This window comes from Nymphalis io, chromosome 15, assembly GCF_905147045.1.
Source record: "Nymphalis io chromosome 15, ilAglIoxx1.1, whole genome shotgun sequence".
NCBI classification, from domain to species: Eukaryota; Metazoa; Arthropoda; class Insecta; order Lepidoptera; family Nymphalidae; genus Nymphalis; species Nymphalis io.
This window is the reverse complement of record NC_065902.1, coordinates 8,303,787-8,592,144: the sequence shown is the minus strand read 5'-3', so window position 1 is coordinate 8,592,144 and position 288,358 is coordinate 8,303,787. Positions and strand designations below refer to the sequence as shown.

General features: G+C 31.9%; 7 protein-coding genes and 2 non-coding genes across 18 annotated transcripts in view; 4 read left to right on the top strand and 5 right to left on the bottom strand.

Moving 5' to 3' along the window:
* The window catches only part of LOC126773840 (serine-enriched protein), an 18,220-nt gene extending 7,305 nt beyond the window's left edge, over positions 1-10,915 (top strand). The window contains exons 3-9 of one of the 3 annotated variants that reach the window (XM_050495049.1): positions 1-123; positions 582-620; positions 1,344-1,461; positions 8,920-9,077; positions 9,367-9,498; positions 10,204-10,386; positions 10,722-10,915. The exon at positions 1-123 is cut by the window's left edge and continues 13 nt beyond it. In XM_050495049.1, the coding sequence (XP_050351006.1) occupies positions 1-123; positions 582-620; positions 1,344-1,461; positions 8,920-9,077; positions 9,367-9,498; positions 10,204-10,386; positions 10,722-10,886 (918 nt within the window). In that variant the 3' untranslated portion in view covers positions 10,887-10,915. The remainder of the gene's footprint in view (positions 124-581; positions 621-1,343; positions 1,462-8,919; positions 9,078-9,366; positions 9,499-10,203; positions 10,387-10,721) is intronic. The other 2 variants (XM_050495047.1, XM_050495048.1) reach the window with 2 other exon arrangements.
* A 56,949-nt stretch (positions 10,916-67,864) lies between these two features.
* Positions 67,865-219,541, bottom strand: LOC126773844 (uncharacterized). Of its 2 annotated transcripts, none has more exons than XM_050495055.1 (9): positions 219,281-219,541; positions 124,939-125,049; positions 119,065-119,197; positions 111,301-111,446; positions 93,980-94,071; positions 92,838-92,975; positions 92,150-92,227; positions 70,868-71,055; positions 67,865-70,480 (listed from the first exon to the last, which is right to left on the bottom strand). In XM_050495055.1, the coding sequence occupies exons 2-9, from the start codon at positions 125,012-125,014 to the stop codon at positions 70,267-70,269; spliced, it is 1,065 nt and encodes a 354-aa protein (XP_050351012.1). In that variant the 5' UTR covers positions 125,015-125,049; positions 219,281-219,541; the 3' UTR covers positions 67,865-70,266. The 2 variants fall into 2 exon arrangements, with proteins under 2 accessions (XP_050351012.1, XP_050351013.1); XM_050495056.1 differs by having other exon boundaries at positions 111,301-111,440.
* On the bottom strand, positions 163,752-164,255 carry LOC126773945 (craniofacial development protein 2-like). The gene has a single exon (XM_050495206.1). It carries the CDS (start codon positions 164,253-164,255, stop codon positions 163,752-163,754), a length of 504 nt encoding a protein of 167 aa, XP_050351163.1.
* LOC126773944 (craniofacial development protein 2-like) lies at positions 166,942-167,595 on the bottom strand. Its single transcript, XM_050495205.1, has one exon. The coding sequence runs from the start codon at positions 167,593-167,595 to the stop codon at positions 166,942-166,944; it is 654 nt and encodes a 217-aa protein (XP_050351162.1).
* Positions 199,789-199,860, top strand: Trnae-cuc (transfer RNA glutamic acid (anticodon CUC)). The gene has a single exon. It is a non-coding gene; the product is annotated as a tRNA-Glu (tRNA).
* A 10,232-nt stretch (positions 219,542-229,773) lies between the features above and the next one.
* LOC126773809 (alpha-amylase 1-like) lies at positions 229,774-257,559 on the bottom strand. 7 transcript variants are annotated; one of them, XM_050495001.1, is made up of 10 exons: positions 244,991-245,107; positions 237,714-237,892; positions 235,514-235,665; positions 234,877-235,057; positions 232,528-232,643; positions 231,313-231,549; positions 230,906-231,176; positions 230,370-230,570; positions 230,077-230,238; positions 229,774-229,891 (listed from the first exon to the last, which is right to left on the bottom strand). In XM_050495001.1, the coding sequence occupies exons 2-10, from the start codon at positions 237,882-237,884 to the stop codon at positions 229,880-229,882; spliced, it is 1,503 nt and encodes a 500-aa protein (XP_050350958.1). In that variant the 5' UTR covers positions 237,885-237,892; positions 244,991-245,107; the 3' UTR covers positions 229,774-229,879. The 7 variants fall into 7 exon arrangements, with proteins under 7 accessions (XP_050350958.1, XP_050350957.1, XP_050350959.1 ...); XM_050495000.1 differs by lacking the exon at positions 244,991-245,107 and adding an exon at positions 244,081-244,164; XM_050495002.1 differs by lacking the exon at positions 244,991-245,107 and adding an exon at positions 240,298-240,342.
* On the top strand, positions 251,245-251,406 carry LOC126774070 (U1 spliceosomal RNA). The gene has a single exon (XR_007669787.1). It is a non-coding gene; the product is annotated as a U1 spliceosomal RNA (small nuclear RNA).
* A 5,199-nt stretch (positions 257,560-262,758) lies between the features above and the next one.
* On the bottom strand, positions 262,759-281,907 carry LOC126773791 (F-box/LRR-repeat protein 4). The gene is made up of 13 exons (XM_050494964.1): positions 281,558-281,907; positions 281,239-281,332; positions 280,938-281,130; positions 280,025-280,185; positions 276,199-276,323; positions 271,156-271,308; positions 269,735-269,832; positions 269,285-269,394; positions 267,694-267,849; positions 266,671-266,836; positions 265,684-265,869; positions 264,917-264,986; positions 262,759-264,473 (listed from the first exon to the last, which is right to left on the bottom strand). The coding sequence occupies exons 1-13, from the start codon at positions 281,774-281,776 to the stop codon at positions 264,363-264,365; spliced, it is 1,842 nt and encodes a 613-aa protein (XP_050350921.1). The 5' UTR covers positions 281,777-281,907; the 3' UTR covers positions 262,759-264,362.
* Positions 281,908-282,257: 350 nt separating this feature from the next.
* Positions 282,258-284,929, top strand: LOC126773845 (splicing factor 3B subunit 4). The gene is made up of 6 exons (XM_050495057.1): positions 282,258-282,387; positions 282,520-282,603; positions 283,120-283,217; positions 283,459-283,635; positions 284,052-284,236; positions 284,440-284,929. The coding sequence occupies exons 1-6, from the start codon at positions 282,354-282,356 to the stop codon at positions 284,891-284,893; spliced, it is 1,032 nt and encodes a 343-aa protein (XP_050351014.1). The 5' UTR covers positions 282,258-282,353; the 3' UTR covers positions 284,894-284,929.
* The last annotated feature ends 3,429 nt before the right edge of the window (positions 284,930-288,358 follow it).

The following is a 288,358-nucleotide window of genomic DNA, read 5'->3' as shown; positions in this document are numbered from 1 at the left end:
ATGCTATATCAAGCACCAAGCCCACAAAGAAAGAAGGAACAGGCACCACGGGAAAACAAACTTCGGCTGTTTTTGAAACGATCATCAGAGCCTCTCTTGAATCTTCAGAATGCTGCCCAACAGGTACTCTATTATTCATGTAAACATTAATTCAATGAGATCATTCGATTAGAAATATTATATCAACTAAGCATAACATAACCGTACGACCAACCCAAAATTACGTTATTTGGAAATCATTCATTCAGAATGTCTAATGATTTAAATTGAAATATTATCCAATAAATTCAATCACGCACCAATAATTTGTATGAGCTGTTGATGATTAAATTAGACAATGAAAGGAGACGGGAAACGTGATAATAATGCTTTAATTACAATAAGGCGCTACGTTATATTATTATTATTGACTAGAACTCTTCGAAAAAAATTAATCATAATATTATTTTTTGTAAGCAAAATATCACTACTTGTGTTAGCTGATAGAACGTCAGTGTTACAATTGGATTATTTTGCTTAAATCGTTTTCTTTAAAGAATTAATTTTTTTAACGAATTATATTTTTATCATGTTCACTCCAGAGATCGACTTTCGCGCAGCAATTGGCTCCAATACAAGAGGTAAATCAAAATTGACGGTGTGGTAGGAGATTTCATTGAAATGGGTTAAAATATTTCATGTTGATTCACTTTTTACTAAACACAATTAAATGTAGTTTACAAGTTACTTCAATACTGTGCAGATTGGATTTCTTTAAATTTAATATTGATCATTTTTATAAAGTTAAATTATTGCATGTTATATTTTCGTTTCTTTTCAACCTCAAATATGACGGGACATTTTATTATTTGAATAGTATTGTTATTTTTAAGAGGTTGGTTTGGATTTCTTGATTACGTCAAATCATACTTCATTTCTTATACTTACGCACATGATCAGCACCAATGGCATGTTCTAACTGTGCTTAGTTATTATTTAGGCACAGGATTACTTTTTTAATATATCAATGCTTTTTACAATTATTTAATTCGGAATGGAACATCGTTCAAAGTTTTCGGTGTCGTTTTTTCTGTACTGAGCAATTTTTCCTTTTTTGGCAGTTCATTCTAGTAGAACAATGTAATTGAGATTTTTTTATGACATACATTATGTTATATACGTACAATTGTTTATTTTGAAATAAAAGATTGTACAATTGAAAATAATTATTTGGGACAATACATTTTGTTTTTTTTTATTGTTATTTACAGGACTGTAAAATGAATATTTCCTTTTATGTTACGTCAGTTTAATATACTAAAATATTATACCACTTGGTTACCTGAGGTTTTTTATTCGTGCAGCCTTCGTCACAACAGCATCAGACGTTAATCATTGAAGAATTTGAGCCCGACGTATTTCGTCAGCTGATTGAATATATTCACACTGGTTGCGTCACTTTACAACCAAGAACGCTTCTGGGTGAGTTAAATTTGTTACATTATTTATTTAATCTTTTAAATGTTTACTTAGAATCGGATCCGTCTCTATGTAAACATCAATGTTCAATTGCCAATACAAATAAAACGAATCCATCTTTGTCGTTCATTTCATGTAAATATAGTTTTCTACTTAATCTTACATAGAACTTTGTTGTATAACATAGACTAAAATTTATCGTAATACACTTCAGGATTTCCCATTTCTTTTAAGATAATTATTTATAAAAATAAAATTAAACTGCATGTAGTTGCTATGATAGAAGCAAAACCTTTTTGCAGTTGAATGTCTAATCCTAGCAAAACTAACTTAATTTGACCATGTTTTTTTTTACTTTTATATTGTTTCTCAATAGATACTTTTTTGTATATAATTTAATTTAAAAACAATAATCAAATGTAATAAATTTCAATCACTTCAAAGTTAATCAAATTTGGAGAAGAAATGTAGAAATTGATCTCAAGTCTCAATTTCCGATTTAACGACAAAGGGTGCGATTTTATTGATAGCATTCTAGTTTTATAGCGGGAAGAAAATGAAATTTCTTTCACAACCTTTCAATTAAGGCGTCTTATAAAGTTCTGAGTACCTCAACTTCAGAATCGAAATATGATATAATCAAAGTTTATTAATCCTTAAAAAATTTGTCGTTTGATTTCATGAATGTTGGGTTTTCAGAAATGGGTAATATTATTGGATTATCAATCGATTTTAATAATATTAGTGAGATTTTTCTGATTGGCTTTGTAATAGCTAATTGAACTACATACGTCTTATTATAATATCATCTTTAACATACGAGCAAATGCTCAGTGTAAGAGTAAAATTCGAGCAAGCTTAAGTAAAATTGTTTTAGCACTATAAAATTGTTTATTTCATCGTGGTTAGCATTGGAAAATGCTTACCGTAGTAAGACTGTATAGAAGAGTTTCTTGAAAGCCCAACTGAGTAGGTACCATCGATTTGTCTCATACTCTACACCACACCACCTGTACCACGAAGTCATACCATTTCTAAAACACACAACATCCAGTTTAATTGCCCCCATTGTATGGGTTCCATTCCATTTCACGCGACATGGGTTTTACAGTAGCTGCTTATTTTTATATGTACGTACTTCAATGTGAATAATTAATATTAAATAAATCTTACTCTACTATTTTTTATAATAAAATCTTTTATAAAATAATTTCATCAATATGCTAGTTAGAATAGTATTAGATTATCGGAACATCTAAGTAAGTTAAGACGGCACTTAACTAGATTAAAGGCTCGCTACAAACTAACGCGATCGATTATCGGATAATGTTGCTACGAATTACACTTTGATGTTAGGATGTTGGACTAAATCTTCTTATACATCATATAGATGTACATCGTAGAAATGTATTGACATTACTAGAGATTTATTTTTAATTTTATTTGACAGTAAACAGTCTACGTATGTAATTACATAGTTAGCTATTATTTTAAGCTAATGAGTACTCAAATACGGTAAATAGCTTTACGGTGAAGGAAAACATCGTGAGGAAACCTGCATAATTTCACTGAAGTTCTGCCACATTGTGAATTCTACCAACCCGCATTGGAGCAGCGTGGTGGAATAAGCTCCAAACCTTCTCCTCAAAAAGAGGAGAGGAGGCCTTTAGCCCAGCAGTGGGACATTCACAGGTTGTTACGCAGTACTCAAAAATACAAATTTAGTTGGTGGTACGGCTTTTTGCAAGATGGTCTGGGTAGGTTATCCTACTCGTCATATATTACCGCTATGAAGTTTTATCCATACTTATTGTTGTCGGTCTGAAAGTTGAGTGAGCCATTGTTAGAGTGAAAGAGGTGACATGAGTGAGATTTGATGGTGTATGGACGTTGGAAGGCATGGTTAGTGCTTCGTACAGTATCAATTTCTATAAGTGGTGGTTATCACTTAGCATTAGTTGGCCCATTTGGCAAAAACAGTTTTGCCAAATGTACTTTTTTTACTTAAATTAACTTTATATACGTATAAATAAAAAAACGAGAAAAAAACTTTGAAACATAAGTAAATTTATAAAAAAAGCTTATACTATGTTCGAAAAATATATTTTTCTTTGATATTTTTATTTCACAGACTTAATAATGTTTTAAAACACGGACAAAAAACAGTTTTCCATTTTTCAATAGATACTCTCCATTATATAAGCCTAACTATATGAAAACCATTGTCTATTGCGGCATGAAGCTGTTAAACTAGCACACCCATATTTGCATTTAAAATATGAGGGCCTGGGGAAATAGGGGCAAAGATATATAATGATAATTGAGTTGCTTTAAATCAAACCATATTAATTGCACAATATGCAATTAAAAGCTTACAGTTACATACAATCATAATGGTTAATATAAGCTTAAAGGAATCTCTACCAGAACTCAAATTGGATATGTAAATAGAACAAGGACAAACATTCAAACTACGAAACCTGTCTGTACAAATAATTGTCTTGCGCGAACGTGGAATTCACATCGTTTGATGTAGATGTAAATGCAAACTACATCCAACTATACAATGTCTACATCGTCAATATTTAAATTAAGTTGAAATAAATGCTATTATTATTTAAATAAATTTTATCATTCAACAATTTTTTTTTATAAAAGTTGATTAATAATCTTAAGCGAATTTCGAACATGTAAAATACTTTCAAAGAATGCCAATCTTCTATATATAACCTTCTATAATAACTAACATTTTTGAATTAGGTAGCAGTCTACCTTAACTCTGGGCTGTTTTTTTATAGAATAGGAAGGTGGACGAGCATATGGGCCACCTGATGGTAAGTGGTCACCAAACGCCCTTAGACATTGGCATTGTAAGAAATGTCAACCATCGCTTATAGCCAATGCGCCACCAACCTTGGGAACTAAGATTTTATGTCCCTTGTGCCTGTAATTACACTGGCTCACTCACCCTTCAAACCGGAACACAACAATATCAAGTATTGCTGTTTTGCGGTAGAATATCTGATGAGTGGGTGGTACCTACCCAGACGAGCTTGCACAAAGCCCTACCACCGGTAGGTGGTAGGGCTTTGTCGTCCACCTGCCTATTCTATAAAAAAAAACGCCTATAGACATTGGCATTGTAAGAAATGTTAACCATCGCTTACATCACCAATGCGCCACCAACCTTGGGAACTATGATGCTAGGTCCCTTGTGCCTGTAATTACACTGGCTCACTCACCCTTCAAACCGGAACACAACAGTACCAAGTATTACTGTTTCGCGGTAGAATATCTGATGAGTACCTACCCAAACAGCTCTACCACCAGTTTTTAAATCAAGCAGCTGGCAGTGAAAATATTTTGGCAAAATTGCTTAATGTACTATTTCTCTGAATACACTTGTGCACTATATTCTATAAATAAATAGAAAAAGACAAAACAATTCCTTTTTCTCCATTGTTGGTTAACCGATTTTCCCTTTTCTGTTCATCAAGCTATTGACGAGCTTTAGTTATATCAATAAAACATATGAGTGATATCAATAAAAAAGATTGAAAAAGCTTTCCACAAATTGTTAATAATGATTATAGTCAACCCATGAGCGAACACTTTTAATAGTGTTCGCTCATGGGTTATTATATATTTTCTGCGAAGTTTACTATTGCTTGAAATTATTTCCTATGGCCATTTTTTTCACGAACGCTTCATTTTCATTAAAATTGTACTACTTAGCTATAGCTGAAGTTACTAGTTTATCCGTATATATGTCCGTCAGTCTGTTATCTCCACCAACGGAACAGCTTAAATAAGTATTTATCAGCCTTTAAATGTTAAAGAAATTGAAATTAATCCACTTGGCTGTCGCCTGTGAGATTAGATTTAAAATGTCTTTCCACACTTTCAAGTTTTCTAAGGATTCAAAGCCGTGTACGAAATAAATAAGGTCGAAATGGCGACAGGTTGTATTTCATTATATTAATATAGAAACAGCGCAGTACCACTACATAATATTATCTTCATTATTCAAGATAATATGATAATAAGATACGATACTCAGTAAATATAATGACCGATTTCGGCCTCGCTGGTCATATTACAGTGAAGAAGTATTTATGTGTGCAAATACAGGCGCACTCTCACTTTCATATAATCCGATTGGCCGGCAAAACCGGACCAAAGGCTTTAGAACTTCCCGAGGCACGGAGGCTGCTATTGGGAATTTTCTGACTATCTACAACCATTATTAGAGGAGGCAATAATATAATAAGACATTTATTATTAAATGTCCATTCATTATAATGACTACCCTTGACCATAACCATATACTATTTATTTCATTAACGTGAGATAGTACTTTATTACAATTTCGTGGGTTTATGATAGCGTTATCGGATAACGATAAAATATTTTATTAACTGCATTCAGAATATCTATTTATTATTATTATTACTTGTTGCCACTAGTTGCCTTTTTTTATTGTGGGGAAATCCTCACGGATACCCTCCATATCTGATGATACATGGAGGGTTATGTCGGACTCTTATCGACTAAAACCACCACGGTTCCAGCGATCCACATGTGGGATGTGCCGGTTATGCTCACATATTTCTCGGGGACCCTATACTTTAAGCAATAAACTTTTCATTGCCCGGAGGTTCTCTTCATGGAGGTAAGTAGTTGGCGTTGCGATGCCGTCTGTACCCTGTTCTCCTTCGGCGCATCGGGTCTGCGAGTGCATCTTTCTCCCTTTCCCTCTCCGCCACCTCCTTTTGCTTCATGACAACATCGCAAAAGGTTATCATCGCCTTCCAGGACTTTTCGCTCTCTAGCATGGACTTTACCATAGCTGGTAGCGATAAATCTTCTCCTACAGCTGCAATCAAGTGGCGTCTCGATTCCTCCCATGCAGGGCACACTTGTAAAGTGCCACTAGTTGCCTGTCCTAACTTCACTAACATTCATAAAAATAAAGAACACTGTTTTTAACGCTTAACTGAAATAACTACTTAACCAATATATATAAAACTTATACCAATAGATGTATCGCATTATGGAGAAGGTATATAATAATATTATGAGTAAATGCGCTTGGCACTCCCACCTTTTTTAATTTAGCCGCGACGTGATAAAATACAAACTATTGATCTCAATCATAAGAGTTAAGGATACCTAAGATACTGTTAAATATATTAAAAATTTAATTCAAAATATATTAATTATTGTTTATACTCTGAGCTATCCTATTAATATTAACCATGTCTTATAATAATGACTGCTTTTGTTCGTATTATATGCGATATTGGCATCATATTGATTACTGTTGTTAATTATCGCGCTGTACAATTAAATTTTAACAATTATAAAAGGCATTGCAATACATGCGTTTGGTATCTGTCCAATCCATGAAAGGATTTTGCGGTTGCGCACACTTTTGCTTTATAATATCTCTAGCTAAAATCAACTCAGTCTTTGAAACTCTTTTCGTGACCGAAATTCGTTTAAAAAAATAATTACGTAATAAACAACGCCCTAACTTTAGTTAGAATGTAAAAAAAAGTAAAAACTGGTCCCAAAGATAAATTTCAATATCTTACGAGTCCATCGAAACTTTTACGACGCAATTTCGCTACTTTGATATTATAATATAAAAGTGATATCTTTGCAAGAATTTATAAATAATTAAGTAAAATATTATTCCATATTTAATTTTTAATTATAAATAAGTAATTCTTAATACAAATCGTTACAAAAGTTTTAAAGTAATATTTCATAAGCAGTTTGAATAAGCTTAAATGAAGCTTTTCTTGCTACGTCTTAATATTGCAGTCTTGTATTTTACAAGGATACCTCAATTATGGAAATTCTCTTAGTACGAGTTATTATAATAATTGCGTGTAGTCTGTGGAATTAAATTGTTCACTGAATAAACGCGTGGGATGTATGTTATGTAAATTGTGTGTAATATATGTAGGTAATTCGCTCAATTTAGTCTGTATGTAATACGTCTATATTTCAAATATGTATTACAGCTATATATGTTATATATGTACGTATGTATATCCTAGCTATGTAAGCCATGAAATGATGAATAATTTTGCGTGTCTCATTTATAATTTTCTTTGATAATAATTATTTTGTAAGCGGCCTCGTATTTCTAGCGTTTTATCTAAAGGCTTATGTCTCTGGTTAGACCAATATATGTTGTCAGTGTTACTGTACTTCAGAAAGCACATGAAGCTTAGTTTCTCGCCTGAATAGTATTTGATAGTATTCGATTCTCATCTCATCGGATAATGAGAGCTTGAGAACAGAATGTGTAAATGTGATTGCACACACACTTGGTTTTTTACGAATTATTGCTACCCAAAAAATAATAATTTGTTGATATGATAAATCCATCACAGTTTTGGTAGATAATCTCAAGTTATTGAAGTTGTGTATTCAAGATACTTCTTGTACTCGCTTTTAAAATATACTTGTAAGTTTCTATGTACTATTAATATTTAATCTAATTTTGTATATCGTTTTTGTTATACAAATAAATAACTAAGTATCGCTTTGTTGTGAACAAAGATTTCATGTCATAGTATAATGCATTTATAATGTAACATATCATGTGCAGTATGAAAGGTTTTACTTTATGCAGTCTCGTGCTTTTAATTACTTTAGAGTATAACTTGATTAGTAACAAGCAACAGACAGCCGGTCCTAAGTGCCCTGTACGTATTTTCCAACTTCGTATTTCTCAGTGAGATTTTTATTTAATTTTCATTTTAATTCTGTAAAGCCTTGTCACTGGAAACTTGTTTAAATCGGATTGTAACCAAGTTGCTTATAAAATGAGTTTGAAACGAGTTGTTCATTTAGTTCATATTTGTTCGTAGACATTTTTAACTTAGTCTGATAATAAATTTTAATATTTTGTTATAAATATACAAATAGCTAAAAATTCTACCAACCCGCATTAGAGCAGCGTGGTGGAATAAGCTCCAAACCTTCTCCTCAAAATGAGGAGAGGAGGCCTTTAGCCCAGCAATGGGACATTCACAGGCTGTTACGGTTATACAAATAGCTAAGACATATAATACAATACAAAGAAATATTGAAAATAAAAATCATAGAATGACTTCAGAATATATGAAATTAATTGTAAACCTTATATATATTTCATTTGAGAGCAAGAGTACCATCCGAGTTTTTTGTCGGTACTTCCCGGTAGAATCTGAACTCATTGAGACATCATATTCCATGGACTATTTATCTTTTATTTTACTTCTTAGTCATTTACATGCAAGCTTCACACTCTTCTTGTTATATGATATTCATTCCAACACATTACAATAAATTTCGTAATCACTGTCTTGCTGTTTATTAATTACAGGAGTAATACTTCGTGTATTGCTTTTATTTATATTAAACTCGTATTCAAAATTTTAATACCTTATTGTTATGTTTTAGGTGTAATGAATGCTGCTGATTACTATGGATTAGATGAGCTTAGACGAGCTTGCGCTGGTTTCGTTCAATGTTGCATAACCGTGGATACAGTTTGCGCCTTGCTAGCCTCCGCTGAGAGGTACATTCAATACAAGTGTACCAAATCATTGGTTCAGAAGGTATGGTATAGATAATAAATTAGAACAAAGTAATTTTAGAACAAATTTGCAATATTATATTGATTTAAATTTAGCATTTAAAGTCCTATTAATATGGTGTTTAGATTACATATTTATATGGCACTTAATTTATTATTAAGATATTACGTTATGAGGATACAAAAAGCTAATTATACTATTTATATTTTTATTATATACTATCGTATATAGTAAAAATCTACTGAATAATTCAGAGGTATTTTTTTTTTGTTAAAACTGAAAAACAATTAATATTTAAAATTATTTTTAGGTTTTGGAGTTTGTAGACGAACATGGTAATGATGTTTTGAATTTGGGTTCATTCACTTTACTGCCTCAACATGTTGTCAGGTTAATATTAGCAAGAGATGAGCTCCGAGCAGATGAATTTACTAAATTTCAGGTAATAATGAAAATACATAATATGCAAAACTTCGTTTCGATCTTTATCATGTTAAAGGTAAAAAAGTAATATTCTGTGTATATCCTACTTTTGGGCTAAGGCTGTACATAGTTTTGCCAATGTCGCAGCGCCAATGTTGTAAAAGTATCGCCGTTCGTGACACGACTTAAACGTCCATTTTTTCCAGTTCTAATATGGATTTCAAAGAAACAATATATGTGAAAAATAAAACACGTATTAAAAAAGAATATTATATATAAATACAAATAGATTTTCGAAAGGCCGGTTTCACACTTTGTATAATGGTCTGTGACAGAATGATAAGTTTTTAGCTTATTACCGTATGACTGTCAATATATTTGATTTATTTTTATATATTTGATTTTAAAAATCAACTGTAAATTATATTTGTCTCGTAACACACGAATCACTGGCGAATACATACCACGCGCGACTCAAGACAGCGGATGGATGAGTTCCCGACTTTGTCGAGATGCTCAATGGTCACAGACATCCGCGACAGTAGCGAGTGACATTCTTATTATGTAAGCTTGTAATAAAATATATGAAATGCGACATTGTCGGAACTATGTAATTAGCCTAATATCCTCTTGAATAGAAGGTTTGAAGCTTATTCCGCTACAGTACTCTGATTTTATTCGACACACATATAAGAAATTACACTTAATAATATTTTTGTTGTAGGCGGCGTTGATGTGGAGCAAGAAATGCTGTGATACAAATCAGAATATGTCCTTGAAAGACGTGATCGGAAATTTTCTGGAATATATCCAGTTTCATAAGATTCCAGCGAATGTCTTGATGAGGGAGGTCCATCCTCTTGGTTTAGTACCATATTCCATCATCATGAACGCTTTGGCTTATCAGGTTCGTAGCGTTATAATTATATGTCTTTATTGCATAAATTAGTATAGCTTAATTATTTTCTAGGGCAATACAATTAAAACTGATATGTTAAAGGATTTGGTGAATGTCTAGCTGATCATTCAAATTTTCCTGTTTCAATTCAACCTTCGGGTAAATTAAGCTCTCAATGTGCTTTGTAGAACACCTTCAATTTTTTACGTCTTTTATCTTTTCACAAGAGCTAAGTATTGAAATTGAATTTTGCAAAATATTATTATTATAGGTATATTACATTATTTAAATTACTAGTCCACAAAATAAGGTTAAGTGGAGTGCTGAAAACACTAATGTTGCAGGCAGACCCGGCCAGCGTAGATCCAGGCAAGCTATCACCGGCGCGAATCCGGCGCGCCGGCCGCTCTATGTCAGTGCAGTCCTCGCTTGACCCCTATGGCTCCAACACCACCCTATCCTCGACCGGATCGAGCGATGGACCGTCATCTGACTCTCGGCACAACTAACGCGAGGGGAACGTCCCCCGTCCCGCGCCTGATCCCGTCCCCGGACCCTCCACTGCACCTACCGCACCTATACCAGATAAGCCTCCTGAGAAGCTTGGACTCTTTTCCTCAATAAAGCGTGCTGCGAGTAAAAAATTCGGTGACCGTCGTTCTCCAACTCCTAAGACGCGAGAACCACGATCAAAGTCGGATTCTATAAAACACGCAGCTCTGACGAGACAGATCTCTGAGACGGTGGCAGCGTCGGGAGATCCAACTTTTGAACGTTGTACTCCTAGGAAACGTGATAGTGAAACAGAATTTCCAGTCAGAAAGTCTACTTCCGAAATCTCTGAAAGTTTTCCATTTGTTAGAAGAGCGCTTGCTGAAATCGAAAATGGGCTTAATTATTTTAGGAGATCTATAACTTCAGATGTAACGGAGCCCAAAATAACTGTGCAAAAAGCTGATCAAATAAACACAACAGTAGTAGTTGTCCCAGCAGCTGAAGATGATCGACCACCATCTCCTCCACCACCAATGACTTTAAAAGAAAGGCGCGGCTCTAGAGGATCACCATGTGCTAATCTTCCACCACTTATGATACCATCTATAACACCAGAACCATCTCCAGGGCACTTATCACCGAGCCGTATTTCACCACAACGACCAAAGGAACCAGCTTCTGCACCAGTAATAGGCAATCTGCCGAGGAGATCCCGAACGCGATCTGAAATGCCTCCAGAACCACCACCACGTTCACCTGAGACTCCACGTCCGGCATCTGTGTCTCCCAAACATACTTTTGCCTTCAAAATTGTTTTAAAAAAAGTAGAAAGCACGCCAAATACATCATTCGATCGACCAGAACAATGAGAGTACCTCCTTTAAGCGCGCCGCTGTTCGGTGGTGGAGTACTCGAGGTTGTAAAGCGCTTTTCTCCTTTTCTAGTAAAAGCTAGCATAGATTAGCTAGGCATGGATAAAATATCCAAGAATAAAATATTTCTAATACCTAGGCGACTGTTGAAAACGACTTTCTATTCTTATGAAATTAAGGGGCGGGCCCTTTTGTTTATTGATGTTCTAGTTGAAAAGATAAAATGTGCTAATTGTAATTAATGTCTTTATTTCGTAATTGATATTTCTGAATATAGGATTAATTTAAAGTTTTCTATAATCATTTAATCATGCTCAGTGATTTGAATTTGAAATCATATCATGAAATTCATAATTATGTTAAGCTTGACTAGAATTGAATAATAATAAAGATCGTCTCTGTTATTTTAAATGGTTGGTGTTTATAGGGATAAGTGTTTTCTTTCTATTTTATCTAATGATTAAGAAATTGATTGAAATATATTAAATGTGCCTGTTTCTTACTCTGTTTTCTATTCCCATCACAAGACTTGTCCTAACATTAATCTTCTTAGTCATAAAAAGTAATTTTATACAATCATTATCTAATCATTACCAATGTATTAAGTGTATTTTTGATGTTATACAAGTGTCTGATGTTAAAATATTTTTATAAGCTGTATATAAATGAGTGTTTGAACTTCTAAAGATGTATGATTATAATTACATAAGTGGTCATCTATACTGTACTAAATTTATATAATTAATTAAATTCCTTAACATTATTGTAATATGTTATATGTAAATTTTTTATCCATGTTATCTTTAAAGACTTTTGACATAATATTCTGTGTTAGTGCCATTTAGATAGGAACAAATGTATGTCTGATTTTAAGGAGTTATCATAATTTTATTTATTAATGACATACTTGTAACAAGCAAATGCCTCTGTCCAAATAATGTTTTTACATTTCGTGAATTTCAATCATTAGCACAGTTTTAGTAATTTTTAACGCTGTTCAATGTTTTATGCGTACCATAATTAAACCGCAGGTGGTGTGTAGTGTTTATATGGGATACTAACTTATGGTACTTGCTAGAAACCAGCAGCAGTCGTGAAATAATATATGATACTTGGGACAACTAGCGGCATAGGGCTTTTATTTAACTACCCATTTCAGTATCAGTATCATTACAGGTCTAGCTATTGAATTTTAAACTACTGGTTTGAAATTTTAAGCTAGATTGACCCACTTTTGGTACAATACAATCTCGTAAATTATATTCAGTTTCTGTAGTAGTCAGATTTGTAAATCTAAATTTACTCTTCGTTTCAAACTAAAAAAAGCTTGTATATATCATTTAATTTTTTAAGTTGTTGATTGAACTTAAGGTTGATGCATCGAAATTCACGTTAAAAAATCTATTATATTAAATAATTTATAGTTAGTAGCACTTCTGAATTACCGTCCACCAGAGCCTTTATTACAAAAAAAAACCAAAATACCGAATACATTCTTTTTAAAATCTATTATGTTGATTTTTGTGATAGCTCCTTTCTTCTGGTTTATCACGTCATTCGCTACCCTTGGCGTTTAAGTGGTTATTTTATGATAAAGGAAAGTGTCCACTAATACATTTTCACAAGCATTCAATATAAATAGATTTAATGCCCGTTAAGTGAGACCGTTACATATTAATAATTATAATTACCATTTTAATAATTATAACCTGAACTTATATATTTTGCGCCTTGTTGATCAAGTTGTTATAAGAGTCCACTAAATTGCCCACGAGCACTATCTAAGCAAGTAGATTATAAAATGTGCAATATATGTAATTAAATTAATCGATGTATTGATGTTCTTGAACTGGACTATTTTAAAGTATTCATTGTACCGAATGTTGTTTTTTCTAAATTTATTAAGTAAATAAAACAATGGAAATAATAAGGCTTTTAATATTTTACATATTGTTTTCATAAGTCTTAAAAATATATTTTATTTCAATTATAATTTAGTTTTTCACCATCAACATCCAACATCAAATATGATAATTGAATAATTTTGGAATGTCGGTTTGACAAAATTAAAAGAAATATATATCTTTTAATTTCATCAAAATTTAAGTTTATTTTCATAAATTACTTTCAGCCTTGCTTATAAACATGACTTAGTGGATTGTTAGTTAAACAATGCTGACTTATTTTCGAATGACAAATGAATAATGACAACGAACGAAATCAGTGGTTAACTAAACAGCCGCGAAGTAACGTTTAAAAGTATGGCCGTATATTTTTAAAGAATTGCATAGTTTGAGACTTAAATATATTTCATATAGATGATCATACATATCAATATAAAAATAATGACTATACAAACATAACTATGCAGAATATTAACAGACCAATGGAGATAATATAGTTATAATAATAATATTTCCGATTTTCTTTGGCAAAAAATAACCAACCTTGTCAGAGGAGGTACCTATAGAAAATTTAACTAAGAAAATTTTAACGTTTATTTTAAATTAATTGTTGTCGATAACTTAGTCTGCTTTATTGGTTTATAAGGCTGGAAATACCGAGGTCACGGAGTTCGTTCTTATATTCCCGTAGCTCGGAAAGTATGTCAACCATAATTCTGCGATGGATTCGTCACCAGTTTTATAGGTTTTTTTTTTAATCCAATGGAGACTAAGAGTGTGGAAGGATAGAGAGTGCAAGTGTGTTTGCAACCACATTTGATTACAAAAACATCTCCTAGCTTTGAAATTGAACGCCGTGGCCATAATCTTCAGAACACTATTATAAGCAACGACAATATATATTAATATGAAGTAACGTCTAAAATATACTTCATCATTTTTCCAGTTCGGTTTGATCCTACGCTTCAAGCGAGACGGTTAAAAGCATATTTAATGACATAACATAATATTGATATTTACTACGAAGTGCACTATCATATAAGGTTAACCAGGCAACTATCACTCATAACGCACGTAAAACAATAAATCAATAATGTAACCACGACACAACACAACTTTCAACTCTACGCCATTTTGAATTTTATGCACATTTTCTAATGTATACAATACATTCTCGAGCTTTGCCAATTTTAATATCAAATTGAGTATAATTCCTTTTTTAATTTTGTTGGTAATATCTTGAATGTGATCTCATATTGATTTGAAAAATAATAAATATTATAAAGTGTGTAAAGTATTTTTGCTAATTTTTAATTTATTTTAATGGATATATTATTATGTTAGGAAAATATGGATTTAAATTAAATTAAAATAACCTTGAATTTTGATTCGCCACATTTTATGCCTATTATTTACTCATCTCGGTAAATATAAACGTAAGCCTTACTTATGGGATTGTCGACTTTTGATACTGGCTAGTGTGAAGTAGATCTTCACACTAGCCAGTATCAAAAGTTTTTATTTTTTATTCTGCTTTGAATTCCAAATTTAATTTAATTATATTTATGTTGGTAAGATCGCTTTCGTTCCTGTAATTTTGAACTCGACTAATCGATAAATTCAAATCTATAGTGCCAAATCACTATTCCAAATTTAAATTGAGACTTTTGACTCAATTTAAATTTGGAATATCTGCTTGTACTGAAGTGCACGGTGAAAAATGAAAAAAAAAAAATACACAAGAAATATTTATTTTTATAATACTCGGCAGGTTGATAAAGATATCTCGTATTACATTTTAGAAGTGTAAAATAATTTCATTTTCTTTATATTACACTTGAAGAAAAAACAACAATCGTGTATGTACTAAGGGTAACGAAGAAGACGAGTTGCTCTGACCTCTTTAACCCTTGAACGCCGTCATTATAAGTTAAGATCGACATCAAGCGACCCGACACATCCGACACTATCATATAATAACCGTCACGACTCACATACACTATATAGTGACGAATTAATCGCAACAACCTCAATGAAACATTATCCTATAGTAATGGAGTATAACTTGAGTATTCTTAACTAGTACTCATACTATATTTAGTATGTTTTATTCTATTAAATAAATTGTTTTCTAACTTATTTATTTTTTTGGACAATAAAATAAAAATAAGTTTTCGATCGTGACTTGCATTTGTGAAAAATTTACTAAATATGCCTCAAATACACTCAATCATTTCATTATTAAAATGACGTATATAAATAAACTCAATGTAAAATATTAAATATATTGTCTTAAGTAATATTAAAAAAACTACTACTACTCTTGAGGAGAAGAATTTGAGCTAATTCCACCGCGATGTTAGATTGAAAGTTATAAATAAATTATAAATAGAATTCGCTGAATCGTTTACAATCAATTATTTATTAAAAGAACGTAAATGTTTTATGCATAAACAAATCGTTTTAAAATAATCTCCTAGTATATATGATAAATAGCAGTAAAAAGGAGCTTATAATGGTAAAGTCAGAGAATTGATAATATTAATTAATATTAGAAAAGTAAACAAGCTTTTTGTATAGGTTTAAAAGTAGGTATATAATAATAATAAGTTGACGTTGGATTTAGTATTAAGTTCTTGCTTGGCTCTGCTAAATTGACCCATCCATTATCAAGGCAGTATGGTTGGGCAATATCCGCAAAACGTCACTCTTATAGCAAAAGGGTATCGACAGTGTTCAAACACCAATAATATATAAAGTACTACAGAAATAAAACGGATCCGACCATTAAATTCTGATATCATAGTTAGTTAATAAATAGCTAAGTTATATATTTGTTAAAAAACATTGAAGCTGATAAATAATAATTACTGTGTACATTAGATTATGGATTTATCCGTGATTACGTGATGGACAGGCGGGGATACTTACCACTATACTACCGAGGAAAAGCCGAGATGGCCCTGTGGTAAGAACGCGTGAATCTTAACCGATGATTGTGGGTTCAAACCCGGGCAAGCACCACTGAATTTTCATGTGCTTAATTTGTGATTATAATTGATCTCGTGCTTTACGGTGAAGGAAAACATCGTGAGGAAACCTGCATGTGTCTAATTTCACTGAAATTCTGCCACATGTGAATTCTACCAACCCGCATTGGAGCAGCGTGGTGGAATAAGCTCCAAACCTTCTCCTCAAAAAGAGGAGAGGAGGCCTTTAGCCCAGCAGTGGGACATTCACAGGCTGTTACGGATACGGATACGTGATGGAAGGGCTTAGTGCAATTCCGCCTGGGTAATTACTATCCATCATATATTCTACAGTCAAGTTGCAATACTTAGTATTAGTGCGTTCTGGTTTGAAGGATGAGTGAGCCAGTGTCACTACAGGCAAAAGGGACATAACATCTTACTTCCCTAAGTTGGTGGTGCATTGGCCATCGACAAGAGAATAAATGTTCTTATATTATCATTGTATTGTATACGCGTGGTGGTAACCACTTAACATCAGGCGGCCCTATTCATTCTGCTTACCTAATACTATAATAAAAGCATTTTTATTTAATTTTACCAACAGTTAGACAGAGCATCTACCGTGATCTGAAAACTGAGAGACTGCACGAGATTTGTTCGTCTACCTTCATTTTATTGTCATTATTTCAACTATACTCTTACACAATTCCGCGACCGTTGTTTGAGGCACATTTTTTGTTTGAAATGTTAAAAGTAGTAACGCAGCAATTCAAAATTCTGTTTCTTCATTTTAATCGCTTTGCATACTAAGCGGACGAAGTAATTATTTTTGTCCATTGAGAGAACCTTTGGTTCATGAACACAGTGATTTATTCTCAATTTTAATAAGTATTCAGCTACTGTGGATTTGAATAACCGCTGCTGTGAACATGTTCTTTGATCTAATACTATTATTTAATGTACACATTATGTAACCTCTGTTCTCAAGTAAGTGACTATAATATGTCTCATTGAGAGTAAATGTCTTTAAACCTATTTCGCAATTCTTAGTTAGAAATATACGAAATTCCATCTTTACAGTTGATCTTATATACGCCTAGCTTTTTGTACGTAATAAAATTATTTTGGGATACGTAAATATTTCACAATCTTCACAAACATCACAGGAATGAATAAAGTTTTTATGAAATACCATTTTTATATATCCCTAACCGTCCCGCCATACTTTATTCGGTACTCGTTTGACATATTGCAGAAACGCTGATTTATGACATACCTCTCTGGGTGCGTATTCTTCCTACAGTGTTTATTTTTCCGTTGTCTTACCTTATACCCATATAGTACATAATTATCCTCATAATATGAGTCGGCTCTTGTTTAATGTATAAATGAGTACACAAACACAGTTTTACTCTCTATTCCCTCACTCACGTAATCCGACAGGACGGAAAATTTGACACGATCGGAAAGAGTTGAAGCACAAAACCAACGGCTTTATGTTCTTTCCAAGGCACGGTATTCCTAATTCTACCAACTTCCAAACAACGTGCTGCTACTATTAACTTCATGATAGAAAAAATTGGTTTTTTGACCAGACCGGGAAAATGAGCCCAGGAGATAAGCCATTAGAATAATGAAGCATTTTAATGGTAGAAAAAAACATCTAAATTGACTGTATTAAATCAAACGTGTAATTGGCTATGCAATACCAAAGCATAGCTTTATAGAATATCGTAAACACCTCAAATTTTTAATTATACGAAACTTAAAACTTCAACAGCGAACATTATATTTAGTTAAATTTATATTAATTTTATGTTGAGATGTATCATCATAATGGTTCATGCGTTTGATTTGTGTTTGTAATTATTGTCGTAATCGAAAATAAAGGAAAACATCGAGAGCAAATCTTTATATAACTCTTCTACATGTATATATGTATATCTGTTAAAGCCTTTGCTTTCTTAACAGAGGCTTATTATTCAGCAGTAAGATATTTACAGGCTATTGATATTTTATACAACGAACTATATGAAATAAATACAGTATAGAGAGAAAAATAAGAATTTATTATTTCCAGTGTAAATTTTATCAGAAATTTCTTTAAGATTAATGTGTCTAGCATTTAGATAATCTCAATTGAACTTAAAGAAATGAAATAAACTGTTTCATGTTTCATACTAAGCTATATAAACGACGAAGTTAAAAGGGCTTTCTCGCTGTTTCTTTAAAGAGGTTACGTTAGCTAAGATAAATGATATTATACTTTGTACATGAGTGCTGTATGGAGTAATTGTTACATCTATGCAGTTTTAGCACATGCAAAATCTTTCGACTAATAACGATTTTATTTAAATTTGTATTCAGATTTGGAAGCTCTTTGAAAATATATAAATACTGAATATATACTTAATATAATTACATGATAAAATTAAATGTAATAATAAATAATAATGTCCTCCAGACCGATTTCGGCCACGGCGGCCAATCTCAAGAGAGATTAGTAATAACTACGCAAGAGCACAATAGTGCACAAGTATGTGCGCAACCACAAGTGCACTCTCTATTCTCTAACTCTCATACGACGGTAAACCAACACGACCGGAAAGAGTTCAGGTGCAGGACCAATGGCTTTACGTGCTTTTCGAGGCACGGGAGTGAACACACTTCCAACTTCCAGACTACGGGCTGCTGCTGAGAATTTTCTAACAGAAAAAGCCAATAACTTTTTATTGGCCCGACCTGGGAAATCAACCCAGGACAGGCCGGGTTTGCGGCCTTACATCAATTTTTTTTTTACTTTTAATTATATTAGCAACTTTAATTTTCAAATTTATATTGGCACCTTCGTTCAAATAAAATTAGCATAATGAACTATATTTCTAAGCATAACTCGCGTTAAAGAAAAATTAATTGGATATCGAAGTTCATTTTTCCTCATAAAAAAATAATTCATTCAAAAGTGAAACCAGCTTATTACTCAAGAGATTTCTTGGAAAGTCTGAATGGAAAATATTCTGCACAAACCCATTTCCATTTCTATTTATAGATAAATATTATGAAACTGAATTACTTGGTTTTACGTTTAAATATACTATATCTCTGTGACGTATATACACATACTGTATTAATTTCAAAGATGAATTTATAATAATTGAAAAATAATATTATATAAATATGTACAGTCATTTTTATAATATATAAAATGAAAATTCAAAAAAAAAAAAACAAAATACACATTACAAATTTATAGCAAAAACATGCCGTCTAAAAAATTATCCCGTGGTATTGTACCCAAGACGCTGGCACTATTGCTTCTCTGCATTGCTAGACTCAGCCTTTGGGCTAAATAAGCGCCAGCTCTTGGGGCACCAGAAGTGTGTACCAGTTTCTTAGAGAGAACTTTATTATATATGTTATTTATTAAATACTTTCCTTTAAATATAAATGTATCTCTGGGTCGGATTGTAGATTCTACCGAAACGAACCGGCAAAAAACTCTATGGTTACTTATTTCAAGCAAATAAATTACAAATATATGTTAATTTAATATTTATTATTAAATCAATCATAATGAAAGTGTATAAAATATATAAACCGATGTTTTTTAACATCTAAATAACATTTAATTAAGTTGGTAAGAGTAAAAGTGGTAATTCATTAATGTGTCCAAACAAAATATCTAAAGTTATCAATGTGTTAAGTTAAATTGCATCGCTTCGTAACTTCTTAGAATATATAGTTTTTATATTAAAACTTATATTTAATATTCTTTCAAAGTAAACGAAATTCATGAAAAATAAACATCCCTAACGCATTTCTTTTATAACTCAAACATTGGGAATATGATCAAGCAATAAATCATTTTCAAGCGTCACGAGTTAGAAGTTTCATCAAATAAAACTGATATTGTCAATAAAACTTCCCAATTGGTACCCAGTTTCATTCATGGAGTTGTTTATAGGTTGGATATTGTTTGCACATGGTACGGTACTAAAAGTTATACTTACTGTGATTTGATTAAATCCTTCTCGTTTTTATGACGAAGACAAAGATGGTGCCATAAAATTTTTACACAACAATTGTGTGATTTGGTTGTGATATAAATCGCTTTTATTTCTAACCTAAAGTAATAATCACTCTTGGTTTATTTTAGTTAGTATCGCTCTTAGTACTTCATTTTGGAAACAATTCAGAATTCAGATTCTTTGAAAATTCAGTACCTTGTACAATTCCGTATTTCAACTAAATACCTTTTTTTCTTGTTAGGTAGCTATTGACGTGCTTTATAATGGGGTCAATGAAAAAAATATGGAAATAAGTGTAGAAAAAATATGCTCGAAACATGAAATTTACATTATTTCCTCAAATTTTCAATAATAATTATGGTCTGATCTCCATAACTCTAGTCATAATAAAAATTATACCGCATGCGAATCGTGATAAGTATTTTTATCATAAGCCTGCCGTGATTGATTGGGGTTGACTCCTCAACGATCAACATATTTTGTGTATTAATTTATTTAAATTAAATAGTTGTGTCGTTTATGATATCATATATATTTAAAAAGTGTAAAAATGCGTTAGACTATAATATTTAAATAAATAACAAAATTATATTCTACGAATAAAGCCACCGTTATATAGTTACCGATATAAGAAAGCGATAATAATTTAAAGTGTACAAGATTATTTGTAATCGGACTAATTTCATTCGTGTAAAAATACAACAAAAATATAATTTGATACAAGATTACAGCCTTTTTTATTAAATTAATATTTAAAAACTAAAGATAAGTTCAGTAAACTAAAGTTTACTTAGATTATTTACAACTATTTCATAGTAACAACAATAATAATAATAATGTCCTCCAGACCGATTTCGGCCCCGGCGGCCAATCTCAAGAGAGATTAGCCAATTACGCAGGAGATATTATAGTGCACAAGAGTGTGCGTGCGTGTCCTTACTCTCATAATTTGATGGGACGTCAATCCGATACGACCGGAAAGAGTTCTGGCGCAGGACCAACGGCTTTACGTGCTTTCCGAGGCACGGGAGTGTACACACCTTCAACTTTCTGACTCTGGGCTGCTTTTGAGAATTTTCTGACAGAAAAACCCAATAGCTTTTATATTCCCGACCTGGGAATTTAACCCAGGACCTCCGGGTCTGTAGCCTTACATCAAGCCACTAGACCAGCGAGGCAGTAAAAGGCAGTAACATTATCACGTTTATAACAGTCGTTTTCAACATTACAGAGTTATTCTCCTGAGGGTTATGATACTCTAAATTCATATTATCTTCGTAGAGGGTTAGTAATGCTATAGAATATAGATAATAAAACAATCTGATTACTGGTGGTAGTGCTTTGTGCAAGCTCGCCTGGGTAGGTACCACCCACTCATCAGATATTCTACCGCAAAACAGCAATACTTGATATTGTTGTGTTCCGGTTTGAAGGGATGAGTGAGCCAGTGTAATTACAGGCACAAGGGACATAAAATCTTAGTTCCCAAGGTTGGTGGCGCATTGGCTATGTAAGCGATGGTTGACATTTCTTACAATGCCAATGTCTAAGGGCGTTTGGTGACCACTTACCATCAGGTGGCCCATATGCTCGTCCGCCTTCCTATTCTATAAAAAAAAATGATAGTACAAATAAAGTGCAGTAGAATATAGATTAAAAGAGAAATTACTTTTTAAGAGTTTCTAGGCGGTTCTCCTAAATAGAATGTAAGTTTCGTTTTTAAGTATCTTTACAAAGTATTTTAACAAATTATAGGTTACTGTTAAAAAAGACCGTCAGATGAGAGATTTCTTCTATCTATATACATTCATGGTTTTATATTCAAATTATCTAATTGTAAATACGCTGTGAACTTCAGGTCTGTATAAATATACTAATATACGTCTCCCTTGAAGTAGTACTCGCGTGATTTCCTTGCTAGTTAAAACAGCTATCTGGGTCCCCGTTTGGAGTCCCAAGTTATAAATAAATTTATAAGGGTTATTCTTAATCCCATAAGACTTTGAGATTGAGTCCTCAGACAATATTATACTACTCGTACCTATATTGTTGCACAATATCATATTGATTACAATTATTATTCGAGTCAAGAGCATTTAGCTATTCTAAATATGATGATGATGAATTGGTTAACTTTGTAACTCAAGTAACTTAATCTTAACATATTTTGTTCTCCTTTGCTCTGGTATTTATATATATCTGGTATTGGTAGTTCGATACGTTGGAGAGGTAGATCATGAAATAAAAATATTACTACTGTAGTAAGGCAAAAAATAGTTTTGTTTTTCTTAGTAAACACAACAAAAGCCAGACTTCGATTTATAAACTCATACATCAAAATAAATCATCATCAATCATAGAAAATTGAAATATTCAATTTGTCTTTTTCATTGTGTAAACAAAAATCTCTTAACAAATCGTTTTCCCGATTCGTTAAGAGTCTAAAAGCTGTCCAATCACTCTCTCAATTTGAAATTCATGAGCAAATTCTGTTTAAATTGAGAAAGATTTCCAGTTCAATCTAAAAAAAGTAACCATTACTTTGCATTTTAGACTTGAATGAAGGTATGTTTATGAAATATATTATAGTGGCATGTCAAGAAGAAATATGACTTAAGCATTAACCTGATTCTGAAAGCAAATCCATTATGCATTGAGAAATGATCATTGATCGAAGTGTAACGAGCATTTCTAACGTTTATAAAACTTATTTAACTGAAATATTGCTTTTTTACATTACGATCAAATTCAGATAAGAACTAAGAATAATTCTTAGTAGTCTAGATTGTATACATATAACAATTATTATCCGTATAATGCGATCTACATCAGGAGTCATATCCAAGCAAATTCATCTCTTAAAACTACAAACAAGGGACTACCAGCTCTTGTAGTTCGAATCTTCTACGCAAAACTCTGTTGTATCTCTTTTTAAATGAAATGAGAAAACCGATTATTACTTGACTAAGGCCCATGTCAGTTCTTTCTTTTTAATCAGCTGAAAAAAAATTAAAAATAATAATAATATTACAATACCAATGAAATAAAAATATCGAAGCTGCAAATTTAGCGGATTGATATCTTTTTCAGATAACCTTGACCTGAACTTGAAATAAGTAAATATAATTTTAAATGCTGTAAGTAATATAACATACAAGATAATTTCGTCTAGGTACCAATAATTATATTATATATATATATATATATATATCAATAATTTCTTAGACTTGTACAGTACATCTGATTGTAGATTGACCGCCATGTCAGAATAGTGGATAACGCTCTCGATAAGCAGCTGTATTATGACCAGCTGTTTGTGTTTGATTAAAAAGGGCAAACATATTTTAGTATAATTAGCTTAATAAAATTTTGTGAATTAAAGAATAATTCATAATTGTGATTTTTTTATGTGTGTATCCTTTAAGTGCGTTATTATAGTCAATGTTTCATATTATTATTACAAAAGCTCAATTGTAAGATTGTCCATATTGTCATTTTGAGATCAAGTAAGTCTGAGTAACTGTCTTCTTAGTATATGGGCGGAGATCCCGATGTCCTGGTCTCAAATCCTAAGTCAGGTAGATAAAAAAAAGTTATTGGGTTTTTCTGTCTGGAGTCTGAAAGTTGAAAGGGCGTACAGTAAACACCCATGTTTTAAAAAAAATCCTAATCGTGTCGGTTTGCAAAGAATAGAGGCACTCTCCTATACTCTCTCATACCTGTGTTTGCGCATATACTTGTGCGCTATAATATGACCTGCGCAGTTCTAGTCTCCCTTGAGATTGGCGGCCATTTCTGAAATCGGTCAGGAGGACTCGTATCTGAGTATAAATATTTAATATATGATATGTTTCATTAAATAAAATATTACTTCATGTAAGCTCGTCTGGGTAGGTTCACCACTCAATAATCATTTGTCCTATCATCAAACAGCAATGTCCTGAATGGGTATGGTCCGATTTAAAGATTGATTGTATAAGTGTAATTAAAGGGACGAATAATATAACATCATACATCGCATGGTTGGTTAAGCATTGTAAAGAATGTTTGAGATTTCTTACAGTATTTTAATCATGTAAAATGAAATCATAAGTAGGTATTTCAATCGAGGAATTGAACATCGAGTAAATGAACTTAAATTTGGTTCTTGGTTAATTTAACGAATAAATGAAACTAAACGTTTTATAAAATATTATGTTAACGAAAAGTAACAAAGATTGTTTTTGATATAATTACGCAAAGAGTAAAATTATCCAAAGCTTGTCAACTTTTTCATTTTTTTATATCAAGAGAAATTTGAAAGACCGCACACTTTTGCACCTGTTATTTTTCTTCCTAATTAAATTTCTAACATTACAGCTTTGTCCCTGTGAGACAGCCTTTGTGACGGTACCTTTTGCAAATAACGTTAAAACCCGCCATGTTGATTTTAACCTAGCATAATGAATTACGTGAAGTGAAAGTTATTGCAAATAAATCCTAAATATACTCAAGAGAAACAAAATGGAATTTTGTTTTTAACAAATATTAATTTTAACTAATCGCTTGCTTTTGATACTTAAATTATTTATTTAAAAAAAGTTTTAATATAAAATTAGCAAAGAATTCATTATAAGGATAAGGTGTATTTTAAGATAACGTTTTTTAATCATTAAGAAAATCTCGTGGTGTGATGATCGATGAAATCTCTCTGTAACATAAGGTCGTTTTTAAATATAATTTACTTAATGTTTCCAGACCGACTTCGGCCACGGCGGCCAATCTCAAGAAAGATAAGCCAACTACGCAGGAGATATGATAGTGCACAAGTTTGTGCGCAAACAAAGGTGCACTCTCTAGTCCCTAACTCTCATAATCCGATTGGACAGTTATCCGACACGACTGGAAAGAGTTCAAACGCAGGACCAACGGCTTTACGTGCTTTCCGAAGCACGGGAGTGAACACACTTCCAACTTCCAGACTCCGGGCTGTTACTGAGAATTTTCTGACTGACAAACCCAATAACTTTTTATTGGCCTGACCTGGGAATTGAACCCAGGATCTCTGGGTCTGCGGCCTTACATTAAGCCACTAGACCAACGAGGCATAATTTACTTACTAAAACTCTCAAGCTCACACGCATACTCATAATCACTTACACAGATACAAAAATATTTGGTGATAAATTATATAATTATATTAATTGAAAAATATGACCCGTACAATTTTGAACATCAAAAATGACACAAGACATATAACATCCCATTTGAATAGGTGGAAATAAATTAATAAACAATGTGTCATAGTTTGTGTCATATTCTCTTTTGAATTGATCTTTTATAGATATTATTATGATTAAAATAGAGAACTTTGTTAGTTTAGCTGAATTTATGATATAGTTAGAAGAGAACTTAGTCTATACAACAGCGACATAAAAAAGGGATGCGCTAATTTTAAACCGCCACTTCGTTGGTGAACAGAGCTACAGTAATTAATTGATTATTGGCGTGACTTGTGATTTTTTGAACGTGTTATTGGATTTTTAAGATTAATTGAGTTAGTAGTTCCTATCAATTTATATGATTTGTTGTTCTATTTAAAAAAATACCAATTCGAGGTTTTTATAAAATCAGTTTTCTTTTCGGAATGCTAAATATATATAAAAATAAATGCATAAAATATACTGTTGATACAATTATATCATATTATTTTGGAATATAGGCTTTACCTCAATGTAGATTATCATTTAGTATGATAGCGTGCCATCGATTGCTCCCTTAAGCGTGTTAGCTTTATTCAATAACATTACTCTTATCTTGAAACAATCATATGTTTGTATGTTCACAATCATACATTACCAACCTTCTGGGAATAGTGCAGTCAACATCGCAGAACCGAGTGTTTATTTAATCGACTTGAAGTATTATCATATTGGCTTTTTGTGCAGAGTAGCATTTACGAATGCGAGATCATGGATTTTTTAAATATTTGCTTATATAAATTGATCTTTAAATTTTCAATCCCTGACACTTCAATTTACCCTCGTAACGGTTGCCAATAACCCTTTTTTATAAATAAAGCAGCAGCCTGTTAATGGTCTACCGCTGGGCTCAAGTCTCCTTTACTATTATTATTATTATTATATATTAGCATTGTAAGAATACTAAACAATCATTCACATCATAAATGTAATGTATAACAATCAATTTGTTATGTATTCTTTTTTCATTTCTTTCTCCACAGGGTTATGCGTCCGTGTATACATGCCGTGGTTACATTTCTTCTTGTTTTGACATATTTGCTTCGAGTTAAATAATATAAAAGCCGAGATGGCCCTGTGGTAAGAACGCGTGCATCTTAACCGATGATCGTGGGTTCACCCGGGCAAGCACCACTGAATTTTCATGTGCTTAATTTGTGATTATAATTCATCTCGTGCTTTACGGTGAAGGAAAACATCGTAAGGAAACCTGCATGTGTCTAATTTCACTGAAGTTCTGCCACATGTGAATTCTACCAACCCGCATTGGAGCAGCGTGGTGGAATAAGCTCCAAACCTTCTCCTCAAAAAGAGGAGAGGAGGCCTTTAGCCCAGCAGTGGGTCATTCACAGGCTGTTACGGTTACGGTTACATTTATTATTTCTAATCTAATGTTACATTTATTATTTCTATTTCAGTTTTCTATTTAATATGAATTTGGATTTCGCGATGTATAAATAAAGCGCCTTTTGTCTTTTGATGTTGTAATCCCTGAAGTTGATCGTCAAATGTATCTGAATACTAGATACAGCTTTCGTTGTGACGCGATACTGCAACAATAGCTTGGATATTGTGTCCTTTGTGTCCGTAACAAGACTGGCTCAAAAATACTATCTAGTGAAATGATTTTTAATCAAGGGTTTATAGAAATACCTTTATATTAAGGGTTAATAATAATACTTATTGTTCTGAATGAAGAATTCTTAAAAAAAAAACTAATGATTATGTACTTACTCAGAATATTAATGTTTTGCATTGGATTAAAAATACAAGGGTGAGATTTTTAAACGTTGAACGGCTTAAAAGGTTTCCTATAGACAAATTGAATATATTTTATAAATAATACTAGGTATTTTTTTTAAATATTTTTAAGAACATATATTCATACGGCCGGGGCACATATGGCGGACCACAGTGCTGAGTTTTTGTTAATTAATTAACACCAATTAAATACAATATATTCTAAGATAAACTAAAGGGCTGGTCCTCGACATTAGTAAAGAGAGCGGACAGACACATTAGCATGAGGTGTAGCAGCATTCAGCTTACTCAAGAATAATACTCCTCGTGACACGCCTATTATTATTGACAACTTTTGTACGGTCTCAAGTGTACGTTTCAGAGGTGTGTTACGTACGCTAGAAGATCACCTGTGGACCGTTTTGGTCGAAACCCGTACTGACGATCATTAATTAGACAGTGATCTTCTAGGTAATGGATCAGTTGGTTGTTTAGAATCCGTTCCATCACCTTACAAAGTACTGAAGTGATAGCTATTGGTCGATAATTTGCCGGGTCAGACCGATCCCCTCTTTTGGGAACCGCTTGCACATTAGCTCTTCTCCAAGCCTCCGGCACACATCCCGAAGAGAGAGAAAGTTGGAACAGGCGCGTTAACACAGGAGACAGTATTCCATCAGGACCGCTAGCTTTCCGTATATCAAGTGATTGCAGCTCCGCACGCACATCACGTTGCCTGATTTTGATGTCAGGCATCGTGTAGCCACATGAAGGTATAGTTGGTGGCTGCGCACTACAATCATCGATCACAGAGTTGTCGGCAAAGAGTTTAGCCAGGAGGTCGGCTTTCTCCTGCGGACTGTGAGCTAGCGATCCGTCCGGATTTCTGAGCGGTGGCAGCGAAGGTTGGCAGAAATTGTTTTGCACAGACTTGGTCAGACGCCAGAAGCTACGGGAGCCCCTAGGATGCGAAATAAGGTCATGACCAATCTGTACAATGCGCTGTGCATCCGCTCTCGTGTATGCCTTCCTACAGGACTTGGAATTTTTATTGTAGTTTGCTTTCAGTGAGTCAATGTTAGATGCCCCGCTAATGCAGCCGTTGATCCACGCGCGATATGCCACCTGCTTAGATGATACAGCGTCGGCACATTCACGAGTGAACCAACGGTTACGCGTACCCCTATTGATGAGATCTGAGCTAGGAATGTAGTATTCCATTCCTAACATGATCCCATCAGCAACAGCAGCGGCACAAGCTGTCGGGTCATTCCCACTGAAGCAACGTTCCTTCCAAGGGACTGACGCATAGTAATCGCGCATACCGTCCCAATCTGCCGACTTATAGTGCCAAACGCGACGTTTGCATACCGCTGATGGCGGCAGCTTGGCCTGTGGTGTGGTGGTTTGGTAGATATAAGGCCGTGATCCGAAGAACCAAGTGGAGCTTGAACCACAACCTGATATTCCACCGGGTGAGAAGTCAGCAGAAGATCCAGTAGAGAAGGCGCTTGTCCATCAATGTCTGGGATCCTGGTGGGCTGATCAACCAGTTGGGTCAAGTCGTGTGTGAGAGCAAAAGCATGAGCAGTTCTTACAGCATGGTCAGTTTTGAGGGATTTCAACCATGATTCATGGTGAGCATTAAAATCCCCCAAAAACACCAATTCCGCGTTAGGAAACTGCTCTTGCGCAGCATTTGCCACCCGACTAAGATGGTCAAATAATCGGCTTGTCTCCAAGTCACTATTGTGGGATCTGTAGAGGCACACGTAGACTCGACTCTGACGAACCAGGTCCACACGTACCACCAACATGGAGAAGGAGGGGTCCTCCAAGCAGCGCAATCGGTGACAACAAACATCCGCCCTGACGAACAAGCATACTCCGGCTTTCGCTTTAAAAGATTTTTCTAGCATGTAGCCGGGATAGTTAAGGTAGCTGGTGTCGGCAGGGCGGAGTATTTGCGTCTTCGTGAGAAACAGCATTGCTGGCCGTGCTGTCTCGAGATGGTGGTGGACAGCGTTGAGGTTAGCGTGGAGTCCTCGGATGTTAGAGAACTCGACCTCAAACAGCGTGGGTATGGTGGGGGTGTGCACCGCTGAACGACCGTTATTTCTTAATTGCGCTACAATTTGGAAAAATAAGGAAAAGAGACGTGAAGCGAGCGACAAATTGCCACGATAGGGATGGGCAAAGTATGGAGGCGTGTTTTCCCAAATGGTTGCCAAAAGGGAAAATATACTGATCCGCCGGACGGAAGGGCCCCCGAACCCCCCCGGAAGTGGCCGCCGGGACCCCACCTTCCGGTCACCAACCGGCACGACGGTCCACCCCGAGATTATGCGTGGCCTGGTGGGGCAGCCTCGCGAGCTGGTTAGGCACGCTCGGGCCCCGGTACTATGCCACGGGCGGCCAGCGGAACAGCCGTTTCTTCAGGTCTCCCTGTCCGGCAGGTCAATACAGTTTCCCCCGGCATTGGTTCAACAGCCGTCTCCACTGGACCAACACCCATCGCGGCAATACTCGCTCGGACACTGGCTGTACGCTGGCTGACCTCGAAACGCGGCTGCAAGCCACTTCACGAGTTTTTCACCATGCGTACGGTGGTAACAAGCCAGGCGGATGTTAGCATCCTACCACCAGATGAGCAGATGATCGCTCAGATATCCCTTAGTCGCCTCTTACGACACCCATGGGAATGAGAGGGGCAGTGAAATGTATTCTTTCTCCGTCACTGCACGGATAAAATGCGTGCTATGCGCTGCACTTCCTCATGTATTTTTTTTTTATCTTTTCTAATAATAATTTCATAGTGCACATTATTCTATATACACTATTCTAATAAATTACATTTCGAATGATCTATGTTTGCACTAACCTATGTTTAATAGCCTTCACTTCTTTTGTAATCTTGCATTAAATAGAGGGTTTCGTTGTTTGTGATGTTGCTTATTTTTTAATAGATAGACAGACCTTCAAATCTGCTTAATGGTAAGTGCTTACCACTAGACATTGACATTGGCACAGTAAGAAATACTAATAATACCTTACACCGTCAACGCTTGGGGACTAAAATGTTATGTCTCTTGTGCCTGTAGTTGCTGACTCATGCCACTAAGGAACACAATAATACCAAGTATTGCTGTTTGGTGGTAAAATATGTGATGACCTATTTATACAGGAATACATAAAGCCCTACCACCAAGAAAATTCATTCTTGAATATTGAGGTACAAAGATGAATTGAGGCAATCCAATATTAGTACGGATGTCAAACGAAGCTGTGGACTTTAGGTACAATATTTTTTTTAATAATTTTGACCGTAATAGTAGTTTTGCTTCCCAGCCCTTATGGAGTTCTATCTTTATATTTATTTCATATTCCATAGCTTCAACGCATTCATATAAGTCGTTGCCTCTTCCTGGCTAGCTTTACAGGGCAGCGGATTCTCATGGATTACAATCTCCACACACAATGGTTTCATCATTACCAAAATTTCGTTATTTTTTTACCAAAATTCGTTATTTTTATTCGTTATTAAAAATAACGTTAAGTTCTAGCAATTTCCTATCTCATTAAGTTGATATAATAAGATATATTACAAAAGGCTTACAACATATAAACATAGTATGTAATATGTATACATGTTTATATAATTTACAATATACATACATTTAACATTTTATATTTGAGTTAACTCAGTTTAAAATAAGAGAAATAAGAAAGTCAGAGTTTGAAATAAGTCAATAGACGCATAACTTAAGACGTTACATAGACGGTGATTTCATTTACGTGCAGTCTTAGAGTGAAACATTTATAGTGTTCAAGGATAAATATTTAAAGCTAAACTAGTCGTGTGACAAAAAAATATTTACTTTACTTGTCTTCGGGTTCGGTTTTGTTTTAGAAATAAAGAATAAAAATAATATTGAAACCTTCGTCATAATTGGAATATTAGCATTTTTATTAATTTATTAATATGCACCAATAATATATATATTTTAACACTGCTTAAGCATATTTCTAATTGAAATCGCTCTACATATATATGTATAGAATGCAATCGCCTATGACAAGAAAACACTTCTCATTGTTCTTTTTTCATATATTTTAAAAATATATATTTTAATGCAATCATGATAAATTTACCGTAGAAAACCAATTAGAGTTAATTTACTGGCAAATATTCGGGAGTATAATATATGTATTACTATTTATTATTATAATATAAGCATTACAAATTAAATACAACATCTAAGATGAGCGACGCGTTAGACGCAGGAGCTCCTTAAAATCGAGGCCCAGTATAAGTCGTACTGAAGTTTTAGGATTGTAGGACCCACATAGGCGGGACAAACGTCAGGGCGTCACGATAGTATGTGCAAGCGGAAAAGATACGGTGAGGGTTCCGCTGGTTTTTGTGGGTATTCTGGTGCTTTCAGTCTGTCCCACAGGTGAGTCCCACATACCCCCCTCCCTTCATGCGGGGGAAATGCGAAAATCCATTTATCGAGCGAAAATACAAGTCGTACTAAAGTTTGGGTCTGAAGCATAGACTAGTATTTGTACAAATTAACATAAATTTTATGAATTATAAAGATTTAAGACTAAATATTACAGCAAATTTTAATGTTGATGAGATTATATTCTTTACTTAAGATGTCGTTAAACTTAATTATATACTGTCGAGTTGAATTTAAGCTTTTAATGAAACTTGAGTGTAAGAGCTTAGCGAATTTAAGATTAAAAATAAAAAAGTCGAGATGATATAGAGAGTAAAATACGCAGATCTAAACTAAAGATCACTGGCTTAAATCTCAGCAAGCATAGCTGAATTTTCACTATACTTAACTTGTGTACATATGATAGGCGGTAGAAAAAAACAATCCTTAGTAAAGTTAAACATGAATCCAGATAAGTTTTCCTACAGGTGTATCCATCAACTCAAAATGGAGCGATTTGGTGGAATAAACTCCAAAGCTGCTCTTATTAAAATAAGCCCATAATCCAGCAGAGGGATAGTTATGGGTGGTCACATTAAAATTAATAAAGCGAGTATTTTTCGTCCATAGAATATAAGAAATATTCCTTTGAAGGTAATGAGAAGCGGTTTGACATATTAGAACGACTTTAGAATTTGTGCATTCATTTTATTTATTGCGCTAGCTTAATCATGTCTCAGACTTCCGCAGTCAAATAAGGTGTCACCTTATTCATCTTTTTTAGAATTTGTACACTTATAAAGTCTGATTTAGCATATTTAAATATGCTTCCCCTAATTACTTATATAAACGCTTTTAAGCATGTCCTCGTAGATATAGATATTTTAGTTAATTTATTATTATTGTTTACATAAACCAGCGGCATTTGTTCTCGCAATGTATTGAATTAACTTATTTAAATTTATAAAGTCAAGAACGATTACTAATGTGAAAAAAAGAAGTTCACCGTGTGAGTATGTCATCTCCCAGTGGACAGTAGAGAAAAACAAGAAAAGAACAGTACTAAGAAAACTTGTATTAAATACAACACAAAATCATACCTCTCTCTTTTACTCTTTTCTTTGTCTTTATTATGTTAAAACATATTATATCTTTATTATATAAGGTGTATATAATATTAGTATATAATTTCTCGAATTCCACTAAAACTGTATTTCAAATTTAATTTTAATAAACAACTTTGAACTAATAAACGACTTACAAAGAGATTTCTAATTTGCTTAAATCAATAATGGCGTTAAAAAATCTGCCAGTATTTCGAAGTGCTAAATTCAATTTGTCTTCTCTACAAAAGACAAAGAAAGTCTAAAAATGTAATTTACTCTAGTGGAAGTCAAGCTCAACTTTTGTCAGGAATGTTCCTAGAAAGTATTTTTTGGATATACATTTTGATACACAATTCTTACAATTTTTATATTTTTATACAATTCTTACAATTATATTACAATATATTACAATTATATTAATTTATTTTCAATTTTATTAAAGTTATATAGTATTATTTGTGTTAAAAATACTATAAAGATTCACATGACTTACAGTATTTCATTTCAGTGATGTGATTTCAACGCGTCCTTTCTATCACGCTATCAGTGGATTTGTGAAGGTTGAGGTCTGGATAAGTACCACTCACACATCAGTAATTCATACGCAAATGCTTTGTATTTCTGTGTACCGATTGAATCTGCTTAGTCCTGTAGATGATGTGAAATCTATAAATTCAGCTATAATTGACATAAAGTCTTATAAGTGTTTAAAAGCTACATGAATTACCATAAATACCTAACCTATCATGGGCGATGGTAATAATTTATCTTGACGTGCATCGTGTGACATATGAATACTAAATATAAATTAAAAATAGAACTCTAAGGGCGTTAATTTTCTATCTTTGCATCAAAAAATTACTAGTCTTTCAATGTAGCATACATAGTAGCATTTTATATACAGGTGGAAGATTACACAATATTTATTGCTAAGAAGTTTATTTATTTTTTATAAAAAAAAACTGAACCCGATACCTTATGTAACCATTCGAAATAGTAGCTAGCTATTTATAATAGTAAGTTCGTAAGCGAAAATTCCATTTACTTACTACGCAGGGAATAACAGAGGTAACAATGTTTAACGAATCGAAAGATCGGATGAATTTGTAACCGATATTTGTATAAGACAAAATACCCCTTGTATTGATGTTTCTTATCAATATTGCGGCTACAATCAACTTATACAGCAGCAGCCGATAGCAGTTTATGTCGATTTGATATGAAAATTGATAGAACTGGATTTTTATTTTATTTAGGAAATAAGCACTACAAGGAAATACATATTTTAAAAAGAAACCTTTTAAAACAAAATAAATTCTCCGAGTACATAATTCATTACAATGCTAGCAAATCAACAAAAAGTGTAACATAACATGACTAAATTAATAATTATTTAATAAGTGTAAACAATAATATGAAACACTGATTAGGTTAACTATCAAATAAAACGATGACCACATCATTTAATGTATATAATCATATTTTTATTTGATAGAATTAAAGTAAAAGTAAAGACTAACCCTTAGTAAAATAAAATAAAATTTCATTCATAAAAACTTAGTACTGTTGTGTTCCAGTTTTAAGGGTAAGTGAGCCAGTGTAACAAGTATAAAAATATAACAATAGGCACGAGGGATATAATTCCACGTTTGGTGGCAAATTGACTACGAAAGGAATGTTTAATATTTCTAACAGAGCCAATGCCTTATTTATCGAACACTCCAAATAATTGGTGAAACGACCGGGGCCGAATCAACAGTAATTTAATATATATATGTTGCTCCAATTCCATAAAATAGTTTAATTATTAATTTTTTTTTCATACAATTGTAATATTTAATGCAAAATATATAAAAGGAATTTGGTTTTAATTAATGGTCCTGCAACATGTCTCGTTTTTTTTTAATTTAAAAACAATAGAGTTAAAGAAGAGACTTTGTAAAAGCCATTGTTAAAACGTTGCCTGAGGAACTAGCAAAATAAATTAAATTATTCAATAGAAAATCAATACCATATAATAAAATCAAATGAAAAAAACTACTGTGCATAGAGATTATCGAGATAAAGAACCCAAAGTCTAGATACTTTGCATAGATGAATAGTATTGAGATAGAAGCCTCAAAAACTAAGAAAAAAACCAAGTCCAGTCAAAGTTAAAAATCTTTATTCAATATAGAGGCGTCACATCTGATTATTGGCTGTCAAAAATCTACGAGTGGTTCGGAAATAAGCACATCAGGTTTGAGAAGAAACGGCAAAAGAAATCCGAAGGGATTTTTTTTAAATCTCATATTTATTTCAATTATAGGTATTGTATAAAAATAGATTCATATTTTTTGTTTCAAATGGCTTTTATTATAGCGTTTTAGTTACTTATTTAAATGTATATGTAAAGCTGGGCTTATTATTAAATTTAACTTATCTGAACGTGCTTTTTAAGTGTATTAATTGAGATACACGAACAAATTTTTTATTAGCGTAACTTTAATAAAAAATTTTGTTAATACTTTTTTACTACATTTTTGAATATATCAATCATTCAAATTACATCGAGGTGATATAAGAATTTAAAAGAAAAATATAGATCTGTTGTTTGATCTCGCTTAAAACAAAAAATGATCGCTGATGATGTTTTCGAAAATCCAACTTAAAACTTTCACTTTTTATATGTGTAATAAAATTAAAAATCTACGTCAACAAGTTAGAAATGAAACATTTTATTTTATTTTAATTCATTAGAAATTTCACAGACTGTTACTGGTAACTGATAATTAGAAATGATAAAAAGAATAGAAAGTTTATGTAATATAATTTACAGTAACGTACTGAACGTAATGAACAATTATAATCTTTATTGCTATCGTTCTGTGCAGGAATTCACTTACAAACTGCGGTTACCGACTACAGTTTCAATCAGACTATAGCCACAAGTAAATTTACATAGAGAAATGTTTCAATATTATATTTTGAGCGAAACCAAACACCAACAAACATTAAGAAAACATATTATCACAATGCTGAATATGGATTCAGCATTTTAATCGCATATCAGTTATTAAATTAATAATTCAAATGTTTTTTAAGGATTTGATAGTATTATTTTTTTTTATTTATTATTATAGTATTTTTTAATTTGACTAATATTAATATTAATTAAAGGTGGCCTGAACTCTACTGTATACTAGCCAACCTTAAAATGTCGTGTAAATTTTAAGGTTGGTAATACTAACAAAACGACAACAAAACGACATTCAAAAATTAATAATAAAATCAAATAAATACAAATATAATTAATTAAATAAAATTCTACATTATTTTAAATAACAAATTCCCCATTAAAATAAGAATAGAATATTATACATAAAGTTCAATAGTTAAAAATGAGTTTAATAGGTTCCACGGGGAATTGACAAACGCAAAATGGAAGAAAATACAATGAACAGTAAACCACAGTTTCCTTGTAACCTCTGAGTCAAAATTGAATTTGCAGTAACCACATTTGCTCTTTGTTTTCCTCAAGTTATCCTTGCCTGTCCATAAAATTTCGTTCCGGTCTTCCTATGCGAAAGAACATTTTCCGAAGTGACAACAGCCCACGAAATAATACAATAAATTGCGGGATAAAAAATAAATTAATAGCTGGCTTTTTCTATTCCATAAGTATTGATTTGGTTGTGTTTCATCGAAAATTGAAAACGGTGTTTTTTATTTTTTAAATGTTATAAATCCAACAATGCCTGTTTTTTGGGCATTGGTATTACGTTTATTATTTAATTCTTTGAAATGAGCTTATGTTACTTGAGTTGAATGACCTGGGGTTTGAACTCAGAACCCCGGAATGAAGCTTTATACTACACCAACGAGCCATTAGTTAATTCACAATTGATAACTGTATACTATATAATACGGCAATAAGTGATGGATAGTTACATAATCAATTTTACTCCTACTGACCAACACATCATATTCTATGACATAATTCATTTTAGTTCTTAAACGACTCTTTATCATTCGAGGATGCTCGACTTATGAGTTAGTCAAGGCCTTTCATTGTGCTTGTACTTATTAAACAGTGTAACTAGCGTGCTAAAATGAAATTTTCCACTATTTACGAATGTTTTTATATAAAAACGGATGTAGGTATATTTTTTCGTGATTAATATACTTCTTTACCGTGACCGATGATCACGAATGTTGCAACATGTATTTTTTTCATGAAGGTTTTTTTTTATCCAAATTATACAATCACCGCTAGATGGCACTGCAGATAATCAATTTCTATATCGTTCAATTGGTTTTGTCTTGTTTACTTCTTTTTTAAAATAGCCAAGTGGACTAGGCCACCTGATAGTAAGTGGTCACCACCGCCCATAGACATTGTCGCCATAAGATATATAAACCATTCCATTCATCGACAATGCACCAACAACCCCGGGAACTAAATCTAGTCCGTCTGGGTAGGTACCGCCCACGACTTGCACAAAGCAAACATAGCATCAGGTATTCTTGACAGTTTACAATATTTTTCCAAGCTTACACTGAAAAAATGCAATTTTCTTTTATCCCTTTTAGTGAGTAATGAATGTAATACGTATTGTATATCATAGTCGACATTTTATTATGCTATCACAGTATCATAGTAAACATCTTACGTTAAAACTTACCTTTTATACATAAAACATCAATAGGTATACTTGTATAAGTTTCAAAAATAACATTCAATGTATTCATATTGAATCCTGTTCTTTAAAAAGCATTGCGAGAATTTTCAAGATATTCGAAATTAGAACAAGATGATAAAATAAAATAATTTAAATTTGATGTTTTGTAATAAAACCTAATTGTCAAACAAATGTCTAAGCATTCTATAACTTTCGAATTTTCGGAAGAAGGTAGTCAATAAAATCCTTTGAGATGAATATATAATGGCGTAATAAACTGCTTATTGCCCTCTATTACAGAATACTGTATAAAAGTTAGGACATTTGTTTTAATAAATACAACGTTATCGTATAAGTTCTTATTATAAAAATGTGATGACGATGTTGTTTTGAATATATAACTTAAAATAATTATGTTTTTATCAATGACTTGGCTGGAGGTGCATGACGTCTGTTATTAATTCTTTAGTTCGTCGGTTTGGCGAGCTATTCATGTTCTGTGCTGTTGAAAATGTGATAATAACACTCTACTAAGTCTTCTATTTATTGGATAAGTGTCAACCGTCTAATATAACACGATGCTATTTTTGCTATGCTCATGCTAAGTTTGTCAACTGTCAACTGGTTTTACACCAGCAGTGCTATTCTGTAAGAACTCACTGCATTGCACACATGAAATGTTGACAACCGACTATATATAATATTTTGATGCATGTATTCTTGAAATGTTATAATTACAAAGGTCAATGTCGCATATCACTTTTTTGAAATTTCACGACCGTTGTCTGAAATGAGATTCGAGTTTGTTCTAACAGAACATATATTTCATGTTTTCGATACTACAAGTCAATGAGTATAAAACATAAAATAGAACAAAAAATTAAGTTATTATTTATTCAATTAGGCTATTAAATTCAACTTTGAATTATTATTTTAATAAAAATCAACCAGAATTTGAAATGTAGATTTTATCTAGTACATAAGTATAATAATAATTGTTGGTAATTATACCTGTTTTCATTACATTTGTTATATAACAGAGCTCAATATTACAATAAGTAGAAATCAATCTAAATGTCGATTTTTAAAACATACTTTCGAATGTTTCTTGTTAAATAATATAGGCAAATATTCATGTTATGAAATATCAAATGAAAAAAACAACGGTCGAAAACTTTTACGCATACGTTTCGAAATAAATAATTCACTGTCCACTCCATCGACCGCTTGTAATCAATGGTTTTGAACTACTATAGTATTTTGAGATCAAACAAAACAATAGTGAAGCATTCTATTTTTACTATAGAAAAATATTTTTTAAAAACGTGTATTAATTCTAACTAATAAAAAAAAAACATTTTGAAAGCTTAGTTACCTATGCAATGTAGGCTGCTACTTATAATATAATTTATACTTATATAGGCACGTTTTTTTTGTAATGCCTAATTGAAAAATCTACAAAATCAATAATCATAAGATTTATAATAAGATAAAGGAGTATACAATATTATGATATAAGTTGCTGCGATTCGCAATTTCATCCGTTTCTTTAGAGTATTGACTATTTAACGAGCGTGAATATACATATATTCTTGTTTGTAAACATAAAAAAATTAATTGCTTTTTATTTCCCAGCAATTAATAGATGACTATCAAACCGCTTCGCGTTTAAGGTATCCATTACGGAAAACCAATAAATACACACACACAAACATACATAGCTACGTTCACGTCGATACGCACGAACCTTTTGTCTTTGCTCTTTTGGAAAGGTCACATGTTCCAATTACTACAACGTATTTACTAACAACGTAGTATGAAAATCGATTATTATTTTGTTACGTATTCCATTGTATCCCCTTATCTCTTAATTGTGTATCGATTCAACCCTTTTTTCAATAGCGCAGAACCAGTTATCAGCGGTCAAGGTAAGTAAATTTTAATAGTATAATCTCCGGTTCATTGTAAGCGATTTCATTGAAAAGATAGAAAATTTTAAGGCTAGTATGAAAAGAATGAATAGAATATTGTCAGGAATAGCCAAGCTAGATCCTGTTCAATAGTCTATTGTGTTACAATCTTTGAGTAACTTTGTATGGATCTTATGTACATGTAAGTGTTCATATTTAGTTCTATATAAGTATATAGTAAGGTAAATATCGCACTGCTGGGCTCATGCTCTTTTTATATGATAAAGTTTGGAGGTTATTTAATACATTCACTGTACGATGTTTTTCTTCGCCAAAGAGCACGAGATAAATTATAACCACTTAAAAATACAGCGGTGCTTCCCTGGGTTTGAATCAGCAACCTTTAGTTAAGAATGAGAGGCTTATCTTACTTTGATTAGCAAACAACAACAACTTGTATAAGACACTTTTTCAGATATACATATTTTAATTATAATTTTTTTTCTTGTCTCGGGTATTCTTGTATATTTGTAATCAAGTTTTAGATTATCTATATTTAGTGTTACATGAATTTGCTGTCGCTACTTTTTTTATGTTGAATTACAAGCGGTGTTTACCTAAAATTAGTTGTATGTATTTTTTTAAATGTATTAGGCGTTATATTTAGTAAGTATTGTATAACTGTTGGTAAATCTTAATAAATAAATAAAAGTCCTCGGCACGGATCAGAGAGGCTGCGGGATTGTGTTGATATAACGCATCCGCCTTCCCTCCCGTGCTGTGCTCCACTCGTAGCTCGGCTGAGCTCTCCTCAGGAAGCGAAGGTAATCTCGCCCCCCTCGCATTCCTCGCTAGTACATACGGCAGCGCGAGGCCATCCCAGCTGCCATCCTCCTCAGGGCCGTCTGAAATAGGACACGCGAGGCCCCCACCTCACGCATCCACGGCCCCAGTGCTCTAGCCACATCTTGACTCGTCTAAGTATATTAAGATTTTTAAAGCCACTAGTAACCAACATATAGGAATGACTTTTGGGAGCAACAAATTTTGGGTCGGGTTAATGAAAGTTAGTGCTTTTTTGTCAAGGAATTCGCAGTAACAGCCCTGACTTATGAAGAAAAATGTTTTAGAGGCGCATTGAGGACAAACAGAAAGATACATTTATTTAAATAAGAATATATTTTTGTGCAAAATTTGCTAATTTACGCCCTATATGTTTACATAAAAAACTTAAAAAGCAAAACCTTATCTAAATACAAACTTAAAGACAAATCGTTAGAGCCGTTTAAGAGATACACGAAATAAATTTATATATACATATATATAAGAATTGCTCATTTAATATTATAAGATGTTATCTTCGGCGTATTTGTTACGTGCGTGATAATACATAATATATAATTAATGTTTAGAAGTAGAATAATGCTAACATAATTATTATTTATGAAGGAATAATTGGAATTCAAATTAAGCTCAGCAAAATATCGAGAATTATATTTTTGAATTATTTTTTAACAAATAATTAATATAATATAATAATATCCTGGGACATTTTTCACACACGGCCATCTGATCCCAAACAACTGATATACTATTTTTCTTTTGTAAATACATACTTATATAGATAATTACACCCAGACTCAGGACAAACAGACAGACAAACAGACATGCTCATGCACACAAATATCTGTCCTGTGTGGGAATCGAACCCACAACCTTCGGCCTAAAAGGCAAGAATCCACCAACCACGCCAACCAGCTCAACACAATCGATACTTACAATGTTAATAATAATAATTGATACTTGTGCGAAAAATTATATACAAATAAATTTAAGGTCCGAATAATTCAATATAACTGAAACAAAACAATAATTTACTTGTTTATCGACAAAAGTTACTCAAGCTTATAATTTTAATTATTTTAATCACGTCTGTGGGTCTGAGAAGGTTGGTTCTAATTGTTTTAATAGCAAGATTAGTAAGATTGACCTTAAGCTTGGAAAGCCATTTGTAAATTCACTAAAACTTATGATGCTTGGTCTATGTTTATAAGGAACTTAAAAGCTTATTCATAAATTGTGATTAATTTTCATATAATTATTTAAGATAAACATATAAAATTAACAATTTGTCAATCTTAAGAACTAGCTAACTGTGCACAGGATAAAATAGTGCACAAGTGTGACAGAGAACACGAGTACACTATCCGTTTTCTCGCTTGCTTAATGCGCTTAGTGGACAATCGTATACGATCGGAAAGAGATTAAACTAGACCGACGACGTCACGTGCTTTGATGGAGACTGGAATGTAACAATGCCAACTTTTTTAACCATACGATTACTATGATTTTCTCCACCAAAAAATTCAAGTATTTTTAGTGTCTCGAACTGAATTCTCAGCATCTGCAAACTTAGAATAAGTTTTAAAAAATTAAATAAATAATATTCTCACCAAAAGAAACAATATGAGGTATGTAATAATATCATGCATATGAATCATTCATTATATAAATAAAGCTTATTAATTTCAACAGTTTAAACGATACACCGAAACTATGAAAACAGCTGAAAGCAATGAATATTTCCATATAAAATGATTACCAAGTTTGATGTTGAATTTATATACATTTTCACTAATTCTCGTTTGTTTAGTTTTAAAGTTGGGAGATACCGATTAGGTGTTTGTATTTTTTTTATATGTCAGCAGTCTTGCAACTACTTCTGGTAAGTGGTTACCATTCCGTTTACCCGGAGTGGTTAGTCAATTGAATGACAATTATAGAAACAATAGCATTATACAAATACATACCTTACATCAATGCAATACTAAGCTCCGGAACTAAAATGTTTTCCTTTGAAACACTTCAAACTGAGACACAATTATATTCATTATTTATTAGGTGATCTATGTATAATTTACCTACGTACACAGTATACATAATATATCCATATAATTAAAAGTTAATATAACAATATAAACTTTATAATATTATGCTCACGAAGACGTCTTTAAACTCCTAACTTACATCGCAATATTGAAAGTAAATGCGTTAAGGAAGTAAATAGCCGTGAATTTCAACGCTCAGGTAATTCTATTGTGGTAAATTTTAACGGTTGGCTTCATTTAAGGTCGAAATATAGCATCAGCTTCTTCGTACTCAGTATGAATATTACAACAATTGAACAAAATTTATAGGTACAACATTGGTGTCTTCAAATCCAGAGTAAACAGGTTTCTTCTAGGCAAGCAACTATATCACATCATACACGGTCTTGCCGTGTCAATCAAACGCTGGCCTAGTAAGTGTTAAAAAAAAATGGAGGAACTCCATTTCTTAATCGAACTTAATTTTTTGATAGCTTAGTAAGACAAAGTTGATTAGCAAAATTTGTAAGTGGATTAAAAAATCTACAAACTGAAATCCACCAAAAAAGCCAGGCAAAAGGTATGAAGCGCGATGAAACAGTACATAACATTCAAAATAGCTTAATTACTTAATTAAGCTTAACACGCCGTTGACGGATATATAATGTTTCTTATAGCATTTACATTTGCCTCAACACCATTTCCAAATACACGAACAATCCATAAATGTCTCACTAATAAGCTACATCTTCCTACAGGAGAAGATATGGACTTCGACTACAAGTTAATGCATATGTAGGTAATAGAAAACACACGACGAAAATACAGGCGTTTGCCCTCATTTGAACTTTCGATAGCGGATTAGATGTAGTCAGTGACTATTCTAGTCAGGAAGAATTTTATGGACATAGAAACATAAACGTGTGAAGAATAAGAGGTTCTAACTCTATAACTATTTTATTTCTCATTTTCAACTTGATATTTACGTCACGTGCTCTCCTGAAACCCAACGTTACATTTAGTTTTATGACCTCATTTAATATCGCACTAAATATTCAGAACTAGTATATTTAATTCTCTATATTTTTTTTTAAAGATATAACACTTCTTCTTATTGCCTCCACATATACCAGGACGGCTGGTATATATGGAGGTAATACGGTTATAATTTTTCGTGTTATACTTTTTACCTCAGAACTCATTTATGAACAGATTTGGAGTTTTTTTTTTATTTGGGGAACACTTCCCGTTTGATTCCATTTAAGAAAAAATACTACTTGTATTTACTGGTGGTAGGACTTTGTGCAAGCTTGTCTGAGTAGGTACCACCCACTCATCAGATATTTTACCGCAAAATAGTTGTGCTTGGTATTGTTGTGTTCCGGTTTGAAGGGTGAGTGAGGCAGTGTAATTGCAGGCACAAGGGAGATAACATCTTAGTTCCCAAGGTTGGTGGCACATTGGCGATGTAAGCCATGGTTAACATTTCTTACATTGCCAATGTCTATGGGCGATGGTGACCACTTACCGTCAGGTGGCCCTTTTGCTGACGAGCAAGTTCAAACACCTAGCTATAATATTAAAAAAAGCTAAAAAGGTATGATTTTTTCAATGGACTCAAATTTTATTTAAAGTTGTTTTTTTTTGTTATATAGATAATTATGTTATTCGTTCAGAATATTGGAATTACGATACTATGTAGAAAAAGTTTTTATTATACTTGACATTGTTTTACTTGTTCATGATATTTTGTTAAAAATACATTTTAAATTTTGAATTGTTTAAAACTACTAATTGAAATCCTCAATGTACTACTTATGGATACATAATATATAAATGTTTGTTCATTCGACTATAAACTGTTTTTATTTGCACTATGTGTGATATATTATTAAATAAGCAATTCTTGTACATAAATTTATTATACAAAGAAACGGTTCCATCAATTTTGCTCAAATTTTGTATAATTTAGATAAGGTTTTGATTTCTATGTTTAGGCGTTATAAAGGCGTCTTGCATGAAAAACCGCAAATTTAGCAAATAAAAGAAAGATAATACTAATCAATATTAGAGCCGAGCGAAGCTCCGACAGCTTATGTACTAATAATATTCATACAATAAAGTATTATACTCATGTACGCTATTTAAGCTTTTATTACAGTATTTTATACATATTTTAAGAAACATACATATAGCACACATCTACATTATGATTTTTTATATTATAAACTAAACCAAATTATTGCTCCACTTATATAAATTATATAATAATGATATATTAAAAGTACAATTTAATCAAAATGAAATCGATTAACGACGGCGAGTTCTGAGAACTATAGACCATTTATTTTTAAATCATTAGTAATACTCGAATACCAATCGATACTTATAAATGCATGGAACTTGAATTTTCGATTTTGTTTACTTGAAGCAAATGCAATTTCAGGAAAGTCATTCGTGACCTAACGCAATTAATACGAAATTATCAATCTATTGACTCGTAAACTATATTTAAAAGTCGAGATGTTTATATCGGTACACAGGATAATGATGATGGTCTTCTTTTGACGGATTTAGGCTATAGGCGGCCAATCGCAAGAGAGTTTAGCCAACTCCTTACCTTTTGGTACACAAGTGTTAGTGCAAACTCAGGTACACTCTCTATTTCCTTACTCTCATAATTCGATGGGACGGGAATCCAACACGACCAAAAGAGCTTAAGCGCAGGACCAAAGGCTTTACGTGTTTACCGAGGCACGGGAGTGTACACATTTCTAGCATCCAGATTCCGGGCTGCTACTGAAATTCCTCGACGGAAAAACCCAATAACTTTTTATTGGGACCGACTTGGGTAATCAGAACCTCGGGATCTGCGATCGCTAGACCAACGAGGTAGACTGACTAGGCCACTGATGGTAAGTAGTCACCACCACCAATAGACATTGGCACTGTAATAATAATGAAAAAATCCCGCCAAGCTATTAACAAAAAATGTCTATAATAACATTTACATTTGTCTCAAAACAAACTATTCTTGTTCACATGAAAATCATTAAGCGCTTTGTTTACACACTTGTGGATTAACCACGGTCAATTACTCGACATTCAGTCTGTATTCTCTAACAATAGTAACCGCGTTATTTGTCTATTATTTACTCATGTACAATCAAATGTAGGGTTAACTTTAAGTTTATCATATAAATGGTGTGATTTATAATTCGTTGGTAAAATTCAAAACATAAATCTTTAAAAAAGTAAATAGTTTTGTTATTTTAATTATCACTATTATATAAGCGCAGGTGTTGTTGTATTTGATTAAGTAAAACAGTAACAGTAACAATAAAAGTACCACTGCTGGGCTAAGGCCTTCTCTCCCTTTTTGAGAAGAAGGTTTTGGAGCGTGTTCCACCAATGCGGGTTGATGGAATAGACATGTAGCATAATTTTAGTGAAATTAGACACTTGCACGTTTCCTCACGTCCTCCTTACTAAAATACGATTCATATATTCTTTTGACCTTATTAGTCGCGTCTAATTAAAGCAATAATACTAAATAGCTTTGTCTTTTATTATACTGTCTTTAAGTATTTTACCATAATTATTTATAATTTTGCATCTGCATATAATAACAGATATTTCATAAGAGCATTTAAAGTTACTAGATATTTCAAATGAAATAAAAGACTTATAAAATGAGAAATCCAATAAGGTATAAAATTTATTAATGCATATATCTTAGATCAAAAACAATTTTTTGGGACAATTCTTATTTTAAACATATTGAGTAAAATCACATAATAATTCAATTATTCAAACGCTATAAAATAAAAGTATCTTCAAACATAGAAAGTTATTTCATTTTGATAGCTTAAATACTAGTATAGATATGAAACTGTTTGAATATGTATATTTATATATACATTATTTCCTAATGCCAATATGCTTATTTTATTTTATTTCTTAGACTTTCTTATAGCACATATAGGTTAAAAGCGTGACTAGGCAACCTTATTATTACAGCTATCTCTTCCAAGAAACATTCGTGACTAAAAGTTACCTAAAAACTTTAACAAATAAGGAAGTGCGGCTTATAAAATTAAAAATATAAATTAATTCGAAAAAAAAAATACATAAAATTAATGTTTGTTTGTTCCATACCTATGCTTTCTTTTTTCATTCATACGATTGAGTTGACACATTTTTGTTGTTACTATCAATACATAATACATAAACTTTTAAAATTAAAATTAATAAGCAAAAGCAAAGATCAGTCGCTTGAACATATTTATTTTGTTTACTTAGACAACATGAGTTATAACAATAATATCATAAGGTAAGTATGAATGCGGTTTTAAGTGTAATAGTGTGGAGGTGGAGGGGTTTTGACTGTTCTCAGTTTATATTTGAATTGTGATCTTGTTAGCAGAGGTTTGCTTTATAATAGAAAACTAAAGAAATATAACAATGTATTATATATTGTATGAATTAACACAAATTTTTACTATTCTATTAGTTATCTCATAATATAAGTAAAAATTACCATGGGAATAAGATCATTGTAATTACTTCAGCTGAAAGTAACGAGAGTACTTGTTATTAGATAACGTGAGGACTGAAGAAGCTTTCACGTGTGTTCAGTAATTTTGAATCACGTTTTCGCCAATCCACAACGGAGCACGAAATTAAGCCTTGTAATCTTCTTGTTGACAAGTAAAAAGGGGTTTGGAGTAGTGTGAAATTATTACATTCGATGCTATATTACAAATATGAGAAAATTCGCAACAAAAATGTATATAAATATATATAATAAAAATTGTTATATTGCTTATTCATTAACGACGCAACAGTCTGAGCTGTTTATATTGTTGTTAATGTCTGCCAGCTTTTAAAGGAGTGAATTAATTGTTTTATTACTCGATATATTCACTGGTTGTGAATAAATTGTAATAAGACTATAACATTCAACACTTATATAACGTATTGCTCTTATTATACTGCCCTAAGAAGAAAAGACGCAACTGCCAGTATTTTTTAAATATTATTTTCAGACTTACACAAACTGATTTAGCAGTGCATAAATAAGACTTTTTTTGCAAATAATTTAATATAGCACTAAGGAAAAAATTACATTTTTTTATTTAGTCTAGTTATTTAATCTATTTATTGATTTAATCTAGTACTAAGTTGAAAAGACGTAAATACGTAAATGCGTCTTTTTTACATTCAAAAGAATAACAAGATCATACAATGAAAAGACGCTTCTGCGTACTGACGGAAAATAAAGACACAATTACACTGTCGTGATCATTATGCTAACAATGAAAGACTTTTTTATAGAATAGGAAGGCAGACGAGCATATGGCCTTGTGCGTGTAATTACATTGGCTCACTCACCCTTCAAACCAGAACACAACAATATCAAGTACTGCTGTTTTGCGGTAGAATATCTGATAAGTGGGTGGTACCTACCCAGACGAGCTTGCACAAAGCCCTACCGCCTGTAAAATCAGTCTAACGTATCAGTATCAGTATAAAATTGTACTTTTTTCTTATAAGTATTTTTTAATTTCATTAATACAATATGATAGATAAATGTAGACATACACAAAGAAAATTATTTTATTTTTCTTTTCACTAACTATTTTAATTTTAAATGTATAAATTATATTTTCTCCGAACTTACTTTTTGTAGATGCGTCTTTTTTCCTACGACAGATAGGACTGGCGACAGTATATTTTATTATATGCTTATAAACTATCGGACTTGGCAGACGCGTGCTGCCATACATACATTATTTTATTTGGTGACATACTCTCAGGTCACTTACCGTGTCTAATCGTGTTTTCAAACCATCCAGGAATCCATTGAAATATACACACAAAATTTCATCCAAATCGTTCCAGCCGTTTTGGAGGAGTTATGTGACAAACACACGTGCACAAAGAATTATATATATGTTTATAAATATATAAAAAATTGTAATTACCATAATAACTTTGAGTATCATAACTTCTTCCATAATTACATTGACAAATCTTCTGTTTCTCAACAGTCTCGAAGAAGGCGTTAGTCTTCTAACTGGCGAGTCTGTCTGTCCGTCTGCGAGTAATTTGAGCGTCTGTGATAGGTAAATGGGCTCAAAAGTCATTATTTGATATTGAAAACAATAATATAAATCGAAGTTAGATGAGTTTAGTTAAACGTATCGTTCCCTGGCATTTGTGATATTTGTGACCTGTAAATATATTTCAATCATATTGTTTTAAGACTTAAAATACAATGACAATAAGTGAATGCCGACATGATATTTTACCGAACAAATTATGATTATTACTATTTTTTTTTTATTATTTTACTAACTCATATACATATACATAACTGCTGAATTTCTTATATCGTATATACATATGAATAAGATTAGTTCTACACCTGATAGCTACATTGATTTAATTTAATTATGTATAGTATTATCGTTTCTCAGAACTTACGTGCCGTTGCGAGTAAAGCAGGTAATTTTCCAATAAACTTTAATAATAAATTAGTTTCTTGACTAAAGAACAGTGGATTCAAATGCGTTGATACTTATACAAAGAAACTGTTAACAATAGAACACATGATGTCTATTCAATGAAGGACGTTTATTGTTTTGAAGTGGAACGATCTGAGATTCTTGATAACGGCTATTATTTTCATAATGCCATTTAAAGTAGTACTTTATTATATTTGCTGGGCTACTTCTGATTTAAGCAGTTATATCTACATAATTAAAAACATACATGATTTAAATAAGAGTATACTAACTACTAATTTGCCTAATTGTTTTATTTTTAACTAACTCCTCTTGTAAAAACCCTCGTTTTCGAAGGTGACGGCCTCCTCTAGAGATTTCCAAGATTTCTGTTCTTTGCTATCTCACTCCAATGTTTGCCAGCCGCTTGTATGATATCATCTCCCCACCGAGTATTTGGTCTACCTTCCTGGTGCCCAGTGGCTCGTTCCAATATGTTATCCTGTGAGTCGATCTATTTTCTGTTAATCTAGCTATGTAATTAGCCCAGCGCCACTTAATTTTTCACATTATACAGACCATTAGTAACTTTAATTTTTTAACAATTCGTTTTTATTTTAATAATCTTCCATAAATACTTTTTTGACTTGTTGACGGCGGGAGCGATGGCTGAGCGATACTATTGTCTCCATCTTGAGTATGTGGTACAGGGTCCATTGCGTAGGTGGCGAAAATGATAATGTACACTTCGTATAACCTTACTTTATTTTCTTTTGAACACAATAAACACACTTAAAAGTAAACTAGGTAAACCGACAGTTTCGTTTTGGAGAAGTGACCTGGTCGGCGTCCGTAATCGAAATGTGCCGTTTCAATTCCTCACTTGCCAATACGATTCTGTCCACGTGCCGCCTTTACAATAACAAGTGACGTCAACCCACGTTTACCCCTTCTCTGGTACTATGATACTCAAATGAGCAACCTAATATTAAACGATATCGCTTTTCACGACATATATATTATCGTTAATAAATTAAATATGTATGTTTCTTATTATAATAATAATATTTGAAAACGGAGTATATAGTATACGAGTCACGTACACTCAAAAGAGTAAAGAGCGGCGGAGGAAATGAAAACATGAGAACATTTAACATATGTTTCATACCTAAATTGCAATAAATTGTTTTATGACATGACTATTGAAAATCTACAAGTGCTGTGGTGCAAGTAGTTATCGCTTACCCATTTCTTCATTTATTCTATATTTTGTAATGCTGTATTCCAGTTAAAAGGTTTACTTATTAGAAGTTCCATTTGAGGCGCTGTTACATGGCAAGAAAGCATGTACATTGAATTTAAAAACTTAGATTGGCTGTGTATTGAAACTTTTTTCACATCGAAAATATATATTTTTTTTTCTAAAAATATTTCAATAATATTACATAGGCATTTTTTCTTGAAGTACAAAACAAATAAAATGAGAATAAACATTTTTATATATTCACGACGTTTTGTAGATTACTTTCGTAGTCGCGTAGCTGCTACATGAAGCTACGAAATATTATACTACGATTTAAAAAGTGTTTGTGTGATAAAAACTCAAATTATTTATTTTTTTATTTTAAATTTAGAATAATTTGATGCTTTCAGAATTTATGTGTACTCTACTTTATTAACGTAGGACATTAACGTCGTTACATTTTAAGTATTTCTTCTAAAACGGGAGTCAACGACAGAGAGTGAGAGTGATAGAGAGAGAGTGTCAGAGTAAAAGATAGTTATTCATGATTTCAGAAGTTACAGTATCTTAATAGCTGATAATATGTGTTGAAATGAAAAAAGGAAATAATTAGTTTAAAATTAGAAAGTAAAAACGAATTTCAAACTTATATCAGACTAAACCTTATAAATGCGCTGAAATATATAATAATGATAACAATCTGAAAGGATGTGATCCTTTTAGTCACTCGATGTTTGTGACCTAATTAAGTTTCCTAAGAATCTCTATAAATCCATTACTAGCGATAGTGGTTACTAATTGAGTTTAAACTCTAAGAGACTTTTCTTAATTGTAATTCAAAGAGAAAACGTGTGACGAGGAATTTATCAGTATTTATCTAGTATTTTCACTCAAGGCAACGTTCATTAAATTGTTCGTTTCTTTTTCTTAATTATACTCAATTAACTGTATGTACTGAACAATGAGCTATAGCTGCTTTATTATTATTATCTTGAAGTGTTCTCGTTGGCTTAGTAGTGAGTTGCAAATTTCTAACAACTGAGTTTGAGCCCCTGGTTGATTTGTAAAAAAAGTATTGCGTTTTTCTGTCAAAGCATTGTCACTAGGAAGGAGAAGCCAAGACAGCCAAGAAGAAACTAGAAATTGTTTTAGTTTAGACAATGTTATTCATATCCTTGGAGAATCAATATTTACTACATTTCAAACAATATTTAATTCCAATAACTTAGGGCGTTAAATTGAAAATTAAATAATATTTATTAGAGCTTATATTTATAATTAAGTCCTTTTGAGTTTTTACTTTGATTGAAAAAATATTCAAATAAACTTTTAACAATTTGAGATTTCTCAACGTTGCCAAAAATACGACGACTGATGTTTTCTCTCTGACTATATTGACATGATCTTTAAATTATAGCGTGCATGTTTTTTTTTCATTAAACTATTTCTTGAATATTAAATATTATTAGCCTATAATTACCTTGAAACTTGAAAACCTGTCGTTATATTTAATTGGTATCATGTATTGGATAACCACTAGGCCATCTCGGCTTTTTTTTTCTTTTCAAAAAGTGTTTAGAACGCGTGAATCTTAACCGATGATCGTGGTTCGTCTGATTTCATTGAAATTCTACCACGTGTATTCTACCAACCCACATTGGCCAGCTTTTTCTCCTCAAAAGGGAGAGGAGGCCTTAGCCCACCAGTGGGACATTAACAGGCTGTTACTATGTATTGGATAATCTGAAAGAAAAATCAACTAATGTTTCTCATACATAAAATTTTTATGATTCTTTTAAAACAACGTGTCTAGTTATTCATTTATATGAATTAAAAATTGAAAAATAGAGAGGCGGATATAGATTTATTTAGGAACGTTATACTTAAATTCGTCCTTGAAGATTTTAGTTTAAAACAAACGATCCACATAAGCTCAATTTTTTTCTATTATGCCTGTGAAATGATTTTAATGAATTAATTAAAAAGTAAAAAATAACTTTAGTTATATAGTATTTGAATTAACAAGCACTTATAACCACACTTCGAATCGAAATCCGCTTGAACTGAGCGTGAGAATTGCACTTTGATGTTCTCAACGAATTGAATGCCAAACATCACAAATACTAGCTTAAATATTCTATATCCCCTAGGATACTGAGTGCCAGGTTTTGAGAAATTCAGCGAAATGCTCGGGATTGACTCGCAGAAGTGACGAAAAGTAAATTCGTGATGACGTATGCGGTACTGTGCTCGTAAAATACTTCATTTTGTATACATATTTTATCAGTCTTATTATTTGTTAGGCTCTATGTTCATGATGCACAGCTCCACTGGTGCCTAAGTGATGTTTTATGTATTCATAAAAACTTATATGGCCACAAAGTTGCTGCGCTACAGATTTATGACTTCTTAACACTTTACACTTTTTTTCTTTTTAATCATCATAATTATTATATTGATTTTGTTCACTGTGATCTCCGGTTTACTATTTGATGTGAGAATTTGCGGCTTACGCGCGGTTTTGATATGTATACATGGTGTTGCGGTTCGTAGCTGGTCCTATGTATACAAAGGCTAATATAAAATAAAGCTGCCACCAAACTTTAAACAACATTATAATTTTTAAACAAAATTGATGAAAATGTCATACCTCCTGTAATTTTACACCTTACGGTATTGTTAAAAATATTTTGATGACACTATAATAGGTTTATAAAATAAGTTGACGAGTACTTTTTATATTAATATATACATGTAAGTAGGCCAAAGTTGTAGCACGAGTGATAGCTTTATTAGTATTTCATGAGTTCTGGCAGAGCGAAAAGTTTAAGCAGACGGGCAGTTCATTAGTGAAGTATCGAGTGAGTGCCGACCGAGATTATTCCTTATTCAATGTATATGCAAATGACGTCGCAATGGTGCGATGCGAAATACTAATCCTAAAAAATGCAAAGAATTATTTATATTACAAACATTGTTATCTGAAAAACTTAACTGAGCGTTAATTAAAATAATACAAGCGTAGAAAATATATCCAAGCCAGCGGTATTACAAATGAAAGCAAAAACATATTTGAAATTAAAATTTTGCTTATAATAATATTATACTTGTAATACAAATCAAGACTTTTCGATACTAATATTATATTACTATATAACTTTTTTGGTATATTTATATAAATAGACAAACTTTCTACTTTATTTGTCTAACATTTTTTTTATTCAATCAAACAAAATGTCAATTTTTTTTTAATGAGAATAAATATAAAATGTTAAAAACATGAAACTTTCAGTAATGATTATAAATAGTCGAAGCTTGAATTAATATCCAATAATTATATTCATAAAAATAATAATGCCCCGAGCGTTTGGATGCCAATCAAAATCATTATGAAGAGGCAGTAAATTCTTAAGTGAAACATACTAAAGCTGGGAAAGGTTTATTGCCGTCACTAAAACGAGACCGATCGTAACTGTTCGTATAGCAACGAAGATATTCAATTTTTATTAAAAACAATCCGCTGTCCGCGCAAACAAAGTTCTTACACCTTTATGGGAAATAAAATAAGCTAATTAAATAATTGAAATAGATATTTAAATTAAAAACATTTAAAAAAATATTGAGAGAAATAAATATTAATAACACTTATGTGTAGCGTCTGAGGCGTACACCTTTTTATTGGTGGTGAATCTTTGTGAAAGCTCGTCTGGGTAGGTACCACCCACTTATCAGATATTCTACCGCACAACAGCAGTATTTAGTATCGTTTTATTCCAGTTTGAAGGGTGAGTAAGCCAGTGTAATTACAGGCACATGGGACATAACATCTTAGTTCCCAAGGTTGGTGGGGCATTGGTGATGTAAGCGATGGTTAACATTTCTTACAATGCAAGTGACCACTTACCATCATGTGGCATATATGCTCGTCCACTTTCCTATTCTATAAAAAAAAACCTACAACGCGCATGCGCTACACCACATTCTTACTGTATTGCTTTTTATCGTTGTATCGTATACGTTGGTCTCTTTTGCTCCACACGCGTCGAAATATGTAGCTCTCTTTTTATTCTCTTTTTATTGCTCTACGTCATACCGTTCTCATTTCTCACGTGTCGCGTCTTTAAAATTTTATTTTCAATTCTCTTCCACGTATCGATTATCGAATCACCATCTAAGAAATTTCATTACAATAAATAAATCCACTATATAATGTATGTAACAATAGAATGCTTGTATTATTTTGATTCTCAATTACTTGTAACGACTAAACTTAATCAAAAAATATTTTATTCAATAAGACTTACAAACAATTGAATCGGAATTTTAGTGTTGACGGGTTCGGAACGTTGATTGTGCAGAGAAATACCAACATGAATCTAGTTAGTTACTCTTTTCTTTTATATACTTTAATAGTATGTTAATTAAAAACAATTGTATTATTTTGTATATAATATGTAAATCAGCGAATATTAAGTCCACGCTGTTTTAGCATCTATAACATATTTTATTGAGTAATTCGCCTTATTTGACGGACACACATTTGCATTTGTAGCATCAGTAATATAAATAAAATAAAAACCTAATTCTGCTTTGTATATATAATTCTATTAAGTTTCTTTAAAAAAAAAAGCCGAGATGGCCTAGTGGTTAGAACGCGTGAATCTTAACCGATGATCGTGGGTTCAAACCCGGGCAAGCACCACTGAATTTTCATGTGCTTAATTTGTGTTTATAATTCATCTCGTGCTTGACGGTGAAGGAAAACATCGTGAGGAAACCTGCATGTGTCTAATTTCATTGAAATTGTCACATGTGTATTCTACCAACCCGCATTGGAGCAGCGTGGTGGAATAAGCTCTAAACCTTCTCCTCAAAAAGGGAGATGAGGCCTTAGCCCAGCAGTGGGACATTAACAGGCTGTTACTGTAAAGTTTCTTTTAGATAAATCATTTGGGTGAGATAGTAATACTAAAATACTACTAAACTTACTAACTATACTACTGTCACAAACGTATGTTTTATGGATTTTTTTTATTTCTTGATAATGTGGCAACTGATCGAATCTGGATGTATGGAATCGGTATAGTAATTTCTGATTTTAATAAGTGAGCTTCAACTATTGGTCAAATTATTTGACTTATTTTTTAATTTATTTAACGTTATATGATAGGATTTCATCAAAATTAATAAAATTGTAACTTAAAACATTTCCCTAAATATGAATTTGGACTAGTAATTTCGCTTATATTACAATATATTACAAAAAAACGTTTAAGCAAAAAAGGCGTGAAGCGTTCGGTGAGATCGAATGGTATAGCTGACGCTTGTTTTTAATTTTATTGATTAAATAGTTTTATCTATATATTAGCACAGAAAGTACAGATAAGTAGATTATCATGATTGTTTCCTAATAAATGTACTTAGTTCGAAGCAAATAGACTTCTTACAAATTGCAACGCCATTAATGTTTTCAATCTACTAAGAGCAGCATTCACTTGCCAAATAGCATAGACTTAACTGATAAAACTAACTTAAATTGCTGCACTATCATTATATAATGCTTAAAACAGCTTTTGTTGTAGAATCTAAATTACTTGTTTCTTTTTACTCTACAAATTTAAAATATTAGTTCTTAATAAATTGAATTTAAAAGAGTATTAGCATCTTATTTTGGCAAAAAATTAAAGCATAGCCAAAATATCATTCCAGAAACATACATTCATAAATTAATTACAGAGCAAATATTGATGGTTTCAACAACGCGCGCTCAATCGCAAGGTGACGGAAACGAACGGTGAAAATTCAGGCGCAAAACAAGTTTTACGTGCTTTTCGAGACAAGGAATGGTAAACATCGCCCAATTTCAAAGGTTAATACTAAAAAAATAATCAACCGGGTACTCTTTTTCCGGGTTCTTACCCAGTAAAACCACTACTATGGTCGTCCTCGGCACGGATCGGAGAGGCTGAGGGATCGTGTTGATATAACGCAGCCCTCGCATGCTGTGCTCCGCTCGTGGCTCGGCGGAGCTCTCCTCAGGGTGTGAAGGGCAGAAACGGTGTCAACGTCATCTTCGCCAAGCACGATTGGCCCTTTCTCATTCCCACTCCGCCGTCTCCTTCTGAACCGTGACGATCCCACAGAAGGAGAACCTTACGGAATAAGCGAGCAACTAGATCAACTAGGCAGTCAGTTTTAAGCTTTATAGAGTAAACACTTTCTTTACTTATGAAGTTTATTTTGCGGATGCTTAATTAAATAATGCTGTCTTCCTTTTTAATAGTATACCGATAAAGACAGAAAGATATAAATCATAAATAAGCAACCGTTTAGCAACGTTTATGAGTTATTTTGTTAAATCCATTGTTAAAGCCTAATGAGGTCGGATGTGCCTAATGGAGATTAAGTTTTAGTCTCAAATAATCCCTGTTGATACGATCTAATGTGCCTGTCTCTCTTTCACAAAAGCTATTTAATGGATCTTCTGTTTCTATGTAATTATTAAATCATAGATTTAGTTTCATTTTCTTCTTTTTTATGTTTTACAATACCGTACTTATATAATAGTAATAAGGTGTTATTTCAGAGTACTAAGCTGGCATTATTAAACTTAAAAATCGTGTTAGATTAATTCATTTATTTGATTTTGAAGGGATATATCCAGTTGAAAGTAGAATATTATACGAATAACAAAATTATATTTGCAATTGTAGTGTTTTATTATAAACAAAAGTTTCTCGATAGAAAAAATGACGAATGAAAAAAATGTCTTCTATTATTTACATTACATTTACAAATAATCTAGTGCAGCCATTAAGCTTATTAACGATTAAAAGCTTTTGTCTTATTAAATTTTCTTTAGGCGAAAAAAAAATTGTTCTGCCATATTTCAAAAATATAATTGTTTCATTTCAATTCAGTGCGATGCTAACAATAACGCAGTGATTTAAGCCTACGCCTGATGGGACGTCTGATTGAATACGAGAGGACTACGAAAAAATCGACATCACATTGTATTCATTATAATATTATAATTAATAGAACTAAACCATATTCTTCAGAATGTATTGTAAAATGTGTGCCCAGAGACAACAACACAAGAAAAAAATATTAAATACCATACAGATAATATATATAAAATTTCGAGACGAAACTTGCAAGTTTGAATTTATTTACAAATGTATATTAACGGTTTATATTGCAACAGCGTGCTGTTTCTTTAATATCATCACTCAATTTACTAGTTTTATTTCTACTCGTATATTCTAGAAAATTCAACCTCCTTTTCGGTAATCATAAATCATATGTCTATTAAAACTATGATATTTACTCAGTACCTTCACCATTTAATCTTAGCTGATTTATGTAGGTTAGACAAACCGATATTCAACTATTCATAACGTTCTTGGTTCTAACATATTATATTTTAATCATTTATGGGATTTCATATTTGGTTAAAGTTGCTTTTATTTTTCGTTTGAGCTGGGTTTTTTTTTCTATTGGAATACAGCTGCTGTTATGAGTACAATATATTGATACAAAGGATCCTAAACTTTGTTTAAAAATGTGGAACTGAATTTTTTTTATATAAAACATGAAAGCTTTATTATATCTATTTTAAAAATAAAATTTTACCTTTATAGTTGACATTTGACCATTTGTATTTGTTACGTACAATAAGGAATTGAGCCTAAGCACCAACCTTCAACAGCAACAACTAGCTTACGTAGACTGGGCCAGTACGTGTCTTCGGTAATCCAATTTAAAGGTCTTCCAAAAGCTACCAGTGTTGAAGGAACTACGGAGTGACATCCACACTTATATATATGATCATAGAACTCACAGAGAACACAATTTACAGATTTTTTTAAGAGCACGTAAAACATCGACCGGTCAATTCTGATATAGATCACAAGAGAATAGTTCAACGCATGTGGCGCTGTAGTCGCGCGTCTAACCAATAGGATCGTTTCTATTAGTTTTCGTCTATTATGTACGAAGAAAGTAGTCAAACTCATTCCCAAAAAAAAAAAAAAAAACTAGATAAATCTTTTTTCTAAATATTGATATTTCTTATAAATAAAAATAAAATTAATAATTAAATTTGTAGTATAAATTCTGATAAGAAATCAATCAGAAGTTTATTACGGTTCGGAACAGTATTCATACTTATAAAAAAAATAGAAATATATTATTTAGTATCGTAAGACTGCCATTGCATAATATGCGTTACTTTGGTATTGTATTTATAGGCAAATTTAAGTTTTTGATTGTGCACAAACCTGTCACTGGTGACGAGTCCCATGATCGTGGTGGCGATTGTTGACAATAAGCCCCAAACGAACCGTATATACGTTGGTGCGTGCCTGCATTTAGCCAATTACGTGACGACGACTAGAAATATCAAGGTTGCAGGGATAGGCAAGCCAGCTTTTGAAACGTGACATTCATTGTGTATGCAAAATTCATCTATACGGTGAATTGTACTATGAATTCGTACCTATGTAGACATTTACATATTCTACTTAATATAAATATTGTTGTACAGAATATAAGGGCTGAAGTGAATACTAGAAAGTATGAATTAAACGGGCTTGACGTATTTAATAAAGGATTTTGTTTTAATAATAAATAAAAATAAGTAAGTAACAGCTTGAAATGTTCAATTGCTTTGCTTCTGCTAGGCTCGTCTTATTTTCTAGCCTAGACGATCAATTTCACCACGCTACCCCAATAATTAATGATGAAGCTTTAATATGAGTAATTATAAATCGTAAAAATTTTACAGATTTATAAAATCAAATTAAAATATGAACACTCAGTGGTGTGTATACATACGGATTTGAACCCGCAATACTCGGTTAAGAAATACGATTCTAACCACTGCCCATAATCGACTCTATAAAATACATATTGCTTAGACGCTGTATATATCATGTCAAATTTTTCTACGGTCAGCCTCTTTACACAACAACTTACTAAAATATATTGAGTTTGAAGAGTAAACAACGGAACATTGACCGATTAAGGCAAGCTAAGCCCAAAAATAAGTATCCAATAACAGAGTCAATATCATTATTTTATAACAAAAAATATGGGACCTTAAGCCATTAACTAATGGTTGTTTTAAAAAATAGTAATAGTTATACGTATTACTTTATTATTATAACGTAATTTTTATAAAAAATTAAATATTAATAGTCATTTCAAATTTAAATAGCCTTACTTATAAACGTTGCTTGATGGCTGATTAGTTTAACAGTGATTCCTCTTTTTCTGTTATTATTTATTTGACATTTGAAAGAAAAACACAAAGCGTTGCTTAAGCAATCATTCGCAAAATAATGTTAATAAGTAAGGACGAAAGTTATTGAAATTATTTTGTATGTAAAAATAGACTGATTATAATTCCCGTTAATATAAAATATTCGAATTGACCCCGCGAAAAAAACATGCAATGTACACGAAGATTATGGTTTCACGTCAAAGTATTACTAAATTTTTATAATTAATTTGGGCTTATAATTCATATATGATATACTTAATGGTAAAGAACAATATCGTAAGAAAACCTGTGCGGCACTGAACGTTGAAATGTTGAAATACAGTTGCATTTAACCTTGACCGGCTCGTTTATCTAGTAACTAGATATCAGGCGAAGATCAAGAGGTCCTGGGTTGGGTTGGGTGAAACCACTGATCAGGCCGATAAAAAATTATTGATTTTTTTCTGTTGAAAAATTCTCAGTAGTAGCCCGGTGTCAGGAAATTGGATGTATGTCCATTTCCGTGCCTCGGAATACACGTAAAGCTGTTACTCCTGATCTGAATTCTTTCGATCGAAATTGGACACTACTGCGCAGTTGCCTAGTCTTCGTTAAGGTTGGCCGCCATGACCGAAATCGGTCAAGAGGACATCACTATTATCATCATTTATTAAACCGTACTCAAGCTTGAAAATTCATGTCTTAAAAAATCGTACAATAGCGTGAACGCGAATATGGATTACTTTTGCGTCTATCGCCGTTCAAAGTCGGTGTTATGCATATTGTTCGCGGGCAATGAATTTAGCTTGAATGCAAATCCATTCACTAAACAACTGAAAAAACTATAGCGTCGTTTGTTATTTTTTATAGACACGTAAATATACTTACATGCAAATATAAATAAAGTCATGACCAAAAAATAAATTACTATTACATCACCAATAGCATCGTTTAAATTAAGCTTAACTAAAGCTATGAATAATGACGAATGTGTGAGTGCAACATGTTCTTTACGAAACTGGAAAATTCTGACGAAAATGCATACAGAGATGCAAGAGTCAGGAACTCGCTTTAAGCATAAACATAGTATGTAAACGTAATACTTAATAAATTTTATTTCTCTACCTGAAAAAGAAATTCCACGTCTTAAAAACATACTTTATAAAAATGTCACGGTCAGATCGAGGCAATAAGAAATATACGTAATACGGTTCGTCAAGTTATTAAGTCTCCAAGCGTTGTACTAACCATTGCATAACATCAGTATTGTAATATTAAAAAATCAAAATAAAACAGATTAAGTATTATTTACATGTATTGAAAAAGTTAGTATTAAATTCGAGCATCTTATAGAATTTTATATTTTATTACTGAATTATTGATAAAATCTTACAAACTAACAGTAGTCTACCGAAGCAAAACGATGCTTTTTTTGTATGGGACGTTTTGACAAATCATAAAAATTTGTTTTAGTGATTGTAATTACCTATTAATTATACAAAAATAGTAGTAAACAAATATGTACAGTTAAGACTCAGTTTATTTCTCATATATAATAATAATTATATATATTGTATATATTAATAATAAACATGCAATTATTATAAATTAACTTTAAAGCATTTATTTTAAAAACACAAACAGACACTTTAATTTTATTAATTTGTATAGATTGTGATTTCGATAAAAAAATATCCGTGTACAGATCGATCTTATCACGAAAAATCGATAAACATCAAAACGATTTTATCGAAATCGTGACGAAGCGAAGCTCATTTGTATATAATGACGTTTACAATAACATTTTTATGCGCTGAAGCGCTGATGCATAGCTTCATATTTGCATATGTACGGAACAAGATCGAATTCTCTTTTCTTGATATAAATCATTCAAGCTATTGACGCGCTGAAAATTGGAAGCTTAAACAGCTCAGCACTAGACGAACGATGTAAAGGACATGTTCGATCCTGACCTATTTGGACTATTTTCGTCAGTATTATCATATTTTGTGATTCCTTAAAAATATAAAATTGATAAGATTTTTAGTAAAAAAATAATAAATTATGTGTATCGCTGCTCTATCTTTTATTCTTCCTTTCTTTTCATATCGCATTGAAATAATATCTCATAAAATCATAAAATCCAGTATCTCATAAAACGTATAATTATAAATAAAATTGGGACACGATACTTCATGGTGACTGTTCTGACCAGCTAACGGGTATCAAAAATATGTAAGTTATATTTGTTAAATTGGTGTTGTGTGAAACAAAACAATCGTATTAAACCCTATCTAGCAATACGAAGGCGTAATGTTATTTCTCAATCCTAAATAAAAATCACTCTCATACTATTTGGACTGATGAATATCCCTTTTAAATTATGTATGTTATAAGTGACCTATAAAAGTGGACACATATTTAAGATTCAAATATTATCGCCAAAGATATATTTCTACTTATCAAAATAAATGAATTTATATAGTAATAAGTTTATCGTTGAATCAAACTTTAAGCTATACTATAAGAAATTAATGGTCCTTCTAGTCGGATAGAAATTGTAAAGAAAACAGCTTGCTACGTCATAAAAATTCATATTCACATTCAACGCCAGAGCCGTCTATTTGACCGAGTGTTTAGCGGATTATGCAATATAATTATATAAAGAAACTACTGCTTTATTAATAATTATAATTTTATTTTATTAATTTTAAATCTACTACTTATTTATTAATGCTATATTAGCAATTATTTTTCATTTACTAGTGGTTCTGATAGCTTAACAATATACCAAGGAGCTAATTATCTGCCAATTGTTTCTAAGTTAGTCTTAGCATTTAAAGTGACATTTGTCATAGCTATACTTATGATTTACTTAACATTTTGTTTTCCAACTTTAATTCCGTTTTCTTTCTAATTAGTCTTTATTATGCTAATATTTCATACTTTTAATGTCCCACTATGACTATGACATTATCTGTCTTGGTGAAACCTGGCTTCATGGTGATATTTTTAATGAGGAACTTTTCGACTCGCGCTACAGCGTATACAGAAGCGATAGAGACTACATTGCGCATGGTAGTAAAATGGGTGGTGTTTTAATTGCTGTAAAATCTCACCTGTTAATAAGATCAACCGCCTCTCTCTCCCTGCTAAATTCTGCAGCTGATGTAGTTGGGGTTTCTATGCCTCTGTCTTTGGAGCCATCCTCTGCATTACTTCATATACACTGTTGTTATGCACCTCATGGTAAAAACCATTATGCAGCTTTGTGTGAATATTTTGAATTGGTTTCCAAAGACCTTCTATCTAATCCTAATGATATAATCTTAATTGTAGGCGATTTTAATGTTTCTACAGCGTCTTGGGTTCATGAAGGATTATTTATAAAATTATCAAACTGCTATGATGATGATATATTTATCAGTACTTTATATAATTTTCTTAATTTTAATAATCTTAAACAATTTAACTGCGTTCCTAATAAGGATGATAGGTATCTCGATTTAATTATTAGCAATAGTGAGTGTCAAATATCTAAAATTTCTCCGTTAGTAGCTGAAGATAATTATCATCCTGCTTTGAATGTAAGGATTAATGTTACCACATCGAATATTCTTCGTAGTGCTAATCGCGTTATACGCTTATTTAGACAAGCGGATTATGAAGCTATTAACAAGGCTTTAGAAAATATTGATTGGTTAGACTTATTAAATGACACTAATATATCTTCTTCAGTTGATATATTTTATCAAACTATTAATACTGTTATCACAGACTTAATCCCGACAAAAACCATTAAATATGATAATAGATATCCATTTTGGTATTCCAAATCGTTAATTAAAGTCATAGCCGAAAAACTTAAGTATCATCGCAAATGGAAGTCATATGGCAGGTTATATGATTACGATACATTCAGTATATTACGTGAGCGTCAAAAGAGAGCACAAGTCACGTGTTACGACGATTATATTGCTGCATCCGAAAGAAAAATTAAAAGTAACAGCAGGTTTTTTTGGAGTTTTGTGAAGTCAAAACAGACAACGAATGGTATTCCCGATACCCTAACTTACGGAAGTAGGACTGTTGGTGGAGGCACTGATATATGCGACACCTTTAATGAATATTTCATTTCGGTTTTCACCACGTCGAATGCTGGAGGTTCAAACATTCATCCAAAAGCTTTGTCTTTTAATAGCTTAAATATAGGATCAATAAGTATTTCACTGCAAGCTGTTAAGAAATACCTCAAAAAGCTTGATGTTAATAAAGGCTATGGGCCAGATGGTTTGCCTCCTATATTTTTAAAGGAATGCTCTGAAACTCTTGCTATGCCCCTTTATTTATTATTTAACAAATCCTTAAACTCGGGTGAAATGCCTGCGTTGTGGAAGCGCTCATACGTTGTTCCCATATTGAAGTCTGGTGACAAACACGTTGTCCAAAATTACAGGCACAATAGCAAAACTCTTTGAAAAAATAATATATGATAGCATCTACCCTATGCTGAGACCTTTGATTATTAAAGAACAGCATGGATTTATTGATAAAAGATCTACGGAAACTAATGTGACAGAATTAATTCACCGCGTCATAACCAGTATGGACAGGGGATACCAGGTAGACGTTGTGTATACCGACTTCTCCAAAGCCTTCGATAAAATTTCACACTTCATTCTCGTTTGTAAATTGGAAGAGGTCGGTATACACGGTGATCTGCTTCGTTGGCTCTCTTCCTATTTATTAAATCGAAGTCAGGCGGTTGCGGTAAGAGGTTACTGCTCCTCATTTGTTCCGATTTCCTCAGGTTTTCCTCAGGGCTCTCACCTCGGACCATTACTATTCAATTTATTTATTAACGATGTCCAGAGCATCATCAAGCACTCGACTACACTTTTGTATGCTGATGATATGAAAATATTTCTCGAAGTTGAATCACAATCTGACTGTTTGTATCTACAAGAAGACTTCAATAGATTATTTCAATATTGCTGTGATAACCAGTTACTTCTTAACATTGATAAATGCAATGTAATATCTTTTTCGAGAAAACGAAAACCGATAGAATTCAGCTATCACTTAAATGGTATAAGTCTAACACGGGTATCCGAGGTGAGAGATTTGGGGATATACCTCGACAGTAAACTCACATTTAATGCACATATCAACCATGCAGTTGCAAAGGTGCTTGGATTTGTACTCAGGATTGGCAAAGAGTTCAGAGGCTTGGAAACTTTAATTATTTTATATAATGCATATGTTCGCTCAATTCTCGAGTATGGGTCCGTGATCTGGAATCCTCAATATAATATCTACACTGACAAGTTAGAGAAAGTTCAAAAAAAAATTGTTAAACACCTTGATTTTAAAGTACAACAAAGTGCTTCCTATTCTTGTTCCTATAATTTATCACCTTTGGCCGACAGACGCATATTGAGAGATCAGGTTTTCTTATTTAAAGTTATAAGGAATCTAGTTGACTCCCCTTACCTTTTATACAACATAAATTTTAAATGTCCCAGACTAAGTTCTCGCCACCAATGTCTATTTGATGTACCTACTACAATAACCAAATTCACACAAAACAGTTTTATATTCCGATCTTGTAGGAACTATAACAAATACTTTTCTAGTGTTGACTTATTTGTAACCTCACTAAATTATTTTAAAAAATTAATTAAAAATGTTTTAGATAATCGTAATTAGAGTTACTTTTAAAGAGGATGTAATTTGATGTATTTTTATTAATTTATTATTGTTAACATTATTTTATTTTAATTAAATGCTTTTCTCTTCAGATTTTATATTAGGTTAGATTAGTTAATTAATATATTTAATTAAATTCATATCATTGTATTCAAATTGCTCTAATTCTGTATTATTTGTAAGTGGAAACTTAATTGGTATCTGTATTATCTTTTTCAATCATATATTTGTGTATTATGTTACTGTTTGTTTCCCAAATAAAAATAAATAAATAAATAAATAAATAAAATATAGCCTTAAAATACCAGCCTGTTAATGTCCCACTGCTGGGCTAAGTCCTCCTTTCCAGTTTTGGTCTGGAACTTATTCCACCACGTTTCCCCAATGCGGGATGGTGGAATACACATATGGCAGAATTTCAGTGAAATTAGACATATGCAGGTTTCTTCACGATGTTTTCTTTCATTTTCGAGCACGAGATTAATTATAAATACAAATTAAGCACATAAATCAGTAGTGCTTGCCCGGGTTTGAACCCACGAACATCGGTTAAGATTCATGCGTTCTAACCACTAGGCCATCTCAGCTATACACTTTTAAAGATGTAATCGTTATTTTTTTAATTTTATTTCGAGTCTAATACGTACCTAGTATTAGCTACTACAGATAAAGAATCATAAACGGCTTTGTAACTTTTAATAATTACCTTGTAGCTTATAATGCGTCAGAGGTAGTCAACTTCTCTACGTCAGTGCTTCGTACACCTTCGTGACTTAAATAATAAAATTTTCACGTTTAGTTTCCAATTTGTTTTATTGGATAGGCTTATATTATTATATGGGCGTAAAACTGGCTTTCAAGTGTAATCTATGGGATTAATAATATAATTTGATGTGACCAGTATAAAAATTCAGATAATTTTAATAAAAATACAAAAAAATTACCAAAAACATGAGCAAAATTCTTATATATATTAACGTTTACGTATTGTTTTTAAAATAAATAAGTAACTATAAGCGTGTTTGGAATATTATTGGTCTATGTGTTTTTAAATAGTATCATTGATATATAAATATATACATATTTATTCAATTAATTTATTTTCTTTTATAAAAAAATATATACAACTACATAAAATCTACCCGAGCACACAGCGTTAAAATTATTCACTTTATTGGTCGTTGTTAGTTTCGTTATGTTATAATAAATATAAATTTCAAATTATTTAATTATAAAAAAAAACATATGCAGTGTCTTTCAAATTAGATACATTTATAGAAAAAAGAAATTTATTATAAAACGCTAAAGAACTTGTCCGTTGAAAAAGTAATTTTTTAATAACACAATATCTGATATGTTTATAGACTGCCCAATGACCTTAGATCTATTGATACTCATGGACAAACAAACTTTGACGGTACGGCTTTTATTTGTATTTCTTATATCACAGGTAAATAAAGGCCAGACAAATGAACCCACTGATAGTAGGTATTCACCACAGCCTATGCTGTTAGAAATACTAATCATCACTTACATCCCCATTGCACTACCAACTTGTAGTTTATTTACATTTGTTTGTAGTGTAATTACACTGGCTCACTCACCCTTCAAACTGGAACATCACAATACCAAGTACTGCTATTTTGCGGTAGAATATCTGATGAGTGGATGATACCTACCCAGACGAGCTTGCACAAAGCTCTACTATAAAAGACAAACAAACTTTGACGGTACGGCTAAAGCGGATATTTTTAAAAGTTGTTTGTCAACTTCATATTGTTTAATTTCATTTATACATGCGACTGTAATTAACACTCAGTCACTCACCCTATTGCTATGTATCGGTTCTGTAGATATAATTATAGCTTAGTTGAAGCTCAGTACTTGTAGTCTTAGAGTAGTATTCCAAATATTAAGTATTTTAGCTCCAGTTATAAAGCCAATCGGAGCATGATTTCTTCACCGTATGAGGTCTTTAGAAGGAACAATGCCCTGCTATTTTTTATCTCCAAAAGTCGACCAAGACAAAATTAAATTTACATGGCAATGTTGATTATTAAGAGGTATTGCAATAACTTAATTAAAATGAGCAATTTTTCGATCGTCAAACTTCAGTGTCCAATTTCGAATTTTAAACAATCCACTTCCTTAGTCACCTAGACCATGTTTATTTGTCTTGACATGCTTGAAAGAATGATATTATGTCGACCAGGATGATTTGGCAAAGTTGAATTTTGAAGTGAAATCTTCATCCAACGGAGATAAAATACGAATAAAACCACTAGAATTTTTTAAAGATTTTATTTTATTGTGATAGTAAATAGACGTTTTAAGAATATAAATAATTATTTTACAATTATATTAGGATTTATGTAATTTACAAACGAGTAATGAGCATTACAATAGTGATCATTAAAGATATGTACAAATTTTAAATAAGACTATATTTTATATACGCATTCTAATATCATGTAAAAGCTACGCTATAATTTAAATACTTTTATTACATTTTTATGTCGTGAAATAAAATAAAACTAAACATCGGTATTATTAATAACCTATTAAAACATAATTAAATAACTAAATGCTTTACTAATAATAATTAATATTCTATGCAATCTAATTAATGAAACACGGACAGTTGAAATATATTCAATAATAATTAATATAATTGATAACAAAGTTAACAATAAAAGAGTTGATGAATTTATATCAAATTGAATAACAATAATTTAGTTATGATAGAAACAGCGAAAGGAAACTAGCAATTTATATTGGCACAAGACGACTATGAAATATTCAATAGACTAATTACAGATGTAATGAGGGATTTAATATTTCACTAACAATAAGATATAAATCGTTGAAGATATTATAAACTCACTATTTGAATAAGGCTATTCGATAAGTCTATGATATACTAAAATATGAATAAATTCTCACATCACACCTACATCTACGATTAGTCGACTGACGAAATGTCACACATCAAATAACACGAAGCAACTCACTCTAATAACCTCTCAGACTGCAGACTTTTGATCAACTGACTGTAAATTTCCGTAAATGAATATAATTCCTCATATCAAACGATTTGTTGTGATTTGTGCCTACAAACTGAACTATTATGATTTGACAGGTTTTGTTTGTTTAGTTTTTAGTCTGAGGGGGGCCTAAGTACACACACGTGGAAATCTTTTTCGTTTGTGATACAATATAGCTTTACAAACGAAACGAAAATATCATTTTACTCGTACTAATAACAATATGAAACAGAATATTTGTTGAAAAACATACATCGCTAATAGCTTTTATTTGTACGTGTGTTTCACATGTAATATGACAAAAATATTTCTCTCTTAATAGATAATTTAAAAAAAATTTAAACCCATTACTCTTACGTTAATATACCTAATTGTATGTAAAATCAGATGACACAAAATAATAATTAATTTAAAGGTGGTGTATAAAATATTATGTAGGTATCGCTAGCAAATCACGCTTATTTTATAAGAAATTTCGTACTGACAGCATAACTATTTTAAGAAAAGCTGATTTATTGTTACGTTTTTTAAAATGAATAAAAATTAAATTAAATTCTTGCTTCAGATACTATCACTGAATAAAACGATGCAGAAAATTAACCAATATATATGAAAGAGCGATTGATTCAGATTAAGATACATGGCCATATGTTAATCTATATATATATATACAGGACTTTTTGAATGACAGATATCTAAATCCGAGAATGGTGAACTATAAATAGTGGAGGGAATAACATAGTCTTAACTTCAAAACTGGTATTGGGGCAAAATGTCCCACCATTACTACTGACCCACTACCCATACCATCTGGTCCCTTAACACCAGTTAAGAATCTTATAAGAATACATAAATTATGTGTAATTTTCAAATATACTTAATTAGTGCCATTTCGCAAATAACTTTCTTTATCTACAATATACGAATTAATTGACTTATTATTAATAGAATAATTACAGTTAAGATACAATTCATAATAATTAGATTTATTATTTATTTAAATAATGAATTCATAAACATCCATTTGACTATTCAATATAGATGAATGAACATACCGATCATTTACAATCGGATGTTATCTTATAGAAGTCATTACTTATTTATCTAAGACATCAGTGTGCAGATAATACAATTCATTGGACCAAAGTTCAACCTTCAAATCTACGCTAATTTTTACTACATAGATATATTTAGTCTTCAAGACAAATGCAGTTACATCTATGTATAGACAATCGAAAACTATTACACGATAATTATGCATTTCCATTGAAATGTTCTAAAACTAAAATACTAGAAAAGACATTGAAGATACTTTATTACATTGCACTACTTATTTTGATACTTACACGAAAATTGCTTATGAAAATACCATTATAGACATTGTTTAAATTATAGATAGTATTATTAAAAGTGGCACAGTAAAAATGTTGACAGATCGTTTATTTATTGTGCAGATCTTAATAGATATAAGTTGCAATAAGAATTATATTACTGATTAATGAATACACTCAATAGAGATAGGGTTATTATGACCTACAGTAAAACCATTAGAATAGATGACGAAACGCCCATCGTCTATGGTCCCTTATCAAGACACACTTTAAATAGCGATACACATCATGCTTACATGTGACTTCAGGAAGTCTTCATAATTCGTTGTCAAGCTAAATTGCGATGTTTTAAAACGGTCTTATAATACAAAATTTTAAAATAATTTAGCACAGCACACACTCAAAGATAAACACGATTTTGTTCATGAAGTTCAGTGCGAAAACGATGCTGAAATCAGTCCTTTCTTTTAAGGACTTTGTGCGGGACTCGGCCAAGGGGGCCTCATTTTTTCCAGCACGTATTTCAGCTGGAAACTTGTGTGGAAATGCTACAGATACTCATCTATTTGATCGTAGTCCTCGTCTGGGGGGGAAGGGCCCGATACTGAAAGGATCGGTAAGCCGAAGTGCTTTACCGTGTCCACACTACCACTGTCATCTGATTTTGCTTCTTCGTTGATAGTTTCTTCTCGCGGTGCCTTGACTTTACAAAGCCTTTCTGATGAATCGCTCATTGTCGTAAGCGGTATGTTATCCGCCGATCTAAAATAAATACGATACATAAAACTTTCATAATTACAAATATCTTTATGATACAAAAATATTCAATAACTTTCTATTACTTGATTGTACTTTATATTTCAGAGTACAATTGCGACCAAATATTAAATATACTAAACAAAAATAAACTAAGTTTTATATAATACTTCCTTGATATCAAAGTTTCCTGACTTGACTTGACTGATATTGTACAAAACAAACTGCAACAACCCAAACATACCCATCAAAGGAGGTTTCTTTACACTCGTAAGTTGCCACAGAAGTCCCAAAGTAATCTAAAATCTTAGAAGTCATAAAAGGAAGATATCGCCGAGATAAAAACTGGCATACATTTTGACGCGAGCAGGTTGATAATAGATTTTATTTTACCTTGCTTTACGGCACAATTTCGATTGCGACCCGTGTCGCCTGAGGAATTCCCCTGGATCAAAGCCTGCGAAGCTAGTGGGCTCGGCGGACACGAAGATAGCGGAGTTGACGCGCGGACGATTACACCGTGCTAATAGGCGCTCCTCACACTCCAGGCTTTGAGTGTGTGTGTGGGACCAGCGCATGTGCTGAAATGGAGGGAAAATTTAATAAATATGCAAGAAATGGATTTTATAACAAATATGGAATGTATACGTGCCCATTTTGTAAAACCATTTTGCATTTACGTGCTTAAGGTAACAATATTTTATTTTTATACATTCGTGAGAAGTACAAAATTATGTAATAATAATGTAAGGCTTAAATTTTGATGTTAAGTATTACAAAAATTCACCGTCGTAAAAATTTATTCCCGTTAGAACTAAATTTATATGGATGGTTTGATATTTATAGCGTAAGAAAATTGGGGGTAAAAATATTGATCTGAGAGTAATTTCATGTTATCATAGCATATATGTTACTAAATTATTCTTAACAAGATTTTTTGCAGTTTCTATTATAAAGTTTAATTTGATGTGCTTATACGCGTAAGCGTAAAACTCATCGCCAAATTGTTTATCGATATTAAATTAAAAGTTGAATTTTGAAATCAACATAACAATATTACTAATATTACTTATGCGGAAGTAACTTTGGCAAAACAATCGCACTGATTACTTGAATTAATAACTGAGGAAGAACTAGTAATAATCAATTCTAAGCAATCGAACGTAAAGTTCTAGTTCCAAAGCGAAGTATTTTTTTTTAAAGAATAGGAGCATATGGGCCACCTGATGGTAAGTGGTCACCAACGCCCATAGACATTGGCATTGCAAGAAATGTTAACCATAATCTAATATTTATTAGGTCTATGTGTATGTAAATAGTATCATGGATATATAAATCTATACATATTTATTCAAATAATTTATTTTCTTTTATAAAAAAATATATACAACTACGTAAAATCTACCTGAGCACACAGTGTTAAAATTATTCACATTATTGGTTATAATTTATTTTTAATTATTTAAAAAACCTATGCAGTGTCTTTCAAATAAAATACATGTATAGAACATACAATTTTATTATAAAACGCTAAATAACTTGTCCGTTTAAAAACTTTAATAACACAATCTCATATTTTTATAGACTGACCAATGACCATAGATCTATTGATACTCGTGGACAAACAAACTTTGACGTTACGGCTTTTATTTGTATTTATTATATCATAGGTAAATAAGACAAATAAACCCACTGATAGTAGGTATTCACCACCGCCTATAGACATTGATGCTGTTAGAAATACTAATCATCACTTACATCACCAATGCGCCACCAACCTTGGGAACTAAGATGCTAGGTCCCTTGTGCCTGTAATTACACTGGCTCACTCACCCTTCAAACCGGAACGCAACAATACCAAGTACTACTGTTTTGCGATAGAATATCTGATGAGTGGGTGGTACCTACCCAGACAAGCTTGCTCAAAGCTCTACCACCAGTAGAAGTATTCGATAAAAGTGGATATTTTTAAAAGTTGTTTGTCAACTTAATATTGCTTAATTGCATTTATCATGCGATTCAGTTACTTCGTATTCCACGATAAACTTAATTATAAATAACGTAGTTTTTTTTTTATTAAAAATATATTTATACAGGACTCGTTTTTATTAATATTATATTATATAATTCGTTCGTTGAGAAGGTTCTGGTTTAAAAGGTAAAATGAACCAACATGTTAGATCCCACGGGTTGAATTGCAATGAAATTGTAAGATGTGCCTTATATTTCTATTAGTCTAATTCTATTAATCGTGGCGAAAGTTGATTGATCATTTGGCAAAAAATATTAAAACTGTAAAAGTAAGATTTGTCTCAACTGTACATTTTCGTATTTGATTGATTTCGTTATTATGAACTAACAGTAAAACTTATGAAATGACGGTACCGAAATTTAAAGCATTTAAACCAGGAAGCATTCGCATTTTAAAGTCAATTAAAAGAAAAAATTAGCATAACTCAAAAAAAAAATTATTAATATCCCAAAACGATTGTAATAAAGTTCATATTCCTGCGTATAATATTACGATGCTTAAACCATGACAGGATTGTCATTGAATAACACGCGATTCGTGAGTTAGTGTGAAGGAAGAAAAACATAAATTGCGTAATGTTACGACCAAAACTGGAAACGAAACAAAAATAAATGTAGAATTTTATTTTTTTATACAAGACATTACTTATGAGTGTATTCATTTCTTTTGAATTATTGTATTGTAATAATAATGTAAGGCTTAATGTATCTGTAAATTTTTTGATATTCAATCGATTCGATCATTGGAGTTCTTTTTCTACATTCCTTATTTAAATTTTTTGAATTCAGCTAAAGATAACTTTAGTAGAAGTAACTTGGTAATTACTCTTTTCCCAAACATATCCTATTACCTGTATAAATTAATCATATACTTTTTATATATTTTATAAAAAAATCGACGACTCACTCTTTTGTCATCTATATGAAACTGTATATTATGCCTTAATTTTTAATATTCTGTCGGTAGTTAGTTAACCAACTTTAAAACAGAAGAAGATTCTTAATTATTATTCTTATTATAATGAAATAAGTAGCAGTCGGAAACTTTGAACGATAAAATCAACAAACAGTTTTCAAGTCATCTCAATCCATAAAGAAGAAAAAGCCTCCTAAATATAAAATTGAAGCATGTGTGAAATTGATATGTTAAACATAAAATTTAGGCATTCATAATAAACATTTGTACTATAAAAATTAAATAACTGCTAGATTAGTTTTTAGTTATAATTTAAATTCAAACCAACTTACTATAAATTGGTGGACCACTGGAGCAATATAAAATTAAGCGGGAAAAACTGGAGTTTTCTACAAATACATTATTTTTTGCCATTCATTACATAATCACGCGTGTGAATTTAACCACTCGTACTTTATAAATATTGCAAGTACGAAGTGATTTATTAGCTCGGGTTTTGTGTAATAAATATAATAAAGCACCACGAAAAAAAAAAACATTGCATGACGTAAAAGCAGTGACGTGTGCTGTGTGCTTTTGTTTATAGCGCGACAAATATGGAACGCCGACGTTGCATTCTGCACAAACTTAACCTATTCATAATTTCATTGTGCACGTTAGTCACGTTCGTGCTGAAGTGATTTCATTTTTTTTCCTCCCCGACGGCCATTTTGATGTCAAGGAATTGACCCTTCACTTCCGTGACATCAAAATGAATCAACTTTAATCCAATACCGCCTTATCCGAGTAAGTTCAACAATGATCGTTGAGAATTCAATAACAGAAATGGTAAACTATTCTAGAAACCGAATGAAACCGTCGAATATATTTTGTTTATCAAATGATTCCATTTACATCTTCATATCAAATTGATATATTTTTGAGAGTTATAAAATTAATAGGATATAGATAAATTAATATAACGATAACTAATCATAATTTCAAACACAGGAAGTCCATTAAAACTTATATTTTGTTTTTGAAAATAGAAACTATTTCGTACCAGTTGAGAGTATATACTTGAAGAAATTCGATGACAATGTAATCATGTAAAGACTGTCAGTTGATTACAACAAGATAAAAAAATGAAGTCTAATATCCAATCCTTCGGTGAACATTGTGAATACAAACCGAAAAGCTGCAAATACAAATTCAAAAGGTATGAAAAAATAACCGAAACACGCTTGAGGCGTTGATAGCAAAACCATGAGCAATTGTAAAAAATCCAATCGTGATGAAAACTGCCTGTGCAAAACCATACAATTTTTGAGCGTGCATGTTGGAATAGCAAATACGTGTAACGTGACGCGACTCGTAATTCGGAACACACTAGTAAGCGTGCTACGGCTTACTTGGTGGTCGCAACCGGCACACCGGCATTGGCAGTGAGAGCAAGCCCGCGTCCTAGCGCGGGCGGGGCTCCGCTAGCTGCCATGGTTTTGGTCGTCTGGCGCTGCATGCAGCAGTGCAAACTGACAGCCACAGTCGCGGGCGCTCCGGCGAGGATATTGGAAGCAACGGTCCAGAAGACAGCACACGTCCTGCGTACCACATCGTTTGAGCATCGAAAAGTCTATTTTAGTTTCCAATTCGTGCTTTCAATTATTCCTCAAGCTAGATTTGAATCTAAAAATGACTTAAATCAAATTTAAAATAATTTAATTTTAGAACACTAATGTGATTTCGAAAGCTTCTAATGAAAACATAACTAGCAAGCGATAATGTTTTATTACATATAAATTTCCATTCATCGTACAAATTATGTACAATATTTTTCTGATGAAATTTCACATATTTTGATAAACTCGTACGTACTCTTATAAAATGCCATATTCCCTAGCAATGTTTATCTTAAATAATTTCCGGAAATAAGATATATCTTCCAATACACCAAAACTTTAAATGATTTATTTTCCAAGTTATTTATTAAAATATTGTTCTTTAAAATAAACTCAGAACTATAAGTAACAAAATTGAAACGGCTCGTTAACTTCTGTGTTTTCTCATCCAAAAAATCAAGTAAAACTAGGAAATCGTTTAAAGTTATTAACGCTTCAATGACAAGACATGGTAGTGTATTTAAAAACTAAGGATATTATATTTTAAATATTTTGAAGTAAGATAAAAGTAATATTATACATTTGTTATACAAATGTACTAATTGTACTAGTTGTTATAATAATGTATACTTTTAGATGCCATCTCGTTTTATGTTTGGACTGATTTGCATTAAAATTTATGTAACGCAAATGAGCGTAACACTAATGGACTATACTTTTTATTCCAATTAAAACAAGACTACGGAAATATTTATTTTTTGGGTTGGAATACCTCGCCTGGAATTTACACAGAACATACCATATTGAAAATATGTAGCAATTAATTATTAGGCAATTATTATTTTTTATTGCTTGCTTCGTTAAGAATTTTTAGTGAAATTTTACTGTGACTAATAAAACACGATACGTTTTTAAAAGCAAATTGCCGTTATAATGAAACGTAATATAATTATTATTGTAAAAAGTTAAAACGCTCATAAATTCATTCGGTACGCTCATAATATGTACAATATTAAAATAACTTTGTTTTGCTTTATTCATTGAAAGCTCACCTGCATATTATTATGTTTTACTTTGTTTTTTTTTTGTTTTCATTAGGTTGAAGTGTGTCTGTTATTAATTATATATGTTAGTTTGTCTAGAGTTCATGTTTGTTAGTTTAAGCAGCAACCAAACAAACTGACAAGGCTTATGGGTGTCAAGTATAAAAATAAACATTAATATTTTGCTGTTAATAAATAAGTAATTTGTTTTTTATTGTATATAATAAAGTGCAGATGTGAATAATGTGATTTATTTTTATGTATAAAAATTTATGTTATATGTAAAAGGCAATAATGTCCTGACTGATTAATTAAACACAGCTTAAACTACAACACATACAAATTTAAATAACGTTTCCGTCGTGTTATAGTGATAGCCCATAGATAGTGTTAATGTCCCACTGCTGGTTAGCCCAGGCCTCCTCTCCCTTCTGAGAATAAGTTTTGGAGCTTATTCCACCACACTGCTGCAATGCGGGTTGGTAGAATACACATGTGGCATAATTTCAATGAAATTAGACACATTCAGGTTCCCTCACAATACTTTCCTTCACCGTCAAGTACGATATGAACTATAAACACAAATTAAGCTCATGAAAATTCAGTGGTGCTTGCCCGGGTTTGAACCCACGATTATCGGTTAGGATTCACGCGTTTAACCACTAGGCCATCTAGTCTTATTCTTCGGCTTCCTTCGTGTTATTAAAAAGAAATTTAATTCATGTTCAACCGTCAAGTACATCTAATAAATCTGTTCAATATCTCAATATTTTTTAAGTAAGGCTTCTTTAAAACACGTGAATTTTATGGAGGAATTCTTAAAATAACAGGAGTTTGTTCCCTAAGTAAGAGTGGGGAGTACGCTTATGGTGAAACTTATTATGTTTAATATATTTTCTTTAATTATTAATTTATTTTACCAAATTACGTTCCTTTTTTTAAATAAAAGTTGAATGTTTGTGTTTATTCATATTCTATTTTTGACCTAACCTACAGTTGTGGTTGGCACTTGCGTGACGGTATTGTATTGAATAATTTAAGCCAAAAAACAAAACAAATACAGAACAACAAACCGTGAGCAACTAAACCGTATTATTAAATATATTATTTATACCGTTTTTCTACTGTATAATATTAAAACGATATATATATATTTATACTGCGTTTCTTGTAAATAGAGATTATTATTGCAATATGCTAGAACACGAAGTTTAAAAGATTTTCGACGTATTAATTCGATCTACTCAACCAATTACCCTTTTGTGTTATTTCTTCATATAAAGAGAAAAATATACTCAAACTTAAACAATACAAAAACTTTTACGCCATTTTTTTCCTGAATATAAGCACTCGTGAGCCGTGATGGGCTAGTGGTTAGAAGACATAAATCTGAATATTGTGAATATTGTAAAGAAACCTGCTTATGAAGGGTTGAAAATTTGCCACGTGTTTCCACCGACTCGCATTTGAGCAGCATGGTGGCATAAATTTCAAACCTTCTCCCCAAAAAAAGGAGGCCTTAGCCCAGCAATGGGACATTCGCAGACAGTTACTTTAAGCACTAAACTTAGCGATAATTTAAAGCTTTTAATATACTTCAAGGATATCAGTAAATAAAAGATTGTAAGATACAACTGGGTTATTTGAATTAAAATTAAATAATTACTTAACGTTACGCGTTTTTAAAAATTCTATTACAGTTTTGAAACTTAACTGTTATCGATTATCGTCAAGTTGCCGAGAATGAAGTCATGAAATTTATATGACTTTTTTATTATCAGTTCGCTTTTAGTTTTACACGCTACACCATTTAGCGTAAAAAAGTTGGTATTTTATTATATTTTTTTTTAGTTTAAACGGTAAGTTATCAAGTTATGATGGAGTTTTTGCCGCTGAGGTCTGTGTCAAAACTAGCCAACTAGCCCATACAGTAAATACTATAACGCACAATTACTAGTATGTGCGCAAACACAAGTCTATTCGCAATTCAATGGAATATCGATCTGACACGATCGAACAAAGGCACAGGATCAACGGGTTTACATGGTTTCCGAGGCACAGGAGTGTAATAAATCACGAGGCAATAGAGTCGACGGATACTATGTACTATCTCATAGCATAATAAACTTCTATGTCAAATTTTATTTGAATTCATCTTTCGACAGTAATTAACAAATAACCCAAGCAGACAAACATTCACATTTTACTAGTTGGACGATATGCATAACAATGTACTGCAATAGTTATAAATTTTATGTATCCCTTCTTTGCATTTTAATTAAATTAGCTACGGAGTAAGAATGAAAATCGGTGATTCTTTCACCTTAATTTATTAGAACGTGAATGCATTATTCATGTTTCATTTAGTTTTATTTATTTTTTAAATACCGATCGTTATTTAAAAATGAAATATACGTTTTAATGATTATGTCAAAAAACCTATCATGACTACTATGTTCTTTTTAAAAGTATTTTCGGTGATTTTTTCACTTGTCTATTAATATAAATAAAATTATGGTAAGATTAATAACATATTCGGTAGTATTATTACAAAGTGATGTATTTATTTTACATACTTATTTAAAAAAATATATTTTATATTACACCTAATTAACAACTAATAACAAAAAACTAAATGTACATAACATTTAGTTTATGACCTTATTATTATTGAATAGAATTATAACTGTTATTTATAGAGCAAATATTCATTTTTAATTATTTATAATTTATCGAAAGATTTTTAAAGAAGTTTTCATAGTAGACTTTAGAATTACTCTTCGTATTATTAACTGTAAATGTACTACAGATAAAAAAATTGTGTTAAAATTAAAAAATTGTCTTGAAATTAAAAAAGGAAAAGTAAAAAATATTTCAGAAATAATAATTAATGAATCAATGTTATAATGAAAGGATTGCGTGATAAATACAATAAAATAAAATAAACATATGACTTGCAGCTAATGTTTGCACGATTGGGTTTTCAGATATCGAATCGAGAACTTAAATACAAAGCTATTTTGTCAGCAATCATATCAAAAGTAAATTGTAAATTAGATTATGCTCATGTAAACGAAATATGTTCGCAAGTGATTTTGTAAATCTTTTCGTTATAATAAAAGAATATAAGCATCAATATTGCATATCAACAAACCTTTTGAACTTACATAGAATGACGTATCAAGTCTCATAGGGTACTAGGTACCCGTACGACTTTTTACGGGTAAAATAAGAATTAAAGTTTTCCTTTTTCTTACTTCAAAGAACAAAAACTTTTATACAGATTTACCTCTTCCATTACAACTATATAAAGTTGAAATTACCAAAAAATCCCTTCTTAATGGACGCTGATGTAATAAAATGCATTTAAAGACATGCATAGACATGAATTGACGTATGGAATTCCATCCGAAAGATGCAGTTTTTATCGCGATTATTTCCTTCAATGAGGAGCATGGATAAATCATCAAAAACACAAATTACATGAAAATTTAATACCACTTGGATTTCATTCCACGATTTTTGGTTAATATTTTATAGTGGTGGATAATGAAGTCAGATGTATTTTTTATCCGTCTCATTCATTTTAATAAAATTACAAGAGTAATTTTTAATAATATTCATGTTTAAAAAGCGGTGCTAATCTTTTGTATTATAATTCAAAAGAAGCATTATTGAATAAGTTGGTTTTTATAAAATATTTTATTTATGTGATATTTATTTTATTGGCATAATTATGTCTAATAAAATATAATATGCGTTAAGTTAATAATATACGCAAAAACCTTAACTGCAAAAGTACTTAATACAAAATGTGTACATATATAACAATGTTAGCGTTTTATAAAAACGTTTTTCACATCTCGAAAGTTAAACAGAAAGTAAAAACTACTTCTCAGTCTCCAGATAACAATACGTCAGTTGTGTTTGTATGAGAGTTCTGTGTACATCTATCTAGATTACGTCGAAATGTACTGTCGAAGACGTATCGTATTTAGTATTGAAATATATTATTTCGTTACTATTTGATGTTTATCCTTTCAACCCTTACTATATAATGTAGTTTTTGTTAAACTGCGTCGAACTAGTGGCGAGTTAATTGATCCAGATTCAAAATAGAAAACTAAAATATTACTTCAACAATCAACCTTTCATAACCATTTTTAAATCAACATGTTACAGGATTAAATTAAATGTAAAGTTACTGGTTCGAATCAGATTCAATCGAGAATTAACAAAAACACACTTACATACAAATTCACACACAATGAAAACAACGAATCGAACTGTGTTGTCTTTAAAAAAGTAAACAACAGGAGGCTATGAGTGTTTAATTATAATATATTTCAGGAAATTGGGTATTGAATTCGAGAATAATTAATTACGAACTTGTAGTACTTCTTTGAAAATCAGTAGCTAAGCTGAAAACGAATTCATTTATTTATTCCGTTATTTGTAGTAGGATTTATCTAAATTTCGCTAGTTGTCTACCGCAACAACAATGATTTACGTTGTGTGTTGCAGTGTGAAAGATGAGTGAACCAGTGTAATTACTAGCACAAAGGAAATTTGAAAATAGAACCCACGGATGGCAGAGCACTGCCAACACGATGTTTGTTCAGCGCTATTACAATATCATACGCATAGTAACTATTATATATGTCAACTTTTTAATAAACTACTGGAATAAGCTGCAAAACTCCTAAATTTTAGTAACCCACCAGTTGAACTTTTACAGTTTTACTTTTAATCCAATAGTTTATTAATAATAATTATTACGACTTAGTTTAAATATCTTAATGTATTTTAGTAAGCTGATTAAAGTAAAAACATTGTGATGCAGTTTTATATATATATATATATATATATATATATATATATATATATATATATAATATATATATTTGTGTGTATGTAAAACAAATTATACTTATCTATATTTATATAATAAAAATCAAATGGCATGAACGGAGAAATTATATTTTCAGGCAGGAAAATGCACTGCTATCCTTAATATATATATTATTATTTTTTATAACAATATCGCTTGTGAATAACCACCCATCAAAAAAAAAAAAGACAGTTTACAGACAGAGGAGAAAAAGTACAGATTCATGCAATAATATCAACACAAACGTTCATGGAAATGTAACAGCTAATATATATATCCCACTGCTTGCTTAAGTTCTGTCTAAGAGAACGGTTTTAGCGTATTCAAATGCTTCACTGCGAGTTGGCGGATAGGCTTGTGGCAAATCCCGATAAATGCAGGCTTTCTCACGATGTTTTCCTTGTATACCGAGTCATATATGAATAAGCGCAGAATAATTACATGAAAGCTTATTGAAATTTGCCGTAATTTTAACTTGTATGTCATCTTCAGTTAAAAACTAAACAGTGTTAGAGAAAACTACACTGTACTGGTTTATTTTTGAACGACTGCGATCCACTGCACAAGGTTCATAATCCCCAAAGGGGTCATGGCCTACACTTTGAAAAGCACTGCTATCAAATATTGACACTAGAAATTTTAAGAATAGAACTAAGCTAATTCTACGCCAGCCAAGCAGAAAATATCGCTCGTATAATATTCATTTTGGAAGCAATTTAGTTTTTGTCAGAACTCCCATGTCACTTTGTGTTATCATCTTAACTCGGTTTTATGAACCAGCTCTGAGTTAAAATATTCCTCAAATTCCCTTGCGTGTTTATGTAACGGAATGAACTATATTTTTTGAATTTACTTAAAATAATCGATTTTGCATAAAATATTCAGAGAATTGGTGCAAGAACGTTTTCATATTATAATTTTTTTGTACTTTCTGTCTCCCTAGGGTTATGTTATGTTCGTTCTTAGCAAACTACAATACATACGTAGCTTAGTGTAAAAATACGTAAATCAGCATATTATTACATAGTATATATTAACAAATCACTGCATAGAATGTTAATTGACAGAATGCATTCCAAGTGTTTATATTTAGCAATGATAGTTAGGACCCCAGAAGCGTCCTAGTCTCAGGCACGACTGAAATTCATTACTTGAAATTCAGTTATGAATTAAACTAACTAACTAAAAAGGTTACAATAATTGCAGCTAATTAACGTTTAATTGTAATAATACTTACTGGTGGTAAGGCTTTGTGCAAGCTCGTCTGGGTAGATAGCCACTCATCAGATATTCTACCGCAAAACAGCAGTAATTAGTATTGTGGTGTTCCGGTTTGAAGGGTGAGTGACCCAGTGTAATTACAGGCACAAGGGAAATAAAATCTTAGATCACAATGTTGATGCTGCATTGACGATGGAAGCAATGGTTAACATTTCTTATAATACCAATGTATATGGGCGTTGGGGACAACTTACCAACAGATAGCACATTTGCTCGTCCATCTATCTAAAATATAAAAAGAAAAACCCGCGTCTCAAGTGTGCTAAATAGCACGAAAAACTAAACTAAAGTGGAATCTTGTAAAAAAACAATAATGTTATTTTCGTTTATATAATATATTGTTATTGTCGTATATAATGTTATTGTCGTATATAACGTTATTGTCGTATATAAGAATTTGATTCTATTATAAAAAGTATCAACTTGAAATTTTATCGATTTTGTGTAGAAAAATTTGTGTGAGTATTTACTATGTACAAGTGCAGGAACAAAAGTAAAACTTTAAGCGGCAATAGGCTATAGCCGTCAAGAAACAAAGTAGTTACTCTTTTAAGTAATCAATTATAAATTAATTATATTTACATATCCTGTATCAACGAATACTAACTCCGATTTCTTTTATTTATAAAATCCTGTACAGAATAAGAAGCAATTATTAAAAAAAGGGTTTTTAAATTCCGTTATTGGTAAATGTGAAAAAATGTAGTCTACGTAAAATATACATATAAATTTATAACTATAAGAGAAAAGGACTTCTTATTTTAAATTCTGTAATGCGCGCAGTTCGGTCAAATTAACTGGTAAAATTGTTGAACAGATTTCCAAATAAAACCCCTTTCTTACTCTTCTTTTTCGTACTCCTCTTAAAGCTAGTATTTATTATATTTTTCTAGTTATATTAATAAATCATAATATAATAAAAGCACCTACACATTTGTACACATACATATATAACTCGTTACTGCAACTGTATGTGCTCTATCTCTTTTACGCAAAAAATAATTTAAAAATTACGAAAACAACAAATAAAATTATCCAATGAAAAAACATAATATAACAGGAATGAAAAAATATTCCATTATAATATACAATTACAAGAGTGCGAAAGCGGTAAATAAACCTGTATAAAAGTACTAAAACGACATGTGTCGTGTCCGTCGCGACATTAACATCAAAAAGTGATTGACCCAAAACCCGAAGATTATCGACAGATAGCATGTTGGAATCCATTTTCAGTTCTAAATATCATGACTGTTCCCTTTGATAAAATATATGAAATTAGTTCCGTAAGTGCGGTACATCTCGTTGAGTCGAAACAGATATTGGAATCCAATACAATACATATGGCTGGACGTTACGGAACAATCTCGGTGTCGATCGGGCCCACGCAATCTAAAAAGCGCTTGAGATCGCTTGTATGTATATAGGTATATTTACATTATTTCCAGGATACGTATAAAATTCGAGGAATGATTTTTGTACCTCTTTTATCTAAAACGAACTTCGTTATTATTTCTATCAGGATGTGTTTGCAAAAGAGATCAATTTACCAGTTAAATTCCAACTTTACCATTGGATTTGCACATAAGACATGTCAGGTTTTTGCGCATCTACCATTCTGAAAGTTAATCTCAAACCATTTTATTATTAACACGGTTTCAATTTCGCTGTAAATTGTTAATTTTATATTTATTAAAAAAAAGTAAAGTTGATCTAAGAATAAAATACTAGATGAATGTTTTTTTTTAAAAGATAAAATTCGTTAATCGTCATTTTAATCAACAATTTACAAGACAGGTTTTCCTATAATAATTGTTTTTGTTCCAGTTTATGTCACGTGACTGTGAACAAAGGATTCCTTATGAATGCAACAGCGAAAACATAAGCAAATCTTAATGACGTATAACGTCCAATTATATTTAACTGACAACAACTGGAATAAATCCAAGGCACGTCAAATTGAATGGAAACGATGCACTTTGTTTATGTCCGGAGGTAATGGTTACATCACAAAAATAGAACGTAATAAGTGATTCATGTAAATACGATTTTGATTATGAAATCATCACTTCTGCTGCGAAAAAGTAATCTTTAACAATTATCTTATTTTCAAAACGCAGTCGTCAATAATATGAAAAGCTGTGAATTTTACAAGGCTTGCTTTTTCTTTATTTTATTTTTTTTAATTGGCCATTATTTATTGATAAGGTAGGCTAAGATTATCACTTAGTCGATTTCACAACGAGATATTTAAAATATTTTGGATATAAAAATATATTATATGTCGCATATGTAATATGTTATACATATACATGTTGCAACGTAAGATTGCAAAAAATGTTAGTCAGGATTTTGATAAATTTTTGATAGCGCGTTTATTATGTTACTCAAATTGATCTTTTATATTGTTAAAAACGGTCCGTAAATATAGTAAACATACATATGTATGTAAAATTACATATATATAATTATAATATAATAGCTAATTTTAACTTAATTTGTTAGTACAATATAGGTGAGTCAAATCTTGCAACCCTGACTGATTGACTTAAGTTATTTTACTCTTGGTTGCTGATAACAATAAATATTTATAAACTAAGTCTTATTCTCATGAATGTTCTTAAGAAAGTTTATTTTTTTTATTTGTTCCGTTTATGCAAAGTTACTATCACAAAAATTAAGGCACTTTTCACTTCATTTGATAATTGTGTTCTAGTAAGGATTAAAAAAATAATTTTTTACATATATAACAGAATATTCGATAAAATTAATACACTTTAGTGCTATGAAATATGTCATTAATTTCACTATATGAAGAGCATATTTTTTTAGGTCAACTGCCGCTCACGCTTGATTAAATTGTTGTAGGGCGGAGAACAATTTTTTATGTCGCAACTTTATAAATAAAACAACGTAACGTGCTTTGTCTTAAATGGTAGTTAGGTTCTTTGATGACTGTTTAAGGAAGATTAAGCTGTTATTACCTTGGGCCTTTTTGTTCTTTATTTAAATAATTTAAGAGAAGAAATAAAACTAAATAAAGTGCTTAGATAAGTTATGAAAAAAATAATATTTTACATAACACTAAGCTTCATCGAAATCGCTTATAAAGTAAAAAGGAACAAACATTCATGTAGCACTGTAGTAAAAACGCCTACTCTCCTAACGCCTATATATTAGCACTTTTTCCGCCACGCTATATTGTGGATTGGTAGGTTTGGATTTGTATTAAATATATAAACATATATATACAGAAAATGTGTCAAATGCTTTATATCTGGCATATTTCAGAGAAGACTTTTGTTTTTATAGAATAGGAAGGTGGACGAGCATATGGGCCACCTGATGGTAAGTGGTCACCAAACGCCCTTAGACATTGGCATTGTAAGAAATGTCAACCATCGCTTATAGCCAATGCGCCACCAACCTTGGGAACTAAGATTTTATGTCCCTTGTGTCTGTAACTACACTGGCTCACTCACCCTTCAAACCGGAACACAACAATATCAAGTATTGCTGTTTTGCGGTAGAATATCTGATGAGTGGGTGGTGCCTACCCAGACGAGCTTGCACAAAGCCCTACCACCAGTAAGACATTAAACACTCAAAGATGCTTTCGTGGATTTGAACCCGCGTTAAAATTAACATACGTAAGATCCATATGATCTATCCACAGACCCATCTCGGCTCATCCGCTTACAACTCGTATTGATAATAAAAAATAATGTACTGTTTATAAATATATTTCTTAAAAGAAATATAATAAGGTCCAAAACCCTCTATTATTTACTGGACAAAATATCGTTGCCACGTTCAAAATTAGGCATTAAAGAAGACTTATATTCAAATATAGTTTCTAATGGAGTACTTAATGGCTCATCAAAATATCCGCTCTCCAAAATGGAACACGCCAAGTAACTGAAATGAAACTGGTGATTAACATATTCAAGTAATAACTTATTAAAATTGTAATGTTAATGGCAAGTAAAAACATTCGCATAACTTGGAAAGGAATTTTTTTTTGAAGCACGAATTAAAAAATACATACATACATACATGTATGTATGTATTTTTAACTTATTAATTTTTTTTTTTAACTTATTAAAATTGTAATGTTAATGGCAAGTAAAAACATTCGCATAACTTGGTAACGAATTTTTTTTTGAAGCACGAATTAAAAAATATTAAATATAAAAAAATATCGTTTTTAAAATCAATATGATCTATGAAAACAAATTAGACGATTGTATTTAAATATTATTTTAACTAATATAATTTAACAGTAAAGATTATGTAAGAACAAATTATAAGCTCACCGAAGTAACATGCGACATGACATGACAAATGGAAAATGCTGCAAGCATTCTTGTCACCATTCCACGCGGTCACGATTTGTACAGTAGCCATTTTTAATTTTTATTTATATATATTTAAGGCTTTAATGTAAATAATTATGTAATAAAAAAAACATAGACTAAAAATAATAGCATTAAATGCGTATAAATAAATTTATAGCGTGAATGCTACACGCATAAAAATAACGAGTCGATTTTCTTTCATTGTTCTCTTCAATTGTTACATACAGAAATTTTGCACCTTAACTCGACCTTGAACTTATACTCGTATCACACCCGAAGGAATTTTGTGGTACTGGTGCCTTTTAGTTGATTATATACTATTTATTCTACACAATGAGACGAGTTACTTGTTCGAATCGGGGCAGTTTTCATGACATAAAAACGTATGTTTATAAATCGTCGAGCTAATTTGTGAATTAAAATATCAGGATGACACTTGCATGGGTCGGTTGACATACTGCTACATGTACAACCACCAAACCGCATTGAAGCACAGTGGTTAGATCAGATCCGAGACTTCTCTCTAAATATTTCTAATTCTTATTTTGATTTTTCATATTCGATAAATACCAATCGTATGAAAAGCAATTACTTAAAAAATCGCACTTCATCTTATTCAAACTTAAAAAATGTTCGCTGACCAATGATTATTATCTAAAACAATAATCGGTAATGAAGAACAAACATGTTCCCGGTAATTAACTGTAATCACTGATTCAATTACTGGACGGTTAATAGTATGTACAATGTCACATGTGGTTCAATGAATCGATGCATAATTAGATTACATTACAAACGCCGCAAGGCGATTAAATTCAATAGAACTGTAATACCTACAGTTACATATCATTAATAATAAATGCTGTTTATAAAGTATTTAAAAATGTTGGTCAACAAAATCAATAGGTATCAAAATTTATTCAAGAAAGCTTATGGCAAGGGCTTTTCTTTTTTTTCCACAACTTTAGTACCTACAATTAAATCAATCTAATTATAGCACAAATTATATCAATCAATTAAATAAATAATGATCCCAAACTAAGCAGAGCTTGTACTATAGATACCAGACAACTGATATACCACATATACTACTTTCATTTTGTATATACATACTTATATAGATAAGTACACCCACACTCAGGACAAATAGACATGTTCATGCACACAAATGTCTGTCCTGGGTGGGAATCGAACCCACAACCTTCGGCGTGTAAGACTACTACGCCAACCGGCCCGTCAAATTAACGTATGTATGATAGGAATATCAACTTTACGATTTATTTTTTATAGCATCTTTTATCAATTTATTCATATTAATTTTAAATTTTTTTAGTTGTAATATACAAATATATCGCGTTTCATAATAAGACTCAAAGAGATAATTCGAAAACCGAAGACGGGCAAACGATATCATATTGTAAATAAGACTATACGATACATACAAAATCAAACGGCTGTTAAAAGAGTTAATGGTCGTGCTTAGAGTGAAATCTTTTAGTGGATTTACGATAGGACAAAAAATACGGCACCGTTAAACGCGAACTAATGGATTTTCAGTTCCACTCGTTAAAATATAAATGTTTACGGCACATATTGCTGATACATTAAGTCTAATATGCAATAATTATGTAATATCAAAAGAAATGTACCATACTAAGGGCTGAAACGCTTGAGCTTTTTCAAACATCACTGGTGGTAGGGCTTTGTGCAAGCTCGTCTGGGTACCACCCACTTATCAGATATGCTAACCCAAAATAGCAGTACTTGGTATTGTTGTGTTCCGGTTAGAAGGGTGAGTGAGCCAGTGTAATTACAGGCACAAGGGACATAAAATCTTAGGTCCCAAGGTTGGTGGCGCATTGGCAATGTAAACGAGGGTTAACATTTCATACAGTGCCAATGTCTAAGAGCGTTGGTGACCACTTACCATCAGGTGGCCCATATGCTCGTTCGCCTTCCTATTCTATAAAATAAAAAAAAAAACATATGTCCCATAAATTAATACAATTGAGTGAGTGACGATATGTGACGGTATACGCAACGTAGCTTGCAGCGGATGCCATTAGAGAGGCCTATGTCCAGCAGTAGACGACAAAAGGATAATGATGAATACAATTGAATAGATTAAAACTGGAAACTTACCAAAAGTAGGTAATCTATACTAATGTTATAAAAGCGAAAGTAATTCTGTCTGTCTGTCAAGCTATTACGAATAAACCACTGAACGGATTTTGATGAAATTTGGTATGAAGTAAGCTGGAATCTCAAGGAAGGACATCGGCTTTTATATCCAATAAGTGGAGGAAGTCTTTTTATTTAAATATATTATGTTACCGGATATTTGTAAGGACCGTTACTATATAATAAATATAGTCGACTTGTAAACTGGCAAAACATTATGAACGGCGCATATTGTTTTAATAACGAGCCAATTTGAGTTAAATATTATAAATCATCGAAGTATTATGCGTTCTTTTGTAAATTGATAGCTACATTCATAATTTTCGACATTAATTAATATACTATTATATACAGTCTGCCTAAAATTTTAATAATCTAGCTACCATTTCAGTTTTATGGTCAGATATTGATATTTATATTTTTATATAAACTGCTTTTCAATTTAAATTTGAAAAAGGATTACAAAAAAAGTAATCGATTTCAAAAAGTTTGTCAAAAAAATATTTACAACAGATTGTGTGATCTATGTCCGGCAATATTTCGTATGAACCAGTTTGTACTCATGTACCGATCGCCATTTTTCGCTTACGATAAAACAGCTCCGTATTCAGCATCCACAGTTATGTTACTTTTATATTTACGCAATCATTCCGATAGGCATCAGTCGTTACGATCAAATTGGTATTGAGTTTTACGTTTGACGGTACAGTGTTTTAGTACGCGATAAGATTATATGATATTATCCGTATCACTCTTACAGATTTTTATGTTTTACGAAAAAAATTATATATATTTTTATTAACTCAAACACTAAGGCGATAATTATAACACAAAATATTGTAATTATACGATTTTAGGTAATATAGGAAAATTTTGTGTTACTTTCGGATATCACAAAACTTCAGTCAGTCGAAAATTAAACCGCTTAAATTCATATAATGTTGTTAAACATAATATATAATTAAAACATTAACAAATAGTTTTTTTTAATATGTCATAGAAATGACAACAAATAACTTATATATTATAGATATTTTTAATGCATTTCATTTTTTTTTTAAATAATACATTGAAGTTTCTCAGACATTGTTATCAGAAATCTTCAAGTTCTAATAACTTTAGAAAGCTCTAAGCTTAGTAAAGTCAGATATCTATGTCTGATTCAACTTAGAATGAAATATTAATTTATACTCAAGTTCACAAACGTATTAGCCAAAGAACAATGTAAAGCCAAGCCAAGTCAAGTAAAGTAGGACACGAAAAAGCGTAACTACAAATGCTAATATTATTACTTAAAATATCTTTAGAATAAAAATGATATGATAATCCAAAAGGGATTGCGTCACCCTAAACTACCAAAATAGCTTATAATTTTCATAAGTAAAATTAACTATTTAAAATCTGCGCTGAGATCTTTAACGGCATATTTTTAATAGCATTTATAAAACACTTATATATAAAAAACTTTTTAACGTTTTGTGTTTAATTAATTTTATAATTTAAATTAAGTTTCAACGCAGCTTTATATTACATATCGTAGGAAGCATTTTCTTTAAGTATTATTAAAAGTTTACAATAAGCAAATATTGCCATTACAGACTGAACAAAAGATGTGTTAGGCGACAAGCTACTATTAGCGGTTAACTAGTTTGCAACAATGACATAGCATAATGAGTAGATTAACATTTGTGTGTGAACTTATAATTAATGAACTTCCCCTGTAGTTTTATCATTAGCAACTTTCTCATTATCAGTAGCTAAAATGATGGATTAGGCTAAAAAAGAGAACAAAAAAACTTCAAGCAAGAAGCGTCGTCATAATCATTAACTACATCAATATATTGAGCACTATTTTTACAGCAATACGCGGTAATTCTTGGATAACTTTCATATTAGAATATGATAAATAAAATATCAAAGCGTCATTTTCACTGGTGGTAGGGCTTTGTGCAAGCTCGTCTGGGTAGGTACCACCCACTCATCAGATATTCTACCGCAAAACAGCAATACTTGGTATTGTTGTGTTCCGGTTTGAAGGGTGAGTGAGCCAGTGTAATTACAGGCACAAGGGACATAAAATCTTAGTTCCCAAGGTTGGTGGCGCATTGGATATGTAAGCGATGGTTGACATTTCTTACAATGCTAATGTCTAAGAGCGTTGGTGACCACTTACCATCAGGTGGCCCATATGCTCGTCCGCCTTCCTATTCTATAAAAAAAAAAAAAAAAATTAGCAAAATAGAAAAAGTGAGCTTAAACCATTTTAAATGAATTCTTAGTATGGTTTATTTTTTCAAAATGTAATAATTGTGTTTTTTTTTTTGAAGAATGCAATAAATTAATTTTTGAATGTTCGTGTTATTGAACTTGATAATAAAATAATCCAATCTCTTGTTTTTTCAAACTAAGACATGCAATAAGCATTATAAAATCCTTTAGCATCTTCATAATATGCAATTTTGAAGCAAATTTTGAAATAAAAATTCAGCTTATTGCTCTGTTTATCGGTAATAAAATTATAGTATAGCCATTAACATGATAGTTCGTAGGAATATATCTGCGAATCATAAATTGAAATTATTATTTAAAATACATTGTATTTCTTTGTTTGTTTTAAAGTAGAATATTAGTAGTTTACTTTTTAATTGAATAAACACGAGATGACTGTTCTATTTTTAAACCAAAATATTTATGGCACCAATTTGAATATTACATATGGCCTATACGAAACCGCAATACCAGAGCCGCATTCTGAATTAATCTGATCAGAAAATAACAAGGCAATATCGAAACACCAATAGGTATTTCGCATCATCAACAAGAAAGGTAAGGTTTTATACACGTTCAATAAAAAAAATAAGAATACAAAGGAGGTTACATATAACCAAATGCAGGATTTTCTCGACCTTTACTGTATAGAAATGGTGCAATGCGGTTGAATAGGAATCACGCTAACCCTGTCTTTGTACTGCAATCTTAAACCTTTGCTTAACCTTGAGGTGTCAAGTTCTAGCAGTCAGCATTATGCGAGCATTTGCGTTATATCCGACATTTGATATTTTTCTCACTAATTGATCACACTACGAAGAAATTCTAAATTCATTAACAGCGTAACTACATCTACTTTCAAAAATGTGCTTATTACTTAAAAATAGTCTTACATCCGAATGATTTCCAATATCCTAATAGGATTTTGCATAATAAAGAAAAAGTTTCGGATAAGATTATACCTTAACAAATATCCACAATTGCCAAATCACTTAAAATAAATTACTGTAATACTAACATTTTAAGATACAAAATAAATATGGATCCAAGTTTATTAAAATTATGTCTAAACGGAAAATAATTGAAGCAAATGAATATTCATAATTACCGAACATGCTGAAGGTGCCGAATGAGCTCCACAAGTGCCGCCAGCTGTTGCAGCAGCTAAAGCGCTGCTTCCTGGCACCTGGGAAGTAATAGCAATATAATTAGATGCACATTTTTTTTTAAATCCTGGCATTTTTTTATCATCCATATCAATTGATAGTTGAATATAATATACAGAATGATTATATCTTTTATAATTGTTGTTATAAAGATGTTACTAAAGATTTGAAGAAATAATATAAAGTAAAAGAGTTTAGTGGAAGTATTGGAATATTCACGATAAAACACTGGGTATGACTCCATGACAGTGATAGTTATTTTAATAATTTAGAAATACATAAGACTACAGTTATAGACATAGATACTTAAGGTTGAGAATTTAAGATAAATGACAATTGGTATTCATACGGTTATTACGGGATTGTTAACTATAAAGGCAGCCAAATATTAGTTTTAGTAGGTTTTACAATGAAGTTAGAATGCGTTACTTGGTGGCTAGCAATTACAGTTAGGTAAAGTAAAAACACACCATCTATGTATCCTATGGCGTTGAATTTGATGGACGCGTATCGACCTGTCAAAATTGTATTGATGATGGAATGCGTAACAGTTAAACTAAATATATTTTTATATAATATATATATATATATATATTGAATAATATTGAAAAGATACAATTAAAAATTTACCTTCAATTGTTCTTGCTTGTAATCCGGTTGATACGGTAGCAACATACGGATTTTTCCCCATCGATTGAAAAACAGAACGATAGCACCTATCCATACAATAAGTACTAATACTACGATGCCAATCTCCACGCCTCGTATCTGTTACAAAATAAAATATATTATAATTTAGAATAAACAATAAACTTTATGATCGAAAAAAAAGCAACTATCAAATTGCCTTTACAGTCAGTATCTTAAAAAGCTTCGACGACATTTACTCGTACATGTTGACATAGATAAAAAATCATGAAATAACCAGATAAAGTGTAATTTTTAACAATTCTTATTTAATAATAATTCGATCATTGCAATAATTTAATATTTTATATAAAATTAATATTTTATATTAAATGATTAGGTCAGCGAAATCTTCAATTTATTTTACGGAACTGCGACTTGAACATTCACTAAAATCATCATTACAACTTATAGCATATTTTAGGATAATTTTCATATTTAGTTGGAACATCCAATCAAGTATTATTTCTCTTTTAAATTGTCGAAGATGCTATAATTGAATAGACGCTTCAATACACAAAATAATCTGTCAATAAAATGGTTTCCCAGTAATTAAATTCATTGACTTTTATACCTCAACAATATTGTACTTCAATGTTATGATCTTGGTTACAAGAAATTTTATTAAAGTAATTTAACTATAATTTTTCTCAAGTAATATTAGATAAATTCATTAAATATTCATTTATATTTTTGACATCAAATCTATTCTATATCAAAGAAAATATATTTGATAGAATGAGTACTTCCGAAAGCTAAAATTTCGACAGTAAAACTAAAATATTCATCCCCTTTTCGCTATTGAAATCAAAGAGAATTTTTTGAGATAGAAATTTTCTCCGAAAATGGAAAAATACTTTTTTCCAGTAAATTTGGCTAACATCAAAGTTATATTAGATATATAAGTTAAATTTCACTATGATGAATTGCCTATGCATTTATTTTTATATCTCCAGTAGTATTCAACAGACGAACAGTATTGTTTTTAAAAAAAAACATTTATTTATACAACACATTTCATCAGACATGACGATGTCATACAAACAATGTTCAAGTGCTTAGGTAAACTCAGCTATTATCATTACCGTTGGAAATGTGGGTGAAGGGTCAGGCGGTGACACTGAGGAGCGGGGTGTTCCCAACCCCCCATCCTGCTGAGGCGACGTCCGCGGAGGCTCTGCACAGACACGATACCAGCATTACTTGATAATGCAATATTCAATACCCATTGTTGTATTAATAGTGTCACACGACATTCAGATAAGGTTCACAATAGTTAGCTTTGTGGCATGACAGCTGACCAAATGTAAAGCGACTTCGACTTATCTGAAACTACCATTCGTATCTGATAGTCAGATTAAATTCAACTAGTTTCGTATACAAATTATATAAATAACTATTGCTATGCAATGGAAATTACTAATATAATAATTTTAGAACGCCTCAAAGCAAATTACGTTTTTGAATACGTAACCAACATAAGCACTTCGCTTATGTTGGTTACGTATTGCCATTAAAATATATTATGATTCTGCTAGAATGCATTTAAATTTTCTAATAAATTTATAAATACGAATATATCTTTAACTCATTGAAATAAAATTTCAATTTCAAATTTAGTCTATGTAAAGTTTTCAGTTTACATAGACTAAAATAAAAAAATAAATGTGTTTTCTTGTTACAAAAACATAAGCTTTATTCATATTTCCGTCACAATTCATATGTTATTGTTGTAAGTGCGTTCACAAATATTATTAATCTAGTAAATTAATTTTAAAAATGTTGCTAGCATAAAATAATAAACATTATATCCTGACGGTTTGTTAGTGAATAAGCTTAACAGATCATGTATTTACATTTGCAAAATACATTTTGTGGTCAAAACCGTTTATTATTTACTACGTGTTACGGAAATGAAAACCCGACTTTGAGACAGTACGAGCGAATACGAATTTCATTACAATTTGCACACCTGAAAACGACATCAGCTTATAATCCATAGGCATTCAAAAGGAAGGTAGTTGTTCCTGTATTTCACAAATGTAGCAAGCAAACTTGTTTACAGATTTATTTTTTATCTTTTATAATCGTCTAATATTTTTTGTTATTATAATTATAATAATAAAGGATTTTACATTTATATATTTAAAAGTACTTAATCATAATGGTGTAGCTTAATGTTGGTTAATTTTTTAATTAAAATTATATTTAAAAAAAAATTAGAGCCAAATATTTTTTTTGAGTCTTAGTTCGTATACAATTTATAATACTTATTCAACAGTAGTAAATTGTTAAGTAGATTCAGTAACAGCCTGTGAGTGGCCCACTGCTGGGCTAAGCCCTCCTCTCCCTATTTGAGGAGAAGGTTTTGAAGCTTATTCCATTGGTTAATGTAGTGTACAATTTAACGTAATTATAATTATATATTTATCTAATGATAAAAATGGGTTTAGATGAGATTTATCCCTGTATTATCAAAAAACAAATATAATAATTCAACGTAATTTAAAGTCATTGTTGTCATTGAAATATGCATTACGATAAAGCTACGTAGTACATAAAGAATATGAAAAAGTACATACTCGTAACTCCATTTACTTCCTTAAATAAAATTAATCAGGATTTTTTTATCACAGATCGTACAATAAAACAATCGGGATGCACGCAGAAATCGGATTCCACTCAAGCTAAAACAGCTTGTAAATGTCGATGCCAATTTTAGATGTCGGTCATAGCACTCGAGGCGTTGTAACACATGTTCGTACGATGCAGTTAAACTTAGATTGTATCCGTGTAAAAACTTTTTATTTTACCCGTATAAAACTCGGAATATCCTTTCGTGTTAAATCCCGCGTCCGTCTCCGTGTCGCAAACAATTCTTGGACAAAATTTTAGAATTCAAAGCGTTTTAGCTTTACATTAGAATATGCTATTTACAACATTACAAGTAAGCAAAGAAACATTATGAAATATATTTTTTACATAAAAAAATAACTAAATTGTAATCGTTAAAGAATATAATTTTCAAATTGAAAAAAATAAAGAAAAAAATTCATTTTCTACTAGTTTTCTACATAAAAGGAATTTCCTCGAAAGCTAAGACTCTTTTCATCCGGGCGTTTTTCTTTTCTAAGAAACCAATTTTCCAAGTCAGATACTCTCAATATTATATCGAAACTTTAACTTCAACAATACACACTTTGAACCTCTTACGAAACGATAAAATAACATATAATAAAATAAAATATGACACAGTTTCTAGAAGTTGTTTGTTAAAAAATAAATGTAAACTAAAATTGTTATTAATTTTGGATTGTATTTCCTTTGGAACCGAAGCCCGCTTATATGATAATATATTAGATTTTTCTGACAACACTTAAAGATTCTTATCTTATACCTGGACTTTCTCTGGTCGTGTCAGATTGTCGTCTCATCAAATTATGCGAGTGACGGATCAGGAATCTCCACCATGATTTGAATTGGATATTGTAAATTAACAATTATCCTTACTAATATTATAAATGCGAAAGTAGGTTTGTTTGTTTGTTGCGTTTTAACGTGTTAATCACTCAATCATTCAATTTTGCAAACACCACATAACAATATAGAATAGTAAACACCTGCCTTGCCAAAGCGCTTGCAGCCGTGGACAAATATAATTTAACTGTAAAAATTACAATGTATTTTGTCGATAAATATGAAATTATGTATTATTATAGTACCTGTATTAGTTTATTTATTTAATAGGAAGCCAACGTTATCGTATAGACAAATTATATATAAAAAGAAAAAATAAAAACATATGTATGCCCAACTTAAAGGCTAACTCAGCACGAATAATCTTACAGACGTTCTTTACTACATTTACTTAATCAAATAAGATTACACAACCAAAAACAAAACATCTATTAAATATTAAAACTATAACTTTACAAAAAAAAAACAAAATAACTCAATAAGAAGGAATTAGTAAACCACGATATGAGCTCTAACATTTTTTTCTTAAATTTTACTTTTAAATGCGGAGTTGTTGATAATATCTAGGATAGCTTTTTTAAATAATATATTATTATAGGCTAAAACGATTTTGTTTAAAGAGGCTGATCTGCCTAGCTTACTTTTAGTATACTAAATCAAAGAAAAATCTAGAAAGGCGAGATAATGCAGTTATGGTATACTTGTAATTTGAACTCAATTCGATTCAGGCAAGTACTAGTACTTTTTTGTACTAAATTTATATTTATAATCATTTCGCATGTCTTACATCACATACAACCTGTATTTGACCTAAGAATTTTTGACATGTAAATGAACAAACTTCAAGGTCTTTTCACGTCACCGGGATTTGGTACTTTACACAAAGGAAATTGGCGCTAAAGCTTATTTACATACAAAAAAAAAATCATATCATTTCCTTGATTGTACATGCCATTTCGCACTGTCAATATGACGTCAATTGTATAACCTTAGTTGTCCCTCCATCCTTTGTCTATCATTACACTGTTTCACTCGCACTTTTAGCCAAACATCACGTAGAAACAATTCCTGCTTGGAGGTGAGATATTTGGCGAGCGTGTCGTACTCAAAGCGACTTGCATTACATGACACTTATAGAAGTCAATAATTTCGTAATACAAAGACAAAGGCCACTACGTAAATCCCATATTGACCTTTTGTTTACTTTTCTTTTTTACTCGTATTTGGTTTTTTTACTTGTGAGTGTGCAATAATAATAATAATTATATGCATTGTCAAATACACTACTTGTCCCCTTACTAATCAATAAAACTTTTTATGCAAAAGCATCGATGTTTACAGAGGTGATTTTAACCACAAAAACTAGACATTGCTTTAAAACTGGGCCATCACAATTATGCCTACATAAAAAGCCATTAGGGAAATGGCAGTTTGGAATAAGACCAGTCTTGTTTTACATGTACACTGCATCCGGAAGATCACACGCGGTAAATGAACTAACTGGAACTGAGCCAACCCGTAAATATTTAGCACCGCGAGTAACTCTGGATCAGCCGTGCATTTCTAATCGATGTTATGAAAATTTGAATGATGGACCGTTTGGTATTATTAAAAACCAGTCATTATTTTTAAAAGCCCATACATTTTTCAGCTGGACAGGTAATAGTTTGGAGGTTCTACCGCGTTGCTAACAATACAGGTTAGTGTATCACCTAGAATAATTTAGAATATATAATTGTCATCTTATAAAATTAATCAGTTAAAATATTTAAATAACCGGTTAGAATAATGCGGAATATTCAATTTAAAAATTTTGGTTGACTTGACATGGTGGGTTAGCTATTCTTCTTGACTTGGAAACGAGCCAAGCTGTTGAACGTGACGTATATTTTAGATGCATTTTTAATCGGGGTTATAAAAGCCGCAATAATATATTTATATTTATCTTTTTAGTTTAGATCATTGTATCTTTTGTTAAACCATTGATGAATATACGTAACTAAATAAATTAAGACAGTCAAATAAACATGTTTCTTTTTACAAATTTTCGAAACACGGAATATACATATATATCGGCGCAATTAATTTTATGTTTATGCTGTTCAACTACATATTGTTTATTGAAATTACATTTTACGCTGTAAAGTTTTAAAATATGATATTAAAATAGATTATTCTCATAATACCTTTAATATTATAATACATTTAATAATAACTGATTGAATATGTATTATTTGTTACTGACATCCTACACTCACATATCAAAGAAAAATATATATGATAATTTAGAGATATACTACAATTAAACAAAGTTCAAAGCATCCAAATCGGCTTACTAGAAATCGGAAAAAATATACAATATGAAAAATTAAACATAATATGCGCCGAACACCACAACTTTCTTTGAAGTCAGCTTAAATGAATCTCCTGTTATTTAAAAGTAATTATTATTATACATAATATGTCTGGTTATTAAAATGAAACTGTTTAAAGTAAGCTACATAATTAGAAGAATGTATAATGTAGACCGTAGTGTAGCAGCGTAGAAAATAAAGTTCCGAATGAATCTCTTTAACAAGTGAGCTTTGAGACGTTTACAACACACTCTGACATTAACGGGAACTATTAATAAAGTCAAGTAAAGGAGGAAATCAGTTCTGCTGAACTCTTTATATATATATATTAACAGTTTAGTTCTAAGACGAAGTTTGAAGCTGAACGCTTCACATATTAAGTACGGTTGCAAATATATTGCAAAATAATTAACCGATTCGATTGTTTCTTTTTTTTGTTTCCGCAAAATCTTTTAAGCATTAACCGATGTGGGAAATGCTTTTATTATTTAAAATTATGTATTTCCCGATTGGTTCCATTGTTATCGAAATCCTGTTCTGATATTGCGATCCATGAACAATTAAGGGAACTTCTCAAATATTAGAGACACACATAGTATAGTGACAGGTATTTTCAAATTATTCTTGTATTATTTTTATTACCATAAGTTATTTCAACCGCAGCATGGCCCGCGTATGTGGGGGTGTTGGGTGATATGTACACTATGTATTTTTCTGACAATGTGTATGAAAATTTCATGATGTCCGGTTCAGTAATTAAAACGTGAAAGCGTAATAAACAAATTAAAGATTATTATTAGTACTTTTTGTATTTTGTATTTTATTATGTTATTGTTATGACCTTTCAACTTTAATTACTATTTACTTTAAGAATAGTAAATATGACATTATTTCTGTTTACTTTTTTTCGCACAATATTTTTTTTTATATGTAATAATATTTATTGATGTGTTGGCATTACCTCTTACGTGCTAAATTAAATTATTATAATAATATATCAATCACAAGCGACGCATAATAATATTATTTGAGCTTTGTCATGTTAAAAGGCATATTTCGCAGAATAATTAAAATATGCAAATAGGTGTTTCGAATGCTGCCTTCATTTGGACGTTCAAGGTCGTCACGTAAAAGCTTATGTTTGCTTGCGTATGTATATATTATTTCCTCTGCCCAAAGGTTGCAGAGAAGAGATCGTTTAAGTGTGTAATTATTATGCAATTTTGTACATTTCGCAATTACGAATAAATTTATATTTAAATTTGAGAAGCATGAAGTGTTTGTTGTTCTTAGTGCATAATATAATTGTCAATTCAATTGTATATGATTATTTTGTTTTATTAATGTAAAATAATTTATGATAGACAATATGACAGATTAAATGCACAGAATAATAATTAGTGTATATATTATAATTATTATAAAATATATGTATAGAAGAGTGTAAGTAACAAGTTTCTTACCGTTTCTACCAGACTTTGTTAAGACTTTAATTATTTAAATAATATAAGCAATAGCAATTTTTAAGAAATTACTAATATTCCTAGTTAACACTTCAATGAAGCGTACATCTTAGGTGATGGAGGATGTGAAGGAGTGTGGACAGCAATAGCCCAAAGGGCCAGGATCAAACCTGAGACTCTCACATCGCTCAGCTGCCCGTAAGCCTGCACTATTGACGTTTAACAATGCGGTGCCTTTTTCTTTTGAATGTCCAATCAATAATGACAGAAAAGGAGGTATCAGTGTTTAACTAATCCGCCGCTAAGCAACGGTTATAATTAAGGCCGTTATTTTCGTAGAACATTTCGAAATGGCTTTTGTATAGTTCAATAAAGTTTATTTCGATTATTGAAACAAAAACATAACTAAATAGTAAATATTGTTTAAGCACTTTTCCGATTCAATTTATAAGAATAATAGTCGAAATTCATTTAAAACATTTCAATTAATTCAATATTAAATCCAAGTAATTACTTAAAAACATTAAAGTAAATGTAAAGTTATATGTTTTCGATTTTAAAGCTTTGTGCATACAATTCAATATTTATTTTTGTATTTTTTACAAACTCGGCAAAGAACCACCTGATAGATCAATATGTTGATCTAATAATTTAAACTTCTTGTGTAATTACAGTTACAATATCAACATTAAAATATGCATTTTCTTGTGAATGGTTGGCATTTTCATTGGTTGTAACTGCTTGCATTACGTCAGAAAAATCATGAGATGCTTAAGTTGCTGATTTTGATGTGTAGCATCTATATATACTTGGAGAAGATAAAGGACATGAGGCTTGTCTACTCTAATACCGTCAATACCACTTTCCATCGCCGCTCTCTACTCCTTCTGCAAGTGTGTGTACATACCGTGAACACATAACAAAAACACATTAATTTTATTAATAAAACTATAGTTTATTTATACAACATCATAATATTTATTTATTAATTTTCTTTAATTACAAATTATTTCATTAAACATAAATTGAATTTTTATCTGCGTCTCATTTCGTTAAAAAAGTTGTTACAAATATTACCTAATAAAATATGTTCTAAAATATATTATTGTTGTTAACAATATCTTATATGGCTTGAAATAACAACAATGACGCACAACGTCATTGTATTATTAAGCTTTCGTCATTGAAAGTGCATTCCCTAGACAATAGTGTTAGATTATATTCTGTAAGTCTATTTAATGTCGATATCCGTATGTATACGTTTTTATTTGTAAATTAAGTATTGTTATATAACAATATATTATGCAGCCATTCATATAGCGTCGTAAAAACTTTTAAAAACCTGTATATTTAAGGTAGTCGATTTCATATTTAATAACTGAACTACATTATATTTAAAAATGTAATGATATAGGAAAAAAAGCCGAGATGGCCTAGTGGTAAGAACGCGTGAATCTTAACCGATGATCGTGGGTTCAAACCCGGGCAAGCACCACTGAATTTTCATGTGCTTAATTTGTGATTATAATTCATCTCGTGCTTTACGGTGAAGGAAAACATCGTGAGGAAACCTGCATGTGTCTAATTTCACTGAAATTCCGCCACATGTGAATTCTACCAACCCGCATTGGAGCAGCGTGGTGGAATAAGCTCTAAACCTTCTCCTCAAAAAGAGGAGAGGAGGCCTTTAGCCCAGCAGTGGGACATTCACAGGCTGTTACGGTTACGGTTACGGATATAGGAAAATACAAATCGTAATACAATATTTAAAACAATCATTAACGCTTAATTATTTTTTATTTAAATTTGATTTCATTTAAATGGCTTTTTAATAATGTTTTCTTAATAAAACATTTAAAGTTACTACAAATTGGTTAAAATATCAGTAGAATTTTGTAATAGAAGCGAATACGTCCCAGGAAGGATTAATTGACTTTGCGGAACAGAAAATTTGCCTCTGTAGTATTATGTATGAGAAATTATAATTCATCTCGTGTTATACGGTGAAGGAAACCATGAGGAAACCTGCATATGTAAATTGCATTGGAGCAGCTTGGTGGAGTAAGCTCTCAAAAATAAGATGAATAAATGCCTTAGCCCAGCAGTGGGATATTTACAAACTGACACTTTTATTTTTGTAACTTTATGTTAAAAAGCAGATATAAATAACAAGAAATGTTTAATATGGAACGAATTTAACAGATAACTCAGAAAATAATTCAATGTTACGAAGCATAATGTAATTTGCATTTATGCAACGTAGGAATTAAATGCAAATGTACTGAAGATTAACTTTTTAACTATCTAATTGTAAATTATTCCAATGGTGCCGAATCTCGAAGTTTGAATTTTGTCAAATAGATTCTGTGTTAAATATTAGGATGTTTGAAAGTGTTTATTAAAATATATAAAATATGCACACAGGTACATACAAACGATCCACCTAGTATATACCTGGATTACCTAAAGCTAGATTGTCGGATAAATATTTTATGGTAGGGATTTATGTAATCCCATTTGAGTAGGTACCACCAGCTTATCACATCTTCTACCTAAACAGCTATACTTAGAAAATTACTACGTTCCGATTTAAAGGATGATGAAGCCAGTAATTACAGGTACAAGAAACATAATTCGTTGATTTCCAAGGTTGGTTGTGGCCTATTGGTGGTGAAACGGATGGTTATATTTCTTATAATACCAATGACTATTATCGGTGGTGACCATTGAACATCAGGTGGATCACTTATCAATCTGCCTACCTAATACAAAAGGCGTTAATGTAATGTACAGTAAAGCAATAAAATTGTAAAAGTTTTGTACTTACGTTACCATTATGTTACCATTCCTAAATGTCATTAAAATCTAATTTAATCATAATATACTTTACGCTACGCTTTATATCATTAGATATAAAGCGTAGCGTAAGTAAGTTACTATTCATGATATTATACTTATAAAGAAAAGATGTAAGCCGCACTTGAGCTGCGTTTTGAAATAAGATCGAAATATTCTGCCTAAGCTGGGAAGCATTTGTCAAGCTGTGAGACATTAACAGGATGTTGTTTAACTTAGATGACGTGGATTGTAAGTATATCAAGAAAATGTACCGCCTTACATTTCTACAACAATAAACTATATTGATTACAACAATTAACTGTATTGGAAAGATTTAAGTGAAAAACTGAAAAGGCGCGCTCTCCTTTTCTCACTCTCACAATCAGGATGAGACTTATTGTCACGGGAATATAATACTTCCAAGTTATTGACGCTAAGATGATACTTAGAATTACATTGATTTAAAAAATTTAAGCCTAAAATCTCTTGGGATCTCCAAGTTTCACCATTTTATAAACAACGTTAATAAAAAGAATATGAACATATTCTTAAGTGACATTTCTATAACTTAAGATTATGCTGACGAAAGCATACCCAGACAATTTTTTTATCATTTATAAGAACGTATATATGTACAAACTAACACCATTTATTACTAGGTTATTACACACAAGTCCATTTGCACGAGTGCTACCCGTTGGGACGCTTGATGTACACGCATATCTTGTCACGCAACAGGTGCACTATATAACAAGGACTTTATATACACGTGTAGGTGTGACCTAATTTTATAGACGGTTTAGACGTAAAATAATGATTTTACTCCACGGAATTAAACTAATATAATTCAAAAGTTCGGATATTTCAAACTCAATCATGGATTAAACGGTTGAATGGGCTTAGAAATTATTTGGAATTTAGTGTCGGTTATTATAAATGCTTTTCCTAAAAATATCTTAGTATTAAAATAGTGAGCAAGACCAATTGTATAAAGCGAGTGAAATTTAACCAAATATCGGGGCTTTATAATAGTATATGTATTTGGTTAAATTAGTGGCATTTAAATTTCATGTAATTTATTTTAAAATTCATGTTTACTTGGTGGTAGGTAGGGTTTTGTGCCCTTCTGGTTAGGTACCACTCACTCATCAAATATTCTACCACCAAACAGCAATATTAAGTATTGTTGTGTTTCGGTTTTAAGAGAAAGTAAGCCATTGTAACTTCAGGCACAAGGGACCACATCTTAATCCTCAAGATTTGTTACGCATTGGCGATATGTGGAATGGGTAATATTTCTTATATCGCAAATGTCTATTGGCGGTAGTGACCACCTGTCAGTGTCAGGTCTCATCATGAAATATTACTAAATATTTTTTTGCTTTACGTTATATAAAACTGTATAGTAATATTTATCTATTTTTAAGCAATTTCTAACATCATTTTTCTAACTTCAATACAATATCAACATTTATATTTCCGAGGTAGCTCTACGTGTGTTATATGAACAGGTATATCGTTAAAGTAACAGGAATGATTAATATGTTGACTGACGTGAAAAGCGTTCCGCAGACAGAGTTTATGACGGTACAAAATAAATAACTTGAAGATAACCGTTTCACACGTAACATACATAAAGCATCAATAACTCAACAACAAATGGCCTTAAAGACGTGAAAGTCATAGGACCAACCCTTTGGACTAGTTTTAACTTTTATTATAAAATAAACATTATATACTTTATAAGGATATTATATTTTAAAAGTCACCTGTATGATATGAAAGTATAATTGTATTCTGTATTACCTCACTCTCATCATCTAAAGTGATGGAAATCAGATCGGGAAGGTCAGGTAAGCAAAGTATGGCTCTGCCAACTGCCAACAAAAAATATCCTTATTACGGGCAGCAATTGAGAATTGATAGAAAAACTAAGAGATTTCATTTGAAAAGTTTTGACATTTCCTTGAACTGAATTTAACTAACGCCAACAAAAGGTAGGGCTTTGAGCAAGCCCGTCGGGGTAGGTACCATCAGCTTTTATCCTAACGCCAAAAAGCAGTACCTAATATGATATGTTCCGGTTGAAGGGTGAGTTAAACAGTACACTACAGACACAAGAGACAAAACTTCTTAGTTTCCAAGTTTGGTAGCGCATTAACGTTGTAAAGAAAGATTAGTATTAGTTGCAAATAGTATCAATATCTATAAGCGATGGTGACCACTCATATTATTTGACCCATTTACCGTATATATACCTACCAACATATAACAAATAAAAAAATATTGTCATTAAATTCTTAGTAGCACAACCGGAGGCTAGAAGCTAACAGAGCTTTCGTAAAATTTTTACTTCTGCGATTGAAATTTCTTCAACCATGTTGGGTTGCTATGTGAGAGAATAAATAAATAAGATGCTTGCGTACAAACTGTGCAATCCGCTAGTCTATGTTTGAAAGTGGATAGTGGCCGGTCAGGATCATCATCAATTTAAGACTGTGCAATTTCATTGACAAAGTATAATATTTGATAGCTCTAAAACAAATTTATCTAACACATTTTGGGATAGTTGACGCCTTTAGACGTCATAATAATTACTTAGCTATTGTATCTAGTGTAACGTCCCTGGAAGTGTTAATAAATAATTTTAATCAAAGTTTAACTGTATTTAGAGAATTTACGTTTGGAGATTTAATTTAATTGGATTTTAGACGAAATCGTCATTTAAATGGTTAATAATACTAATCCGTTTTATATTCTAGATATAGGTAGATTCGAATCCGTTTAAATTAATAATATTACCCCTATCAATTGATGCTGTTGTATAGTAACAAAGACATGATGGTTTTCGATTAATTTAACTATCTTATTTATTAAAGTTTCATCCTCTTATGTATGAACGTAAAGGTAAATTAAATTGTTGACAATACGAATGCGACACGTCGTGTACTATATCGATTTCATTTACCTCTCATAAAAATACAAAAATTCACTTAATATGAGAAATTACAATTATATACAATAAATAGTTAGCAATTGTGTCGGATACAGTAAAATAAATAGATATATATGACAATAGGAACTATAGACTGTAGACCACAATACCGATCATGTCGATTATTTTTCGATTAATAATATTTGTGAACCCCCAACATTAAATTATAATATCAATATAGTATAATAAAATAATTTATTAAAATTGTTATTATATTATAATATTTATTTTGATCGAATTTATATCGAAATACATATATTATTAATTGGTAAATATAAATATATTCAAATGATTTCTCTTACCGTTAAACATTTTAAAACAACAGGAACTGAGACATTTCTTATGAAAGTAAACGAAAGATGCTAATCTCGTTTTTCATAAGATATAAGAGCTTGTTTCATATTCATATTCGTCATATGCAAATTTTTTTTAGATATTTTCTTTTATCAAAAATAATTAAATCAATTATAAACAAAAATTAAGTACATAAAAGCTAGTAGCCGTAGGTCTAAAGGTGCTTGTAGGTCTTTCAATCTATTTTTTCTCTCCACTAGCTATATCGGCTTATAAATCTTAGCTTATAAAGATGACGTTAGCTTAGAAAAGATAAGATTAGCTTTATGCTACAACTAGTATGCATATAATATACATCTTGTTGATATAACTCACTAGACTCACAAAAAGTATTAAAAAAGAACGATCATATTTACCTTTTATTATTTAGATTAAACATTAGTTATGAACTATATTTAAAAGTCTAGTAGACGCACGGGTAGATAAGAAGAAAAGTGTATTTTGGATAAGATTTGCTTAAAATCCGTTCTTAGTACGTCGGGAAAGGAGTAAGACAAATTTCAAGTCAATCGGACTGATAGTTTAGGAGATCTCGTGAATGGTATTTCGCTTTTATATATATAATAAAAGATACATCTACTGTGACATTGTCTTTTCCTCTAGACATGTTTGACATCTATTAATCATATTAATATGCATGTTTGCATATTAATATTATTCATATGTACGTGATACGTGAAATATATGGTTTAATGTACATAATAAAAATATTAATCAAGAAATACAATTATAATTTGCGAAAATAACGATAAGACACCAATGTAATGTTACTAGTCTATTTCTTATCATGTAATATGATTTGGAATACTAACTTCCTGTCTCTGGAACATTCTGGAATTATCCTGAAATCTGATCGCTCATTGGTCATACACTACGTCATCAGTAACCAATGACAACTCGGATTACATCCAAATTATTTAATATGACTTTAAATTGCGTTTCAGATACTGGACAGAGAAGTTAAGCTATATTTTTTGGCGAATTCGCTTCCCCAAAACTCGATAATACTCTATTGATTACTCTCAGTATGTTAAATCGATATGATCGTTTGTCATGAGTATTTTTTTTTAATCTATAATTGGTTGACGGACAGGCAAATGAGCCTTTGCTAAATGGTGGTTGGTCAGTGGTGCTGTACGAAATATAATTATTCCTAAAATCACCAATGCACCACCAACCTTGGGAATTATAAAGTTATGTCCCTTGTGCCTGTAAGTACACTGTCACGCGTACCCTTAAAAGTACCAAGTAGTACTCTTTAGCAGAATAAATGATGAGTGGGTGGTACCTGCCACCAAATAAAAGCCTCTTTTACTTATTATGCAAACTTGAACTTTGAAAATTGTAAAATATTTCTTTCACAATTTAGAATCTGAGCAGCCACTTCATATTCACAAGTTTAATTTATGATTATAATAGTCCTAAGCAGGAGCAGGTATTTGCCCAGCCGTAGGCCATTTACGGACTGTTTGTTTTTCATTTAAAATAATTTGCCAAGTACTTAAAAACAATTTTACTGGTGGTAGGGCTTTGTGCAAGCTCATCTGGGTAGGTACCATCCACTCATTAGCTATTTTAACACAAGGGACTTAACATCTTAGTTCCCAAGGTTAGTAGCGCATTGGCGATGTAATTGATGGTTAACATTTCTTACAATGACAACGTCTATGGGCGTTGGTGACCACATCAGGTGGCCTATAAGCTAGTCCACCTACCTATACTATAATAAAAAAACATTTTTATTGATTGTACTAATATATTCTGTACAAAGTATAAAATGTAATTTTAGCTCGTCAATTAAAAAGAGGATATTTTTATTATACCAAAAATGATAGTAATAAATTCTGGTTTTCAGCGAAAATAGATAAGGCTTAGGTTAGCGTTATTATCGCCTACTTTGCCTAGATTTCAGTTTAGCATATTTTATTATTCATTAGTCTGTTGTAGAATCAGTCATGTGGAAATTAGAGTAGCCGCAATGGGTGCCTGTGATCACAATTTTCTACAGGATAGATTAGTATTAATACAGGGTAGTATAAATTTAGTATACATAAGAAATATAAGTGGTAAGAACGCATGAATCTTAACCGATGAACGTGGGTTCAAACCCGGGCATGCACCACTGAATTTTTATGTGCTTAATTTGTGATTATAATTCATCCCGTGCTTTACGGTGAAGGAAAACATTGTGAGGAAACCTGCATGTGTCTAATTTCACAGAAAATCTGCCACATGTGTATTCCATCAACCCGCATTAGAGCAGCGTGGTGGAATAAACTCCAAACCTTCTCCTCAAAAAGGGAGAGGAAACCTTTAGCCCAGCAATTCACAGGCTGTTACAAAAAAAATATTACCTTCAATTTACAATTTAAAAGGTTCCAAACTATAAATAACTAATTATACATGTGTTTCATCTGAATTAATTCATGCATTACAAATATATGGCTTTACCTATTAGGTGATAATGTAAACAATGCATTGTATTCTTCTTTCGAATGTCAAATCCATGGTGGAAGGGACAAGAAATAAATCAGTGTTTATTTAGTGTGATAATTTTAAACTAAAACTAAGGATTTTTATAGAAAAAAATATTTTTTCATTCTGATGTATTTTAAACATAAAACTGACTGCCTCGTTAGTCTAGTGGCTAGATATAAGGCCGCTGACCCGGAGGTCCTGGGTTCAATTCCCAGGTTGGGTCAATAAAAAGTTATTGGATTTTTCTGTCAGAAAATTATCGGTAGCAGCCCGGGTTCTAGAAGTTGGAAGTATGTACACTCCCGTGCCTCGAAAAGCACGTAAAACCGTTGGTCCTGCGTCTGAACTCTTTACGGTCGTGTCGGATTACCGTCTACCACTATAATATCTCCTGCGCAGTTGGCTAATCCCTCTTGAAATTGGCCGGCGTGGCCGAAATCGGCCTGGAAGACATTATAAGACCCGCTAATAAACAAAATGGATGCTATATGATAAGTTAGTATTTAATGTAAAAGTTCAAAAATGCTTTTTGCTTACTTATTTAATGCGTGTTAATTATTATTACTACATAAACTTCCAACTTCTGTAACTGAGATATTTTATAAAAGTTAGACTTGTTTAAAAATCTGTTTGACAACTCAAGCGTATATAATCGTTTGCAAAGCTTTGAATTTTATATTTAAAGTAGATTATACTTAGATTATTTATGAGAAAAAAATATAACCTTATATTTTTATTCAACTTATATTTTATAAAGTTATCGTTTACCAAAAGAAGTTTAAGTAACGTTTCATATAAAATTAAAAAAAGAGAAATGTGATCACGCTGAACCTAAAGTGCTTGATTTATTTTAAACGATTATATATCATGTTTACTAAACGATTCATAGATAGTGCAAAGTAACGTAAGATACATAATGATCCTCCCACGTAATAAGAATTCGTGTGTTCACTAAATCCCTGAGGATTTTCAAGTCACGTGTCAATGCTAATGTTCTACTTGCATGCTCGTCGCCGTTTTTATTTGACACGCGAAAATAAAAGCTAAAGGGCTTAGAAAGGTCATTGACACGTTTCAGCAGACGAATGTGTTAAGGATCGAACATATCTGTGTGACAAAGCGATGCGGAGGCAAATGTGAAAAGTACAAAATACTATTGCTAATTTGTAACTATTTTAAATTTATCATCACGTTATCTACTACTCTTCTACCTGTAAAATAAAGTATATTTTGTAAACTACATTAGTAAACTTTTAAACACTCTGATGAACTTGAAGTTTCGACGATGACGTCATCGCCTACTTTACGAAAGTCTATTGTTTATCTATAACATAAAACATATACATCTTTATTATATATTATCTATAAAATCTATATAAAATCTATAAAACAATATATAAATTATAATATCTTCTACTTTGCTAATAAATAAAAATTAATGTTTGTATGTTTGTCCATTATGCGTTCCTAACACATTCGTCCGATTATGATGAAATTAATTAAAACGTATTAAACTTAATGAACGTAGTAATATTATAAATTGAAGATATTTGTAATTTAACTAAAGTTAAAACGAAACTATAGTGAACTCACTAAATCGCGTATTATTTTAAATTATTTTGTATATTTTAACTTACTTGTAATTCAAACTTCATTATTTATTTAGTAGTATTAATATATCGCAGTTTCTAAGGTATTGCTTCTAACATATGTATAGTATATTAATACTAATTATAATATTATATTAATCGCTGAAGCTTCGCTTTTCTTAGATTACTTGCACGGATGTATTAATAATGCTTTTAACTTATATATTCATTTGAGTAATTTATATCCGAATTATCAAAATACGTGTTTCATGTGATACCTAAATTTTTATTTATTTCAGACAATAATTTGATTATATATAGCTAACGAGGAAATACATTTAATCAGGCAGAAGAAACAACAATAATTAGATCAACGTTTAAAAAATATTTAAAAATTTTTTTTTTTTTTTATAGAATAGGAAGGCGGACGAGCATATGGGCCACCTGATGGTAAGTGGTCACCAACGCTCTTAGACATTAGCATTGTAAGAAATGTCAACCATCGCTTACATATCCAATGCGCCACCAACCTTGGGAACTAAGATTTTATGTCCCTTGTGCCTGTAATTACACTGGCTCACTCACCCTTCAAACCGGAACACAACAATATCAAGTATTGCTGTTTTGCGGTAGAATATCTGATGAGTGGGTGGTACCTACCCAGACGAGCTTGCACAAAGCCCTACCACCAGTAAAAATATTCCATAACCTAAATAAATATTTATTAACAATCGACACACAAATACCAAAAATTTGTTCAGTTGTTTTGAATTACAATGTACTGAAAGCTCGTATTATATTTTCGGGATCGTAATAAAGTCATTCTTGTAACATAAAATAAGAATATTTCTAACTTACCCAGCGTGCGGAAGACAATAGGCCTGCTTCTATACTTATGGCCACCCCAAAGAGCAGCGACCGTCACCTGATATTGCGTATCTGCCTCCAGGCCACTTAAAATAACTGCGTCTGAATTGCCAGCCACCTCCAACACCACTCTGTAACTAACGGACGATGAGTCAATTTCGTTGTTTTCTATCACCAAGTAGAAAAAAGAAGGGGAAAGAAGATAAACAGAAGCTTAGAAAGAAAGAGTTAGAAGGAGAAGAAAAAAACTGTGATATTGTTGATTTGTCTGAAAAAAATCTTAAAGTTGAGTATTGTTGATAAAACCTGCATGTCTAATCCCTTAAAGACCTATAATCTTAAAACTTTAAGAATTCTGATTAGTTGAAGGTAATATAGGGTCCAAGCTAGTATTCTTCAGATATTATTTTTGATTGCCTATCAAAAATAATTGACCTCATAATTGTAATCGTATAATCGTGATTATGAGGTCAACTAACACCAAGACAAAGTATATATAACAATCATTCAATCCAAATGTTCAATTATATAATATATAATTACTATGTATTTAATTTTTATTATTTATATTTATTTGAATTACTATATATTTTAAATTTTTATAGAATACGTAAGCTTTTTTTTTAAATTCAATATTTCGTTTGTGTAGACTTAGAGGTTTTTTTTCGCTGAAAAATATGGTATGTGGGACTCGCCGGTGCTAAAGGCGCCGGAACACCCACAAAAAAACCAGCGGTACCCACTCGGTACCACGTCGGTCGGTACCCGGTACCGACGGTTGGCCCGCTTAAGCGAACCTTCATTCCTAGGGTGGATCCCGGATCACCGTAAGCTGGAAGAAGATGGTGCGCATATCGTCGGCGCCTCCTCCCCGGTCTTCTTCGACGCAGCGGGTCAGCGGCGGCATTCGCCTCATGCTCTCGCTCCGCGGTCTCCTATTGCGACATGACACTCTTGCAAAAAGAGACCATCTCCATTCAACACCTCTCGCTGCCAAGCATGGCGCTAATCACGCTCGGCAGTGAGAGTTCTCCGCCAACTATCGCCGCCAAGGTATGCCTCTGGGGCCCCCACGCAGCACACTCCGTCAAAGTGTGGAGCGCCGTGTCCAGTGAAACAGCCATATCCGTTAAGCATCTGCATCAGCCTAAACGTGAGTGTGCTACTTCTTCTTGTCCGGAAGCGTCGCAGCTATGCGCACCTTCTCCCCCACCTTAAGCACCACCAGAGCTAGGAGTTCCCTTTATACGGGATCCCTCTATGAATGGAGTGGAATAGCCAACCGTCAGAGCGTCACAGTGGCTTGCGCAAGCAATACCGTGACGCCCCCCGAATAGATGAAGTGGTTACCACTATTTTTTTGGTGGGTATTGCGGTGCGCTCGTTGCCGAGGAGTCCCACATACCCCAAATTCATGTGAGGTAAAAGTAAATACATTATTCCAGTGAAAAAAAATGTAGTAAAAGAAACATCTCCTCGTCAGCCTGCATGTAACAGACAGCTGCAAGTCAGATGAAAATCTACTATATCCAGCAATCCGTATTGAAACGGAGTGGTGAAATAAGCTCCAAGAATTATCCCAAGAGGAGAAATATTTGCAGGCTGTTAATTTTGTTTAAATTATTATTACAAAACAAATAACACACGTAATGAACATCACAGAATCACAAGGGACATAACATCTTAGTTCCCAATGTTGGTGGCGCATTGGTGATGTATGCGATGGGTAACATTTCTTACAGTGCCAATGTCTATGGGCATTGGTGACCACTTACCTACAAGTGGCCCATATGCTCGTCCACCTTCCTATTCTATATAAAAATGAACGCTTATTAGGATTAAAATAAAATATTGAAATTCAAAAGATTCTTTGAATTTGTCTGTAATTTTAATTAGCATCATTGCAAAAAGTAAACTTATTAACCGACCTAAATGTACAATGCAACTATTTACCAACCAACGTACAAAGCAAAAGTGCTTTTTGCTTAGGAAGTTGTTAAATTACATGCCTTTGATTTCTGTCCTTTCATTTGCCAATTCTATTGTGGTATTACTTCAGTAGTTTCCAAGTTTGACACATGCCTTTGTGGAATGTGTTTGATGTGTTGGGTGATGTTTTGGCATCGTTTGTAATACAAAATTACAAAAAAGCCTTTGGTCTTGTGGTTCCAAGATAGTAGGTTAAAGGTGCCTGTTGCAACCATGAGTATTTTCAGGGTTAACTGAGTAATATTTTGTGTTAAGTGCATTAATGTTATTACCAACAAGCGCTTTAAGCATTTCTAGAATAAGTTCATAAAGGCGTTTGTCTAAGCCTGTTTTTTTTTAATTATATTATATAAAACAAATTGTACTGAAAGATAGCCAAGCAAATGTTAATAGTGCCAGCGTTCTGGATATAACACCAAAGTACAATCTTTTGAATGGCGTTTTTTCAACACATTTGATTCAAATTAAAGATAATTTGAATCAAATGTGTTGTAGTGTTTTTTTCATTGTTTCATAATATTTAAGTAAGTTAATTTTAAAGAAATAAATAAGATAAATATTCTCAAGCTGGCCTAATCTCAAAAATGTTTTCAAAAAGTGTTAACAAGTTAACAAGCAATATTACCGATAATCTTTTGATATTAATTAACAAAATCTATACATAAAAAATGAATGTGTCTGTCCATGATTTCAAAATAACTGCCTTTTTTTAAAGTTAATATGGCTATTTGCGAGTTACCGAAACCAAAACAATATTTTATTTTTTCAAGTATTATAAGAAGTATTTCAAGGTACCATTTAGTATTTATTTCACTAATCGGTTGAATCTGTCAAAAGTGAAAAAAAAATTAACTTAAAAAATTTTTAGTGTTATAAGTTGCCGCTATCAGCCCATAGATGGCGGTGTGCCAAATACATAAATTTCTGAATCGCGATGTCAAGATTTTCTGGCTCTAGCCCCCTTGTACCATACATATTAACATTTTGTTTTAGAGTTCCCATTCTTCAATCATCGTTTTGTCTGTTTTTTTCATTAATTTCCTTATTATATTGCTAATATTAAATACTTTGAGGCTTTAAGTTGCAATTATTAAATCGGTAGTCGGTTGTAATTTTGTTCGTGTTGTCAGTTAAAATTTTGTTTTGAATTTTATAGATTATTACTTTTTATTTTTAAGGTTAGGTTTCCTTGGTTGTATGGCTTAATAAAGTTTGCATTAAATTGCTAATTTTTATCCTTATTTACAGTTTCATTTGATTAGAAGGGTAATTATTTTGTTCTATAAAGTTTAAGTACATCTTTTATTTATATCATAAGTCATAAGGTAATAAAAAAAACCTTATAATGTTTGTTTCGCAATGACTATTCAAGGTCAAACGTTCAAGATTATACATTGAAGGAAGTAGGCATTGATTTAGGTAATGGGCAATGCGTGTACCATGTTCACGTGTAGGTCATGCCAAAGATTTCTGCTCCAACGGCCATCGGTCCTACGACACACGTGACCAGCCCACTGCCACTTCAGCCTGATAATTTTGCAAGCTATGTCGGTGACTCCGGTTCTTTTCCGGATAATCTCATTTCTGATCTTATCCTTCAAAGATACACCGAGCATAGCTCGCTCCATAGCACGCTGAGCGACTTTGAATTTGTGGACTAGTCCCGCAGTTAGTGTCCACGTTTCGGCACCGTATGTCATGGCAGGTAAGACGCATTGGTTGAAGACTTTCGTCTTCAAACATTGCGGTATAGACGACTTGAGGACTTCACGAACTTTTTTTTCTTTACTAAAATAGTAATACTTGCACTAATGTTACTTCTTCACTTTATCACAGCTAAAATGTAACATAATTACCATATTTCGGACATTTTTTCCCATTTTATATTTTCAATTATGACGCGGGCGAAGACGCAGGCGAAGCGCTAAACATTAATAAAGGAGATTATTTTATAAATACCACTGGCATCTTGTTGATTTAGCATTACGTGATATTTGTGTACCATAAAAATTCTCAGCTGAAAGTATACATAAAAGAGTTTTCAAATTTGCATTTAGTCTAACAAAAATGTTTAAATTATAATTAAACTTTACAAAAAATTAAAGGTAAAAGGGTAAAATTATAGCACCAGTAGGTCAATAGTCAAACACATCAAGCTATATTACGGGTGAATACGGTTCACTGGTTTGAATGTTGGTAACAGTGTTGTCCTCATCTTATATTATTATTATTTTTTGTAGTATAGGTGGTTTGTAGTATAGGGTGTGTTGTCACCAACGCCCATAGACATTGGCACTGTAAGAAATGTTAATCATCGCTTACATCGCCAATGCTCCACCTTCGGAACTAAAACGTTATGTCCCTTGTGCCTGTAATTACACTGGTTCACTCACCTTTCAAACCGGAATACAATACCAAGTACTGCAGAAAATTTTATTTTTCACCAAGTTAAGTGTCATTAAATCTCCATCTCTCGTCTGATATTAAATCACAAGCATATAATTGATGTACTACTACTTAATAGGAGATAGTTCCAATACAAATGGTGGTACTGTAAACAAATGAAAATATTATCATTCTCCCATATTATACTTGGAATATTATTAACATATTTATTTAAAAAGCGAATAAGCGCATATAGTGTTCGCTCGTAGAATTCCCTTATAAAATTCAAACGATATTTTTATTCACACTTTAAATAAATTATTGTTTTGAGTATATTACTTGAAATATAAAATTGAATACATATTTATGTTTTACAAACAAATTGATATTTTCTGTTTTCATTTCCATTTACTAAAAATTAGCATGTCGGCGACGTGCAACTGATTCAACGATTACTATAAAATTGCGTTTTTTTATGTCAAAAAACAGTCCCTTCATTTATGGAACAACAACTTTTATAAAATAAATAATGAACAGGCTGGAAATAAAATTTTTTTGTTTTTACTTTATAATTTATTAAAATAGATAGTTTCAAGATCTTTCGAATGATAATTTTAATTGACTAACTTAAAAATATTTGAATGTAAATAACAATTACACACAAAAATTACACTTAAAACGATCAAGAACAATATGTGATAATACATTTTAAATTATGATTTTATGGGTAACTGACTCTTAACTAATACTTAACAATAGTTTAGGTACAGAAATAACAGCGATATTTTGATGTAACAAATTATTATTTATAATTAAGTATTTATTATTTCCTTGAAATTTTTTTTTTATAAAATAGGTAGACGTACTGATGGGCACCCAAGGGTAAGTGGTCATCGCCGCTTTCCATCACCAATGCGTTACCAATCGTGGAAACTAAGATGATATGTACCTTGTGCTTGTAGTTACACTGACTAATTCAACCTCCCAACCGGAACACATATTGCTGTTTGGTGATAGATAATGTGATAAAACCCAGTAAAAAAGTTCTTACATGAAAAGTATTTGATAAAATTTTACAAGCCATGATTATTTTCAATGCATTTTTTTATTTTAACTATTTACAATGGGTGGGTGTGATGGTTATCTAGCTTGAAAGGTAGTGAACTTGGTATAGCAATTACGATACAAATTGAATATGTATCAGCTGACTCCGTTCAGATTTAAATATTGAATACCTAATCCGACCCAGATATGGTCTTCAGTCCCTTCTTTATGCAAATTACCTTTATAGCCGTTACTATTTTTCTCACCTTTCTTTCTCTCGAGTCAAATAAAATGAAAAGAGGTTAGAACTTAGCAGGATTTTATAAAATAAACAGTTTTTATACTGTTAGATAAAAAAGATTAACAAAATCATAATATCAAAGTATTAAATTGTAGAAAAAAAATATTTTTACTGGAGAAAACAAAAACAATCATATGTAGAAAATCAATTTCGTTCATATGCTTGCGATTCCACTAATAAATATGTAGGTAAACATTCTAAAACCTAACAATATCAATGGACGCAAGTGAAATGATTTTTATCCTACATCTGGGAATCCCTAGATTACTTATTTGAATTATTAATTTTTTTATGTTATAAGTCATATTACGAATTTAACTTTGTAAAAACTTGGAATGAAGCTGTATATTTACATAAGTAAAAAACCATAAATCATCCATTTTTTTTAATAAAAATGATTTACAAAATTAATTAAGTTGATAAAATTCACATGATATAAAGATTTACAAGAAATGCACGCTAGTTCCTAAGTGACTCCATTAAAGTTACGCTTTACGTTGCAGAAATGCAGCATTTATTCAAATTCTAAGATGCGACAAACTCGGTTTGTAGCTCGGAGCTATTCATCCAAGCACCTGCGACAGAATCATATCTTGTTTCGTATACGAATATCAAGTTATTTAGGTTGCATTCGGTTCAAAAAATTTTTATTTAATCATGCATTAGTAAGTTCCAAAGATAAAATACATATTTGCATTTAAAACTAAGATTAAAAGAAAAATATGAACATATATATTTCACAATTTGACTACAACATTTGATTAAGTCAAAAAAAAAACTGTATGGTCATGATAAAGATTAAAATATCCATACACTTGAATCTCTTATAAATATGTTTAATTTGACAGAATTCTATAACTGGAATTTATTCAAAATAGTGATGTACATAAAAACTCCTTTGTTCTAAGCAGATTTTAAAAATCTGCAATCTAAGCAGATTTTAAAAAAAGGGGTTTCCCAATTGTTAGTCTCCATATAAGTATATTTAAATTACCAATCTTCGGTTACGATTTGCATGTTGTAACGCTAAGCCGTATCCTCTTACTTAAATATTATTATTAGTAATTTAGGATATATGTTGACTTGACATAAACTCCCACTGTCAATCATAAGATGTTATATCATTTATGTCTGTAATAGAACTTCCTCATCCTTCACACCGGAAAACATAAATACGAAATATGGATGTTCTACGATATCATCAATAATGAATGGATGGTACTAATACCGACGGCATGAACAAAGCCCATAAACGATAAATATATTATATTGCTTTGACATATTAATTTCTGACTCACATGAAATACCATACCAATTATAAAATAGCAATTTAAAAAAATACCTGGAAATATAAAACTAGATACACAGATAAAAACGAGTGTGTTACTATAATAATAAAATGATTTATATTTATGAAAGTAGGCAATTTTCTGTATACCCGTATATAAATAATTATATTTATTATGACGTCATACAAAAAATAATATAAAGTGTTTCCCCAAATAAACTTTTCGAGTATTGTCAAAAATTATATGTCCTTTAAATGTATGACGTCAATTTTTTACAAATCTAAGCTCCTTATAATACCTTCAATGAATTTTACCTAATAGTTGGGCATGAAACTTTACGTAAAGATATTATTATTTGAAATCACATATTGAAAAAGGACATATAATTTTTGACAATACTCGAAAAGTTTATTTGGGGAAACACTTTATATTATTTTTTGTATCGCCAAATAGCATTACTTTATAATGTTGTGTTCCGATATGAAACGTGAGTGAACCAGTGTAATTATAGGCAGAAGAGATTTTATATCTTAGTTCGCAAGGTTGATATTAAGTTGTGACAATTTAACGTCAGGTAGCCTATTTGTCTACCTATCATACCTAAAAGAAAGTGACAATGTAAAAAAAAATCTTTAATTAGCTATCAACCTATATCACAGAAGTAATAAAAGTAATAGAAAATATATAATGGAAATGAAGACTAAAGCATTTCAAACTTAACTTTAAACAGTACCAAAATCATCTTACCTAGCGTCTGAAGGCTTGTATGTGACGTCATACTTTTCCACGAGATCCGCCGTCGTTGACCAAGAGACGCGTACCGTGGTAGGGTTCAAAAATGTAACTGTTATATTTTCGGGCACACCCGGACCCATCGAACCTGTAAAAAGATTATATTATAATATATGCAACAGTAACAGTCTCTTAATGTCCTACTGCTGGGCTAAGGCCTCCTCTCCATTTTGAGGAGAAGGTTTGGCTGCTCCAATGCAAATTTGTAGAATACACGTGGCAGAATTTAAATGAAATTAGACACTTGCAGGTTTCTTCACGACGTTTTCCTTCACCGCCAAGCACGAGATGAAATATAAACACAAATTAAGTACATGAATATTCAATGGTGCTTGACCGGGTTAGAGCCCACGATCATCGGTTAAGACTCAGGCGTTCTAACCATTAGACCATCTCAAACGAAGAATAAAATGTAAGCAATTTTATCACTTTAAAAGAAATATTGTCATTTTATATATATTATTGATTCAGGAAGGCACATGACTCTTTTCCACCTGGTGGAAAGTGGTAGTAGAGTATAATAAAATTTTACTGTAAAACATACGGTACTCAGAAGCAAACGTTTAGTCTATCTTGCAGTGTTTGTCATCGACGTCGACATTAATTTAAAGAACTAAAGACTAATTTCTCCAGTGAAAATGTACCGAGTTTTGTTTACGTATTACCTGTAACAAGTCGATATTTTATCAATAAAATCCCAACACTTGCGCTCGAAAGGATTTGCATAGCCGTAGAAGGAAAAAGGCTCAATGGATGCAACTAGCACAGGCCCGGGAGACCTGGCGCGCCTGTGAGGAGGCCTATGTCCAGCAGTGGATTAATGTGGGCAGAATATGATAATGATGATGATGAGAAGGAAAAACTGCTGCCTTTTACACGATCAGCATTCGGTTTTACCACGCTTTCCAATACAACTTCGTCGTTTACGCAACGAAGATAATAATGGTATAATCGGCCAGGTGGTCCGTAGTAGTTAACGTACCTGTTGATATCGCAACATTATGCAGCAACTATCTAGGTTGATAGAAAATGAATTTGCTTTCAATATTAACACAAACCTGAGGGGTTTCATACGTGTCGGTGATCAAATTCTGCAAAAAAACCCTTTAGACTTAATAGGGTTTCACTGGCAAAGCGATTCTACATTACGCCAAGTAATGGGTACCAACTCAGCCCTATCTGATGTTTTACTGTGTCTTAGTATGTCTGCGTACTAGACTTCCAAAAATAAGAAAATGTATTAAGTAATAATTTGTTTGCCGTAAGGCGAATTTATCGGTAATGTGGTGCAAATAAAAAATTGCCTCGCACTATAAGGATCTGTTTGGTACAAACGATAGCGCGATTTAAAGTACAACTAACACCATCTAGTTGCAGGATAAATAAAACCTAAACTGCACAGACTCTGATAGTATTTGTTAAATAAATACGTTAATTATTTTATGTCTTACACGAGCTTGAATGAAAATCACAGATATTATTATTGAAACCAAAAAAAATATTCTAATACTTAGGATGAGAATGATTTAAAAAAAGTAGAGCTCAATGTTATACCATAACATTCTGCACATCTATTTTTTTTAATTCATGGTCTTAAAGAATAAAGGGATGGGTAGTGTTTCTCCCTTATGTTTATTACACAGATGAACAAAGATGGGTAAGGGGCGGCAGTTTTTCCTTCTACGGCTATGCAAATCCTTTCGAGCGCGAGTGTTGGGATTTTATTGATAAAATATCGACTTGTTACAGTTACTACACTTTTGACACAGACTAACCAAAAAAAATAGACAGAAATATTTTACACGGTTGCGTTTTCTATGCGCTTTTTATTAACAAACACTACTTTATTTGGACTCACGGCTTTTGATTTAAGGTGAAACGTTTATGTCAGCAAGTCGATTTTAGTGTTAAATGAATAGTTCAGAATATTTATAGTGATTAACATTCGACGATAATTTTGTTTAACGTGAGTATATTTTGCGACCCATAAAAAGGAGTTAGGTATCGATTTTAAGAACCCATTACCCATGTTGATGCAAACGTTCATACAGTTTCTGCATCTCGCATGTAATTGAATTTAAATGTTCGTACGCTAAATGCCGGGAGTCTTGCATCGTATCATTTCATCTGAAGTTCACGTCTCTCAGCTTGAAGACGAATTTAACAAATGTTTGAATGGTATCTTCGCTCGTTACCATACTTATAACAGCGGTAGAGGGGATCGCGTCGGTGCAAGCTTTACAACGCTATACACTGAAAAAATAACCGCACTATAGCATCTGAGTAGTTACAAAACCAGCAGCAGCAGAGAATATGCCAGTTTTCGTAAATCTACGCATTGATCTTTCCGCACCAGCTCACCCATATCCTATAAACACTCACGATCACATTAGTGAGCTGACTATATAATAATATAATATCCTGGGACATTTTTCACACACAGCCATCTGATCCCAAATTAAGCTTGTACAAAGCTTGTGCTATGGTGCTATTGTGCTATATATATAGTTAAACAAAGATAATTCATTCATGTATCTACGACTTATAATTTTTGAATTATTAAGACAAGGATAACAGTAATCCAATACCTAGTAATTATACTTTGTCAGGTATGTGTGTTAACTAGGATTATAATTAATCCAAAATAATCTTAGAGCACTAATAACTACTTTGCTAATAACATAATATAACAAGCCCTTTTAAATGCTAATAATATTTGAACATGAAGCAATTCGACACCTATACGTTTGGTCCTTTAATTTATGCGATTATAATCTTGATTCAAATAGTAGTAACAGCCTGTTAATGTCCCACTGCTGGGCTAAGGCCTCCTCTCCCTTTTGAGGAGAAGGTTTGCAGCTTCTTCCACCACGCTGCTCCAATGGGGATTGGTAGAATACACATGTGACAGAATTTCAATGAAATTCGACACATGCAGGTTTCCTTCACCGTCAAGCACGAGATGAATTATAAACAAAAAAATTAAGCACATGAAAATTCAGTGGTGCTTGCCCGGGTTTGAACCCACGATCATCGGTTATAATTCACGCGTTCTAACCACTAGGTCATCTCGTATTAATTTATTGTATATATTCAAATAAAAGTACATAATATTTGAAATACAAAAATATATAAGAAAATTGTGTGTAAGGTTTCAGTTTTCGTTTATAATTTATTCAGTTATACTCTTTGATTGAAATTCAAATTAATAAAATTCATACCACTGCTTTTGGTATAATGAAAAGTTCGTTCACAAAGGTATTGTATTCAATTTTAATTGGTTCTCAATGATTTTAAATGCTACTTGGACTCATTCATGATATAAAAAAGGATTTTTTTTTGTATAATAAAATAGTTTAAAATCAAAATGTATTCAGTAGACTTTTTAATAAACTTTGTATCATGTTACAGTGTTAAATTAAATGTAAAGCTACCAAGGAATATATAACAGAAATATATACTCTTTTCCACCAATTAAGTCATAAAATTAAAAAATCATTCCATTAGTCAATAGTCCTAAAGTAAAAACAAATAAAAAATAAAAATAACGACTAGCTCGTGTATTTAATACTATAATTACTTAGAAGTCTATGTTTAAGTTATTCCAAAATGAATTTTTACATTAACAAAAGAGTTTTTATGTCTGTCTGTAAATGTAAAATATCTGCTTATATAAAAAAATATATATAATATTTATATAAAAGGTAATTACCAAATACAACAGATATTTTTATATGTTCTCTCTTTTTGTTTAAGATAAACTTTAAAACTGTTAAAAATGAGAAATGTAAATAATTGGATGATTATGAAGGAAGGTTTCAATACCAGTTAAACTTTTAACTAAATTTTGTTCGGTCTTTCAAAAATTAGCTCGAAATCTCCGGTGATTGAATTGCGTTTTTACTATTCCTTTTTATAAAACCACGTTTTTAAACAGTGAGGTGTATGAAATAAGTTTATATAAAAGAAAATCAATCCACCTTTTATTAGGCGGCATTTATAAAAAAAGACTATGGCCTTTTCTCCCTTAGAGGAGATTTGGAGCTTATTCCACCATGCTGCTCCAATGCGGATTAGTGGATGTCACACATGTAACAGAATTGAACCCGACATACTCATTATTTCTGAGAAGATGGCTTAATTATACATACAATTTAAATATATGAAAACTGTGCTTCTAACCCCTTCTAACACTTATGATTACATAAAAAATAATGATTTTTATGTAAATAATTATGAGTATAATTTTATTGTCATATAATAAATCTTAACCGATGATCGTGGGTTTACAACCTTTTTTTTAACACTGGAAAAACGCGTTACGCGTTTCACCCACAGTGGGGGTATGTGGGGCTCGCCGGTGTACAAGACGCTGAGTGCGCCCCGAACATCGGAATACCCACTAAAAAACCAGCGTTACCCTTTCCGTCTTAGTAAGGAACGCCACGGGATCGCATTCGCATGCTACCGTGGTGGGTTCAAACCCGAGCAAGCACAACTGAATTTTTATGTGCTTAATTTGTGATTATAATTCATCTCGTGTTTGACGGTGAAGGAAAACCTGTTACTGTTAAAATAAATCATTATATGCGAATTTATAAATAGAATATAAAGAACTTTATATTCTTTGACGAAAATAACATGACCTAACCTAGTATTCCAGTTCATTAAATGTCCTGAATTCTCAGAATGGTAACATGGAAAATAATATATTACAAAATTGTTTGCAATAAAATCATAGAATTTGTCCTACTTTTCTGTTATGACTAATACATTTACATAATAACATATACTTGGAAATATATACAGTAACTTTTTTTGTGTTGACGGTAAATTAATTGTATTTTAATTTCTCATTTGGAAGTGTAATAAGTCTAATTTTTGGAAGTATGTCAGAGATAGACCGTAGACAACTTTGCTTTCAAATTATATTCTATAAAATAATCTTTTACACTCGTAGTAAGCTGGCAAAGAGGTCCTACGTCACGCCAACGTCAATGAGCCCCATCACTCAACAGAGTCCCATCTGATATTTATAAAGTCTTGGTACGTTTCCGTACTAGACTTCCCAAAAATTGAAAAAATGTGTTAAGTATTAAATACTTTGCCGCAAGGCGAAGTTATCGGTAATTGTGATGCGGACTAAAAATTTCTACGCTACTATAGGGATCCGTTTAGTACAAACGATAGCGCGATTTAAAGTACTACCAACGCCATCTAGTGACATGACAAATGAAACCTGGGTCAGTCAGGAGGAACCCTCGCTGCTGTTTATTCCTTAATTTAACAGAGAAATGAATTGTATTTTTAACTTCTCATTTGAAAGTATGATAGGTTTATAAAGTATAATGTAATTTTACCCCACCAAAAAAAAACAATGTGCATGGGGCGCTTAAAATATAGTTCGTTACTAGTGGCTGTAGATATTAATTACATAATATTTTGTCTACTTCCCTCAAAGTTTTCTTTGATGATAGAAAGAAATTGTTGAGTAACTATTCACCCGCAATTAAGGTTGCCAGGCTAGTATAAATTATAAAGCTGAATTCCTATAATATTTATAATTACTTCGATCATTTTGTAAGCGCTGCGTACATTTATAACGACAGAATTAATACTAACAACAGCCGGACAGGCTGGCCATGTGAATATTTTCCTTGATATGACTCTAAATCAAATCTGGCAGCCCTACCGCAATGCAATGTTTATTAATAAGGTCAGACGGCCTTTTTATTTATCAAATACGTAATTATAAGGACATAACACATTTTATTGAATGGTTCGTTTTTTTACAATACAAGAAATTTGAATAAGGAGCTATGTACAAACCAGCGTCCACGAAGTGCAGAAGTAAGGATAGCGCAAGAGCGACGGCGGCGGGCAGCGCGAGCGGCTCTCGCCGCATGTCGCGCCCACGCGGCCGCTCATGCCATGCCGCTTCTAGAAGGACAAACAAACACATCATGATTTGCAGCCTGACTGAATTCATAAATTAATAAAAATATATCATTCTTTTTTCTGAAGTGTTATAATATAAAACTGAACGCATCGTTACAGGCCATGGAAAAAATAAAAATGCAAACAAACATTTGAAATTATTTAAAAGTATAATAAACATGATAGCCTTGAATGAATTCATAGCCAGTGTTACGATGATGATGATATAAGGATTTTAACAATACCACATACATCCAAATCTTTAAACAGATTTGGATGTATGTCCATTTAAAAGTTATGACTGAATAAATAAATTCACACACACGCATACATAAACCCTTAAAAAATTACACTCATTTTTGGGCAATCGTGTAATAAATATATTGTACATTTTCCGTATCGAAACTAGGAACGTCCATCTTATATAAAACATTTGACAAATATGACATTATCAGAATTTTCTATATACCCGTCATAGCATTTATTTGATAAAATTTCAAAGAGTAGTTTTTTTATGAAGTAATTGTAGCAGTCTGTGATATCTTAGTCCACGACAAGATTAACCTTAGTTACAGTTGCTTAGAGCTGAATTTACATCGTCTTAAAGCACATACAGTTACAATAAAATACGTTACTATACGATACTTATAATAATTATACTAAAATCTAAAAAAAAATACCAAATAAATATCCTATTCCTTATAAATTAATGTATACAACACTATTTCAAAGGCGACTAAACCACTATTTTGTTAACCTACCCTTAAATAAGTTAAGTTTGACTTTTATAGTTCAACCTAAGTTTTCTTAATGACTTGCAACTATTTTAAAATAAGACAAAACTATGATTAAGTTAACGTGACCAAAGCCACGTGCTCGTTTTAATTAACAAGCGGCTTAGAGTTATAAGCCTCAGAAAGCTAATTTAATAAAGAGAATACTCTTACAGCAAACTTTGCACTCCTTGTCCTTTTGAGAAGAGCTATTGAAAATTCGTATGATTTTTAACTTTAATAAGATAAAGGAGAGATAGCTTTATATGATGTACCCGTATGAAATCGGGACGGTCAGCTAGTAACAATAGATTATAACATAGGTTAAATAAAATTAGGACTATAAAAATTTATTAGAACTATAGTATAAAATTCTTATTTTACCCATACGAAGTAGAAAGCTTTACTTGAGGTAGTATTTATGCTAACCTCACTATTCATCAATTATTCTACCTCAAACAACAATCATTTGAATAGCTTTGTTCCGGCTTAAAGGGTGAGTGAGCCAGTGTAATAATAGGGACCTAACATCTTGAATCTTATGGTTGGCGGCACATTAGCGTTGGAAATGATTTACATATTCTTACATTCATAGTCTATAAATAAATTACCACATGAACAATTTGCTCAAAAGCAAGTCAATAAGTAAAATTATTATGAATCCAGGGTTTTAATCACAGCCACTGTCCGAACAGCTAGCATGTAACATATGAAACTTACATTATGCTTAATAATACTAATTAACAATCAAATAAATAGATCCCAAAAAACATTACAATCTTTACAGTTATTAATGCATAGAAATTTTAATAATGATTACTCAAAGTCACGATTTTCTACTCAAATTTACAAATTTAAATGAATTCTGTTTTATGTCAAGCCAAAGGAATAACGGAAGGCAAATTTACAAGGGCATCAATTTTAACGGCTCAGAGAAGGGTTTATTTATTTACTTCTTAAACAGAAAATGAAATGAAAATTTTATTAAGTAATAAGTTCTGGCCACAGTGACATTGATCCGTTGGCTAATATATTTCCAACCAAGAGTGTATGATTTTTTTTTATTTTAACTGATTTTTAATATTGGCATACAATAAACTGTATTTGGTAGATCTGAATCAATCACATCACTAAATTTTCATGTTCTTAATTTATGTTTAAAATTCTTCTCGTGCTTGATGGTGAAGGACTACATCGTGAGGAAACCCATATGTGTCTAATTTTAATGAAATTTCACCACATGTGTATTCCAATTTCAACCCATATTAGAACAGCGTGGTTGAATAAGTACCAAACTTACTCCTCAAAAAAGGAGAAGAGGCCTTTACCCAGCAGTGGGACATTTGTAGGCTCTTACTACCAATGAATCGGAATTTTTTGTACTTAGTAGTTACTCTTTTTGATAATCAAAAAATGATATGTAATAATCATATACAATTGTATTTATATATCCTTTATGAACATTAACGAATACTAACTCCATCGTTTATATAATCCTATACAAATAATAAAGCCTTTGTTAAAAAAAATATATGAGTTTTAAACTTAATTATTGGTAAATGTAAAATGGTCTGCATCAACGCATGAACTACAAAATATTCTGGTAAATAATATATAAGATATTTAATAAAAGCATTTTATATTACTTTGTGCAATATTTTCATGAGAGAACATAAAAAATTCATTGACGTTCTATCTATTCATTTTAAAAATTAATTGCGTAAAAGCGTAAACAATTACTTCACTGAAATTTATGATATTAAATATATTATAATCTTTTTAATTTTAAAATGATTATCATAAAAAAAAACACAACAAACGTTTTTGTATATTGCATAATAAACGTTCCGTTGTTTTACGAACGTTTGGAAATCAGTTGAAATCATTATTACTACGATGAACTGAAAACAGTTATAATTGAAAAAAAGTTTTTGGCTATTAGTTTTGCGAGTGCCGTGGAGTACCGGCTTAGAATAGTACTCCCCCAATCTCATCCCGTGGGTGTCGTAAGAGGCGACTGAGGGACGGGGAAAAGGGGGGATGGGCAGCAGCGTCCCCCCTCCCATAAACATCTTACCCCCTACTGCGCTCGCCAACACGCCTGCCCAGCGCGGCGAGTATGGGCAAACCCCTCCCTAAATGGCAGATGCGCCCAAAAAAAGGCCCCCAGTTACCGGCAAGCCCGCTAGGCCCGACCAAGGTAGCGGTCGCGGTATCGGCAGGGCAGGGGGTGCTAAGAATCACCGGTTCACGGCAGGCTACCATATAAAGCGACTGAAAATGGCAACGTATAATGGACGCTCGATGAGGCTGGACCATCACCTCGCCGAATTAGAAGTAGAGTTAAGTCATATAAACTGGCATATACTGGGGTTATCTGAAGTCCGAAGACAGGGGGAGGACACGATAACTCTAGAGTCCGGTAACTTACTCTACTTCCGCGAAGGTGATAACCTCTCCCAGGGTGGTGTCGGTTTTCTAGTCAAAAAGGATCTCATTAGCAGCATTGTGGAAATCAGTAGTGTGTCGAACCGGGTAGCGTACCTTGTCCTAAAACTTTCCGACAGGTACTCCCTGAAGGTTGTACAGGTATATGCGCCAACTTCGACATACTCTGATGATGTGGTCGAAGCGATGTACGAGGACATCGCAAAGGCCCTCAACGACACCTCGAGGGCCCACTACAATGTTGTTATGGGAGACTTTAATGCTAAAGTGGGAGTACAAGATAGCGGTGAATCGAAAGTCGGACCTTACGGCTTGGGCTGCAGAAATCACAGGGGGCAAATGCTGGTAAACTTTCTCGAAGCGCAGGGGCTTTTTTTGATGAATTCTTTCTTTCAAAAGAAGCCTCAGAGGAGGTGGACCTGGCGAAGCCCCGATAACGTGACAAGGAACGAGATAGACTTTATTATTTCGAATAAAAGGCACATATTTAGAGATGTTTCAGTGATCAACAGGTTTAATACCGGAAGTGATCACCGCTTGGTTCGAGGCACTCTAAATATCAACTTAAAAGCCGAAAGATCGAGAATGATGAGGTCTACTCTCCGACCTACCATGCTCCAAGCTGCTCAAGGCTCCGAAAAGTTCCAAATGGAACTTCAAAATCAATTCACCGTGTTGGAAACCATAAGCAGCATTGATGAGAGAACCGACACGCTGGTCAAAATACTGCAAAACACATCCCGCAAGTGTTTTCCGCCACAGAGAAGAGACAACGCACCAAAACTCTCTGCTGAGACACTCGAGCTCATGAGAAAACGACGAGAACTACCATCGTTTTTGTCAGATAAGGCCTTAAACCGAACAATAAAAACGCTGACGCGACGCGATCTCCGACGCTCCAATACCCGTGCCATCATGGCTGCGATTGAGCAAAATCGGGGATCGAAAGTGTTCGCTCGCAAGTTTGGGAGGCCGCGTCTGACAAAACTTAAAACTGAAAATGGTGGGGTCGTTACCTCTAGGCCTGAGATTATCGGAGAAGTAGAGAGGTTTTATGGGCAGTTGTTCTCTTCAAGATCGGATAAACCCGTGGGAATCAGTATTGATGACCAGCGCGCCCCTCTTATGCGCCATTACTCCGAGGAGCTCCCGGTCGTTGACCAAGGAGAGATTAGGGCGGCTCTAGAACAGCTTAAAAACAACAAAGCTCCGGGAGATGACGGAATCACAACAGAGTTGCTTAAGGCAGGCGGGACCCCGGTCCTGAAAGAGCTAGCAAGCCTCTTTAATTCCGTCATCCAACATGGCAAGACCACGGAAACGTGGAGCGGGAGTGAGGTGGTACTGTTTTTCAAGAAAGGTGATAAAACCCTCTTGAAAAACTACAGACCAATCTCCCTCCTGAGTCACGTGTATAAGCTGTTCTCAAGAGTCGTCACGAACCGTCTCGCCAGACGACTTGACGAGTTCCAGCCCCCAGAGCAAGCCGGCTTTCGATCAGGCTACAGCACCGTGGACCACATCCATACTGTTCGGCAGATTGTGCAGAAGACCGAAGAGTACAATCAGCCGCTGTGTATGGCATTTGTGGACTACGAGAAAGCCTTCGACTCCATCGAAACCTGGGCAGTGCTCGACTCATTGCAGAGATGTCATATCGATTGGAGATATATCGAGGTACTGAGATGTCTGTACAACGCCGCTACAATGACTGTCCACATCCAGGACTGTAAGACGAAGGCGATCCAACTGTGCAGAGGGGTGAGACAGGGGGATGTAATATCCCCGAAACTGTTCACCAACGCGTTGGAAGACGTTTTCAAAACGCTGGATTGGACTAGGTATGGAGTCAATGTAAACGGCGAGTACATCTCACACCTTCGATTTGCCGACGATATCGTCATCATAGCAGAGTCGCTGGAACAACTCACCGAAATGCTGCGTAGCCTAGGCGAGTCTTCCCGGTGTGTCGGTCTCGGTATGAACTTGGACAAGACCAAGGTCATGTTCAATAGGCATGTCGTGCCGGGACCGATATACGTCGAGGGGAAACCTCTCGAAGTTGTTAGTGAATATACCTACCTAGGACAGATAATACAAGTCGGTAGGAACAACTTCGAGAAGGAAGCCGATCGAAGAATTCGCTTGGGATGGGCAGCATTTGGCAACCTTCGTCAAGTCCTCAAGTCGTCTATACCGCAATGTTTGAAGACGAAAGTCTTCAACCAATGCGTCTTACCTGCCATGACATACGGTGCCGAAACGTGGACACTAACTGCGGGACTAGTCCACAAATTCAAAGTCGCTCAGCGTGCTATAGAGCGAGCTATGCTCGGAGTATCTTTGAAGGATAAGATCAGAAATGAGATTATCCGGAAAAGAACCGGAGTCACCGACATAGCTTGCAAAATTAGCAGGCTGAAGTGGCAGTGGGCTGGTCACGTATGTCGTAGGACCGATGGCCGTTGGAGCAGACGAGTCCTAGAGTGGAGACCGCGAATCGGCAAGCGCAGCGTAGGGCGCCCTCCAGCCAGGTGGACCGACGACCTTAAGAAGGTGGCGGGCACCAACTGGATGCGGAAGGCGGAGGACAGGGAGCTTTGGCGCACCTTGGGAGAGGCCTATGTTCAGCAGTGGACAACGATTGGCTGTTGATTGATTGATTTGATAGTTTTGCGATACCGCTTATTTTATGTTCATATTATTTATTTATATATTTGTATTTAAATGTACATAATAATGTATTTTGATGTACAATTGGTTTTCAAATAGTACATCATTAATTTCATAAATATCAAATATTAACAAATCATTAGCAATAAAATTTTCCAATGATTGAATAACTCATAACAAAGTACAAGGCGTAAATGCAACAAATTAAATTATCAATTAATTACAAATTATGCTTAAAATAGAATGAGAGAAAAATAACAAATTCATATTAAAATTATAAACAAAAACATTCAATTAATTATTTATAAAAATATATTTATATAAAAATAAAATTAATCAGTATCTTATGAAATATATTTTATATCCCTCTTGATCAAATTTGGTCAAACTATATGAAAAATATTTTGTCTATTATGGTAGTACTGATTAATTTTATTTTTTGTGTATATCGAAATATAAAAACATCTGGTTATATATAGTACAATTTCTATATAGAATTTTAGAATTTTTTTATTTTTATTTTATATTATTTAAATGAATTAAATATAATACGTGAAATTAATTAATCGAATACCCTTAAACTTCACCGGTGTTTCATTATCGTACACTTTTACTTTCATAGTTTATTGATATCGAACGCGTGCTTAGTGCAGCTGCTACACACAATCGAGTGACAGCTGTCACTTTGAACAAGGTCGTAACCGAGCTCGATGCGCGCGCGCAAATTGTGCAATCGTTGTGCATCCCCTTTCGAATTTCCGCATTCTCACCGCGGCTGGGGGATATCGTCAAATGTTGTAGCAGATATAAATACGTACTTACGAGATACCAAAATCCTTTAAACATCGTTAGTCGTGAAACCTTGCGTTAACCAATGTGGAAGCCATCAATAATGGTGGAAGTTACTAGAATCAATTTATTAATAATTAATATTGTAAACCGTTGTGGTTTATTTGTTACTAAAATAATAATATTAATATGCAACTTACAGCTAATATTAATGACGAGTTATTATATACTTCTTCATCAAAAAGTATGTTCATATAAAATTGCACGCTTATTATATAATTAAAGAGAATTTTAAGTCATCATTAGGACTATCAACTAAAATCTACAAAATAGCTTCACTGACATGAATAGAGCGATCCACGTCACACGCCTGATCTCTATTCAACGACACGCTTTATGTAGAGCGATGAATAAACATCAAACAAACGGTTTAATCGCGGCTGAGAATTTATAATTTTTACTCGCTCTTTAAAAGAGTCGGAGCAAGTGACGTTTTTCAGATTTGCGAATATTAGAGTATGTATAGCCTTTATTATCCAAGGATGGTATTATTTTGTATGAAAGGTAGACATATTATAATGGTAACGTTAATTTTGTACTTTAAACTTTTACGATGTATATATTTATATACATAAAAGGTCGGGCATGCTAATGGTAAGTTGTCACCAATGTACTGGTTTTTTCATCCTTTGAACGGGAATACAAAAATACTAATTATTGCTGTTTGGTGGTAGAGTATAGATGATGAGTGGGTGGTATACCTGTATGTAGTAATGCAATCATTACTACATATCTCATATTCTTTCTTGGTAAACAGTATGATTTAGTTAGTAACACATGAATTATAGTTTTACAAACAACTTGACTAGATGCTATCGTGATTTTTAACTCATAACACACTCTATATAACAATTTTTCCAGCCATAACGAATTCATTCATACCTAGTTTTCGCACGTGGACAAGAGCCGTTAGTCTTGCACCTGTACTAGTTATCGCCCACCGATACATGCTGTCGGTCTTGCATAATATTCGATTGTGAACCGATAATACATACAATAATTATAATACGTACTTCAAAGTTAAAAATTTCCGCCAAAAGTACATAATTTCATCAACACTGGCATAGTTTGAGTCAAACAATCGATCCGTTATTTGAAATGAAATAAATATTAATTTCGAAATTTCAATTTCTGTCTTGTGTTTTATAACATAGAGAAATGAGTCTAAAGAAAGTCGAGGTCAATTTCGCAGACAAGATTATCTCGGGTTCAGTCAATTTCGACGCGGTCTCGCTTACTTCGTTACTTAGATCGTTCATATGAACTATACTTGTATATTGAATTTTTATTGAGCTTTTCTATTGGTTACCTATTAGATTAATAATTTTTACGAATAACATATTTATCTTAGACTTTATGGGGTAAAATTCAATAAAATCATTTATAATCTCGTTTTTTATAAAGAAAAAAAAACCTATAACTAAGACCGATGACGACTCCAGTGGAGCCTTATGCAATCTCGTCTGGGTGAAACTCATTAGTTATTCTTCTACCAAATTACAATACTTTATAATTTGCATTGCTGCGTTTCTGTTAAAATAGTGAGCCAATATAATAACAGTCACATGAGCTATAGGTTGTAAATATTCGGCGGTTATTGGCGTTGTAAAAATTGGTTACTATTAGTTTGTCTGACACTCTCTTGTGCCGTCTACGCCACTATTTACTCCCTCGTGTGATCGTAGCACGTATGCTGCTTAATATATTAGTTAGCCAACATATATAAAACTAAAATAATAATATAAAAACTAATCATAATAGTAAAAATACATTTGTTTTATTAACGAAACTCTATCACTTTATTAAGTTTACTCTCCATATATACTTATTGAATTTTTTATTATAAATTATTTAATTTTTAAACCACATTTTTCATCATGCCATAAATATTATAATACAAATTTAACGCGGATAAAACCAATGGTTATAACTATTTATTAGTTAAATCGTGTCTATAAACAGTAACATGTGAAAGTCGTTGTAATAGGCATGTAAATAACCCAACTCTAAAGTATTAAACACACTAAGACGGTATTAAGAAGCACTTCTAGTACAAAATCGGATTTGTAAAATCTATTTTTTACTAAATAATAATCACTGGCTGTTTTTGTTATTGATTGCAAATCGTATGCATTGATATTGCTTACTTTCCACTTTCATTATGATTATTAAATTATATTGCTATGTGCATTTAACCGTCATCACGACAATTAGTGAGGGATGAGTAAGTCAATCAAGAAGAGAATCTTTTCATTATCATGCATGAAAGTATATATTTTTAAATACTTTTAAAATAAGTTAATTAATAAACCACAACAATTGAAAAAAAAATTGTATTTACTATATTCTCATACATTTCCACCTCGATAATGTACAAGTATAAATTTATGCTCGTAAATGTTCCACGAGTAGAAAAAGATTTGCAGCTTATCTCGCCGCGCTGGTCAATGCCAATGCAGGTCGGACACTCATATATTTTTCTTCACACAAAATAGATTATAAGCAGAGAAATCAGTGATTCTTGCCAGGCTTGAACCCGTAATATTCGATTAAGATTAACATATTCTAGCTATTGGGCAATATCGGCTCTATTTGGCTTATAGTGATACATAATTATTTCAGCACCATTAGTAGTGTGCCAAGGAATCTTTCTTATACCCAGGCCATCTATCTTGGCTATAATACTGCATGCTTTTTTTATTTTCATTTAATACTAGCCGAGCTTCTTCGTTTCACGTGCTTTAAATTTAGATCACACATGCCTATCATTGTTTGCCATATTGCTTGATATTTATAATTAATAATTTTCTATTTACAATCTTAATATATAACTATAATATAGACACATATCACCTACTTCAATAAATGAACTAATTCTTAAGAGCGCACCCAAGGCTGGCAAAATTTCATAATTCACCCGCGCGTCCCTTACACACCCTCTTGACACGCGATTTCATTTTGATACCTTTTTTGTCTAAAACGACCTGTATAGAAGTTGTTTTTTCTGTCTGTCTATCTAATCTGCAACTACGGAACGGATTTTCATATGATTTTTACCAATGGACAAAGTGATTCATGATGAAAGTGTAAGTGTTTAATTCATTATTGTTTTGTTTAAATTGGCTTAAATATAACTATTGTTTGCTAAAATATGTCACAAAAATATCATACCAATTGGGAGCTTTACTGACGAATGCCACGTAAACCTGGTGCAAGATCGTCTGGGTAGGTTCTCATCAGATATTCTACCGCTAAACAGCAGTACTTAGTATTGTTGTGTTCCGGTTTAAAGGGTGAGTGAGCCGGGGTAATTACAGGCACAAGGGACATAACATCTTAGTTCCCAAGGTTGGTGGCGCATTGGCTATGTAAGCGATGGTTAACATTTCTTACAATGCCAATGTCTAAGAGCGTTTGGTGACCACTTACCATCAGATGGCCCATATGCTCGTCCACCTTCCTATTCTATAAAAAAAACCGTTAGAAATATTGGAATATAAACTTCTACGAATATTATACTACGAATATAGTACTATAAACGTTCTTTGTTGATCCTGAGACATGTAACTTGTTATAAATAAAATAAAGTTTGCTCCGATATTTCTCTCCTTGACTAAGGCGGCTAGTGCAGAACATTATTCCAGACTGTACTGGCCGTCGTCGCGTTAGGACTCTACTACCACTTACCATCAGCTGGAGTGGAGTCATTTTCCCTTACCCTTGCCAATATAAAAAATATATATTAAAAAAAAGCATTATTATGTATACTATGATCATATTTAAAATACAAGCCATGTAGGTGAACTTCTTTTTTAAATTTTTCGTTTGTCACCTATAATGGCTTTGCAGTCATTCCCTCATAGCGTGTTCGCGTATTTGCATTCATTGTGAACACTGCAATATGTAAAGTTTTACTTGATTATATTTGCTTCATTTACACAATGACAAATAACGTAAAAGCAATTGCCATTTACTTGGTGATAGGACTTTGCCCAAGCCTTACTACTATTTAAACTTACGTAGTATTGTTGTGGCTCGCATTGGTATTATATATATATAATACTATACTATTAATATTATAAACACGAAAGTAACTCTGTCTGACAGACAGTATAAAGCAAGCTTGGACGCCAAGAAATGATATAAGCTACTTTTTATATCGTAAGCCGAGTACACCGACCCCAAAAAACGAGATTGAAGCCGTGGGCGGAAACCAATGGTTAATATTTCTTCGTCAATGTCTTTAGGCTGTAGTGAATACTTACCCAATTACAGGCTCATTTTCCCGACCGCTAACATATTATATTAATAGATATGTTTTAGTTTTATATGATAATTGAATATTGCTTGTCAATGTAACTTGGTTATAAAACTGCTAAGGGTTGTTTGTTAGTTTTCAATTTATTTCTATAGAATAATACAACTGTTCTTAGAATTGCATTTGTCATTATTAAAGACCGAGGCTCATTTATTACGAAACGATTAATGGAAATGTTTTCTAGTCACTGTCTGTAATCAGACATACTATAATTTCCACGAACTTTTATTATTGTTCAAAAAGATTAATATTTTTATTTTGCTTAAATTGAATAAAGTACAACTTTGATGTCATAATGTAAAATGCAATTTGCTTTGAGGGTGAACTTGTTCCGCTTTATTTTCTTTCTTTAAATTGCAAAAAGCATAATTTTAATTTTTCCCTTTTGTTCATAACTATAGCAAACTATTGCTTTGAGTTCTATAAAATAAGTGAATAGATTTTTTTATATAATAAACTATTTCTATTAAATTTTAATTACGTATTTAGTTCATTAGTAGTTTTAAAATATTATAAAAAAGTTTCCATTAAAGAAATTAATTTAATTCTTAAAATAAATGACAATGACTAGGAGGGAATTATAAAAATAGTATATCATTCCGCAACTTTCAATATGTTTTTTTAAAGCAAAAGCCCAAGTTTAAAAAAAATGCTGTTTGACGCAGTGGGCATTACTACTAACTTTGCGTTAGCGCTATCGGCCTCGATCCCTACACGTGATAAATATTTGTATTAGCTGAGCGTGTATTTTTACAGTGTGGGTGTTTTTATGTACTGCTGATAATTTTTCTTCCTTTTTTCTATGTGCCATAGTCGTTTAAACATGTAGATTTCATTATCAAATTCATTATTAAAGTCCAGTTCATTACTAACAGCCTGTTAATGTCCCTGCCAGGGTAAAGCCGCCTCTCCTTTGACGAGAAGATTTGGAGCGTATTGCACCACACTGCTTCAATGCATTGAACCTACTATCGTTAATTAAGATTTCAACCCAGGTAATCTCCACTGAATTTTCCTTTGCTTTTGTGTTTATAATTCATCTCGTACTCGACGGTGAATGAAAATATCGTAAGGAAATCTGCATTTCAAGATGCAGAAACGTGTGATCCACTAACTTGCTTGCTTGCTTGAATATGCTTCAAGCCTTCTCGTCAAAGGAGAGGAGGCTTTCTCTTCAAAGGGAAAGGACTTCTTAGAACAGCAGTGAGACATTTCACAGGTTGTTCCTTTACTTTACTGTATATACATGTCTACACTCAGCTATGCACTATGTCAGCTCAGGTAATTTCTTTGATACAAGTTTCTATTATAAAGCATCGTATTTTAGATTATAGTGCACACACACTTGCATATACATTATACCATGAATCAAACACATTCTGCGCGTAAACGAAATATCTTCGAATCTGCTATGCACAAAATTTATCGATACTGCGTTGTTTGGTTTAAAAGGAACATGCAACTTCGATCTTTAAAACAATTTACATTACATTACATTACAACAGAGTACATTTTGCTTATAATATAATTTGTTAATGTTTAATATCAGTACACTGACAACGCAGAAAAGTGATCGATATATTTTACTTATAAAAGGCTTACTTGTTTGTTTATAAACAAACATGACCAATGAAAATTATATAGTTAAACTTTGATACGATTTCATATAGTTTTAATTTCACATAAAGGCAGACAACTCGAATTACAAGTATTTTAACAAATATGGAGGCTTCATATTGTCTTTACGCCGTCTAAATTTACTAATATTTATTACGGAAACGGTAATAAATATTATTAACATTTTTAATTATTTTAATCTAATTTATCGTTGCCATCGAAACGAAATTATTAGATATTTCCACAGACTACTTTATAATTTAAGCAAGAAAATTCTTGGGGATTATGGAGGTTATTGAAGCTTCATGCAAATTATTTTGGCATGTCAATATGTATAGAACTTTAGTCACCTAAGCGTGTTAACGATAACGCTTTGTATTAGCATATATTTGGTCCCAAATATTACAAGCACATCATATAAGCACACGAACTATCTACTAATTCTATTAAAAATTTTACGATTAAGTAGTATCATGTACTTTTAATATTTAGCAACTAAATTTTAAACTAGTTTTACTCGACAAATTGAGCTTAACTTTTGCACACTCGCTTAATCCCGGTGGCAATGCAATATGATTCAAAATCTCGCCAAATAAAACTGCTTATATATACATTCTCTTATTACATTTGTACTTAATGCATAATTTTTAATCCTAGTTTCTTATTTTATTTCATTATAATGTTACCAAAAATAGATGTCACTTTTACGGTATGAAACTTGTTTATCTTACATGGCTTTCTAACATAATGCTTTTACACTACGCTGTTTCGTAACATTCATCAACTACATTAACTGCTACGTTTAGTTATTCAGAAAATGTACTTAATTTGTTGCACAATCGAGACTTCGCTAATAATAAATTAATTACTGAAGTTACATTTAAATTAAGGCATGTTTGCATAAAATATGTATCTTTTTGTACCCACGAGATCTGCAAATTAATTTTTATTATTCATGAACAGCTTAAGAAAAAATGGTCAACTCAGTGATTTACAATGTAAGATAAATGTATTCAAAATTAGTTTTGAACAAAAATTGTTTATAATATAAGTACTAAGCTGAAATATATATGATTTTATGAACGTGTTTAATTTAAATATCTATTTAAAGATATTTTTAAGTGGTCATCACTGTCCATGAAAATTGGCGGTACAAGCAATATTAACCATTCCATACATCACCAATGCGCCACCAATCTTGGGTACTATCAGGTTATGCCCCTTGTGCTGAAGTCATTATGGCTCACTTACTTTTCAAACCGGAACACAACAATACTAAATATTGCTGTACGGGGCAAATATAGCCAAACGGGTTCGCACAAAACCCTACCACGAAGTAACATTATTTTACATTTATAATATAATTGTCTTAACAGTTAGTATATTTTGGTGAATTTAATAAATATTTATATCAGTCATTTTATATTATGAATATTTCATTACTAATCTTATATATGTGAAAGTGAGTTTGTTTATTCGTTTTTAGGGCTTTCTCGTCATAACTAAACAACACATCATCATGAAAATTGCATACACGATGTCGGAGACACAGAGAAGGAATATATAATTCCAATTTCCACTTATAAACGCATAATTTCCATACTTAATGGATAATATATGTAATTACGCTTAAAACAACCATCGACAAAATAAAATCAAAATAATAATTGCTAGTGCAATGAGAAAGAGCGAAGGTACTACATTATGTAATGTATTTCTTGTATTTAAAATTAAACTGATTTACAAACTATCGAGATGGCCCAGTGGTAAGAGCGCGTGAATCTTAACCGATTATCTTGGGTTCAAACCCGGGCAAGTACCACTGAATTTTCAGGTGCTTAATTTATGATTAGAATCTCATCCTTTACGGTGAAGGAAAACACATGCAGGTTATGTGTCTAATTTTCATACCACACATGATACCATAATATACTATCCATTAACAAACAATTTATTTAAACAATCAATGCAGCGGTGGAATGATTATTGAGTGGATATTTTATAATTAAAGAACATATAATTTCATAATTACGCGTCATACCCTACCCATTGCAGCTATTACTTTTGTCATAATTTATAATTGTCCTTTAACATAATTTACTTTAAAATAAATATAAAAAAAAGAAATGTAATAAATAAGCACATTTTAAAATGAATAAAGAAATAAATTCCATTTGTCGTATACACCTGAATTAAAAAAAATACTTGGTGGTTGTGCTCTGTGTAAGCTTGTCTGGTTAGATACCGCCCCCTTTTTACTGATTCAACAATACCAATAGTGGTATGTTCCGGTTTGAAAGATGCGTGATTCAGTATAAATATAAGCACAGGGGAAATAACGTCTTAGTTCCCAAGGTTTGTGGCGTATTGCTAATGTAAGGAACGTTTAATATTACTAACGGTATCGATGTATAGACATTGCGGAGCGGTGGTAACCATTTACTACAAGATGGCCCAATCGCAAATCCACCTATCATTTTATTTCATTTAAATTTTTAATTAAAATAAGACTTAAAGAAATGCTAAAACACCAATCAAGTTGCTATTAAACTCATAACACAAAAAAAAATTTTCGCATCAATAAACTTCTGAACGTGATACATGCTTTTCTTCATATACATAAATATAATCTCAAATAATTCAAAAATAATTAAAAACAAAATTAATTTAAAAAAGTCTATTTCATAATACCCAATAGGCTGAAAACCTTATCCATTCACAGGCTATATAGAGCATACAAATTCAAAAGGCGTACGAAACGGAAACAAACGTAATCCCTTAAATAAAACGCATTTCTAAAACTTCTCACAAAAGAACATATTTCGAATAGCCCAATACGAAGATTGAACTGGGCGTAATTCAGCCCATAATAATCATTGGATCCAAATTGGTTCTCTAAGAACTCTGATAGGTAGCCGTATAAGTAAAGGTCAATATGGCAATGAGAATGGGGGAATATAAAAGCCTTAAAGGAACGCATGAAATGAAATGTTTTAGCCTGTATCGATTATCGACTTGAACTGTAATACTATTTGTTTTTTTTATTACAGTACCTAAATGTTCCACTGTTGGGATTGGTAAAATATACTCTAGCACGCTGATATATGCTGGTTGATAGAATATGCATGATTCCCGACGATGATTTCCTTCTTAGCCGAACATAAGATAAATTATAAATAAATTAATCACTATATTAAGCTCATGCATGCTTAACCGAACTTGAATCTTTGGTTAAATTTGTTCTAACCACTGATCTTGACTCTATTATGGTATTATTACTCAATGTTACCCTTATTTTTTTTTAAAAAATAACAAAAATACTTTCAAAAAGAGCATTTTTGATATAATTAGATTAAATATTCAGACATGGTTTAATCTTTTATTTTTTATTGAAAAATGTTGATACGGTCGCCTAAGCTTAACTTTGAGCAAACATCAAAAGTTGTATTTGATAAAAAAAATTAGCGAACCTTAGACATGACTAGGGTTACGTGTCACTATAAAATTGATAGAAGGTTTTTTCATTTACTAATAAGTAATTATAAATCTCGTTGTAAAAAATATTACTAAATAAAGTATATAAAGTAAAGTTTTATTATTATATTTTTTTAAATTAAATATTCGATCAAACATTGACGTAAATGTTAATACTTATGTTGCAATTAATAAAATAAATATTAAACTATGTCAGATTATGTAGATGGTTGAAGGAGCTTGGAGTTAGTACGACAATAGGTTAGGATTTTCATTCTGAACCAGTGTACATGTACAGCTGTACATTAAATTCAATCTTAAGTTGACGATTCTATAATGCTATATGATTCTACCTGAATAAAGTATAATATTTTTTGATATTTAAATATAAATATATTATTTTAAATAATATTTTCATAATTCATAAATCCGGTATAAAAAAACTGATTATTAAAGCTTAACGTTAATATGTTTTACTTCGGATTACGTTGTTTCCCGACTCGAGACGAACAGATTTCTGTGTTGCTTAATTTGCATCTTTTGCATTTCCATTTTACTGGAGTACTAGCAATGGTTGCTGGAACTCATTATTTGCAACAACGGTCTTACTTTTATTTTTAAGTATAAACTCATTATTTGATTGAAATATAAAAAAAAATATTTATTTTAACATAAAATAGATTTTAGTAGTCGTTGACGTCAAAAAAGATAAATATTTAACGTTTTTTACAAGATTACAAGATTTAGTTTTATATATAAAAATAAATGTAATTATTAGATTTCAAAAAAGGAAATCTGTGTAAAAGCTATGTAATAAATTAATATAAATAATTAACAAATTAATCAAATAAGTTGGGTTTTTTTAAATAACAACATTTCGTAAGTGTTGCTATCAATAAAAAATGGAAAAAATATGCACCTTTAATTGGAGGTATTTTTCATCTGAATATTTATTTATATTGTAATATTTTAAATTGAATATTATATTGTATTCTATATGTAACTAAGAATAATTTATGTAATTGATAAATTGTGAATAAAAAAATGTAGCTTAAGAAGGTTTATCGTGTATTCTAAATTTAAATTACCTAGTAATTTCACACGGTAAATTGATGAATACATTATAAATGAAGGTGTTCGATACATTGAATCCGATTCAATTGAATAACAAATAGGGTTAAGTTTATTAATTCTACAACATCTACTATATCATTCTTGGAGTGATCTATGTACATTTATAGCTTATAACGGAACCTATAATAATTATATATTCATGAATATAATATGATTATTTAAACATATTAAATATGGAGATGCTTAAACATTTCGCCTGCCTTTCAAAAGCTTTTCAATTAAGGATATCCATTTCTGGGAACCTGTGTTATATCTGTATATAACAGAACAAATGATTAAAAAATAACAATAGCGCATTTAAGCTTACAATTTGGTAAGTTGAATTCGTAGACGTTTCTGCGGTTGATTTTTCTCTAGTTGGATTATTATTCAGAGGGACTCTGAAAGTGAATATGCGATATAATGCATATTTTCCTGCATCTACTTATGATCCATAATATCTCGATAACTTAAGTAGTATTTTAAATTGATCGCCGTAAAAGAAATAAAAGAAAGGAAGAAATTTTACCGAAAATGTTGTCGTAAAAAATAAATTGTGATTGAACACGCTGAACTATACAATTACATTCATTTTAACTAAATGTATATAAAGTTTTATCATGACGTCAGTCTGGCACACTGACAGTGAACCTGCTGTTGACAATAATAGCTGGGGGATATTTTTATTTAATAGTTGTTTTAGTAAATTCATTTAAGTGTCCTCGTTTTAACGCTCGCTCTCAGGATACTTTTTCAATACCCATTTATAAAACTAATTATTTCAAAAATTCTTTTATTCTAAGATCTTGTAATAGTCATAATAGAAAATACAACCACATTGATCTGTTTAAAAATAGTTTAAGTAAATTTTATAATCTTGTGAAAAATACTTATTAGTAATTAACCATAACCATATTTACGTTAAAATTTTACTTTGTCATAAATAGTTATATTTTATGTAACATCAAAATTAGTCCACTTCCCTGTTAAAACAGTAGTGGAAACTTAACTGGCATAAGTGTTAAAATACGATTATTATATTAAGTTGTAATATACGATATGCTGTATGTTTCCCTAATAAAAAAAAAAAAAAAAATTCACTCAACAATATTTCATAAGGCGATTTTTTATAAGCGAAATATCAAGCCCTCACTCACCAGTAAGACAAAATTTAAAGTAAAATTTGTAATTTGGTTATTAACTGATTTAGTATTGACAAATGTAATAAAGGAAATAAAAGACCTACTTGAAAAATTTGCCTACATGTAAATTTTATTTATTTAAATAATTAATATTGGACTAATAATTTATTCAATAAAATAAGAATCATCACAAACTGATCACGAGTAGTAACAAATTATGTAACAAATCAAGTTGATTTATTTTCTTACCTACTCTTAGGGGTGATTTTATTTTTTAATAAAAATGAAACCAATTTCGTTATATGATATGGTTATCGAGATATTGGTTGATCTAATTAAACAAAAGTATTTTCAAAGGTTTAAAAATCAAATCAATCAGAAAAATATACTTGAAAATGGTCGTCTGATTTTGTTGAGTCAACTACAAACTACAAGTGCAGGTATTAGTTGTACTCCCAAGCATGAGACGTCATGACAACAAATCTTTAGCGCAAAAGAATAATGGATATTTTAATCACTGACCTTTAGTTGATATCAATTATTTAATACATTTTCCATTTAGCTATAACGGTATACATAAACAAAAGTTAATTAGTTGCTCTATAGATATTCTATCAACAACACAGCTAGTGGTTTGTTTCCAACTTAATTACACAATAGTCAAATTACGAAACCCAAATTCAACAGCACCAGTCAAACTCAACACTTTGTTCGCAGTATTCAATTTTTCAATTTAATTGTTTGTCAGAGTTTGTTGTTCGTGCTCAAATTCTACGGTGCGAGGATAAGATTAATTTGCTGAGTCTAAATGTATGTATAAAAAAAGTTTTATACCATTGTTATCACTTTTTTTTGTAAATTTATTTAAATTACGTTTAATTAAAGTATCCATCTTATATTTTTAAATATTCGCGTTTTAAACACAGTCATATTAATTTATTATGTTCCCCGACGTTTCGACTCAATTGCATGCCGTAACTTGGCTATATATATTATAGTCAGGCTACTTAAAATAATTGTCTACTTTTAATTGTGAAACCGTATTTTTTATAATTTTATACAATTAATTAAAACAGGTTCTTATTAGCACTTTTTTAATACTTTATTGCACGACAAAACTTAAAACCAACTATTTAATAACGGCACTCTAAATGCTAAGTATTACTTTTTGACGGTAGAATAATTATTATTATCATTATGAGTAGGTGATGTCTACCCATAGGGGCTTACACAAGACCCTACTACCAAGTAATATGTGCAGTTAGCTTTTATCTTTTAGAAATGTCACACTGACCGAAATCGGCTAGAATGACTTCTTCTTCGAAGTGTAGCTAGTTAAATAATATATACGTATTGCAAGGTCTCATTATTATTAATAAATGCTTGATTTATTTATTTATAAAATAACTATGACGTTCTAATGAATAATTTATTATTCGTGCCTTACAGCAATAATTAGTATAAATAACGTATAAAAGCGTTCCTTTTATAACGTAAGCAAGTACCAAATTACGCTTTCTGATAATCAACCCCTGAGGATATTAGATTGAAATTTTGCGTTTTAAATCAATAGGATAATTTAACAAAGTCGCAAACAATCATCACACATGCGAGCTTAATTGCATGTTAATTAAATAGTTATATATACATTTTATTTGATAACTAAATCACGTGCAGTGCATTGACAAAATACGACGTGCCGGAATTAGTTGAAACTTTGGAAATATAAACTGTGATGCATGCTTATTACATTTGTATTTTCAAACTTTTAATTGATTCTATTTACTATAAATAAAATTTCATTTCGAAAACCTAATAACTATTAAGTGTTGTGACTGCTTGAATCCTGAATATATTGTTGTATCCTATAACAAGTTTTAGACTGAATTACAAGTAGAAGAGGAAATAAGGATTTCTGTTTTCAACTTTAAAAAAACAATCTATCAAAATGAAAACATGCGCCATAAATAATATGAGCGCAAATATGTTCGCGTGGATATTGTACATAAACCACCCCCTGGGAACTCTTTCGTACCTCCGGATAATAAATCCTATCATATACGTTAAAAAGAATATAATTTACCACTAAACTCAGTTTCATATAAATCCATATCAATTCACCGGCATGAGTACAATACAGAAACCAAATGTATTATTAAAATAGTACCTTATAATTCATCTCGTGCTTGACGGTGAAGGAAAACATCGTGAGGAAACCTGCATGTGTCTAATTTCATTGAAATTATGCCACATGTGTATTCTACCAACGCGCATTGGAGCAGCGTGGTGGAATAAGCTCCAAACCTTCTCCTCAAAAAGGGAGAGGAGGCCTTAGCCCAGCAGTGGGACATTAACAGGCTGTTACTACTTACTACTACTACCTAACCTAGTAATATTTTCGACTTTCATAATAAAAATAATAATACCGCCAAAAGGCCTTCAACAATTAAAGGCATTGCTGATTTCCACTACTCCCAGGCTGATTTAATTTAGCACCCGGAGAAACGCAAATTGAATAAATGAAGAAAGTATTACTTTCCAGTCATTATTTCTATTAAAACTATTTTTTAATTATTATCCTTTTTACTTCTTTTTTAAGCATTAAATAAAAGATTGCAAATGCAATGCCCAAGGCAAATTTAATTATAAAATATATTTTATATTGATTAAAATATTTGTCATGTTAAACTGCCTTATCAGTCTAGTAACTAACATATAAATGCCCGATGTTCTGGAATCATGGGGAGCCAACAAATAGGTTTCTCTCTCGGAAAATATACAGTAGCACCAGGATTCTGGAGATTGGCAGTGTGTACTCCCATGCTTCGAAAATAACGCAAAGAGGCACACAACCAATGTTATTCTAATGTTTATTATATATTTATTATATATATTATTGTTATAGCTAGAAGCTAACCTAAAATAGGTTAATAGTTAGTTTACCCTAATGCGGCTTTTTCAAAACTGGTAATGGAATCATTGACCTTTCGTTTCGTGTTAGTCATATAATACCTACTTTATTGAGCCTAGCTTCATTTATTACCAGTTTTGATGACAGTTTTCTAAGTTAATAATGCGTTATTGACTTATTATATTATCAAAGTCAAAATATTATTTACCCACGTAGTCTCTTACGAACACTTTTGAATCGTTAATTCAACAAAATTATTTTAAATTTAAAGTTACAATCCGGAATGCAGATTCTATCAAGAAGAATCGCCGCTTTTTCGCTAATTATTTTGAATTTAAGTACTTATGTTAATTTAATAAAATATTATTTATTCTGCATGAAATTCATTTAATATTATATCCGACCTTTTTCATCATCTATATAGTATTGAATACATTGACTGACTGGCAAGTATGCCTCCTGATATTAAATGGTCACCGCCCATTGGCATTGTAACAAATATTAACCATCCCGTACATCGCCAATCTTCAAACTAGAACACAACAATACTGATCATTGCTGTTTGGCGTTATATATAATATTTGATGAAAAAAACCCTACTATCAAGGATCTCAATCATATTCTATGAAATACTAATAATCACTGTTAGTAATAAACTACATATATCACCACTGGACTATGGCTTCTTCGTCTGTTTTTAACAATTGTCGTGTATTAATTATATAATTAATTACTACTCTTCTAGACTACTTTATATACGCAAGCTGCATATGTTCTTGCTATGTTTATTGATTGTCAAGAACTTAATGAATAATAAACACAAATTAAGCAGGTGGACACTTATTAATAGTATCCGGTTTCTAATTTACATATATTATACCACTAGGGCATCTCAACTCATAATCGTGAATAATAAGTAATCCTTGTGAGCCAGTTTCTGTGAGTTATAATAGTAATAGTGTAGTGTAGCGTAGTTAAGACGGTTGTAAGTTTATAGTAATAAAATTCTGATTTAAATTGCCATATGTCGAGTATATTGCTGCTTTCTTATTACATTAGGAACTTAAATTGATCGTGGTAATGCCTATATTTTTTTATTTTTAATTTACACTGGGTATATTTTTATATTTGTGTTTTGTTTAGCATAGTCAGTCAGTTTATAAGGTGTAAAAATATTTTTTTTTTTTTTATAGAATAGGAAGGCGGACGAGCATATGGGCCACCTGATGGTAAGTGGTCACCAACGCTCTTAGACATTGGCATTGTAAGAAATGTCAACCATCGCTTACATATCCAATGCGCCACCAACCTTGGGAACTAAGATTTTATGTCCCTTGTGCCTGTAATTACACTGGCTCACTCACCCTTCAAACCGGAACACAACAATATCAAGTATTGCTGTTTTGCGGTAGAGTACATATATAAGGATAAATACTATTTGGATAAAGCTGCCTGGACTTAAAGTCGGTCTCCAACGCAGGACTGATCGTCAATAATAATTGTGTATACTAATTATATTATAAATTTTATTCATTTTAAAAGAGCAACTATGCGAGTTTCTTCTCGCTCGAGGCTATTTTCCGAAAAGGTAGAGTAAAAAACATTTGACTTCATTTGATTTGATTACATATAAATTAAAATTATAAAAACTTAATCATGACCACGTGGAGTGGTGGCAAGAATGCTAGCAACTTTTTCTTTATGAGATTAATGGACTAGGCCATAAAACGGAGTGTCTCTCAGATTTTTTTTTCACTTTACTCTAATGTCCAATTATTTCAACTGCATACGGCACAAAGAGATAATTTAAAATTAGAAACGAATATTTGCGCTGTTTATTCGCTTCAGCATTTTCCGTTGCTAGTTCTTCACTAAATGAATGCATTTTCCTTATATTTATACACACGTTTATTTTATATACACGTTCTTATTATTATTTATTTTTTTATTTCCACAGACGTGCTGTCCGTGCCTTTGTTGTATTTTGTTAATAAATCTATAGGTTTACGTTATTTTAAAGTGTCTAGATGTTTTACTATTGCCAGGCAGCATCACAACCTATCTAAGCCTATAACTTATCTTAGAGTTACAAATTTATGACAATTTAGTTATTTTCCAAATTATGCTAATAATATTAAAGTTTGCATTGGACTCTACGACGATAACTTTTTAATTGGCTCATAATGTTTGCCAGTTGTCTTCCTTCGTGTTATTGGTGTTCGTGGGATTTAAGATTCCTTAAATAGCTTCGATGGTATTCGGCCAGTCTGCTTAGTCTAGTTATCTCTATGATCACCATTATAAGTTGTAATTGAATATTGGTTACCATTTGTGCCTTATGTACCAATTTGGGGACATTCGTCTTCGCTGTTGTTGTTATAAAATATGAAGTTTGATGAGATAATTTTTTTTTCAATATTGCAAAATAATTAAAACCAAGTATGAAACAATGCGAACCACGATTATAATATTTAAGTGAAATTAATGAACGATGTAAAGATAATGTTGAGAACGCCTGAGAAATTGTAAGCCAATTAGAGGCGACAGCAATGCATCTTCCTCTATACGAAAATTAGGGTTTCATTGTTGCATACTTGGTAATAGGGCTTTGTATATGCCCAGAACCAGTGTAACTACAGACACAAGGAACATAACATCTTAGTTCTCAAAGTTGGTGACGCATTAGTAAGATAAAATTACTAATATTTCCTACGCTACCAATTTCTATGGGCAATGGTATCACCACCCACTTAATCTTCCACTTACGTAATTTATAAAAAAAAATAATTTTTTAATTAGGGATACATGTACGGTCATTTAGTATATCTATCGTCGTCATACGTCGGTTGTACATAATTATATCATTAGGTAATCTGACAGAGCTCCTTTGCATTAGCATATAACTTGGTCAAAACTGTACAAGACAATAGAAAATCATTCATCAATCATAGATTAGCAAAAATTATTGAAAAAAAAGTCGAGTGAAGGAAGGTCGACTACGACTTTTAGCAATGATATTAATTATATTTTGAAAGAAACACGAAAACACTTTTTGTCAGTAGAACTTAGTAAGTCTAGTCGTAATCTGCTTGATGGTACCAAATTATTATATCATCCGAATAACACATACAAGATTGCAAATAGAAATTACTCAGAGCTTAAAATCCTATTTGATATTTTATTAATGACCATATCAATTTTTATTAAAATAGAGAAACACTTAAACGAAATCTTTATACAAAGAAACCCAAGCCGTGGTTGTTTTATTCAATCGTTTAATTAGCAAAGTCTTTTTACAAGCTAGCAGACAGTTTCTGTCGGCCTCAGAGATTTCTATTTATCTTCAGCGAGCTCGGTCAATCGGTCTTTATTAGGAAAATAAATTCGCAGTGAATGAAAACGTTATTACTTTCACGCTACTGGTGGCGTAAAAACGTTTCTGTAACAATATTTAAAAAAAAAAGTCTAATCTCATAGCATATTAATAATTTGTGTCCTATATTTTGTAAAAATACGCAGTTAAATAAATGAAGTTTTCCTAACCGAGTATCTACTATTACGTTACTTGAATCCGGATTACACCGTAATATTTATCAATCACTGATAAAAAAATAACCAATAATATGATAACAAATAAATTAATATAAATTATTATATAATATTTAATTCTGTTATACTTTCCCCTAAAAAACTAAGCGAAAATACATAATTCAGAGCAAAGTTGGTATTGCTGACGTAGAATCAAAACTTTTATACCTTTGTTTAAAAGTTCAACACAGTTTTTTCTCTTCTTTTCTTGCGTTAGTCTGTGCTAGTTGAGCGCAACCCCAACACTGATTTCGGTGTATTTATATCATATACATAGTTATTAAATATAAAATATTTTTTAAGATATTATAAGAAATAATCTCTAAGCCTATACACGTATTTGAGATTTATATGGCCTGTTGCGAACCGATCCAAAATATTTACATAATACTGATTATGTTACGATGAAATAAAATTAAGGGTATTTTAACACATGAAATTTTACAAATAAAGCTTGTTTGACAAAATAAAGAACTACTTTAAAAGCCTACAATATAAATGTTTGATATCAAATGCAAATCTGAAATGAGTTGTACGATTATTCAGCATGAAATATTCAAAAGAAACTGTGCCTTAAATAACGGACCATCAGAAATTTATGCGACCTACTACTTCTGTCATTGAATATTTCCATAACCATAGCCAAAGGAAAACTGTTCTTATTTGCTTTAAGTAAAGAGTTATTATCATTAGATAACATTTGTTTAATATTTTACAGAAATTTTACAACAACTCTCAATTTTAAAGTGACACAATGTACAATTTTTTTATTAATTCGAATGAATTTCAAAGTTTTATATTATTTAATATTTGAAATACAGACTATTTTTTTTTACTATGTAATATTGACAATTTTTAACGAAAGCAGAAAAGATAACACTAGACCAACGAGATAATCATTTTTACCTCCATTTTACCATTTATAGTTCGATCATTTGATAATCTTGATTGATTTTGAAAAAATCACCCATAAGCAGAGTACAAAAAATATAATCTTTTTTATATCACTTACTACAATATTTCTTGTATTTTTCACAACAAAATAACGTATCTAGAAACACTGACAATGTGTTCATGTGTTATTCTATAAATGTCTCATTGCTACTGAATATATACAAGTTACCCTGGTCTCCCAAAAGGTGGGATTTATTCCACACCAACGATGCTGTAGATACAACTAGTAGGATAATGATTGGTAACAGTGGGAACCGGCCCACTCGCGCTCGGTCGAGCGTAACGTGTAAACTACGCTCGGCATGATAGATACTATCCAATTAAATCTTGGACAAACCAAACGTTATGATAGATTATACTGTTGAACTTCAAGATATTAATATGACTGTCTATTGTGTGGTGTGATGTAACTTCAGGCTTTATAGTGCGGGTTGAATCATGCTTTGTATAATTTTTGTCTTGTTAAAATTAGTTAAAATATATCTTACACACTCAATAGAAAAAAAATTGTAACCGACTCGGTTATTCTTATTATATGTATGATAATAATATAATAATAATATAATGATAATAATATATCCTGGGACATTTTTCACACAAGGCCATCTGATCCCAAATAAAGCTTATACAAAGCTTGTGCTATGGAAACCAGACACTGGTGGTAGAGCTTTGTGCAAGCTCGTCTGGGTAGGTACCACCCACTCATCAGATATTCTACCGCAAAACAGCAATACTTGATATTGTTGTGTTCCGGTTTGAAGGGTGAGTGAGCCAGTGTAATTACAGGCACAAGGGACATAAAATCATAGTTCCCAAGGTTGGTGGCGCATTGGATATGTAAGCGATGGTTGACATTTCTTACAATGCCAATGTCTAAGAGCGTTGGTGACCACTTACCATCAGGTGGCCCATATGCTCGTCCGCCTTCCTATTCTATAAAAAAAAAAAAAAAAGACAACTGATATACTACATATATTACTTTTCTTTTGTAAATACATACTTATATAGATAATTACACCCAGACTCAGGACAAACAAATATGCTCATGCACCCAAATGTCTGTCTTGGGTGGGAATCGAACCCACAACCTTCGGCTTGAAAGTATCTACCAACCACGCTAACCGGCTCTCATGATCATTATTAATGTAATAAAATAAATAATTAGGGAAATCAAAGGTAATTTCTTTTTTTTCTTTAAATATTTAAGTTATCAAATTATAAACTTCAGAATATTTATTTTTGCTTCAACCCGCTCATTTCTTAAATAATAAAATAACACAATGTTAACGATTTTTGTGAAAATGCATTGTAAAAAATGTTAACCATAGCTTTTATCGCCAATGCGCCACCAACCTTAGGATCCAGGATGTTATATATCTCAGGATGTTACACTGCCTCACTCACCCTTCAAACCAGAATACAACAACACCAAGTACTGCTGTTTTGCGGAAGAATATCTGATGAATGGGTGGTACCTACCGACAGGAGCTTGCACAAAGCCCTACCACCAATTATCAACAAATTATACATTTACGTTGTCAGATTTACAGAGAAGGACATTGGCTACCGAACCTATGCCTACCTACCTATTCTCTTCTTTAAGCATAGTCGAAGCTACCAACAGAAATAAGTATTATTACATATTATGATTATAATTATATTATAGTTTCCGTGGTAACCTGAATCCTCGTATTCGTTTACGTCCTACAAACTACATAAAACAGGAACTAAGCAATTAACTCGCTGGACCAGTGAAATGGTGGAATACTCGATGAGTAACCACCGTAAAATTGAATTTCCTGTTCACATCGGAAGTAGATACATCTCTATACCTATAAAGTTAAACGAACTATTTCAAAGGCCATTTAACAACTTTCATAAACTGCAACTTATTGACTTGTAACGAAATGGAGAACTGCTTAGTTACATATTTTTATATTTATTTAGAATAGGTAGATGGACCAGCAAATTTGTCAACTAATGAAAAGTGGGCACCATTGTTCATAGACATCGGCACTGAAAGAAATGTTAACATTTATAACCATATATTATAAATTATATCCGTTGTGCCCGTAATTACACTGGCTAACTCACCTTTCAGGCCGATATAATGTAGTAAATATAATATATGAACTGAATAAACTGCTTAGCGTTAGAATAATAATGTTGAATGGGTAATACATACCTAGACGAACTCAAAGTTCTAAAACATAATAAATTACTTCTGGCAATGTGCTTATAGAGATATAAATTGTCCTTTATTTAACACACTATCACTCCTAACCTTTTAGCAGTGGTGATGTGTTTATGTATACAGACAAAATAGGTTAGTTTTGCATTTATTTTTTTTATAAATTTCTTTTTAGTATCCTATGATCTTCCTTTTTATTTATATGTGATTATTTTCATAAATGTTTTATTTGATTCCACGTAGAAATTTATAAAAAAAATATCATTCAAAAATAGAAAACAAATTCCGACGTTTGAAGGATAGAAACAACTACACGATACTGTTAACCAAACAGATAACAAGGCTTACACAAATAAAACTTCAAAACACCTAAAAAAATATCACTAGCTGCGTATTCCACTCGTAGTCGTTATATACATATTATATTTCAAAAATCCTGTGAATCGAGAAGGCTGATTTTTAGCTATTGATCATTTTTTCCTATGAGCTTTCTCCGTCATCATGATAAATTTTGGCTCTACGCCATGAAATAAAAATTGCGAGCATATACTTTTAAGTTATAATAATGACTAGTGTTAATCGTTATTGAGATATCGAACGAAAATTAAAATATTAGTAGATTGAAATTTGCTGTTGCGTTTTTTTCTAGTTCTTTTTAGCGATACATATCAGATATGCATTCGGTCTGGTTTCTTCACTTACCCTGGTCGCTACGGCTACAGGCTGGAGGCGTAGCCCCTTATTGCACGGTTATCAGATTTGTCAACGCCTGGATACTTTTTCCCCAAGACAAATATTTGAAATTGATTCCCTAATGCTTTATGCAAGCACGTCTGAGTAAGTACCACCCACTCATTACATCATATTCTACCGCCAAACAGCAATACTTTGTGTAACTACAGGCGCAAAAGTTAATAAAATTTAAAGTCCCAAGCTTGGTGGCGTATTGGCGATTTAAGGAAAGGTTAATATTCATTACGGTGCCAATGTTTATAAGTGGTGTTGACTTCATTTACCATCAGGGGTCCCGTCTGATTATCAATATCAATATCATTTAAAAAAATAGTACTATATCAAATGCTAATCGCTCCGCTTTTGTGTTTTATTATTAAAATGTGTATATGTTTATATATACATGTGTATCGAATAGATGTTTGATCGTGACGATTAACAATTGAATGTTTTCAGTAAATTAATAAAACCAAACCACCAGCGAGATAAATGTAACCAGATAAAGCCTTTAGGCATTCCCACTAGACTAGAGAGCACTGATGAAACAAAATGTTGACATGGCAAATACGTTCCTGAAGAGTAGTAATGAATATATATGTTTTCTAGACAAATCTGTAAAAATACTAAAAGGAAACTAAGTTATATAATATATATAAACCAAAAAATATGTTTGTTTGTTTTTGTAGATGCATTTTTAATGCCAATTCTTATAAAATTAAAAGCGACCAGTTAGTTTTCTCAATCATAATATCGTTATAAAATGTTGAGAGAAATCACTGTTGCAAAATAAAACTTGGCAACTTGCAAGTCACGATAATAAACACGATATTGGTCCATCATATATAATGCAGTGAAAATGCTGGTCTGAGGATGAACCTATCAAAAACGAAGATCATGGTGTTATCTAAACATAGCTTCGATGGCATTGCTATCATTGTAGCAGGCCAAAAAATTGAGAGGGTGCGCAAGTACAAATATCTGGGGACATGGCTTAATGACACCTGGAGCTGTGAACAGGAGGTAAAGACTCGCATCGAAATAGCTCGAAGTGCCTTCTGCACGTAGAAAAAAGTACTCTGCAATCGCAGACTTAAGATCCCTGTGCGCATACGACTCCTACATTGTTACATCTGGCCTATATTTCTTTACGGACGCGAGGCGTGGATAATTAAAGAAGACCTCAAAAAACGTATAGAAGCTTTCGAGATGTGAGCATATAGACGTATGTTGGCCATTCAAATCAAATAACAGCCAATCGTTGTCCACTGCTGAACATAGGCCTCTCCCAAGGTGCGCCAAAGCTCCCTGTCCTCCGCCTTCCGCATCCAGTTGGTGCCCGCCACCTTTTTAAGGTCGTCGGTCCACCTGGCTGGAGGGCGCCCTACGCTGCGCTTGCCGATTCTCCACTCTAGCACTCGTCTGCTCCAACGGCCATCGGTCCTACGACATACGTGACCAGCCACTTCAGCCTGCTAATTTTGCAAGCTATGTCGGTGACTCCGGTTCTTTTCCGGATAATCTCATTTCTGATCTTATCCTTTAAAGATACTCCGAGCATAACTCGCTCCATAGCACGCAGAGCGACTTTGAATTTGTGGACTAGTCCCGCAGTTAGTGTCCAAGTTTCGGCACCGTATGTCATGGCAGGTAAGACGCATTGGTTGAAGACTTTCGTCTTCAAACATTTCGGTATAGACGACTTGAGGACTTCACGAACTTTTTTCTCTTTACTAAAATAGTAATACTTGCACTAATGTTACTTCTTCACTTTATCACAGCTAAAATGTAACATAATTACCATATTTCGGACATTTTTTCCCATTTTATATTTTCAATTATGACGCGGGCGAAGCCGCAGGCGAAGCGCTAAACATTAATAAAGGAGATTATTTTATAAGTACCACTAGCATCTTGTTGATTTAGCATTACGTGATATTTGTGTATTTTATTCAAATATAAACATTTTATTCAAATATAAACATCCCAAGCGAATTCTTCGATCGGCTTCCTTCTCGAAGTTGTTCCTACAGACTTGTATTATCTGTCCTAAGTAGGTATATTCACTAACAACTTCGAGAGGTTTCCCCTCGACGTATATCGGTCCCAGCACGACATGCCTATTGAACATGACCTTGGTCTTGTCCAAGTTTATACCGAGACCGATACACCGAGAAGACTCGCCTAGGCTACGCAGCATTTCGGTGAGTTGTTCCAGCGACTGCTATGATGACGATATCGTCGGCAAATCGAAGGTGTGAGACGTACTCGCCGTTTACATTGACTCCATACTCAGTCCTATCCAGCGTCTTGAAAACGTCTTCCAACGCGTTGGTGAACAGTTTCGGGGATATTACATCCCCCTGTCTCACCCCTCTGCGCAGTAGGATCGCCTTCGTCTTACAGTCCTGGATGTGGACAGTCATTGTAGCGGCGTTGTACAGACATCTCAGTACCTCGATATATGTCCAGTCGATATGACATCTCTGCAATGAGTCGAGCACTGCCCAGGTTTCGATGGAGTCGAAGTTCATCCACAAATGCAAAACACAGTGGCTGATTGTACTCTTCTGTCTGTTGGCCATTAGTTGGACTCAAAAGGTCTCGAACGTGGAAGTTCTGCGACGCGTCAACCAAAAACGGCAACTTTTGGAGACTGTCAAGAGGAAAAAATTTGCATATCTCGGACACGTGCTTAGGCATGAAAGATATGAACTTTTGCAACTGATTATGATGGGAAAAGTTGCCGGAAGGAGAGCTGTTGGGAGCAGAAAAAAGTCTTGGCTGTGCAACATCCGTGAATGGACGGGAATCGCGAGTGCTGCCGAACTCTTACGCCTCGCGAAGAACAAGAAGGAGTATTTAAAGCTGACTGCCAACCTTCGCTAGTCGAAGTGGCACTCGAAGAAGAAGAAGAATATATAATGCAAAATAGATTCCCTTATATTTGGTTCTGTATTTTAATTCTTGTATACGTTAATAATACATTAATAATTCGTAAGCATGTATTATATACCTACTCGTTTTAGTGCCTTTTTTAATTCATAAATGTGGTTAGCAATGGTTCTGTGGTTCTGTACCAATTATTTATTCTAATTTGTATAAAAGGTTAGCATATTTGCATTGAACCGTAAAGCACTTTTGGCTTCGACTTCATTTATTGTTTGTAATTTATTTGATCCGTGAAAATCGTTATATTATAATATAATATAACGATGCCTGGTGTCCGCAACTTCATCCCTATGAAAGCCGGTTTTATTACGATATATCGATTACTTATAGAAATGTATCTTCGTGTTCTTTTTTATTGCCCATGCTCTTTATTGAATAAATTCAATTTACACAAGGTTTCTACTGACTTGTTATTTGAAAACAGTTTATTTATTTATTTTTTGCCAAGATATTCCTCGCTTCTACGAGATTGTATATTATATGTTCGAGCTAATCTTAGGAACAACTATTGGAATTGATTTTCGTTTTTATTTATAGAAAGATTGAATCACGAAGGAGGGTTTTGGTTCGTGAATACTTTGTAATACATCAATATAATAAGATTTTTCAGTAGCAACAATAATTAGTATTGTTGTCCGGTTTGCAGGGCGAATGAGCCAGTGTAACTAAAGGCACAAGGGACATAAAAATTTAGTTCCCAAGGTTGGTAGCACATTAGCGATGGAAGTGATAGTTAATATTTTTATTATAATACCAATGTCTATAAGCGGTGGTGAACTATTGTGAAAAAAAACGAGCCACATTTTTCAAGTCTCTGTGTATCTCATAATGAGGAACGAATGTACGATGAGCCACCACTCACACATAGAAGCCATAAACAGAACCTAATCATAAATAAACGCATGAAAAAATACGCAAGGTGTGTGCTTTATGCATATATATTATTATATGCTCTTATTACTTTAATAATAAAAATGTTCTCCGGACCGATTTCGGCTACGGCGGCCAATCTCAAGAGAGATTAGCCAACTGCACAGAACATATTAAAGTGCACAAGTATGTGCGCCAACACAGTGTGCTCTTTTCCCTAACTTTCATAATCCGATTTGACGGCAATCCGACAAGACCGAAATGAGTTCAGGTGCTCTACCAACAAACATCCAGACTTCGAGCTGTTACTTAGAATTTTCGATAGAAGTACCCAATAACTTTTTATTGGCCTGACTTGAGATTTGAACCCAGGACCTCCTCGGACTAGTGGCTAGATATAAAAGGACTTCATACCTTATCGATTAAAATATACGGGATAAAATCCTAATTTTACCAGTACGAAGTCGGGGCGGGCTAGTTTACTAAATAAAACCTTACAAATTTCGTTTTAAAACACAGCTTATATCAGACAGCACTAAATTCCTTGTTCTAGTTGAAAGAGAGTAGAGCTGACCTTTCAGTAGATACGTAGTCGCTTTGTATCGTTGTCTTGAAATAAAATACTCTCCTTATATTCTTACAAGCCTTTGTGATAATTTACTTTTGGTGCACTAATTTTTACTTCTTACTGAAAATAATCAATGTAACCTAATTTTTATTTTAGTGATATTGTTAAATAATAACTATTTATATGGCTGTGAAATTTCGAGTGTCTCGCAATATAAACATATATACAAGCCTAAAAGGCTTTCACAGAAAAACTGTTTTTTAGTTCTTACCCGTAAACCGTTAAATGCAAATTCTCATCACTGCCTTAAAACAAAGAATTCAATTTACATAGACGTATTATAATACGTCATAAATCTAATAATTAAAATTACTTCCCTTTGATAAAAATATTTTTCTATCTAGCTACTCACAGATACGTGTCTCGCATCCGTAAGCTTTCTCAAGTTTAGAAGCGTCGGTTTTTCTTAATCATGCTGCTGCTCTGCAGTGCGTTTTGCCCGATATGAACCTTAGTATTGATTTCTTGTTGCATATTTTGCTATTTAATCTGTATGTTTAAAAAATATATATAGCCATCTTCGTTCCGGTTTGTTTAATTGCATTTTTATTTTTCCAAAAGTTGAAGTTTCCGTACAGAAATTAATTATTGATTTTTTTTAAAATACTATTGTCTGTTCTGTTATATTATTTTTCAATATTTTGTTTTACAATAAAACCATCGAGCAGTATAGTAAAAAAATCATAAAAGGATTTATATCTTGCAGACAAGACAATTTCAAATATTTAAAATTGACATTTTTACTCTTATTATAAATTTAAAGTAAAACAATATTCGCATTTAATAAGCTAATCAAATGGAGACTCGAAGGCAGGAGTATTACTTCTAAAAATAAATGATTGGTATGTTTTAGTCTTAAGAAAACCCATCATTAAAAATATGTTCTACTGTTATACTGCTAATGTTCACATCATGGTATAACAAAAAACTCAAAATTATATCAGTAAGCGCTCCCATATAAAAAATTACTAAGGTATTCAGGAGGCGGGTAGTCCTAACATCGTATTCAAATTTAGATTCACAAAATGACCGTGGTCATTTGCGAAACTAAGGGATGAATATTTTACATTAGTAGACTACCGACCATTGTTCTACTCGAGAGTTGCTCCTAATGCTTCACATTTTGAAACCAGACGTATGTGGAATTGTTCAAAATATTTGAAACCTGAATTCGGAACTCGATGCAGAGTTTATGCTTGAAATGTAATGTTGAATCCAATTCATTGGTGAATCAAACTAACGAACACCATGCCGGTTTTAGGTAAGCTATTCTGACTTAGCATAGGTATAATTCATGTCGTTATATATATGCATATCCAGTGTAGTTAAGTGTTAAATATAGTAAAATAAATAAATATTTAAAACATTTTCTCTAATTACAATATTATTTTACAGCACGTTTCACGATTTTTTCTTATGCTTGCCCATTCAAATTTTTAATATTTTCTCTAAAGTTTTTTCTAGTAGACCAAATCATAAAGATTTTTAATAAAGGAAAATTTTTAAAACTTCTATGATTTTGAGCAAATATAATGTTATTAGTGAAATAATAATATCACAGCATTCACAATTATTTTATGACGTACATCTGTGCACATGTGTATGAATGTTAGTGTGAACATATGATACTTGGGCGAAGTATCATTATCAATATCAATCTTTATACATGTGCAAAAATGATGACAAATGAACTTCATACGAATTAATTTTTTATTAAAAATGAATTAATGTTTTATATAAAAGTAAGTCTTCTACATAAGTCAAAATTTTACTGCTATTTCTACTTGAAGTATACAGCGTATACATGTAGATATAACAGTAAAATATAGGTAAATTGTAACATATATAATGTTATAATTACGTGGCCAACAAAGCCACGACCAGTTTTATTAGATTTCATATAAAATATATCTCACTGCGTTAACCATTAAAACATTTTTGCAAATTATATTGCTATACAAAAATGTGAGTTTATACTCCGATCGTGAATTTGTATTAAATAATTCGGTATATGAAAATTCTTAAGATCCATTTTAAATATAAATTACACGGCGCTTATCTTGAAGTTTATATTACTCTACCGTAGAATACAGCTCATTAAAGTCATGTTAAATTTTAAAGTATATTGTTTTTTTTTTGTATTTCAAATGTAATTTATTAACCTTTTGTATATTATTTACTTATAAAATATGGTTTCTTTTTACAAAAAAAGCAAACTTTCTTAAACGCTGAAATGTACGAGGCAATTTTTAGTCTAGTTTCAAATTTTAACACTGTATTTGTTTGAAAAAAAAAACATACTATTTTTCTATTCAGTTGCGAAAACGTTTTTTTTTTTTATCGTGTTACGTCACGTGTTGCTAAATTTCAATTTCATGTTAAAATTGATCTTGTTTTCGTGTATTTCAATTTCAAGTTAGTGAATAAACTAAATAATTTAGTTTATTCACTAGTTTATTTTTTCATATAAGAGACATATGCCTAGTAAATGTAGTCAATAAACAATGACATTGTAAGAAATATTGACCTAAGCCTACCATGAATTAAGTGTTATTTCCCCCGTGCCTATAATTATACATTCTTATAATTTCCCAAAATTATAGGTTTAACATCTTGCTTTTAAATGCCACATGTATGAGTAAAGTGTAATATGATACTGTTAAATTAAATACTACATTAAGTGTTTATGAGACTAGTGCACTACTTACTTCGAAAAGTTTAAAACTGATCATTCGGCTGCTCCATATTTTTGTAGCATTTTCACAAACACATATACACAAATGTATTTTATTATGTATGTGTCGTGTAAATGCATATGAATTAATATTATTGTATAATATTTCGAAACGAATAATATTCAGTTCGATAATATTAATTTATAGTTAATGCTATTTAATATTTAGAAGATTTATTAAAAATCATGATTACTTATTTATATATTATTAGAACTATAAAATGACGTCTATTTTTGACAAACTCTACAATATCAAATATCGGTCAAATGTCGGTGCATTATTTAAAAGGAAACAGTACAATACACATATATGATGTTCTGTTATGAATTTAGTTATATAAACATTATCTATATTTTTACTATTTAATTTGAAAATAATGTTGGGAGAAGTTTATTTGATAAGTACATTAAATGTTGTCAGAGAAATAAGTATTAAGCTTTTGTTTCTTTTTTTATTAACAACTTTTTTGAAATTTGAAATAAATCCAGCGACAGAAATGTTTTAGGTCGTTCTGTCAATAAATTCTAAGAGAATAGATAGTGAATACATACTATAGTAATTATGCTCTGCTAGTCTCCCGAGAGAATAACCGCCATGACCGGCATCTATCAAGAGTGACGTCACGTATAAGCTAAAAGTTTAAGTGATTACAAACTAATTTTTTTTTCTATATAGTATAGGTAGGCGGACAAGCATATGGTGTTAAGCCACCTGATGTTAAGTGGTCACCAACGCCTATAGACATTGGCATTGTAAGAAATGTTAACTGTCGCTTTCACAGCCAATACACCACCAACCTTGGGAATCAGGATTTTATGTCCCTTGTGCCTGTAATTACACTGGCTCACTCACCCTGCAAACCAGAACACAACAATATACCAATTACTGCTGTTTTACAGTAGAATATCTGATGAGTGGGTGGTACCTACCCAAACAAGCTTGCGCAAAGTCACCAGTTAGCTATATAACTATGGTCATAACACTTGGCTCACAAATGGAACAATCAATGGAATTTTCTTCTAGCACAACAGTAAGTTTATTGTCCCCAGAGTGAATGTAATTCACCTCCAATCTTCCAAAGTATAATTTTTAACAAATCTGCTAGTTTTGCGTTCCCCATAGATTACAAAAGAAATACGATTATGGATTTTGTAGAAGAGCATCCGTGTATTTTCATATGGGTATAATTCGTATTCGCGAAGGTTTTAGTTATGAATAAAAATATGAATTTCTACTGATGCATCAAAGTCACAACAACTAATTAAGTATTCGTCTAATTGGGTAAAGTGTTTTTTTAAATAATATTACTTATAATAACTAGTTGTTACATACAATCTCTAAGAGGTTACGAAGTCCGAAGTATATAAAGGAAAGGATAGGAAGAACGTTGATTCTAGATAGCGCAGAGAACACTTTGAACTTAATCAAAAATTTAGTTCAAATATTTGCATAAAATACGCTCCTTTGTACTTATTTATTCTTCTTCTTCTTCTTTGTTCAAACCCTCTTCCCAGTTCAGCTGGGTCGGGTCTCTTTGTACATCTGCGCCAGAGAGCTCTGTTCTGGGTTGTCTGTGTACTCAGATTCTCTTTCTGGGCCTCTTTTTGTATGTTTGACCACCAGGTTGCGGGCGGTCGCCCTCTTCCCCGCGGTCGGTCCGGGATATTTAAGGCTTTCTTGATAGGATGATCATCGTTACGTCTCAGTATATGGCCGTACCGGCGCAATCGACATTCTTTCAATTTTTCTACAATTGGTGAACCTTGAACGATCCCCTGACATACTCATTCCTTACTTTGTCCAGCCGGGTGATTCCTCCCGCCCATCTAAGCATTTTCATCTCACTTGTATGCAGTTGTTGTTCGTGTGTCTTTTTGATGGTCCAACACTCTGCTCCATAGATCATGGATGGGCGTACTACCGTTTTGTACACTTTTCCCTTTACACGAATGGGCATTCTATGGTCACAGAGAACACCCGAAAGCGATTTACATTTTATCCAGGTGGTTTTAATGCGGTGGTCCACGTCCTTATCCATATTTGCATCTACTACTGATGCAATAACTTCAAATATCTTGGATCTGTGCTTACTACTGATGTCCCGGACCGACCGCGGGGAAGAGGGCGACCGCCCGCAACCTGGTGGTCAAACATACAAAAAGAGGCCCAGAAAGAGAATCTGAGTACACAGACAATATTAATAATTCTTGTATTAGTACCACATAATATTCCGGGATGTTTTGAGCTCTCATAGCCTGCCAAACTAGATTTCTGGGTATCCTATCGAAAGCCTTTTCTAGGTCGATGAACAGGAAATACAGATTTTCTTTGTTTGAACGATGTTTCTCCATCACAACTCGAATTAACTGAATGGCATCGATGGTAGATTTGCCAGGTGTGAAGCCGTATTGGTTCTCAGTTATACGGGTACAGTCATTTATGCGTGCAGCGATGATTCTTTCAAACAGTTTCAGTGTGTGTGATGTGAGTTTTATTCCCCTGTAGTTTCCGCAATTCGTAATGTCCCCTTTTTGTTTATATATTGCTGATAGGATGCTGTTACGCCAGGATTCAGGGATCTTGCCATCTTTAACAATAGCGTTAAAAAGCTTGGTGAGCCAGGGTGTTGCAGATTCTTTCAGCTTCTTTCAGAAATCTGCTGGTATCTGGTCGGGACCAGTGGTCTTATGGTACTTCATTTTTGATATGGCCTTGCTCACCTCCTCCTCTAATATAGATTTTATAGGCCCTTCAACAAAAAATCTTGCTTTTCTTGTTCAGAACATCCCGCTTGTGGTGCATACGCAGAGATTAAATTTAAAGGCGGTTGACCGTCCATTGCTAGTTTTATGCTAATGAGTCTGTCATTCTTTCTATCCACGTTGATTATTCTCGTTTTCAGGTTTTCAGCCAATACGATACCTACTCCGTTTCTTTTGGTATCAATACCATGGTATACAAGCTGGTAGCCATTTCCGATATCCCTGGATTTTGACCCTTTCCATTTTGTTTCTTGGACGCAGCAGGCGTTTATTTGTCTTGCTTTTAAAATTTCGCTTAGTTCTGTGCTGCGTCCCGTCATTGTGCCGAGGTTCTTCGATGCGAGTCTGAGTTTGTCAAAGACTTTTGGATGCGAACGTTGGTTCTTGTCTTTAGCGTCGCTTGTGGAGAACGCCCTAGCATGTATAGCATTCTTCGCATCTACGTCGCTTGAGGGGGACGCCCTAGCATTTAACGTTCTCATCTTTAGTTTTGCTATCATACATGGAGTTTTTGGCTAAAGTTTTACGGCCGGTTGCCACTTTTATATTACAAGTCACAGTACAAAGTCGGGTCGAATTTTAATTTATTGCTATTAAGTAAAAGCAGTGCAAAAGTAAAATCAGTGGTGAGAACGCGTGAATCTTAACCGATGATCCACCACCACTGAATTTTCATGTGCTTAATTTGTGATTATAATTCATCTCATGGTTTACGGTGAAGGAAAACATCGTGAGGAAACCTGCATGTGTCTAATTTCACTGAAATTCTGCCACATGTGTATTCCACCAATCCGCATTGGAGCAGCGTGGTGGAATAAGCTCCAAACCTTCTGCCCAAAAAGGGAGAGAAGGCCTTAGCCCAGCAGTGGGACATTTACAGGATGTTACAAAAAGTAAAAAATCTATCTTCAAAAAATTATGAAACTGATTTTCATACCTATCAATCTTTTATTATATCAATTACTGTATTCATATAAGCGTAACTCAGTGAAATAATTAGTAATGGTAGTTGAGTACGGTCACTATTAATAGTAAATACGGAAGAAACAGATTCTTCAGTAGAGTAGAATTTCAAAACAATGATAGCATTAAATTTCATTTTGTCTTTTTAAATGTTTCTAAAGTATTATTCCAATACATTTTGTATTTGAATAATATATATTTTTTATTTTGATTCTGAAATTCATAGCGACGCTATTAGAAGGACGATTATTTTTATTACAGATATAAAAGCCGAGTCAATTAGTGTAATTGAACCAATTAAAAGTAAATATAAAAACAATAAACAAAATTGCTTTAGACCGACTACATACTCGTACTATATATAAGATATTTAATCACGTCGATTGGCACTCTGATGTAAATATGTAGTACCTAACGGGAAATGGTTTATCTTTTTGTACGTGACGAAAGCAAATATGACGTGACTACAAAATCTCTGGTACTCCGCTGGTGATGCAAAGCAAAATCGCAATGCTGGGGATTGACGTTCGCTGCGACCTTAGTCCAAGGGATTACATCGAGGCTGTTATAAAAACAGCTTCACGGAAACTCGGAGTTCTGAACAAGGTGCGGCGCTTTTTCACGCCACAACAACTGTGCCTGCTGTACAAAACACAGGTACGGTCTTGCGTGGAATATTGCTCGCACCTTTGGGATGGCTCCGCTAAGTACCTACTTGAGGCCTTGGACTGGTTGCAGCGACGTGCCGTACGCATTATTGGTGACGTAAAGGTCACAAACACCCTTGAACCTTTACAATTGCGTCGTGAGAAAGCAGCACTGAGCGCTTTCTATCGACTGTATCACGGTGAGTGCTCTGAGGAATTATTCTCTCTAATTCCTGCTTCCCCCTTCCTTCTTAAGTCCACGCGAGCTGGTTCTCGATGTCACCGCCTAACTGTGACATCAATTCCATCGCGAACAAAGAAATTTGGCAACTCCTTTCTTTGTCGCACTTCCAAAAAATGGAATTCCTTACCAGCACAACCCGGGTTCCTTCAAACGAGGCGTGAAGAGGCATCTTGCGGGCCGGCAAGGCGAAGGCGGCTAGTGCAGAACGTTTTTCCCGTCTGTACTGGTCGTCGTCGCGTTTGGACTCTACTACCACTTACCATCTGGTGGAGTAGAGTCATTTGCCCTCCCGGCGAATTTAAAAAAAAAAATCGTGATTATTTCCAAGTAAGCTTTAATTATTTTTTTTATAATTTATAAAAAGAAGGCAACTGCAAAAAATATAAACCTGACCACAGTTAATGGGCAGCCAACGAAAGAATCTAAATCAATTTTTCCTTTCATTTCTTTTCCGAATATTAATATTTAGCGGTAGAACAATTTCGGAGGAGTTACCTACTCATAGACGAGGACCTGCACGGAGACTTACCACTGGGTTAAATAGTATTGTTTTTCTTAATTTTATTATATAGTCCAATTCATATCTTATGATATATGCGATATGAGCAGACTAGAAAGCACTAAGAAATTCACCCTAAAAACTGGGTAGGTTACGGTCAACATATACACTACATACACATTTAAATAATTTAGAAAGTAAATGTTCCACGGTGATGGCCCTACTATAATCCTAACTGTAGACGCATTTTGTCACCTTGAACCTAAAACGCATTGAGGTAAGCCCCTTACAACCTAATCATACAGTCAATAGCGATTGTTTTACAAGTTAAAAAAGTAGAATAACCGCCTGAAAATGGCCAATTACGTTTAGTACCTTCTCTCCCCTTGAAGAACGTCACCACGCAGCTCTAATGAGGTTTGATACCATGTCGCAGATTTTCATCCGACTGACCCATGAGCTCTGATCCATTAAACACACAAATATTCATACTAATAACAAAAAAGGGTAAAAATACTTTTTCCTGTCAGAAATAGAAGTTAGGCGGATGAAGTTGTTATTATTGAACACTTGTCTCTTTAAATGAGGATAATGAAGCTCGCAAACTCGGTATAAAAGCTATTACTAAAGTTAAGCCTCGAAGGGTCATTTAAGTGTGTTGTTATAATTATCTTTACATATTATGGTACTTGTTTGGATACAACATTTATTTTTATGGCTGACCAGAAAATCCCATTTAGATAAAATCTACAAAACAATGACAATTTTCGACCTTTTGGTCTTTAAAAATCCCAATAATTTTTTATTGGCTCGGCTCAGAGATACAGATTTTCTTTGTTTGAACGATGTTTCTCCAATCCATAGCCTCCACGGATGTCGCTATAAAGGTCATTCTTTTCTCCTACATGTCCATTCAGGTCTCCTCCTATGTGGGCATGTTCTGTTAAAGGAATGTTTTGCTTAATTTCGTCAAAGTCCTCCCAGAAATCTTGCTTTTCTTGTTCAGAACATCCCGCTTGTGGTGCATACGCAGAGATTAAGTTCAAAGGCGGTTGACCATCCATTGCTAGTTTTATGCTAATGAGTCTGTCATTCTTTCTATCCACGTTGATTATTCTCGTTTTCAGGTTTTCATCCAATACGATACCTACTCCGTTTCTTTTGGTATCTATACCATGGTATACAAGCTGGTAGCCATTTCCGATATCCCTGGATTTTGACCCTTTCCATTTTGTTTCTTGGACGCAGCAGGCGTTTATTTGTCTTGCTTTTAAAATTTCGCTTAGTTCTGTGCTGCGTCCCGTCATTGTGCCGAGGTTCCTCGATGCGAGTCTGAGTTTGTCAAAGACTTTTGGATGCGAACGTTGGTTCTTGTCTTTAGCGTCGCTTGTGGGGAACGCCCTAGCATGTATAGCATTCTTCGCATCTACGTCGCTTGAGGGGGACGCCCTAGCATTTAACGTTCTCATCTTTAGTTTTGCTGTCATACATGGAGTTTTTGGCTAAGGTTTTACGGCCGGTTGCCATTTTTATATTACAAGTCACAGTACAAAGTCGGGTCGAATTTTAATTTATTGCTATTAAGTAAAAGCAGTGCAAAAGTAAAATCAGTGGTGAGAACGCGTGAATCTTAACCGATGATCGTGAGGTCAAACACGGACAAGCACCACTGAATTTTCATGTGCTTAATTTGTGATTATAATTCATCTCATGGTTTACGGTGAAGGAAAACATCGTGAGGAAACCTGCATGTGTCTAATTTCACTGAAATTCTGCCACATGTGTATTCCACCAATTCGCATTGGAGCAGCGTGGTGGAATAAGCTCCAAACCTTCTCCCCAAAAAGGGAGAGAAGGCCTTAGCCCAGCAGTGGGACATTTACAGGATGTTACTAAACTGATTTTCATACCTATCAATCTTTTATTATATCAATTACTGTATTCATATAAGCGTAACTCAGTGAAATATTAGTAATGGTAGTTGAGTACGGTCACTATTAATAGTAAATACGGAAGAAACAGATTCTTCAGTAGAGTAGAATTTCAAAACAATGATAGCATTAAATTTCATTTTGTCTTTTTAAATGTTTCTAAAGTATTATTCCAATACATTTTGTATTTGAATAATATATATTTTTTATTTTGATTCTGAAATTGATAGCGACGCTATTAAAAGGACGATTATTTTTATTACAGATATAAAAGCCGAGTCAATTAGTGTAATTGTACCAATTAAAAGTAAATATAAAAACAATAAACAAAATTGCTTTAGACCGACAACATACTCGTACTATATATAAGATATTTAATCACGTCGATTGGCACTCTGATGTAAATATGTAGTACCTAACGGGAAATGGTTTATCTTTATGTACATGACGAAATCAAATATGACGTGACTAAAAAATCGTGATTATTTCCAAGTAAGCTTTAATTATTTCTTTTATAATTTATAAAAAGAAGGCAACTGCAAAAAATATAAACCTGACCACAGTTAATGGGCAGCCAACGAAAGAATCTAAATCAATTTTTCCTTTCATTTCTTTTCCGAATATTAATATTTAGCGGTAGAACAATTTCGGAGGAGTTACCTACTCATAGACGAGGACCTGCACGGAGACTTACCACTGGGTTAAATAGTATTGTTTTTCTTAATTTTATTATATAGTCCAATTCATATCTTATGATATATGCGATATGAGCAGACTAGAAAGCGCTAAGAAATTCACCCTAAAAACTGGGTAGGTTACGGTCAACATATACACTACATACACATTTAAATAATTTAGAAAGTAAATGTTCCACGGTGATGGCCCTACTATAATCCTAACTGTAGACGCATTTTGTCACCTTGAACCTAAAACGCATTGAGGTAAGCCCCTTACAACCTAATCATACAGTCAATAGCGATTGTTTTACAAGTTAAAAAAGTAGAATAACCGCCTGAAAATGGCCAATTACATTTAGTACCTTCTCTCCCCTTGAAGAACGTCACCACGCAGCTCTAATGAGGTTTCATACCATGTGGCAGATTTTCATCCGACTGACCCATGAGCTCTGATCCATTAAACACACAAATATTCATACTAATAACAAAAAAGGGTAGAAATACTTTTTCCTGTCAGAAATAGAAGTTAGGCGGATGAAGTTGTTATTATTGGACACTTGTCTCTTTAAATGAGGATAATAAAGCTCGCAAACTCGGTATAAAAGCTATTACTAAAGTTAAGCCTCGAAGGGTCATTTAAATGTGTTGTTTTAATTATCTTTACATATTATGGTACTTGTTTGGATACAACATTTATTTTTATGGCTGACCAGAGAATCCCATTTAGGTAAAATCTACAAAACAATGACAATTTTAGACCTTTTGGTCTTTAAAAATCCCAATAACTTTTTATTGGCTCGGCTCGTGGTTTGAACCCAAGACTTGAATCCTCAAGTCTTGGGTTCAAAGGATCAAAGGTTCAATGGTCTAGGATTGAGAAAGGGCTAGCTAGATCAATAGACTTATACTGAATCTCAAAGAAGGTTGGAAGCATAAGTATTCCTTTAAATATTTAAAATATTACAAACGGCAAGTAGAATGTAAGCGTTTTGTAATTTTCTCACTTATTATGTACATAATTTGTTACTTCATGACATTTTAAGGGTGAATAAGTCAACCTATATGTCAGTGCTGCTATTCTAGGCGACAATGTTTATTTTAATATTTATATTTTTTTATTTACAAAGATCTCATCACAAGGTAACTACTAGAAATGACAGTATCGAAGTATCGAATTTACAGGATCCCTTGTAACAATATAACTTCAAAAGTTTGTACGTTTATTCTTCTTACGTGTACAAATAAAGCCATCAACCTTTTTTGTGAAAGGAAATAGTTTATTGGCTTTACAGACAAGTTTAAACTACTAGCACAACGTCCAATACGTTTCACCTTAAACAATAAAAATGCTTTAACGACCTCCTGAATGTAGTAACATTATATTTATGATAATAATACTCTTGCTTATTGAATTAGTTAACTTAAAAAAGGAAAAAAACATTTATTCTATGGAAACCACAATCATGCGTCACTTGGACTTGATAGATTTACGTAGAGAAGTTTTATATTTCCCCAGCGACTAACCGGAACGTTAAAATGTCAGTCCTTTAACAAGGTTCATAAAATAAGTTTTAAATAACTTTTAATACATGTTTTTTATATAATGATATAGGTATCCGGTTTCGCACGGGTAGAATCTAGGATCTACATAAAATGTTTATTTAGTTATTAACATACAAAGAAGTAATTTAATGGTTTTTTTTGGTCACGACATTCACTGACATGCTCAGAACTCATCGCAATTGCAAGTGAATCCTGATTCATTTCTATTTTTCCATGCAGTTATTATTGAAATCGAAATGCATATCTGTAATCATTATAGTCATGTGACATTACCGCTAATGGATTTTAGTTGAAATGTCAGCACCAAGAGGAATTTAGGTCAATAGTAAAACTAACAGTCGCCTTCTATTTCCGTTATAATCGATCGACATCGACCTATTGCACTAAATTCGATGTTACCTTTGTTTGTTGGCCTAAAAATAATAAAACACTCATAGGAAGGAGTGCCGAGCATCAAATATGCATAAGTCATCCTCACGCAAAGCCAGAATCGTGTTGGAACGGTTTGCGTACTTAAAATGCTTCATTTCAAGCAATATTTTATTCTGTTTTAATTATTGGATTTCTTATTTTTTCAGTTAAAACATCAGATTAATAGTCCATAGAAAACATTCCATTTTATTTTAAATAAAAATATACCTTTCCAATTATATTAAAACCTTAACAACAACATCAATGCATATTATGTTGAAATAGATATAAAACACATTTTTCATTTTCATATAAAACAAGATCAGTTATGCAAATTATATATAATTAAATTAAAATAGAACTATGTTCGTAGATATATAGATGAACTGGCATTCTATTAACTTTATAAAGAATAATCGAATTTCCACATGTAACTACTCTACTCATTAATCGAAATTTTAATTAATTAATGGAATAATATCACCTACATTTGTATAAGATACGCCTAAAAGGCACTTATAAGTGACGATACATCCTGTAACGACTCAACCACGAAGCAACTACGAACTTGTTTTATTAGTGATAGGATTTAAGTAAAGATTCTGGTAGGAATGGGTGGGTACCATCCAATCACCATTTAGCAACCGGTATGAAGGGTGTAAGTCATTGTAATTAAAGGCACAAGGGACATTTCATCTTAAATCACGTGATTCACTGGGCATGGACGGCGTTAAAAGTGGTTTATTCTTCTAACTGTGCCAGCGTTGATAATAGTATATTTCACGCATGCAGTGAAGGGTAACATTTCGAGAAAACCCGCGTCTCCGATCAAAATTCATTACATGTGAAAAATTGACCATTAAAGCAGCTTGCTGAAATCATAGCCTTAATCCCGCAGTGAAACCTTTACTATGATACTTTTTTCTGCAGATCTATTGGTCTACTTTCCTAAAATTTAATATATGTATATAATAGTATGTTAAGTTTTAAATATTACTAAAGATATATAGAGATAAATTTGTTTTACGTATAAATGAGAACTATTCTTATAAGTGAAAAGATATTTAACTTAACGTATTAAAATTACGTGTAACTAATAAAATATTGAACACCGAAGAGTTGAGGCGTTGCGTGCTGCGGCCTACAGCTGTGTTCATACCAGGAATGTTTACCGTAGAAGTAATTTAAGCGGACTGTGGATATTGTTATTAATGAATTATGCTCAAATGTTGATAGTCCACATACATTACACTATTAAAGTCAATAATTTAGCGGATCAATGTTGTAACAGGTCACTATTATATTGTGCACTTATTTTCTGACTTAATTCATGTTTCTAAGATTACTTGAAATATAAAAAAAAACAACTAAAAATTCGTTTTTTTACAAGTTTAATGTACTAGGTGATGGGGCTTGGTACAAACCCATCTGGGTATGTACCACCTACTCACTACATATTCTACCACCAAACAGCAATATGTAGGTATTGTTGTGTTCCGTTTTGAAATTTCAGTGAGCCAGTGAAATTACAGAACTAAGGGAAATAACATATTAGTTTGGTTGGTGGATCATTAGTGATGTAAAATTGCTGTTACAAGTTTAGATAAACTTATAAAAAATATATAAAAAAGGACATCATATATACGACACATATTGAGTTGCATTATTTCAAATAACTCGCATTTCATTACTACGTAATACGCTACATAACCCGAAAATTGTAGGCTTTAGTCATTTGTGAAGTTTTGAAGCTTATTCAACTGTTCAACTGCGAATATAAACGTTTATCCGACACATGCAGGTTTCAGAATTTTAAACAGAATTAAACACGTTAAATCCCACTTGTGTTTGCCCGTATTTGAGCTAATCTAAATTTTCAATCAATCTATCTTAATCAAAATTTTGTATTCAACATAAAAACATCTATATCTATTCACCAAAATGCTAAGCTTAACCGGAATAGAATTATTTAAATACGTATTTCTCTTTTAAACAATACATAACAGGTGTTGACGTCAGATGCAGTAATGTAATAATATTTATTTGCACCACGATTAATTTGTAAACATGCCGAGTTTGTGTACTGAAAATGCCTGTCTGTTTGATTACCGGCTAAATATATTTACCGTAACAACAATATACGTTAGTCAACGTTATACAAAATTATGGTAAATAAATCAATTTAACGCTTGAATATACATTGTTTATATCAACACTTTTTGTAAATAGAACGCCGCTCTACATTGTTGTTAGTCCTTTGTCTCGTAAAGTATTTTATGATATTTTTACACGGTAACTGCAATATTCTTTGATATTAAATTTGACAAAGTTGTAAAAGTTTTCGGGAAAATTGCTATATTATTATTATAAATAATAATCCTTCTATAGCGCACCTTTGAAATTGATTACCTTATTTTTTTTTTTAACAAATCGATGTACGCTTTTTAATAAACTGTTCAATTTTGAAAGGAGGAAATAGTATTTTATTACTTAATTTTTGTACTAATTATATATAAACGACAAAAATGCGCGACTTTTATTCTAATACGCTACACAAAATGGCTCGATATATTATTATATTATAAAATATTTTTATAAACATCCTGAAGATGTACAAATGTTTTATACCAAGTTTTCAAATAGCTTTTCTAGTTTTAGCAACAGGCGGCCAACAATTACGTTGACAGAATAAAAAAACATTATATCATACTATATTCTATATAATTTGGTATAGTAGTATTTTATATATGTTCATACACATAAATAACTATTACATAAATACCGTTATAACTAAATCTGCTTAAAATTAAGGAGATTGGAGACCCACAATTTAACACTCTTAGAATTCTCGTTTCCTGAAAATGAAAAGCCCGAACTTTGTGTTTAAGATTAAGATTTCAAGTATTTGGTAAGTAGCTTTATAATATTTTGGTAGATTAAAGACTGTGAAAATATATTTCTATACTTGGAAACTACTTCTCTATTAGTCGGAAAGATAAAGGATATCAATCACTGTTCAACTATATAATAACAAGTTAAATTATATGTTTAATTATTTTTTCTATACGTATATTTCTTTATGATATTTTAATTCACCGTTGAATGTAGGATGAAATGATAGAAGCACTTGAAACACTCGTCGGTACTTCCCCGGACTTAGGACCGCGTTCCGGCGAGGACTTAAGTCCTTAACCTCCGCTTCTACTGTTGTCCTCATCTCGTGTGCTGTATAATACTAAGCTAACACAGCTGACTCTGCAAAATAATATTTATAGACGTATCATTTTATTATTATACACTATCTTTGCCTCATGGTTTAGTCCGGATTAAATTTGTATTACGCATGGAATATTAAAAATTGTGAAAACTTATAAATATATTATATCCCGGGAGAATTCCGAAGAAGCCGAAAATTTGTTTTTAATGATTAAAAAAATAGGGACTGCCGATAGAAAAGTGAAACCTTGAAACTGTTAACAGTGTGTTGCAAATAAAATATTAATACAGCTTAATTTGAATAAATATAATAAAGAAAATACACTTACATTATTTTTATACACATTAATTTTCATAATACTTAAATTATTTGTACTTTCAATGACTTCATTATATTAACATTAGCATGTCGGTGACGCAAAGCCACGATTATTCCCTACGATAAACCAGCGCATCGCAATTAAAAAAGGTTTCACTTAAAAAAAAAAATTATATCGGACTACTCAGTAAACAATTTTTTTTATAGAATAGAAAGGTCGATGAGTATATGGACCACCTGATGGTAAGTGGTCACCAACGCCCATAGACATTGGCATTGTAAGAAATGTTAACCATCGCTTACAACACCAATGCGCCACCAACCTTGAGAACTAAGATGTTATGTCCCTTGTGCCTGTAATTACACTGGCTCACTCACCCTTCAAACCAGAACACAACAATACCAAGTACTGCTGTTTTGCGGTAGAATAGCTGATGTGTGGGTGGTACCTACCCAGATGAGCTTACACAAAGCTCTACCACCAGTAATATGGTCATACATAAAAAACAATTACACATATACATCGAATTGAGAACCTCCTACTTTTGTTTTTAGTGAGTTAATAATTACCTACTGATATACCGAAAATAGAAATAAGCAAAAGTACTTAAAATCGTAGTTCAATAGACTTAACCGACTTTGATGAAATGAAGGCTAATCTTTAAAATATTCTTTATAATAATCCAAATAACATATTAACCAATTTTTTTTTGTTTTACTAACGTGCCAATGGCCTGAAATTAATATTAATTAAAAATGTAGTCAGCCATATTTAAAATACAATAATGATTTATGATGTTACTTAAAGAAATATAAAAATACAAATGTGTATGACGAATATTATGAAATCATAATGTATTTTTTGTTTGAAATTTTCTTGTTTTTCCAAAGAACTCGTGAGCGTTACTCCGTGTTCGATGAAAAATGAAGTACATTAATAAACTGATTGGTTCCTTAAAATGAACTTGGTTTCGACGAATTATGATGAGGCATTTTTCCATTACCCTTTACTGACATTGTTTTTTTTTAATAAAGTCAATGAAGGTCATTTCAATGGTATTTTGTGAAGTAATTCTACATTGATATTTTTTTACAAGTATGTCCTTTATTCCATAATTATTTTATATCAATAATGTTTTAATTGTTAAGACACTGACATATTTTTTTCTTTTAATAATGCTTAAACTTATATAATCGGCTTGCATATGATAATTAAAAAAATGATTTTCGTACACCATTATAAAACCATATTTATATGGTTTATTCCAGTGGTGGGATGTTCACTCAAGTGTACTGAGCTGAACTTTAAGTTTTATTAGCTTATTTTCTTAAATACAAATTAAAAAATGATTACTCCTTACAATACAATGTCTGTTCTTCAAATAAAAGTATATTGTACAGAAAATCGATTCTGTAAAATATACTTTTAAGTGGACCTTTCAAACAGTTGACTTAATTAAAAGTCAATATAATATCCGAGTGAGATATCGTTGTTAATGGAAATTGGTTGTGATTTTAAGAATTGTTACCCTTAAAAATTTACCATTAGTGTTTTATTAAGAATAGACTTTGATAAGTAGTTTTGTTTATTTTAAAATACTGTTTTTTTTTTTCAAAAAAGCAGTAGTTTTATGGCTAATAAAATACTTTAAACTTTTACTGAAGTCAGTTAAAAATAGGAATAACAAAATATATCTTGTACAATTATATCATGGCTTGACAGTTTCATTAATTCATAAGGAAGCAGATTGAAGATCGATTTAAATCTCTGATTGTAAATATTATATCAATTTGAGCCCTTAGACTAACTCAGGTTATGAACTTATTTCAGAAAACCTCGTCCTTATTGTCAGTAACTCAAAATGAACGGACAATTAACGAAGAATTAATTAAGCACGCTAATCAATCACCTCTCCGACACGCGTCCTTATCAGGCCGTTTCAGGACCAGGCGAGGCTGAATATTTAAAAATTACTTGGCTACAGTATCAAGTATTATTAGTTTACTGTATTATATATATATATATATATATATATATATATATATATATATATATATATATATATTCAAAAATATTAGGCCATTTTTGCTAAGATATGCTAAATATGAAATTGAATAAAGAATTATCTGGTGTAAAATTGTGTCGTAATCAACGTCAACTTTTTTAAATAATGCTAATGGACTAGGACAAAGAATTATAGAGTCAACTTGTCATTGCGATTTTTAACACTATTCCAACATAGTTTTTAACTATTCCATAATATGCTGACGTCCATTTGGCAAATTTCACGCTACGGCAGCCATTGTGTTCAGACTAACAAGTCTGGTTACTCTCATAACCCGATAGGATGTGATACGACGAACAGAGAAAGTTCGGGCGAAGAGCTGATTTTACTTTCTGATGACGGCATTTTAACAAATTTATTCAAGTATATCCTGTATACTGTGTATGGTCCTGTCTAAAGTAAAAATCTCATAACAAACACATGATTTAATAAATGATATGCTTAATGCAATACATTACTTCTTATATACTCTTATATGATATTTTGAAACGCTCAATGAACCAAAAATAACTTGAAGTGAGATTCACAAAGTTGTTCCCTCTTTTCCTTGTTCGCTTATTCGCTAACAAGCTACTGCGTATATCTTCAAACTTGAGAGTACTTTAAAATTTTTAGTCCACAAACATTTATTGCATAATCATCTTTATAAACGTAAATGCATTTTACTTCAAAATGTTTCCCAGAAATCTTTCCGTATAATTAAATTATTTTAACAAGAAATACACAATGGAGATTTTACTTCTATAATATTCCCTTACGTTAAATGGTTCATATTATAAATCCGCATTATGCTATTGGTTATTTAGTTAAAATACAAAGTAAAACAACAATCCATAAAAGTTGGCTCTTCGTAAGGAAAAGATTTGGACTTCAGTTCCAACACACTTCTCTAGTGTAGGATGATAGATTCACTTGTGGCTTTTTTTTTTTTTTTTTTTTATATTCGCCGGGAGGGCAAATGACTCTACTCCACCTGATGGTAAGTGGTAGTAGAGTCCAAACGCGACGACGGCCAGTACAGACGGGAAAAACGTTCTGCACTAGCCGCCTTCGCCTTGCCGGCCCGCAAGATGCCTCTTCACGCCTCGTTTGAAGGAACCCGGGTTGTAAGAGGAGGGGAACACGTGAGCTGGTAAGGAATTCCATTTTTTGGAAGTGCGACAAAGAAAGGAGTTGCCAAATTTCTTTGTTCGCGATGGAATTGATGTCACAGTTAGGCGGTGACATCGAGAACCAGCTCGCGTGGACTTAAGAAGGAAGGGGGAAGCAGGAATTAGAGAGAATAATTCCTCAGAGCACTCGCCGTGATACAGTCGATAGAAAGCGCTCAGTGCTGCTATCTCACGACGCAATTGTAAAGGTTCAAGGGTGTTTGTGACCTTTACGTCGCCAATAATGCGTACGGCACGTCGCTGCAACCGGTCCAAGGCCTCAAGTAGGTACTTAGCGGAGCCATCCCAAAGGTGCGAGCAATATTCCACGCAAGACCGTACCTGTGTTTTGTACAGCAGGCACAGTTGTTGTGGCGTGAAAAAGCGCCGCACCTTGTTCAGAACTCCGAGTTTCCGTGAAGCTGTTTTTATAACAGCCTCGATGTAATCCCTTGGACTAAGGTCGCAGCGAACGTCTTGTGGCTTCACGTTATCATGCGCAAGCAATCCCGTGGTGCTCCTCATTAAGACGGAAAAGGTACCGCTGGTTTTATAGTGAGTATTTCAATGTGCGGGGCGCACTCGGTGCCTAGGACACCGGCGAGCCCCACATACCCTACTGTTCCCGATCGGGAAACGAATAATGCGTTTTTCCAGCGTTAAAAAAAAATGAATTCACTTGTGGCAAAATATCTACTGAATACAGCTTGAATTATTATAAACTAAGCTCATGAAAAGCTAGTGGTGCTTGTCCAGATTATAATCTGCGATCTCCAGTTCAGATTGGCCTGTTATATCTAGTGAGCCATCTTGCAACATAAATAGATTTTATTTATATTTAGTATATTTTAAAATTTTACATACATTTTATGATGCTGTTCTATACTTATGATTCTTTTTTTTTGTTGCTGTTTAAGTACTATCCTACTTCAATTTTTATATATAAGTTCCTATCAAAAAGGTTACCTCGAAGAGATGGCTGTTGCAATAAAACGTCTTTGTACGCTTTTAGCCTGCTAAATATACTGTGATATAACAATGTGCTATTATGTTTGCGACCAATAAATTTTATAAATAAATCAATCAAATGCTTATTACATAAGTGCTATATAAACTCTTTTCTATATAATAAACTCTTTTCAATGATCAGGTGAAACAAACATCGGTTCGAAAAGTAAAACTTTCAGAAGGAAGCCAGAAGATAAACCTCAGGATCCAGGATGCGGAGCTCATTTCCTTTTAATTCGTACAACTCACTTAACATATAGTATATATGTATATATATTTACATAAAAAAATCTATTTAAAACTTAAAATTAGCTGCCCATACAGACTTCGTACGGCGTACATTTTTTTGTTAAAAAAGTGCTTAAAACTAAATACGTGACAAATAAAATTTATTCCATGTACTAAAATTAATTTATAAATTTAGTATACTGTTGTATAACCACCGGCAACCGAAAATTGGCAATGCATAATTTCAACAATCATTTCGCCGAAACTGGTTTAAAATGTAGTTGAAATATTTAATCCATTCATACTAAAATTTGAAGTCAAAAATAGCTTATAAATAAAAGAAGACGTTTGGCTAATGAGATTTTTATAGGTTAATTACTTTGTCTTTCATCGCGATACAAGTTTGTTATTAACCACCAGTTTACACTTCATTCGTTTTTTGTTTGCACTTAGAACAATGAAAATGCGCATCAGGTTCATTCAATCTGAAATCAAACTGTGAAAGTTCGTTTCCATTGCGATGAAATCTGGAATTTATATTAAATTCATACTAATCAAAGATGAATAATTATAGCACAATAATTATTCCATTAAAATTAAATAAAGAAGAAAAGTTTGTATTGTATTTTTTTCCGATTAACGCATAAAATAAGTGAAAATAATATTAAATACAAAATAAGATTTAATTTTAATGTTTTTCTAACTATTAACAACAAAATAATGGTAAATGATAAAAGAAATTAACATATTTTGTATTTAATTTTATGTATAACAAATGCAACAAAAATTTTTGCTAATAAAATGTATATTTTATGGAATTTCACACATTCATTGGAAACGAATCCCTGAAATTGTTGAAACACAAATAACGTCTGTTGAGGAAACGGGAAAAGCAAACAGCATTGCTTTGAGGAGAAATCCAAAATGCGATGAAATGTTTATAGGAAAATGTGTTTTCTTTGAACTGCCAGAATATATTTAGCGAAAGGTTTACGAATATATTATACACATTGATTATACATCCACTCAAGAAATCAGCAAAAAGTTCTAATATGTAATTTTTTTTTATTTATACATGGAATGCGTACGATTTAGTTAAGAAATTAACGGCATAGGAAATGTAATATTTATATTGTAATAAATTATACTATAGGGAAATTATCAGATTTCACGCTTTGCTATAAATTACACAACTTCTCAAGTTGTACCTAAAAAAATGTCAAAGTAAGATTTACTGTGGTATCCCCTCGTCCTATTCGCCTGTGCTGCCTACTCTATAAAAAAGATCGTTAATCTCCTAGGGCAAAGGCCTATCCTCGTCTTGATTATAAGTTTTGGAGCTTATAGGTTCCTATCCAATATGGTCAATATTTATTATTTATAATATTGCCCCTCGTCACCGAACACGAAACGAATTATAAACACAAATTAAGTATACGAAAACTCAGAAGTACTCGTCCGATTGAAACCCGCCACCTCGGCTATAAAATCAACCGTTCAAACCACTGAACTTGTTTAGCTCAATTATTTATAAATAACGTCATATTATTCAAATCCGATATAACATTGACCTCGCTGCGTTATATTCATGTAAAATAAACGATCAACATAATTGAAATTTGTAATTACGATGGATATTCCTCTAATTATCGTTAATAGTTTGTCGATACCGGATCTAACCCGGCATCGTTCGTGAAGCTATTAATTATTCTAACGTCCGATATTGAAGGATTTATGGTATTGACCTCCGATAATATGCAAACATCTATAATATCAAAGCATAAATACATAAACACGGGGACAAAATTGAATCATTAAAATATAAAAATAAATCTGTGAAAATAAAAGTCAGTTGCACTTTTTTAAATTAATTATAGTAATATAAATAATTAAAACCATACCGAGATTGAAGAAGTTTTTTTAATCGTCATTTTACAAAACAATATTGTATGAATAAGAATAATATATATATTATGGTCGCAAGAATGCTAGCAGCATTTTCCCTTTGGAATTTATTCTTATGTAAATATTGCAATTAAAATATATAACACTAGTTCTGAATGTAAAAAAACGCATTACCTATTCTTTTCTGCAATTCAAATTATTTCATCAACAATACACATATATTTTTTTACATCCTGCTTCTCCTATCAACATATACTAACTCATTACTGATTACGAGTTTATCTTAATATATTTAAATATATGTAAATTACACATATACTTAAATGAATATTTAATTATATGTGTCTTATTTATTAATGTTTATTTTGATATGCATGGCAAAGTCAGTTTATAGACATTTATTCCTCAAAAAAGACAATACAGTCACTTACATGAGAAATGTTACAATTTAAAGAAAATATTATGAAGGTAGTTCGTCGTTCTTGTGATATCAATAATTTTGTGAGAGTAATACAATATTATGTATGTTATATAATATTAATCAAATTATAAAAGAAAAAAAATAAGTAGTATAGTTACGAGTATAAACAAAAGAAAATAGTAATTAAAGTGGTAAACAATACGTTGGTAATAAGTAGGTGTGTACACAATTAAAAATTAAAAATAGGTCTTTATAACATGTTGTGATAATTTAGATTTAAACGTTTGCATTGACTTACAATTTCTAATTATTGGGGGTAATTTGTTATAAATTTGCGCACCTTCGAAGGTAATAATTTTTTAACCGTGGTTTGTTCGAGTCTTCGGGAGTATCAACCAACTAGCTGGGCGACAACTTCGCTTTGTTACTTCATGTTTAAATGTGAATGATAAGTCAGTATGGAGAGAATTTTTAGTAAATTATGTATTAATATGCAAATATTGTAAATATCTAATTGTTTAATATTCATAATTTTAGTGTCTGTATAAATTTTTGTAGTAGGTGTTAAATATGGGTATCGATAAATAAGTTTAATAATTTTGTTTTGGATAATTTGAAGCTCTACTTAATGAGTTTTAGCGGCGGTACCCCACACCTCAATCATGTATAAAAGATGTGGTTTAACTAGGGAGTTATAGATGTTATAGCGCAGTGGTCGTGGAATACAACGAACAACATTTCGAATGGGACCAATGCATGAAGAAAGTTTTGCTTTGATTTGTTCTATGTGAGTTTTCCACGACAAATTGCTATCCAGTCTCAATCCCAGATATCTTTTTTCTTGTAGTGTAAACGTCATTAATCGTTAATGGCATGTGTGGTTTTATTGATTTGATTTTAGCCTTAAAAATAACGTAACAAGTTTTTGAGATTTTAACTGTCAAAAGATTATGTTGAAGCCAGGAAAAAAGTGTGTCTAGATCAGATTGTGCTTGTGGTAGAATATCTTTTAATGTGTTTCCGAAATAGAATAGGCAAGTATCGTCAGCGTGTTATATGACCATGCAATCCTATGTTATTTAAATTATTGATATAAATCAAAATATATATAAAAGTATATATAAAATGCGCGGGATTTTATTATAAAAACAAATTCCTTACATCAGGAAGTATGCATTTGACTTCAGAAACTTGGTGTTATATACATTATATTGTTGTACATAAAAGTGCTCTAAGACTATATAAAAAAAATTGTATCCTACAAATACCCTAGTTGAATCTTCAACATAAAATGTTGCAATAAATGAAATTCACGCCATTACGGGAATACTTCTTAGGCTAAATGTCACGCATAAATCATACCACACGTATATTCACATTCAATTTGCGAAACCTTTTCTAAAACTTTTTTGTAAGTGTACAACCAATTTAGGTACATCAGAAGCGATTCGCATCAACATTTGTCGTGTATACCTAAAAAGTGGAAGATGTTATCAAGGCTTTTTTTTCCAACAACAATTTTTTCTTCCATAAATTGAAGTTTCAAGGCGACAGTGAATATTTGCGTTACATTTCAAGTTACATCAGCACTTTAGCCATTGTGTGACTGATTCAAGCGGTAGTCTGTGTAACATACAAAAGGAATAGCATCTCGTAGGTATCTCACTGCTGGGCAACGGCCTCCTCTAGAATAATGCTAAATATCGTTATAAAAATGTTTTAATTTTTTAAAACAATAGTGTTTTACAAAAAATGCAAAAGAAAGACCTAGATTATTTGTAAATATAATTAATTAATTAATATTTGTTTCAATAACCTATAGTATTATGAGCATAAATTTAAAAAAAAATGTACATGCTAAAGGATTTCGTTATTTTTTTATCAAGAAAATAGTTATTCTTTTTATGTTTTTGATCAAACACAACTGTCGAAAATATAATTTTTTTTTTTTTTTTTTATAGAAAAGGAAGGCGGACGAGCATATGGGCCACCTGATGGTAAGTGGTCACCAACGCTCTTAGACATTGGCATTGTAAGAAATGTCAACCATCGCTTACATATCCAATGCGCCACCAACCTTGGGAACTAAGATTGTATGTCCCTTGTGCCTGTAATTACACTGGCTCACTCACCCTTCAAACCGGAACACAACAATATCAAGTATTGCTGTTTTGCGGTAGAATATCTGATGAGTGGGTGGTACCTACCCAGACGAGCTTGCACAAAGCCCTACCACCAGTAAAAAGCCCTACCACCAGTACAATAATGTATTTATACAGACAATTTATTTTCAACTTTGAACCAGATTTACTCATACAAAATCAAATAAAATATTAGCAATTAAGCTTTATACTCCATCTTATGAGATATTTTGTAGCTTATACAACTCTGCTTGAGTGCTATTGAAACTGTCTTAAACAGCTTTCCTCGCGACATTTAATTATTGATGACGTCAATACTATAAGTATAATTTAACAAAAGTCTCAAATTCAATTAAGAAGTGGAAAAAAAACATATTTTTAAATAGTTATGCAGCAAATTGTTAGAATAAAGAGGTAATATACAAAATGAAAACGCTCGTTAAATTTAACTTTAAGAGCATCGTCTTCGAAAAGGAAAAGAAAAAGAAAAGGCTCCTTAACCATTCAAAAAGAAACAATGGATACGGTATTAAATATTTTTTGGAGAAAAAAAAACTTAGAATATATGATATATATTTACATAAAAGTTCATGGAATGATTCTTGATCGTCCTGAACAGATCTGAACTGAAGAACTGCGCAAAAGACTTTTGCTAATGATTTATGATTGTTTTATTTTAAGTAAAATCTAAAAGGACGGTCATCCGATACAAACGGAGAAATATCAAGTATCGAGCAACGTCAAAATGTAAATAATGACAATTTACTAACACTGGTACCATACCGACTATTTACTTTACAGAAAAACCTTTTATTTGTCCGACCTGGGATATTGGCTAGGCAATAGAATCATTTTATTTTTTAATGAACAAAAAATTTTACAAGATTCACTTTTATACTACGCAGCTATCTACAAAGATCATACTACAAAATCTACATAAAAAGTTTATATCGCCATACATACAAGTCTATTGGTTTACGCGGCGAATACCAGTAAAGCTCCCAGTTGGCATGATTTTTTCCAACATTTTTTTTTTATGTAAGATGGGGCAAACGAGCAGTAAACTCACCTGATAAAAAATGACTACCACAGCCTATGGACACCTGTAACACCCGAGGGCTTGCAGGTGCGTTGCCGGCTTTAAGACGACATCTTTAATAATCATCATTATATTTCAGTGAATTTCCTCAAAACCTTAAAGAATATACTTAAACCTTCCTTAAGAATCACTCCATCCATTGGTAAAAACCGTGTGGAAATCCATTCAGTAGTTTTTGAGTTTATCGCGTTCAGACAGACAGACAAACAGAAGCGGCGGAATTAGTTTATAAAACTCGCAATTGTTACTTGATATGTTGATAGCGAAGATCAAGCACATAAAAGTCAAGAACGTTTTTGTAGAGAAGAAAGTAATTAGAGGGTCCGGAATCTGATTAACTTTCGGAGTGCAGGAAGCAATTTACTTTTCGCTCACGTTTCTCCGTCGTAACCGCGGGATTCGAAGTGCCATGTTTTTTTGGTCTTATCAAAGTAAACTAGATACTTAAACATAATTAAGATGCTATAAAATAACTTTTTATAGACAGATTTAGACGATGCTTATAAAATATTTACATTTAAATTTATATACATTTTATGAATTTCGTAAATTTTATAAGAAAAATAACGTTATCTTTATAGTTTAATAACTATGAAACTATATTTTAAGCACAAATAAACGAAAAAAAGTATAACTACTTATATATAACGAATATACGATAGTTCAATTACGTTTTAATTTGTTTCCAAGCACGAGATACATTTTTAATAGAAATCAAACACATGGAAAATCAGTAGCGCTTACCCGGGTTTGAACCTGCAATGTTTGTTTGAGCAATATAAAAAGGATCCTTAGGATATTTTCATTCCATGTTAATTACGCTGTACATGAAGTAAGCAAGTCACGAATGCACTTTATGTCGAATCCCTCGGTGTGTCTTTTTGAATACCAAACATAGCTGCATAAACGATTTTAATAGACTGTAAAACACGAACTTTAATCTCATTTTAAACATGTGATCTGTTTTTTTAGAAAAACAAAATTTGCGGTGTTGTTTCAAATTAACTTGACATATTAGTTATCGGTGTGTTTTGAGGGTAAGACCAACTTGTATGCCGGCAAACAGCAAGACGCTCTGTTATGTCGTCTCCGCCGCCGCTCTCTGTACATGCAAGTATATAAATTTATTTAAGGAATGTATAAGACTAATGGAACCGTATAAAAGTAAAACGTACACTAGCTCACTCGCCATTCAAACCTGACACAAAAATATAAGCTATTTGACGGTAGAATAATTGGTAATTGGATTGCACACACCCAGAACGCCTTGCACAAGGCCCTATCATCGGAAGTTATTACCTGATAGAAATTGTTTATTTCATAAATACAACATTTTATAATTCAATGATTTTATATTTATTTGATATAATCGATCGAGAACTATTGACTGGATTGAATTCCGTTAATTTTCGCTTAGAATAGCAACAGTACTGTATATCATCATGACACCAATAGTGATTTGGACGAAATCTATTCAAATAATTCATTATTAAAATTTGTAGTTTTTATTTTAATATAAGAAAGAAACAAGAGATATTTATGTTTAGCCCGCAACCGTTTAATAGTATTGTCAATTTATATTTAAGTTTATCACAAATAAATATATTTAAAAAATAAACTTACTACTTTATATGTTTAAAAAACAAAAAAAAAATCGATGCTTACAAATTCCGATAGAAAGAAAATAATCTTTTACTTGCAAAATACTATATAAATACGCTATAAAGTAAATACAATATACTGTATATAATTAGGTATTAACATAAATATTATTAAGAATTTCTAACAACTATTATTGAAAGAGTTGCGTCAATTCCAGGTGTTCATTTGTGTTTGTTTGCGTTTGTGTTCAAATAATAATATAATTACGTAATGTGCGTATTGCTAACGCTACTACAAATTGGAACGATACTGATTATTTACTAAATAATTATTTACTAGCTTAAACTGAAGTACAATAAATCTTTATTTGATTTTGTAATTTTTAAGCCTTTTTAAAGGCAGTTTTTGAAATCACAGACAGAGACTTCAATTTTTTTATGGATTAATAATATTAATAATATGTAAATATTTATTTATCAATAATCGTTTCAAAAATTTTATCTCCATAATCAGATCAGATCTTTCATGTTGATCATTGCATGTTAGAGAAACTTGATGGCAAAAATTCAATTTAAGTTTTAATATGAATGAGTAGATACTGAAGTACTAAACAAACATATTTTTATACACGAAAACAATCATGGGTTTGCTAGGTACACGTAAATATATATTAAAAAACCACTTGTTTTTAATCTTAATCGTACCATTTTAAATTCAACGAAATTTTTTCTTGATGGGAAAGCTTTTGTCTTTCACTGGGATATTTATTTTATTACAAAATATGTTCGATATAATACATCAAAACACCATTTTCACTATCACTGAAAATCACTTACAATTGTCCAGTCAAATCCAAAGCTTTTGTTTTAATTTTATAAGAAATCAATTTTTTGTGATTTTATTTAATGTATGGTATAATTACTCTTTTTTTATTATTGACTATAGCTGTATCGCTATATTATTTATCTTTTATTTTTATATTCTTTAAAAATTATTATAGATAAATTATTTTCTTAACACGCTAACTTTGACGTACTGGATAAAAACTATCTCTACATGAATGGTTAAAAGAAACTAAGCATGCGTAACAAAACATATTACCTTCACATCTAAATTTTATTATCATTCCAACTTAGTTAGCTTAATCCGATTGATACGAAATACATAATTCATTTTCCCAAATTTCGGTTAAATCTGACGCTCTCTGAATGAATTATTTAGCCTAAAACAAATTAGTGTTACCTAAAATCGAATTAAGCTGATACTGCACAAGAGTTTTGAGAGTATTTGTTTACAGAATTTATTAGAAAATTGTTTATATGCTATAATATTATTATAATAACAATATCTAGAAAGTATTTAAACTTAATTGTGAGAAATTAAAAAAAAATTAATACAATGAAGAGAATTTTCAATTATCTATAGGTCTCTTTTGCGTAGAGGAAAACAGAGTAGGACAAAACATGATTTCCAAAAATAGACTTTTAAGTTATTAAAATTTTAATGAACTAAAGAACTGAAATAACTTTAGAGATTCTAGATTTGACTTTTCTGTTCCCAAAAAGCACCTTTAATGGATATCACACTGTCTTTTGCTTTATATTTACAAACTTGGTGGTGGTAGGTAGGGCCTCAAGCAAACACATCTGGGCTTAGACCCATCGCACCATATTCTATGGCTAAACAGTAATATTATTGTTGGCCAAGCTCCTTACACAAACTTAACACATAATTAGGGGAGGGGAGAATAATGTGAATATTAGTAATTCCTAATTAAAAAAGCGGTTATTGCTAATATTCATCAAAAAATCTTAATTGCCAAGATCGGTAGCGCATGACTCTTTGTCCCCATAGTAATAAGAAGTAGTAAGAAATAATATTTCATACCGTGGCACTGCCTATGGAGAAAGATGACCACTTTCTATTAATTGGCCACATTAGTCAGTCAGATTTCCTATATTAGATAATTAAAAAAACTATGTTACATTAGAAAATATATCAAAATATTCACTTACATTTTAATTTTCATAAATTATATTCTTAATATCCTGTAAATGTTACACTTATTTTAATTCAACGTAAGTTCTAAAACATTCCACATGTCAAAGTGAAGTAAGCAAACTCCGCTGAACACATTTCGGCGAACATTATTTTAACACAAACTTTGCTTTCTCTCACTCATTATCTTGCATAATTAATCTGCGAGGAAATAGTTCCCTATACAGCAGATACATAATAAAGTAGTTGAATATTCTAACATTATCGAGAAATGTGATAACTTATTAAAAATATTTTAAACGTTTTAATTATATTAATATAAAAAAAACGTACGTGTTATTTATTTGTAATTGTATAAATTCATTTGTGAGTTTAAGAATTTTATAGCAACGTTGCTACATGTAACGATTGAATGAAGCGTTTCGGACGCAAAAGGTAGAAATAAAAAACATTGCTGTTGTGACTTTATAGACAAAGCGTTAAACGTTATAGACAAATATATATAAACGATATATAAAAGTAAGCACTAAGATAAAAGGTAATTTTAAAATTTATTTTTATTAGTATTTTTGGATAATACATAATACTAAAATTTTAAAATGAAAACGATGCAGTTATTAATATTATTGACGGTTATATAATGACGCTACGAATAAAAAAAACATTACTCTTGTGACTTTTCTCATAGGACGATTTTTGACGACGGTATCATTTTAAGATCATTTTCTTAATTTTAATATCTTATTATGTAATTTGCTTCTTATTCGGCTGTATTCATTGTGTTAATTAGCATTTAAATTCTCGCTAAGTTATATTTATAAATGTTTTATAAATATATATGTCGCATATTTTAATTAAAAATATGATCTCGTGTTATTTAAAACAACGTGACTAAATAAAGCTTAAAACAAAAAAAGTGTGATAGTAAACATACTTCTTTTGGGCTACGTCATGCATTTGCAGTTTTGCGATCGCAAAATCTAATAAAAATAATATTATAGTGCATATGTGCGTACACCCTCACTCTCTTAATTTGATGGGACGGCAAATCCCACACGAAAATTCAGGCGCAGAACCAACGGCTTTAGTACCTTCCAACGCAGGAAAATAAAAGCACTACCAACTCAGGGCAGTTATTGGGCATTTTTGTACAGAAAAACCTAATAATTCTTTATTGCCCCGACACGGGGTTTGAACACGAGACGACATATTTGACTTTATAAATTAGTCACTAAACCAACTTTTATAAAAGATGGTTCCAGGTCATATTTACAACTTTTGTAAAAAATAGCTTCAGGTCACATTTACTCGGTAAATCTTCGCGCTATAAATAAAAAAATCGATTGAATCCGAGTCGGACTCCTGTAGAGAGGATTTTGTACTATTACGTTTCCCGGTAAGTCATGAACGAGGCTTTATATTTAGTTTAGCTAGTTGTAATTTCAAAGGTAAAGGGAATGTTCAATTTTCGCATATTATCTACCTCACTTAAATTTTAATAAAAATATAAAAAAAGTGATAACGAGGGATCGTTACTTTGAGAAACATCATGAGAATATATCATAATGGATTTGGAAAGTATATAATCTTTAATATTCTATGAGAAAATGAGCTGAACTGATGAACAGATAAAAGCAAAAGTTAGAGTTCCTTTCAAGAAAAGTAAGGAGTTCGAGAAAATTCGGAAAAAAGATATCTCCATGTCATATAGACTTACTTACCAAGTTTACGGAGACACTGAAACACATTTACGCCAACAAATATACTGTAATTATAACTAACATTTCTTGAATGATTGCTATTGATTTTCTAATATAAACAATTATACGTCTAAATGTACACTAACTACTAACTAACTAAAAATTATAATAATCATCCTGGCAGGGCCACTAACCTTGAAATCATTTTATTTTTCTTAAAAACTTTATTCAAATAATATTTGATGTACAAACATTAAATTATATTATTATAAATTACTCGTTTATAAACTTTAAGAAATCAGTCACTTCTTGTGTAACGAAATTATATATTATAATGCTATTTCGAATCTTATTTGACGTCATTCAATTGCTTGAATCTCATTTCAAATCAACCTTCAGGAAACGTATAACTTTTCAACAAAACAATTAAATGTTTGGGTTAAAACAAATTGACTTCGTTGGGATATGTTGAGTGAACTGGAAACAGCTGCTAAGGTTCTTTACCAACATAAGGAAGGTTTCATTTAAACGAAAAGATTGTATTGTTTTACAATTTAAAAAAAAAATATTTATGTTTCCAGAAATTTATTTTTATAAGTAGATTTTATAACTTAATATTAGTATGGTTATAAGTTATAATCAATTAAGTGTATTAATCCGATTTTAAACTCCATTCATTTATATCTTAATCTGTATTTTAAGTAAACTCACTTTAAGTAAAGTTTTAACGCTTACATGTAATAAGCAGTTACATGTAAGTGTTAATAGGAAAAAATAGGTAGCAAGGTTTATTATAACTAAAAATATAATATTTTTTTATATATTTTAACTAAAAAGATAAACTATTAATTTGATTATTGTTTATAAATTATTTAATTTAAAACTACTCGAATTTTATAAAATTGATATATAAACATAAATGAGTAAAATTATTGTATTGTAGCGTTAGTAACGCCATCTATTGCCTTAAATGCCATTGCCATAAAAGTTTTGTGAAGTCGTGTCCTGTGATTTTTGATGAAAACAACTGTAAAAGGTTTGTAACTCGAGAGAGATACACACTTTCTAATTTTCTTCTTGGAAAAGCTGTGTATTTTGTCTTTAAATCCATTACTTTATGTAGTTTACTCGTTTTATTTACTAAATTTATTTCATTAACAAATACAATTAAACATATTTTTGTGCTTCGTGTATTAATTAACTATTTGCTTACTAATTTAAATTTTGGATTCGTTGTTAATTAATAGCAGAGCTGTTTTTGAAACCTGCCATGTAGTCTTCATGAAGTAAGTTCCGGGTTATGAGCATAATATAATATATACCGAAATTTATTAAAGAGAGATCAACATATATGTCAAGCAGAATATCATCCGCCATATGCGGCTTTCCTCATCTGCCGAGCATAAGATGAATTAAAACACAAATGACGTACATGAAAAGGGTGCTTATCAGGATTAAATATATAAAATCACAACTTTCGGATAAGATTCAGGTGCCTTATCCACTGAGCCAGATTAATCTGTAAGTAATGTAGGCATATATAAACTAAAAAGCACCATTGGACCTTATGACTCTTTATACATATATTGTACATTACATGCTACGCTTTACATACCAATCCATCAATTTTACATGAATTTACCGACCAGTTCGCATTTAGACATATAAACAAGTTAGAAAATCGATAGCAATCAACTAATACGCAGCCTATATATGGAATGGACCTACCCCTTACGTTACATGAACTATACATGACATACTTTATTTAATAGCCAAAGCACTTTTTTTATATTCTCTCTTTTCCAAGGTCCTGGCTTTGTCCACAGATCGACGTAATAATGTCGGATTATTGTCTCAAAATATTGTCAGTAGCATTCCAGTTTGGAAGTTGGTAGTTTAAACAATCCCGTGCTTAGGAAAGCGCATGAAATCGTTGGTCTTCATCCATCAGACTTTTAGAGTAAAGGAATTGAGAGTGAACCTATTTCTAAACATAGACTTGAAGTATCACGATTTATATTATATATATAAATTATATAATCTTGTGAAAAATACTTATTAGTAATTAACCATAACCATATTTACGTTAAAATTTTACTTTGTCATAAATAGTTATATTTTATGTAACATCAAAATAAGTCCACTTCCCTGTTAAAACAGTAGTGGAAACTTAACTGGCATAAGTGTTAAAATATGATTATTATATTAAGTTGTAATATACGATATGCTGTATGTTTCCCTAATAAATAAATAAATAAATAAGCCAATGTTATTATAGTTTTAAATGATATTACAACTTACACGCAAATATTGGTAGCACAGTTGTGGTCTAAATATAAACAATTTCCATATATTCTGTATTCGGTGTCAGAATCTCTTGGCAAAGTTTTTTTTTTCTCTCTGTGTATATTTGCAATCAGTCCCAAGGCTTTGAGCAAATTTGTTCAGTGATGCTGTCATGCGGAGTGGCTTTCCATTGGAAGCGTCTACTCATCTGTTGCCCAGAGCTACTGCCGGTCTTTTAGTTCTAGGATATGATGACGTTTTAGTCGTCTCACATACTGGTCCATGGTGAGTTGGCGAGCGAGTTCGTTAGGGTGATGGATTAACCGGTCTTTGTATTTAGCTGCCAAACTCCGAATTTCCTCTTTGATTGTTCTCATTTCAAGGTGCTCGTGAACTTCCTTGTTGGTTATGTATCATGGTACTTTTGCAATTGTTCTTATGATCTTATTTTGTTGGCGTTGGGGTATATTTATGTTGGAATCGCTTGCGCTGCCCCATAGTTGCAGACCGTATGTCCAAATGGGTTTTAGGATGAATTTATATATAAGGAGTTTGTTGTCCAAAGAGAGTCTGAAGTTCCTTCCTAGCATCCAGTATAGGCTGTTGTACTTTAGCTGAAGCTACTGTTTTTTACATTTGATGTGATGCCTCCAGGTTAATCTACGATCAATGTGTAAGCCAAGATATCTTACATGATCACTGTTGGGTAGAGTACATTGGCCCAACTTTACAGGTGGACAGTCTCCTTTTCTAAGGGTGAATGTCACCTGTACTGATTTTGTAGCACTAGCCTTTATTTTCCATTTTTGGAGCCATTCGCTTACTTTGTTAAGGCCCTTTTGCAAGTTCTCTGATGCCAGTTTTGGGTCTTTATTACTTACTAATATTGCGGTGTCGTCTGCGAATGTAGCTGTGGTTATCCCTGGCGTTAGCAGTAGGTCAGCAGTTTACAACGTGTAGAGCATGGGGCCCAGGACAGATCCTTGTGGCACCCCGGCATCAATCTCTTGGAACTTAGAAGTCGAGTCACCTTCTTTCACATAAAATATGCGATCCTCGAAGTATATATAGCAGAATATATCCCACTCATAGTGGGATATATTCTGCTTGACATAGTAGGCCTTTGTGCCAGACCTTGTCAAAAGCCTGCTGAATATCCAAAAACGCTGATGAGCAATATTCTCTTTGTACTAAGTACTTTCTTATGACGTCACATACTCAGTAGGCTTGTTCCACTGTGCCATGGCGTTCTCTAAGCCCAAATTGGTGATCTGGTATCGCTTTGCGTTCCAAGAGTCTAGGCATAATTCAGCGAAGTATTGTCTTTTCCAGTACCTTGGATAGAATATGCAACAGACTGATTGGTCGATAGGACGTTTTTTCAGTCATTAATTTGTCTTGGCAAAGGTAGAGATCTTTTGACATCGGCTTATCGATTTGTTCATCTAATATATTAAATGAAAGAATCTATTTAATCCCAAAAAAATAAAAAAATGTCCTAATGATTAATTCTTATAATGTTCTCATACCTTTTTATTCTATATCAATAAGTACCAGAGTTTCAAAATATAACTTAAAAAAAACTCAATAACATCAAATAAAAAAGTAAAGCGAGAAATTATAGTTAATACTTTCTAAACAAAATAATCATTAAGCGGTATTACATGCGTTTGCGTCGCCCACAGTTATTATTTACCCGTATAGCACACATTACTCATTTACTAATCAAAAACATATCTCGTAGTATAAATACCAAACTATGAACAAATTTAATTTATATCTAGCGATATAATATACATTAAATGTTGTGAAAATCCAGCGTGACATGTTAAGAGTGAAGTTATAATAATAAACGTCTAGACGTATTCATAATATATACATTTAATATGAAATAATAACGAGAATTTTAGTATTGATATTAGATACAGCCACGCGATTGCAACGCCTTTGCTTGAGATCAAAAGGTTACATCGTATCAAATGTATCGCTACTCTAGTCACTCATAAGCACCGCTTAATAAGCTGAATATAAAATGTATTATACACAAGAGGATCAAATGGTAATGAACAAAAATTATTTTCAAATTAAGCCTTAAAGCGTTTGCTATGTAGTGTTCATTATTATATTGCAAATATATATTTATATGTCACTACATACTACGTAATCTATTATTTACAAAAGAATATAAACAATATTGAGCTAAATAAGGATATACAAATCAAAATTGAAAATCTTCAGTTTAATGTGTTTTTTAAATGCCTTATTATATGGAGAGATGTGGTTATGTTAGAAGCCTTCTAAGCTACTCAGACCAACAAGGCAGAAATGAACAAACACTTTTTTACTGACTCAAACCTTTACAAGGAAGGAGCTTAAGCCCTGGACCGCAGGACTGTACGTTAACCTCTTAATCAACGAAGCAGTCTCTTTAAATTTACACACCAGCATTATATTTATTTCGCAAATTTTAATCAAAGCTAAACTTAAATTTTTATTTCATACCAGCAATGCTAGAACACGTGTTATCTTAATTACTACGAACTCTTGATTAACGTTTATTATCCCCAACGAATATAGCGGTCAGCACATTAATATTAATTAACACACGCCCTGCCTACGTTTTTATGAATTAAAAATAAATGTAAAATCGAATATACGTATTATTATTCATTAATATCAATCACTATATTTTATATTTATAAATGTGAATAGCGATAAGATTATTCTGCAAGCTCCTTTGCCAATGCTCTGCCAACCGTAAGTCCGAGATACGTCTCTTGTGTATAATAACCTCGTACTCGCGATATAAGAAGAAATAAGGCTTCTCACACGCAAACAATGTAACCCTTATAACAATAAAACTATACGAAAATACAAAAATATTTATATTTTTTACGACACCTATTATAACCGATTAAGGCTTTGCAGAAACGACAATGAGCAAGCTATATTGTCAGCGTCACATTTGCCACAGAAATAATAACCGATGATGTAGACGAGTTCCTGAGAGGAGACCGTGTTTTGAGAGGGGATGTTCTCAGGATGACTGGGTGGAGTGATATTAACAAAAAAATTCTGATGACTGTTTGAAACAAAAAATCTAAAATCAAGGTTAAATAGAGTGCTGTAGGAGAAGTCAGTGTTCAGCTGTGGATGAATCCGCTTGTGTTATTCTATAAGAACTTACTTCATATCTTTATATAGTAAGATGTTGAAAACCGACTTACGCTATTTTACTTCGCGTATCCTTTAAACGTTATAATTATTATAGTCAACGTTAAAAGTCACTTATTGAAATTTCTCGATCTACGTTAAGATTCAAGTGCGTTTTTACAGTAAATATTATAATGCTAAGCTTAGTATATACTTATAAGAAATATGTTAGAAGTGGAACAGTTAGAATAGTAGTGATTTCCGTTAATTTGTTTTGATTTGGAAATTATAATTTATATTATATTGAAGCTCTACCATCTAATATATAAACGTTTTTAATATAATAAAAACACCGAAGCCAGTTAAAATACAGACTTGAGTCATATACAAGAATAACCAACTAATAACCACCCACATAGTTTTCTACTTGTTTAATTATTTATTCACTGTATCGATTCTGACGAATTGGGCTCTTTTTTATTACATTCCGAAGGACACGCGACTTTTGACCTATAATTTTATTCCACGCGTTACGTTATTGTATTTGTCCAAAACGTATGGTTATCGAACTAGCGAGTATTTTGTCAGAATATGATTTGCTCTTGTTTAATAACGATAAGAATTCAAGTTTAGATCAATACGCAATAATTTATTCTTGAAAGTTTAGGCCTTATGTTTCGCGTTAAAATATGAAAACAATTCTATCTCTGGGGGTCAGGGACAAAATCGTCCCGAAAACGACAGAATTTTATAACATTTATCTCGGGATTATTTCTAACAAATACAAAAAGTTGCCAATTGACAACAAATTGCTTTACTTCGGTGGCACGAAAGGTCTTTAATAATGTTACATAATGAGTGGATTATTTATATAGGATCACCAGTTCTGTAGCCATTGTAAGATATAGATTTTATTTTTACTCTTTTATATCGTAATCCGACAATATAAAATTTGAATTCGGTTGTTATTAATTATGTATTTTAATCAGATTTTTTGTTATTTAATAAGAACGCTTTTACGGGTCAAACTGTGATTTCTTAAAACGCTCTCAATCTCTGGTCAATTACATAAAATAATTATAATCCAAATACATAGTTGAGAAGAGTAAAGAATAAATTCAAGAAATGTGATTACAGAAGTTGTTATTTTTATAAATAAAGGTTTTTTGTTTCGTTAAGTCAAGTAATAGTATGAACACTTTAGTAGTGGCAGAACATAAATTTCCTCAGAAGTTTAAGTCTTAATTTGTAAGATAATGTGTGGTGTTACGTGCTCTGAATGCTTAAGTGCTTCGCTTACCATCTTAACAACTTTCTGAACACTATTTGGAACAAATTGATCCAACAAACATTCCAATAGCCTTTGATATAATGAACAAAATTGACAGCTTCAAATACAAAAATAACACTTATTATAATACCAATAATTCATGAAAAATTAACGTAAAAAAAGCTTCTATTGGTTTAATAATACTTCCAAAGATAATAAATTACATAAGTTGTCACTAGGATATTCCCCAAGCTTAAAACGATTTAAAAAATATTTCTACCGCTTAGACTGACGGCAGTATTAGCATAAAGTATTTGTAAAACGATATTTGTGTGAGTTCGCCCATTTATGGAGATACTATATCATCACGTTACGACCAACAGACGTACGGCAGTTACGTTAAAAGCGGATGAAATTGTAATAAGTAGCTTGTACACGAATAACCTGAAGAGTTAGGTTTAACAAGGTAATTAAAGTAACTAAAATTCCAATTCGATTAATTATATACATATGAGCATAGCCGAGATGGCCTAGAGGTTAGAACGCGTAAATCTTAACCGACAATCGTGCGCTCAAATCCGGGTAAGCACCACTGAATTTACATGTGCTTAATTTGTGATTATAATTTAAATCAACTAGTCATTAAATCATCATAATCTTATTTTTATAGTTGTTATAAAAATAAAATCTAAAACTTGTTTACTTAATGTGATAGTTTTATCTATGACAAAAAGCTGCCACTCAAATACCCAATTATCTTAATTCAAATATCCCACTACTGAAAGAGAAGGTTTGGAGCTTACTCCACCGAGCTGCTCCAACGCGGGTTGGTGTTTTGGTTATGTGAATGATTTTCATCCCACACATGCAGGTCACGATGTTTTCCTTCATCGTCGAGCACGAGATTCATTATAAAAACAAAACAAGCTCAATAACAATTTGTGCTTGCTTGGGTTAAAGCTTCTGTTAAGATACACTCTCTGCACTCATTTATTTTATAAAGAGTACCTAAACGATAACGTTATAGTCCATAGGGTTATTAAAATAACAATATTTAAAAAAAAATCTTTTGTATAAAATATTGAAAGATGTATAATATTACAAGAAAAAATAAAATATATATTTTCGAACATCGTTCGTTAGGCGCTTTCTAATTTATTCAAGCGGTGAAATATTAGAACGTTAATTAAAAAGTTCCATCTTTCGTATAAAACAAACGCATGAATATTTTGTTAACAAATCCCTTAAATTAATTTTGTTTTCGTTGTTAGTCGTCAGTCTCCTTAAGACAAGATAATTCGAATCAAATTACCACAATTTCTATTTAGTTACATATTACATATTCATTTAAAGCTAACATATGTGGACATTTAATTGGTTTTATTTGAAAGATATTTAATTTTATTTACGCATAAGTTTACATTCTAATACTTTGAAATGTTATGTAATCCATTCCAACATCGCGTCGGCAATATTTGTCTTCACAAAAATATTTAATACAATTAAACGACGATACCGATTCTTTTGATGGAAGGGCTTTGTGCCATCCCGTCTAGGTACCAACCATTTATCACATAATCAAATACCAAACGATACAACTAAGTATCATTGTGTTACTTTTGAAGGGTGAGTCAGCTAGTGTACAGGCACAAAGGACATAACATCTAAATTCCCAAGGTTGGTGGCGCAATGAAGATGTTAAGGATTATTAATATAATTCTTACAGTACCAATGTCTATGAGCGGTGGTGCCCACTTACCACCAGGTGGCTCATTTGATCTATAAGCTAAACTAATGAAAAGCTTACGTATTAAACTTTATAAAAATATACAAACCCGGAAAAAACAAACATTATTTTGTTTTTGAGTTGTAATAAGCAGTTAGGTAAATCGATATAGATGATTTTGTTAACATTATAATTTAAAGGCATAATTATTCTAATCCGAATCAGATTGAGAATCGAGACTGAGAATCGAAGTAAATTCGCACATATTATTTTGCAATGGTGAAACGCATATATAGCGTTTCAGATGTAGGTCGTTGAGGAGTTTGGTATCCTGCTAACTCCAAACGCATCTAAAGTATCAGGTCAGATTTACGATATTATTGTAATACCACACAATAGTAAAAAATCGATCAGACCACTACTAGGCTCAAATCCACTGAAAAACTAGAAAAAAGCTGACGATCTTCATAAAATTATTTGAAGATAAAAAAACACTCAATCAAGCCTTTTTAAACAATAAAAACTAAATCAAAATCGGTTCTTTCGTTCCGTAAATACGAAGAGAGACATAAAGCATTTACCGTTAAAAATAGGAGAAAAAAGAGATATTCACATCACCTTTTAAGAGCTTATATAAATTATAAATAAACACTTTGGAAATTTGAATCTAGTTCTCTTATTATTATCATCTACTGGCTCAATATTGATCTCAATTTCGTGTATGTACGGTGTATTTACACTCGCCGACTTGCACTAGATATTGCTCTGTCATCCGTTCATGCAACACGACGGCGTTAACCGTAAAATCCTTTATGATGCTAACATATCTCGCAGGCGTATTTATCAGCGAATTTTTTGTATATCGTATTTATGATAAATTTAACAGAAAATAAGCTGACCCATCCGAGTTTTTATTACATAGTTTAATTAATCTGTTAATAAGAAACAACCCACTGCTAGGCTGAAGTCGCTATTTATTTTGAGACTACAGGAACGTTAGCCGTCATACTGCTTTAATTATCATTACTTTAGTCAAAAAAGGAAGCGTGGCGCGGAACCGAAGTAGGCACTGGCAGCTTCGCACTCATCGAGCTATGAACGGATATAGGTTTTATTCATATTTATGATAATGATTGTTTTGTTAAAACTGCTATAAGAATAATGTTGTGTGTAAATTCGTTTCAATTCTAACGCACACATGTCTGTCTCGGCCACACTAGACGTATATATACTTGATTTATAAAAAATAATTTTAATATAAATTATGTTGTATACATAGTTCGATAACGACTCTATAATATTCCATGATAAAGCCAGTCCAAAAGTCGGACCATTTGAATTCGGCAATCAATTAAAACCTTTTTGATAGTGGTCAATACTGTACCAATCGAATTCATTAAAAACTCAATTTAAGGATATACGAAATATAAGTCTGAAACAGCTTTACAAAGTACAAATGTTAACGATCTTCGATCGCGGTCACAGCAAATCAGCCATCAACATATCTGTCAGTCCATTTTACCAGCTCATTCGTTCAACGTGTTAGTGACTATGAAAACGTCAGCTTTTGAACAGAGAAATTGTTTGATATGCGGAAAATTACAATAGAACAATTGTGAATGCTGCACAGTCGTAGCTCAGTACCTAAAAAAAAAATTAAAACAGTTTTCGTTTACCATTGTAATTTTTTTTTAAAAACACTAAATTGGTATTTATCAATAAAAGGAACACAAAGAAGAGATGTAGACCAATGATCCGAACCATATGAGTTATTTCGATTGAGCTTTCATATCCGGTATGGTCTAGTGGCTAGGATACCTGGCTCTCACCCAGGAGGCTCGGGTTCGATTCCCGGTACCGGAATAATATTTTTACATGTTATTTTCATTTTCTGCTTAAATTATTATTAATAACTTATCAACACTCAAAATTGTTTTTGTAATCCTAAAGCCTAAGAAAAACGAAATTTATATATAGAAAAAAAACCTCATTTTTATATAAACTATTTATTTCCTAAATATAGAACTTTAACCTTGAACTTATGATACCTAAGGTTGCTTTAAATGTACAGTACAACATGCAGAACAAGGTGTACGGTTACGCGGACATCATAAATGGTCTGCGCCCACGCTAAGCCCTTTAACGGCAGTACCTTACGTCACGTATATAATCAAAAATACTCGAACTTCGTAGCGCTTGGTAATTTGATGATGTGAATTTCGCACTTATATTTAGTATATCTGAATTACATGAACTGAGAAACTGCGCGTTATTTGCTTTCTTTTACAAACCGACATCGCATCAATGGCTCCGCAGATCTAACGTTTATTTTCGTAGCTGATTTGCGAATTGAAGAAGTATATTTATACTTTGGCTACATTTGTCATTCAATTTTCACGTTTTATATTAGTCTATGACAGACTAAGGTGGCTTTATCGCCAGTAAATTACAAAATAAACTTCAGCAAAGCTAATTTTGTTACATAGTAATGTTTCGAAGTATAAAAGAAAGTACGAATCGTAAATTACTAATTGAGCGAATTGTATTTTAAGACCATTCCCATTATATACATTGCTATAAAATTATATTAAATTAACTTATTTCATATTTTATACTTTTATAAATATACTAAATAAATATACACTTTTAAAATTGGCACGTCTTAAAAATTAATAATATTGTGTCAAATAACCTAATCTAAATGTGGGTAAATTCTATGACCCACCACCACCTATCTATGAGTTATTACTTACACCGTTGGTTGCCTGGAAGAGATTGCTATGTAGCGATAAGATCGCCAAAATTGTATGCTACTTTTATTTAGGCTGTAACCATGTTTTGTATTTTTTTTCTCTTTGTGAATGCTGCACAGTCATACATAAAGTATAAAATAAAGCAAAGTACATTCAAATGATGTTCAGTATTCTAAATAAAGAATATATTTTACGCCATAGCTGAAATAAAACTGTCTGACAGTGAAAGGTCACAAAATATATCTGCAGCCAAATCTCAGACCCGTTTTCCGTTAGCGGTATTAATGTAAAATTTCCGTAGACATTGAAGTGTTAGTAGGTTTCTCATACTATATATATACATATTTCATTGTCGATTCACAATCTACGAAGTGCTTAAGAATTATTAAGGATTGCTATTTCTAAAACACATGGTAAATAAATATACATAAAAATAGCTGAAATCCGTCAACAGTACCGTCTGTGAATGTCCCAAAGCTGGGCTAAGGCCTCCTCTCCCTTTTTGAGGAGAAGATTTGGAGCTTACTCCACCACGCTGCTCCAATGCAGGTTGGTGGAATACACATGTGGCAGAATTTCAGTAAAATTCTACACATGCAGGTTTCCTCACGATATTTTCCTTCATCGTCAAGCACGAGATGAATTATAATAACAAATTAAACACATGAAAATTCAGTGGTGCTTGCCTGAGTTTGAACCCACGATCATCGATAAAGATTCACGCGTTCTCACCACTGTGTGATCTCGGCTCCGACATAACTAGTAAATTTAAAAAGACAAGCGTATTTGAAATATATAAACAGATCTCGTTATTTTTATATATACAATTGAATGGTTATACGTAAAATTCAAAACCTCAAAGTGCATATTGAATTTATAAAAAAATTATTACGATATAATAAACCTAAAGAGGCAAGTAAAATTTAAAAAATATTTATCAAATGATTTTTATTATATTAATTTCAATTTGGTTTTCCGAATAACACGAATAGCTTCTAATATCCCATGATTTTTTATCAGCTCCTGTTAATATATTAGCACTTTGTTTAACCCAAGTGGTTTCATTTTTATTTTCAAATATAAAATTAACAATAAGAGCCTTTGAGAGCGTTTGATAAATTTATTTCAATGATCATTAATTATCAAATTGCAAAATTTGAGTAGAAATTATTTCATTGTAAATAAGGAATGAGCAAAAATGTATTTGCACATTAATAATTTAGTTGATGTTATTCAATCAATGACTACTTTGACCTTAACCACAATCATAATTATCGTGCCTATCATTAAAAATATATTTTTCACCGCAATTCCCAAATGTGTTGATATTTTAAAAACAATTTTTATTCTTTAATAACACCGTAATTTTACAGTTTTTTAAATAAAGCTAGTGATTTTTTTTATAATCATAATTAAATTTTCCTTTTATGAACTTTCGTAAAGGCGCATAACATAGGCGCATTTATTAGTATAACTAGGTCATATTTTATTGAATTTAAAACGAAGCCCGAATGAACTGATTGATTTAAAATTTTGTAAATACTTTTAGGCCTGGTAATAAATATTTCAATCTTTCTAAAATTCTAACTCAAATAAAATATTTATACCATAAAATCTACTTCATAATTTTGTAATGCCATACGAATATCGCACTGTGTATACACATAAACGCCTCTAGGCAGTAATACTTAAACTAACAATTCAACGAGAGGTTACACATTATTGTGATTCCTATACATAATCAACTTACAACATGAATATATGAGTGAAACGTAAAAGCTGACTTCGGGCACATTAATGACATGTCAGACGTACTAACTTGAAGCTAATAACCCAGATCATGGCCATTAACTGTAGACCTTGACTGTAATAACACATTTACATTTACAAACCATCCTACATTCCACATTGGCGTGATGACGTCATTCGTGATGTTATATCTATTCCGAAATTAATAAAGGATAAAGTTATAGTGTGATAGCCCATTGGATTACACCACGCAAAGTTATATATTTCAAGGTATTTTTGAAATTCGAATATTGAATTTACAAAAATTTCGACATGTGTTTCTTTGTGTGTAAGTATGTTGATGAACGATTCGTCTTATATATGTTAAGTATAAAAAAGAATACAATGTCTCTTTGCGAGCCTTTCGATATTATATTTATTTATTAAAAGGAATAAATATTATCAATATTATTATAACTTTTATTTATTTATCATATAAATCACTTCAATTATATTTTTTTTAGAAAAAATTATAAACTCTTCGATTAGACTTTGAAAATGATTACCTTAACGTTATAAATAACTTAAGTTTTGAGCAATAAACTTTACCAATTACAATAAATTGAAAGAATCTATAAAATAACTTTTATTGCTTCATACGGTGTGTTAATAATCCAGAGGAAGATAAACATGCGTATGGGAGCTGATCGACTGCCAAAGAATACGGAAACAGATTGTTAAATCATCTCTGCACTTTATCATGTTCCAGTTTCTGAATATGATATATTTGAGTCCATCGTATTAATATACATAATATTTATTTAACTACCTCATTTATTTACTAGCTAATTAATATGACTGCGGAAAACGATTACATCTGTGCTGAATAAAGATTACATCTGTGATAATGTGCTAATTCTAAGAGGCTTTGATAACAGGTTGCTCAAAAGTATATATTCTATCTATTCTAAATCTCCTAATTAGTCGCTTTGGTGTTATCAATTAATAGTTTTTACATGATTGCGTAATTAAAAACCTAGCAAATGTACATACCTATCTACATATCTCTTTATAATTTTAGGGAGATGAAATTGGTTCACCTATTACTTTTTCCCGAGTTTTCACAGCAAATACTAACCCAATTTTATTTGAAGTTGATTTATTATCACAATTAAAAAGACGATTGTCAGACCCGATATTTATCTAGCAAAGATAAAGGTAGGTCTAAAATTGTCCACAAAAAGTTCTTCGTCGCATTAATAAGTCCATATATAAAACTACTTCTTAGTTAAAAGCAAATGAAAACAAAAATAGTAAACCAATTCCGAGATATACGCATATATTATATAAAATCCCTTAATGATTTATAACGCTTCAATTCTTTTTATTATCTCAATTTATTATTATTAATAGTTTAGTTTTCTCAGGATCAAGTTGTAAATTATTGCAACTATTATAAATTCAAAGCAAACACTGCAACAGCTTTAGAAGAATAATAAATGAATTTTTCTCCACCGAGATCAGCAGATAAAATTGCAGTTAAAATTTCTCGCAACGTTATAAATTAATTAAGTTTTGTAAAATAGCAAATATGTCGCGTAGTTTTGCAAAACTGATACGTGCACTCTGTTTTAAAATACAAGACGTCCATATTTCATTAATTACCAGTAACGAATCGTCATGCTTAATTTTTTTTTGTAACTTCTCGATGAATCGTATACGAAAACACCATAAATATCACTCTATTGTGTAACACGTATATTTTTACAATATTTAATTATTTTTAAAATAAACCTTCTTAGTTTTTCTACATTTTTAAAATATTTTTATCGTATCTATACGTTTATCTTACTCGAAAAAAAACACTCAAAATACAAAATTATTAATGCAGCATTTTTTTTTATTTTGATTAGAATGTTTTGACGACGGCAACGGGCCGGTTGGCGTGGTTGTTAGATACTTGCCTTTCACGCCAAAGATTATGGGTTCGATTCCCACCCAGGACAGACATGTTCATACATGTCTGTTTGTCCTGAATCTGGGAGTAATTATCTATATAAGTATGTATTTACAAAAGAAAAGTAGTATATATAGTATATCAGTTGTCTGGGTTCCATAGTACAAGCTCTACTTAATTTGGGATCAGATGGCCGTGTCTGAATAATGTCCCAGGATATAATTATTAAAAAGCCGAGATGGCCTAGTGGTAAGAACGCGTGAATCTTAACCGATGATCGTGGGTTCAAACCCGGGCAAGCACCACTGAATTTTCATGTGCTTAATTTGTGATTATAATTCATCTCGTGCTTGACGGTGAAGGAAAACATCGTGAGGAAACCTGCATGTGTCTAATTTCGCTGAAATTCTGCCACATGTGTATTCCACCAACCCGCATTGGAGCAGCGTGGTGGAATAAGCTCCAAAACCTTCTCCTCAAAAAGAGATGCGGAGGCCTTTAGCCCAGCAGACATTCATTGGGACATTCACAGGCTGTTACGGATATAATTATTATTATTTATCTATAAATATCTTAGTACATTATTGTATTTTATAACATTTGACTCGCATATATATCTAACTCATCTCTTCAAGTGAAGAAATATATATATATATATATATAACATCCCAATCTCCAGAGCCATTAAACTTGATTGACTATGATTCAGATGTAAAAAAAAGACTACCATATATTTTATTGACTATACACGCTTATTTTGATGCGACCCATGGGATCCACACTCGAGAAACTTTTATTGTACCAGGACCGGAAAATAATCTTCTTTTGGTTTTATCGGACACTACTAATTTCTTCTACACTTGTGGTATATAAGGATGAATTCATTTTTGACCTTAAAAATATTTAGTATGATATAATTAATGAATTGATGTACTATGTCCGTGGTCACTATCACATTACTAATATCATTAAATTAATTAATAAAATAAATTGCTAACTTTTATAAAATAAATAACTTACCAGGCCAATAATTAATTAGAAAATCTCGTGTAATAAAATATTTTATCTTATAAAACATACATATAAGTATATAAAACGATTCTAGAAAATTATACGAATAAACAAAATAATACTTGTATTAACTCTTATGAATTTATTTGATATATGCTCGTCCGTTTGTCGTATGTGTATTGATGACTCAGGGTAATAGCTATCATAACTCCAAGATTGATTTAAATTCATCTTGTCATTTCTGAGTAATCCATTCATACATATTTTTCTACAATACTTAATGTCCGCCAGAAAAAAATATTTGGCCAACGGTAAAGTTAATTTTTTTTTCGTCCCAAATTTAAATAGTTATACTTGAATCAGAATTCAAACTTACATGGAAAAATTAACAAAATAGCTATAAATAATTACAAAAGAAATTAGTAATGATTGCCGTGTAGGGGTTGACAGAGAATAATAGAGTCCTTCTACCTAAATCATGGGTTGAATTCCTAATCTGACACTAATCCCTTAGTGTAAAAAAATCGTATCAAAGTGGTTGTTCAACTTAAGCTACGAAAGCTTTACTATTATTTTACATTATACACAAATATATAAACAAACAAAAAATAAATATAATTGAATGAAGTGGTTTTGAAGAGGCCATTTGTTAGTAGCTTATAACATAATATAAAAAATGAAAGAAACATTTCATTTTTATTTTAAATCCCTATAAAAAAACAGGTATAAAAATTCTGTTTCGTCCAGCAAGTTGCACAAAATTATTAAAAAGAAAGTGATAAGAATAAAAATAATCTTAGATTGTATTTTAATATTATCTCGTGTTTTTTCGCCATTATATTCATATAACAAAAGATTCGTGCTACAGCCAATCAAGATATTTATTATTGCAACTCCACTGGGATTTTAAGAGTCGACGAACGGACGTCTGTCTGGTCAATATTAAACGTTGAAAATGACTTCTACATATCATTCCAATATACGCTAAACATACAAAAAATAATGAAAACCAGTCACAATATTTATATATTTATACTTAGTGGTAATTATTTTCTTAAATTAAAATATTCCTCATACAAAGTTTATTTAGAAGAGAAATAATACGATTTTTTGGAAACACAAACATAATATTCTGCGTTTTGTCTATTGTAATGGCTCTGGCGCTTAGTCTGTTTATGTACAATAAAGCAACATTAACAAAAGACGTGACCTTATCATTATAATTTCATTTGTAGTAATAATTCCGTTTTTTAGAATTCCATATAATTGTAAAAGCATTTTTAACTATTTATATCTTACTAAATATAAATAGTTAAAAACAAATGCTTTCACAATGAGTCTCTATAGTGTTGTTTGGTGTTTAGCCTCTAAGGGCGTTAAGCTAATTAATTAATTGCATTGAAATTTGAAAATTAATAATCTAACATTATGCTGGCTTAGTAGAAAACTCGAAAGGCTGCTTATTTCAAAATCCTGGTTCAGGCCAATGAAAGTGATTGGTTGGACACTGACTCCAGGCTGCTACTGACAATTTTCTGACAATCCCAATAATTTTTTATTGGCCCTACCTGGGAATTGAACCCAGGACCTCTGGGTGTGCGGCCTTACATCTAGCTACTAGATCATCGAGGCTGTCCATTATATATATATCAGTCTAATAACAAAGCAGTCTTCAAATCTGGCCGAATCAAATCAAATCAAAATACTTTATTTAACATAGAAGCACTACACTTACTTATTGATAGTCAAATTAGAAATTACCACGGTTTGGAAAAGAAACAACCAGCCCTGAGAAGAACCGACGAAAGAAACTCAGCGGGCTTATTTTTATATCCTGTTTCGTTTACCAGTGTAAGAAATTGCTAGGAGGCGATCGTTTCCTTCCCAATGTGTACTATGTCCATAAATTAATTAATTATATAACCTATTCCACACAAGCATTCCTTTACATTTTTTTAAATTTAACAACTGGGTCATTTTACAAAATATATATTAACAACAGTTAATATTTTAATTTCTTTAAATTTCTGTCTTAAAGAATCTCTCTTTAGCTCCTAGATTATAGATTGCCCAAGTAGCCGTCTTTATTTGCATTATTAATCTTCCTATAAACATGAAACTTAAGATGTGGATTATTTATTTATTTGGATCTCCAACAGTTGTACATAAAACACATTCAAGTCATTTTTTACATTCACTTAAAACTATCTATGCGAAACCAATTACAGGAGAACACAGCATTCACAAACACAATTATAAAATATACAAATCAAAAATAGAATAAAAACAGAAAATAAAAATATTTAAATAAAAAACAAAAACAGAAACAAAAGGTAACTAATTAAATTTTTCTCTTGCTTATGTAAAAACACCAGCTCACCAGATCACGTTATATACACAATAAGAGTAAATTATTTCGAACTTTATTTTGTGTATCATACTATTACGGTTACTCAAGCAATAGCGTTGTGTACGATGTTATGTTATACGCGAATGCCGGAATAAAAAAATGGCAATTTTATTCACTTTTGTGAAATACTGTTATTCGAAAATGTATTTAAATATATATATATATATATCAAATTACATATGACTTTTAGTTTTCGTTGCTTTGATATGCATTTTCGTTTTTTAAAAAAAAATATGAAGATTGTTTTATCAATAACCAAATCACTACCGTTTTAAAATTAATTCCATAGTTGCTTCATGAACTGAGCTTGGGGTTTAATTTCATTAAGTGTCTGTGAAGCACGGCTAGCATGTATAAAAGCAAAGTTTTCCATACATAAACTTTGTCCAATAAATCACGTTTTGAAGGGAAGTTTTCCTTGTAATTAAAAACAAACTTAAATTATTCTATTATCTATTTGAATATATTACCAAAATTCTCAAATCAATTCTTACCTTTTTTAGTTTATATTTATATTATAACTTTGAGTTAATATAGTTCATAATATTCGGGAGATATCTAAAAAGTCGAATAATATCTTCTTTTTTAAATTTATTCACACGATTATGTCATTGTCTATATCCATTACTGTTGTCATACCCATATTTCTAGTAATACAAATTTAATTTCTTACATAACATTCGTGAACATTAACATTTTCATAGTTTCAATATAACTTTATTGTGGTTATCCTCGAGTTTGAGGAATCGCAAAATTCATCCCTTAAAAGGTCAAATTTATATTATTATTTCCAGAAATGTAATTTTCCATACGTATTATTTCTTAAAAAATTTACGGACTATTTCTGACTTTTCTATATATTTCTTAATTCGACCGTCATACAATTACTTAGAATTATTGGTAGATCTCACATTTATTTTGTAAATATTACAGTAGACTTCTTAAATGTCGTTTTGATATGAAGTATGAGTGAGCCCTTGTATTACAAGAAATGTTCTTAGAACGTTTTCTAGTAACAATTCAAAGTGGTTTTCCTCACTGCCCCATTTCAATATTCCATTATCCCAAGGCCGGATTTGAAGGATTGGAAACTGCGCGGCAACGAAGACACATCTCTGAATCACTTTTAAAACTAGTTAAAATAAATTTTCAATGTTGCAATAGTCCGTTGCAAAAGCACACAAGGGCTTTATAAATGAGAATTTTTGTTTCAATTAAATAATGGGCTTTGAGCACGTCTAGATCAGCCGCACATCACATTTTCATCACCAAACAGCAACAATTAGTATTAAAATGTTTTAATTTAAAGGGATTAAGCCAGTGTAGTTACAGGCACAAGGGACAAGACATCACTATGTGAGAGTTGGTTAAAAGTTCTTGCAGTGCAAATAGTAGCGGTGGTGACCACATACCATCAGGTAGCCATTTGCCAGTCTGCCTAACTATTTTAAATTAAAAAAGAGTAAACTGGTGTTTTTCTTGTTATAAATCAAATTAAGATCTCAAGCCATTTCCTGTAACCTAATATTATGTCAAGTTCAGCCCTATTCCATTCTACATATCGTCGAAATCACGTGTTATAACGTGATTCTCGTATTATATATCTGTATCTAATTTAACATTTAACTCATACGATGCTCATCCGTCACGATTGGTAATTTCAGAGTTATTCCGGTCACTTTCCGTGACATTGATGACGTCTATATTTGGAACGGTCTTTCTGCTTTGTCACGTACTGCGTTAACTAAAATAAATAATTGTAACCTTTATTTATTTAAACATAAAGTTTATAATAGAGTAATTGGAATTCGAATTAGTATTTACGTAGATCGTATCAATAAAAATGGGTATGTAATGATATTAACATTGTTTGTTACGAACTTAATAAATGAAGTTAAATAGCTAAGTTACGATTTAAACGGTTGAAGCTAAGTACTAATATTATAACTGAAAAAAAATTCTGCATTAGTTACGACACAACAACTAGCTTCACCGCTTCGCAAGGCGTGATATAAAATATAAAAATATTTTATTTTAATAAAAACAACATCAATAACAAACATAGCCATTGTCCCATACCATAACCCATACCATAGCCATTGTCCCATACCATAACTAAAATTGACTTTAATTTCTGTTGTGTAAGAATTATCGAATACCAAGAACAAACTTGAGCATTTATGAAACATAGTAAGTAAAATTCAAGGCATATCGTCAGTTCTACTGATATTACAACTGATATCCTCTACACAGTGGTTCTGCGTAGACGTCTTCTGTGAGACCGCCAGGATCAGAGAGAAACGCCAGAGCGAAACTAAGAAAGGGCCGATCCCGCTTAAAAGAGAAGGTATTTTTAAGATAGATTACCCTAAGGATAAGATTTACCCTATTTGATAAAAAAGGTCTCACAATTAATGGTGTACTTTAGAAAGAAAAAATAAATAATCAAACCTGTTTCTGGACTATCTCTGGTTAATTCGGAGTGTCATTTGTGACTAAGAGAGTAAGGGTAGTAAGTATTATTTTTTTTTTATAGAATAGGTAGGTGGACGAGTAAATGGGCCACCAGATGGTAAATGGTCACCAACGCCCATAGACGCCCATTGGTATAGTAAGAGACGTTAACCATCGCTTACATCGTCAATACGCCACCAACCTTGGAAACTAAGATATAATGTCCATTGTGCCTGTAATTACACTGTCTCACTGACCCTTCAAACCGGAACACAACAATACCAAGTACTGCTGTTTTGCGGTAGAATAACTAATGAGTGGGTGGTATCTACCCAGGCGAGTTTGCACAAAGCCCTACTACAAGTAACACAAAGCCCTACCACCAATAGACAGGATTATCCCGTGACAGAGCGCAACCTTATACACCGTAATATTTCCAGCGCTGCTTAGATTGGCCGCCGTGTTTTATATGCGATAAGAGATTTATAGCTGTAATAAATGTAATTTATTACTTATATTTAAGAAATCAAATGTTATCTTTTTTTAATTGTTAATACATTAAGTGACAATTATTATGTATAAGATTATATTGAGGTTTAAAATTTGAGATTAATATTGAGGATTACTTGTAGCATCTAATAATTATGCGAGTGAAAAATAATATGATTCTAATAAAAAAATATTGAGATTCAAGCTATCCTTTCCATTGCAAACAAAAAACAGCTAAGATATACATATATTTAAATAAGAATTTGAAATCAAGATTACCAAAAAATCTATCCAAAGATATTGTGTAGTTGGATCAATTATTACTTTACAAATGATAATCATACAACACCTCGTCTTATAGCCTCTAGTAGTATCGGAAGGCTGGTTCAGTTTTCGCCCAGAGGCAGAATTACGATTCAAAGGGCAATTCCTGCTAGTATTCTTGCCACTATTCAACGCGGTCATGATTTGTACAGCTATTTTTAATTTTTATTTGTATATATTTGAGGCTTTAATATTTATGTAAAGACTTTAATAATTCCTTTTATATATTGATCTATGTACTATTCTTGCAAAAAAGGCTTAACTTTAATGAACATATACTATGATATTTCAATCATAATTTAATATATTCTAATAATATAAATAATATAATACAAGTTTCTGAGTGACGTGCGAAACGAAACAATGAAACACGACTTGTACCGATGGTAATATTACAACCTTACTTTATATAAATTATTAACGAGTAGAGTTCGCGTGTCAATTTAAAAAAAAACAAGTCACTTATTGCGTGGGTATTATGTGTAACCTTTTAATACAGAAAAGAGAATTTAGTTATTAATTAGCTACGGCATGATGTAATTTTTAACACGATTTAAGAGAAATAGCTGTACTTGAGCTTAACTACTTGTAATGTATAAATATAAAACAAATATAATAATATTAATATTTTTTATTAAAATTTAATCGGGGGAAGTCGAAAAAATCAGCACGAATTTAGTTCGAATACCATTCCTAGTTTTATAGGAGTAAATCTTTAATTGACTGTTTTGTTGGCATGAAAGTTTTTTATCTTATAAGACCGCTAATCCCGAGGTTCTAGAAACAAACTCTGGGTCAACCCGTTAATAAGTTATTGAATCCTATTGTCGAGAAATTCTCAGTAGAAGCCCCGCGCCTGGAGTGTCTGCAGTCCCGTGCCTCGGATAGAATGAAAAGCCGTAGGTCCTGCGCATAAACTATGTCCATTCGACTCCGATTTACCATCCTGTCAGATTATATAAGGTGTAGGTTATGAAAGTGAAGGAATCGTGAATGAATGTGTACTGCTCACACACTTGTACACAATAATACGTCTGGTACAGGTGAGTAATATATTTGGAGAATGGCTAGTATGTATCAAATATGAAACACCACAAAACGATGATAATTGTTTTATTTACTTTACAAAATACCCAGCAATTAGACTCGATTCTGAATTAAAAACTTTCAGGAAAGGTAAAAGCTCTTTCAAATCATTCCCGAAGAATTTCTAAAGGTTTTGTTGCCCATAAAATGGCATAATTGGATAACCTAAACTCACCACTCACTCAAGTTCCAAGTGAACTTAAAGAATCATCGAAAAGAAAACAATTCGTAATTAAATTTTAATTATGACTTTCAATTTAATTTCGATACTAGATTTCAGATGGGAAAAAATGTATTCGGTATTTAAATAGACTAGGTTCAATAATACGATAATTATCTTGTATTTTTTTAACCAATTAATACCAACCTAAATTAAAGAGTATCTTTATATCTATCAAGCTCTTAAATATATGTCACTTGATCAAAATGTACCAATCATCTCAAAATAATTTCTTTCTCATATCATTTTTCATATTTTTGTCGATAGCCAATAAATTGAAAGACATTATCGAGGTAATATAAATAGTAACAAAAGGTAACAGACGTCATACGTCGAATAAAAGTCACGTGACGGGATGGACTCAAACATAATACCACTCTGAGAACATTTTATACCTACAAGAGAACACTATGTGTATGATTGCGTTTTTTTTTTTTTTTTGATAGAATAGGTAGGCGGACGAGCATATGGGCAATCTGATGGTAAGTGGTCACTAACGCCCATAGACATTAGCATTGTAAGACATGTTAACCATCGCTTACATCGTCAATACGCCACCAACCTTGGGAAGTAACAGGTTATGTCCCTTGTGCCTATAATTACACTGGTTCACTCACCGTTTAAACAGGAATACAACAATAACAAGTATGGCAGACAAGCTTGCACAAAGCCCTACCACCAGTAAAATGTGTAGTGTGCTTGTGTATGTTTGTCTGTTTGTGTCCTTTTTATTTTTTTTAAGAAACCTGAATAAATGAATGTTTCAATGCGGCTTCTTTTTGTAACGGTTTCATAGTTAGTTAAAAAAATTATGTCAAAACTTTATACAACCTTATTAAAAGTTTGTTAAAATATTTTATAGCAGGAAATAGTAAATATCATTTTACGTTTGTTGTCTTGGCTTTTTTATTTTTTTAACAACTCATTTAGTTCACTTGCGCATGGAGTTGAATATGAGAAAAAAGAATAACACAATACTACTTCTACTATTTTATTATAAGACCTTTTTATTCCCGGGATAAAACTCTTTCGAAGTCGGCTATTAATATTACAATATTGGCAGTCCATAACTGCCTGTAATTAAGTATACCACTGCTGGGCTTAAGTGTTTTCTCCGCTTAAATAGAAGGACTTTATTCAAACACGCTGCTCCGATGCCGAAAGGTACACATGTGGCAGTCATATTAAATTACAGTTGAATTTAACAGTCATAAACATTTTTTTCATTTATTATCAACTAAGTAATGAATGTTACGGTAACATTGTAAGGAGTGGGATTTAATTTTGATTTGATAGCCGAGTTAGGCATATACTCAATCTCTATCTTGACTCCTCATATTCTACCACCAAAACACCACTACTGAGTACTGTTGTCTTCCAGGTTGAAGGGTGAGTGTGCCAGTGTTACGGGCACATCTTAGTTCTCAAAGTGGTTGAGGCATTGGATATGCAAGTAATGGTTAATATTTCCTCTAGTGTCAATGTCTATCAGCTGTGACCACTTACCAAGTGGTGGCCTATTTGCCTACTTATTTTAAATTAAATTATTCGTGGGCGTGTTAAAATATAGTGTCGTGTATAAAGTGGATGTGGATAGCTCGTGAAATATCAATACAAGCAAAAGCAAAAAGAACACAAATTGTTCCGTCCTATCTTGTTGCCTAAAAAAATATTGTTGTTAAGCGAATAGAGGTCGTTTGTATGCAGTACATACAAAAGGTTCGAGTACAGCTATCGTCTAGTTGTTTTTATTTGATCGTGTTGTAACTTTTTCAAATCAATATACGTTATACAGACCGATATTTATAGATCAAAGTCAATTGAAATGTGGGCTAAACAACTACAAATACACTATATAATTTTTACTTAAATTGAATTTTAGTTCAAAATGCTTAACTTTATGTGAATACTATTTATAATATTTGCTATTTACCCAGGCGATATTTCAGTGTATTTCTGCACTATATTTAGTGATTGTTTCTACTGTAGGGGAATGTCTCTTATCCTTAACACAAGTTAATAAATCATCCTAGCTAGGATAGCCAGGACCTGATCTTAATTTCATTTGATGACTATGTTATTGAACACTGAGTCTTTTTCCAAGATTAACTGCATCATATTCAAATATGACTATTTGTGAAATGAATTAACGATAAACCCATTTCTCACTTGTGGGTGATGCTGTACGAAAAGAGAAATAGATGAGGTTGAATCGTTTTACGCGCTTTGGGAAGCACGGCAGTATAATACTGCCAACTTCCTTCCTAGACTAGAAATTTCTTAACAAAAATTCTCAAGAACGTTAATTGCGGCTCAAGATTTTTCAGGACATTAACTCCTATCGTACTACAAACAATTTGCACCAAAACATAACTTATTTACTTTGTATGGTCATTGTCAAGAACTAATATTCTCTTCTCATACATTAAAGTGGTCTTATAATTACGTCCACAAACATACAATAAATTAAAGCCACAACAATAAACAAGAATATAACATTCAACACCCTAATTCCAAGGTAATAGTGATAAATTTCGCTTAACATAACATGTGGACGTCAAATGAAGCTGTTTTATTACACGTGTCTTGTAAGGGTTTTACAATAGCCGCATCCGTTATTAATAAAGCACTCAAAATATATTTGAATTTCAAACGGATTATATATAAGAATTGTCGCTGATCTTCTAATATTACATCTTTGTTATTCGTCGTTAATTCTATATTAAGCTCAAAAGATGCTTACAGAATCTAACAAGTAATAACACTTGATAAAGGATTTCGTTTGCTGTTATTTCTGCTCCATGTATTGTACTACGCTAAATTTAAAAATAATGTATTTTTTCTATTAATGAAAATATAAGTAATAATTTATAAGTAATAAAATTTGTCCAGAGGGTGGATCTACCAGTTATCTGTCCGATAGCTGGTTGGAATCACTACGGGTACGCGACCCCGGACTGCTCTAGCTACTAGTGTCACATTCCTGTATCTTCCGTGATCACAGTATCCTCACCCCTCTCCTTGATACGTTGTTTCCCAAAATTATCCCAGCGTCACGCCAAAGAAGAAGGAAAACTAATATTAAACCCGGAGCGGTGCCTCCGTTTAGGCGTAAGCCAGTCACCTGCGGCCAAACCAGCACCACACGTATTGACTCGTCATTCCTGCGGATCCTGCTGGGGAGGAGGAGAGGGTGGCATGGGTACTGGGCAAGCCCGTGTTGCCATAAAGTCGCCTGCCCAGGCGTAGCAGCATCCACGGAGAGGACACTTCGCTCACCTGTCTTGCAGGTGGAAAACAACACGGAGAGTGGCTTGCTTAAATCATCTGACAAAGATGCAGAGGCCTATATATAAGTAATAATAGTGTTAATGTTTTTTTTATAAAATGTTTCATTTTCGTTTCTTTTTTAATATTATAAAATACAGGTCCTTTAAAAATTAAAGTAACAGTAATCCACTTCTGGGCTAAGGCTCTTTCAGAAGAATGCTTGGAGCTTACTCCAGCACGCTGCTCCGATGCGTGTAGATTTTTATCAGCCACATACAGGTTTTGTCACGATTTTTCCTTTATCACCGAGCACGAGATGAATTATAAACAAATTAAACATCAAAATTCAATAGTAAATCCCTGATTTTTTTCCGTCTTAACCACTGGGTCATCACGGCTCAATCGTTTAAATTAAATAAAACTTTTTTTTTAAATATATAACTTAAGATAATTAATGTGTATTTAGTTATGTTACGTTATTTAATACACCGTTATATTATATATTTAACAACATATCTAAGTTTGAAACATTAACCAAGTATGTTATATTCATTACGGCTCGAAAACGACTTAAGCTCCGGAAATGACGTTGATCGTCTAATTTAACATCATTACTACACGCAATGCAAGTCTATAATTTCATCTACATAATATTATAACATATATGAAAATGATCATTTAACTATGCGAGTTCGATTTGTTACTTAAGAAAACTTATATTGTGTTGTTATTATATCATATTTATTATATCTTAAAGAAAAAAATGTGAAAAATTAGAATAATTGTATGTCTTTTCAATAAATTAAAATATTAGCGTATGACAAAAAGTACTCAATCATATTAAATTGTAAAGAGATAAATTGTTTATTTTATATATTATATAGTTATGATAATATATAGTTGCTATTTGTTTTATAAGAAAAATACGATAAAGTTAGTTGAGTGAATTTGCCACGCAGTGTTAATCATTTACAAAATAAATAACGTTTTTATTTTAAGCATTTTTTGTTTTTTCTTTTCACCTTTTGTGCACACACAAAAAAAAATATTTGTATAGAAAAGCCTTCTAAAATCAACGCTTTATTTTATTTAAACTCAGAATAGAACGATTTTTTGATTCTATTTTCTTTTATCAACTGCGCTATAAATGTGTGCTCTAAAAATTTCAACTCATTGGTTACGTGGAAGAGATTTAAAATTTCAGTTGAGAGGTTTAACCCACTCATACTAACAGGTGCAGTTAATAAAACCTTAATAAAATAAGACGTGGGCCGTAAAGTATTGTTTTCAATGTACGTGCGAACGGATCGCTTGGCTTTACTTGATTTATAACATATTTTTAAAAGAAATATCACGCGATTATTTTGAAAACTTATCGACAAGTCATAGTAACTAGTTTTGGAAAAATATTTCATATCTAATGTTATAGAATATGTGTACATGCAGGTAATCTGTTTGAGTTGACCAAATTGGAAGTTTATATTTTTATGTTTACATTGTTTCTGTAGTATCCACTTTGTTGTTCGCCACTAGATGGCGCTGCAGCACTTTGTCTTATATACTGTTCAATCAATCGCCATGACAATTGGTATTTAGATAAATATATGTATTATGGTTTTGCTAGTGATATTATAAAATAAAAAAATCTAAGTAAAACAACAATTTCACTCTTATTGTGAAGGGATGCTAAATTGCCTCGTTTGTTCTCAACGACTAGGTACTGCGAGTAAAAATCTTTATAAACATGTATTTTTCTTTACCATTTTTACAAGTCAGCGCAAAGCGGTATTCAGATAATTATTCCGATTCAAATAGACGTTCCATTAGTTGTATAAAATTCATTTTAATAGCAACTAGCATGCTAGTTATTTCGTAGATAAAAGAACACTCGAATGTCAACTTACTTTGTATCGATTCAAGGAGGTATTCCAATAAATAATTCTGATAAAGCAAAAGGTAATTAATAAAAAAAATCGCTCAATATTATCAATGTAATTACAATGAGCGTACAAAGTCAAAATTTACTTTCTTATGTAAATCTATAATGAAATAATTGTAAAAAATCAATGATTGTTCCTAATAATTTTAAATGTATAAATTGTGTAGACTATTGATAGCACATGTATAAACCTTAGTGGTTTTTTTTAGCTGCTATCATTATGATAAATTTTGTATTGTTATTTAAATGGATAAATAAATTTAAAAAAAAACTTGTCTAGAAAAATTATAATCTAATTTGAGACAATACCGTGCGATAACTGCAGTCTAATTGCGCGTTAATTATATTAAACTTACTAGTAAATTATAAAACATCTATAACACCAATATACATGAAACTCTTATCCATTAAACACACGATAGCGTAGAGGAGCTTCAAGTTTTCTGTAGAAATTGTATCTTTTAAAATATATACTAAAATGTATAGTAAAAAGCAATTCCATATAATTCCGCTTAACACAATCTACCTCTGAAACATTTTATTTAAGTAATTTTCTGTGATATTGTGACAACGAACAATAGTTTAACATTTATAATACAAATACTAAAGTCACGCATAAACGGCTTCGTATTTGTCGTGATGGGAAAATGCCAACTGACACCAGGGGGTGATCAATTATTTAATTAGTGCCATTAAACATAATTGGGAAGGTGTCTCCGCTATTTCACCTGGTGTAGGAGTAACATCGAGGGATTCCCCTTTAGAGAAACAACACATGATACAGATAATATAACACTAATGCCCGGTTATTACATTCAAGAAATTATTATTATTGATTATATTTATTTACAGCGTCTACGAGGCGTACCACTACTAAAATAAAGAATGTCATTTTATTGATACCTGATATTTAAATATAAAGATGAACCTTAATTAAATGCAAAAATGTACGAAACGAAAAGAGGCTATCGAACTGACTGCTTTTTACTGTATCTTCCGCGAAATCTTTGATTATTTTAAGCCGATTTTATATTTAATTATTGTTTTTGTTTGAGTATTAAAGGTGACCCCAATAAATGTAATAAATACCCTTTGCTTAGAATAAAGGTGTTTCTACACTTATTATATGGAATGAGGAACTTTTTTCTTAGAACGGTGCATTATCTGAAAAGACGCGGCGCATTGAAAAGTTTAAACGTTGCAACTTAAACCGATATTTTTTTTGATAATATCTTAAAAATCGATTTCAAAATATATTTAGCCTTTACTGGCAACGACTGTACTCAATTAACAGATTGGTATATTAAGTGTTTAATATTTTTATTAAGTTTTTATAAAGATAGCATGATGTTTTAGACAATCGCCTGTTTGTAGTAAAGCATCCGCATGTTTGTTTATGTTTATTCGTAAATATTTTCCTCCTCTCACATGCCTTGAGAAATATATAAACAAATGAAATAAATTATGTTACAATTAACTTAGTTTTATAAGTTAAACATTTTATTCGTATTCGTATACTTTTAATAACAATTTCAAAATGTGAACAACAAAATAAAGTTACATTTTTTATTTAAAATATTGTTTTGCATTGCATTGTTGTAAGTTATATATTTAAATAGTAATAAAAATAAAAAAATCTTACCTCCCTGATGAATAAGTTTCAGTACGCCCGCCCAGAGATCTTTACCATATACTTCAAAACTTAAAGACACAACGTTAAAACGCACTCACACTATAATCCATGTACATACAAATACCTTCACACATTAATAAAAAACATACTATACAGGCAATTTATCGAATAAGTGTTTTATTGTGTCAAGAAGGCGCGTTCAAACATCGATATTAAAAATTTACGGAGAGACACCGAGGATTCGAATCCACGCGGGCGTTCCTGGCGCGAGCTTGCTTCGGACTGAGGGCGATGCGATGGGCGGACTTGTTACCATAGATTAAAACAACTGAACTTAACTGTATCAGACATACGTATGTCGTACAGGTGACAGTTTAGTAACACGTATTTACATGTTAGCATTATTTTCTTACCTTTTTTCATAAATAAGAAAAAAATAACGACTCAATTTGAATTTTCTTTAATATACAGTAAATATTCAAAATTTTTATAATTATTTTATAGTAAAACAAATTAAAATAAAAACACATGTAGACCAGTGGATAAAACACTTGGACCCTAAACGAAGACCGAACAAACGGCACTAGGTTTTCATATACCTAATTTGTTTTTTAATTTATCTCTCGCTCGACGGTGGAGGAAAACATCGTGAGGAAACCTGCATGTGACATAAAATTTTGCTATATTTATGTGCATTTACGCACACTTATTTTTAAGGCATTGCCTAGCTTTTAGAATTATAGGAATTTAAATTTTTTGTACAAGTTTACATATTCATTAAAAATGCTTGTAATTACGCGCCGATATTAAACAGATTTTTTAAAGATAAATTTACATTTATTTTTGTTAGTGTTACTATGAAATCACTCCAAGTTTCTTGTGTAACTGAAGCCTAAAGATAGCTTACGTGAGTATTACATGCATTCACTGCTCCGGAATGTCGACAGACAGCATCTGATGTATGTTGACATTCTTGCTGAAATGCTCATAAAAATATTTGTTTATTTCAATCCACCTACCTACTTTACTATTTTTAAATAATTCGATTTTATTATAAAGAAAACGCTTGTATACAATACAGTTTATATATTTATGGACTTTCACAACATCTCATTTAATTTTATTTTAAAAATAATGTATGTATGTAATGACCATTTTCATTCAAGTTCTTAGTTTTATTTAAAAGAAATCTTTATTGCTCATTTTCGACAATACAAGATAGTTTCTGTAGTGCTATTCTGTAAGAACTCACTTCACTACTCACCCGTGAAATATTGACAACCGACTCATAAAATTATATGGTATATAATTTGATGCGGGTTTTCTTGAAGGATTATCAAATTATTATAATCAATGTCGCCTATCACTTTCTGACTTTTCACGACTGTTTTCTGCGGTGATTCTCGATTTTGTTCGTACAGAAATTTCTACTAAGCTTGGTATGAGTATAAAAAAATCAAATTGTTTCATTGAAATGCTTCATTATTTTTATTAAACAATTGTTTGAATGTCGATACAAATTTTTATACCAGAATGTCTAAATAATTCGTCAAAATCAATAACCTTAATTATTACTTATTTCAGAGAAAAAGCCACTTGTATCCGGGTCAAGGATGATAATGGTTGAAAGTTTTGATATTTTACCTATTTATTATATACAAATGCAATCAATAATGACTATGTATACAGTGTAACATGTCATCAACGATACAATATAATTTGCAGGCCACACTTTTGTCTGCAACTGTTGCATTTTAAAACACATTATAATTAAAAAAAAAAACAGTTAAAATCTGTAAAAATGTCCCACTGCTGGTGTAAAGCTTTTCGAGTTTAATCCACCATACTGTTCCAATGTATTAAAAAAATAGTGTTCAAACGACCTTCATAAGTTGATAACACATTATCACGGGCAAACAGAGCAGGACATAGAGTACTTATCATCTCCCTCACACACATTGGCGATGCTGCGAACGAAATAGATCATCATATCACGATGGAACGATGATCATATCATGATGACGAGCCGGTTGACGTGGTTAGTAGATCACGCCGAAAGTTGAGGGTTCCATTCCCACCCAGTACAGACATTTGTGTGCATGAACATGTCTGTTCGTCCTGATTCGGGGTGTAATTATCTATATAAGTAAATATTTACGAAAGAAAAGTGGTATATATAGTATATCAGTTGTCTGGTTTACATAGTACAAGCTCTGCTTAGTTTGTTATCAGATGGCCGTGTATGCATCATGTCCCAGGATATTATTTTTTATAATAGATTGAGTTTTCATAATAATTATTATTAAAACTAATACTAATAAAAGACGGGCTTACACCTAGTAATTTTAAATATTATTTTATATATTAAAGTTATTTTTAGTAACTTACGATTTGGATTTATTGAGTCAATTTTTAAGTCCAAATATTCATAAAATCTAGATTAATAATGACTAGGTATCAACTATGCCCTGTTATATTCCTTGCATATATAAAGTTTAAATTTTTTACACTACACTGACTCACTACGTTTCATTTCATAATACAGCAATTGATTTAGTATTGGATATATTCTAATGACGTGATTCAGGTAAAAAGGAACAATACGGGACATTTTTTAAAAAATAAAATTATTTTCCTGTTATTATTTATTAAAAATAAAGCGATCAAGTGCTAGTCGGTTTCGTGTAGAGGTGGTTCCATAGTACTAACGCGGGTAATTAACAGGATTTTTGTGTTTAATTTAAAAAAAAAGCCGAGATGGCCTAGTGGTAAGAACGCGTGAATCTTAACCGATGATCGTGGGTTCAAACCCGGGCAAGCACCACTGAATTGTCATGTGCTTAATTTGTGTTTATAATTCATCTCGTGCTTAACGGTGAAGGAAAACATCGTGAGGAAACCTGCATGTGTCTAATTTCATTGAAATTCTGCCACATGTGTATTCTACCAACCCGCATTGGAGCAGCGTGGTGGAATAAGCTCCAAACCTTCTCCTCAAAAGGGAGAGGAGGCCTTAGCCCAGCAGTGGGACATTAACAGGCTGTTACTGTTACTGTTTACTGTTGTGTTTAATTTGAGTGAGGCCAGATTATGTTTCGTAGTTTTTTCAAAATATTAAACCTAATACATTTTAAGATACAGGTTGGGCGAAATTTCATCTACTCGTTTACAATAACATTAAACTTAATTGTAAAATGATGAACATACTTATAAATGTATATCTATATGTTTTCTTCATATTGAGTCATTTCATTTGATGTGAATATATTTTTTAATATTTCTCTTTGTCTCTCAAAAATGAACGGTTGAACAGTAAGTTCTCAAAAATAAATAGTCGGTCCTAGGGATATAGGGACCTAGTTCTCTATTACTACCATATTTCGTCTTTTTTCATTCAACATATTCGGAGAAAATAGACTTTGACAGACCCAAGAGTGACCCTATAAGTATTACTACTACTACTACTTCGACTACTAATCATTTATACGGAACTCTAAAAGAAATCTTTTTTTTATTGTATAGGCGGACGAGTATAATATGGGCCACCTGATGGTAAGTGGTTACCAACGCCAATAGACATTGGCATTGTAAGAAATGTTAACCATCGCTTACATCGCCAGTGTGCCACCAACCTTGGGAACTAAGATGTTATGTCCCTTGTGCCTGTAATTACACTGTCTCACTCGCCCTTCAAACCGAGACACAACAATACCAAGTACTGCTGTTTTGCCGTAGAATATCTGATGAGTGGGTGGAATCTACCCAGACGAGCTTGCACAAAGCCCTACCACCAGTAATCTAATTATGAATATAAAAAAATAGCTTTAAAAATTAGTAGCAGTGAAATTAGACAGGCAGGTTTCCTCACGGTGTTATCCTTCATCTCCAAGCACGAGATGAATTATAAAGACAAATCTATCTATCTAATATTTTAATTCAAAGTCATTCATATGACTATTTAAATCCTTGAGATTTCACTTCTATATGGATTGAACATTGCGGGCATATTTTCGGAACGATATGAACTGAACTCTCTTTAAAGTTGGTTTGTAAGCGATAGTATGTTTTACACGTCTTATTGTTTGTAATAATGTCCGATTTACAGTTGAGCGGTTAACGTGTTTATTCCAGCAAATGCATTGCTGATTTTAAAACGGTGTTAATGGTATACAGTAAAAGAATACGTTTATACGTGTGGGATGTTGAATGAAATATATTGAGATTTTCATCTCTCTATTTCTGTTCGTTCTACAACGCAATACATATTTGTGAAATCTCTCATCTATGTCGGACTCATCTCTCATCTTATAATGAATGTTTAATTTACTTAATATTAGTTCAGTAAGTATTTCCATGAATATCGATACTAAAAGTTTTAAAAATATTCTTTGTCTCGTAATTTTGAACATTTTACGATTACGTATAATATGTATTTGAAAATCTTCTTGGTTCATTTTCTCATATACGTTTTATTTCACCAATATCCTTGAAGTAATAGTAGTTGTAAGATAAAACCAGGCCTGGACTAAGAGATCCAAGGCTATGAATAAAGATATATTAACTTATTCCAACCACAAGAGGAATAAACCGAAATAAATAACTTTGACACCGATATAATTGGTCACCGATATCAATTGACGCGGTATCATCTTGAATAATCCTATGATATTCACTTGGATTTGCGAAAAAATAGCGTTTTAGCGAACTTCGAAAGTTAAATTTATATATTAATATTATTCATAAGGTTTAATTTTAATCAAACACACACATATTCTTGCTGAAATTGTATTTATAGAAACTAATATTGTTAAAGAAAGTCTTTAAGAGAAAACTTATTGTACATAATAATTTTGTAACACACAAAAAAGGGAACGGGACCGTTACTCCTTAATAGATAAGATTATTTCATAACCTAGCGAGGAGTACAGTGCAACACCCACCTGATTGGATTTAAATTAATTTGTACAAACCAAATTGTAATATTTAACTACTATGTTCAATCTCTATTATGAATAAAGATATATTATTATTAATGTGGTCATAATTACATAAGTGGAATAGTGTTTTCATTTGTCTAGTGGCTTGATAGAAAACCGCTGGTTTCAATTCCCAGGTCGGACCAATAAAAAAGTTTTTCTGTCAGAAAATTCTCAGTAGCAGCCCGGGGTCTGGAAGTTGGAAGTGTGTAGACCCCCATGCCTCAGAAAGCACGTAAAGCCGTTGGTCGAGCGCCTGAAATTTTTCCGGTCGTGTCGGATTGCTGTCCCATCGGATTATGAGAGCTAGGGAATAGAGAGTGCACCTGTGTTTGCGCACACACTCGTGCACTATAATATTTCCAGCGCTGGCGTTGGCTAATCTCTCTTGAGATTCTTCTCTTCTTCTCTTGGACCTTATAAAGGTAAATTAATCAAGAACTATTTATAGTACGTAATTACGTTACAAATTAATTACAGCGGAACAATTAGAAAATCGCATGAAATTTGTAAATCTACGGTTTTTTTAACTTTATTCCTACTCCGATTGGAATAGGATTTAGGTACTTTGACATTTGAGGCCCCCATTCTCTAGTGGTACCCCTAGACCAATGTCTTGTAGATGCCTAGGGCATTATTAATTAATTCAGAGCTAAATAAAATCCTGTCCAACGTTTTTCTGAATGGATGAGCGGAAGAAAATTTAACCTGACTAACTAATTAAATACTCAACGGCTCATTGGAATCGCCTGGACCAATAACAGTTTAGATTAAAATTAAATAAGTTAAACCGACTTCGATCAGGGTGATCGAACTTGAATGTAATTATTAGAATAATGTTTGACGGACTAACAGTTGTCAGGAGCAGGCGTCAATAAAATAAATACCTCAGCCCCACTCCGCCTTTGATGTGTGAATAATTGAAATTATTTGTTACGCTAAAATTCATTTCAATTTCATATTGCATATTACTAGGTAGTCAAAACTTTATTTATTAGCGTTATAGCTCTTAATATTATTATTCATTTGAATAATAAACACTTTTTAAGAAATTTTAGGAAGATAAAATACTATTTCTTGTAATTTCTTTGCATAAAATAAAACTATTATTTTATGTTTTAAATTATGAAACATTCATATTTAAGAAAGAAATACATGATGACCGCTTTTTTTGATATGAACTATTTATGATAACTTTCATAATAATTTTATGATAAACTTTTACGAATGATCATATTTTATTCTGTAAATAGATGAGATAATAGCTTGTATGGAGCAAAAAAGATAGCTGCTAATTTGCGGCTATGAGACGAAGGAAAATTTTCAATTTGAACTGGGGTAGTCTACTCTCTTAAGCGGCAAGATATATATATGTATAACGAAATAATCTAAATAAATATAATTATAACAGGTTCAGTTGAACAAAAGGGAATATACATTTTGTACTTTAAACACTAAATTTATTGGTCGATTTGCTTGGCCTTATGCACTACTATATTAGTATATTATAATACCTTTTTAATATAATACCTTTGTACGAAAGTGTCAAATTTTGAATCTTTTTTTAAGGTATATTACACTTTTTGATGTTATCTTAATAATACGACTCCGTACTTTACATTCAAGAACTCTGAAGTAGTCTTTTGTTTTTATTCGAAATTTTAAATAAATATATTTATAATAAAGTCCTGTGAGTTAGAGTACGTTCCGTCTATTAATTGCCAATTAATAAACGTCAATTATTTACATGTTAAATTGGCGTAAACAGACGAGCTATTGGTTGAAAAGGTAGAAGCGATCGAAGTACCTGGATGCGATTTGTATAGAATAAAAAATAACCTAATTGGTTAAGATTGTGGTCTATTATACACATTAATTAGTAGTTGTTCTTTGCGGCATGATTTTTTTTATTTGTCTCATAAAGATAAGTGACTGATAAGACTTATCTTCATGATAAATCTGTCAATCTGTCTTACAATGAGTAAAGATTGGTTTTTACCCAAACAATCAAATCAATCAATCAACAGCCAATCGTTGTCCACTGCTGAACATAGGCCTCTCCCAAGGTTCGCCAAGGTGTCCTCCGCCTTCCGCATCCAGTTGGTGCCCGCCACCTTCTTAAGGTCGTCGGTCCACCTGGCTGGAGGGCGCCCTTTACCAAACGGTCTTACATAAATACTTACAGCCAGTGAATGGTTTGTATTATTGTATCGTAAAAATATTATAAAAGGGGAAAACCCCATTACGGTAAAAAAAGTTGGTTGCGCTGTCTTAAGAGGATTGTTAACCTTAACAAGAACAATCGTACCGTCCAGTGTCAGCTTGCATTTTACTAATACCACTGTGATTCAATGCGACACGTTCACCAAACACGGACGTATGTTTACTTTTATAGTTTTACATACTCACCTTATAATTAAATTTTATATTTTATATTATTTGTCGATTGACTTAATTTAGAATGAACGTTGTTCGTTGCATTTTATTTAAAGAAAATACGTCCAAATGTCATTTTGGTAAACAAATTCTAAAACACTAAACTAACCGTTAGAGGTACTGTCCTTTATATCTCTACCTGAAACACTGAGATGATGCTAGTGAAGGTGCCTCGGGTGCCTCGGGTGATGATAGCTGCATGTGTAAGTGATCCCGTATTCTTTTTTAACTAAGCAAAGGGTATCGCCGATTTTTATGACTGTTATGGCATTAGGCCAAAGATAACAAAAAAAAAACGAGACACTGAAGGCAACATTATTATCCTATCAAATTAGTTTGCTTTAAGATTGCGCACAGCTGAGTTAGCACCATTACATATACGCCATATTGTACATCAATAGACGTAAATTACAGAACAAAGTGTTTATAAATTAACATATACCTGAAATAGTTGAAGTTATCGTTAAACCGCGATCACTATCAAGCAACCTTTAGGTAGAAGTAATAATAGACCGGAAGTGGAAAGGGTAGTACGAAGTTTAGAAGATCAATAACAGTATTGTTCCACTTAATACTATGACAGGTTCTAAATACAAATTAAAAATAGTATACCAAAGGCAAGGCATATGCGCAGTGTTGACATTGTTCTGATTGTTTTTAGATATTTTTTTTATATCATTATATAATATAGCTGTCTGCTTTGTTGGTCTAATGCCTCACTAATGAGGTTGCAGGTTCTGAATTCTAATTCCAGTAGGTGCCGACCAAATTGTTAAGTTTTTCTGTCCAGAAGTATTCTCAGTACATGCCTCTGTACCTCTTAAACTTCAAACTTTACAGTATTATATTCACAAGCATCGGAACGTACATAAAGCTGTTGAAACTGCACATACTTCATCTAGGTTTGCCTAGGACTTCCAGGACAATTGGCTGGAGATATCTACTTTTTGTTTCTCCTCCTATACAAGTGCTGACATTAACTCCAATTATTCAATGTGTCATACCATAATGAACAGCTATTTATAGTTCTAATTGAATTTTATTGAAGCAAATTTTATAGTCAAAGGTACATACCAAATAGGTAGTTGTTTTCGCTAAAGAGGAAGTTGATTGTGTGACAAAATTGCACGCAGACCAGCTTTTAATCATAGTGTTTTAAACAAAATTCTCGGTTTTCTATAACCGTAATGTAAAAGTAGAAAATAAATTACCCGCGTTGCTTTCAAGAAACTCAATTTTAGTAGACGTTGCTTAATTTGACAACTAACGAGTGTATTCTAGTTTCAAAACTATTTTTAACCTATTCGAGAATCTTATTTAAATATCTGCAATAAACCTTTCTAGTGACTTTTTAACACTGGAAACTGAAAAAGGCAATCTGACCTATTTTCGGACTAAAGTTTAGTTAAATAATGTTCACTAAATTTAACTTTTTTATTACCAGTCTACGGGGGCTATACGATTTCAGCCGTATATTATTTAGTATATAACTACTATAAGGCTATGTATGTATGTAATTAGTATTAGTAGTATGTTCACATCAGTAACAGCCTGTAAATGTCCCACTGCTGGGCTAAGGCCTCCTATCCCTTTTTTTTTTTTTTTTTGAGGAGAAGGTTTGGAGCTTATTCCACCACGCTGCTCCAGTGCGGGTTGGTAGAATACACATGTGGCAGAATTTCGATGAAATTAGACACATGCAGGTTTCCTCAGGATGTTTTCCTTCACCGAAAAGCACGAGATGAATTTTAAACAGAAATTAAGCACATGTAAATTCAGAGGTGCTTGCCCGGGTTTGAACCCACGTTCATCGGTTAAGATTCACGCGTTCTTACCACTGGGCCATCTCGACTTCACATGTTCCTGCATAACTTCTTCTTCATGACTACTTATCATATTTCGACACATGAGGTATCGTTAGAAGCGTCTTGATTGTCCGCTGATTATAAACTATGTAACGTTACTCTTAATTCAATATGAACTTGCATGTTTATAATTTCTAAAATTTTGATAGTTAGTTTCCTTGTGTATGTTTACAGGGAAACTGCCTACTTTTGTATCAGATCAAATAGAAGGTTATAATGCTGGGGTGCTCCGGCCTAAGGATGAGAAATACTCCACATGAAGCCTAGCTTGTGCTTTATGCACCAGGAGCATGTGTTTTGAACTTATCACCCTGTTAAACACCCCCAGTTTGAAGCTAGTTTGACTTGTCCTTACAAATGATCCCGAGATTGGATTTCATTTGATATTGTGATACCAAGAATCTCAAAACTGTTAAATGGTGATAGGAAAATTTCTTAAAGAACAAGCAGCGTAGATACGATATAAAAGTATTGTTATGACATCGTTTTAATATTCTATTTATACGTTGAAGCGTAGTGCAGATTAAAAACTCTTTTTGCTTCCAACTATATTAACATGTGCCATCCTATCGTTTATTCCGTTTCTGTGGATATTGGAAAAAATAAATAAACATTTTTAAATTTTCCTACGTCCAGCGTCATACATTTTATTTTGTATTTATTGTAAAGAGCGCGAATTTAGATAAAGATGCCACAGATAATATACAAAAAACCTCGCATATCGTATAAAAAAAACAATAGATATAATAGAATTTTGACCAAACACGTTAGCAGTTAAAATAAATTATGATTATTTTTCAAATCAGCGTTTAGCTCGTTGAAAATTAATATTAAGAAAAAGTGCATTTTTTTTATTCAATGAACAAATACAAAGTAAGAAAGATTCCAGTTGAATCTTAAATAAAGTATAAAGAAAATAAGTTAAATAAATTTGTCATTATTTTAAGATTTGACGTTTAGAAATTGAAGATAAAGGAGAGTTCAATTCTGATCTATTATTTTGTCAAAATTAACAAAACAGTATCATGTATCGTTCAGAGTTAATAAACGAAAAATCTGTCGAGACTAAAACTTAATTTGAACAATAAAACCGACGTTTGTTAATAAGTTATAGTATAACTTGTAATAACTTAAAATATGAACCAAATATTTGTAAAAGCGCTAATAGCGAATAATAAGCGAATTATATTTGAATTGAAATACATGCTTAGAATGATTTATTTATTGTTTTATTTACTATTCATCTTATGGCTATTCACTTCAGAAGATTTAGATGTTTTTAGTTTCTTCTTTAGTAGCTCTTCACTCGTCTGATATTCTTTTTCACCTTTTTAGAGTCGTGACTGAAAAAAAATAGAAGGTTATGCTGACATCACCTAAGCATAGTATTATTAGTTTATTTTTTACGTTATAATAAATTGCATATAATAAAATATTTAATTCTTATTATTAATATATTAAACTACAACAAAAATTATAGCTAATATCAAAACAACTTGGATGTGTTAAAAATTGATGTTTAACTGACCTCAGCTCCTCTGTGTATGGCGAGAACCATATCATATTCATTGGAACCGATGGAGATATGCGCACGGCCGTCGTTACCAACAGTAATTGTTTTACCAGTACATGAATTGTTTCTCTTTTCACCAGAAATTATATCACAGTATCTACCAGCTGGGAGGCAAGTCTGAAGATTAAAAAAAAAAAACAAAAATTATCTCTTTTACTAACTACTAAAATCAACTAAAAGCTTTCAGAAAATATAACAAATGCAGTTGAAAAGAATCGGTATATTGGTCATCATAAAAAAATAACAACCTGCAAGTTTTGGTTCAAATTCCAATTGTCGTTGTTGATAGCAATAAAACCTTGGCCACCGCGACAGAAGGCGATCTGGTTGCTACCATTGTCCCACCAGTCGTTGATACCAGTGTTACCAGCAACGTTACGGAAGCCAACCATACTGGCAATTTGGCGCCAGCGATGCTCGCAAACCCACCCATTACCACAGCTATTATCCTATTTAAAACATAATAAACAAAATCATTCTTTAAAATCCAAATAATCGTACAAATAAAATTGAAATTTTACAATTGATTTTATTTATCAACTAAATTGAGTTGAGTATATTTATGTACATAAGATAAACGGATCATTACGAAAGGCCACAAATTCCGAATAGAAAAACTGTTTATGATAGCTGATCGTTTTGCAGTTATCATTAATATAGTGTTAATAGACAAAAGTCAACAAGATGCAAAACAAGAATATAAGAAGATATAATAGTATTTATATATTATTATAACTTTTAACGAACTTTCTTTTTTTTCATATACATTAACATGAATACTTACGGAATTAATAGATGGTGAGATAATATTGCCATGCCTGTCCATCGGTGGTCCAGCTTCAGTGTCATGGAAAGCATAACTACTCATCAATTGTGGCTGGCCATAAGGATGGGCCAACATGAACGCGATAGCTCCCTTATACTGCTTGGATCGTTTGTAGGTTAAGATATTACCACCAGCACCGTGGCCTCTCTGGTTGTCGTGGTTATCGATGAAGGCCAGAGAATCACCCGAAGCGAGGAGACCCCATTGTGGTCCCCAGTTGCTCAACCATCTGTTGTTGTGTGTTTATTTTCATGGAAAAATAATTATTGGGCTTAAAATTTATTTTAATTAAGGACTATTTGTTATTAATCTTAAGTACTTAATTCCTAATTTTCTTCGAAATCTATAAATATACTGAAACCTACCTCAATTGGTTTTGTCCGGAGAACGCACGGCTAAGTTCCAGTCCAAATCTGAACTCGGTTACTGCAGCGAGTGAAGTGTACTCATTTCGACTTATAGCTTCACCTCCTAAATCAATGACTTCTTGGAAAATATACGGACGAGCACCAGATGGGAAGCCATGGGCTGTATTCAGATTATGGAGTCGACTATAGATGACGCTAAGGTCACGGGGCCACATGTGCTTTGCAGCGTCGATTCTGTTAATTAATGATAAATTAAATGACAACGTGATATTATGACATAATGTGACAACTGTAATATAGAAATTTTCTGCTGTATTGTTCTAAAAATTGATTTTTTGTACATATTTTTAATTATTGATTCTCTGCCGAAAATTGCATACATAACAATTACGCGTTTTAACTTAATTCATGATTTTTTTGACAAAATATATTTTAATTCTTCTCAAAAAAAAAGGATAGCAAAGATAATGTTCTACATTAATTAATTAATACATCTTATGTTGCTCACGTTATACTATAACAGTACAATTTACATGGTATAAACCGTGAATATTTTTAAAGGCACTTCAGGACTGGTATGTGAAAACTTACAAGTTTAGTGGTTTAAGAATCAGGTCATGACCCAAAAACGTCGTAGAACCTATCTTGTCAATGTACGATGTTGTACCCACGTTTGGCAAACATAAAATAATATTTACAGTACCCTGATGAAGAGTGAAAGTATTCTTGTCATAAATATTATAACTTTACCCCATTCATTGAAGGTCTTTATAAATCAGAAAATCAATTTTGCCTAAGAATAAAATTAAATATTTAACAGCTTTAGGTATGTTTTTGAAAAACCAATAGTCGCTTACAAAATAACTTTCGAATCAAATTTTCTTGGAAATAAATATCAATTGGAGTTTAATATCGATTCCTTGAATTATTTAAGAATTGAACGATGAAATTAATGTATACAGTTACAAGCTGTTGTCATAGTCAGATGTTAAAACTTTACGTACTACGTTTTACGTATTTATAATTTATTTAATGAAAAGATTTTTACATTGTCGTTTTTTTTGCCTAGAATAAGTAAGACAGTGTAATCCTTGGAAATACACATGAACCTCATATAACACAACCTTATATTATATGATATGATATAATATATGAGTTATAAAAACATACTAAGCAAATGAAAACATTATATTTAAATATGTATTGCCTTACCTGAATCCAGCAACACCCAAATTGATGAGGCGATTCATGAAATTGACAATCTGTGTACGGACGTACTCTGATCCTTGGTTCAAGTCTTTAAGACCTGATAACTCACAATTACGTACCTAAAAAGTAAAAATACATGTAATAGAACATTTATATACATACTATAAATAATTCACAGTCTTAATGGCACGAAATAAAATTATTTATGGTCATTTATATTGATCATTAATTCTTATTATATTTTTATGACGGAGAACAATCATTTGTTTGGTTAATTTTTTTAGGAAATTTAATGACAATGAACCTGATTTTACTGGTGGTAGAGCAACTTTGTGCAAGCTCGTCTGGTTAGGTACCATCCACTCATCAGATATTCTACAGCAAAACAGCAATACTTGGTATTGTTGTGTTCCAGTTTGAAGGGTGAGTGAGTCAGTATAATTACAGGCACAAGGGACATAACATCTTAGTTCCCACGGTTGGTGATGCATTGGTGATGTAAGCGATGGTTAACATTTCTAACAATGCCAATGTCTATGGGCGTTGGTGACCACTTACCATCAGGTGGCCTATATGCTCATCCGCCTTCCTATTCTATAAAAAAAATGTCACCTTTGTCTATAAGCAATGGCACTGTGAGAAGTATTATACCACTTCTTACTGGTTTAGGTGGTATCCATGCGTCACTAACAACGATTTCACTAATGTCATGTCGCTTGTGCCTCTTATTATACTTTTTTTTAAATATTTTATACTATTGGTGATGGTATTAAAGGAACCCAGTGTAAAAATTGTATGCGATACACCTACAGTGTTCATCACATAATATCAGTTATTTACTATTACAACGAAATACTACTGGACAGTTTTTAATCTCATTTACATTTAATACGTAATTGTCTTAAAAAAAACAACATAATGTACTTGATATAATTTTACACATCAACGAAAAAGATGTGCAAAATTACAGAACAAAATAACGACATTTTAACCATTTTACCGTTTTAATTTAAATGAACATTAATTTGTTTCAAGTAAAATGAATATTTTTTAACATTTACGGTTGAAATTGTTAATCCTTCAAATTGCTTCAACACCCTTCCGGATTGGATTACAGGCTAAAAATGAGTATGTAAACATTCAAAGTGTCTTAATCCCAAATTCATTTTATAAGTAGCTTTTCAATTTAAATTTAATCGAACAATTTATACAGAAATACGGAATCGTATATCCAAGTCGAATTAGTATATTAATGTTTCAAATAAGTTTTGTTTGTTAATTAGTTTTTTTTTTGTTCACATTAATAACTCGTATCTATTTAAAATAGTATATTTTTATTCGATTAGGCGATTCAATGCATTGTAATTTTTTTACATTAACTAGACGAAAAACTCTGCACGGTTTTTTATTTAAAAAAATATATATATTTGCTTATTTAGATGATTCAAATCAAAGTCGATTTAGTTGATGATTCAAATCGACTAGTACGAAAGCAGCTAAAGTCGTTTCTCTTAATATGTTAACTCTATGCTACTCTAAATAAAATTAGATCACAGTCACAGCCTGTGAATATCCCACTGCTGGGCTAAGGCTTCCTCTCCCTTTTTGAGGAGAAGATTCTTGGAGCTTATTCCACCACGCTGCTGAACCACGCACCAATGCGGGTTGGTGGTTCACATATGGCAGAATTTTGGAATTATATCACGACTTTAAATATTATCGAATCTCTCATGTAAATTTATTGAACAATCCAATTAAGTATAATACTTTAAAGTTACGAGATAACCCCCTAAATAGAACACATAGCAAAATATTTAAACATAACGTAAATACAAATTATTGATTTGATGAAAGGAAACGTATCGGAAACCTGTATATCAACGTAATCTTGATGTTTTCCTTTAGAAAATCTTGTACAAAAGATCTAAGAAGGTCGAAGTGGTTCCGCCTTCGCGAGCTCCATTAAAAGGAATGATGAAAATATGGTTTAGAATATTTTTTTAATAAGAAGGCTATGACTGTTTCTATATAAATACATTTTGTAAAATTTATTTGATTAGTATAATATTTCATGATTGAGGATGTAGCTTGCACAAAGCCCTACAACCAATAATCCAATCATGAATACAAAAAAATAGCTTTAAAAATGAGTAAAATTAGTAGTAGTAGTGTTTTGCGGTAGAATATTTGACAAAGTGGGTAGTATCTACCCAGACGGACTTGCACAAAGCCCTACCACCTAGTAAATCCTTTCACCTTCTACTCCACTCAGCGACATGACAACTCCTAGTCTATTATTTAACCAAAGAAAATAAATATTAATTTTGATAATACATAAAATACAATACTTACTCTGTCAGCACAACAGTTATAGTCGTTGCCAGAGATGACGCAATGGGGCCAATTGAAATCGTTTCTTCCGTAAGGTACGCCTGGGTAATGCCAGTTACCGAAATTGGCAGTACTGCCTCCCGTGCCAACGTTTTCGTTCCATGTTCCAGTCATGTGATTGATGATGGCGTCCACGTAAATTCTGAGAAAATATTCTTCATGTTTATAAATGTATGATGGTATGCACATGCATTTTTTCATGGAAAATATTTTTACTATCTACTTTGTTACAACGGTGAACATGGATTTACGATACAACAGTAATCATGGAGTCGAGATTCCTAAATCACTGATAAATCACAGATTTCAATATAATGTTATATGTAATTAAACGTAATCCATAATTGCCCATACATAAATATGCTGACAACGGCCTTACTTACAAACGTTCTTTAGCGGATGCTTAGTTAATCACCAATTACTCTCTTTCTATCATCATTGATTTGAGATTTGAAAGAAGAAGACAAAGCATTGTTTAACTTATCACACCAGAAACAATATTTATAGGCAAAATCAAATTTCATGTTTATTTCATATTCATATATTATATAGTGACAGTTAGGTGATAAATACAACTTCAAATATTCGTTTTACGTACCTCACACCAGCGTTGTTACAACGTCGCACCATATTGGCGAATTGATTTTCGTTACCAGAACGAGTGATCAGTCGGTAGGAGATGGGCTGGTAACGCTCCCACCACGGACGATTCTTTGACCAGATCACCAAATTTTCATTAGGAGGGGAGATCTAAAACAAAAGAAAGATCAAATTATACAATATTAAAAATAATTGGCTTTTAAAGTTATTAAATTTTTAAACGAATTATTACTTTGACAAATAAACTCGTAGTTTTATAGCATTTCAATTAAAGTGTAGAGTCACGTTTCAATAAACGTAATGTACATAGTTTAATCTCACCATTTTATTTTTATCTGAAACGATCCTTTTTCAGTTAATTAAACTTCAGAACATTTATTTTGTAAATTGACTCCAGTGGAATGACCACAGGAAACGTCTTTCGTACCGTTCGTTAATCAATTCTCAGATTGCCGTTAATACTATCCTTTTTTATGTTCTAAGAAGCCGGAAGGGTAAAAGAGACACCACATATTAAATAGTTTCCAACGCCCACATTGGCGATGAAAGATATATTAACTATTCCGTACATCGCCAACGCGCCACTAACCCTGGGACTAAGATGTTATGACCGTTATTATGACAATTATGTTATATCAAATTTTAAAAAATTAAATCTATACGAATAAATAAAATTTAAGTGTCTGTCTATGATTTCAAAATTACTGCCTGTTTTCAAATTTATATGGCTATTTGTGAGTTACCAAAACCAAAATAATGTAGTTTAGCACTAAATAAAATGGAATGGAAAGGAATGGAGGAGGCTTTTGCCAAATGTGGCTAATAGACTAAGTTGTCGATGTCAATTCACCAGAATGATAATTTCAATGATGTAAAATGTAGCAAAAATGTGTCTGAATAAAGGATTTATTATTATTATTATTATTATTATTTGCGAGTTACGAAAACCAAAATAATGTAGTTTACCGCTGCTATCAATTAATTTAAATATTTTGTTCCATGTATAATTTTTGTAACATGTATAAACTATAATAGGCATTACATATGTTAAAATGGCAGATTTTGAAATACTTTCGTCACGTTAATTCCACGCTGGCGAAGCTGAGGTAGTAAATAAATTACTTGAATCATTATTGATTTAGTCGTTACTTCATTTAATTGTAATTATTGGTTTCAACTTTGTATAATAAGTAACATTAGAACCAGCTTACCATGTATCTACCCCAGAATAAAACGATTTAGTAGAAACTACAAATACTCATGGGCCAATTTACAAATCCGAGTCTATAAAAGCAAGTTGATATTTTTCTTCGCAGTATTGTAAACGTTTAAATCGATCATAAACAAAAAGTGTATTACGCCTCCACTTGAGCTCCTTTTTCACTCCTTGAGGGATTGACTTTCAAAAACCTTTTTAGGGAATATCTAAACGATATAAGAAACGTATTTTTCAAATTACAACTTCGTTTATATTAAATTACGCGTACTGTTTCACAAGTATCTTATTTGCTTTTGTGAACCTTTATAGCGTTAGAATTTTTTTACTCATTATTTGTGTGTTGTAAATTATTATAGTACACAAAACAACTAATTCACTGAATATCTTTGCAAAATAAATGTATATAATCTTACTATGAGTGTTCCTTGTAATGGAATACATCTTAAACGAGATTTACTGTTAGACTTGGCGTCATAAACAATGCAGGTTTATGCGGAACATTTGTTTACGTAAACATAACAGTACCTAGATTGCTTTGTATATGTTTTGTCATTCTATCCCGAGTTAAATGATGAAGAGTAATACGAGATATAATCTTTGTCAACAGTTTAAACCCTTATTAGTCATAGCGTATGATTTTGTATGAACGAGGTAAACACGACCTTCGTTAGGAATAAAAAAAAACATTATTTAGAATTAGCAGTAATTATAACACAGATTCAAGCTTAGACAAGCACCACTACATTTTTAAATGTTGTCTTATTTAACTTTTCCCAAATTATATCGTTTCTGTATAAATTAATTTGATTTTGGAATTACTTTCGTGTTTACGTTCTTAACAAATTATATACATAAAACATTAATCAATTATTATACAAATTCCTTATTTATCATACGAAATAATAATTTATATCTAAAACTGTCGTTTTTATATTATAATGTCAACTTTTTCGAATATTCGATATTTATATGATTGTACCTGAATGCCACCAAATCCACGCGGTCCGAGGAACCTTTCACACTCAGCCGCAATGTCGTCCCACTTCCACTCGAAGAGATGGACCATAGTGGACCGCCCAGCTGCATAGTGAGGATTTTTGAATGCCACCGCCATAGTGGCAGCTGACACTAAAAGGATGAAACGCATCATCCTGATTTCTGAAAACAATAAAAATATATTTATCATTTTCTAAAACATTTTATTGAGTGAACACTAAACAAGATACCTTCTCCACGAATCTACTAATTAAACTAATTGGAATTGACTAATGGTAATGATTCCTAGCTATTCTATTATTCAAGAGATTGCGCTATAATTATATATTAATTGTATAATTCTGAAACATCACAATAAAGTTTGGAGATTTTTCGATCCCCGCAACAGCGTTGTTGATAAAAACAAGACGCGTGCTAATTTAAAACCGCCATTTTGTTGGTGGACATAAAGGTAATTTTTAATAAAGGTCAGATTTAATGTTCTATTTTTAAAAAGACCAATTTAAGGTTTTTATTACTAATATATATTTGGTTTAATGTCTAAAACGAAAGTCAAAAAATCTGAACCCGATAGATGGTGGCGATTGACTTATTAATTACTTAAAAAGCTTACTTAATATATTCATAACAATATTTTATTTTTTCTAAATGAATTAAATTTAAATTATACACAGCATAACTAAACGAACGTAATAATATTTGTAAAATTAATAAATATTATATTAATATATACTGGCGGGCAGCGTCGTGGTTTTCTAGTAACGTATTTAACAAAGCATTTAGCTAAGGTTATTTGTTATATAACTATATTTGGTAGTTTAATATTATAACAATTCTATCTCAAATAATTTATCTTTAGAATAGTATTACGTTTGTTCCAAATTTATGCTCTAAAAGATTCATAACAAAGAATAATTTGTATTATAAAACAAAAGCGGACTTCGTTTGTGAACAGAGATTTATTTACCACATTACTGTATGTTTCCACTAAAGCCGTTGGCAAATTCTATTTTTGAAATTCCAAATTCACCAACAACAGCACAACATCGTATCAATACTACTAAACTTGTAAACCACACAATACTTGTCAATTTTACTTGAGAGGCACAACATTACACAAACATTCATTTATTTATCTTTAATCTGACTGTTATTAATCCATTATTGAAGTATTATTACTATTAATTACCTACAATATTGTTATGAGTAAAATGTGGTTACCTAAAATTATTTATTAAGCGTTTATGATTACGTCATAATTCTAATTAACTATTTACGATTTTATGAATATACTAGAATTCCAAAATATCATTTAAGTCTTATGAACACAACAATATTTTTATATATATTTATAAATTAGATCATTTCTTAATTTCCTTCCAATGAAAAATGAGGAAATTGAGGAAACTTTGAATACAAATCACGGATTTCTATCAGTCAGCCTTGTGACGATTACATTTAAAAAAGCAAAAGATATGAAAGGTATTATCAGACATTATTTCGGAAGAATTTAAATATTTCATTTGCTTTTATAATGATGATATTTATTTATTTTTATTTAAATAATTCCCATAAAAATACAAATAATTAGAATTATCAACTTATCATGATTGATGATTAAATAAACGACACGTTTAAGATTTACGTTCTAGAATGTAATAACAATACATAATTATCGATAATAACATAATTCCTTCCTTAAAATTAAAATGATTTCGAAACAGATAAAAAATAATATTTCAATACATAGAACACGTCAGAATCGATGCGATAAAATAGTTTGATTTAGTGAGATATCAACTAAACAAATATCTGAGACAGTAAACAGATAATCAAAAAGTATGAATTTTAATTATCATTATTATTAACCGCTGTTATTTAACTGGCAAATCATCAGCGATTTCATTGTTAAAAAAACAATTAAATAATCAGGTAAGCAGATCGGTGAAGATCAATTCTAATTCGGATCTCGTACTAAATGCTTTGCATTTTTTTCACATTTCATTATTAAGGAAAATCTCAAAACTATAGAATAAGAAAATTATTTTACAAGTCTATCGTGTTAATAAAACGTTTATAATGATACGATCGAGAAGCTACAGCATTTAACTTAGCAATTACTCATTTATACTTATTATTAAATACATACAATATATATATATATATATATATTTTCTATATATATAGAAAAAATAATAATGATTTATGATAAGTAAATTACGTAACGACACGTAAATTTGACAAAGTCATAAAAATATTTATTTAAATAAAATTAGTAGTAAATAAATTACAGTAAATAATGATCTATTATAAAATAAAAAATACAAATAACTCACCTTAAACTTTAACTTATTATTCTATTATATTATCAACTGAGCCCACCAACAGCGATTTTTATAATATATAGTCTTGATATGATAAAATCCAAGTTACTTTCTCGATTTATGTTATCGTAACCCCCCTTAATTCGCGATAACGAGAATATCGCTTAACATTTTTAATAACAGATTAAGACAAAAATAAATACCTATAAATTAAATTGAATACCTATTGTACACATTACGTACCCTATTGTTTTGCTTGTTGTTTACAAGATATTTAGGTATGTTGCGTAGATTTTTTTCAAGATGTTCCAATGACAGCAATAATATGACCATCGAGGATTGTGGTGTGCTCACAGCTTATATTGAACTCATATCGACTGTTGAATTCTCCCAACGCGGTTATGAACAATTTCAGAGATATTACACACAGCCCAGCGCAATTATTTGTAGTTCAGCATAAAAATACTATAAGTACAATACACACTTATAAACACAAAAATACACTCACGAATATGCACGCACACACAGTCATTCGTTAGATTCTCATCGGTTAATAGTTTTACTTTACTTTTTATTTTTTAGTTAGTAATTCAATATATGTTTAAGCTAATTGAGTTATTCCATTTTGGTTTTAGTTACATGTCATATAATACTTTAATATAATAAGGTATGTTAACTGTTGGTTTACCAAATAAATATATTTTTTTTTATAGAATAGGAAGGCGGACGAGCATATGGGCCACCTGATGGTAAGTGGTCACCAAACGCCCTTAGACATTGGCATTGTAAGAAATGGTAACCATCGCTTACATCACCAATGCGCCACCAACCTTGGGAACTAAGATGTTATGTCCCTTGTGCCTGTAATTACGCTGGCTCACTCACCCTTCAAACCGGAACACAACAATACCAAGTACTGCTGTTTTGCGGTAGAATATCTGATGAGTGGGTGGTACCTACCCAGACGAGCTTGCACAAAGCCCTACTACCCAGCGTAAGACAATATAAATACAAACGTGAAGTTCTAATATTAAATATAACGTTTTTATGCAACAATTATGAATATTATTGTGGTCTTAAAATGTATATTTTTTTCGAATTCGCGCGTTATGTAACGAAACGTAATTGACATGCAGAATTTATTAATTATATTTTTGTCAATTTGGTAAAATATTAAGTATTAATTAACGTCAATAATGACAATGATAATAAAAAAAACGATCGATCTCTGTATATTTAGATATCTCTATCTATCTATATATATATATATATATATATATATATATATATATATATATATATATATGCCGGGGATTCAAATGGATTGCGATATAAATGACCGCCATTAATTTGATTTTATTAAATCAGTCAGTGCGCACGTCCGGCGCTGGCGCTGTCCTGAGAGCAAGAGACCAAGTGGGTCGCTCGACAAACGATCACACGCACTACTGACAGATACACCATTATATTTTATATTTCCATCAGTCGGCTGCACAATGAAATAGGCATTCGTGTTATATTCAATTCGACTTTTCAGATGTGACATAGTTCTATAGAGTTTCGGGCATTGCCTTTATATTTCTGTTTTCAAAATTCAAAAGCTCTGTATACTAAAGACTCATTTTGACGCAAGACGCAATAACGCGTCGAGTATATCGGCCTTCAAAGGCGGATTACATGAAATTGACATGACATGGAGTATGGACAGTCATTCAGACTTCACTCTGCACACACACAGGCGCAAGCCTACTTCAGTTCTAAGCGCTCTAATTATTTGTACAATGCAAAGGCTTTGCTGTTTATAGCTTTATGTGAAAGATATTTGAATTATTCTGTTTCGTCTAAGAATATTAAATGAGTGTTGAATATAAATAATACGTTGCAAGTTCACCTTAGAATTCATAATTTTGGAGTTGTATGATAATTTGTTGATTAGTTTTTATTGAAAATAGATTGACGGACTGGCAAGTACTTAACTTAACATACTAAATAACCCTTTGAAATATTCGCTTAATAGCGAAAGCGAATTATGAGAGATTGACACCCATCTGTAATACAAGCGATACTCGTTTGATAAACTTGTTCGCACATTGATGATACAGTTCTCTGTACACTAATTTTAGGTAAAACTTACCTGTTACTTCTATGATTTGCCGCTAAGGAATGTTATTAATAGAAATCAGTAGCAATTAGTTACATAAGTCTGGTATGTGCGGATAAAGTCATAATGATAATTGAACCGATGACAACAGGATCTATTCGCATAACAAAGGATATCAGCTCATTAACGTTTAGTAATTACTCATCCGTCTGATGCGAGACGCGTTGAGATAATACAAATTTTGATTACTCTCTGTATTTGATAGATTAATCGTAAATTGTTGTTCGGATTATTGGAATACGTCGTTTGAATTTTGACACCTAAACAGTGTTTGCATTTTGTAGTCAATGAATCCTTCCTGGGGCACAATGTTCGTTTCTATTATAAGATTCCACGGCAGTTTTAACTTTGCCTATTAATAAGTTTTACCACTATAAAAGAGCCGAGATGGCGCAGTGGTTAGAACGCGTGAATCTTAACCGATGATCGTGGGTTAAACCCGGGAAAGCACCACTGAATTTTCATATGCTTAATTTGAGCTTATAATTCATCTCGTGCTTCACAGTGAAGGAAAACGTCGTGAGGAAACTTGCATGTATCTAATTTCATTGAAATTCTGCCACATGTGTATTCTACCAATACGCATTGGAGCAGCGTGGTGGAATAAGTTCCAAACCTTCTCCTCAAAAGGGAGAGGAGGCCTTAGCCCAGCAGGGGCTGTTACTGTACTGTAACATTAGCGGGCTGTTACTGTACTGTACTGTACTGTACCACTAATAGGGACATATGGCGAAGGCTCGTGAGGCAAATAAAATCTGAGCCAAAGGATTCGTAATACTACATGGCGACCACGACCGCTCTGACAAGAGTCTCACAACGAAGAAGAAGATTAATAAATTTAAATCTAATATCAAAAACTTTGATAAATAAAGCATATTACTCAACAAAAGATTATATAAATGATAAAACATAGTGGAGATAGTATTTGTTGATTTCCAAGCATGATATGCATAATTTTTTATTATATTTAATTGACTATGTCTTTAAAATAATGAGAAAAAGTAAAGTGAGTTTCTTGCCGATTCTTCTCCGAAATTTAATTTAATTTAGTGTAATATATGACATAGCGATTGAAAAGAGGAACGAGGGTGTTAGTTATCCTATATCCTTTTGTGTAAATACCTGTGACAACGTTTAAATAACTTTATTATGATCAGTTGAGTAGTTGAGATGTTAAAGAGTAATGGACAAACTAACAAACAAACTCACTTTTGCATTTATAACAAGGATTATGGAGTATTCTGTCGCTTATAGTAATAAAATTCACGCGAAGCTATTATAAGGTTTTTATAATATTATATAATTTTTCAATATGCTTTTATAGAGTCTACGAAGATCGTGACTTATCGACAATGCCGGCTTTAGCCAAACGAGCGGAAGTTTATAGATTTAATTACTGTTTTTTCTAGCATTTAACACTCAATCCTATGACAAAATTTGTCAATATTGTCTGTTTATAAAAAAGAAATCACTTTGTCTATGATTTTTATTATGTTATTTATTGAATTAATAGCTCGATAAATATAGATTTGCGTTGCAATCATTCTTTTCTTAATTAACTTTTGTTCAATATTGCTTACTTGTACTTATGTTGATAGTAATACACAATAAATCTTTTTAAATCCCAACTCTAACATTGTAGCATGAAAAATGTAATTGAAAATTGACGAAGATAGCATTTGATAGTAATGTTCCAAAGAAATAATTTAATAAAAAACAACATACTTTTCAGTAATTTTTATTCAATGTCTTAATTAAGTATGGCTCGTACTTGTCATTCGTATGGCCACTCGATCACAATTTCGACTGAAACATAAATTACAAAATAAAAATAAATAAAGTATTGTTAACTTGTAAGAACTTACTTGTATCTCAGTCATGATATGATGACAACGTTTTAATTATTATAATCAATGTTTCGTATCAGTTTCTGACATTTCACGATCGAGTTCTGCGGTGAGTTTCAAGTTTGTTCCTACATTGTACTGTAGGTAGAGCTATATAGCTCTACGGGTAACTTAAACAAAACAACTGCATTAACTAAACTAAACGTAAGCTTATGCTATTAAAACTTGCAAATTACAATTCGATATTTTTATAAATTTTAATTTAGTTAAAACAAGTCTTATTATTTGTCGTGTTTTATATGATATGCAACGAAACGCTACATATTAGTAAATCTCATCATTTTTTATCCATTGAATACTTTTTATAAGTATTTTTATATCTTCGGATCATTTTAGCAACATCAAACATATACCAGTTTTTGGGACTAATCATGAGCATTTAACCTTTTAAGTTGCCTCAATATATTCTCTGTAGTCTTAGCATGATTGCTCAAACAAATAGAAAAGAATTATACGAACCTATATTCACAATATAAAGTCTTAGTTCGCCTCTAAGAGGGTATATTAAAAAAAGTATTTTCATAGCATTACTATGCCATCCACCTTAAAACTAGAAAATCTACCCATAGTTTTTTTTATAGTATAGGTAGGCGGATGAGCATATGGGCCACGTGGTGGTAAGTGGTCACCAACTCCCATAAAAATTGGCATTGTAGGAAATTTTAACCATTGCTTACATCGCCATCTACCAACCTTGGGAACTAAGATGTTATGTTCCTTGTGCCTGTAATTACACTGGCTCACTCACCCTTCAAACCGGAATACAACCGGAATTAGCGGTATAATATCTGATGAGTGGATAACCTACCCAGACGAGCTTGTACAAAGCCCTACCACCAGTAAATACTCCTTAAATATAGTTTCTCACCTCAATCCCAACATGTAAAGCAATGTGCATATCTTCAGCGTGCTGCGATATGCAGAAATGTGCACGCCCATTACTATCTACATCTACTGTAGTCCCAGAGCATTTGGCACCGATATTCTTTCCAGATATAACATCACAATATCTGCCTTGTGGTAAGCCAGTCTAAGTAACAGATTTTACCATAACATTTAATTATGAAATTATTGTATTATAATTAGAATGCAATAATAATCTCTTAGTCAAATTCAGTGATAATTTAATTAAATTGTGTGATAGTTAAAAATATACCCCCATAACAAGTTTTTATTTACTAAAACAAAAAATAAAATGTTTTCCCAATGAAACCAACTGAATTATTTATTCGATAATTCAGTTGGTTTCATTGGATCGGGTGGAACTTTTTTAGAATCCAGTCACAAGAGATAATAAGTTAGATTCCAAATTCGAAATGAACCCACATGACCTACTTAATTGCATCGAACGTGGGTTATGTGTTTGATTCAAAATTAAATAGGAACTAGTGTTAAGGACATTATAAATTCTTAAATACGTATAGAAGCATCGTGGTTGCATTTACTGGTGGTAGGGCTTTGTGCAAGCTCGTCTGGGTAGGTACCACCCACTCATCAGATATTCTACCGCAAAACAGCAATACTTGATATTGTTGTGTTCCGGTTTGAAGGGTGAGTGAGCCAGTGTAATTACAGGCACAAGGGACATAAAATCTTAGTTCCCAAGGTTGGTGGCGCATTGGCTATAAGCGATGGTTGACATTTCTTAGAATGCCAATGTCTAAGGGCGTTTGGTGACCACTTACCATCAGGTGGCCCATATGCTCGTCCACCTTCCTATTCTATAAAAAAAAAAAAAAAAAACAGAAATAAAGTCGTTTGTATAGCGGGACATAATACATGGACTTCAAGGAAATGGTTACTCCTGCATTTGATCCATTCATTGCCAATGAGAGTATATGCAATATAAACCGTCCCTTAGATCGTCATTGTGCGACAACCTAGGGAATTAACCAAGTAAATCTTGTCTTCATATATATATATATACATACATACATACATCTGCCTTCCCATTCATTGCCAATGAGAGTATATGCAATATAAACCGTCGCTTAGATCGTCAATGTGCGACAACCTAGGGAATTAACCAAGTAAATCTTGTCTATATATCTATATAATCTTGTCTATATATACATACATACATACTGCCATCTGCCTTCCATTACCAAACATAACATTTATACCACAAATGACGCTCAAATTCACTCCCTTACGTTCTTACGATCGTCTAATCATTCGATTATTATTTGTTATATACTTAAGACTAAGTCATATCCACCACTAGCCAACTTATATATCCATTTATAGCATTAATGGCTCTAAAAAATTCCGTACAACTTACCTGTAAGTTCTGATTCAATTCAACGTTATCTCCATTAAATACAATAAAACCAAGTCTACCTCTGCCGAAAGCAATTTGTTTATTTCCATTATCCCACCAATATCCAACGTCGGATTCACCAACAGCGTTCCTAAAGGATACCATATTGTATATTTGGCGCCAACGATGCTCACATACCCAACCGTTACCACACGTATCATCCTGTTAACAGTAACAATCAAATTTCTGATAAGAAATCATAATATTGTGCAGTAAGCTATCATAGCCGTATTTATTTCATGCATGTTTTTCTCATGTTTGTTGAAAAGTAATATTAAATAATATGCCGTGCAAAAACGTTTCCAAATTATATGTATTAATTTTCATCAACCTATGCTCAGAAAGTAATAAAGGAACGACGAAAATTCCAGCTCGAAAAATGATATTATACAAGAAAATATTCTTAATTGGATTTTTAAGACTGCAAGAAAATTTTATAAAAAGTTTTATTCAATATGCAATAACTTTAAGAAAAGTTGCGAAAAACTTTTTTAATTCTCTGGATCTTGAGAAAATTAACTTTTTATAGTTATTTTTTAATCTATAGTTTAAGTTATCTAAACAAAAGTTAATCGTATTTAACAGCGAAATTTATTATTATTTTTGTTTAGTCATAAAGATTTTAGAGAGGACGAAATTAATTAATTAATTAATAAAAAATTAATTAAAAAATTTTAGCATAATCTGTTATCTTATTTACTATAGCAAGCAAATTAATCAAAAAACTTACGTCATTAATACTCGGTGAGATAATATTTTCATTGTCATCAGATGGCGGACCTTGTTCTGTATTATCAAAAGAAAAACTACTCATGACACGAGGTTTTCCGTATGGATGTGCCATTAGGAACGCTATAGCTGCCTACAGAAATATAAAAAGATTCAATTGACTAACATTGACTTATTGACTAAACTGAAAGTCATCGACGTATTAAAAGATAAAATGTTTGAAATTAAATCAAATTTAGTCTATTGCCATAAATATATGAACACAAAACTCGAAGCTAAGTATGAGATAAATAAAAAAGTAAACAAGAGCGAGTAAATAATAAAACAATAAATTAGTTTTAGAGAAAATTGAGAATTCCATCAAAAATTCATCATAACGTAGGAATTCCGACTATTCTTCATTACATGTACATTTGCCTTTATTCTTTTTTATCAATTTTCATGTTTTATGTTATATATGTCTTATTAAGTCCCCCTATATAAATTAGAATCAAGACATTGCCATCGAAAATTATTAAGGATCGAAAATCGCTTTTTCTGATATTTCTTTATTTCTTTGAAAAGGGGCACCAGCATAAGCTATTTTAATCTACATTGTTACAAAAAATAGCTCTCGCATATTTGGATAAATTGAATTCGGTATCAGTTTTATGTTGAACAATTCAATAATATTTTATAGCAAAAATTTGCGTAAAGTTTCAACTTTCATCAGAGATAAAAAATCATAATTTTTTTATTACGACTTTCTGCAAAATTCAATTGGAATTTGTTTACCTTAATAATACTATTAAGTCTTATCTAATAGTCTTTTTTGCAATAATATACGGTGACAGTTACTTTCATTACTCAAATGTTACATTCCGCATTGGAGCAGCGTGATGGAATAAGCTTAAAATCTTCTTTAAGAGAAAAGAAGACATTTTCTACTGTAGTTCATACACAGGCTATTGATTACCTTATAAGCTTTAGATTCCTTATATGTCAGAACATCACTGCTCCTCTGAGTATCGTGGTTGTCAATAAAAGTAAAAGCTGATTCACGAGGCAATAGGTTCCAATGTTCTCCCCAAGTTATTAGCCATTTCATTGCATTTTTACCGCGAAATACGTTCGTAAGTTCCGATCCAACCTTAAATAGGAGTATAAAGTTTAAAATATATGTATAACTAAGGAGACTAAGCATTGACAGTAGTAGCAAATTCCGATATATATTCCATAATTATATGTCATTTGTTCAGAAATGTGTATGTGCAAAAATTATTATAAAAAAGTGAAAACAAAGGCAACTCCAGAAATAAATTGCACTGTGTCGTTAAAGGTGAAAATGCCTTGACCTCTTTAAGAGAGAATCTACCACAAAGCTTTAATTAAAATTAACCTGTTTTAAAAACCAGAACATACGAAAAAGGTAAGACAACAAGAGCAAATTGGCCTGCTGATTGTAAGTTGTCACCTTGGACAAATAAAGACTGTATAAAACCATTTCTTACGTCAGTGCACTTATAACTACGCTCTCTAATATTACGTTCTTTGTGCCTGTAATTAAACTGACCCCGGTTCTAGGTCTTCAAAACGATACAAAGTATTTTACTGCCAAACAATATTATATCATTGTTTGTCAGTATAATAATCGGTGCCTTATCAGCGATCATCAGCGAGCAAAATCACATTTTTTTTAATTAAAGACGATAATTTATAAATAAGTTTCATTTATTAATAATGCCCTCCAGACCGATTTCGGCCACGACGACCAATCTCAAGAGAGATTAGCCAACTACGCAGGAGATCTTATAGTGCACGAGTGTGTGCGCAAACACAGGTGCACTCTCTATTCCCTAACTCTCATAATCCGATGGGATGACAATGCGACAGGACTGGAAAGAGTTCAGGTGCAGGACCAATGGCTTTACGTTATTTCAACTTCCAACTTCTAGACTCCGGGCTGCTATTGAGAATTTTCTGATAGAAAAACCCAATAACTTTTTATTAGCCCGACCTGGGACTTCCAACTTCTAGACTCCGGGCTGCTATTGAGAATTTTCTGATAGAAAAACCCAATAACTTTTTATTAGCCCGGCCTGGGAATTGAACCCAGGACCTCCGGGTCTGCGGCCTTACATCAAGCCACTAGACCAACGAGGTGGTCAATCATTAATTTATTAACATACATTCCAAATAAGGCGACCTTTTGACTTGTTTTTATCCGTATTATTAATTTTATGTTATGTATCAGCGAGCTACTCCCATAAACAACGAAATACTTTGGTGATACAAGTATCAAGACCAGTTTATTTCAGAACAAATTATCATAGAATGGAAATTAAAATCTAAATATCATACATTTCAGATAAAAAATTCTACATACACGATAATTGATTGAACAATAAGATATATATAAATAGATATAACTAGCACACACATGCGTGCATCCCACACATATATTAGCAATATACCTTACTATAATTATATCGTAGCTGTATGAAGTTTAATTGGATTCGAGAAATACGCGTACAAGTTCATTGTTTTCAAGCCAAACTTGTACGCCAATGTTAACACATAATTATTTGCATTATTCGTACCAACATTATTAGCTTCTAGATAATTTTAACGTTAATTTTACATACAATATATAATAAAACCTAATTTTGTATAAAATTATACGTTCATTATTTATAACTTTAAAAGTACTTTTTGATACAATTATGATCGTCATATTTTTATTTTTATTACAGAAAACCGTTAAGCCCTTGTTCATTTTCGTTACGTAATAAAATTCGGAATATAGGGTTTTTCAAACTAAAAAAATTTTCGAAAAACAATTTCGAATAAATCTGTGAACGTCGAAATTACTTTCAAAACAATTAATGTAATGGTCATGAAAATCTCCGATTAATAAAACGATCTCATCGTATTTCAAATTGTTTATAATTCATCTCATGTTTAGTGGCGAGAAAAACATTTTGAGGAAAATGGCTTGACCCGCCGTAGCGAAGCGTAATGGAATAAACGTTAAAACTTTTCCTTGAGAGGTGAGAAGAACTCTGTGTAACATATTTACGATTTAGTCCTTTACTTAGGTTTAATACAAACTTCTTACCCTGAATTCAGTGACGTCACCGAAAGGCGTGTACTCCTCGGGATGAATTGGTTCTCCGCTGTTGTAAATCACCTCTTGATATATATAGGGCCTTGTTTTTGGAGCAAATCCATATTCAGGATTCAAATCATTAAGCTGCTTGTAAATCTCTTTGAGATCTCTTGGCCACATGTGCTTGGCCGCGTCAATTCTGAAGACATTATTGTGCTAAAATCTAATTAATTATTTGAGATGCATAATTTTATCATTATGCTTTTCAGTATCTTATTTATATAAAATAATAATAATAATATAATATCCTGGGACATTTTTCACACACGGCCATCTGATCCCAAATTAAGCTTGTATAAAGCTTGTGCTATGGAAACCAGACAACTGATATACTACATATACTTTTCTTTTTGTAAATACATACTTATATAGATAATTACACCCAGACTCAGGACAAACAGACATGTTCATGCACACAAATGTCTGTCCTGGGTGGGAATCGAACCCATGACCTTCGGCGTGAAAGGCAAGTGTTCTACCAACCACGCCAACCGGCTCGTCAAAATATTGCAAAAATATTGCATTTTTAATAATAATCATTATAAAAAGTAATAACTCAAAACATTTTGCAATTGATGACGTGAATGTTGATTTAAAACAACCTAAGCCCTTAAATACTTATCTACAAAATACAATATATAATATATTCATCATACTTGTATAGAAAATTAAGTCTCCCTATAATTTGCGCAGTATCTTTTATAAAGAGTAGCTAAAAGAAACTATCAAAATTCAGTAGCGTTAGAGTTTATATTAATAGGTGTAGAGTTACAGATGACGATGAGAGCGCCAGATGAACTACCACGTGACGCAATTTCTGATAGTATTAACTAGATGGCGCTGTTCATTACACCCTATTTTCTAAATCGCGCTGGCCAGATTTTCGCGTGAATAGTGACTACCACGGCACTGAGCTGATGTAAGCATACTTACCTGGCGTAGGGGACACCGTGATCATGAAGGCGGTTCCCCCAGAGCGAGGCCTGTCCATTGCACTGCGGACGGGTTGACCTCTGCGATTATCCCTAATGCGGATAACTCGGACGCGTAATTTTTGATAGTGGGGACTGCGTACGCGCCGTCCCCCCGTAAACCTGCTTAAGCATTCCAAGATATCTAAAAGAAACCCCAGTTGTTAGTGATACTTAGATTACTACAATTTAATAGCAAAAATTATTGGCAATCCTTTCAGTGTATGCAAAATTCATATGACAGTTTTTATTGTACAACACAAAAATATAACTAGTCCTAAGTTTTAAAATATATTTAAGCCCGACTTTATGCATTGATTATTAGTTTCCAAATCAATAAGATGATTTCTAGTATAAAAGATAACCTAAACGAAATACGTAAATTTCTAGAGAAAACGGTATCATTTGGTACCTAAGTTTTATTATATTAACGTACATCTCGTTCATATAGTGAGAGTAGATAACTTCAATTAGTCTAGTAGTCTCAGTGGTAGTCAATATTAGCCTACATTTTCGACCAAATAGCGTTAACATTTCCTGTGTGAATAAGAACAAGGTTACGTAAATTATTTTGTATTATTTTTTATATTCACGCTTCGAACTTACTTACTATATATATAAGTTTTTAAGTATTATTTAAACTACCTAAGACCAGCTACACCATGCTTGATGAGTTTATTGAAATACCGGACTATTTTCTTGCGTACATATGTTTCAGTTTGGTTCAAATCCTTTAATCCCAACAGCTCACAGTTTCGTACCTGAATGAAATTCATGATATTATATAAATAATAATTATAATATTACTGATTAATGAATGTTTGAATGAATATTAAAATGAAAAATCCATTCCAAAGTACTTTTGGAGTATGTGTTCATATTAAAATAGATTTGGTGGTTTTGTTGAAAACATACTCCTAGATTTTCTGATCTTTCTCGGTAGAATCGAAATTCTGAACGGATATAAGGTATTTTTTAATTAAATTTAATCTTATAATGGCGATTCAAAATGGCTTCTAAGATTCAACTTGGAGAAAGTATCGTTTAATCTCAATTTTATATCTAACTAATAAAAATATATCAACCTCATTGGCATCATAGTAGTTGTTGATTTTGCAATGCGGATAGTGAAAATGTTTTTCGATGTACGGGACTGCTGTATAATTATAGGTATTGAAGTCAGCCGTGCTCCCTCCAGTGCCCTTATTATCCTTGTACACGCCCGTCATATGATTAACGACAACATCGGCGTAGATTCTAAAAACAAAGTTTAAAAAGAAAGATATCTATGTACTAATAATTGAGGAAAGACTTTTTTTAATTACTAACTGAAAAACATAACCAACATACATAAAAATTATACCAGAAGATGCAGCGAGTTTCGGAGAAGGTTTTAGTATATAAAATTATAAGTAGCCGTGCTTCGCAGTTTCACCCACTTTGATGTACGAGCGTGAATATCATGTTCTTGTTAATAATATATAATTTATAAGGCGAAGTTTTGTAACAAACTTTGAAAGGTATCAAATAATCATATCTAATGCATAAACCAAGTTATCCAATAGATGAGTTTTGTACATAGATGTACAAAACTAGATCAAACCAAAACTTTAAAAAAAATACATAAAAAGCAGTCATACCAACTAGCCCTAACCAGTGGCGTAGCTAACGTAGAGCCAGGCGATGCAGTGCACCAGGGCCCCGGAGCTCAGGGGCCCTCTAACCTGAGTTTTGAAAATATGAGCATAATTTTTTTCATGTTTTCAAATAAACACCAACAATTACAGAACTCCTAATTTAAGATTTTTAGCACATGCGCCAAGCGTCCTCGATAAACATGTGCTGTTTGTTATCGTTATTGCAGTTATTTGATGATTTGAATGAGTACGCCCGTAGCACATTGGATCAGCGATAAGCGCACGTGCTTGACGGTCGTAAGATCAATTCGACAATTCCACCCATCAACTTTTTAGTTATACAATTGTACGTATTACTGTAAATGTAAAAAAGTTCAAGCTACGCGGAAAAAGGGGATGAGGGCCCGATTCTTTCCTTATGCACCGGAGTCCTTGTCCACCTAGCTACGCCACTGGCCCTTACATTATTTTACAATCTGTACCTATCGCTATCACAATTGTCTTCATAACAGTACATAGCAGTTTGTTTAACATGCAAATGACGCGGTCACAATGTCTATAGAACTCAAATCATATCAAAGGCATACAATTGACGTTTCATTTGCTAAGTCTGAATACTACATATTGATATTATCAAATACATTTTGGCTAAGCGTATATCATTAGTCACTTGGTGGCAGAGCTCATAACATATTATACCGCAAAACAGATATACTCATTAATGTTGTGTTTCAGTTGGAACGGTGAGTGCTTTGAACGCTTGTAACTACAGACACATAGGACAAAATATAGCGCATTCGTGGCGCAATAGTGATGTAAGGATTGGTTAATATTTCTTACAGCGCCAAATGGGCAGTGGTGACCACCTATTATTAGGTAACACATATTTAAAAAGGCAATGCAACGCAAGGCCCGGTAGATTTTGCAACATAACAGCAGCCTAATAGTAAAAATCTAGAGTTTTTAATATGTCTTGTCTTTTCAAATAAATAAATAAATTTTGGAAGATTTTCACGAGGCACCTGGCAACGCTGGTACCAGAACTAGGGTGTATTACCGTTTAGCTTTGTCGCGTACACATACTCATTTGCATAACTGTTCTGTACTCAACTCAGGTGAGTTAATAGATTTATTTATTTCAGAAGTAAGGATGTTTAAGAAGATATAGAATTTTTAAAGAAAATTAATATTCACTTAAATGGTTATTCAGAACATATGTACACCTACATATACATTCGATTTACAATATACAAATCAAAAGGTAATAGAGTGATGATCGTATAATGCTCCAATTAACGGCCATTACCAGACTCCATTAACATGTTTCGTTGCTTGTTTGGTTTTATAAAGATAAAACAAAAAGCAAATTTTTAAACGATTTGAAAACTATTAATTATTATGTTAGAGAAAACACCATTAGGTTATTACTATTTAAAAAGTATAATAACTAGAAGTAATTTTAACCAAAATTAAATCAAACTATGTCAGAAAATATTATAAAATCTGCATACATTTGTATGGCAGAATAATTAAATAGGTGCCGTTTTAAATAATTTAAAGTAACAATCTGTGATACGCATGCGGTAGTATGACCAGCATTGGGACCTTACCCATTGCTGGTCTATGGCTTCGTCTGCTTTGAGGAGATTGTTTGAAGTTTATTCAATCGAGTTGCTCCAATGCGGATTGTTACACACGTGGCAGATTTTCATTCGACACATGTAGGTTTCCTCACGGCTCTTTCCCTCACCATCACGAAAAAGAATTATAAGCTCATAAAAATTCAGTGCTGCTAGCTCGGGTTCAGTTTATCTTCGGCGAAGCGGGGTCCAGCGTGAAATGCGATCTTATCTTGTTTATTATATATTGAAGGTGGACTTGGTAATATATGCTTGGGCGGTTGGGGATTGCTTAGCACAAAGTGCGTGGAGTGCTTAACGCAACTAGATAAGGCATTCGAAGTCAGAACAAATTATTAGTATGAGGTCTTTGGTAATAATTACATATTTAATTAACCGATAATGACTGATATCCAAGCAATATCACACGTAATACTTTAATAATTAAATTTATCAATTTCAATTATATCTTTTAACTTATTTTACCTTAACAATTATGCATTTTGTTGCTAGCTCATTTTTTTAGTAGATACTGATAAATTTAAGTCGATTATTTATATAAGTATACAATTTATCTTCCAAATATATTTAAAAGCAACATGATGATTATGATTGATGAAAATGTTTTTAGTGAATTTCTTGCCAGTTATTTTCAGTCGGTAGAATCAGATTACCAATCCAAGTGTTTGGTGAGTTTGCGTTTAACAGTAAAATACTTATCTATTGTAAGGAATATGTCTAACTAAATAAAAGTTGTAATTGTCTATAGAATAATCTTATATGAAACCGTATAGCATCATTTTATACATTAACATTATTTATTAATTAAATTAGGTAATTTTGTTTAATTTAAAATAAATGTCACCTAATGTCCGAATCGTCATGTCCGTGTCACAAACATTTCACCACAAAAATGCATTTGTACTTATGTGTCCTGATTTAAAGGGTGAGTAAGCAAGTGTCATTACAGAGACAATACTGTATGTATGTTAATTGCCTCGTTGGTGTAGCGCGTTTTAGGGAGGTCCAGAGGTTGCAGAATGGATTACGATTCGGGATAATAAAGCTAGTAAGTTCTTCCGTCAAAAAAATCTCAGTAGCAGCCCAAAGTTTCTTTTTGTAAACTCGTAAAGGCGTTGTTATATAAATCCTTTTTTCATATGTTGTGTAAAGTATGATGTTTTCAAATTGTTAATTTTAGATTATGGATAGTCTTACCGTACACCGACACTGTTACATCTCTTAGTCATATCCAAAAAGTCATTTTGGTCACCGGATCTCGTTATTAATTTGTAGGACATTACTTGGTAGCGTTCGTACCAAGGTCTTTGACCATCCTTGTGTATTATCAGGTTTTCGGAAGGCGGGGATATCTAGGAAGCAAAATTCATAAAAGAAACAATAATAATTATAAATCTAAAAAGTTATACAAATAATTAATTTTTCTCATGTAAGAAAACTTGAGGTAAGTTATGTTAGTATATAGTTTTAAAATACTGTTGACGTTCAAGGTAGACTCCGAGAAAGTCGTGGAGTGTCTGTGAGTGAAAATACTGTAAGAAGAAGACTTCGAGAGCAAAACTTAACCCCTCACAAGCCAGCAACAGGACCAAAACTCACAGCATCCCATCGACAAGCAAGACTACAATTTGCTAGGCAGCACGTCGATTGGACACTGGACCAATGGGAGACAGTATTGTTCAGTGATGAAAGCCGAATGTCTCTAGTAGGCTCTGATGGACGACGTAACGTCATGCGAAGGCCAGGAGAACGCTATACTCAGTGTTGCATTCGAGAAACAATCCGATTTGGTGGAGGCTCTACAATGTTTTGGGGAGGTATTTCTTCGACGGGACGCACAGAGCTGGTTTTTTTCCGTAATCGTGCTGTTAATGCTGAAACTTACATAACGGACATTCTGGAGCCTCATGTGATGCCTTACGCTGGATATATTGGGGATAATTTCCAACTTATGCACGACAACGCACGACCTCACGTCGCTAGAATTGTTAAAGACTATCTTAGGGAAGTCGAAATTCCAGTTATGCAGTGGCCAGCCAATAGTCCGGACTTAACCCGATAGAGCACCTCTGGGACCAGCTAAAACGTACGGTTTGAGCACGAAATTCAATTCCAGAAACCCTGAATCAACTGGAAGCTGCCCTAACTGAAGAATGGCAACGGACCCCACAGGAAGACATTAAAAAGCTAATCAGGTCACTTAATAGGCGTATGCAGGCAGTGATTAGGTCAAGAGGAGGAAACACTCCCTATTAAAGTAAGATTTAGGCACCCAAATTTAAAAACAAACGGCATAATCGTTTTGTACAGAAAAAAATAAAATTGCGTAAAATTTTGTGTTTTCGTGTTTTGTCACATATTTACCTAAAAACCTATTTTTTGCGCACTATTTCTGTTTTTGTACAATCCTACAATTGCATTTTTTCATTATCAATCTTAAAAATATAAATATGTGGTAGTTTAAAACCATACGATAGCTTTTTTACAAAAAATGTAGGTGGGTCGATTTTTTTGGAGGCCAGTAATATTTAGATAACGTTATCAGTATAGTCAACTATAAATAAAATCGATTACATAGTTATACACTTTTGTACACAATTACTGCGTTGCGGGGAATATATTCAAGATAAGAAAGTGTGACTTAAATTCAGTAATCTAAATGGATTGGAAAAATGGAAAAATCTTTAATATGTAATGAACTAAATCAAAATGACCGATATATATATTAATCACTTATAATTGTTATTAAATATATTGTATTACCTGCACACCACCGAAGCCTTTAGGTGCAAGAAATCGCTCACATTCATCAGCAATGTCACGCCATTTCCATTCAAATAGATGTACAATTGTCGATCGGTTCGGTAACATGTTTGTGTCATAACTACACACTCCACTAATTAAGAGGAATATTATAATAAAACACGGCATTATTTCTACTATATAAATTATGAAGATAAATTGTATAGCCGAGTTTGTGGAAACATTAATGACAATCTCATAATTATTACTATATTTTTTATATTGGTATGTGATTGAGTATTACCAGTTTTTAATTACGTTTAAGTCTCATTTTAATTTTAACCATAAATACGTTCTTACAGTAAAACGCATAATTGTTAACTTTGTTTAGAACCAATGCATGGATTTAGGGTTTCTTTATATTTTTTGTAAAACTCGAATAGCTTATCTGCCATTCCGACTTTATACGGGTATTTTTAATGTTTCTAACTTCAAAGAAAAAAGACTCATACAAAGCTTACGTTATAAAATAAACCAATTTCCTAATTTCAGCTTTCTGGGCTCAAAAGATTAGTCTGCGTATCAACGCACTATCTATGACTATCAAGTCAGTATGGACAAATGATTTTTTTATGTATACACATTAGCGTAATTAAATCAATGTTGAGAAGGGTCGGTATCTGAATAGATTTTCCTGAACTTTACGAAGTTTGTTTGTGAGGTTTTCTATACAATTCGAGTTCTTTGTAAACCCCTTAATATAATCCCAATTGATTTATTTGAAGTGATAAGAAACATTTTCCGACAGCAATCAAAAGATTTTAATTCGAAATAGGTTTATCTAAATTTATTTGAAAACTCGACTGGTTTGGATGAAATAAGGACTTACTAATACATTGAAAAACTCATTATTTACATTTGTAAATTAGAACCCGGACAAATCACAACATATTAACGTTAAGACAAAAATAATGGTTGTAATTTGCAAATAGCGATAATAACATTAAAAAGGCAGTTACTTTGGAATCAAGATAATATCAGATACACTTCAATATTATTTATTTTTATAGATGTCATTAATTTGTACCAAGCGCTGTAAATAAATGCGTGATTATAAAACAGCGAACCTTAACTCTTATAAGCTGTTTATGCAAATATTCATGGAATTGGTCACTTTATTAAAAAACATGTGTTCGTTTATTTTCTCTTCATAGATTAAATAAAACAAAACAGGCATTTCTTTTTTGAAGAATTCGTAACTTTCAGTACGGGTTTTTTTTTATTCAACAGTGGGCAAGACGCTCATGTAATGAAAAATGTCTACCAGCGCACATCTGTACATTCTGTATGTCACTAAATGTTCCTTCAAACGAGGCGTGAAAAGGCATCTTGCGGGCCGGCAAGGCGAAGGCGGCTAGTGCAGAACGTTTTTCCCGTCTGTACTGGCCGTCGTCGCGTTTGGACTCTTCTACCACTTACCATCAGGTGGAGTAGAGTCATTTGCCCTCCCGGCGAATATATAAAAAAAAAGACACACCAATACAATAGGCAATTCAACAACTGTACTAAAATAAACAAAGTATAAAAAACATTTTGAATTTATATAAATAGTAATTAAACTTTGAATAGGTATTTTTTTCAGATTTTATTCAGGTCATAAAATGAACAAAGCATAATACAGATTAAAAATTATTTGTAACATGTGACATGAGATGAAAGGTTATCGATACAGATAATAAAATATTATTTTATCTATAACACTCATATTTATTATGGGTTTAAAAAGCAATACATTTATTTAAATATTTATTCAATCGAATAATTCAGTACATGTAACGTAAGCACTTAATCTATGACAGAGTAATATATATCAACATATTGTCTTTCATATTTCAATCTTAGATTAAAAAGTTGGATATAATATATATAAACCCAAAGACAGACGGGATAGTCAGCCTATAATGTATCAAACTAACCGTCATAGTATTGCCTAATGTATAGCCTATACCAATAGATGATGGAGTAAAATTAAACGCACCATAGATTTACGTATTCCATGCGATTTGCAATTCAAATCCAAATCCTCCGCTAAATATATATTGGAATAGGCTGTAGGTAGGTATAACACTGGCTCGTTAAAACTACACGAAATAAAATAAAAAAATCCTTACTGGCTGTTCACTATTACGTCAGAGAGAGCATCAGTAGATCACTTTGTAACTCTTGTAATATTGAAAACCGACAAACGTTGATACGCGATTTTGATTCGTGTTTTCTTTAAGCGTTATTATAATCACAGTCACAATTGCATATTACTGACTCACATTTCACGACCAAATTCTGCTGTGAGTTTCGAGCTAGTTCCTACGGAGTAACTCCACGAGATTTGAGATAAAATTAAAAATATGTCAGTCATTTTTTAGAACAATAAAGTTTTATAATTTAGAAGAACGAATTGCACCTACTCCCGTAGAGTCGATAATCTAAACTAAATTTATGCAGACTTTTAATGATTATAACAATTAAAAACTTTAACGTAAAATAAAATAGTTAAATCGATATTATGAATATCGCTTTATGATATATTCATAGCAAAAATATATTATATTAAAACAATAATAAAAAATCATAATATGTTGCCAGAAAGAAGAAATAAGATTTTATATTTGACCATCAATATTATATAGGCTGCATTAAAATTAAAAAAGCAATTATAATGTTATTAAGATAATCTTAATTTCTTCTGTCATGGTTTTCAAACTATTTTAATATTGTTATTTATTTTACAAACATGTTATCGGTTAATTATAAGTGCTTTTTATTTATAAAGACAACTAGTTTATCGTTTTTTTGATCATATTAAATTGAATGCTTCGTTTACAATTTTCTAACTTTTTACTAGCATTATAAACAAACGGTCCTTACAATTTAACGATAACATATACATTATACATCTATCGAGATATACAATAGATGTATTTCTAACTTAAAAAAAAATAAAAGTGCACGAGGTTGATACAAACTATTTATGTTATTAAATGAACAAGAATATTTGTTAGTTTTTACCTGACAAAAACAATTTTAAAAATTATTCTTGGTTATGTAAATAAAATTGAATTGGATTTTATAACAATACATTATAACATACTATAAATTACAACATTGAAAAGATAAATCATGCATGTTTATATAAAGTTTAAGAATATCATATTAAATATCAACATCAAATTTTATATTTTAATTAAAAACATAATAAAGACTATATTTATATATATTAGACATTATATATACCTTAGTTAATATATTAAGTAAATATTTTATATCATAAATTGACTCTGGCAGACTTTATATATCAAAAATATATAAACACTTATTTGTTATAAAATTATAAATTGACTTGAAGAAACATTACCAATAAAAAAATAGTAAATATTAGTCACTAATAAGTACCAGTTTTAATAATAGATGAACACTTTATATATATATAAAAAGAACAATTAAATTTTATATATATATCTCATGCTTCTTGCTTAGAATATAAGATTTTTATGAAATCTTTTAACTAAACATATTTAAGACCTTATAAATGCACGTGTATTTGATTGTATTCATAATGCTCGCTACAGCGTAGCTAGCATTATAAGCTCTTGTTCTTTCTTTACCATTAAAATTTCTAAGGAATGCAAGAACAAAACATATTAATATTTTGTTTTATATATGTATTATTGACTTCAAGAGAATTTAATTGAATACAATTCATTTCCATCATTGGTATAAATATCTCATAAATACACGTGTATTTGTAATATATAAAACGTCCATCCCATGCATGTATAGAGTAGTTATCGTCTCTTTCTTTACGATTAAAACTGTTTAGGAAGGAAAAGAATAATATTATTAATATTTTTTCACATGTGTGACGTATTCAAAATATTGACATCAAAATAAGTTCGGATACATTAATTTTTTTTTAATCTGTTATATAGAACATCATTTGACAGGACTACAATATTTGCTATCCTTTTTTTACCTAAAACATGAGAAAGAGAGAGACGATGACCAGACTATATAATCTGCAAGACTATACATTTCAGTTGAATTGCATACCACAAAACCGACAATTAACTTAATGTTAAGTATCTCTTAATTATTTTCATTACGAATTGACTTATAAATATTGACTTTCTTTATCGAATTATAACAAATTTCAAGGCAAAACAAAAAAAAACTTACCGCACGATAACAAATTTTATTTGAAAATCTTTTACCAAAAAAAGATTCAGACGGTAGGAATTTTTATCGTTACGAAATTTTGAAATTATTTTCAGTCTTCATTTTATTCTTATAATTAATTTTAAAATTTATTTCTATCAGAAACATACCACAGTATAAAAAATACGCCTATATTAGAAAGCGTTTAAAAAATAATATTGCAAGTTAAATTAAATTATCACGCTAACTTTATCAGATATTAATAATGTCTTCTATCGATAGTGGCAACACTGAAGCATTATTTATGTGCGACTTATAGAAATAGAGGAATCGAAATGATTAATCGTGAACAATATTAAAGACACAACAGTTTAATAAATTTTATAGCCGTCATGGCTCAGTAGCTAATATGTGAATCTTTATTAAAGATTGTGAGTTCAAATGCTCACTTGTTTACTCGCCAACCCGCATTTAATCAACGTGGTGTGGTGAAATTAGCACCAAATTTTCCCCCAGATACGGGACATACACATTTAGATGTCGGTTTCATTACTATCGCATCGATACTAATGTGTTTTTTTAATCGCATTAGTTATTTGCATTAATATTCATTTTTATCTTATTTCAGATGCTCCTGCATCTGAAATACATTAATTAATAATACATTAATACATAATTAATACACAAATTACAAAATTGTGTTTTAGCGTATTCAGTATTTAACGTCTACCACCATAATGTGTGAAAGGTCAAAAAAAAACATAAAAATGCGATTATCAATTACATATTGGTTAAATACATTTTCGAATCAATCATCTTAACGACATTAAAATTTAATTATTTCCATTATTCAAATTCCTAGTAGTATAGAATAAAAGCAGACTGTGAAAAATCTTTGTTTTCCATTAGTCTTTAGTACGGTTGTTATCGATTTATTTTTTTATTTACAATTCCGTCACTTAAAATATCTGCACATATCACTGCCGATAGATAACGCATTGAAATCAAAACGTTATAAAAAGGCACTACTGACATTCAAATTAAGAACAAAAAAAAAGTCCAGAAGTAGTATTATAAATTATAAAATGGTAAGGTAGACATTATTATGCCTAACTTAATAAGATCAGTTCGTTTTCATATTATATATATATATAATATAAGATATTATACAACCTTCTATTATATATATATATATATATATATATATATATATATATATATATATATAATAGAAGGTTGAGTGAGCCAGTGTAATTACAGGCACAAGGGACATAAAATCTTAGTTCCCCAGGTTGGTGGCGCATTGGATATGTAAGCGATGGTTGATATTTCTTACAATGCCAATGTCTAAGAGCGTTGGTGACCACTTACCATCAGGTGGCCCATATGCTCGTCCGCCTTCCTATTCTATAAAAAAAAAAATGTATAATCGACATTTTCTTGACATACTGACGTCATCTTGTTTCTTTTATCAAGATCAGGAATTATAAATTCTATTTTTAAAAAATACTTAAAGAAATAATACGTTAAAGTTGAAACATTATATTTTGTAATAGGCAAACGTTTAGTATATTATTTTCTTTTCTTAATATCGAAAAAGTATTTATACAGAAACACTTATTTATTAAAATTGAATCTTATGTCTTAAACAATAAAGTTGAAATTTCGATAGATATGCACGTGGACAATGCCTTAATACATATGCCCGAGTGGTCAACTCAAAGTTTGTTTAGACGGTTGTATTTATTAGGCCATTAAGTAGTACAATCACTTATATTATATCAATATGAGAAAATATTGTTATATATTTAAATGATAGATATCGTATTTACATTGCATTAAATGCATTAGCAATCAAATAGAAAATGCATATAAATTTCATTGACCGTTACTGACAATAACATTTAAATTGTAATTGTAGCGTGTAATTGTCATGCTTGTATATAATCTGTAGCCTATTCCAATCTAAGAAGGAGTAAAGATAATAAAACCTTATAAAGATTGTTAGCCGAGATGACCCAGTGGTACGAACTCGTGAATCTTAACCGATGATCGTGGGTTCAAACCCGGGCAAGCACCACTCAATTTTCACGTGCTTAATTTGTAATTATAATTTATCTCGTGCTTTACGGTGGAGGAAAACAACAGGAAACCTGCATGTCTCATGTGTGTTCATTTCACTGAAATTCTGCCACATAAGTATTCCACCAACCCGTTTTCGAGTAGCATGGCGGAATAACCTTCAAACCTTCTCTCCAAAGTGTCCCAGTGGGACATTCACAGGCTGTTACGTATAGTACGAGATACGATATCAGAAATATATACCCTTATCTGTTATTTAATGATGACAAAGCTTTTATGTTAGATAATATGTACATTGATAAATCGCAAATGGGTTGTCTCAGTAAATCACGGGCCAACACTGTTAATTAATATTGACTTTAATTCACTTTTTTTGATCCCCGTTTTGTTATTGATGAAAATCGTCGAGACATCAGTCGAGAGAATTTTACACGAGGAATCGGAAAAACGTATCATAGACTATTAGATTTAAATTTATGGTTTTAGTTATAGCTCTGCTATATTAACCATTACAGACCGTTCTTGATTTTATATATCTTTATTTATAATATAATAAAATTCCACTTGCTACAGTTTAACTTTAACTTCGCTAACATTTAAATCACGAAGCCAAAATGCCACAGATTATACAAGGCCAATGTCAATTAAATGTCAAAGCTGTTATGCTGTCTCTACTCCTTCTGTGATTGGATTAGGCTTTGCTAGTGTTTAATATGGTGAGTATAGCTGATATAGTTTTATATCATGAAATATAATTTGTTATTCCAAGCTTGGAACTAGGAACAATGCGTTTGGTGCAGTGTTGAGGTTAGCAGCTTGGAAGGATCGTTTGATACTAACTTGGGGGTACTGTCTTCTCCATTCGTTTACCTGAAAATATATTTTATCATACTATACTATAATTATATCGTTAAATGAATACAGATTAAATAAATGTAACAAACATTTTGTTCATATATTAATCCAATATAATGTAGGTAAGAAAATTGTTATCACTATTGCTCAACATAAAAGGGTATTTCATTATTTATTAATACTTTTTATTAAATAAAGGACAATATCAAGATTTACTATTTTCATTTAAAGATCTACAACTAACATAGATTTTTTTATCCATGTATATATAGAATTTGTCAATAACTAATTTACGACTTTGTTAAAACATACTAAGAATCTTTTTAAAAATATATGTATCACATGACTATGGTCTTAATCGGTCAATTCATAGAGAAGTCAAGCGATTTTAGAATTGTATTTTTTAACAAATTTAGAATTGTATTAAAGATTTCTTATTAATAATTAAGATTTATTACCTGATATTCTTGAATTTGGTCACAGAAACTCACATCAAGCAACCTGAGTTCCCTGCATTCTGCAAGTATGCTGAAAATAAAAAAAGGATAGTAAATTTTCATAAAACAAAAAAACATACAATATATTTTGATAAACCACTACGTCAAGAGATATATGTTAGTTAACGCATGTTTTCTCGACCTAAGTGGTGCTTTTGATCTCTTAAATTATAATTTACTTTATTACTATTATACTCCATCTTATGGAGCGACGAGACATTCAGCGAATACATACTAGATTACAGAGTTCGCCAAGCAGTCAAGCAAGGCAAGAGTTCGTAGATTGACTTCTCTTGTAATTTTTTTTAATTGAAGATGGCAAGCTGGCTGGATATCTGGGTCTCCAGTCTCTGGTCCGGAAACGGTACCGTCGTTTTATCTCGGTGGAGATATATCGGAGAGGAAAGCGTTTCAGATAGTTGACGATGGACATGTAGAGTTGGAAGGTCGTTAAATGTAATATGCTAGTACGTCGCTTTGCAAAGCGCAGTGACGAAATAAATCTAATATTGTTTACTAAAGCTAGGTTAGGCCGAGCTAAAGGAGTACTGACTTTGTTTGCTCGCTATAAGATCGCTAATCACATAATTGGCCGTTGGCCGAGAATCTGTACTGTTCCATATTTAAGCATTCTCCGGCTCTCACCAAGAGGTAACCAAAAAATAGATCCAATACTGATGTTTATAGGCTATAAAAATTATGAGTGTCATAGATTTTATAATACTTACTCAGAGCATATATCAGGAGTAACAGCACGAACTCCTAGCAGGTCAAGCTGAGCCAACTTAGTCGCCTTCGGTAACAGCACGCGGAGATCTCTATCGCAGACACCTCTCAACGCTCCGAGGAACAGCTTGCGTAGTTCTCCCCCTGACAGTGAAGCCAGCCACTCACCCGAACCGCCGGCTTGTAAGCTGAAATTTAAAAAATATTTTAGATGTGTAGTCTAATCTACTCATTAGGTGTTAAAGTATTAAAACGCTTGTATGATGTAGTTTTTATTTAATATTTAGAAGAATTACTATAGATACTTTTTCTATAGAACGGCCAGGCAAACGCGACCAAAGCGTCATAAGTACACAGTGGAAATTCCCCGCCTACGTACGAAGCGCTTTGAATCCACATTCATCATTCGCACTGCGAAACTATGGAATGCTTTGCCTGAGTCCGTATTTCCTGATAGGTACAATGTTGGTGTCTTCAAATCCAGAGTAAACAGTTTTCTTATAGGCAAGCGTGCTACATCTACGCTGGCCAATTATTAGTAAAAAAAAAATAGTATTAGTATATAAATCTTATAATATACAGTCAGTTCATAAAATTACCTAACCTAAAATATTATTTGGTCAGATTTACTCATCTGAAATACTAAAAACCCCATTGCGTATCGACTGCAACCGGCAAATGACCGCGCAGATTAAAGTCAATTTACTTAATCTGACTTTGATCTGAGTTTTAAATACACCTGCATCATATTAATAAATATATTAGCCGAAGTAACCCAAAAAGAAAACCAATAATTATTTCTATCTCAATACTGGACGTGACTTAAGATGACCCAGTGGATTTAACATGTCGATTTGAATAGAACATAGCAAAACGAAAACTAAATTGGACTTTATATGCTAACTATTATGTAATCTGAACTAACATCCAGCTGTATACATAAACTAAAATGAGGAGGTGCCGAATGAAGATAATTTTACTTTACTTACCACCAACCGACGTCTAATTCCTGTAAATTCCTACAATTCCCTAACGCTCGGATGCCGACTGCCGTCAACGAATACGACTTCCAAAAGTCCACCGACATCAAATCTGGACAATTGGCACCCAAAGCAATCGCTACTTCATCCATCGCTGATATCATTTTACAGGAACCTGAAAATATTGTTCATCTAAATTTATTTTTTTATTATGCAAGAAGATAAGGACAAACTAATTTTTTAAATAAAATTACATACAAAGCGTATATATCTAATTTAAATAGACAACCCTGGATATCTAATATTAGATTAATAATGTTATCACGATGATTATATCAGTTGGTAGTCTGCGTGGAGTAAAGAAAACTTAATATTTTAATATTTTTTTATGTTATAGGCAGGCGGACGAGCGAATGTGCCACCTGATGGTTAGTGGTCACCACGCCAATAGACATTGGCGAGGTAAGAAATAATAACCATACCTCGCCTCGCTAATGCGCCATCAATCTTGGGAACTGACATGTTATGTCCCTTATGCCAGTAGTTACACTTTTTTTTTTTTTTTATATATATAAAATAGGAAGATGGACGAGCATATGGGCCACCTGATGGTAAGTGGTCACCAAACGCCCTTAGACATTGGCATTGTAAGAAATGTCAACCATCGCTTATAGCCAATGCGCCACCAACCTTGGGAACTAAGATTTTATGTCCCTTGTGCCTGTAATTACACTGGCTCACTCACCCTTCAAACCGGAAAACAACAATATCAAGTATTGCTGTTTTGCGGTAGAATATCTGATGAGTAACTTGCTCAGTCACTACTAAGTATAGCTGCTTAGCGGCAAAATATCTGATGAGTGGGTGGTACCCAACCAGACGGGTCTGACAAAGCCCTACCACCAGATAAATATATTCATATGTATAAATTCATTTTTCAAACAACTTTCTCAAGACAATAAGATAATATTAAGACCGAGAATTTCTAAACCAAAAAATCTTCATCTATAAAAATAATGTATAAATTCGTACCAACATTAAGATGTTGTAATGCCGGGTTAGACCAGACGATAGCGACTGCTGCCGAAGTAGTTATATGAGTTCTGTACAGATCCAACCTTTTCAACTTTGTCAGAGACGATAAACACGACCATTCTGTACAGCTTATCACTGACCGGAGGCAAAGTTCTGAAAATATATCAAAATTAAAAACTTTTCAAATTTAAACCGAAAGCCAAACGCTCATACAATATCCAAATGTGGATGTGTGAATGTAGGTGAAACGCCGCCCGTATGTATGAAATCATCCTTAATGCTTTCAATAATTTTCATATGGTTTGGAATTCCCAAACTTTGGTTTTGAAAGAAGAATAATCATAAAATATTTTGTTAGCGCCTGCCTTAAAAAGCATAGCGACTCATCACCCGCTTATTTTATGTATGTGATCATATATTACCGCGCTAGACGGTACTCGTAAAATACTTAAGTTACATCTAATGTTAAAGTTACATCTAATCTTCCACCAACCCGCATTGGAGCAGCGTGGTGGAATAAGCTCCAAACCTTCTCCTCAATAAGAGGAGAGGAGGCCTTTAGCCCAGCAGTGGGACATTCACAGGCTGTACGGGATCTAATGTTTCTCGTTTGTTTTAGCTATGTCATTGTCCAGACGCCTTTGAATTCTCAACCGATACGTACGTCAAAATCTGGAGCTGTTAATTTTAAATGTATGATGTTTTCTTTTTACTCATTTCATACAATACACATTTTGGCCTAAAAAGATACAGCAAAGATCATATCATTTGGCAGCGTTTAATCCATTATAACGGATACAGTGGATTCAGAAAACTGTCAGCACGATGGTTACCACGACGTTTCGAAATTTCTCAGCATAATCTAGAAAATGTCCAATTTTGTCGGCCATTTGTCAGCATTAATGAATCATGAGTCTACCATGATCCCGAAACTAAAAGATAATACATGCACGACATTCCTCTCCAGCCGTGAAGAAATTTGGAGTCACTCTTTGTTCTGGGATAGTGACATAATTCATTCCTAAATTCCAAAATGTATAAAGCTATTAAAGGCGTGGAAAACTGTCATTATACGTGTTGTTTCTTAATGAAAGCGCTATTGCTCGACCGTAATCTGCGGTCTAAGGAATCCGCAGTCCAGCGCTTTGATATCCTGGACCACCTTTCTACCTTATTCTAAAACCAGTTATATTAGTATAGTAATACTCGTGGTTATGGCTCGGTACATGAGTTTCCAAGATATCTCCATAGAGAGTCAATAATATTATCTTTTTAGTTAGTAATAAGAAAGTTAGAAACGCGTTATTCTCAACGTATTCAGATAGAATATTATGTACAAATATATATTTTTTATTATCATTTTTATATTGTACTTTTTTAACCGACCTCGTATGTTAATTAAAAATAAACGGGCATTTTTAAGTAATTTTATTTTAAACAAAACAATATTTTCGTCTGGCCGAGAAAGTATCCTCATACTATATATTTAGGGTATAAATATATAATACAAGATTCAAGAATAAAAAGGAAATATATGATTCTCATCAAGGTCCTTACAAGTTTAATAAATAAGACAAACATATGTTACCTTGTAAATTAGACGATGTGTCAACTATAGCTCTTAGCACTGAATTGTCAACGAATTTACAGCAGTTCATTCGTAAGTGTGTTAACTCAGCACCACTGTCTCTCAAAAAACTGAAAAATAACAATACCGCTATATTATATAATATAATTATAAAATATTAATAAAATATATTTTATATTACAAACAAAAAACTGTATAAGATTTACAATCTAACATTATTATTATCAAAAATTTTAAAATAGCTATAATAAATATTATAAAGCTGATGTTTTATTCTACTGATAATAAGGAATATCTTGAATTATTCCAAAATCTCACGTTATTTTTTTCATGACATGAGTCATCATTTTAAAAAGTATCAAGTGATCACGCGTCGCACTTTCAAACGAATACTTTTTTGTATAAAGCACTATATATTTATGAATTTAGGCTATTGTATTTTATACTTACTTGACTACGTACTGGGGCTGTATCATACAATGACTACCGCACCAGGATAGGTCTAATTTTTGAAGAAATTTGCACCTCATCGACAATGTTAAGAGTACCTATAAAACACACACACTATAATATACAAAGCGTCAAATATGCTCAATCTCAGTAACAGTAACAGTAAGAGCCTGTAAATGTCCCATTGCTGGGCTAAGGCCTCCTCTCCCTTTTTGAGGAGAAGGTTTGGAGCTTATTCCACCACGCTGCTCCAATGCGGGTTGGTGGAATACACATGTGGCAGAATTTCGATGAAATTAGACACATGCAGGTTTCCTCGCGATGTTTTCCTTCACCGAAAAGCACGAGATGAATTATAACAGAAATTAAGCACATGAAAATTCAGAGGTGCTTGCCCGGGTTTGAACCCACGTTCATCGGTTAAGATTCACGCGTTCTTACCATCTCGACTTCCTGCTCAATTGGGGATGCTCAATCTCACTATACATAAATACAAGGACGGTAATGAGAACTGTTTTTTTGAGTTCCAACGGGCAAATTGGTCACTTGATGGTAAGTCGTCACCACTGCCCATAGACATTGGTTATGCAAGAAATAGCAAACACTATCTACATCGCCAATGCGCTAGAACTTTGGCAACTAAGATGTCATGTCCTGTGTGCCTGGAGTTATACTGGCTCACTCGCCCTTTAAACCGGAACACAACAATACTAAGTACTGTTTGGCGGTAGAATATCTGATGAGTGGATGGAACCTGCCCAGAAGGACTTATACAAGGCACTGCCATCAAATAAATATAATCTTAAAGTAAATAGTTATAAATATATCCTATAATATTACGTCTAATTATCATATACATAGGTATAGTCTACGTATATTTTAAATATGTCGAACCTCATTATTGCGTATGGCAGACGTCCAAACTAAGTATGTCCTTAACATAATAACATAGAACACAAGCGATTATACTCTTTCATTTTATTCATCTGCATTTAATTTAATTTTCCTTTAAATCCTCGGCTAACTCGATGTGAAATTTAATTACAATCGATTAAATTTTCATAGAATTTTATTTATATATGTAAGCATACATCAAAGACGCGGCCCGTATAATCAACATTTTTTTTTATTGAAACAATTTAAGGCGTTTCTAAAATAGTACGATTAAATCATTGATATTTATGATTAATTTATTCGTTAGTAAACTTAAATATATGTTTAAAATAAAGTACACCAGACGAACACGATATTGACTCCATAGGTATCATATTTTTGTGAAAATTAAAATACACACGAGTAAAATCACTCGCATAAGTTTGCGGGTATGATTAACATACCGCTAATTCTTTTTAAAATTCTTAGCGAATTGTTATAAGGTCAATTATATCACACACACATACAATTATACACACTCAGCATACCTGAGATCGTACACAGTGCCAATAAGGACGCAGATCGATACATCGATAGAGTATTGCGTCGGATGCGAGTCGGCTGAAGTGTTTATTGACTTGTGCGCAACGACATAACGACTGCATGTCCAGATATTTCATCACTGATAGTATAGTTTCATCCTGAAACACAAAAATTGACATCTATAATCACGTGTGATTTCAGTACAGTACAGTAACAGCCTGTTAATGTCCCACTGCTGGGCTAAGGCCTCCTCTCCCTTTTGAGGAGAAGGTTTGGCGCTTATTCCACCACGCTGCTCCAATGAGGGTTGGTAGAATACACATGCGGCAAGATTTCAATGAAATTAGACACATGCAGGTTTCCTCACGATGTTTTCCTTCACCGTCAAGTACGAGATGAATTATAAAAACAAATTAAGCACATGAAAATTCAGTGGTGCTTGCCCGGGTTTGAACCCACGATCATCGGTTAAGATTCACGCGTTCGAACCACTGGGCCATCTCGGTATCATATAATAATATATATACTTATCATCTAATATAATAAGAGCTATAATATATATATATATATATATATATATATATATATATATTATAGCTCTGTTTTTTTGTTGTTATATTTGTATGTATGTATATGTTTTATTACCAATTACCGCCTTCACGAAATTCTGCTTAGCCTAAACGTTGACTGCTATAAAATGCCTTTAGGCATTAAGTCTGCCTTTTGTCCTACTACACAATGTATGGTGGTCAAAAAAGTATTTAAATAAATAAAATAAATAAATAAAAAAATTATTTAAATTCATTTGAAAAAAAAAAAATTATAAGTACGGACGGATGGGCAAATGTGTCACCTGATGTTAAGTAGTCATCACCGCCCATAGACATTGGCAGTGTAAGAAATGTTAACCATCGCTTACATCACCAATGCGCCACCAACCTTGGGAACGAAGATGTTACGTACTTCGTGCCTGTACTTACTCATTCACTCTTCAAACCGGAACGCAACAATAAATATTGGTGTTTAACAGTAGAATATCACCACCTAGTAAGTTATTTCTCGAGACTTATTTTGCGACAGATAATTAGTTCCACAGAATGATTACCTATTATCTCAAATTATAATTATTTAGCTATGGAATGCTATGATTGGTGTTCGTTGAAGGATCGCGACTAACTAAATGAAGTGATTCGACAGAAAGTAATCGACATAGCTCAAGGATTGTTTTTTTAATTATTGTATTTTTATCCATAGAGTTGCTGTCCGTGCGTTTGGTGTTCATTTACGGGTGGTAGAGCTTTGTGCAAGCTCGTCTGGGTAGGTACCACCCACTCATCAGATATTCTACCGCAAAACAGCAGTACTTGGTATTGTTTTGTTCCGGTTTGAAGGGTGATTGAGCCAGTGTGAGCCATTACAGGCACAAGGGACATAACATCTTAGTTCCCAAGGTTGGTGGCGCATTGGTGATGTAAGCGATGGTTAACATTTCTTACAATGCCAACGTCTATGGGCGTTGGTGACCACTTACCATCAGGTGGCACATATGCTCGTACGCCTTCATATTCTATAAAAAAAAAAAATTCTGCATGAACTTTATCAGGCAGCATCACAATCTATGATTCCAGAAATTAAAAAAAAAATGACAAATAAGGATCTCTACTGAGGACCTTTTGGATTCCATTAACTACTTAATCAACTACATGCTTTTTTGCAATCTTTATACTAGTATTATGATATACAAGTTTTTATTTTACGATTTTGTTCAGGCGTAACGTTGTAGTTAGTGATTACGTTTTTTTACCTTGATCAGGAAATTAAATACTCGATTTCCGAGTTTTTACTTCAGTTATGTATCTTTCGCTCTTTCTTTTTTTATAATAGTATGAAATCGTGAATATTTGCAATTTCGAACTTGTAAAACTCATGAAAACTACGTAGTGCTTACCCGGATTTTAACCCGCGATCTTTGGCCCTAGAACATTTCATTATATCGCATATCCATCCAATCCATATATAAAAATACAAGTTCGAATACAGTTTCAAATAGCGGTATTTACAAAATCCTTAAACAAAAGAACTCGCGAACTCCAAAGAATATGATATTGGTTATATCATAATAATAATAATATCCTGGAACATTATTCACGGCCATCTGATCCCAAACTTAGCAGAGCTTGGGCTATAAAAACCAGACAACTGATATACTACATATACTTTTCTTTTGTAAATACATACTTATATAGATAATTACACCCTGACTCACAACACAGACAAACAGACATGTTCATGCACACAAATGTCTGTCCTGGATGGGAATCGAACTCACAACCAGTGTAATTACAGGCACAAGGGACATAAAATCTTAGTTCCCAAGGTTGGTGGCGCATTGGCTGTATAAGAGATGGTTGACATTTCTTACAATGCCAATGTCTAAGGGCGTTTGGTGACCACTTCCCATCAGGTGGCCCATATGCTCGTCCGCTTTCCTATTCTATAAAAAAAAAAAAACCTTTGGCACGCCAACTGGCTCGTCAAATATATGTAAATACTATTTGATCATTATTGTCATATTGCATGACACGTTTAGTATGAATTGAATATTTAACAGTCCATTGTGATAAGTGACTCACAAACGCCTAGGTCAGTTTGTACTGCGGAACGAAATATTTCTAAGCTATCATATATGTATGTTAACCTTTAGAAAAGATTACGCTTTGCTACTTAATAGATATAATCGGTGTAATTAATTTTCTTTATCTCTAAATTGTTATTGGCCTTGTTAGAGACTTTTATAGCGAAAACACTATTTTCGTCATTGGGGCATAACAAATCTATGTTATATATTAAACATTACATATATATAATTTCCGTTATGTACTTGTTTGAACCACAATTATTACTGTCTAGTGTTAAACTCATAGCATAATAAGAAAAAAGTGTTAGCGCTATTAAAATTCGAATATACAATATATAATGTAGTATTCGCATGCTCTAAGCAATAATGCTATGGCGTAAACACCAACGACTTCATTTGATAGCGCGCAACTGCAATAGCAAAACAAAAGATTATAATTTGAGTTTAATTATTTGGTTTTACATTTCTGTAAAAAATAAAGATATCAATACAACGCGTAGTACAATTTTTGTCTTACTTAAGATGGTTTCTTTGTAAAATAATTTCGGTTATCACTATTTTAAAATATCTAGATTACGTAATGGAAATATAATAAAATTATACTTCTTGTTCTTATTTTACTTTAAGCTGGGTATATGTATTTTGCAATAAGCAGCTAGCTAGGAATGTTCGAGAACAATAATTCCAGAACAATCTCGAATATTCCATTCTTTCAAGAATTTTATAAATATTTTTACAATAACATTTGTTAGAAAAGCACACTAACATACATATATTGTACATCTTATTGGCGTATACATAACGGAACATTTGTTTAATACAAAACCGTCCAGTCGGTCGTAAATAAAATTATTGTTGAGAAACGTACACATGACCTTGATCCTCCCCCGTCCTGCCCTCCGCGCCATAAGAGAAACAAATGCGACAAAGTTTTCAGAAGCAAGCGGATATTTAAAATCGACGTTTTTTTTTTCAATATATTATTGTATTGTTATTAGTAATATATTTGTGTTGTTATTAAAAAAGTTGTAATTTTTTTTATGGTACAGGTGGCTTGAGGCTCATCGAATGAAAGTAACTACCTCCGCCCGTGGATACCTGCAACACCGGAGGGCTTGCAGTTGCGTTGCCCGCTTTTAAATAAAAAGTATGTTCTATTCTCGAAGGTTCCCAAGGTGTATCGGTTTGAAAAAACCACCGACGAAAGTTTGTTAAACAGATTGGTTTTGCGAGGCAGAAAATGTATTATGCGTATTTCCAATCTATCCGCTCCTAATATTGTCTTCTCACTTGACGTCATTAGGTTTATTCTTTACTTATAAGCGGTGATTTATTTCTGTCATCATTTTTTAACTGATCACTGCTTACACAACATTTATAGACAAAATCGCTAGTTTACATACAATTTAACGTAAACTTAAGATTAGATAAGAACCTACATTACAAAATAATTACGCATCTGATGAAAATAGTTTGGAGTAAACATCATGTGCATCACTCGCAAGCCGAATGAAACATTCGCAGATAAATATTCAACACATTTTCATATTAATATGAATTTATGGTTTTATTAATATTCAGGTATGAATTGTTCTATATTTAGAGGTATGAAGATGCGTGATGGATTAATGTTGAGAACACGTGACTAGTAACTGATGATTTTAAAAGGTTTTCAAATACGGGTAAGCACAACTAATTTTCTCGTGCTCATCGTTGAAATATAAAATCATGAGCACTGCACTGAACTTTCTCCTCAAAAATATAGAAGACCTTAGCCCAGCGGTGGAACATCTATATACTCTTAATTATGGCGTAACAATTAAAAAATATATATCTGTCTAAATTCAATCACGTTGTTATATCAACTTCTAGTGTTAACTTCACCTGTATAACATTATCGGAAAAATCTGCTCATTTGATAAAATTAAAAACTATGAAACAAGCAATGGCAATTTTAATTGCAATTATTATATTTCTAATATAGCAACACAGACTGTTTTCAGTGATTTTAGGTACCATATATTCATACAAATATAATGTTTTTTAATGATTTGAAAGGGAAATACACACATTCTTATCGAGAATCAGTACCCGATGTCATGACAAAAGTGAAATCGTTAAGACAAGAATTTTGTTTGAAAAATATGTTGTTTATTTACTTGTTTATATCAAATATAATTTCATAATAAAAACACAATATGTCATAAGGGGTAAAAGATTATGTGTGACGTGATTACAAAATTAATATTAATTGGTAGCCTACCTTGCATAAGCTGTAGCCTTAGTTTTGGCAGTAGGGCTTTGGGCAAGTCCGTCTGGGCAGATACATTCATTCATCACATATTCTACCGCCAAATAGCAATCGGACTATTAATAACTACAAATGTATACATATTAAATCAGTACTTACTGGCAATCGTTGGAAATCACCCAGAGGCGGACCCCTGTCTATAAGTTTATCATTTTGAGACAAAACTGATCGATTCAGAACATTTTCATGCAAGTTTGAAGCTATGACTCTGTTGAGAAGCGAACCTAAAACAGTATAAAATATTTAGGATCGTTTGATATTTATTTCAAGCGATTCGGTTAGAGGAATATTTTACATGGATTGAGATAACTTCTTATTCATGATGATGACGTACTCCTGATTTCGACCGCAGCGGCCAATCTAAAGAAAGATTAGCCAACTCGAATATTATAGTATACAAGTGTGTGCGCAAATACAGATGTACTCTCTATTCCTTTACTCTCATAATCCGATGTGAAGGTAATCCGACACGACCGGAAAGAGTTTAGACGCAGGACCTACTCAATTCTCCGACAAAAAACCCAATAAGTTTTTATGACTCGACCTGGGATTTGAATCTAGGACCTCGAGATCTGCAGGCTTAATTCTAACCACAACGAGGCAGTCAACTACCTTGCCTAATCATGATTAGATGATATTATCCTCTATATATTCGGATATCATGATAACTGTAAATCGTAAACGAAATGAAAACGGACAGGGAAGTTATAGAAATGTATCACGCGGCCACAGATCAAAATAATTATAATATATCATAATAATTATAATATATAGATTTATAATATATCAATCACTGGTTTTTAACTCTCATGACGTGACCTAAAACATGTTTACGAGAATACCAGAACTGAATACCTGCCAAACTAATGATATGATAATATTATTTTGATTTCATGTTCTAAACAGAATATATAAACTTGTTGAAATATATTTATAAAGCTTCTAGCAAAATTGATAGTTTAAAAAAATTATCAGAAAAAAACATAATTCATCTAAATGAACATTATTCAAGTCATTTACAATCATTTTTTACTCGGCTACGGTAAAGCCAAAAGGGTTTTATGTTCCAGCAGGCTATGTATATATGTTACCAACTATAATTTGACAAATGTAGTATTTTGAGGAGTGCCTTTCTTATTATAAATATTTTTCCGAGTGCGTTTTTTCCGAAGTCGTGCTATAATTTTCAAACTCGTTTTAACAAAATTAAATTAAATGTATAATATCAATTGGTCATAAATGTAAATTCTACTGTTTAGAACCATCAAGGGACTTACCTTTATTTATATGTAATTTTGTGATTTTATTTTTGCTACAATGTTTTATCCGTTAATGACTTTTTAATACAATGAATCTAAACATCGATTGATATTTATTCACTTTATATAAAAGTAAACAAACAATGATATTCGATAATTTCACAATATAAAGAGGAAAATAATTTAATACGCAATTAATCGTCAGTAATGAAGGTCTTAACTAATCTCCCAAGAGTCATGGTCAAGGTGAATTTTAACGCGATATTACTAAACCTATTTTTGCGTGATTATATTGCTAATGTTTACCTATAATTTTTACGACACCTCGAGGCTATTAATGAGGGCATAATTTATTCCTAGAATTCAATATATTTTCTACACAACACCATGAAGAAAACATTTATTTTTTTTTATTTTAGCGACCTTTGCAACAACCTTTTCAAATAACTTATAGTCAAAATCTTACTTAGACTAAGTAGGGCTCGAAGAAGAAGTTCAGCCGTCAGGGTAGAATGTATATGACAAATGCATTTTCCACTTTTTTTAAGCAAAAACACAGATAGATAAAACTAGTATTTATTAAATTTTAATCATTTATATTGTACTTTAAACAAACTCCATTATACAATAAATCTGATTAGAACCCAAAAAGACCGTCATTTTACAAGATAAATTAAGTTTAAAGCTGTTCTGTGTTGTTGAAATATTGATATGAACGAATATTCACTCCAACCTTTTATGTCACCTATATTATATTGAACTTAATAGCCTTAATTATTAATATTACTAGCATGAGCTTAAATGTATTCAATGGTAATTTTTTAGCAGAAAATCAGAGAATTTCGTTCTATTTAGAGAAACTATTTGAGTTCTTCAATGTCGGTATAAAACAATTATATCGACAACACCTTTGAAATTACTCGAAAAACCAAGATGATTGAAATTGATAGTCAATAGATTTTTATGATATTTTCTAAACGGTCATTAATCTTTAAGGAAATTAAGGTGAAAATCAAAATTAATCAAAATCAATTTTAATTTCTCTATGATGTAACTATAAGCACTTAAAGTTAATTCAGTAGCAATATCTAGAAGCTATTCCGTAAACATAAGACGTCAAATATGTTCCAGAAAACATACATAATGTATGTAATATTTCGCGTTACAATATCTCGAAAGATCGAGTCATTGATATTCGACATTATACATACGATTTAGAAATTTCGAAATGGTTTATTTACGAAAAAATAATACAAAATTTTCGTTGAGAAATCACGTAATCATATTCATGATCTATAAAAATCGAGAGAAATCGACATAAATGAAATCATTGCTAGGCGCGAATCGAGCAAAACATCGGTAAAACAATTAGACCCTTACGTCTCCACAATTCTAATAATAACATTTCAGTCACGTGCGAACGTTCATGTCTTATTATTTGTACGTTTATATTGCATAATTCTAATATTAAACGAGTCACTAGTTAATTTATTTTTTAGGGTTATGTCACTAGGAACGATAATAATGCGCCTTAGGGATGAAATAAATAGCCTAACATTAGAAAGAGGCGAGTTTTTGATATGGTTTTTTTTTATACAATCATAGTTTAGTTTTTTAGGGAAGATATATATTTCAAAGAGAAACATGCCAAACCAGACGATTCAAACGAACACTAATTAAAGATATTTCAATATTTAAAAAAAGCACACACCTTAATCTCTGTACTAAATCGAATAAAATTTAGTATACTAGATTGTGTTGTCACCAGCACCGCGTATGTAAAATTTACAGCTCCATCAAGAAAAGAAGGATACTTTTGTCTATGAGTTACAGTACGTGGACTACCGAGCTACGCTCCTAATTAGTTATGAAGAAAATGATTTTTTTTAAGGAAAGTTACTTGTATATATAAACATAAAAAGAAAACTTATATAAATACAATATTTGAGCCAAATCGTTAGAGCCTGTTCCTAGATATACGTAATAAGTTTATAAACAAGAACTGCTCATTTAAGGTTTTAAAATAAGATATACCGTAGCCAATTAAATTAAAAGTGTGGTTCCAAGAGAATGGAATAGAACTACATAAATAAATCAACGTCGTATACCGCATAAGCGCCTGAAGGATAAGCATTCCCAGGAAGTTAGAGCATCAAGAAAACGGTCGGCCGTATATAATAAATAAGACAAAGACAGACAAATAATGAAGAGAATTAGTAGAGGATATCACGAGAATAAAACAGCCGCTGAATGAGACGATGGACTTTTGCCATGTCTAGCAGCATCTGTCGTAATAATTACGAGTCACGACATCGTTATCACGTATAAAATAATAACAATCTAAACACCGAACGTGTAGCGTTTCCGTACCATCTTACTGAGTGAGTGAGGAAAACAGCAAATCTGTGTTGCTGACTATTATTCCTGCGTAAATGGCCGATTCCTGTCTTCGAGATTCGTGCCATGGTCGAAATCCGTTAAAGATAAACGATGATCTTATGAAAACACGTTTGATTTACTTGCGGAAGTAATCACGCAACTAATTTAAAATTCGAATGGAATTTGCTATAGAGTTAAATTATAAATAATATTATGTATATATATATTTGAGAAAAAAAATGATACGACACAAGATCAGGCTATTCCTGAATATTGTGATCACTCACCTTTTTCTATAGCTGGTTGAGTTTTCTTATAGAACAGCGTATTATATGCAAAGTTATTCTTCATTTTGACTAAATTTGGCGGCTCTTTACCTCTCAACAGAACTGCATCTAATTCAGTGTAGTATGGAAGAAGCCTATGATTAAATTCCAGTCTTAATATCCTGTTGAAACCAAAAAAATAAAGTATATTATTTTAGATTTTTTTTTAAATAGTTCAAAAAAAATGTTTATAGTGTGGTCTTAATTTCTCAATATTATCATCTATGTATTTTTCTCTTGTGTATAAGCCTAGTCTATTATTGTAAAAATAATGCCAAATGAGAACTTAAAAAATATACATTTTGAACAGTGATTTGTTGAAGCAAACTTATTTTAAAGTAACGCTTTGCTATGGCTTAGCGCTTTACTTTTTCTTCAAAACTGATTTAGAGGATTTATGATGATAAGTTACATTCTGAAAAATCCTGCTTTAGTGCGAACCTACATTGTAAAAGGAACCCACCCATATGCAAATGATCATAGTACTTTGGGCTGTGCGTGGTTATATCAGTAAATCTGTTATTCTTTTATATATGTAAAGATATAATTGTATTTACATTTCTTTAATGTTTGATAATTTGGCATTGATACTGGCCTTTAAATTTTTTGTAACAGTTTATATATGACAATAAAAAAATTAGAAATGACATTTAAAAAATAGATTTGATGTTCTAAAAAAATTATTATAACGAAAAATATTATAATAAATTATTATAACAGAATAATAAACTTTAAATGTTGGTAAAAAACAAATAAATGACTCGTCATTAATTTAACAAGCATTTTTCTTATTAAAATTTTGAATGTGGTAGTTGTAGTTTCACTATTTTCAATTTAATTATTATTTAAGTGTGGGAAAAATGAATATATATACCTTGTAGGAAAATTTATTTCTCTAATTGGTGGGCTGAAAATTCTAGTTGTATCACCAGCATATTCTGGTTCCCCTTCCCATAGTAACATCCATGATGTCGGCCCCAAAGCCCATATCCTAACCAGAGCACCAGGATTATAAGTTTCAAATACTGCCACTTCTAGTGGATATACTGCTCTCTCAAATGACACTTCTGTTAAGAAATACCTAATTTTAATTGAATTTTTACTTTTATTAAAAACACTTCTTTATGTAATATAGTAAAAGCAATTAAATTCAATAAGATTGTTAACATACAAACCTACAAAATCTTGACTTGGTATAATGCTGCTATTTTGCGGCATATAGTCTTTTTGAACTGACGGTGCTTCATCCCACCAGGTACCATAAGTTCTCTGAACAAAAAAATTGATACCATATTTTTAATATTTATTTAAAACAAATTTCTAAATTTCGCGTAAAATGTTTCCGTAATGCACCTACAGTAACACATATCAACAAAATATAAAAAAAAAACGGATCTTTTGCGTATGATTCAATTGTACTACAGTAATATAAATAATAATAAATAAATATATAAATAATTTCTAACGCATAAATAATATACTTTAAATTGATACCATAACAAAGGCTTGTGGATAGTCTCCATAATCTGGAAAATTCGAAGGCGGGCCTCGAAGATTGAATGCTGTATATGACACACTTATTTCACTTCCATACTGAGAGCTAAAATCTTCAACGTTTTGTACAAACTGCTCGATTATTTGGAAATCTTTCTCATCATCCGCGTAAGAATCGTCTTTGAACCATGAAGATATTAAATCAGAAGCACTCTGCATTTCAACTTAGGGATTTCTTTTATTTTTTAACGAATATAATAATAAAAACAACTCCTCTCAACATCAAAACGAAATGATGAATGAAAATAAACAAACAGCATAGCGCTTCGCGCTAGAAACAAAATAATAGAACATTCAAGTTTTAAACTGTCAACAGATTATAACATATTTTAATGCAGTGAATTATAAATTATACTTGTCTATGCCTAAATATATTTAGTTTAAGAACAAAGCGTGATAAAAAACTACTCTCTCTAGTAATTTAATGCTTAATCTAATTAATTTTTAACATTTTGCCATTATTATATTATTACCTACCCTTAATTATTTTGAGGAATAAAACAATAATGTTTTAATTTTCAAAAATAATAATTGTGGATTAAATGGGAATGTATGTATATATAAAATTATAATCTATTATAATCTGGCCACAGAGTACATAATACTATTATATTTATCATTGTCTGTGATTAATGATTACCTACATTTCAGCAAGCGTCAGCCCGGTTGTTTGCTGTCATGTCAATATTTCAATTAAACTTAAAAGTTTCATTGCTAAATTAAATAAATAAGCATTATGGCAGCGGGCCCTATAGCCGAAAGAAACCAGGGTAATATAGTCATTTTATTTAATCATATTTTATTCAATGTTTTGTCGTTTTTTAATTTGAGGTTATACTCATCAACCTTAATAATTATTATCTCTCAATATTTAACAATTTATCTCTGTGTTTAAATTTCAGATGCCACTATTTATGTTGGTGGGTTGGATGACAGGGTTACGGAAAGCTTGCTATGGGAATTGTTTGTACAAGCAGGACCTGTTGGTGAGTTAAGCTTAATCACTGTTCACATAAATTTAAACAAAAATTGTTGATTAAAACATAAAAAAATATTTATATTGTAACTAGGCCAAGTCGGATAGATATTTAGGAGTAATTTAGAGTAAAATAAACTAGACATACATTACAAATAACATTCTTCTGCTAATTATCATCCTAAACCGTCATTATTTTATACGCAGGTAAAATTAAGGAGTAAGTCACCATGTTGACAACTTATAACTAAGATTTGATTCACATTGTTGATGTTAACAAATTTAAAAAAAATTATGAAATTTAATAAAAATATTCAAACCAACAGGAAGCCTATAGTTACCTGGTTAATACCAGATTTATTAGTTTCATTAAACACTATCTCACTCTCATGTCTTAACTACTCAATCATCATGAAACTACTAACATTGTCACACATGAACTAAGTCATGAACGGAAATAAGAAATAAAATGTAATAAACAATTTTTCACTTTTTAATCTCTGATAGCCAAATGCTTATCTTTCAGTTAACGTACACATGCCAAAGGATCGGGTGACACAAACACATCAAGGTTATGGATTTGTAGAATTTATGGGAGAAGAAGATGCAGATTATGCTATAAAGGTACATAATGTATACAACTAACATGATCAATAAATAATAAGTTTTTCAGCAGGTGTACAGTTTTTTTTAGCTGCTTTTTAACATAGTGATAATTTATCATAATTATGTTGTAACTGTGATAGTCATACTTGCTTCTGGTTCCTGTTGTATTGTCGGTAAAAAAAACAATGAAACTCATATTAAATTTACCAAAAAAAATAATTGTAACAATTAAAACATGTAATTGTTGCAAACTTTTCAGGTGATGAATATGATAAAACTCTATGGTAAGCCAGTGAGAGTAAATAAAGCTTCAGCACATCAGAAGAATCTCGATGTTGGTGCTAATGTGTTCATTGGTAATTTGGATCCAGAAGTTGATGAGAAGTTGTTGTATGATACATTCTCTGCATTTGGAGTTATTTTACAAACACCAAAGGTATTTTTTATTGTTTTATTAACTTGCTTTTGAGAATTATTATTCTGTGGCCTGGTGCTAAAAGGGACAATATCAATACCCTTACTATTTGTAAATGGAATAGAAATACTGAAGAGAAGTTGGTTGTTTTATATAACATTAGCCTTTTTTCATTATATTGTTGCTTGGTAATGTTGAAATTATGTCATTTTAGCATAAATTAATTTATTATTTTGTTTTTGTTTGCTAAATGCCAAATTGTACTCGAAAAGTATGTAAGTTTGGCTTTTTTAGTACCAAGTCACAAAATTAATTATAGAATACAATAAAATAATTCATAATGAACATGATAACGTTAAGAAATTGTAACATAAAAAAAATTAGATAATAAGTCATAAATAAACATAAATGTCAATTTTAATTATTCATTGTTCTAGGTAATGAGAGATCCCGAAACTGGTAACTCGAAAGCATTTGCCTTCATCAACTTTGCATCATTTGAAGCATCTGATGCAGCAATAGAGGCTATGAACAACCAATATTTGTGCAACAGGCCCATTTCTGTGTCATATGCCTTTAAGAAGGATGTCAAAGGAGAAAGACACGGTTCAGCAGCTGAGCGGTAAGAATTAACAATGATTAAGTTAATAATATTCTATTTTCAAATCTACTTGAATCTGTTCGAAACATACAAAATCATAAAAAAGGTAACTTTGGTAAAAAATTTTTTTTATTTATTTATTTATTTTTGTTCAAAACTCTTTACATATTTATATAACCAAAATGAATCAGTTTTATAAATATAAATTTATGTTTTGTTTCCAGATTGCTAGCTGCACAAAATCCACTGTCACATGCAGATCGTCCTCATCAACTGTTTGCAGACGCACCACCTACTATGATGGGTCCAATTCTAATGGCACCACCGCCACCACCCACGCCGTCTCCAATGCCGCCACCAGGACCACCAATGAATGCAAGACCACCACCTCCTCTCCCAATGACAGCACCGCCACCGCCACCTACCTCAATGCCCCCACCAGGTCCTCCGCCACCACCTGGTCCACCACCACCGCCACCGCCGTTCCATCATTTTCCACCACCTCCATTTGGACCTCCTGGCTTTGGACCTCCACCTCCCCCTGGAGCGAGGCCACCTCCACCATGGAGGCCACCACCTCCATCCTTCAGGCCTCAGTTTCCTCCACGTGGGCCTCCGCCGTTTGGACATCCTCCGTTCCCCCCGCACCACCCGCCTGAACCGAATTATAACTACTAAATGTATTTAATTTTAAGAAATATAGGATATTTTTGCCATAAATGTGTTTTATTGAAACAGGATAACATTTGTCTTTTTAAAAATGCCTGGTCAGGTTTGCACGTAACCCTACCACAAAGTAAACATTATAATTAATGGTGTTAAAAAGTATTTAAAATAATTATTTTTAATTTATGAACGAAGAGGATTGCCTAAAATCATTTAACAACAACGGGCGGCCATCTTATCAATATTTGGATGGATATATTTTAGTTAATACAATGGAAATACTGGGACACTAAGAACTCTGAAGTCGGGTCGTGTCGTGTGATTTTAATCGGATAATGCAAGTAAAAGTAAATGTGTGGCGTAGAATGCATTTTCTATACTATTATTTATTGAAGTCATTAATTAATTTACTTGTGGTCTTGTACTGTTTTGTATTATTTCAATTAATTTCAATCTATTATGTATTGTTGCATGAAATAAAAAATAAGCTTACATCAAATTACTTCTATGATCGATATGATTTATGATCTATCGACACAAACTTCATTTAAGTATTTTATTCTATATTGTGAGTCAGAAGCAAGGTATTGCTTTTACCAAATCGCTACAAGTTCAAATTTATAAGAAGGTTTACAAATAAACGTAAGAGTTTAATATAGATAAACTGTCCATTTATTGACACTGTTGTTTATTGTTAGAAAAAAAATGTTATTTTTTTTGTGTAATTCTATTTGTATATTTTTTTCTAAAACAATTTATACAGATAACACAGAAATGCGCATACTCCTTTCAATTTTAGTATCAAAATCGATTAAATTATTTGAGGAGCAAATAGAGCGCATGCTTTATTAAAAATAAATTTTGATCCAACGATAATATTTTCAAATAAACAAACATTGCACTGGTGTTAAGAAATATAAAAAAATACACTCAATCAAGTTATTCTCCTATGCCAATTATAATAATGTCCTGATTGATTTCGGCTGCGGCGGTCATTCTCAGCAGAGACTAGCCAACTGTGCAAGACATATTATATAATACACAAGTGTGAAGTGCACACTTATCAGAAATATATTTCTTCATTGTCAAGACCTGATGGACAGCAAATCCGAAGCACGTGAGTGCGCACACTTTCAACTTACATACCCACTGAGAAGTATTCGACAGAAAAACTTAATAACTTTATATTGGTCCGACCCTTGGGTTAAACTCAGGAATTCGAGATCTGCGGCCTTATGAGCTAACTACTAGTCCAACGAGGCAGTCAATCTTATCATAATGCGCACTTAATAAGGTTTCTGATTAATAAGTTTTAAGATGAATATTAATTTGATCTTTTTTTTCTTTGGTAACAACCCTCGGGGCGTCATGGTAGGATGCGCAAGCCATCCCACCGTCGGTGGCGTGACCCCCCTCGAAAAGACGAGTGCTGTTTTAGCGGTTATAACGCCGCCTTTAGCGCAAACAAGTCCCACATTATATGTAAATGCATTTTTCCAATAAAACAACAATTAAGTATAACAATTATACCTATGCCAGAAAACTAAAGAAGTTTTCAAAGCAAAAATATGAGGAATGTGAATGAAACTTAAAATTATGTCATAGGCCCTCGTGGACCCAAGTAAGCGAAACAGAATTCATTATTTAGTGGACTTTTATTTTATTTTGTTTTATTATTTTTATTAAATAATTCGAATTAAAAAACACACCGCACGATTTCACGAAACTTCAGTTTAATCCGTTCATTCGTTGCATTGCGATCAGCGAGCGATAATAGCCGGTGAGAGTGAGGATTAAAAACATCGTTAACTCGCAAAATGAAACACAAATATTTGTGTACGTTTGCACTTCCGACGGATTATACGTCCGAATTTATACGATGTCTGAACGGTCATTTCATTCAGTCGAATCCACTTAAACCTATTTTGTTATATTTGTTAGTTATACCGATGGTATAGTTCCAGACTTGCTGTACTTAGCAAGATATTAAATATTTTTTTAAGATTTAATTATGGTTAACCAACAAAAATTAAGATACTTATATTTAAAAAAAATATTAAAATTAGACTGCGATATAAGCGATAAGACCGGTTTTGCGCATCATTTGTTGTTTGATTTATTGTCATCTATTATATATATGTTGTCCAATAAAGTATTAAATAAATAATGAAAAGTAGTGCTTAAACAGAAAATTTTGATATTATTTTTAAATTATCTACCTATTTATAAGAGCTGGATTTCCATTGTTGATGTGAAACGCACCTAAGCTTTATGGTAAATGACCAAAACCTTAACATGAAAAACCAATGTAATTCTTTGTTTTTCAATTTAAATAAAAAATATCAAAGCCTTTTCAAAGCGATACATGTTCTTAAATCAAACAAGTTATATGTCAATAATTATTTATTGACATTGACTTTCAAAATAATACAAAAGAAACACTTTGAATAAGTCGTTTGGATGAAGTTGATTGGGTAAAGTAATCTAAAAAAAATACGAAAAATGTTTTCTCAATGCGGCCTAAAATTAAAAGATGAAAGTCACCTCCAGATTTAAATTTTCATGTTTTCATGCACTTTAAAATAGGCGTTGATGCGTCGCTTAGTCAGGTCATAGTTAATAGCTGAAATCAAAAAGAAAGAGTTGTATTAATTCGGCCTAATTTTTATATTTTGTGTGTATATTCATCAAGCGCTTTACCAATTGTAAAACGATTTTAATTATTCTTTTTTATTTAATATTTCAAAGTTAAAAATGGAATAAGAGTAATGACAAGTGTATATTACTCAATATCTTCGCTCAGAAACCTGCTTAAATTAATGTATTATAAATAATGATTCGAACCTTTACTGTATCGATTTCGACTCCACATCAGAACACTTTATAATATCGATAATCGAAACGAAATGCTTATTCTGTGTCTAAGTTTTGGAACATCTATTATTCCACAGATATACGTGAATAGTGTATTAAGATCGGTTTTCTTTTGTGAGCCTCACAATGATAATATCCGATCAGATCTCATCTTCAAATGGGGGATTATTTATATGTACCTCTCGATTCGGATAAAATATATGATACTAACTATAGCTGGCTATTTTCCTTTGTTAAATTCACTTCTGGCAACATTATGAGTTTTAATGTATTACTTATGATGTATTAGTGTACACGTTGAATTATTTATTTTTGGGGATATTATCAATTTTTGGGTAACGATCTTGTTTTATTTTATATCCGGTAATACTTTTATCATTGGTTAATTAGTCCAATATCAAAAATGTTCTTTATTACTTTAAGCTCTTACAAGCACTTTTGAATCGTCTATCCACAAGATAAATTAAATTTAAAGCTACCGTCCGTTCGGAATGTAGTTTGCACTGAGAAGTACGGGTAAGAAACTGAGTGGGTACTCTAGTATAAATAAGATGACAATTAGTTAATTAGTCACCTTGCCTTGCCCTGTCAATCTGACGAGAC

What these genes read in the sequence shown, in the direction of transcription:
- LOC126773844 (XM_050495055.1), bottom strand. Translation starts at nt 125,014, where the DNA reads ATGCGGCGAGAGCCGCTCGCGCTGCCCGCCGCCGTCGCTCTTGCGCTA. An exon ending in TCTGCACTTCGTGGACGCTG is followed by an intron (nt 119,198 to 124,938) that starts GTTTGTACATAG and finishes ATCTTTTTACAG; the next exon opens with GTTCGATGGGTCCGGGTGTG. An exon ending in TACAAGCCTTCAGACGCTAG is followed by an intron (nt 111,447 to 119,064) that starts GTAAGATGATTT and finishes ATCGTCCGTTAG; the next exon opens with TTACAGAGTGGTGTTGGAGG.
- LOC126773945 (XM_050495206.1), bottom strand. Translation starts at nt 164,255, where the DNA reads ATGAGAACGTTAAATGCTAGGGCGTCCCCCTCAAGCGACGTAGATGCG.
- LOC126773944 (XM_050495205.1), bottom strand. Translation starts at nt 167,595, where the DNA reads ATGAGAACGTTAAATGCTAGGGCGTCCCCCTCAAGCGACGTAGATGCG.
- LOC126773809 (XM_050494999.1), bottom strand. Translation starts at nt 257,498, where the DNA reads ATGCCGTGTTTTATTATAATATTCCTCTTAATTAGTGGAGTGTGTAGT. An exon ending in ACTACTATGATGCCAATGAG is followed by an intron (nt 252,052 to 252,375) that starts GTTGATATATTT and finishes AATTTCATTCAG; the next exon opens with GTACGAAACTGTGAGCTGTT. An exon ending in TCTCACCGAGTATTAATGAC is followed by an intron (nt 246,605 to 247,172) that starts GTAAGTTTTTTG and finishes TACTGTTAACAG; the next exon opens with GATGATACGTGTGGTAACGG.
- LOC126773791 (XM_050494964.1), bottom strand. Translation starts at nt 281,776, where the DNA reads ATGCAGAGTGCTTCTGATTTAATATCTTCATGGTTCAAAGACGATTCT. An exon ending in ACCAAGTCAAGATTTTGTAG is followed by an intron (nt 281,131 to 281,238) that starts GTTTGTATGTTA and finishes ATTTCTTAACAG; the next exon opens with AAGTGTCATTTGAGAGAGCA. An exon ending in CACATCGTCTAATTTACAAG is followed by an intron (nt 267,850 to 269,284) that starts GTAACATATGTT and finishes ATATATTTTCAG; the next exon opens with AACTTTGCCTCCGGTCAGTG.
- LOC126773845 (XM_050495057.1), top strand. Translation starts at nt 282,354, where the DNA reads ATGGCAGCGGGCCCTATAGCCGAAAGAAACCAGG. An exon ending in TTATTTTACAAACACCAAAG is followed by an intron (nt 283,636 to 284,051) that starts GTATTTTTTATT and finishes TCATTGTTCTAG; the next exon opens with GTAATGAGAGATCCCGAAAC. An exon ending in CACGGTTCAGCAGCTGAGCG is followed by an intron (nt 284,237 to 284,439) that starts GTAAGAATTAAC and finishes TTTTGTTTCCAG; the next exon opens with ATTGCTAGCTGCACAAAATC.